Source organism: Lepus europaeus, chromosome 23 (genome assembly GCF_033115175.1).
Source record: "Lepus europaeus isolate LE1 chromosome 23, mLepTim1.pri, whole genome shotgun sequence".
NCBI lineage: Eukaryota > Metazoa > Chordata > Mammalia > Lagomorpha > Leporidae > Lepus > Lepus europaeus.
The window spans coordinates 4870868-5148574 of record NC_084849.1 but is presented as its reverse complement, the minus strand read 5'-3'; the positions used below and the strand labels follow the sequence as shown (position 1 = coordinate 5148574).

General features: G+C 65.8%; 2 protein-coding genes across 19 annotated transcripts; one reads left to right on the top strand and one right to left on the bottom strand.

Moving 5' to 3' along the window:
* Nucleotides 1-32811: 32811 nt before the first annotated feature.
* Nucleotides 32812-43647, top strand: RFLNA (refilin A). The gene is made up of 3 exons (XM_062182260.1): nucleotides 32812-32985; nucleotides 41496-41605; nucleotides 42102-43647. The coding sequence occupies exons 1-3, from the start codon at nucleotides 32812-32814 to the stop codon at nucleotides 42424-42426; spliced, it is 609 nt and encodes a 202-aa protein (XP_062038244.1). The 3' UTR covers nucleotides 42427-43647.
* Nucleotides 43648-47583: 3936 nt separating this feature from the next.
* Nucleotides 47584-211008, bottom strand: NCOR2 (nuclear receptor corepressor 2). Of its 18 annotated transcripts, none has more exons than XM_062182215.1 (48): nucleotides 210955-211008; nucleotides 157911-158127; nucleotides 150009-150136; nucleotides 148121-148298; nucleotides 140719-140898; nucleotides 136425-136538; nucleotides 130674-130730; nucleotides 125393-125445; nucleotides 117649-117715; nucleotides 112029-112201; nucleotides 111855-111948; nucleotides 109694-109872; nucleotides 106728-106782; nucleotides 104916-105014; nucleotides 95724-95854; nucleotides 94929-95101; nucleotides 93451-93513; nucleotides 84582-84724; nucleotides 79939-80086; nucleotides 77767-77820; nucleotides 76000-76615; nucleotides 71462-71582; nucleotides 70827-70980; nucleotides 67333-67497; nucleotides 66563-66684; nucleotides 65952-66054; nucleotides 65657-65761; nucleotides 65397-65500; nucleotides 63294-63444; nucleotides 61407-61547; nucleotides 61133-61219; nucleotides 60386-60681; nucleotides 59060-59417; nucleotides 58023-58244; nucleotides 57423-57674; nucleotides 56967-57116; nucleotides 56693-56830; nucleotides 56392-56602; nucleotides 55296-55720; nucleotides 54209-54358; nucleotides 53928-54073; nucleotides 53314-53507; nucleotides 52486-52635; nucleotides 51948-52096; nucleotides 51449-51502; nucleotides 49568-49792; nucleotides 48803-48982; nucleotides 47584-48531 (listed from the first exon to the last, which is right to left on the bottom strand). In XM_062182215.1, exons 2-48 carry the CDS (start codon nucleotides 158013-158015, stop codon nucleotides 48368-48370), a joined length of 7527 nt encoding a protein of 2508 aa, XP_062038199.1. In that variant the 5' UTR covers nucleotides 158016-158127; nucleotides 210955-211008; the 3' UTR covers nucleotides 47584-48367. The 18 variants fall into 18 exon arrangements, with proteins under 18 accessions (XP_062038199.1, XP_062038198.1, XP_062038205.1 ...); XM_062182214.1 differs by lacking the exon at nucleotides 210955-211008 and adding an exon at nucleotides 174112-174288; XM_062182221.1 differs by lacking the exon at nucleotides 210955-211008 and adding an exon at nucleotides 174112-174288 and having other exon boundaries at nucleotides 56401-56602.
* Between the last annotated feature and the right edge of the window lie 66699 nt (nucleotides 211009-277707).

The following is a 277707-nucleotide window of genomic DNA, read 5'->3' as shown; positions in this document are numbered from 1 at the left end:
GTGTGTATTTTTTAAAAAGGATTTATTTATTTATTTGAAAGGCAGAGTCACAGAGAGAGAAGGATAGGCAGAGAGAGGTCTTCCACCCACTGGTTCACTCCCCCAAATGGCCACGATGGCCATGCTGGGCCAGGCCAAACCAGGAGCCTGAAACTCTGTCCAGGTCTCCAACGTGGGTGCAGGAGCCCAAGGACTTGGGCCATCTTCTACTGCTTTCCCAGGCCATAGCAGAGAGCTGGATTGGAAGTGGGGCAGCCGGGAATTGAACTGGCATCCATATGGGATCTCAGAGTCGCAGGTGGCAACATAACCCACTGTGCCACAACGCTGGCCCCTAGCATGGTTCTTGAGACCATGGGGGCCAAGAGGACCCCCAAGGAGAGGTCCCTGTGCTCCATTCCTGCCCGGGTCTTCACACTCTGTGCCACTTCCCTGCAGAGCTATGCCCTCAATGATGGTGGTGATGATGGTGATGGTGATGGTGATGGTGGTGGTGGTGATGGTGGTGGTGGTGGTGGTGGTGATGGTGGTGATGATGGTGATGGTGGTGATGGTGATGGTGGTGGTGATGGTGGTGGTGATGGGGATGGTGATGATGGTGATGGTGGTGGTGGTAATGGTGATGGTGATGGTGGTGGTGGTGGTGATGGTGATGGTGGTGGTGGTGGTGATGGTGGTGATGGTGGTGGTGGTAATGGTGATGGTGATGGTGGTGGTGGTGGTGATAGTGATGGTGGTGGTGGTGGTGGTGATGATGATGTTAGCAGCACTGTCACCCAGCCTCTCCTGGGATTGTGCTCCCTGTCACCTCCTTCCTGCACGGCTGGAAGTCAAGTGCCCAGCTGCTGTCACACTGGCTCTGCCACCGGCTGGCTGCTGACGGGCACTGCCAATCACGGCCCCACAGGGTGAGAAACAGGAGCCCCAGGAGCACGCCCGCCCATGCACGGTGGCCGCCCTGCCTGTGGGCTAGCAAGTGCAGGCTTGGTGCTGGATCTGCGCTCGCACCTGAGGCTGGCGTGGGACTCTGCCGAGGGGGCTTGTGGCCTGTGTCACGGGCTGACCAGGGTGGTCCCGGTCGCATGTGCAGTGTCCTGTGAGCCTCTCTGTGTCTCGTGTTTAAGGGTCCTTGGGGCAGTGTTCGCACATCATTGCATGGGAAGCTAATGAAAGCACCGCCGTGAGGGCTCCCGCGTGCCTCCACCTCTCTCTCCCTCTCCACCTCTCTCTCTCCCTCCCTCTCTCTCTCAGTCACTTCTGCACGAGCTGAACTTTGTGTGACCCCTCACTGTTATAGGCAACACCGATCTTCCTTCCGAACACAGGCTGAGCTCAGAATCCTTTGCATAAGCCCGGGGGCCTGCCGGGGAGGCCGCGCCCACTTTTGTTTCCAGCTCCACTTTGCTGGCGCTGGGTGAGGCGTGGCCTGGCGAGGCATCGCTTTGTTTGTCAAGGCCAAAGACCAAAGAAATCGGAAAAAGACGAGGTTCAGGTTTCAGTTTAGAGCAAGTGGTTTCGGGGCCTGTGAAGAACCTGGCGGTGAGCTTGCAGTGTAAGGTGAGGGTTGGGGTGGGGGGATAGGAACAAGTCGCTAGGAAGGGTGTCTGCCCTCTGCCATGTTTGTTTGCTCCACCCCGCCAGACATAGCCAGATTCTGATTGGTTGAAGCAAACAGGTGGCCCCTCCCCTTTGGGTGTTTTTTGGCTTTGGCAGGCTCATGTGGCCCAATTCTGGCCAATGAACAGTGAGGAGAAGCCTGCTGGGGGCTTCTGGGAAAGGATTCTCAGCCCCCAGAAAGAGGCACGAGGAAGACAGGGCTCCCTTTTCACCTCTGGATGCTGGGTGTACCTGGAGCCGTGGCAGCCACCTCAACACCCCGAGGAGAGAGAGACGGCAGTGAAGACAGACGGGACCAGGGTGGCGGGTGTCGCCCCCGAGCTGCAGCATCAGCCGAGCTCTGAAGGCGTTGGGAGACGGCGGAGGGCCCCCCGCGGAAGCTGTGTTTTCCGTCATGGGCCACCAGGTGCGTTCCAGCTGACACATGGCTGGGCGTGCCGAGGGTACACCGGCTGGTAAGTCCAGGCAGAACCCGCTGCTTCCTAACCCATGGCCTGGGCCCCACTGCGAGCTGCCCCTGCCTTCCTCGGCGTGGCGGGGACGGCGCGTGCCTCGGTAGCCGAGCCCCGGCTGCTCCACTTCCACTGCAGCTCCCTGCTGGTGCGTCTGGGCAAGCAGCAGAGGACAGCCCGGGTGCTTGGGCCCCTGCGCCGCCTGGGAGACCTGGAGGACGCTCCCGGCTTTGTCCTGGCCCAGCACGGTTGTTGCGGCCATCTGGGAAGTGAACCAGCAGGTGACAGGTACCTCCGGGTCTGCCCCTGTCTCTCCCTGTGACTCTTCTAAAGCGCTGGCTGCCTCTCTTTCTGCAAGTTTTGTGCCCCGTGCCCTCCTCGCTCACGGGCCCCCGGCCACAGCTTCCTGCTCACGCCGCCTATGCGGCCATGCACCGCTCACTCTCCTGTCCAGGAGGCCCGAGTCCAGCAGTGCCTCCTGACCCACGGCGAACACGTTCTGAAACTCCGTGGGTGTCTGCCAGCCCTGGCGGCAGCCTTCTCATGGCCACGTCCCCTGGCTGCAGCTTTATCAGCACAGCGGGGACTCAGGAGTCACCACACCCAGCGGGCGTCCCCACGCAGGGCTGGTGGCCTTGCCCCTGGCCAGTGCCCCCCAGGCTGCACCAGACACAGGAACCCAGCAGCCACTGTTGGTCACCTCCACCAGCGACCCAGGAGGGGAGGACCCCATGTTCTGTTCAGGGCCGTGATTGGTGGGGAACCCCAGGGGCCGGGGTCCAGCTCTGCAGTAAGGAGCAGGTGGGTGACCCTGGCACCAGGGCAGGGTCCTTGTCTGAGTGACGTGGGGGTGGGGTGCCAGTTTGCTGGTTCACCCCCAGATGGGTGCTATGGCGGGGGCCAGGTCGAAGCCGGGAGCCTGGAACCCTGTCAGGGTGTGACACGTGCCAGTCTGCTGCCTTCCCGGGCACATCAGCAGGAAGCTGGGTGGGAAGTGGCGCCCCGGGAGCTTGAACCAGTGTTGACACAAGATGCCGGCATCGCAGGTGGCAGCTGGCCCCGCTGCACTGCAACGCTGGCCCGAGCAGGCATTCCAGCCACTGAGAGCCCAGAGGAAATCCAGACCAACGCGCAGTGCTGTCCAGCAAGGCAGAACACAGCCCGGCCTGCAATCGGAACTGAACATGGTGCTTCGGCATTGGGGTCCCGGCAGTGGGGGAGAGAGCGAGCCTCCTCCCGGGGCAAGGAAGTCACGTCCTCCACGCTCAGCTGACTGCCACCGTCCACCCGAGGTCTATGGGTGGCCTGTGGGTAGCGGCAGGCGGGGGCGGCCGTGGGCCGGGTCTTCATCTCTCCAGCGCACAAGTCCTCACCCCGTGCTGGACGCTGCCCGGGGCGTGGTGGATGGGCGGCTCGCAGGCTGGGTGGTGTGGGAGACCCACAGGTGGACAGCAACGTGAGCAGAGCCGTGGGCCCCGGCAAGGGGCTTCTGCTGCTGCTCCGGCGTGCTCTGGCATTGCCTGTGGGGAGGGAGACAGGGAGACAGGGGTGGCGCTACATCCGGGTCTTGGGAGACTTGGGAAGCGGAGCTGCAAGGGACGGAGGCCGCGCAGCCCCCAGGCTTGTCTGGAGGAAGAGGCGGGGCTGAGAGGGGCTGCGGGGGGCGGCGGGGCCCTGGAAGGGACAGATCGGGGGTCCGCACAGGCAGGACGGCGGTCACCCAGGGAGCCGGGCGTCTCGGGTCGCAGAGCGGGGCAGCCGTGGGCTCAGGCAGGCGACAGTCCGATGGATTGGAGGAGGCCCTCAGTGTCAGGGGCATCGGGGGAGGTGACCAGGAGCTCTGGGAGCTGTGAGGGTGCACCTGGAGTGCTGGGGGCGGGGCGGGGCCAGGTCACCCCTGCTGTGTAGCAAGCATGAGGTCACCGTGGCCTCTGGGCTCGGGTGGGACGACGTCCCCGCGTGGCTCTGTCCCTGGCTGCCTCTGCCGGCCCCTGCCCCTGGCCTGGGCACACCTGTCTCTCCCCTCCTGCTCCACTTCTTGTTCCCATTGCGATGTGCCGCTCTCTGGAATTTAACACCATTGATTTACTGGGTGGTGGCTTAGCTCCCTGCTCCCAGGTTCAGCGGGAGCGGGGGTGGGGGTTGTCTGGCTTCCTTCTGCCATAGATCCCAAAGCTTGCACCCGGGCAGCGCTTGGCAAGCCTGGGGTGGGTGCACGAGGGGTGGCTCCCTGGGGCCTCAGCCCAGCTGTCGGGGGCCCTGAGCAGGACTGTGGCCATCACCGACAGCCGCCGTGGCACGCCAGTCCCCTACTGTCTCATCCCCTTCCGATTTAGGACTTGCTGGGGACACTGGCGACTGCCTGGACGTCGTTTGCTGGAACCCAAGCAGCACAAGACCAGGGAGTGCCGCTCCTTGTCCGACACCGTGTCTCTAAAACGGCAGAGCCCAGCACGCGGCAGATATTTTCTGGAAGTTTCCACAGGGCGCCTTGCACTATCAGCCTGCCTCCCGATGAAAGCGGGCGCTGTGGTCTCAGCCACACCTCATAAAGGAGCTGTGTGCGCAGCCCTCCGTCAATATTTGCTGAATCCCTGGCATTTCCCGTCGCCTGCCTCCAGATAGGGCTCTGGCTGGGAGGCTCCCAAATCCTCCGCCCCGCGCCGCCCGCCCACGATCAAAGGGGCTGGGCGCCCGGGCCCCTCCCGCGCTGCCGCCTGCATGGCTGCCTGCCTGCATCGGGCCCACAGTGGGGCCTTGTTCCCCGCAGCCTCCACATGAACCCGGCCAGCAGCTACAGCCTCCCTGGGGCCTGGCGGATGTGTGCCGTGGGGGTGCAGTGGCACAGCCACGCCCTCCACCCCGAGAGTGAGCCGTGTTCCCCCAGGCCTGCAGGCCCCGCCAGGTGCCCCGAAGTCTGCCCCATCCCCCCTTCCATTCCCGGGGGTCTCAGGGCGTCAGAGGCGCCTGGGGTCAGCAGCTCCCCCCATTCTGAGTCCTGCTCCCTGCCTGCCGCCCCCCAGGGCTCCCTCCGCCCCTCACAGAACACACCAGACTTGGCGGGAGGGCCCGGTGAGCGTGGCTTCTCTCTGCTCCGCGGTGTCTGGGCAGCAGCGGGGAAGACTGGTGAGGGCTCCGGCCAAGAGTAACAGGAGGCGCCCTTGCCCCCACGTCTGAGTCGGAGCCGCGATGGGCTGGGAGCTCGCGGGGCTGGACTTGCGCTGGGCCTGTCCCCTGGGTGTCTGCACAGCGCGGCAGCTGGTGGCTAAGGACGGCCTCCAAAAGGAGCCGTGTGCGAGCCAGCTTCGGGGGGGCTGCTGGCTCCCGGCTGGGACGCCGCCCTTCCCCACGGCCTTGCAGTGGGAGTGCTGAGTGACTCAGGCCTGGCCACCGGGAGCCAGGCGGAATTCCCGCAGCTTTCGGAAGGTGTCTTTATGGGAACAGGTCACTCTGCTCGTTGTCCCTCCTTCTTGCTGGCTGGAATAAGGGTTCCATGGCTGGAGCTTAGGCAGCCATTTGGATCTTGAGGAAGAAGCCCAGCGCAGAGTGGCAGAGCCTCGGCTGCTGGCATCCAGGGTTCCGTGCAATCCCGTATTTCCGGGCTGCGGGAGAGAAGGGAACGCTCAGCCATGGGCGCCTCGTTCCTGCACTTCTGTGCCACGATGCGATTCTGCACACCAGGGCCCATGGCTACACAAAGCCCAGGATCCACGCTCAGTGATGCCACTGCGCTGAGACCAATAGCGCCCCCTGGGTGTCCAGTGTCCGGGGAGCCCTCCCGGCAGAGTGGGGCGCCCTGGTCTCAGGCCGGAGGCGGGAGCCCAAGTCCCCTGGGGCTGTGCCCAACCTGCTTGAGTGGCAGCGTCTGCCCTGTAGATCGTGGCAAGTCCCCGGCTGTGAGATGGCCAAGAGCCAGCACGCACGCTGCCCAGCCGAGCCCCTCTCCAGGCTGGCCAGGGCAGTCCCCAGCCAGTCCAATGCACACATGTGACAATACACACACATGATGGCGCACACGTGTGATGATACACACACGGTGATGCACATGTGGGATGATACAGGTGTGTGATATGCACACATGGTGATGCATGCGATTCACATGAAATGGCACGCATGATGTGTATGGGATGGCATGCATGATGCAGTGTGTAATGTGCGTGTGGTGACATGCATGACAATGCACATGTGATGGTGCACACTGTGGTGTACACATGTGGCGACACACATGATGCACATGTGGGATGACATAGGTGTGATGATGCACACATGGTGACACACGCGATGCACATGCGATGGCACATGTGATGGCACACACGATGCACATGTTTGATGATGCAATGTGATGATACAAATGACACTACACATGTGATGACACAGAGTAATGGCATGCATGGCACACATGCATGATGGTGCACTTGGGGTGACATGTGATGGTGCACATGTGTGCTGACACACACGTGAGAACCCAGTGGGGCACACATTCTCGTCCCCAGCCAGACCTGACACGTGGGCTCAGAAATCCTCCTGCAAGAATCCCAAGACAGCCTTGCCCAGCAGCCCAGCAGCAGGCACCCATGAAAAACAGCAGAGAAAACCCATCACGGCCTCATCGTGTGCGGGTCGGGGCGACGCGCGGGGTGGCAAAGGGCGGCAGCGCAGCAGGGCGCGAACGTCCTGCTCACCCTGGTCTTTGTGGAGTCAGGCCGCCCCGGCCGTGCGGTCACGGTGACGAGAAGCCGGTCAGGGAAGACGGGAACTTCTTGTGCGAGGTCTGTGGGTGCAGAACCCCCGCGCCCAGGCAGGGAGGGTGCTGTGGCCAGGGGGCGTGGCCTCCTGCTCTGGGAGGAGTCAGGGAGGCAGACGCCCTTCCGGCCCCTGCCACCCCCCCCCCCCCCACTCACTGCCCCACTGTCCAGGCACCTCTCCCCGCAACAGCCAAAGTCACCTTGAACAGACGTCAGTCTGTCCCCGGCTGGCTCCGAGCCTGTGACAGTTCCCCGTCCCCCTTACCATCAAACCCGGAGCTTCAGCCACGGCTGGAGGCCCGGCTGGCTCTGGCACCTTCGGCTCCCTCGGGCCCCTTCTGAACTCTGACCTCCGCTGACACCGGCTGCTGGGCCTGCTCTGCCGTCAGCCCGGAGCGCCCCCTCCTGTCTCTGCTCGGGGGTCCCCGGAGCTGCCGGGCAGGATGCAGCAGCCCCAGCCTGCTCACCAGGTTCCGAGAGTGAGGCCCGGCGCTCACTGGGGAGCCTGGCCACTCCCGGGCACCCGGCCGGCCTCCATCACGTGGCTTCTCCCTGCACCTGCGCGGCCTCCCCCCACCCCCCAGGCCTGCATCCGACTCTGAGTCGCGTCTCTTCTCACGAGGACTGCGGCCACCCAGGGACCTGCTCTCAGCCTTGCCCCCTCCCGTGTCCCTTCCTCCATAGCACGCCCCGGCCCCACCCCCATCAGCCATGTCCTTCCTGCTCGAGTCACGTGTGCTCTGTGGGTCACAGGCGGAGGTTGAACACACGGCCACCCAGTCCGGGCCTTCTTCCCCTCGGCCCCCTCCCCCGCCCCCAGCCCCAGCCCTGGAAACACCCAGTGACCCCTGTAGTAGCGGGCAGGAGCTATGCTGCCATTCGCAGGAGTTCGGTCGCCCTCATGGGGGTGTGGGGCCGTCGGAGGCGGTGGCCGAGGCGTGGGGCCCCGCGTGGCCTCTGTCCCCACCACATCTCAGCAGGCTCACATCCCCGTCGCCACCCTGGAGGCGGCGTCAGGAATAACGTGGGCTTGTCTGGCCACGAGCGGCACAGATGTCGGGCAGGGAGACGGACGGCTGCTCCAGGAGACGTGTGTGTTTTCCTTTCTGACCCAGAGCTCGCTGTGAGAACTCAAAGTCGTGTTTGCTTTCCCTGGGCGATGTTTGCATTTGCAGTCCTGGGCCTCAGGGAACTGGGTCAGCTCGACACACAGCTCACACCTGCCATGAAGACTACGTTCATTCGCCTGCCCTCTCTTCTCCAACACAAAATTGTTTTTTAGAGACAGCTTACAACACGAGTGTCTTTACACAATAAAATAAAAAAGGATTCGTGCCCCAGAAATAGCAGCTCCAGGGCGACCGTGACAGTGAGCAATGTCCACCATGGAGCGTCTGATTCGGCCCCGAGCTTCCGAGTAGCCAGGCCAAAAAGGGAAACCCTGCAAGTGCCATCTCTCTCGCGACAGGTAGTGGGAAACAGCCGCCCGCAGTGCACCCTGAGCCCATGTTTAACGCAAACTTCTTACGCTGGGTTTTCATAAAGCAGTGGATTCACGTGCTACAGTGTGGACCTCCCACGACAGGCTCTTTTCTTTTTTCTTTTTCTTTTTTTTTTTTTTTTGAAGATGTATTTTTATTTATTTTAAAGACAGAGTTACATAGAGAAGTAGAGACACAGAGAGAGGGCTTCCATCCAATGGTTCACTCCCTAGGTGGCTGCAACAGCTGGAGCTGCGCCGATCTGAAGCCAGGAGCCAGGAGCTTCTTCCTGGTCTCCCACGTGGGTGCAGGGCCCACGGACTTGGTCCATCTTCTACTGCTCTCCCAGGCCATAGCAGAGAGCTGGATCGGAAGAGGAGCAGCCTGGTCTTGAACCAGCGCCTATATGGGATGCCGGCGCTTCAGGCCAGGGCCTTAACCCACTGCGCCACAGCGCTGGCCCCTCATGTCAGGCTCCTGACATCACCATGGGTAAAAGAGAATCCAGGGGTGATGGCTCCCTAAGGAGCTACCCTGGGGGCCAGCGCTGTGGTACAGCAGGTAAAGCTGCCGCCTGCAGTGCTGCCATCCCACATGGGCGCCGGTTCGAGTCCTGGCTGCTCCACTTCTGATCCAACTCTCTGCTGCGGCCTGGGGAAGCATCAGAAGATGGGGTGGGTGGCGGTGTGACCAGGGCCTGGAGGGCACAGCACCCTCTCTCCATGTGGCATCAGCCAGGGCAGCGCCGGCTCAGGTCACGTGGACAGACACTGCTGGGGAGCGGCAGAAGCCGAGAGACGAAGGCTACGGGCCTAATGCCAGCCCTGCCGTCTTCCCTGATGGCCACAGCAAGCCGCGTGGCCAGGACAGATGCTGCCCTGGGTGCTGTCCAGGCACACGGGGGACGGGGGCTGGAGCCACAGCCATGGCGTCACTGGTGCGCCCGAGCGGCCCAGCCGGCGGGAACGCTGGGGACAGGGCGCACGGCAGGCGAAGGTCCTCCTCCACATGATCAAAGACAGCATCGACCGTCGAGGACAAGGACGTCCACACGGCCGCCCGTCTCCGGCCCGGACCCCGGCGGGCGCCACCCCCAGTGGAGGGCGCGTCAGCAATGATGATCTCGGCCGAGGCAGGTTTGGGAGAGGCTGAAAGCCTGGAAGTCCGTGCCCTTCCCTCCGAACGCCTTGCGGGGCCGCCGACCCAGAGGTGGGCGCCCGTGCCGGCCGGGCCCGCACCCGCGGGGCCTGGCCCTGGCCCTTGCGGAAGCGGCGGCGGCTTCTGCTGGAAATGGGGCGCGGTCGGCACTCCGATCCGTGGGGGCCCCTCTGCTCTCCAGGGGCGGGGCTGCACATAATGAGACCTGTGTCCGCCCCGGCGCCTCCCGCCACACTGGGCCCTTGTGCCGGAGACTTGGAGCAAAACGGAGAGGCAGGGTCCCGAGGCCGGGGGCCCAGGCCAGCGCGCCCTGAAATCCTGCCTCTTGTTCAAACAGCGGGGGCTTGGGTAACATCCAAAGTCAGTTTTTCCAAGTTCTGCTTTTTTTTCCCCTCGATTTAACCCAACATGTAGCTCTGTGGCAATGGAATCTTGGTGGGGGCCTGGATGTCTGTGTGTGCGTGTGTGCTTGTGTGTGTGCACATGTGCTTGTGTGTGCATGCGTGTGCTCTGTGTGTTTGTGTGTGAATGTGTGTGTGCACGTGTGCCTGTGTGTGCACGTGTGCATATGTGCAGTGTGTGCACGTGTTTATTGTGTGTGCACACATTCAGTGTGTGTGTGTGTGTTTGCACAGGCGCCAGAGGAAACATCACAGAGGATGAGAACTGGGGCCTGGGCGCCTGTACTGAAGAATGAACTCATCTCAGTCTCTGTGGCCACTGGGAGCCAGCAGGGAGCAGCCGGGAGGATTTTCAAGTTGAAACTGTGTATTCTGTAGCAAAGGGTGGTGGCCACGTGTGCCTTCTCCCCCCATCATACGTGAAGGGTGGTGGCCACGTGTGCCTTCTCCCCCCATCATACGTGAAGGGTGGTGGCCACGTGTGCCTTCTCCCCCCATCATACGTGAAGGGTGGTGGTCACGTGTGCCTTCTCCCCCCCATCATAGGTGAAGGGTGGTGGCCACGTGTGCCTTCTCCCCCCCATCATACGTGAAGGGTGGTGGCCACGTGTGCCTTCTCCCCCCCATCATACGTTGTTCCTGTGTTGTTGCTGTGCTGAAGTCTAAACCCTGACACCTTAGCCTGTGACCCCAACTAGAAACATTTCGTGCAGATAAGGCCAGAGGGGAGAAGGGAAGCCCCCAGCCCAACATGACCAGTGTCATGGTGAAAGGGAGAAACTGGAATAGGCAACCATACACAGACGCCTAAGCACACATGTGCACATACACACAACGCACTCACACACACATGTTCACATGCGCACCAACACATGCACATATATTACACACGCACGCTCATGCACACACACATTTACATGCCCGTACATGTGCACGCACATACATGCATTTCAGTGTAAAATACAGAGAGTGCATTGGCAACATCTCTCTAGCTATAAAAAGCACAAAGCTCAATTCCGCTTCTCAGAATTTGTCCTGGGTTTGCCAGAGCAGCAGTGAGATGCATCCAGGACTTTACTGTTTCACTCTTTGTAACAAAACCTGCGAACAACCTGAATGCACATCAGATCCGGAAGCGCGCGCTCTCCCTCTCCCTCCCTCTCTCTCTCTGCCTTTCAAATAAAAAAATCTTAAAAAAAATAAAAAGCAAGACTCACGCTGGGGGGCAGGTCCCAGTGCTGTCCCAGCTCCCGCGCCTCTGCCTGGTCTGTAATTATGTAATTATTCCCTGGCTCTGGCTTCCCGCATGGCGGGATCCCTCCTCGTCCCGTCACCAGGAGTGGAACGGTGAGCCACGCTCGGCCACTCAGCGTGTTCCTAGCCCATGGCCAGGTCACCACACGGGAGTGTGACCGAAGCCAAGGGTGTGAGAGCCCTCGACGGGACTCTGGTTGGCAGTTTGGGCAAAACATGTGGACTGCTGGCCCCCGGGGGAGCGCAGGCTAAGCCGGGGGCATCTGGCCGTCCGGGAAGGACGCCAGTGTGGGGCGAAGCAGCACCCAGAGGCAGAGTAGGGTCAGCCCCGGGAGCGCGGCGGGGCCCGCAGCCGCCTGCTCGCACGGCCACCAGCTGCGTAGGCAGCAGCGACCTCTGCTTCGCTGGATTTCTGTCACTTAGGCTTGAAGGGTCCACGCCCAAGGCGTCCCCAGAGCCCAAGCGTCCACTCATCTACAGCGATGACCTGGAGGTGCGGGGGCGGGAGGGAGAGGAGACTGTTTTCGTTCATATCTGTGTTCTTTTCAAGATTTATTTTGCGTATTTGAAAGGCAAAGCTCTTGGAGGGCCAGGTTTACCCCTCACGCATTGAAGCTGCATAGAAGAATCGATTGATCGATCGATCGATGGAAACGCACTCCCTACAGAAGCTCCCGATACCCAGACCTCGACGGGACCCCTGCCCCGTCCCGGGGCCCCCCGGGAAGTAGGCTCTTAATTTTCAATTCTCTGCAATTCTCCATAAAATCTGTCGCTCACCCCACCCCGCCCCGCTCTCTGCGGGCGCCGTAACTCTCATCGCCGTGGGACAATCCTGGGACGAAACCCCTGGAAGAGCCCTTGGCAGCAACCAGAAAGCTCACACCGTGTACCTGGAGCCCCAGGGCCCCGCCCCGGATGCATTCCCTGGGGGAGCATTGCTTGGACGTCCCAGGTCGTGACCCACGGCGAGGAGCCACCGGCACCTCGTGGCATCGGCACCCACGGCTCAGGAGCGGACCTGGCTCCAGCCGTAGGAACCGTGTGACGCGCTCTGCGGCTCTTCACAGCATGCACTTCAGTGCTTGGGGGTGGTCAGGACCTTAGAGGAACAAGGGGACGGGGACAACGGCACCGATTCCCGCAGCACTGGACGCACCACCAGCTGCTAACCGGCAGGGCCTCCGTGCCGGGGACAGAACGCACACAGCAAGCACAGGAGGCCCCGTGTCGCCGGCATCAGCGTGATGGGCTTGGGAGGGCGGCACTGGGTGAAGAGCGGGTACAGGACCATACCATGGAAACGCAGCTTAAAAAGCCAGCGCGTGGAGCTGGCACGGTGGGTCGTGGGCTGAGCCTCCGCCTGTGGTGCTGGCAACCCCTGTGGACGCCGGCTCCAGTCCCAGCTGCCCCTCATCCCACCCAGCTCTCTGCTGTGGCCTGGGAGAGCAGGAGAGGATGGTCGAAGTCCTTGGGCCCCTGCACCCACATGGAAGACCCGGAAGAAGCTCCTGGCTCCTGGCTTCCAATCGGCCCAGCTCCTGCCGTTTTGGCCTTTTAGGGAGTGAGCCAGATGAAAAGCCTCCCTTCCCCCTCCGTAACTCGGCCTCTCAAATAAACAAACACGACACGTGGCATGGATGGAGATTCTCACACGGGTGTAGACGTCTTCAAAGAAACGTGTTGGGCTTGTTCACACCAAAAGCAGGGTACTGGCCACGCTGGTGGGACCCAGGCTTCCCTGTGGCCTGGGGACGTGGTCTCCCCTCCCCAGCGGAGGGTGGGGGGCTCGCCATTGCATTCCTCTCGAAATCCCTCTGATTGCATGCGGACGCTTAATTTAAAAAGAAATCCCACCGGAAGAGGACAGGACGGGAAGCTGCGCCCGCTTTGCCTTCCGGGGCTCCGCCGCCCAAGTGCCCTTTGCCTGTGGTTTCGGTCGCTCCTGCACACTCCAGCGCTGTTCACCGAGCGTCTGCACCAGCCCTTGAGACAATCTTGACTCCCCCGCCCGCCTCCCGCTGCGCGTCTCCGCCCGGCCAGTTAGGAGGGCAGTCTGGCTCCTTAGCACTGTCCTGTCCCACGGCCCCCTGTCCCTCAGCCGTCGTCCCAGCTCTCAGAAGGTTCAGGATGAATACAGACCCCAGCACAGGCGGGCCTTGCAGGGCAGTGAGGCTGTGGGTGAGTGACTGCCTGGGGAGGGACGCACGTGGCTGTGAGGGGGGTCGCTGAGAGCCAGTCCTGTCCCCTGAGCTGGGGACGCCACCCAGAGGCTTCCCTAGGACAGAAGCTGAGCCCCCGCCCCGACCCCGAGGTGCACACCCCCAGGTCGGAGCAGGCACAGGCATTGGGGGGGGGGGTAGGGTGGAGGTGGGAAGCTCTGCACCTGCCCTTCTCACCTCACCTCTGCCTGGCTTCCTGGGGGCCGGCGGCAGTGCCAGCAGGAGAGCCAATTCCCCCAAAGTCGTCAGGACAACGGCCCGTTGGGGTTCCAGGTCTGAGGGAAGAGGAGCAGTGCCCGGGCCGTGTGGAAAATCCGCACTCGCAAGCTGGTCTTCCGGTGCGAGGTCCTTAGAAGCCCTGCTTTTTTTTTTTTTTTTTTTTTTAAAGCTTTATTTATTTACTTGAAAGGGAGATAGAGAGAGAGATAGAGAGATAGAGATAGAGAGAGAGATAGAGAGAGAGAGAGAGAGAGAGAGAGAGAGAATCTTCCATCCACTGGGTCATTCCCCAAACGGCCACAACAGCCGGGACTGAGCCAGGCCAAAGCCAGGAGCCAGGAGCCAGGAGCCAGGAGCCAGCAACTCTGGGTCTCCCACGTGGTGCAGGGGCCTGAGAACTCAGGCCATTCCCTGCTGCCTCCCCAGGCCATTAGCAGGGAGCTGGATTGGAAGCGGAGCAGCCAGGACTCGAACCAGAGCCCATGTGGGATGCTGGTGTAGCTGGCAGTGGCTTAACCCAGGGCGCTGGTGCCGGGGGTCTCCACTCTTGAGGACCCCGTCCTCGCCGGCACACGAGCCGAGAAACCAGGCTCTCAGGAGCGGCACAAACTTCCCAGCAGGCCGGGACTGGCACGTGGCGGGCCCCACGGTGCTGGGGTGGACAGAATCCTCCCGGCCAGCTCTGCGGCGCGTCCAGCCTGGAGGAGCCCCCAGGGTGGCCTCAGGGTCCCCGGAGCCGTTGCTGAGGCCAGGGCGGCACTTCTCCACGTGCGTGGGAGACACAGGCTCGGCCGGGTCAATGGCCCCCACGTCCAGCCTGCCTCCAACGCTGTGGACACGGCGCCCATGTGGAGGGGCCCTGGGACGTCACATCGGGTGGCAGGCGCCTGGCATGCGAGGCCACGTACGTGTGGAAGACCCAGCACGGGAAAGCCAGAGAAACAAAATGGATGGGTGAGGGCCAACGGCGCAGGCGGAGGACGCGGCAGCACCGGCTCGCCGAGGGGCGGCCCTGCCCGGCACGGGGAGGGCGCCGAGTGCCACTGCGTTGTGCATGCGAATGCGTGGTTTTGTGTTACGTGGACTCCGCCTCCACGTTTGAGAAGAACGCTCAGACAATCAGGTGGGGACGGATCTGACCCCGGCCTTTGCTCCCACCCCCGGAGCTGGGACAAGCGGATTCTGGGGACCCTGTCGCGCACGTGGGCCCTGGGATGGATCTCCCCCTCCCTCCTTCCTCCTGCGGGGGGCCAGGGTGGAATCCAGAGCCCATGGAGGGTGAGGCCCACGGGGCAAAAAGGGGGCCCAGCTGCAGCCCAGCGTCCCTGGGGCCGGGGCTTGGACTGGGGCTCTGGGAGGGGGCCCAGCCTCCGAGCTCAGGTGGGCCCAGGGGACCCAGGTGGGAGCTGGGACCAGGCGGGGGGCACAGGCAGCTGGCCACAGTCCGGTCTCCCAGGCGGGTCTCCACAGTGAACATGCACTGTGATGCGTTGAGCCTGGCTGAGCACGGGCGGCCCGGCCCGATGGTGAGCTCGGTGACCTGGCACCTGCTCAGCCTGTCTGTCCCCCATGGGGAGGTGAAGGCACCCCCTCGCAATCCCAGTGTGGAGGTGGGAGACTTGGGGGGAGGAGCCAAACACCGCTCCGCATATAAAGCCACAGTGGGGACTACGCGCCCAACAGGGGAGCAAGCCACACAAGGAGGACGCTTGCCCGGAACCCGGGGCTGCCGCGGCCGCTCAGAGCAGGGTGAGCGTTCGCCCAGGCGCAGACGCAAACAGCAGGCGGACGGCGGGGAGGGCCGACACCCGGGACTGCATCTCAGTAACCGCAGAAGGCACAGCTGCCAATGAAAACAACGCCAGACGCTACCATTGCGAGAGCATCCGGATGGTTTAAAAATAGAAATAATGTCCTAAAAAGCCCGGCGCACCCACGCGCAGAGCTGGGAACGGGCAGCTGAGGGCGGGGAGGCGGCTGTGTCCCCGGCCTCGATGGTGACAGAGATGTGAATGCTTCCCCCCCCCCCCCCCGAAGGCTCGCGTTGGTGCCACCAAAACCACTGGGCGTCACGCGTGTCTCCAGCGGACGCAGACGCAGACAGCGGCCACCGGGGCTGAACAACGCCACCCGCCGCGGCCGGGAGAGCTGCAGCCCCGCATGATGGGTTATGAAACTCGGGGACCCGGCACAGACTATGGCACTGACTCGGTGACCCGCCCTGTGGGAGGGACATGCCTGGGGCTGGTGCTTGGGGCGGCCTTGAAGATGCTGCCTCCCTCGGCCGCTTGCATCTGGCGTGCGGTTCCCGTCGTGGCTCCACTCTGCATCCCAGCTTCCTGCTGGTGTGTACCTGGGAGGCAGCAGTGAGGGTTCCATTGCGTGGATGGAGATCCCGGCTGCTGGCTTCAGCCTGGCCCAGCCTCAGCCATTGTGGGCATTTGGGGGGGTGAACGAGTGGATGGAACAGCTCCCTCCCTCCCTCTCGGCCTCTCTCTCCATTTCAAATCAATAAAATAATCCACCAGACAGAAAGAAGGGCCGCACAGAGGGGCAGAGCTGCAGGTCCAACGGACGCAGCAGGGCGAGCCCGTGGTGCCCGGCGTGGCGGGGTCGCGGGGTTCTTGGGAGGCTGGGGAGGTTGGGGGAAAGCCGCCAGGCGTCGCCGCGTGCTCCCTGCACTCCCAGCACCAGGAGCGCAGCCTGGGCGCTGTCTCCCGCCCCCACCCCCGGCTCGGGCCGAGTGCGTGGCTCTCACCATGAGCTTCCTGTGTCCCAAGTCTTCAGCAGAAACCCTCCCAGGCACTGGGGGTGCAGAGCAGAACCCCCGGGGGCAGCGCCGGCCCCGCACTCGCCCGCGTGCTCAGTGGTGCCCTGGGGACTGGGAATGCTCAGGGGACAGGATTGAGCCGCAGCAGTGGCCTCCTGTCCCGGAGCCAAGGTGGAAATGACTGACGTGGCCCCTGGGGCAGGAACGGGTAAGCGAGGTGCCCGCTCCCTCCCGTGGGCCCTGGCTCAGCCCCAGGCAGAGCCACCAGGCCAGACGTGGGACACACGGTGCACGGCTGGACATAGGAGAGGCACCAGACAGGGAAACCCTGGGGGACAGAGGTAACGGAGGCCCCCGGGCGGGGCGGAGGGGAGCAGGCGTTACTGCCCAGTGGGCACAGAGCTCCTGTTTGAGGTGATGAGTGCTGATGGCTGCAAAACGCGGTGGGTGCTGCCCATGCTGCGTCACCGCGGCCACGGAGCGACATCGTATGCTGTGTGTATTTGCTACATGTTTGTTCTAAATGGAGTGGAAGAAGGAAGGTGGCCTTTTTTTTTTTTTGAAAATTTTATTTATTTATTTATTTGAGAGGTAGAGTTACAGACAGTGAGAGGCAGAGACAGAGAGAGAGGTCTTCCGTCCACTGGTTCACTTCCCAGTTGGCTGCAACAGCTGGAGCTGTGCCGATCCGAAGCCAGGAGCCAGGAGCCTCTTCCAGGTCTCCTACACAGGTGCAGGGGCCCAAGGACTTGGGCCATCTTCCACTGCTTTCCCATGCCACAGCAGAGAGCTGGATTGGAAGAGAAGCAGCAGAGACTAGAACCGGCGCCCATATGGGATGCCGGCACCGCGGGCAGAGGATTAACCTACTGGGCCACAGGGCCAGCCCCGGAAGGTGGCCTTCTACCCACGCGGCACAAGGAGGCTCCACTCTAGGGCCAGGACTGGGACTGCATCCAGGTCATGAGCCTGCTGGGGTCCAATGAGCCGATCTCAGCTTTTTGGTGGAATTTGGTGACACTGGTCCTCCATGGGGACCTCTGGCTTCAGACTCCAGGGCCACCTGCCTGGCTTGAAGCACACCATGGCCTCCTGTCTGTGTGGATTCACGCCATGGCTGCCCATCCACATGTATGGACACTGAGGCTACCTGTCCGCACAGACACACAGTGAGGACGCTCATCTGCATGGACAGAGAGGCCACCTGTCCACAGCCACCTGTCCACATGGACGCACACCATGGCCGCCTGTTCACAGAGATGCACACCATGGCTCCCGTCCATGTGCATGGACACTGAGGCTACCTGTCCACACAGACACACAGCGAGGCCGCCCATCTGTATGGATGCATAGCGAGGCCACCCGTCACATGGATGCACACCATGGCCACCCATCCACATGGATGCACACCACGGCTGCCCATCACGTGGATGCACACCACGGCTGCCCATCACGTGGATGCACACCACGGCCGCCCATCACGTGGATGCACACCATGGCCACCTATCCACATGGATGCACACCACAGCCACCTGTCACGTGGACGGCCATTTATCGGGAGGGCCCCCGACGCATTGTTTCCCTGAGGCTGCTGTAGCCAGTCCTGCCCATCGGGTTCTTACAGCAACAGCAGCTTCTGCCCCACGGCCCTGGATGCTGGTGCGGGCAGCTCCGAGCCGATGCGCCCCCAGTTCTTGGTAGCCCTCTCTCCTCGTCACCCCTACTTCCCAAGCAGAAGTCACAGGCTTGTGGTCCACCCTCACGGCCACATCTTGTCCATACTTGCACAGCCCTGGACAGGTGAGGCGGGGGCGCAGGCACAGGTTGGAGATGTGGCTGTGTCTCTGGGGGTCAGGGGCCAGCCCGTGAGGGGAGGGCGTGGCTCCTGCTCGGCTTACACGGGGCTGTCCCTCCACATCCCTCGTCCTTAGCGGCAAACGCCGGCGTTCGCTGGCTGCTGCCCCTGGATCCGCCAGGAGCTGAGCCGGCCCAGGCGTTTCCCTCCCCGTCTCTGACCCCCTCCACTTCCCCATCCCCCCAGGAGGGGCCCACACTGGCCACACGGGCTCCTCAGCCCTGGGCGAAGCCGTGGGGACTGCCCGTGGCGGGCCCAGATCTTGCCTCCGAGGCCTTGCCTGCTCCCTCCACTGTCTACCACGTGGACGTGGTCCTTCCAGAACCTTCTTTCTCTTGGCTTTTGTGGCTCGTGTCCCCCTCCTCTGCCTTCTCCACTTGCTCTCCTCGCAATTTCCGCCGTTTCCAGGGCTGGCCACACCACGGGAGTCCGGATGGAAAGGTCACAAAGGTGAAGCCCTTCCTCCTAGAAACTTCCTTCCCCCTCCCAGCAGCCCCTGGTCAAACCAGGCAGAGGCTCCCACGTGTGACTGAGCACCCAGATCCTGCAGTGATGCCATGGGCCAGGCGGGCCTGGGAACCTGCATTTGAGACTTCGGTGGGGGGCGGGCGGGTGCTGATGCCGCTGCTCGTGGAAGCAGTCTTGAGAAGCGTGGCCCAGAGCCAGTCCCCTTGGTCCTCCACGTCCGTGACACCAAGCTTGGCCCCATTGAGTATCACTGCTGTCCCGGCCGCCCCCAGGCCCCAGGCTCATCCCTGGAGGTGCTAACTTTGCCGGCCTTGCCGGGGGAGGGCCTGGGCTTACCTGCACTTGGGCAACTCTGGGTGTCAGGCAAGTCGGGACACGGCCCAGTGAGGTCACCAGGTGCCGTGTGGGCCCTTCCTCCTCCTGGAAGGCTTCCAGTCCTTAAGCTTGGGGCTTCCGCAGCTTCACTCCTCTGCCCGTGCTCGCCCTGCATTCGCCCGGTTCCAGGCCGCAAAGCTCCCTCCCCTCGGTCCATGCCAGCACCTGCCACCTGCTTCCTCCCCCAGCCCGCTCTCCCACGTTGGTTCAGGCCTGGCTATGGCGAGGACCGGCGCCCCCGCCTCCGTCCTAACAGATTCTCCCCTGTCTCAGGGGTCAGCCACTTCCCCTACCAGAATCCAGGGTGCAGCTGAGCGGGCCCACCCCCACCCCACCCAAGTCCCAGAGCTTTCTGGAACTTTCTGAAGGACGAGGATGGACAGGGTGGCCCTCTGCTGCAGAGCCCTCTCACCCTCTGAAGTTCCCACTCCCACAATGGCCACAGGTACAGGGCGGCCCTGGGTGTGTGCGTGTGGTGCGCCGTGCGTGCCGTGCCCTGGGGGAAGAACAGGGCAGGGCGTCACTGGCGATCCGGCTGCTATTCTTTCCGGCAAAGGCCAGTGTTCTGGTGGCCTCGGGGCTGCCCGGGGTGCAGGGCGCCCTGACTCCAAGCCTTACTGTGTCCACCCTGCCCCACAGGCCCGCCAGAGACACAGGTGAGCAGGGGCCGGGGCCAGCGTGCGGCACAGCAGTTATGACGTCCGCTGGACACTTACATCCCATATCTGAGCGCCCGGGTTCGAGTCCCAGCTCTGCTCTTGATTCTAGATTCCTGCTAATGCACGCTGGGTGGCAGCAGCGATGGCTCAGCACTTGGGTCCCTGTCACCCACATGGGAGACCCGGATGGACTTCCCGGCTCCTGGTTCTGACCTGGCCCAGCCCTGGCTGTTGAGGGCCTTTGGGAAGTGAACCAGCATTGGATGATCTCTGTCTCTCTCTATCTCTCTGCCTTTCAAATGAGATGAAAAGGGGTCAGCGCTGTGGCGTAGCTGGTAAGGCCACCTCTGCAATGTTGGCATCCCATATGGGCGCCGGTTCAAGTCCCAGCTGCTCCACTTCCGATCCAGCTCTGCTATGGCCTGGGACAGCAGCGGAAGATGGCCCAAGTGCTTGGGTCCCTGCACCCACGTGGGAGACCTGGAAGAAGCTCCTGGCTCCTGGCTTCAGATAAGCACAGCTCTGGCAGTTGTGGCCATCTAGGGAGTGAACTAGCGGATGGAAGATCTCTCTCTTTCTCTCTCTCTCTCTCTCTGCCTCTCTGTTTCTTGCCCACCCATGTACAATTGTCCCCCTCCCACAGCATTTGGGTGGTGGCAATGTCACAAACTTTTGATCCAGGCCTTGCTCACGGAGGCCTGGAGGTCCGGACCCCAGATCCTGAAGCCCAGAGCCCAGAGCCCAGAGCCCGGACCCCGAACCCTAGAGCCCGATGCCCAGAGCCCAGAGCCTGGAACCCGAAGGCTGGAGCTCAGAGCCCGGAGCCCAGAGCCCAGAGCCTGGAACCATCCCGCCTTCTTGAGGCCGAGAGCCCAGATCCTGGACTCCAGGTCCCGGACCCTGGAGCCCAGAGCCTGGAGCCCAGAGCCCGGAGCCCAGAGCCCGGAGCCCAGAGCCCGGAGCCCACTTTCCCGAGGCCGAGAGCCACACACACGTGACCTATGTTCCTTTCCATCCTAGGGACCACTGCGCCAAGTGCCGGGGGTCCCTGGTGTCTCGGCCACTCCAGGGGTCTCCCCTGACCCACCAGCTGCCACAGAAGGTGGATTCAGGCATGGGATGGGGGTCAGGATCAGTGCCTGTGCGACAGGACTGTCTGTGGAGGCGAGAAAGGGGCCTGGGAGCCGGGGCGGGGGAACGGCGCCCAGAGCTGCAGCACGGCCTGGGAGCTGGGGTGGGTTTCCCGGGGCTGCTCCCACAGGAGGCACGGACCCCTCCACGTACAAGCCAGGGATCAGGGCCAGCTGTAGAGGTAGGCGACCATGCTCGGGTCCAAGGCGGATTTAGGGGCGACAACCCTGATGTCCATCGGCCAAAGAATGCGTGAGCAAACCGCGGCGCGTGTGGTTGCCCGGAACACTCGATGACAGAGGGGCTGCAGGTGCCCCGAGAGCGAAATGAGTGGGAGAAGCCGGCACAGCCGCTCCCAGCGGGGCGCCCCTCATCCTCATCGGAGGCGTCTTGACACAGGGGCCAGCTGGCGCCTGCTCTGGGGTCCCGGGGGGCCTTGGCTGCATCCTGCCTTGTGACGTGTGCCATGGGACTCCTCTCGCCTGTGTCCCCTCCTGCTCCTCCTCTCCCTGTCCCCACCTGCTGCTTCTGCTGGGTGCCGTCCTCGGGGTCCCTAGCACATCTGTCCCTCCAGCCAGGACCGCTGAGCAGAGTGGTGAGCCACAGAGGCTGCCACAGCCCGAGGCCGTGGTGACGTCACGGTGGGTGACTCCTGGAGTCCAGGGGCGGCTGTGCCTGCCTGGGGCTGCCCTTGCCCGTGCATCCAGGGCCTTGTGGGCTTTGCTTGAACCAAGTGGGCATGGGAGGGCGTGGCCAGCTTGGGGCGGCTCTTGGGCTCATGCCAGAGCAGGTTCATAAGAACTCTCTGGAAGGCACCCCCAGCGTCCCCCTCCACCCACCCTGGAGCCAGGCACCAAGAGCGATGGTGCCAGCGTGCAGCTGTTGGGCCGACTTTGAAGTGGAGCTGTTTAGAAATCCGGCTCCTGGGTTCCCAGTGCAGCCGTGGGTGTGGAATGTGTCACCGAGGCTGCCGGGTCTCCCGCACAATGCGGCCTTGCAGAGCGCGTGCACACACCTGGGGACACCGTGACGTCACCACGGCCTCGGGCTGTGGCAGCCTCTGTGGCTCACCACTCTGCTCAGCGGTCCTGGCTGGAGGGACAGATGTGCTAGGGACCCCGAGGACGGCACCCAGCAGAAGCAGCAGGTGGGGACAGGGAGAGGAGGAGCAGGAGGGGACACAGGCGAGAGGAGTCCCATGGCACACGTCACAAGGCAGGATGCAGCCAAGGCCCCCCGGGACCCCAGAGCTGGCAGACTGTGCCAGCGGGCGGGCTCCGTACATCTGGAAAGTGTCAGGTTTACTGCCCGAAGCCACGGGCCCCGGGCAGCTCTCAGCCCACGTCTGCTCCCCGCGTAGCTGCGAACCCCGCTGCCCGGCCTCGCTGGGCTCGGTCAAGTTCCCTTAAGCACACTGGCCCCTTTGTCAGACTCCATTCCGATCCCCGGTTCAAAGCCGCTGGCCGGCCACGGGGCCGCCACAAACAGCTGCGGGGCAGCATCTGTCTGAGGCTGCATTCATCCAGCCTGCAGAAGGAAAACACGCACTGCGGGGCGGCCACGGCCCCCACGGCCCCCACTGCCCCCGCCCTGCTCAGGCCCAGCCCCACCAAATACTCAGTGCGGGGCGGCCACAGCCCCCACGGCCCCCACTGCCCCCGCCCTGCTCAGGCCCGGCTCCGCCGACTGCACCCCAGCCGCCCAACGCACCCCCACCCCAGCCCCCACGCGCCCCCGCCCTGCTCAGGCCCGGCCCCACCAAATACTCAGTGCAGGGTGGCCACAGCCCCCACGCGCCCCCGCCCTGCTCAGGCCCAGCTCTGCTGAGTGCACCCCCAGCCCCCACTGCCCCCGCCCTGCACAGGCCCGGCTCCGCCGACTGCACCCCAGCCCCCCCACGTGCCTCCCACCCTGCTCAGGCCCGGCTCTGCCGACTGCACCCCAGCCCCCCACGTGCCCCCGCCCTGCTCAGGCCCGGCTCTGCCGACTGCACCCCAGCCCCCCACGTGCCCCGGCCCTGCTCAGGCCCAGCTCCGCCGACTGCACCCCAGCCCCCCACGTGCCCCCGCCCTGCTCAGGCCTGGCTCCGCCGACTGCACCCCGAGCCCCCCACGTGCCCCCTGCCCTGCTCAGGCCCAGCTCCGCCGACTCTGCACCCCCAGCCCCCGGCCGGGGCACTACGGCCCGTGTGCGCTGCTCACTGGCGAGTCCTTTCCCTGTGGACGCGGTTTGGTTTGTGTTCAGAGGCGACTGGGACACAACCGTGTGTGCGTGTATGTGTGTTCACGAGTGTGCGTGTGTGTGGAGTGTGTGCACACGGGCGATGGGCGCAGCTTGGGCATCAGTGGGAGGAAGCCAGAGCCAGCTTGGGCGTCCCCCAAAAGCAGAGCTTGAGATGAAGGCCTGGAGGCTGGCTCTGTGCTGGGGGGTGTGGCCCCAGGAGCCAGAGCCACAGTGAGGGACCGGGAGGGAGGGGCTTCTGAGGATCCTGGAGCCCAACCCTGGAAGCAGGAATGTTGGCACGTGACCCTCACTGGCTCCAGCGGCCCGTGGAGGCCAACTCCACACGTCTGAGGTCCCATGCCCAGTCCCAGCAGGGCCTGCAGCTGGACACACCCCGCAGCCTTGGGGAGGCCCCCCTGGGGGGGGAGGAGGTTTGAGGTATGTGCCGGGGAAGGAGCCGCCCCAATGCACCTGCGTGGAGCTGTGCACATGCGGCAGTGGCTGGAAGAACACGTGGGTGGACAGGCGTCCTTGTGGCCCCGAGAGGCCGGTGCCGGGCCTGAGCCCGCCTGTCCCACTCCATCCTGGGACTTCGCTGCTCCCACCGGGCAGCCCTACAGAGCAGCCTGGGAAGGGGCCGGGCGCTGGTCCCTCGTCACCCCGGGGGCTCTGGAGCTTTGCAGGCAGAGCCCTGCACCCCGAGACTGAAGACCTGAAGAAGCTAAGCAGGGACGATCCCCCCGGGCCCCCCACGGCACAGCGAGGGGCTCAGTGCTGCCCATGCAGCTGCCAGGGCGGTCACTCTCGGGCCTTGCGGCTTAAGGCTGCACCGGGGGCTTCCTGCCCTGCCCAGGTCACAACTGCGACAAACCGTGTGACGATGGCGACGATGGCTCTCGCTGTGGAAGCTTCCAGAATGTGGGACCACCTCCAAAACCTGCTCCCCGGTGCAGCTGCATTGACAGGCGGGGCTTTGGGAGGCCACAGGCCACGAAGGCTCCACCCCAGGAGTGCTCAAATGCTTGCTGGGAGGGGTGGGTTTTGGGCAGCCGGGGGCGTGGCCCGCCACGCCAGGCCTCCCAGGACCGGGAGGGAGGTGAGTGTCCCCGTTGGTTACCAGTTGTCCCGCCTGCTCGGGCCGTGGAGAAGCCGCAGCCACCCAGCTCGGCTTCCTTCACTCGGACACTTCCCCCACGGCTGTCCCCGGGTTCCTGGCGGGAGGGCGGTTCTGTAAAGGCCAGGTAAAACAGGGCAGGGCCTGGGCAGCGGGAGGGGGAGGCGCAGGGGTGGCTCCTGCCTCCCGGCACTTCCTGTGTGCCCAAGCTCACAGCAAACTGCAGGAATGGACTAAGAGCATCGGGATTTTACACACGAGGGCCAGAGGCCCTGAGAGGCGGGGACCTGCAGACTGTGGGTGGAACCCAGCCCTGGACCACCGGGAGCTGCCTGGGCAGGCCCGCCCAGGGCCAGCGAGTTACACCGTTCGCCAAGCAGTCAGAGCATGGCCTGCGGGTCGGGACTGCAAATGGGGGTTTGAAACCAAGCCGGGGATGGACTGCAAATGGGGGGTTTGAAACCAAGCCGGGGATGGACTGCAAATGGGGGGTTTGAAACCAAGCCGGGTGGCTTTGTGCTGGAGGGTCAGGGACCCCTCAGCGGTGGGTAGAGCTCGGGCCAGAGGTGGATCAGAGGCGAGTGACAGCCCTGGTGGGCAGTGGAGGCGGGGCTGGGGGGTGAGACCGGGGTCTGTGGCCCAGCACCAGGCTGAGATGTGGCATGGCATCCACCTGCGGTGAACACCAGCCAGCCAACCCCAGGTGCACCAGCTGGTGACTCACCCGTAATCGCCCAGATTCTCTCCCAGAGTTCCCGGGCGCCAGGGAGGGCTGACCGCACACGGCCAAGGCCAGCCGAGGGGCCTCTGGAGGTGTGCCACGGGGCTGCTCCTGCCCCACGCAGGGCAACGTTCTCAGCGAGCTTCCTGCAGGCTTGCAAAGGCGTAGTGATCGCAGGAAAAGGTTCCCAGGGCTCAGAACAAGTGAAGAGGGACGGGCATGTGGTCCGGGGTGAGGACGCACGCGACGGCAGCTCGGCAGCTCGGCGCTTCCCACAGTCGCCTCCGTGTGCTCCTCGCCGTGACCTTGGCCGCTGCACACGCAGGAAAGCCCAGCCCACGAGGAAAGACCCGGCAGGCAAAGCTCCAGGCCTGGGCCGCTGCGCTGCTTCTCTGGCACCTCTCAGTGTGCGTAGGGACCTGACGGCCTTCAGCAAATGCCCACGGAGCACCTACCCTGCGAGCGACACTCCGGGGTCTCGGGACTGGTCGGTGAGAGAGGCAAGTGCGGGGCGTCCGCCACCAAGGCACCTGCTGCACGCAGGGTGAACCCCATACTTGAAGGTGCAGGTGCAGGTGTTCTGCAGAGCTGTTGAGAGACTCAGAGGAACACAGGGTGACAGGGTGGCCAGGGAGGGAGGCGCAGCCAGGAGCAGGTCAGGGAGGACATCCCAGGGGTGGCAGTAAGCACACTGGCCCGGAACGGTGAGAAGCATCCAGCCTTTGGGGCCGGTGCTGTGGCACAGCAGGTAAAGCCACTGCCCATGACACCAGCATCCCACATGGGCGCTGGTTCAAGTCCCAGCTGCTCCACTTCCACATCTGCTCTCTGCTAATGAGCCTGGGAAAGCAGTGGGAGATGGTCCAACTGCTTGGGCTCCTGCACCACGTGGGAGACCTGGATGAAGCTCCTGGCTCCTGGCTTCGGCCTGGCCCAGCCCTGGCCATGTGGTCATCTGGGGAGTGAACCAGTGGATGGAAGATCATCTCTCCCTCTCTCTGTAACTCTGCCTTTCAAATAAATAAACCTTTTTTTAAATAAAAGCACCCGGCCTTTGGTCCCCAGAAAGGCCTTTCCTCGCCTCCACCTCCCCACCAGGAAGCAGCCTGGGCACGAAGAGCAGCCACGAGAGAATGACCTCCAGGGCCAGTGAGAGAGGCCAGCGGAAGCTTCCAGACACCCCGGGCCTGTCCGGCCGACGTCGAAGCAAAGGCCCCAGCGTCTGGACACATGGAGGCCGGCACACACAGAGAGCAAGTCTGGCGAAGGGGCTTCCGCTCGCTCGGCTGATTTTTGAGGCTGCCGACCGGCTTGCCTCGTGTGCTTCGGAGACCCGGGGCGATTTGCTCAGCGAGAGCGTTTGAGATTCTTCAGTGGCCGCCGTTCTTGTTTCCTTCTGCTCTTGTTTTTCTTCTCTTTGTTTGGAATTTGAGCAAAAACTTCCTACCCACTGTGCTATTCCCCCCGCAGGTCTCCAAGCTAAGTAGGCTGGAAAAACAGTAGTAGGAAGAGTGTGGCTGGCCAAGAGTCAAGCGAGGAAGCCGCGTCCGCTCCTCCGACCTTGGCTCCGGTCAGCACATCCTCCAGAGCCAAGCTGCCCTCGGGGCACAGCCCCCCCCAACGCTGCTTCTCTAAGACCCCAGGGGTGGGGGGTGGGCAACTCACATCCTGGAGGGGACGCAGGCGGGGACCGGCCCCCCGTGAGTGAGCTGGTCACTGGCACCCTGCTGGGAGCTCGCCCAGCCGCAGGAAAACCTGGCGTGGGTCTGACGATGATCTGCACTTCCAAGGATTCCAAGGAGCCCGGGGACGTGGTGATTAAGCCCTTGAACTTGAACTTCACAAAGGTCATCTCTGACCTGAACAGCTGCAGGAAAGGTCAAATGTGCAGGGGAGACTCAGCCGTGCCTTGGACAGGTCTCCAGGGAAGGAAGAGAAAGAGAAAACAAAAGCTAAAGCAAGAAAAACCACTCTTTGTGATCTGCTCTGAGAATCAGGGCCCTCAGGGGCTGGCGCTGTGGCGTAGCAGGTAAAGCCACTGCCTGCAGGGCCGGCATCCCATCTGGGCGCCGGTTCAAGTCCCGGCTGCTCCTCTTCTGATCCAGCTCTCTGCTGTGGCCTGGGAAAGCAGTAGAAGATGGCCCAAGTGCTTGGGCCCCTGCACCTGCATGGGAGACTTGAGGGAAGCTCCTGGCTCCTGGCTTCGGATTGGTGCAGCTCCAGCCATTGTGGCCAACTGGGGAATGAACCATCGGATGGAAGACCTCTCTCTCTCTCTCTCTCTCTCTGTAAATCTGCTTTTCGAATAAATAATAATAAATCTTTAAAAGAAAAAAAGAATTAGGGTGCTTGGACTTGGCTACGCTAAGATAAAATCAACTTCTCAGGTTTTTATCATCTTGGATTTGTTTTTCCAGAGGAAGTTCTTTTCTTCCTCTCCTTTTTAAGCTACGGGGTTTGCGACCCCACGCCAAGCGGCCTGGCCTCACCTGCCTGCCTTCCGGGCCCTGTGACCCTGAGAACAAAGACCCGGTTGCCCAGTCTCTGTGCCAGGCTGAGGGCATGGAGAGAATCCTTCCTTGTCCCCAGCCCGGGTCCCTGCTGTTGGCATCTGGACCCTACTGAGTTGAGATCCTCTCCTTCTAGCATGTTCTGCATGCGGGAGGGCTCCTACTCCTCACCTTCCTTGTCTCGCCGACAGGGGTCAGGACCTCTGTCCATCCATGTGTCCATTCACCCACCCAGCCATCCACTGACCCACGCACACACCCATCCATCCATCCACCCATCCATTCACCCACCCACCCATCCACTGACCCATGCACCCATCCATTCACCTATCCATCCAATACTCATCCATCCAGCCATCCACACACCCAGCCATCCACACACTCATCCATCCACACACCCAGCCATCCACACACCCAGCCATCCACACACCCGGCCATCCACACACCCGGCCATCCACACACCCGGCCATCCACACACCCATTCGTCCGCCCACCCGGCCATCCACACACCCGGCCATCCACACACCCAGCCATCCACACACCCAGCCATCCACACACCCGGCCATCCACACACCCATCCATCCACACACCCGGCCATCCACACACCCGGCCATCCACACACCCGGCCATCCACACACCCATCCATCCACACACCCGGCCATCCACACACCCATCCATCCACACACCCGGCCATCCACACACCCGGCCATCCACACACCCGGCCATCCACACACCCGGCCATCCACACACCCGGCCATCCGCCCACCCGGCCATCCACACACCCGGCCATCCACACACCCATCCATCCACACACCCAGCCATCTACACACCCAGCCATCCACACACCCATTCCTCCGCCCACCCAGCCATCCACACACCCAGCCATCCACACACCCGGCCATCCACACACCCATCCATCCACACACCCGGCCATCCACACACCCGGCCATCCACACACCCGGCCATCCACACACCCGGCCATCCACACACCCGGCCATCCACACACCCGGCCATCCACACACCCGGCCATCTACACACCCGGCCATCCACACACCCGGCCATCCACACACCCGGCCATCCACACACCCATTCCTCCGCCCACCCAGCCATCCACACACCCGGCCATCCACACACCCGGCCATCCACACACCCGGCCATCTACACACCCATCCATCCACACACCCAGCCATCCACACACCCAGCCATCCACACACCCAGCCATCCACACACCCAGCCATCCACACACCCAGCCATCCACACACCCAGCCATCCACACACCCATCCATCTACACACCCATCCATCCACACACCCATCCATCCACACACCCAGCCATCCACACACCCATCCATCCACACACCCGGCCATCCACACACCCAGCCATCCACACACCCAGCCATCCGCCCACCCATCCATCCACACACCCAGCCATCCACACACCCAGCCATCCACACACCCGGCCATCCGCCCACCCGGCCATCCACACACCCGGCCATCCACACACCCACCCAGCCATCCACACACCCTCCCCCATCTATCTGAGCCATCATCCACGCGCCCTGGGCTCTCACCGGGTCGCAGTGTCTCCAGAGTGCACAGGTGTCCCGCCTGCCCGTGTGCAGACCTGCGGCGCAGCTCCTGATCTCCCGCCCCGCTCTGACGGTGCCCAAGCCGCCACGGTCCTTCTTGGAGGACTCCGGGCGTGTTTGCTATGACGCCTTTTCATTCCCGCACGCGCTACCTCGACAGGTGGCACATGGGCCTTGTGTTGCCCGGCGGGGAAGCCAGCAGGGAAACCATGCGACATACATGTGGACGCTGTGCTCCACGGGGAGGACCCGGAGCTGCCTCGGGCTTGTGTCGGCACCTGCCAGTTGCGACTATGACTCGGGGGGTGGGGGACAGCCCCTTGTTCCACAGGGGCCCCCAAATAATGACCAATAAGGGCCCCCGCTGAGCATTCCTGCACCGGGCCCTGCTGTGTGAGTTCAGGGAAGGCGCTTGCCCTCTCTGTGCTACTGTCCTCCCCACAGCCTGCCAATCTTTCCAGTGCAGCAGGACCGACGACGGGAGTCAGCCAGAGCGCCCCTCCCTCGGGACTGCTTTGGGGGGTAAGTACAGGTGCAGGCCCTGGAGGAGTGGGGTGTGCACGCGGCACCCCAGGAAACAGGCGTGCCCTTGGAACCCTGCGGCAGGGCGGGCGAGCGGCTGTCTTTGCGTGGCCGCTGTGTCGCTGTGTCACATGGCAGGAGCATGGCCTCCGGCCCGGCCCACACGCCAGGGTCTTGGGCATGTTTGCGTTGGAGCCTTCTCTGCAGGTCGCCAGCCCCGGGGACAGCGGGCAGCAACCTCCCCCGCCCACCCCAGTAGCCTGCAGTCTGACCGCAGACGGGGTCGGCCACCGGAGGACCCCTGGCAGGCTGACCTGCTCTCCCAGCTCTCCCTAACCCAGCCCTGGAAGCAGCGGGGATTAGGCCATTCCGAAAACTCCCGCCCAGCCGCCGCACAGTGCCCCCGGGCTGGCCACCACGGTGCACGGCAGCCGGGCCTTCCCACGGGTCAGGTCTGTTGGACCCCTTTCCGGACTTGCAGGCTCAAGCCCCCTCCCCTCTGGAGCCAAGGGAGCCTCCCTCCAACCCCCACGTCCCGCCCTGGGCTCAGGTGTGTTTAGGAACCTTCGGCCTTTCCTCTCCTCCGTGACATTTGCACACCATGTAGTGCTGTGACAAACCAGGGCGTCCACAGCACAGCTATTAACCGAGGCTGGCCCCTGGGCTGTGACAGCAGAGCCATACGGGTTGGAGGTCGCGGTCATGGTCACAGGGGTCATGCGGGCTGTCCTGGCGCCTGCAGCACAAGGGGGCCCTGGCGGTGCAGCAGTGCAGCAAAGGGCCTGTGTGGTGGGGCAGGGGCTAAGCCACTGCCTGTGGCGCCGGCATCCCCCAGGAGCGCAGGTTCGAGTCCCGGCTGCTCCACCTCTGATCCTGCTCCTTGCTGATGGCCTGGGAAAGCAGTGGAAGATGGGCCAAGTGCTTGGGCCCCTGCACCCACGTGGGAGACCCGGATGGAGCTCCAGGCTCCTGGCTTAGGTCTGGTGCAGCCCTGGCCGTTGAAGCCATTTGGGGAGTGCACGAGCGGGTGGAAGACCTCTCTCTGTCTCTGTCTCTCTCTCTCTCTCTCTCTAACTCTGCCTCTCAAATAAAATACAATGAACAAATGTTCCAAGAAGAAATAGAGCCTGGAGAACCTGTCCTTGACCTCTGGCCTTTGTGCGAGCTGTTGCTACCACAGGGTCACGGCTGCTTCCCACGACAGGCAGCATGGCCGTGCGCCGTTCACCGCGCTGGCCAAGGGCAGCCACACGGACGCCCATGGCCGCGTGAGATGAGGCTGCAGCCGGAGGATCCCCACCGCCTGGTGCTGCATCGCCGTCCTCACATCGGGGCCTGCGCCGAAGCGCACGAAAACACCGCCCACGGGGCGGGGGAGGGGACCTTACGAAGGTCAGGGGTCGGGTGGGCGGCAGTGAAGGCTCAGCCAGTGCAAACGGCTGCTGGGATCTCAGGGTGGGGTGGGCCTTTGGCACCGCAGTCACGACGATGCCATGGGCCGCTGTGGGCCGCCGTGTCCCGCACTGGGGGCCTGCGTCCGGGCCTGGAGTCTCCCCCTGGGCTCCTGCGGGAGACAAGGACAGAGCTCCTGCCGCCTGGCTCTGGCCCGGCCCGGCCAGCCCCGGCTGTGAGCATCTGGGGAGTGAACCTGTGGATGGGAGACTCTCTCTCTCTCTCCCTCTCTTCCTCTCTCCCTCTCTCCCCTCCCTCTCTCCCTCTCTCCCCTCCCTCTTTCCCTCTCTGCTTTCAAACCAATAGATCAACATCTGAAAACCATTTCGAGACCCGAGCATGGTTTTCTCCTTGCATGCCCCTCCCTGCCCACGGCTGGCTGCAGCTCACGGCGCGGGACCGTGCTCCTCTGGCTTACTCCGCATCTGTGTCCTGAGCGCAAGGGAGGCGAGCAGTCGGGTCAGTGCCACACGCCCCCGGGGCAGAGGATCCAGGCCTCCCAGGATGTGCAGGCCCACCACTGCGGCCCACGGTCTGCCGAGGCAGGAGGCTGGAGCCAGGAGCTGGGCTGGGAATGGACCCCAGGCCTCCGGTCCGGGCTGTCCTAACCAGCGGTGTAAGGGCCCATGGAACACCCAGCTCCACGCTTACAAAGCGGCTGCCGCCTCCTGGAGCCCCACGTCCCACCAGCAGCAGTCTTGCCCGCGCTGCTGAGCCGGGCCAGGCCCTCCTGGGACCCGGGCAGCTGGACACCAGAGATGCAGCGAGAGCCACGCCCCCCTCGTGTCCTGGGAGAGGACAGTGGGTCAGCCAAGCAGGCCAAGGCTGAAGAAAGCCTGCCTACTTCCCCAGGATGTCCCAGATACCTGAACCTCTGCTGATCCCCCTCGGGCCCCAGTCCTCCTTTCCCGGGTCACCTGGAAACGCCTGTGTGGTCACCCCAGGACGGGGCCCAAGGTCGCCACCCCCCCCCCGGGGGGGCTCTCTGGAGCTGCCAGGTGCCTCGCTCAGTCTCTGGGGCACCTGGCTCCCCGGCCACTGACTACAGCTTTCTTCTCCTGCAAGGCTCGGCGTCTCTGGCTTTCAAAGCAACCAGCAAGCAGCCCCAGAGCTCGGCTTGCAGAAGCGGGGAGGGCTGCATCCCCGGGTGCGGCTGCAGCCCTGTGAGTGCCGGGGCTGGAAGGCAGCAGGAGAGCAGCCAGCAGCCCTCTCCTGGGAGCGCGACGCCTGTCCCCTGGCCACGTGGTCCCCGCCTCAAAGGCCCAGGGTGTCGGGCACTGGCAGTGGCGGCTTCAGAACCCACGAGGGGGCCGCACAGTCCGGTTAGAAGGCGCAAGGGGCTGGGTCTCCGCGGCCTCGGAGGCCTTTAGGGTCCGGTGCAGTCACAGATCCGAGCCAGGCCCGGCCTTCCCACACAGCTCCCGTCCCAGCCGCCCCCGTGGAGCCCGTGGAGCCGCAGGAAGCCCCGGGTTGGCCCCGCGGGCGGGGACGCGCACACCTTGCCCCCGCCGCGAGCGCGGTGGCGCAGCGCCCTGGGGAGGCGCCGGCTGGGGCGGGGAGAGGAAGGGGGCGGAGGAGGCGGCTAGAAAGGGAGGCGCGGGCCGGGGAGGTGCGGAGAGGCCGGCGGCGGGAGCGCGGCGCGGGGTGGAGGGCCCGGCTGGAGCGCGGCCCGCGGCGGCGGCGGCGGCGGCGAGCGGGGCAGGCCCGGTGCGGCAGCGCGGCGCCCGGGGACGCGGGCTGGGGCGCGGGGGCGCCAGGCCCCACCGCCGCCTCTGCGGGGGCTCCCGCAGCTCGTCCCGCCGCCGGCCCCGGGCCCCGAGCGCGGTGGAGGAGCCCCCCGAGGAGCCGGGCGCGCGCGCCCCGCGCCCCCCAGACATGGTGGGCCACCTGCCCCTGCAGGCCATGGAGGGCGGCCTCCAGGAGCAGAGCCGGGAAGGCACGCTGGACAGCCCCGACTCCGGGCTGCCGCCCAGCCCCAGCCCCAGCCCGCCCTTCTACGCCCTGGCGCCGGCCCCCGCGGAGCCCCCCGGAGCCGCCCAGGCCCCAGCGGTAAGGACGCGCGCTGCGCACCGACGGGGCCGGGTGCGGGGCGGCGGGCGGGTGGGGCCGGCCGCTGCGGGACCCCGGGGCGCGGTGACAGCCACGCTCGCCCTGGCGGGGGGCTTCTCTCGCGAGCGCTCGGCGGCGGCCGGCGGGGAGGCGGCGCCGGCTGGGGCCCGGGTGGGCTGCAGCCCTGCCCCGCGAGCTGGAGCCGCCGGACCCCCGGCCCGGCGCCCCTGCTGCCGCCTTCCCCGCTCGCTGCCCCGCCGGGCGCTGCCAGCGGGAACTTTTTTTTTTTTTTCCTAACCAAAGCCAGACAGGAACCCTTCCTCCCAGGGCTGTCAGGGTGTTGACGTGGAGCTGAGGCCGCGCCTGGGGAAGGCTGGAGCCCCAGGTCAGGAGCCTCCGCCGCGCGCGTGGCCGCCTGCCAGGCAGCCCGGCGGTTGGGGTGCACCGGGGGAGGGAGCCGGCTTGGGGGCGGCCTGGGCAGTGCGCAGGGGGAGGAGGCCACCAGTTGCAATGCGTGGAAGTGGCCGGCAACCCCAGGACGGTCCCACATCCTTGCCGGCTCCGGCTGTGCCTGCCCAGCGCTGGGCATTGCACCCCTGAACTCTCCCTCCTGGGGCAAGAAATGCCCCCGGCTAAATCCTCGCGCGGCCTCCAGCCCGGTGCCTCCCTTGCTGCTCTGGGCCCCGCCCGCTGGAATCCCTCACTAGGGGGATCCTAAGAGGCCCCTGCCCGCCCACCTTCCCCGGATGCTCTGTCCCGATGGGTTCACCCCTCCCTTGGAAACCCTGCGGCTTGGAGAAGTTGGGGCCACTTTTAGCCCCAAACAGAGGGGCGAACCCGAAGGCTGGCCTCTCCGCTGGGGGCTCGTGGGCTAGGAGGGGCACGCGCCGTGGGACCAAGCTTGCTGTCTCCACTGGGCAGCTCTCCCGCGAGAACGCCTGGGGCTTGGCACGGTCCCCTGCACTGCACGTGTGGGGACTGCACCCCCAGGGCGTCCTCCACCCTCCACAGGGCCCAGAGAACAGGGAACAGCTCAGAGCCTGTGGCAGGTTTCCCACGGCCACGGCCACCGTGGACCTGGCTTGTGTGCGTGGCCGATCGGCTCGAGCTTCCGCACCCCCATCCTCGCTGACAAGAAGCCAGCGTGGAGCTGTACCGCCCAGCTTTTAATTTGGCTGGGAAGCAAAGCCGGGGCCACTGTTGCACACCTGGCCGTGAGGCACCCACTCCCGTGGTCCCCAGTAGGGGCACGGAGAGCAGCAGCCACTCGCCCAGGGTTGTCCAGCGGGCACGCAGCTGTGCTGGGGGGTGGCGGGACCCACCGTGTCCGGGGCCAGAATCTGCTCTGGAAACATGTCCCACTTTTCTCCGTGTAGCTCATTAACTGTGTGCAGGCGTGTGCACGCGTGTGTGCATGTGTGTGCACGTGTGTGTGCGTGTATGTATTGGAAAACAAGGCGCCCGTGCACCTACTGCTTTTCCCTGCTGCTCTCAACTAAAGGAGAGGAGGTGGTCGGCCCAGGGCAAACCCTGCTCAGCTTTGGGGCCTCCCGCCGTGGCCCCGCCCCCCGGGTCCAGGGTGAACAGTGCCCTGCCGGCCGAGGACTCGCACAGGGCCCTTCCCATGCAGGTGAAGGGCAAGTCTCCTCCGGGCACCTGGGCGTCGCAGCTCTAGTCTCGGGGCTCCTGGTCTCGAACACCCACAAGGGGCTGGAGGGGAGCGGGGCTGGGTTTCCCCGGCGTCACTGGCAAGGCCTCTGGCTTCCCTGCGCAGGCCGGGTATTTCCGTTCTGCCTTCCGATCAAAGCGGGTGGCACCCGGCTCTGCCTGTCCCCAGCCTTGGCCTCTGAGCTCCACCCTGGGCTCGCTGTCCTCCAGGGTGCTGGACGGACAGAGTCCCCCGCTCAGTCTTAATGAACAGGACTTGCCTTCCGATGGTCCCCGTGCTGCAGTCCGTGTGGGCAGGGATGACCCCACCCCATGGGAGTGACAGCCTCGGTGGCCAGCCTGGGACTGAAGACCCTGCTTCCCCACGGGGCCTTTCTTGTTCATTCTTGGATCAAAGGTGGGGACGCAGCTGATGCCCACAGACCCGGTGCAATGCTGGGGCCGTGTCCCTGGTCCCCCAGTGCTTATCGAGCACCTGCTGTGTGCACTGTTGGGCACCATGGAAGGCGCAGTAGTGAATACAATGGCGAAGGTCTCCGTCCTCGTGGAACCAGCATTCTTTTTTATTAAAAGACATTTATTTATTTTTATTTTTTAAAGATTTTATTTATTTATTTGAGGGGTAGAGTTACAGACAGAGAGAGGGAGAGACACAGAGAGAGGTCTTCCATCTACTGGTTCACTCCCCAAATGGCCGCAATGGCCAGAGCTGGGCCGATCCAAAGCCAGGAGCCAGGAGCCAAGCACTTGGGCCATCTTCTACTGCTTTCCCCAGGCCACAGCAGAGAGCTAGATCGAAAGTGGGGCAGCCAGGACTCGAACCAGTGCCCATATGGGATGCCGGCACTGCAGGTGGCGGCTTTATCAGCTACGCCACAGCACCAGCCCTGGGACTGGCGTTCTAAGGGGGAGCCTCGGCACCAGCTTACATGTGTGGCTGTGCCAGGTGGGCCGGGAAGGGCGCCTCAGACCCTGACTGAGATGGGGCAGTTGGAGGAGTGGGATTTACAGGAAGTGGTTCTAGGGCTGAAGGGCGTCTCGGCCCCAGCGAGTGCAAAGGCCCTGAGGCAGGAGCAGGATGGGTGCAGGCAGCTGGGGCTGCAGGAGTGAGGGGCAGGCGGGGAAGGGGCCTCTGAGCTGAAGCCAGAGAGGAAAACACTGTTTGGTCTTTGAAAAACCCCACTTGTGGCTGCTATGTTTTTACTTTTTTTTTTTTTTTTTTTTTTTTTTTTTGACAGGCAGAGTGGACAGTGAGAGAGAGAGAGACAAAGAGAAAGGTCTTCCTTTTGCCGTTGGTTCACCCTCTAATGGCCGCCGCGGTAGCGCGCTGCGGCCGGCGCACCGCGCTGTTCCGATGGCAGGAGCCAGGTGCTTCTCCTGGTCTCCCATGGGGTGCAGGGCCCAAGCACTTGGGCCATCCTCCACTGCACTCCCGGGCCACAGCAGAGAGCTGGCCTGGAAGAGGGGCAACCGGGACAGGATCGGTGCCCCGACCGGGACTAGAACCCGGTGTGCCGGCGCCGCAAGGCGGCCGTGTTTTTACCTTGTAAAAGGCTTCCTGAGCTCCCGCATTCCCCAAGTTAGAAACCCAGTCAGGGCTGGGACTGACTGGGAGGGGCACAGGTGGGCCGCAGGGGGCCGAGCTGTCAGCCAGGCCGGGGTCACCAGTCAGCCGCAGTCACACACGCTCAGCCCGGTGACGCTGTGGGTTGAGAACAAGGCAGCTGCTGGCTCCGAGTCCCCGAGCTCCCAGGGCGGGAGCGGGAGGCGGAGCAGACGCTGGTGCCCCTCCTGTCTGCCCTGGTGTCTTTGGGAGGGCCAGGGGAGACGGGGGCTAACGTCGGCAGAGTGGGGGACCAGCCCTGCCCCGTGCGACTGCTGGGGAGGCCGCAGGGACTGGCGGGGTCTTGGGTGGTGTTCTCTGGGTGCCAGGCGAGGGATTCCCCTGCCCCGGAGCCATGAGCGCAGATGGCAGGCTGAGCCACTGCAGCCTCCCGGACGCACAGGTGCCCCCATCCGCCCCTGAGCTAGCGCCGCGCCGCTCCCTGTCCCATGCATCTGGGCACCCACAGGTCTTGAAGCAGCCTGCGGGAGGATCCCCCTAAGGCCAGGAGCCCGATTCTGAGAGAAACCCCTGTGGGCTGGATCCGTAGACTCGTGGCTGGGAGGAGGGGGCCTTTGCCCATCCATGAGGATTTCCTGGGGCTGCCCGGCCCCTTGGGAGCACGGCCATGTCCTCAGACCTCACTGTCATCGCTGGGACTCCTGGGTCCTCTCATTTCTCTGTCCCTGGTCTGTGATGGTGACACTGAGAGTGAGGAGAGGAGAGCGGGTTCTGGGGTCAGCACCCGGGGCCGGGGAGGACAGACGGACAGATGGATGGACAGATGGGTGAGGAGACACGGATGGATGATGGGTGGATGAGGGGATGGACAAGTGGACTGATGGCTAAGCAGACAAAGATGGACGGATGTGTGGGTGGGTGGATAGGTAAGCTGACCCGGATGGATGATGGGTGGATGGGCGCAGGTGGCTTATACAGAGTTGGGTGGACAGCTGGACGGATGGACAGACTGCTGCCCCTGGCAGGCTCACAGGTGTGTACCTGAGCTTCGAGGCTGTCTGAGCATGCTCAGATGGAAGAGAGCCAGGCGTGCCAGGAGGAACCTGTTTGCAGAAAGGGAGGCAGTTGGCAGTGTGTGTGTGAGTGTGTGTGCATGCAAGTGTGTGTGACTGAGTGTGTGTATGAGTATGTGTGTGTATGTGTGAATGTGTGGGTGTGTGCGAGTGTATGTGAGTGTGTGTGAGAATGTGTGTGTATGAGTGTGTCGGTGTGTGTGTCAGTGTGTGTATGTGTGTGAGAATGTGTGAATTGTGTGTGCGAGTGTGTGTGAATGTGTGAGTGTGTGAGTGTTGTGTGAATGTGTGAGTGTGTGAATTGTGAGTGTGTGCGAGTGTGGGTGTGTGGGTGTGTGAGTGTGAGTGTGTGTGGGTGTGTGAGTGTATGGGTGTGAGTATGTGTGTGTGAGTGTGTCAGTGTGTGTGTGAGTGTGTGTGAGTGAGTGAGTGTGTCAGTGTGTGTGGGTATGTGAGTGTGTGAGTGTGTGTGTCAGTGTGTGGGTGTGAGTGTGTATGTGTGTGTAAGTGTGTGGGTGTGTGAGTGTGTGTGGGGGTGTGTGTGTAAGTGTGTGTGAGTGAGTGTGAGTGTGTGTGTGAGTGTGTCTGTAGCAGAAACTCTGGCGCCTGCTTTCAGCCGTGTCTGCCACATCCCAGATGCAGTGGCTCCAGCTTTGCGCAGGTGCACCTGGAGTGGGATGGAAGACAAAGAGGCCACGCCCTTCCAGGGGCTCTGGAGGAAGGGGACCTGCAGGGCCCCCAGGCAGGCGTGTCCTCGGAACCCCCAGGCCTCCTTCGGTGACATCTGGACCCGAGCGGCTTCCGTGAGGCTGAGCTCCGAGTCCACCTGCTCCAGCCCTCCGTCCCCTGGGTTGCAGCCCCCTCCTTGCTCAGGGCCGTGGCCCCCTGAAGGCTCCAGGCAGGAGCTGTCCCCGCCGCTGCCCAGCGGGGGACGGAGCTGCCCATGGGACTACCCCAGCCTCTGCCCCAGTCCCTCACCTGGCCCCATGGCCCCATGTCCACATTCCCCTCTTCTTTTTAAAGATTTATTTATTTGAAAGTCAGACTTACAGAGAGGGAGAGAGAGAAGGAGAGATCATCCATCCGCTGGTTCGCTCCCCAAATGGCTGCAGCGGCCAGCGCTGGGCCAGGGATGGATTCCATTCTGATCTCTCACGTGGGTGCAGGGCCCAAGCACTTGAGCCATCCTCCACTGCCTTCCCAGGCCACAGCAGAGAGCTGGATCGGAAGTGGAGCAGCGGGACTCGAGCTGGTGCCCACATGGGATGCCGGCACCGCAGGCAGCAACTTAGCCGGCTGCGCCACAGCGCCGGGCCCGCCCCTCCTCTTACAGGGTGCCCGTTATGGCAGTGAGGGCCTGCCCCGGCCCAGAGTGAGCCATCTTCTTGAAAGCAGGTGCCAGGGTGGCCTGGCAGGTGTGTGCTCACTCCCAATTCCACCGCTCTGGGGCCAGGCCCTGGGGCCTCTCTGGCCCTCGGCGACCCACAAGCCGATCCCGAGAAGGATGACCACTCGGATTTCTGTGTCCGTGCCTTGCTCCGCCATGTTCGCAGGTGAGGGTCAGGGTCAGCCTTCGCCCGGTATGGGAGCTTGTGCCTTGAGAGCGCATTCCGGATGCGTGCTGAACGGTGAGGCTTCATTCCCCACACCATGGGACAGTGGCCGTGGGCGACAGCGTCTGAGCCCGTGCAAAGGCCCCGTGTGCCCTGGCCTCCTTCCAGAGTGGGGTCTCCCTGGCTGGCTGGATCTCCCTAGCGGCAGCCACAGGGACCCTGGAGCGCCTCTCCTGCCACCCACTCCTCCACTGAAGGGCTGCTTGTTGGTCCCAGACTGAAGTTCACGGTCCGTGGGCCCATCCTGTGTCAGCTGTGGGCTCTCTCCCAGGGCCTTTGCCCAGCCAAGCAGGGATCCTGCCGGGGCCCCAGGCTCTCCCCTTCTCTGGCCGCTGTGGCTGTGGGCAGCAGCTAGGGAGGTGGAGCCCCCACGGCACCCCGTGCCTTTGCTTCCACTGGCAGGGAGCGTCTCCCTGGGCTTCTCCCGCAGCTCCCTGCCCACCGTGCCCTGGGCCCTGTGCCCCTTGGAGCCCTGCTCTGGCCCCACGCCTGCTCAGGAGAGTGCGGAGTGGGCCCAGGCAGGTGCCCTGGGGCCCTGCCCAAGCCCCACCTGCAGCTTCCTCCCTGCCAGGAGCCCCCTAACCTGGCTTCCAGGTCCGGGGCCCTCTGGGCTGCGGGAGGCGGCCCCCTTGCCTGCTGGCCGCTTGGCGGGCTTCCGGGACCCTCCGGCGGCAGAAGGACCGGTTCCCGGCATCCCGGGGGCCTTCGCAGCTCCCCAGCCAGCCTGGGCGGATTCGAGGTGCTTCCCTGCTCCGGGCCCAGCCTTCTCTGCCTGCCTGGCAGCCCGGGGAGCGAGGTGGCTGGGCTTGGCCCGGAGGACAGCCCCACAGGAGTCCACTGGGCCCAAGTCTTTGCCCCGAGGGCTTCGTCCCCGCCTACCTGGTGCCATCCCTTACCCTCCCTGGTGCCTCTCCTGGGGCAGAGCAGGGCAGGGCTGTGCCTGTCCCACCCACCCCGGCCAGCGCACAGTAGGTGTTCAGCAAAAACCTGGGTCATGACCTTTGGGGAGGGGCTTCTTTCTGTGAGCAGCCAGTCACGGGGCTGCACTGCGGGGCCAGCCTGGACTTCAGCCAGTCGCGGAGGCTGCTGGGCGCTGTGGGCGTGGTGCTCGGTGGCCCCAGAGGAGGCAGGAGCCCTGTGCTGATGTCCCCTGGGAGCCAGGTGCACCAGATGCAGGGGTGGGGAGGGTGTGGGGAACGAGCCCACGGGAGCTCTGGGTGCGAATGGCTGCAAGTCTGGGAATAAGCGTGTGACTTGGACGGTCCGGGGGCTGGCGGGGTCTGGGTGGGGATGTGGCTGCCGCAGCCAGTGCCCACCTGCCCCAGGGAGCTGTCCTTGGGGGGAATGGGAGAGTCCAGCAGCTTCCTCCTACCCTGGGGACCGCTCCCTGTGGGGTCAGGAGGGCCCTTGGCCTCACATGGCTGTCCCCCTCCTCCTCACCATGGTCCCAGTGTCTGCTGGAACCAAGCAGCCCCCAGACCCCGTCTGCTCTGCCTGGTCCTGTGCCTCCCGTGGTAAAGTGCGATTGATAAGTCAGGCACAGGAAGAGACCGGCGAATTTATATCCTCTAACAACTTGCCTGGGAAACTGACGGACTGGTTGTTTCCGGAACTTTCCATCTAGTGTGTTTGGACCGTGGTTGACTGGGTCAGGGGCACTCCTGTGGTTGCTGAAGACCTGGGACAGATTGTCCAGGGCTTTCCGGGGCAGGGGTAGGGAGGCCCCGGAGCTGTGGAGCCTGGGGTGCAGAGCACGGCAGGAGTGGGAGGTCTGTACTGGGAGGGGCAGGAACCCCCAGGCCACTTCCTGCCACCTGGTGGTCTCTGTTTCTGTGAGGGGGCAGGAATCTTGGAGGAGGGGCTTTGAGACAGAGCAGAGACTGAGCCCAGCACGGGGAAGGGGCCTGCACTGTGCTGACTGCACCCCGGAGGGGTGGTCCCGCTCAGCGGCCGGCGGGAGCTTCCCCCTGCCCACCAGAGCAGCTCAACCGCTTCGTGCGGGGTTCACCCTCAGGGCTTGGCTTCAGGCACGGCTTGGTCCAGGCGTCCAAGTGACGTCCGCAGGACTTGGTCCCTCACCACACTCCTTGGTGCCGCCAGGTGCACCCACCTCCCCTCCCACTTAACCATAGTGGGGGGGCTCTTCTCACTGCTGCTCCACCAGAAACCCCGAGCATTGGCCAGTGTGGGTCATACGCCCACGCCTCAGGCAATCCTTGTGCTCAGGAAAAGGGGATGCTGGGTGGACAGGGCCGGGAGCCCACACGGGGGACGTTTGCCACGCTGGGCTCCTGTGCCCCTCCATGGGCTGGGCCAGCTCCCTGCGTGTCCCGCCCCCAGCCCTGGGGGGTCCCAGGTGCAGGTGTAGCAGGGTCTCACTGCCCCTCTGGTGACAGTGCCAGGAAGGGCTGGGAACTGTCCCCGGAGGGAGTGGGCTGCAAGGAGCCCCAGTTCTGCAGAGCCTGGGTCTGGGTCTGGGGGCTGCAGGAGGAGGCCCCGCAGGCTGATGGGCAGGTGTGCCAGAGCCCACAGAGCTGGCTTCCAGACAGGCCGGGGCTGGGAGGGTGCCGGGCGGTCCTGCCGTGCCCACAGCCCCCTCCCCTCCCGCAGGCAGCCCCCGCACCGGAGAGGAGGCCCCGGATGCTGCCCGTGTTCTTTGGGGAGACCATCAAGGTGAACCCGGAGCCCTCACAGGAAGTCCGGTGAGTGCGCTGCGGGCTGGGGGCGGGCGCTGGGCTGACTCCCCCGCGGGGGCTCTGCAGGCTCCCACCCCGCCCTCCAGGCGGCTCTTTCGTCCCCGCAGCCGCAGCCCACCCGGATTTCAGAGGCGCTGACCCCGGCAGCCCCCTGCCCCTTGCCCCGGTCCCTGCACCTCTGCCCCTCCCCCCGGGCCTCACCTGGCCTATGCTGCTGTCATTTCAGTGTCCCTGTGAGCTCACCCTGCCGGGTGGCAGCCCCCTAGCCCCCATGGCTGAGCCCTAGGGCGTCCTTGTCCCCGTGATGGACAGGTCAGACTCACAAAGGCCGTCAGTGAGTGTCCACCTTGGGGACCTTCCACTGCCAGCCCAGCACCCCCTGAGCCAGGCGCCTCCGTGGTCTCCCGGGCACTGGGCCGGTCCCTGGACTTCTCTCTGACCTTCTCCGTGAGGTCACCAAGCCCCTCCCTGGCCTCACCTGCGCCCTCCCTGCCCTTCCCAGCTGCAACTCGGAGGTCAAGTACGCCTCGGAGAAGCACTTCCAGGACAAGGTTGTCTACGCGCCCGTGCCCACGGTCACGGCCTACAGCGAGACGATCGTGGCGGCGCCCGACTGCTCGTGGCGCAGCTACCGCAGCCAGCTGACCCTGGAGCCGCGCCCTCGCGCCCTGCGCTTCCTCAGCACCACCATCATCTTCCCCAAGTGCACCAGGAGCACCTTCCGGACCACCCTGCACTGCAGCCTGGGCCGGCCCAGCCGCTGGTTCACCTCCAGCGTGCGGCTGCAGCTGTGCGGGCACCCCGCGCCCGGCCCCGCGGTGCTCTGACGGCCGGGAGCCCTGGGAGGGGCCGGCCCCGGGGCAGGAAGCGGGAGGAGGCCAGCTGGCTCCCGACCAGCGGAGAGCGAGGCTGCTCCTGGCCGCCTGCCCCGCCCCCAGCTGGGCTGCCGGTGCCCCGTCCCAGGGCGGAGGAGCCGATCAATGCGTCCATTCTGTTAGGCCCCGAGCGGGCCAGGCAGTCTGGGCACGCCCGGTGGCAAGCCAGGCCTGGATGGGCCTGTAAGCCGGCTGCCCCCCAGACCCCTGCTCCGGGGAGGGCCGTCTCCAAGTCGTGCGTGTCCAGCTGGCTGGGGCTGCCCGGAAAGTGTCCAGACACGGTGTCCCAGGGTCCTGGGGCCCCACCTGAACGGAAGCCTCTGGCCACGCCACGGGGTGTCCCCAGCCAACACCGTCACACGACACCTTCAGGACCAGGACTCAGCCCTACGAGCCCTTGTGCCAGGTGCCCGGGGGGACACTGGGAAATGTCACTGCCACTTGCTGGAGGCTCTGCGATTGGCTTAGACACAGCGTGGGGGCCGGCCGCCTGTCCTCGGGCCTGGTTGCCTCTGTAGGAGACGTGCCGGGCCCTAGCACAGACGGCTCTCCCTGGCACGTGTGACACTGTGGGAGGAAGGCCAGTGAGGAGAGACCTGGCTGGCAGCTTCCCGGGCTGCTCGCTGAAGGAGCCCCCGAGCCACGCACATCCCCACCCCCGGGGCCGCCCACCCTCTGCCTGCCTCCCTGGCTCAGATCTGGATGCACCCAGCGCCCCCTGCTGGCCCCCAGGAGCCCTGGGGGGGCCGCTCCAGGCTCACCCAAAGAGGCAGAAGAACTGGATATTTTGTATCTACTCGGAGAGCTTTTCTGATAGACTGCTAACTTAAGATTGCCCGAATTTTAAATAAAACGCGCAGGGACTGGTGCTGTGGCATAGCGGGTTAAGCTCATCCCATGGGGGCGCCAGTTTGAGTCCCGGCTGTTCCACTTTGATCCAGCTCCCTGCTATGGCCTGGGAAAAAAGTAGAAGATGGCCCAAGTGCTTGGGCCCCTGCACCCGTGTGGGAGACCTGGAAGAAGCCCCAGGTTCCTGGCTTTGGCCTGGCGTATCTCCGGCAGTTGGAGTCATTTGGGGAGTAAACCAGCAGATGGAAGACCTCTCTGTGTCTGTAACTCTACCTTTCAGATAAATAAATAAATCTAAAAGTAATAAAAAATAACGAGACGTGCAAATGCAGAGGAGCTGCCGTCTTCCTTGCCACACAGCGTTAGCCCCGAGGGACCCCACTGGGCACAGGCTGGACCTGCACCAGCCCAGAGCCACTGAATCCGCACAGGTGCAGGCCCCGCCCTGGTCCTGGGTCGGGGTCGGCTCTGCAGAGGGGCCACCGGGTCTGCGTTCCTGACGCACGCCAGAGCTCTCGGCATCCCAGACCCTGTCGCCTCCTCACCCTGGAGGACGTGCGCAGAGCTGGCCGCTGGGACGCCCCTCCCCCTTCGCCCTGGGGCTTCTGGCGACAGTATCATTGCAGAGCTGGAGAACCAGGCCGGGATTTGGTCCGTGGTTGGTGAGGGTGGGGCCTGGGAGAGTGTTCTGACACAGAGGCGGTGAGGTCGGCATGGCCCGCCGCGGTCCAGGCCCAGCCGGCAGGACGGCACGGAGCACGGTTCCCCTCACTTCCACCCCGCCCACCGGGGGGGCTGCGGTTCACTCCCCAGATGGCCGCAGTGGCTGGGCTAGTCCAGGAGGAAGCCAGCAACCCGGGACTCCATCGCAGGTCCCCTCCGTGGGTGCAGGGGCCCAGGGACTTGGGCCATCTTCCCCAGGCGCATTAGCAGGGAACTGGATCGGAAGCAGAGCAGCTGGGACGTCACCAACACGCGGGCAGCAGCTTTACCCGCTGCACCACAGCGCCGGCCCCCCGAGGCTGAATCCCGAGGTCTGAGGACGAGGGAGGCACGAGACTGGCCAGGAGCCGGGCCTCGCCCTGTGCCAGGCGTCGGCGCAAACGCCCGGGGCTGCATCCCTGGCAAAAGTTCAACTCCAGCTCGATTTCCAATCACAGCCTCGATCTATTCCCTGACCCGGACGGAGATGTGGGTCGGGCGGCGCCAGCGCATCCGGCCAGCGTGGGATGCCCCGCAGCAGGCAGCCCTCCCAACCTGAACCCCTCTCTGTCTCAGCGTCCGCCTCCCTCAGGACCCCGCCCAGCAAGGTGCCATCTTCCGTGGGGGGCCCTGGGGTCACTTCCCTTCTGATGTTACGCCTCCTGGGGGCGCTGGAGCCCAGACAGAGGGAGGAGGTGGCGGGGTTGGGAGCCCCGGGCACCCCCTGGCTGTCGGCAGTGGGCCCAGCGGCAGCAGCAAAGGTGCCCAGTATGTCCAGCTTGTACCACAGCCCCGGGACTTCCATCTCCCAGACAGAGGCTGGACGCTCGGGCCCCGCTGCCCAGCCACACACTGCTCGCCAGGGCTCCCGGTGCGGCCACGCTGGGCGTGTGCTGGGCTTGAGATCCAGGCAGATGCTGCCACTCGCCTTGCCCCTGGGGGCGCCACACCAGGCCAGCTTGGGGATGCTGGCGAGGACCAGGCCACTCCTTTGAGCATCCGTGAGGTGTGTGCAGGGCCTTGGCCTCCCCGGCCGAAAACTTGGACGTCCAACCTGCCCCCCACCAACAGGTGTCTCCCCGCCTGCCATCTGTTGGGCCCTGCATGGCCCCACCCGCCCGTGCTGGCCCTGGGGTGGGCAGCGGGTCGTGTGCATTTTACCACGGCCCCACCCCCGTGCTGGCCCTGGGGTGGGCAGCGGGTCATGTGCATTTTACCCCTTGGGGGAGAAGACGCGGGGCAAACCGGAATCCCCCGCCTTGCTCAGCCCTGCTGGGGACAGAGCAGCCACACAGAAGCCTGCCCCAGCCCCCCCGCCCCCGGCATCTGGCTGCTCCCAGACGCACACATTGGCATCATTGCCAGCCACCTCTGGCCCCTTGCCTTCTGTGTGACCCCAAGCTGGGCCCAGGCCTCTGTCTGACTCTGCCCGTGGAGGCCCATGGCCGGCCGATGGTCTGACAGCAGCCCGCCCTCCCCTCGGCTCCATAGGTCCCAGCCTCTGCTGACCCCCGCTCTGGCCTCACACTCGTCCCCCTCAGTCCACCCAGGCCCACCTGCCCTGAGCAGAAAACCAGCTCCTCCCTGCCAGAGACTGACCGCCCCCCCAGCTCCGCCTAGCTCGCCTCCCGCCTTGGCCCATCACAGGGTCTCCCAGCTTGGCCTGTGCTTCCCTGGGTGTGAGGCCAGCTCAGCCTCAGGCTGCCCCCCTTCCCCATCCCAGAAACACCTGTGCAAACACGATTCCCAGGGTGCACCCTGGGCAGCCCTGGCCGGCAGCTGCCCCTACCGGCGCCAAGTGTGCGCTGATTGCCACTGTACATGGTCCACACAGCGGCAGCGCAGGGGACAGTGGGTGCAGAGAGCCGGTGGGGGCGGCAGGAGCTCTGCCCCCAGGTGGAGCAAGCCTGTGGCCCACAGCCACATGAAGAGGGACCGTGGCCTAGGGAGGTGCCTGCAGGAGGCGCCTGGGTTCCAGGTCAGGGCAGTGTGTGTGTGGGTTGGAGGGACTGTGCTCGTTGCCGCCTCCAGTGCCACCTGCTGGTCAGTCTCAGTACTGCAGCAGGACGTTAGTACTGAGTTGGGCACATCCCTTAGGGTCTGCTGCGTGGAGACCCCAAGGCACCCACCAGCAGGGACCCTGAGGATGCAAACTCCTCTCCCAGCGGTCAGGTCCCAGGACCTCCCAGTCCCCACTCCAGGGGAGGCGGGGCTCCGGATGCACTGGGAAGGTTGGAGCGGTGCACCCAGGTCCTGCCCCAACTCCTGCAGAGCCAGTCTCTTCCCCTGAGCAAAACGGGGTGTGTGTGTGTGTGTGTGTGTGTGTGAGACACCCGCACAGGACAGGGACCCTGAGTCCTGGAGGGCCAGGTCTAGCACGTGAACAAGGGCCCTTCAGCCCCTAGGCAGCCAGCCGGACCAGGTCCCCCTGGGGGCAGCTGGGGCCACCTGTCCTTGGGGGGCTGAGGCTAGCGCCTGTGAGGTCAGGGGCCACAGAGCTTGACAGGACTCAGAAATGCCTGCCCAGGAAGGAGACCCCACTTGGACCCCCGAGGCCTGAGGGCAAGGAAGCTGTCTACACACCCTGCTGGTTTTGGGAAGAAGTGGGGGGGGGCCCCACTGACCATGGTTCCAGAAACGTGGTGAGGGCAGGGGTGGGATTGGTGGTGCCAGCACATGGCACTCCCAGAGGGCTGTGGCATGGCTCAGGGGGCTCCGCCCGGGGCTGCTGGGGGTCTTAAGGGCAGAGGGAGAAGGGCCAGGCATGTGCTCCATCCTCCAACAGCCTGAGCCACCGCACGGGGGCCTCCAGCCAGGCTCTGGGCAAACCCCGCAAGTGGAGGCCTGCTGGCTGTTGTACAGGGAGGGGAGGGAGGGGGAGCCAGGCCACTGCGCCCAGGGATGCAGGGCAGGCTCTGGGGGGCGGGGCCCTGGACACCACAGCAGTGCCGTAGTGGTTTTGATCCAGGCCGGCAGGCACAACTCCCCCACCACAAGGACAGCAGGGGGTCTCACAGCCACTGCGCACTGGTGGCCAGGGGCCGGCGCTGTGGAGCAGGGACTTGAGCCACAGACTGCAACGCTGGCATCCCACATCTGAGCTCTGGTTCGAGTCCTGGCTGCTCCACTTCCAGGCCAGCTCCCTGCTAATGGCCAGGGAAAAGCAGGGGAAGATGGCCCAGGTGCTTAGGCCCCTGGACCCACAATGGGAGACCCGGACGATGCTCCTGGCTAGGGCCTGGCCCAGTCCTGTTGCGGCCATCTGGGGAGTGAACCCAGCAGACGGAAGCTGTCTCACCCCTCTGTAACGTGGCCTCTCAAATAAACAAGTCTTGTCCCCTTGGTCACTTATTTTCAGCACGGACAGAAACAGTTCACGCCCTCACCACCCCTCCCCGTGGGCGTGACTCCCCAATGCCCTCGTGACCTCCCACCCAGGGGCGCAGAGGGGGTGTCCCTGGCCCTCCAGGGGACGACACGCCCACCCTTCCTCAGTCCCCCGCTGCCTGCCCGCCTGGCCGTCGGGTCTGGGTAGAGAAGACACCGGGGGAACTCGAGTATAATTCGCTTTTTAATTAGAACCACGTGTGTAAATGACAGAATGTCACGGCCGCGCGCAGACGGCGGCCACGGAATACGCGTCGAATTCATTCTGCCCAAGGAAGGGAGGGAGGCCGCGGGGGCGGGGCAGCCCCGCGGACGATGGGGTCACCGCCTGTCGCCTGCACGCGCCCCCTGAGTGGGAAGCAGAGGTTGGAAGCAGCAGTAACACTGGGTGAGTCCTTCCTCGCGGGAAACATCTGAGTTAATTCATCGAAGGTATCAAAAATATACCCTGTAAACCAATACATCATGTACACCTGCTCCCTCCCACCCACCTGGCCTGACTTGGTTCCCAGCAGTCTCAGGGGCTGGAGCAGCCCGCGGCGGGGAGGGGGGCCTGCACGGCGCCTGTGTCCGTCTGTCCAGAGTGCTAAGCGGGACGGGAGGCGGAGGGAGGGGCGGGGCTGCCAGCCCGGTTTAGACTTTGGTTCCAGATGCGTTAAGGGGGGAGGCGCGGGCGTGGAGGTGCGTGGCCGTCCTGCTTTGGGTCCCTGGCCGCCCCGGCCGCGCGCGCGTGGCCCCTGCTCTCCCCTCCCCTCCCCTCCCGAGCACCAGGTAAGCATCCCCTGAGTAAGGTCACTGCACAGGGCCAGCCCGGGGCGGGGTCCCAGTTAAGGCTTCAGACAGGCAAGGATGCCAGCTCTGCGTGACGGATGGACGGATGCGCAGGCGCACTCGGGGGCTCCTTCCTCGGCGGGGGGCCGCCCCTGCTGCCCCCGCCCCGTGCGTGGGGAGGGGGTCACTCGCTGTCGGAGAGCGTCTCGTACTGCGAGCAGAGCAGCGGCTTGGGCTCCTCGTCCCAGGCAGGGTGGGGGCCCGCGGGGAGGCCAGGCGGGGGCGGGGAGGCCATGACGCCCGCCTGCAGCCGCATGATCAGGGGATTGTAGGGGAAGGGCGTGGAGCCTGCAGGGGGACAATCCCGTGAGCCGGGAGGCAGAGCAGGCCCCACCAGGCCTGTCCCCCGGGGCTGGGCAGCACCCCCCATCTTGGAGGCCCGCCCTGCCCCGCCCACCTCCATGCCACATCTTCCCCGACACTCAGGAGAGAAGGCCTGCGTGTGGCCACACCTGCCCCGCCCTGCCCCCCAGGGCTTCCCTGGACATCCCTGGTCACACCCCGTCCTCCCGAGTGGCTGGGAGCCAGGGTGTGCGTGGCCAGCCCCACACGCACGCACCTGCCGACGAGGGCCGGTCCTCCCACACGCGGTTGGTGAGTGGCGTCCGGCGGTTACAGTCTCCCTCCGAGTGCACCGAGGAGACGGAGGGTGGCCGGTCCCCGGACGCCAGGCCCGGGGCCGGGGACTTGGCTTTTCGGCTGCTGGGTCGGCCAGAGAGCTTCGTCTTCCCGCTGCCCCCTGCAGGGGCACAAGGGGGAAGGGGCCGCGTTGCACCCCGCACACGGCCCCCGCACGGACGGGAGGTGGGGGCATCCTACGGTGGGGGGGGAGCGGGGTGGCAAGGAGGCCGAGACCTGGCCGCGAGCCTGGGACCCGGAGGGGTGGGCCTGACTGTCAGCCACCCGCCCAGACCCGCGCTCAGCGTCCGGTTCGGACAACTGGGCCAAGACCGCTTTGCTCTGCTCCTGCTCCGGCAATGGAGGCCGTGGCTGGGCCCGGGCGGCGGGCTGCTCTGCTCCCTGGCCCTGGGCCGGCCCTGGCTGCCGCGCCCTCCTCCTCCAGGGGCCTCCCCTCCAGCCTGGTCTCCCCCCAGGGAGACCCCAGCGGGCCAGGACGCGGGGGCTCAGCGGGGGCGGAGCGGGCAGCGGAGGAAGCAGCAGCGTCTGGGGCCGCGTGGGCAGGGCCGGGACACTCGGGGGTGTCGGCCCGGAACGCAACGTCAAACAGGCACAAAAACAGTCACAGGCTCCACAGAGGGACGCAGAGGAGTGGGGTGAGTGACACCGGGGGCGGGGACAGACGGGGCGGGCGGGGCCTGCAGACCTGGCGAGCCGAGCGCGTGGTCGCTCCGTCCGTCAGCAGTGGTTATGGGCATAGCAGCGGGCAGGCTGGCACTGGCATTCAGAGGGTTAAAAGCATGGGCGCTGAGTGGCGGGGGGTCGGCCCCCTGGTCATATTTACCCATGAGGGCCTTTCTAATAATGGCCTCCAGCCCCATGTTGGCGCTGGCATGCTCCTGCAGCGCCTGGCTCCTGCAGGTCATAAGGCCTGGGAGAGAGACGGACACACAGACACACAGGGGCCGGGAGGGGAGCCAGAGAGAGTGGAGGGGGAGAGAGGGCGGAGGCGGGAGGGGAGAGGAGAGGAGAGAAATTCACATGAGCACATTTCGCAAAGCAACGTTTCCTCCCCTCCCCCACTGTCCTGCAGGTGGTGACCGGGGTGGGGTGGGGGCTTCTAACTGGGCTCCGAAGCTCCAGGGAGGGCCAGAGCCCGTGCCCCAGCCTCCTCCTGACTGCCCTCTGCATGGCCGTGGCCGTGGTCGCAGCCCCTGCATCGCCCAGCCGGGGCTGTTTGCATTTGCTAATCTTGGGTGGCCTCAGGGCTCCTGTTTGGGGAAGAGGCTGCTGGGAAACTGGGTCAGGCCAGAGCCCATGTCCAGCCTGTGTCCCTAGGGGCTGGCGGAGACTCACAGAGGCAGGGTGACCGGGGATGCACCCCCAGCTGCCCCTACACCGGACCTATCTCCTCTCTCCCGCCCCCCGCCCCGCCCCCCCAGGAGGCAGTGGAGAAAGGCGCAGAGAGGGGACGTGAGGTGAGGGTCACAGCCATGCAGTTACGTGCGTGCAGGGGACAGGGCAGAGCTAGAGACGCGTGCAGGCCGCCCCCGGCCCGGCCCTGGCTGATGGAATCCATAGATGGGCGGCCCCCGGCGCCGCCCCTCCCCACCAGGCTCGCTCTCGTCTGTCTCCTCACCGCCCACTCTGCGGGCTGCAGTGCAGGGGTCACACTGCACTGTGCTCCCGAAACGCCCCAGGGGCCCCGGGCTCCGGCTCAGAGCCAGGACCAGGAGTGCCAGTCCGCCTGCCTTCTGGGTTCCAAACCCATGGCAGCCAGACACGGAGCGAAGTCTTGGCCACCCGTCGGCAGCCCCCAAAAAAGCAGCCGGCTTCACCCGCGATGCCGCCCACTCAGGGAGCGGAAGCGAGGCCGCGGGCAGTCAGCTGTCGCGACGGCTGAGCCACCTCTCGGCCGGAGCTGGGCTTGGGGCCTGAGCTCTGCACACGTGGACACCTGGCTCTCGAGCGCCTACATCAAGGACTCGAACATTCCGGAAACGCTCATTTCTAACCACCTTGCTGTTTCGACCAAACTCGGTTCTTTCCGTAGCCTGAGGCTGTGTAGTTTCTGGGTGGACAGCTGCCCTGATGATCCCCCAACGAGGATCCTGGGTGAATGTTCCCAGGGTGCTCCAAATCCCACCCCAGCCCCTCCCACAGGGGCAGAACAGACGCACGGTGCGTCCGGCACCCAGGCCTGGAGTCCCGAGCACCGCAGAGGTCAAGTTTCAGCTTAAAACCGCATGGGGAATTTTGTACTTGACTTAGCAAAAACAGACCCGCCCCGCCCCAGCTCCTGGCGAGAATCTGCAAGTGGAATCGATGTTCTCGATACAGCAGGGCCCACTCCCTGCTGGGACGTGCCACTCTCCACCGAGGGCCCCAGTGAGCGTCCAGGCGGGCGCTGCCTGTGCGAGGGCGCTGTGGCATCTGCCTCCGAGGAGGGGCTCCCTGCACGGCCACCGCCGCCGCCTGCCTGCGGCGCAGCTCTGGACCCACGCACAGCCAGGTGAGACCCAGAGCAGGGCACCTATGGGTAGGAAGGGCCCTGGTCCCCACACAGAGGGCCGGGCAGCACGGTCACCTGCTCCGGTGATGGCGGGCATGTTGAAGATCTCTGTCCCAGGCTGGCCGACATCTGGGGGGGAGGAGAGGGAGTGAGGCCAAAGCCCAGGGTCTCCCATGCCCACCCAGCCCCCATGTGGCTCAGGCCAGGGGACCTGTTTTCCATAGACTCTGATGCAGGGGCGGGGCCTGAGACCCTGCACCTGCAACCAGCTTCCGGCACGGTGGCACTTAGCCAGCTCTGGAGTGTGTGCAAGGGTCTGCCTCTGGTCCCGGAGGGAAAGAAGCCCCTGGGACCTGCAGAATGGGGGTCCCGAGGTCAGGGCCCCGGCTGCTCCTACATCTGCTGGCCACTGTGCAGACAGGTGTGACACAGTACGTAAGGGGCACGAGCCCGAGTGTCGCTGGGTGCCCACCGCGGTGGGCGCTATTCTAGGCACGTTTGTGCCGGGGGCACCTACGGCAGGAGCAGCCAACAGAGACACCCCGCGGCCCACTCGGCCCGGGCTTCCCCTTACTGTATTCCGGCTCATTCCGGTTGTGGGTGTTTAGCTTCTTGTTGATCTCTTGCTTCTTGGACTTGACCATGGCGGAGTTGCTCTCAGTCAGCTTGCTGAAGAAGGCCGGCGGCTGGCTGGTGTTGCCGGGGGACTTGGAGCCCATCCTGCTGGGGGGTCACGCACCCCAGTCAGCTGGCCCGAGCTGCCTTAGCAACACACCCACACCTGCCCCAAACCTCTTCTGCAGCCCGCCAGTCCTGGGGCCCAGGTGGGACACCCCAACACCCGTAAAGAACTCCAGAAACCAATGCCAGGCTCCCATCACAGCTCCCTGGGGCTGCTGGGCATGGCTCCCCCCAAGCCCCGCCCGGTCCAGTCCACTCATCCCTCAGACCCCACCAGATGCCAGTGAGAGGGCTGAGCCTGAGGGAGGCTCCCAGCCCAGCGCCCACCCCCCAGGCAGTGGACTGACAGGTCTGTCATCACTGGGCAGGGCCTCGAGCCCTGGGCACCCCACACTGAGGCTGAGCCTGCCAGGCCGGCATGGGGGAGGCACCTGGGCTCCGCCTGCTCCCCGTCCCGGTACAGCAGTGGGTACACGGCGCTCCGCGGGCGGCCCGGCTCAGCCACGCCCTCCGGTGGGGACACGGGCTCCACGGCATCCTCACTGCTGCACAGGGCCGACGTCTTGTTTGGTTCTGGGGACCTGGGCAGAGAGGGGGCCCCGGCTGTAGTCAGTGCTCCCCCTCCCGAGGGGATGCCGCCGTGCGCTCAGCCAGGGCGGGGCAGGCTTTCCTGTGAGCGGCCAGACAGCTGATGCTCTGCACCGAAGACCACCCGAAGGCTTGCGCCCTGGGCGAGAGCAGGCTTTCCCGTGAGCGGCCAGACAGCCGATGCTCTGCACCGAAGACCACCCGAAGGCTTGCGCCCTGGGCGAGAGCAGGCTTTCCCGTGAGCGGCCAGACAGCCGATGCTCTGCACCGAAGACCACCCGAAGGCTTGCGCCCTGGGCAACAGCAGGTGCGGCTGGTCCAGGCCGAGGGCCAGCACGTTCTGCTGGGGGTTCTGATCGGCCCCCGCCCCTGAAGACTTCCTGCCGACTGCCTGTGCCTGAGCTGCTGTCACACAGCCCATGCAGGGCCCCGGGGCAGCCTGGGCTGGGAGCACACTCGGGCTGGGAAGTGGCTCTCTGGCCACACGGCTCTGCATCCCAGTGGGAAGGGAATTCGCTTCTTCAGGCTTTAGTCTCTGCAACTGTGCAATGGGCACACAGCCGCCCCCGCCTCCTGGGCCGTGGCCAGAGGTGGAGACGGTGCCCGCTGAGCCTGGCACCCTCCCAGACCTCCAGGGTCGGCCCTGCAGGGAGCCCCCAGCCCGCGCTCACCTCTTGCCCCCCTCGCTGTGCGGGGAGCCGCGGGCCGGTGGGCCGTGTTCTGGGGTTGGGAGGTAGAGGTCACTGGGCGTGCGGCGCAGGTCCAGGACGGGGCAGCTGGCCCCAGGGAAGGAGTAGAGGGGGGCGGGCAGGGGCGCGCTGAGCTGCTGCGGGTGGTGCCGTGTGTAGTCCTGCGTGATGACCTCCTGCAAGCCAGGGCGGGCGCAGGGTCAGGTGGCACCCTTCCAGAACCTTCCGTGGGGCCGGGGCTAGACTAAGCTTTGGGGCCGGAACCCTGGCTTGGTTCCTGCCTTCTTGGGCCACTTGGGACCAGCCCACAGCCTTCTGGGCCTCGAGGTCCCCATGTGCAACAGGGCTGGATCGTGCCAGCCAGCTCCAACCACAGAGCCATTCTCAAATCACCGGCGTCTCAGTGTTCTTGGGGCCGGGAGTGCCGGGCCACATCCCAGGGGAGGGGACAGTAGCTTGGACTTCCGGGCCAAGACTCAGGGGGTGCACCCTCCCTGCCCCCAAGTCCACAGGGCCCCGTGTGAGCCCCCCACCCCACCTCCCCTGGGTCCGGTCTCTGCCCTGGGTGCCAAGATCAGAGAGGTAGTTGTAGTTACACTGATGTGCTGGGCCAGGGTGACGACCCGCTGGTGACCCTTGACCCCGGGGGTGGGCTGCAGCAGGGAGCTGGAAGAGGGCTGGCTCTCGCGCAGCGGCCGCAGGTGCGGGAGGTGGGCGGCTTCCCCGCCGAGCTTCACGGGGCCTGTGGACAGGGCGGAGCTGGTCAGGGAAGCGCAGACAGCGGGCGGCACCCCAGCTCTGCCCTGCGAGCTGCGTGACCGCTGGGAGCCTCGGTCTTCCCATCTGCACAATGGGGCAGCGCCGGGGGGGCGGGTACCTGGCTGCTTGTGCCGCAGCTCCCCCTCTAGGTGGCTCTTGTCGAGCTCCTCCAGGTGCTTGGGGACCGCCTTGTCGTGGCTCAGGCTGGGCGAGCTCACGGGGCTCACGGGTTCCACCCCGTCAGGACTGTAGCTGCCGCCGTGGTAACCTGCAGCAGGCGGGGCCCGCGGTCAAGAGCCGGGCCCACGGGTCCGAGGGATCCAAGGGATCCAAGGGCCGGGGACGCCCCTCCCAGCCCCCCAAGGTGGGCTGGGAACCCGAGCTGGGGCTGGGATCTGGGACTCTGCAGGAAGTCAGAGACCCAGAGGGAGAGGCGGGGCAAGCGCAGAGGCAGGGGCACGGACGGACGGACGGAGACAGGCCTGGGGTGAGCAAGGATCGGATGCAGAGACACGGGAGGAGAGCTGGAGGGGGGACGGGGACGCAGGACAGGGCCGAGTGAGGGCGCTGGGGCGGGGCGGGTAGTGACACTCGGGCCCGGCCCCACCTGGGCCACAGCCTCAGGTCCTGTGTGCAGCAGGGACGCCGCCCCTCGTCCCAGGGCACGGGGCCTGGGCACGTCCAGTAGGCCCTCCACCAGAGCCAAGATGTGGGAGCGGGGTTCCCGTCCCCTCGCTGCCCACCCGCCCCACCTCCTCAAGTCAAACTCCAAGGGCAGGCAGCAGTGGCGGGCACGTGGCATCGCCCGAAGCCCTCGCGGCGCCACCCCCTGCTGCCGGAACCAAGGCTCGAGGGGCGGGGGAGGGGACTCAGAATCACAGATCCACTCAGTAAAGGGGAAAAAAAAAAAATAAGGAAAAATCCAAAAACCAAACGAAAACGAAAGAAAACCACAGAACTCATGATGGGGCGGTGTGCGCGATGAGGCGGCCGTGGCGGGGTCCCCGGCGCGTGCTCAGAACCACAAAGCGGGCGAGAACAAAACGGGGCGGTCTGGGAGGGCCTGGCGGGCGCAGGGCTGGGGGTCTTACCGTCGCGAGGGGACTCGGCGGCCAGCGAACCTCCTCCTCGCGGCCCGACATCGCGAGCAATTTGACGCATGATTACCGCGTCTATGAAGCTGGCCGCTGTCAGGGTGGTCTTACCCAGAGATCGGAGCTCCAGTTCCTGGATGGAAAAGGGTTTACTCTGAGTCTTTTCCCGGTGCAGGTCGGGGGCCGAGGCCGAGGCGGGCGCCGCCGCTGGGTCCGGGCTGGCGTGCTGGGGTGCGAGGCTCTTCGCCGGGGTGCGGGCGATGGCCGCGTGGCTGGAGCCGGGGGGCGCCAGGGGCCGGGGCTCGGAGCCCTTGCCGGGGGAGGAGGCAGGCTCGCGGGCTGGGGGCTTGGCGAGGAAGGTGTGGCCGGCGTCTGCGCGGGGCCGCTCGGGCCGGGCGCCCCGGGGGGCCTCCTTGGGCAGCAACACAGGCTCCACGAGGGTCGGGTAGACCCCGTCCAGGGTGCCACCCAGCGGGCAGTGCGTGGCGGGCGGGAATGTGGCAGCCGGGCGGACAGGCGAGGAGGTGGAGGTGGACCTGGCGGGGGGGAGGGGAGGGTCAGGCAGCTGTGCGAGCCCCTCCCTCACAGCAGCGCCCGCGGTCTGCCCCAAGCCCTGGACAAAGTCCACAGTTCCTTCTGCTCCCAGGGCCACACGAGGCCGGCTCTTGCCTCCCGGCCACCACTCATACGTTCATTCATGTGCCAGTCTCCCCCGCCCCACCCCACCCACTCATTCGTCACTCACTCACTCATTCATTCACACACCTGGCCTGCCCCACCCCATTCATTCATTCATTCTGCATCACCATCTTCCACTGCCACTCCTTCATTCATTCACACACCCCCGCTGCCCCACCCCATTCATCCGTTCCTGCATCAGTGTCCCTACCCCATTCACTGGCTACCCCATTCCATTCATGATTCATTCCCCCACCCCATTCATTCATTCACCTGTCTCCCCGCTCACTTCATTCACTGTATCCTCCCAAAGCTTTTCACCAGGCACCTACTGCTACATGGGGGCAGCGATCGGCCTGCTCCTCTACCCACCCAAGCGTCGTCCACCTGGCCACCCGGGTCTGCTGCCTCTGACCGCCGCCCAGCCCCCCCACCGCCGTGAGCCCCGCCTGCTCACTCGGTCCACTGGCCGCCAGCAACACCCGCGCTGCTCGCCCGGCCCCGCCCCCCGGGCCCCGCTGGTGCCAACCTGGCCCACCTCAGGACTGTGGGCGTGCTGGGCTCCCCGGAGGCGGTGGCGCCCTTCACGCCCGTGTTGTGCAGCACACTGGGCCTCTGCTGCAGGACGTCCTGGGTCCGGGGGGAGATGGGCGAGTGCTGGTGGGAGTGGGAGTGGGAGGCGGGGCGGCTGCTGCTGCCCCCACCCCCGCCGCCGCTGCCGCCGCTGCTCTGCTCCGTACCTGGCGACAGGCTGCGGTGTCAGGGTGGGGCAGGCCGCACGCGGCCCGCGGGGACCCCGGGGCTCGGGGCAGGGGTCCCTGATGCCTCACCCGGTCTCCAGATGGGCGCGTGCTCCACCGTCGTGGTGGACGCGAGGATGGACTTCTCCCGGTCCCGCTCCCGGTCTCGCTCCCGCTCCCGCTCCGACGAGGCGGCGCTGGTTGCTTTAGTCAAGTGGGTGGGACCTCCTGGGAAATCCATCGACTGGGGGCTCAGCCTGGGGGTCTGGGAGGGCTGCCCGGGTTCCCCCCACCCCCGACAGCGAGGCACCTGCTCGCTTGCTCCCAGCGCCCGCCTGCCCGCCCGCCCGGGCCGCAGCGCCACCTGGGGAGAGTGGGGAGCTGCTGTGCCGGCTGCTGAAGGGCTGGGGCGCGGCAGGGAGGTAAGCGAGGCGGTCCATGGCGGTGGCTGGCGTGCCCGGCGTCGGGGGCACCAGCACGGGCAGGTGTGGCACTTGGGACAGGTCGATGATACCTGTGGGGGGGTGGCGGTGTGCCCTCAGGAGGCCGGCTCAGCCGACGTGGGCCCCTCCCCCTTGGGTCCCCGGCCCTGGGAGGGGTTGATCCCTAGCAGGCTGCCCCTGCACACCCTGGCCAGCCGGCTCTGCTTTCTGATGCCAACTAGTACTAGTTCTGACGCTAATTAGTACTGGGCGTGCACCACCATGCCACCTCCCGTCGGGGAGCCCTGGACCCAGGCAGTTCCGACCGCACGCGCTGTGCCCCCGCCGCCACCCCGGGCTGGCACCACGCACGCCTGCCGGCACCTCGGCGTGCCCACCTCGCGGGCCGGCGGCGTAGCTGAGCGCCAGCGAGGGGTCGCGGGGAGTCAGGCCCCTCAGCATGTCGGCGCGCTGGGCCATGGCGGTGGCCGCGTTGTGGTGCATCTGCTGCGAGGTGATGTAGTCGTTGATGATGGTCTGGCGGTTCTCCAGCGCCGCCGTGTCGGGGTAGCCGCGGATGAGGTAGGGTGGGTACAGGTGCGGGTAGCTGGGGTTGGGGGCCAGGTGCCGGGGCAGGTAATACGCGGCAGCTGCAGTGGGGAGGTGGGAAAACAGGGTCAGGCCGGGTGACGTCGCCGGAGCTCTGCACCTGACAGCTCCCCAGGGCACACGGCACAGAGTGGGGCAGAGACCCCGAAACACACAGGGGTGCCTCCCGGGCATGGCGGTTTTGTCCCAAGTTAGCACCAGGACCCGGAGCACCGCCATCCCCAAGGGAGGCATCCTTCCGGGAAGGTCTGGACTCCCGCCCACCCCAGCTCTGCTATGTTCTGCAGGAAGCAGAGACCCCCAAGCAAATGATTCGACCCTCAGATTACAGAAAAACTGCTCAGCCCCCCTCCAGGTGCCCCCCGCGGGGGGCCCGGGCTGCCAATCACCTGCGTCCAGAGGGATCCCGCGGGGAATGGAGGTGGGGTCGAAGGCCAGCGGGATGTGGCCCCGGTACAGGTCCATGCCGCTCACTCCCCGGAGCAGGTGCTCATAGGGCGAGATGGGGTGGGCGTGGTGCTCGGGCACGGTGCTGTGCGGGGACTTGGCAAGCTCACGGGGCGTGGACGTCAGCTTCCGATCCTGGGACGCCTTGCTGGACGACAGGCTGCCTGTGGGCCGGGCCGAGGGGATACGTCGGACTCGGTGGCCCAGTCAGCCCTGCCCCCAACGCAGGGGCCTGGGGCAGCCGAGCTGGCGCCCACGGGAAGCCCCCTAAGGGTGCTTTGAGGGGAGGCCCCGGGGTCCCAAGAGCAGGCCTTTTCATTCCCTTCAGCTGCCTCTCTGCTCTCTCTCTAGAATGACCGGCTTGTTTTCACTTTCTAGTTCTTTCTTAAAAACCCGTGCATTCTGTTTATCCCCTCGCTTGATCACAAAACCTTCATGCAGCCCCCCTGCGCAGTGAGCAGAGTTCTGAGAGCCGGGGTCGCCCCCGCTAACGGCCCCCACGGCGCTGACATCAGCTGCGGGAGACGGGGCACAAAGCAGCCAGCAAGCGAGCAGGGAGTGGGCGGAGACCGGAGACGCCAGCCTTGGGCAGGAGGGTGTGGGGGTGAAGGCGACCAGTTAGCTGGTGGCAGGGGAGTGGGGGAGGGGGCCCGGGCCAAGGTCCCCGGGAAAGACCCAGCTGCCCGAGGCTGAGGAGCCGAGAGCCAGAAGGAGGAGGAGCCAACAGCCCGGGAAACAGGGGCCAACGGCACGGCCGAGAAAGGGCGGGTTTGTTTCTAACGCAGCGAGAAGGAATAATGAAAATGTTTAGAGTGAGAGTGCTGCAGCCATGCGGGAGCCGGGTCAGGACCCGGGGGTCCGGGAGGGGGCAGGGACTCAAGAACCCCCAGGTCAGGCAGGTGGGCAGCCTCTGGCTCCTAGCCAGCAAGGCACCTTCCTCAGGCGGGCGCCCGCACCCCCAGCCCCCCAGCCCGCTCACCCTCCTGCAGGCGCGGCGTGGGCTCCCGCGTGGTCACAGGGGAGCCCCGCGGCAGGTGGCTGGCGAAGGGCGCCCCGTGGTCCTCGTAGGTCAGGGGGCTCTGCCGCGGCTTGCCCAGCTCGGGCACGATGACCGGAGCCCCGCGGGTGATGGAGCCGCCTGCACCGCCGACAGCCGCGGGCCGGCTCTTGAGGCTGTCGTCGTAGCAGGCGCGCTCCAGGGCCCGCGCGTCGGCCATGGCGTCCAGTGGGTGCACGGCGGCGGGGAACGTCCGGCCGGGGCTGCCGATGATGGAGCGCACGTCGTGCTTCTTGGAGCCAGTGGAGGACGCGCCGGTGTCGTACTTGAGCGGGGTGCCCTGCGGGACGGGGCTGTGAGCTCGGAGCCCCGGTTTTCAGTTTTCAGGGAGCAGCCTCTTGGGCCACATGGGGCAGACAGGGAAGGTGCGCTTGTCCCTGGAGGCCCCCAGAGCTGCCTTGGGGGCTGCCGAGAGGGGCAGGAGGGTCAGCAGTCAGCTCTTCCCAGGGCAGGCAAAGCCCTCCCTCGGCTACTGTAGTGCCCTCTGCAGCCGGCCCTGCAGCAGCCATCCCAGGGCCACGGCTCGGGCTCGCTCGCTGGCCAAGGGGCAGCTGCAGAGATGAGGGTCACGGCAAAGGCTGGGAACTAGTGGCTACAGCCCCCGGCCCCGTCCCAGCCGCCAGGGAGACCCTGGGCACAGTGCCTGCAGCTCGGCCTGGGCTGTTTGGAAGCATCGGAGTTGCAAAGGAGGGAAGCTGCCCTGATGCTTTGCAAAGAATGTTCTAGCCACCCCACCGATCCCATCCTGGACACACAGTGGACACATGGTGGAGCTCGCTCCCCGATGGCCGTGCTACTTGGACTTCCTGCTGCCTCCATCTCCCTTGCTGTAGGCCCCGCCCCTCATGGCCACACCCTGCTGGGGAGGGCTCCAGCCTCCATCCTGCCCACTCCAGGCCCCCGTGGCCCCTGGGCAGCTCCTTGGCCGTCAGAGCAATCCTCCACCGCTGGGCCAGGCCTCTAGAGGGCTGCAGCCCCGGGTTTAACCTGAGCCCCTAAGACGCTGCAGATTTTAGGGACTGACGGCTGCCACCGGCCGGCTCGCTGAGCCTGTCTGCTCGCCCGTGAGATGGGAATGGAACAAGAAGCAGAGGCTGAGGCAGGCAGCACCTGACCCACCTGCCTCCCCGAGCCTGGACACTTGGCTGCTGGGGACAACCCTCATGGGGCCTCATGAGATCTCGGGCTGGAGCGCCTGGCCTCGGGCCTCGTCTCCCTGCAGCCGCCTTGCCCGCACGGGGTATGCACCTGCGTGATGGAGCCCTCCTTGAGCGGCCGCGGGGCCAGGGGCAGCTCAGGCGTGCGCCGCAGCTCCTCGCGCGGGATCTCGTGGATGGAGCGGCCGGCCTCCTTGACGGTGGCCACCAGGCCCTCGGCGGCCGGCTTCAGCTTCAAGGGGCCCAGCGCCTCCAGGGGCCGGGGCTTGTAGGCCTCGGCCAGGTCCCGTGGCGGCGGTGGTGGCGGGGGCGTGCCCTCGCGCTTCAGGAGCTTGGCCTCACGCCGCAGGTAGTCCTCCTGGGCCTCCACGTAGGAGCGCGGGATCCCTGCCGGGCACACGGGGAATACAGGGCCCAGCCGTCAGCTCCCCCGCTGCCCCGCCCACCCCAAGGCCAGGGATTCGGGGCTGGAGCCCCGCGTGCAGACCCTCGCCCGCCCTCTCTGCACCTGCAGCGTTTAACATTGCCCAAAAGGAGACCATTTGTTAGCGACAAGCGCCTGGCCTAGCGGTCAGCAGCCAGTGAGCCAGGCAGGCAGGCAACAAGGGCGAGGAGCCGAGGGTGACCTGGCCTCCATGAGCCTCCTGCCAACCGCACCTGCCTTGGGCAGACAGCTCCCTAACAGGAGACAGAGGCCCTGGCTGAGCTCAGGTGCAGAGCAGGGCCGGTGGAGGGGCTCTCACGCCTGCCGCTCCGTGCCCGCACCACACCCGTCCCCAGGACATCCTGGGCGTCTCCCCGCCTCCGCCCACGGGCTCCCGGCACAGGGTGGGGGTACCTTGCGTGATGGAGCCACGGATGTGGTGCTGCTCTTTCAGGTGGTGGGGGCTGTGGCGCTCAGGTGGGATGGCGCGGCCCATGAGACCTGGCGGGGAAGCCCAGGGCGTCACCCCCTGGGCCCCCATCCCACCTCCCGACCCCAGGCTGCCTATTATGCCGAGCCTCAGCAAACCCAGCCTCAGCCAGGTCCCCAGCCGGGCCACCCGCTCCACCTAGGGGAACTTTCCTCTCCACCACGGTGACCGGGTGAGCAGGGGGCCGGGGACACGTACCCTCGATGCTGGCCGAGGAGATGGCTCTGGCGACCCGGCCCTCCATCATGTCGTAGGTGCGCTTGGGGGCGGCCGGCTCGTGGGGAGGGCCCGAGCTGCTCCTGCCATCCTCTCTGGAGACCTGGGATGCAGGCATGCCACCTGGAAAGCAAGCGGAGCACAAGGTGACCACGCACAGGGGCCTGGGACCGCAGGAGCCACGGGCAGGTGGCCTGGTCACAAGGGCCCACAGGCCAGGCAGCTGAGGCCCCCTGATTCCTACCCCTGGGGGGCCCCAAGGGCTGTGACCCAGCAGGAGGGAGCGACCAGCTCTGAGGAGAGCCCAGCAGCTGCAGATGTGTGCCTGTGAGCACCTGTAGTGCCCACCTGGGATGTGACCAGGCGCAGGTGCAGCAGTGAGGCATGTGGGTGCGTGTGCGTGCCTACCCAGAGGACAAAGCCGGCTCCACACACATGTGTCTCTGAGTACCCAGTGGCCTACAGCTCTGCCTGGCCACGCATTGGTATGCCAAAGCTGCCCGTGGACATGCACTTGTGTGGGGGAAGGCGAAGGCACACCCTGCAGGCGGCAGGCAGGGAGGGTGTGCCCTGGGGGAGGGGCCCGGCTCACTGCCCCCTGCCAAAAGGCAGCCCCGAGAAGGCATAGGCTGGGTATCCCCTGTCGGGCTGGGAGATCCTCCAGGGGAGTGTCCCTGCTCCTGCCCCTGCCCTAACTTGGAAGGGCGACCAGGTTAACAGGGCCCTGGGTTCCCACACCAGCGACCATGGAGGCTGTGGGCCGTATGCTGCGGCCCTAAGCCATCTCCCAATCAACTGCAGACGCTGAAGCACCAGGAGGTCTCAGGTCTCAGAAGTCTGGGCAGCAACCACACCGGGAGCGCCAAACGGCAGGTGCAGCGGCCTGGGTGCCCCCCGCTCCTGCTGCCCACGGAGGCCACGTGGCCCCAGCAAGCACACGGGCACTTAAAAGCCCCCAGATAAACCCACTTCTCAGATGATCAACTTCAGGCCTGCAGCAGGGTCCCGAGTTGTGACTGCACCCAGTGCTCTGGACACAAGTCCCCGCCCAGCACAGGGCTCCCTGCCAGCCCTGAAGGCGCGCGGCCCCTGTGAGGAGACAGCTGCCGGGCTCCTGGACCTGAGCCGTAGGACGGGGAGGGCACTGTCCGGGCCCCAGCACAGCCTTGACCTCCACACCCAGGTCCACTCTTCCCCAGCACTCAACTCCCGCAACGCGGGCCTCACAGGGTTCCCTGGCTCCAGAGCCCAGTGAGGAAGGGGCAGGGTGGGGCCCCAGACGCTGGGTGCAGAGGCGGCGGGGTCACTCTGACCAGTGCCCTCTCTCCAGTGGTGAGCCTTGGCTTCGGCCCTGGCCCTCAGCCACCCACCACGCTCGCAGTGGGGCCGGCACAAGTCTTTCCTGCACCGCCAAGAGCTGGGTGGGGGTGGGAGGCCGCTGCCTCTCTGACCGGACTTCCCGCTGTCCTCGGTCCCGCCCCGCCGTGCGCCAAGCACCCTCCACCCTGACCTTCGGCTCCCTCTGATGACCGCGTGGAACCACGGCATGTGGCTGCCCCTCGGCCTGCTCATCTGTGAAAGCAGTGAAAACCGCCGTCCTAGCTCCCGACCACGACGGCAGAGGCGCCGACTCCCCCAGGCTCACCTGCCGCTCGCTGCCAGTTTCTGGGGCTCTGTCGACTGGCCCCAGAGCCACCAGCGCCCATGGCTCCCAGGACAAGCCTGGCGGGAGGCGGCAGGGGTCCAGGACTCAGAATTAGCAAGGGGACTTCCGGTCTGCTTCTCGCGGGAGCGTTATCTCAGTCCCTGCCGTGGCCCCAGCCGCTGGCATCGGCCAAACAACCGGCTTCCCCCCGAGGCGCCACTCACCCTCGTAGGACAGCACGTGGCCCTTCTTGCCCTCGTAGATGACGTGGGCCTTGGGCGGGCCGTCCTCCCGGGCGCGCTCCAGCCGGCTGGGGCTGTCTTCCCCGATGATCCTGGTGATGGTGCCCTTGTACAGGACGTCGGCCGGCGTGCCCTGCGGGGACGTGGGGTGAGCTGTAGGCCCTGAGACCCCCCACCCCTGCCTGGGGCCGGGCTCTCCTGAGGCCTAGGCCAATGGGGAAACTGAGGTAAGAGCAGTCAGGGACCCCGCCCAGGGCCCCTGTGAAAGACAGGGCAGAGCCTGGGAGCGTGGACCCTCGGGTGCACAGAACGGCACGGGGTCGGGGGAGAGGCACGGGGCCCAGCTCCTGCACCCAGGCTGTGTCACCCGTCACAACTTTGGTTTCCAGGAAAAGGAGGGACGCCCCACCTTGGGGCAGCTGGTCTCACACGCTGACATCCAGAGCCACCAGAGGCGGGCTCAGTCCATGCCTCCCACCCCCACCCCACCGCAAGGGTGACAGCCGTGTGTCCCCTGGGGGCAAAACCACCCCAATGGGGAACCACTGCTTGGAAGAGCCCCCCGCTGGGGGCAGTCACATGAGCTTCACTGTGCGTCGCCGCCGCCGCCGCCCCCACCCCGCACCCAAGTCCGCACGGCAGCAAGTGCAGTGGCCAAGTGGGCAGCTCAGGGGCACCTGGCACAGACCAGATGGCCGCAGGTGCTGGCGTCCACTTCTCCAGAGTCCAGGAGCAGACCGGCAACACAAGCTCTACAGCGTGCCAGACCCTGGCAGGAGACCCGAGTCTCCCGCCAGACTGGCTGGTCGCTGTGGGGGTGGGGCAGCCCCAGCCGGCCCTGGCGCCCATCACAGACCCTGCTCTGCCGGGAGGGCAGGAGCCAGGCGCCCTCAGCTCAGGCGGCGTTGCCAGTCTCCGCGTCTCCCCGTCCCTCAAGGCGGTGGGGGGTGGGGGTGCCAGCCCCAGGGCAGCCGTGCAGGCCCCTGCCCGGGAGACAACCACTGCAGGTCCACGGCAGGTCTGCATGGGTATGGGGACATGAGAGGCTGACAGGCTGGCTCTGCGCGTGGAGGACGGGGGCTCCCGGCTGTGAAACCGAAGGCGTGCGCTCTGAGCTGTGCCCTATTAGAGGAGCTGCTCTCCCCGGCCCACAGGCCGGCGGCGCCCAAGGGAGCCCCAGGGACAGGGAGCGGGGACTCGGTGTGGCCCTGCGGGAGGCGTCCACTCTGTCTGTGTGTGTGATGCAGGCTCTGGTCCCATCACGACCCAGCAGTGCAGCTTCAGGACGTGGGACCCCAGAAACCTGGAATCTGGCAATTCCGGAACATTCTCCCGGGAACACGCCTGCCAAAGGGGACAGGGCCGCCCCTCCCTCACCGACGCCTGCAGCGGGGCTCCTGCCCCCAGCACCTGCTCCCAGCGTGCAGCCAGGCTGCCTCCTGGACCTCCCGATCTCAGAGCGCTAAGGGCCGCCTCTGTGGCCGGAGCTGAGGCTTCCTGGGTCCCAAATAGCTCAGCATGCACATCCTGTTGCCTGAACCCCACACTCACCACACGTGTGTGCCTGTGCACACATGTCAGCGCGTACTCACCACACGTGCATGCGTGTCTGAGAGGGTACACTCACCACACGTGCATGTGTGGTGCCCGTGTACACGTGTCTGAGCGTGTACAGGCTCCCATCCTCTGTACACTCGTGCTGGGGGCAGACACAGCTGGCACCAGGCCCTGGGCCTCCGCTGGTCAGCCTGCGCCCCTGCTGTGCCCAGAGGCCTCCTGGCCATTTGTTCCCTCTCTTTCTGCTGGCCACAGCCACATCCGCTCCTGGAGATCTGCCCTGGAGGCCCAGGCACTGAGTCCCGGGGTTACACTCACATGGAGGCCACCCTGCTCCACTGTCACCTGTCACCTACCCACCAGCTCCCTGTGGGCAGAGTCCAAGTGCTGGGCTCCGTGCCAACCACACGGTCACAGTGGAGCGATGTCAACCCTGGGGCTGGGCCATGCAGTGGCCTTGAAGGCAAGGAAGCTGGCCTGGCCTGGTGCTGGCCCCCTGCCCCCATGCCGCCCTCACCGGCCACCTACGTGGGTGATGGAGCCGCGGTAGCTGATGGTGCTCTCAGGGGGCACACGGGGGCCAGGGATGCCCTTGGTGATGCTTCCACCCGGAACGGAGCCCAGAGCTGTGCCTGGAAGACACGAGACGCACGCCTGAGGCCGCCTATGCTCCCTCCCCGAGCCCAAGTCTCAACGCGGAGGGTCCGCTGCCCCTGCTGCTCAGCAGGTTCTGGGGAGGGACCCACTCCCACCCCGACTGTGCCGGCAGCAGAGGAGCAGATGCTCACCTCTCAGCACAGACGTCTCCTGTGCCGTGGGCGCCCCCAGGCTCTCGGGCGGCCCAGCCTGGCCCCGTGGGGACAGCTGCTCCTGCTTCACGGCACTGAAGGGCGCTGAGGACCAGCGAGAGGTGAGCCCTGACCGAGCCCTGGGGCAGGCACGCGCGGGGGCGGAGTGTCCCCACCCAATGCCAGGGGCTGCAGCCCCCCCCGCCCCAACCAGGCCAGGGTCCCTCCCCCAGCCCCAATGCCAACAGCCAGCACTGAGCCAGGGCCTCCAGGTGGGCAGGGCCCACATCCTTACCCAGCTTCTTGGGGTCCATGGCGAGTGGCAGCCCCATGGTGATGGGGCCGACGGGGGCCTTGGCGTGCTCAGAGTAGGGGACGTGCAGCTGCACCGACATTCCCTGCAGGGCGGGGGCTGGGTCACAGGGGCCTGGCCGGAGCAGCAGGATGCCCAACTCACCAAGGCCCCCGAGGACGCGTGGGCCTCAGCCCTACGGCCCGGCTCTGTGACCGTGGGGATCCAAGCCCGTGCTGGGCCAAGGGCCCCTCCCATGCCAAGGGGCGGTCGTGGCCTACATGGCTGAGGGACATGGGGCACAGAGGGAGCTGGGGATCCAGCGCCCACCACCTGCCGGCTGTCTTGCTGACCCCTCTGGGCCTGCAGCAGCCACACTTCCATTTCACAGAGGGAAGAAACCAAGGCACAGCGAGGTCCAGTGACCCGCCGGCCCCGTGGTGAGACCACCCAGGAACAAGGCCCTCGGCCCTGAGGGGGCTCAAACCCAGCAGCACATAACAGAGGGGACTTGGGCCCCAGCGCTCCACCGCCCCACCCCAGACAGGAAGAGCAGGTCCCCAGAGGGGCAGGGGAGCTCCCGGGGCCGCCCTCCCCTGGGAGATGGCCCCCACCTGTCTCTCGAGGACGCTGGGGTGCTTGGTGGAGGAGATGAGGGGCGGCGGGTTGGAGATGGCGGGTGGGCGTGGCAGGACGGGCCGGGCGCTGTCATGGAGGCCCAGGGGCAGCGGGTGACCTGCGGGGCACACGGCTGTCATCGGGGGCCTCACACTGCCTCTGCCCCCGCTGGACACCCCAGGCCATTTGCACGGCTGCCATCCTCACGAGCCCTGCTGCTCCTGCCCACGCTGGCTGCCCAGGCCCTGTTCCCACCTGGACCCCGATGGGTCTCCCTGTTCCCCACCCAGAACTAAAGGCATCTGAGGGTTCACGGCCTCCCACGGCTGCCCGCTGGCCCCCGACGTGGTGGTCAGAGCCATTGGCCTGGCACCCGCTGGGCTCTGAGCTTGGGCCACAGTAGCCTGAGCTGGTTTCCAGGTGTTACCTCCTCTTTCCTGCGTCTGTACCTGGGCACAGGTCGTCCACCCTGCTCCCTCCCTGGCGCCCCTAGGCCGAAGCCCAGCCAGCCTCTACCGATGTCCAGGCAGGGTCCACCCCGGCCATGCCAGGGCCGCCCACCAGCTGGCTCCATCCCCTCCCCCCCTTATCTGGCTCTGAGCCACCCGCGGAACACAGAGCCCTCCAGGCCTGCCCCTCACCGGCTCAGTCCCTCCCACGGCCCCGCCCCCAGCCCTCTGCTGAGCAGGCTGTTCCAAGCCGGGCAAACAGTCGGTGCCTGGTGATCGTTCACTGGGTGGCCCAGCGTGGCAGCCGGGCTACTCACCGGGGGGCGCGTAGGAGAAGGCCGAGGGGTCCGGGGCGTGTGGCGAGGCCTTGATCAGCTCACGCGGGGGCACGGGGAAAGGCAGGCCTGACGCCCAGCACGGGGGCTCAGCGGGAAGCTTCTGGCCCTCGGCCGCAAAGGCTGGGAAGAACGCAGGCTTCTCGGCTGAGGACGGGAGACGGGTGCTGAGGCCAGGCTGGGCCGCGGCCCCTACCACGCTCTGCTTGGCGTGCGTGTGCATCTTGGGGAGGGGCTAGCGGCTCTCGCCGGCCAAGGAGGGTGCCCGGGGCCTGCCACCACCTGGCTTTCTCGGCATTTGGGGCTGCAGCGTAGTCACCTCTGTCTGCCCGTCTATGCCCGGCAGAGCCTACACGGACCCGGCCTGGCCTTCCACAGAACTCGTGCGCGAGCCGCGCCGACCACGTGAAGGCTGCGGTTTGCTGACTGAGCAGGAGGGTTACAGAGGCGACCGGAGTGGCCACAAGCCCACGTGCTCCGATAGCAGGGACCCCAGCCGCGGCCTCTGTTCACAGAGCACCTACTCGGGGCCAGGCCGTGTGCCAAGCACCAGAGCAGCCCCACCAAGCCTCCCGCAAGCTCGTGTGCAGACAGGTGCTGCGCCCACCTATCAGACGGCAGACTGAGGCCAGGCGCACTCAGCGACCTACCGGAGGCGCTCAGGAACACGTGGCAGTCAGCACTAGGCCGCGTGTGGCCGCTTAGAGCGCACAGCGGCCATGAGACACCACGCTCTCCTGGCCCTCCCACTCCGCGCAGCCCAAATGCGCTAACTCACGCCATCCCCACGGCAGCCTGCGGGGCCTGACGGGTTGGCCTCCTTTCGCAGATGGCAAAGCTGAGTCTGGACAGGCTAAGCCAGCCAGCGAGAGGCAGGTGGGAGCTTCGCACCAGGGCAGCTGGGCTATGGACCACAGCCTTGACCTTAACCCAAGGCAGCGAGGCAACCGCTGATGCTGGATTCTCAGCCTGGGGGCGCCCTGCACACGCCACCAGGGCCCCTGGGGCTCAGGAGGTGGCTCAGCTCTGTCTGGCGTCTCCTGCCAGCCTCCAGCCAGCTCTGAATCTCTCCCTGAGGACCACCCCCTGCGGTGGGGGAGGGGAAAACTGGCTCAGAGGTGGGGCAACGATAGAGGACGGGAGTGGCAGGCAGTCCTCTCTTGGAAAACCTCCAGATGGCCCAAGGTGGCTCTGGGTTGATTAATGATGCCTGCCGTGGGCACAGCAGCTGGCGGTGGAGGCCTGTGTGCTGCAGTCTCCATTTCTCTCCCACAAGAGACTGAGCGTCCACCGAACCCGTGCCCTGGCGAGGCTGACAGCCCACAGGAGTGACGTGGCATGGGGACTCTTCATTCTCAGCTGCCCCTAGTGGAGGCGTCCCCACAGGGCCTGCCTCAGGCCAGGAAATTCCACACACTCCATGGACTTGGCTCGCCCAGCAGCCCTGCCCACCTCGGCAGCTTTCTCCTGCTCAGCCTGGAGAGCTGGGCTGGAGGCGGAGCAGGGAAACCTGGGACTAGGCCAGGCCGGGCGGGCGGCCGAGAGCCTGGAGAGACAACCTGTTCCTCCAGCTGGGCCCGGGGGAGCCCGAGGGACCGGCTTGGCCGAGCTGCCGCACACAGGCGCCAGGGCCAGTGAGGCCCGTCCACTTCCTGAGACCAGAGAGGTAGCGCTGGGTGTCAGGTTCCCATGAGTCCCCAGGGCAGCTGCCTGTGGGCCAAACTGTGAGAAAGGCACGCAGTGCCTGAGGCCAGGTGCACCATCCCTGTGGGGAGCGAATCCAGACGCCAATGGGCGGGGAGCCAGTCCCAGATGCCCAGATGCCGCTGGCTGGAGGCTGCCTCTCCCCCAGGGCAGGGCCTGCACCCTGGCCCAGCAGGCCTCTGCTGGCCTCATGTGGCTCCGGCCCTGCTCAGAACCGAAACCAGCCCTCTGGGCCCCCGGGCTGGTGCCGAACGCTGCAGTGACTCACGTGCACCCCAACCCTACGCAGCCTTTGTCACAGGGAGACACCCCTGTCCTCGCCCCACGCCGGGCCCCTGCAGCTTTGCTTCCGAAGTGATCTGCTCTTCCCGCCCCACCTCCACAGCTACTGGCCAAGTCCAGGCTGCCGCTACCCTCGCCGGAAGCTGTGGCCAGGGATTCTCCCAAGATGTCAATCACACGCCCTGTCCAACCTCCCCGGAAGCACACTGAGCTCCAACCCTGCCAGCAGCACCTGGGACAAAACCCGCTCTCCTGAGGCCTAGGAAGCCGACACAGGCAGTCCTACTGCCCTCTGACCCCGTCCCTCGGCCCCTCCCCCTGCCTGCGACTCCTCACGCTCCCCAAGCTTGGTCCCACCCCAGGGAAAACTGCAAAGTCCATGGCTGTCTCCCCCTGCCCTCTGCAGAGACGCTGCCCCGAGCCCCCGGCACTGCCGGTCACGCTTCCTTCCCTGGGTGAGCAAAGCTCTCCCCTCGCCTCCTCTGCACAGCACACATAGCAGGTCCTCCTCCTCCCACCGCCCGGCGCAGCGCGAGGCCATCACAGCTGCCCACCGATTGCCCTGGCCCAGGGGCCTCTGCTGGCTCTGCCTGCTGGCCTGCCTGCTGGCCCTGCCCACTGGTCTGCCCACTGGCCCTGCACACTGGCCCTGCCCCCGGGAGGCCTCCAGACTTTCCGACAGCAGGTGCAGGCGGCTGCGGGGGTGGGGTGGGCGAGGGGTCTCCAGGCCCCACTTCAGGGCCAGCTGGCATCCTAGAGACGGAGGTGACAACCGTGGTGTGGGGAGGGCACTGCGGCCACCTGCCCTGGGCTGTGCTGCTTGCGGGACCCATCTGGGTCCTGTTGCCCGAGACCCCTGGAGCCACCAGCAGGAGCCTGGGCTGGCCCAGGGGAGGTTCGGGGCACCATTCTCAGTATCTGTGACGGTCAGCACGGCAGCCACCCGGCCTGGTCTGGGAAAGTGCCTCCTGGGGACACAGGCTACATCTCCTGGGTCCAGGACGGCGGGGTGTAGCAGAAGGTTCCAAGAACAGGAAACCCCGCCCACTGCTGTAGGCACTTGGCCCTCACCACAGCTGCAACAGGGCAGGGAGCGCTCCCGCCGGTGCCCCAGTGAGCCTGGCCCGCAACACAGAGAGACCGCGGCCCCTTCGCTTCACTGCCAGCAGGGCTGGGGTCCCGAGCTCACACGCGGCCTGGAGTCAGGGTCCCGAGCTCACACGCGGCCTGGAGTCGGGGTCCCGAGCTCACACGCGGCCTGGACGCCGCCCCAGCACAGGTTCCTGCGCAGCCAGCGCCTCTGGAAACATGGAGAAGCCGACAAACTCCAGGGCTGGGCGCGGAAGGATGCCGTTCGGGCACCTCTGCCATGTGCACTGCAAGCTGACTCGGCAGAGGCCACACGTGCCAGCCCGTGAGGCCACGAGGCCTGCAGCCTGCCGCCGCCACGTCACCCACCTGCCCTGCCGTGGCCTTGCCAGGACCCTTACCCTCCTTCTCGGCGGGGGGCGCGGGGCTCCTGCTCTTGCCCCGAGGGCTGCTACCGGGCTGCTGGGGACCGTCGCTCTCCGGCTGCAGGTGCTGCGGTGTTGGGGGGGCGGTGGGAGCCGGCTTCGCGGGGGCAGCATCCTCCCGGGTGAGCTGCTGGGGAAGCAGGACAGTGAGCGGCCTTGTCGGGGGTCCCGGGGCGGGGGGTGGGGAGTGGCCAGCATGAGGTCCACCTGCACACGGAGAACCCCGTGGAGAGGAGGCCTGGACCCAAACACGGGGGTGGGGGGTCCTCGGAGGCGCTGGCTCCCAAGTCCCCATAGGCTGGGGAGGAGTCAGGACTGTGCCAGCCCCAGGAGGGGTCCTGCAGCTCTGGGCCCCTCCTCGGACAAGGGCAGCTTCCCCAGAGACCAGGAGTAGGGGCAGGATGCTCCCGGTATTGCTGCAGTGGGGGTCTGCTGTGGGGGCCCAGGAACACCCTCCCATGGTGGGCAGAGGCTAAGGCACCCCCTTCCCAGGGAGAATACTCGGGAATAGGGAGGCGGGGTGGAGCCAAGCTGCAGGTGCAGTCTCCCTCCTACAACCCAGAAAGTCACTGTCCCATGGGCTCGGCGGGGAGTCCTGGGCGGGCACTCACGATGGGGGGGATGGCGGCCGCCCGCTGCTTCAGCTGCTTCAGGTCCAGTGGCTTCTGAGGTGAGGCGTTGGCCCTGGGGTCGCCGGTGGGGCCCAGGAGACTGGGCCTGGGGGACAGCAGCCTGAGGAGAGACAAGCGTCGGAGCCCGCCCCGCTCAGCTCTGGGGGCGGGGGCTGTCGCAGCTCACAGCAGCCTCCTCCATGTAGGGCTGGGAGGGGCAGGACCCCCGGCCAGTGCCGAAGGGTCTGCTGGGGAAGCCAGGCAAGATTTGGCCGGGCGGGGGCCGCAGGGGCCCCTCCCTCGCCGCTCTGGCCTGCGCTGGCCTCCGGGGAGGGGGAACCAGGACCACATCCAGCCCAGCAGAGAGAGGCGCAGGATCCAGTCCTGCCCCAAGCCTGGGGTGAGTCTCAGGAGGAGGCAGTGGGCGCTGTCGCCACAGCCCCGCACGCCGTGGCCCCACTCAGGGCGGTGGTGCCAGGAGCACACTCCCTTCCGGCAGACAGAGCGGGAGGACGGACCACTCCGCCGTGCCACGACCACAGGGCCCTGGGCACGAGACAGGCTGGGGCTGCGGGGACTAGCCCCTGCCCACACCTGCCACGTGTACAGCAGTGTGGGCGGAGCAGGCAGACCGCCCACGCAGGAGCTGCAGGAGGAAGCTCACCCAGCCGCTCACCTGTCAGGGCCCTGAGCTCTCCCGAGACCTCCTGGAGCCTCTCCCTTGGCCGTGGCCCTGCCTGGCACCCCTGAGCCCGATGTCACCAGTAACACCGATGTCACCAGCGGCCCGGCTGCCACCGCGCCGAGGTCCCCAGAGCCTGTGCCCAGCGCACTTCAGTCAGGAATAGCCACAACGGCCACGTGGAAAGCGGAGGCCAAGGCCACAGACCACCACTGCGGGGGAGGGAAGGCAAACGCCAGGGCCACAGAGCGGACCCCATGCAGACGGGCGGCAGGAGGGGCGCTGCCAAGGCCCGTGGGGTGGGAGCGGTGACCGCGCCTGGCACAGGGCTTCGGCTCAGGGTGACGGCCACGGCCACCACGGCCGCGGCCGAGCGCTGTGCCCCCGCCCCCAGCTCACAGAGTGGGTGGAGACTGCGAGGGGCTGGGGCGCGTGTGCGTGGAACCCAGAGCTCGCTATGCGTGTTAAAGCTGTGTGTGTGTAAACACAAACCTATGGAGACAGTTTGAGCTGGGGACACGCGGAACACCCACGTGGCAGGGGCCTGTGTGCCGTCCTGCCTCGGTTTCCCCACGGCTCCTCCCCCAGGTACCACCACACGGAGGCAGGTTCATCTTGTACCAATCCTAGGGGCTGGGTCACCCATCGGGGTTCAGGAGCGGGCCAGCCCCGTCCTCTGGTTCCCCCGGGGGGGGGGGCTGGCAGCTCCTGTTCCCGGCCCCTCCCACCGGCCTCAGTGGCCCCGCCCCCTGCATGCTTGTCTTCCTGGAAGACAGTGGTGTCTGTTTCCTGCTTCCTGGGAGGACCGAGCGGGCAGGGCTCTCAGGGCCTGGCACACGTGGCCGAGAGGCCCCACCCTGCCCCCCCACCTCCGCAGGGCAGAGTGGGCTCCACTTCGAACCCCCGGAGCTGACCGTGCTTCAGTCTCCCCATCTGTAGAGGTGGGGGGAGCTGGCAGACAGGGGCCAGGCTGAGGGGTCCCTTCCTGCGGGCTTCTCTCCCCCAGGGCAACCAGCAGGGCCTGCCCTGGCTTCCCCACCAACCCCACCCCGGGTCTGCTCTGGGAGCTACAGCACATGTACAGATCGGCTATACCACTCCCCTGCCTTCCCGGGGGCTGACCGTTCACCACCGCCCCCACCCCGGGTGCCCCTCACCCCACTTGCGGCTGCAGGGCTCTGCACCGGCTACTGAGCCACGCATGAGCTCCTGAGGCCATAGGGCCTTAGCCCCGGCTGCTCCCCCACCCTCCAATGCCACCTCCTCCGAGAAGCCCTCCAGGCCTGTGCAGCCCGTGTCTCCATCATGCCCTTAGCCGGGGGGAGGTGAGTGCCGCCATTTTCCCACCTTCTCACTGGAACCTTAGCACCCAGGGGCTGGGGCCCTGTCTATGCTGCTTCCTTGGTGCCGGGGCCGGCTGACACCCACCCACCACTTGTGTTATCGACGAGCAGGGGGGAGCCACTGTTGTGAGTCTTTAGAGATTCCGGGGAGAGGGGGGCAGAAGGAGCTGTGCTACAGTGCCATTTGGGGGGACCCTGGCATTGGTCACACTCACATCAGGGGTGGAGGACCACGCCCATCCCACAGACGGGAAAACTGAGCCTGAGGAAGGGACTTTTCCCGAGGCCGGGTCCTGCCAGCAAGCACCCAGGCAGGCACCCTGTCTGGGAAACAGAACAGGGCAGGGCGGGCGGCCAGGGCTCTGCGATCACAGCCGAGATCTCTGGCCGCCCGCCAAGAAGACTCCCAAGGGGGAGAGGGAGGGGGAGGAAGTGGAGGCGGGGGAGGGGGAGAGGGAAGATGGACAGGGAGGGGGAGAGGGGAAGGGGGAGAGAGGAGGAGGGGGAGGAGGAGGAGAAGGGGAGGTGGGGGGAGCAGGAGGAGGAGGCTCTCCGCCCAACCTCCCGGCAGGGGCCTGAGCGAGACTGGTCCCAAGCCCATGCAGGGACGTCAGGCAGGAAGGAGGGCGCTGGGCGGGCAGCCAGGAGCCGGGGGTGCGGCGGGGGGGCCCCGGGGGCCTTGACTGCGGGCCGGGCTCTGACGCATCTCACTGTGTCCTCCAGCCCTGCATGGCTGTGGCTGTGGCTGCGGGGGGCGGGCTGCCAGCCAGGAGGGGTCAGCAGGCTGGCCCAAGGCCAGCCTCGCTCGCAGAGAGGGCAAGGCAGCCCCCAGGGTGGGGGCCTGGCACACCAGGTGTCCTGACACCCCCCGGGGTGAGGTGCTGCAGGCTGGACCACAGGCGCAGGATGGCCAGATGCCAGACCCCACTGGGTGGGGGAGGGACGTGGCCTGGGCGTGAGGCTGCCAGGGGAGAGGGCGGGGAGCTCAAAGCACCCTCCATGGCGTCAGGCCTGACCCCAGGGGTCCGGACTGGTGCCACTCGAGCCAGCCCTGCGGCTCCAGCAAGGACAGGCCATGTATACCCGAGACACAGACTCCAGGAGGCTGCATATCAGTGCGGCGCCCGTGAGCCGGGGGGTGGGGGGAAGTGGGGGAAGGCAGGGCAGCGTCCGGACCCCTGCCCTGGCACATGGACCCTGGCTGTCTGCCCTGCTGCCACGAGCACCACTGTTGGTGCCGCACCTGTCGGGCAAGAAGCTCCGACTCTCTGTGCGCCCAGAACCTGCCACTGGGCCTCTGCTGACCCAGGGGTGGCGGCCCGACCCCGTGTCCCTCTCGGTGGGCATGCTGCGGGGGCAGTGGGCTCACCTAAGTGCCTGTAGACGGCCCCATCACCTGCCTGTCCCGCCTGCCTCACTAGGAAAGAACCCCAGGCGTCCAGTGCGAGCTGGACGGGGCTCCACAGCTCTGCCCGCGGCACCCTGGGGTTGGTCCCGACTCGTCTTGGTCCTGACGCATCAGCCAGAAAGGGTTAAAATCCAGCCTTCCCAGGGCCGGGGGAGGGGCACCCCATGGGGGCCATGGCCAGCCACCCGAGGACCCCTCCTCAGCCCTTTGCCCAGAGCCCGGGCCTGGATGGGCTGGGCCATGAGCCTCCAGGGTACTGCCCCAAATCTTCTGGAATTGCAGCTCTCCCCCAGTCCGATGGCCACCACTGGGACAGCTGTCTCCGTCAGCCCATCAGCCCCCCTCAGTGCCTCCACACAGCAGCCAGTGGAGCAGGTAAAGCAACCCCCATTGCTCAGGGGCCCCCGAGAACGCCACAGACGTCTGCCTGGTCCCGTGTCCACCCCTTTCCTCCAGCCCCTTAGCACCTACACCTCACCGGGCCATTCCCACCCCAGGGCCTTTGCATCCGCCACCTTCGCCACACTGAGGGTGGAATTGTGTCCCCCATTCTAACCCTGGGCAGCCGTGAGGGCGACCTTATTTGGAAACAGAGCATCCTGTCGATGTGACCAAGGCAAGATGAGGTCACACTGGGCTGGGGAGCCCGAAACCAGGGCCTGGAGTCCTTATAAGAAGGCAACTTGGACACAGAGGCGCGGCGGGAGAAGCTGCGTGCCGACAGAGCAGAGTGCACGGGGCTGCGGGCCAAGGCACAGCCTAGGCAGCAGCGGCTGGAAGGCCGAGGAAGGGGCGACCCGAGTCTCAGGGGAGCCCGGCCCCACCCACACCTTGGCGAGGGACTCTGGTCTACGCAGCCGAGAGAAGAGACAGCCAGTGGAAGGCGGCACGCGCGGCCTGGCCGGCTCCCCCGGCGTTGCCTGCCATCCCCTGCTCCGCCCAGGCCTCAGCTCACAGGGCACCCCTGGGTGGGGAGAGGTCTCCCACTCCCAGTCCACCCCCCGACTCGGCCACAGCGTCAGCCTGCCTGCCGCTGCCTCTGCCCGATAACGTGCGCGGGACGAACACACAGACAAAAGCCCCAAGCCGGGCCCCGCCCACGCACCTGCTCTTGTCGCCACCCTCGGGCTCGTCCACCTCGTCGGCGCTGCACGTGGCGCTGGAGTCGCTGTCCTGGGGCGCGCCTGAGCCCTTGGCCACAGCGGCCTTGCTGACCACACTTTCCTTCTTCTCCACCTTGAGCGCCGCCTCCGGGGTGGCCTCCAAGCTGGGCTCTGCCCCCTTGCCCTGGTGCGGCCCCTCGTCCTGGGCCTCGTCCTTACACTCGCTCTTGGTGGGCTCCTCGGGGGGTGGCCCGGGCTCCTCCGTCTTCCCCGTGTCTACCACCAGCTCTGGGGCCTCGGGCACCTTCTGTTCTTCCCCCTCCTCTGCTGGGGGTGCTGTCGTGGCCTCTTCCTCTTTCTCCTCCTTGGGGACCCCTGGAGGGGGAGCCGCAGGCGAGGTGGGTGCGGGCGGGGGTGTGGGGGGGCTGGCAGCTTTGGGGGCGGGGCTGGGCTCCGTGGGGGCCGGGTTGTCTTCTGGCAGTGGGGTGGGAGGTTCCGGGGGTGGTGCGGCGACCCCAGGCGTGGGTGGGGGCTGGGGCCCATTCTGCCCCGTGTCCTTGGTGGTCTCAGTGCGAGGGGAGGGGATGCTCTCGGTGTCGGAGCTGTTGTTGACGGCAGCTGTGTGGGGTGAGAACATACGTGGAACGGGTGAGGGGGGCTGGGGGCACGCGAGGCAGGCATGACCCCATGGAGTCCAGGACTCCATCCTGGCCCCCACACAGCCCTGAGGACCCAACACCCCTGGCATCACCTGCACGGGGACCAAGGGCCCGTGACCTGGCTAACCCCAACCCCCAGGGCATCCGGGCAGCCGAGCGAAGACCCCCGCGTTCTCAGCTAAGTTCTCAGACTTGCTCTGCCCCCCACTGGCTGCTCGCCCATGGCAGCTCTTGGGGCCTCGGTTTTCCCATCCATACAATTGGGAGAACAACACTCCTAGATCCTATCTCAGAGAGGGGATGAGCTGAGGGGGCCTCACAGCTCACATGGGCCAGCTGGTCAACCCCACCATGCTGTATCGCCGTGGTCATCCAACAGGACAAGGTGCACCTGCCTGTGCCTGGGCAGAGGCCATGGGGCGGGGCCCACATTGACCACACCCCCCTCGGGTGTGGCCTGAACACTGGTGCCCCTGTGCCCCTGTGGAGGGCGAGCGGCCTTGGCTCCAGCCCTGGCTCTTGAGCCCTAAAACCACCCCTGCTACTGCTTTGGGCCCACTTTCCGCCACTTCCCACAGATCGCAGAGAAAACCAAGTCAGGCAGGGTGCCCAGGTGGGTGTCTGGTGTGGCCACCTCACCTTCAGAGGGCCTGGCGGGAGTCCCAACCACGCTGCTTCCGACCCAGCTGCCTGCGCATGCGCACCCTGGGAGGCAGCTGGTGGCGGCTCAGGTGCTTGGGGCCCTGCCACTCACGCAGGAGACCCCGAGGGAGCTGCTGGCCCCTGGCTCCAGCCTGGCCCAGCCGTGGCTGCTATGGGCATTGGGGGAGTGAACCAGTGGATGAAAGACTTCTGTCTCTCTCTCCCCTTTGACTACCCCCTCCCCCCAACATCTCTGTTGCTCTGCCTTTCAAGTAGATGAAAACAAACACAAACGTTTTTTAAAGAGTCCCAGGTGCAAACTGCACTGAGACACGCGGTTGAGGGCTCACTGGTGCCCAGGAGGAAGCCGGGAGCACCGTGGGAAGGGGCACAGAGGGGCCAGCAGCCAGGTGGTGGTGCTCCCAGGGGAGTGCGCCCCCCGCCCGCCCGGCCCTGCCTCATCCGTACCTTGACCGCCGCCACATTCTCCTCTGGGCACCTCACTCCCAGAGGCGTGTAAGGCTGGAAGGAAGTCAGACAAGAGTTAGGAGCCAGGTGGCAGTGAGCAGCGGAGAGGGGCGGAGGCGGGCAGGCCGCGGGGCTGGGGGCCCAGCAGGCATCAGTTCTGCCCAGCCCGGTTACAGGGTCCGATGATGGGGCACAGGAGTCGGGGGCTTGGACCCTCGGACCTCTTGCGGCCCAGGACCCCGGGGGGCAGGTGAGCGAGGCTGGGGGCAGAGGCCGGCAGGGGCCGCTGTGCCAGGAACAGGGCCACGCCTCGTGACAGCAACTCAAGGCCGGTGCACATGGTGCGTGCCAAGCTCCACGCCGGGCCCTCACTTGGTCTCGGTGACTGCTCAGCACCCGGCACGCTCAGCAGTCACCAGGCGTGGGCAGGAAAGGAGGCTGAAGCATGGGGGTCCGGCAACTTGCCCGAGGCTTCCGTGCAGGGGGCGAAGTGGAACACACTGTGCCCCTGAGCCCTGGCCGTCCTGCCCAGCCTGGCGGCTACGGTGACAACAGGAGTCCCCAGGACAAGTGGCTGAAGCCCCAGTGCCCCAGTGTGTTCAGCCATACGACGGGCAGTTTCACCACGAGGTCGATGGCAGGGCTCCGGGGACGGAGCTGCAGGAGAAGCAGCCGGGGGCCCAAGCAGGGCCGTCCTGGACTCGAGGGATTAGTCCCAGAACGCCCGTCATGGCCGCTGCCATTCCTGGAGGTGTGCGGGCCACCTGGGCTCCTGCCCCTCAACTGGCAGATCCACCCCCTGCACATGCCCAACCCCATGGCGCGGTCGGCGGCAACGTGGGGGCTGGCTGGGTCTTCTGGAAGATTCGGCCAGGCCTCAAGCCAGCTCCTCCCTCCCCTGCCCCACCCTGGCCGGGCAGCCTGCAGGTGCCCCAGTTACACACTGTGACACCCCAGGAGTGTCCCTGGCCTGAGCCTTGGCTCCCTCACCAATGGGACAGCTGTGACGCCCCGGGCATCCGGCCTCAGCAACGCTGTCCTGGGGGCTGGCCATGTGGCCACAGAGACCTCAGCTCTGTCCCCTCCCCCTGCCTAACAGGACGCGTGGGCCCCGCAAGTGGCAGGGACTTCCCCAGCCTGCACCCTGCCCACCCAGGGGATTGGTTCTCTCTCTGGGTCTCCTCTTTTCATGGCCACGGACCCAGGGCCCAGTCGAGGCCTGGCGGGAGGCTTCATGCAGACTCCAGCCAGGATGTGGGCTGGCCTGGGCCAGAGTCTGCTCCCGACAAGCACCTGTGCGGGGGCATGGGCTGGGCACCCACGGGTGGGCAGGGCCCCACTGCCGGGAGCAGCAGGTGCGCCGCGGGGGCCCACATGCAGACAGGAGGCCTCACCTCTCGGCAGCTTGGGGCCCTGCCGGGGCTGCCCTGGCCATGACGCAGGGCCGAGGACTGCAGGGGCTGCCACAGGCGACAGGAGGCCTGGGGCGGGCGTGCAGAGCGTGGTTTGCTCGGGCGACCCGTGTTCAGTTCCCAGGGGCTCTGGCTTGGGGTGGGGGGAGCGGCCTCGGGTGCAGGGCGGGCAGGAGGCGGCGGCTAAGGCAGATGTAGGCGATGGTGCCCGGGCTGATGCGGTTGGGGGCCCCCGCGCCTCATTATGCCAACCTGGGCGCGGAGCACAACCAACAGCCCAACAGCCACCCGCCCCGAGCCGGCTGCCAGGAAGGACCAGCTTTGCTTACGCTGGGAGACCCGGCAATCAGCTCTGTGATCAGCAACACCCGACCGGCACAACAGGCGTCACCGGGCCCAGCCAGGAGCTCAGAGGACCGAACAAGGCGCCCAGGGAAGGCAAGCCCACAGTCCCTGAGCTGCTGTCATAGCCCTGGAGCCACTGTCACCACCCCGGGGTCACCGTCGCTGTCCCTGAGCCGCTGTCAGCATCGCTGAGTCACTGTCTCTGATCACTCTCATCGCCCCCAAGCTGTTGTCGCCCTGTACCACCGTGAGCCACTGTCACTGTCCCCGTCCCCCACCTAACCGGGGAACCTTGGGGTGACACATGCACCCCGCTTCGAGAGCCTGAGCCCCTCCTAAGAGGGCCACCCGGAGCCGCAGGGCGGGCGGGGTCTGTCCGTCTACCCAGGGCCATGGCGCTGCCGGCCGCCCTCACCTTCCGCTTCCTCCGCCATCTCCTCCTCGTTGCCGCTGGCGCCCGACGCCTCCATCTCCTCGTCCTCCACGGCGGGCGGGAAGGCGGCCTCCTCGCTGGCCACGGCCGGGGCCTTCTTCTTCTTCCTCCGCGCGTTCCTCTCCTTCTCCTGGGCAGGGACAGCGGGGGTCAGGGCCCGGCTGGGCTGGTGTCCCGGGGACTCCCCGGGCCCGTGGCCTTGCCACACTGCAAGGGGCAGCCGTCCCAGCCACGTGCCCCAGCACCACGCCAAACAGCCACAGTTATTTTTACCAGGGCTTTACCCCTCCACCGTGTCCTGGGTACACCCCGGGCACGGCCTGGCCTCTCGGCTGTTCCCACATTCTTCTTGAATAGGCGAGAGGCTGCCTTTACCGGGAGGGCTCCCAGGACTGCTCCAGCCCTTGACTCCTGGCCAGAGTTGTGACCACACCCCTGGGGACACTGCCAGCTCAGCTACAGGTGGAGAGGGGACCAATGAACGCCTGGACCTTTTCCTGGCACAACTCACCTGAGCCCTGAGCCCCAGGCACAGGCCGGAGGACAGCACGACATGGCATGCACCAGGGCATGGGGGACAAGGCCCCTGCCCTGGAGGGCTGCCAATCGGGGATGCAGCTTCTAACGGGGGACTAAGAGGAGGCCATAGGGTCTGAGAGGGCGGGGCGGTGGCCAGGAAGTGACGTCAGAGCCAGGCCCTGAGGGCCCGGGGAGGGGCGGCCCTGGGGTGCAGCCGATGGACAGACAGGAGCCTGCGTGGAGCCGACTGCCAGCTCCTGTCCTCGGGCCTGCCTGGGCACCTCAGCACCCTCAGACCAAGCGAGGGCCGGGTTCCACGTCCTTAGGCTGACTTGCGGAGTGGCTGTGCCTGGGCCGCGTCCTTAGCCATGAACATGCTGGGGTCTCGGGGTGTCTGGGGCCCCCCGGGGGAGTAGGGTGGGCCTCCCCAAGTCCGGTGTGAGAGGGGGGCAGCCTGACTTGCCAGGGTCTCTGGGCACGCACGTGGAACCCAGAAGACACAGTGCCTTGGGCTGAACAGGGTCCCGCCAAACACACCCAGCCAGGACCGATGGCCTCTTAGCAGGAGGTATGGACCCAGTGGAAGGGTCAGCTTAGGGACACCAGGAGCCTCCATAGGCCCCGAGTCAACCACACGACTCCTGCGCTGGAGCCGGCTGGCCCGGGGCACATTGCCATGGCGGCCGTGAGAACTGACTCAGCCCGCCCCCCGCCAAACAGGCACAGCCGCTCTCAGGGGTCAGGGCCACTCAGCCACCAGGCACCAAGCAGGCCGTGTCCCTCCTGCCCTGGCTGTGGCCAAGCTGGAAACGGCCTCGTGGGGGCTGAGGGGGTCTCCTGCCCAGCCCGGGCTCACTTCCTGTCCTGCGGCCACCTGAACAAACAGCAGGCCTCAGGGTGCAGCCGCCGGGGACAGTAGGAAGAAAGGGGAGTGGCCGCCTGCCCGCTCGTCACACTTTCCATCCCCAGCCCTGCCCTGCCCGACGTCCAGGGCCCGGGCCTCAGCCCCGCCCAAACCCTGCGGCGGCTCCAGCCTGCGGAGGCGCGAGAAAGCTGTGGCCTGTGGCTTCTGTGGCTGTGGCCGAGGGATCCCCTTCTTCCCCAGTCTGTTTTTAGCAACAGGCACCAGGAGGGTGCTGGGGCAGGGAGGCCGGCGACCGAGGCCTGGGCAGTGGGGGTGGGTGGGACATGGGGGACACGGAGCGCTTCCTCGGGCAGGGGTCTCCAGCAGGGAGGGCCAAGCCCCGAATGCCCCGCGCCTCGGCAGCAGGATGGTGGTCGCGACAGGAGGAGCCCAGCTCCGGCACTGATTCCTCTGTACATTGGGCACACACCCTGCTTCACCCCGGGGCCCAGCCCTGCCTGGTGCAGCTCTGGACCACTGCTGCAGGCTGCTCCCCACCCCAGCTCCTCAGCACCGTGACAAACCCATCGCCTGCTTGTTGCAGGTACCTGGGCCACAGGGCCTTGGCACTGTCCGCTGCTCTACCCAGACACCCACGGGATCAAAGCCCTCACGTCATCTGAGACATCTTCCCCGACTGCCCTGTCAAAACCAGCCAGCTCTGACCCCGACATGCCCCACGCGTCCCGCTCGGCAACAGATCCGGCTCCCTAAGGACCGGGGCCCCGCCTGCCCGCGCCCAGCTCCCAGCCCGCACCCGGGAACGCCCTGGCGCACATCGGGGCTCTGTGACTGGCTGCTGTGGACCGAGCCCAGCAACACGGAGGTCGGCTCAGAGAGGCGCACGACCACGCAGCTCACAGGTGGGGCTCCCCGCCCGGCCTCGCATGGCAGAAGACAGAGGTGCAATGGAGACAGCCGGACTCTAAGGCCCAGGGGCCGGGCTCCACAGAGGGGAGAGAGGGTAACCTTCGGCCATGGAGGGGAGGGAGAACTTCAGTGGGGACGCGGTGCCAGGAGTTACATAACCTGGGACGCGCTCCGGCTTCCTGCTGACGTCGCCGGCGGCCACGCTCAGCCAGGCCCGGTGCGAGGCGGGAGGGGACACCCACTGGCCCTCCGCTTCCCCCACTCCTTCCCGTGCTGGCCGAGGGGGACGTGACTTCCTGTGCCCCAGACAGGTTGGGCCAGGAGCCAGGGTCGGAGTGGCTGCTATGGCTTCGGGGTTTGCAGGGCTGGGAGGGGGCGGGGGCAGGGTGGGAGGCAGAGGGCAAAGATCAAGCCCTAGTGTGGCCGACAGTCCCCGTGCCTGCTTTCTCTGCTGCCCTCAGGCCAAGCCTGTCCTCACTGGGGACCGCCCTGGCCTCAGGGTCTCCCTCCTGCCCTCGCCCACCCACTGCACACTCAGAGCTGGGGGTGGGAGGCCACCTTCCTATCAGCTCCGTCTCATTATCACTGAACCCAGGACACACCAGTCCAGCCCGGGACGCAGAAGCAGTCAGCGGCCCCTGTGGTCCGGGCCCGGGCACACCTCTACCTCCGGGACACCTGCTGTCACCGTCACCTCACTGGACACGACAGGTTCTCGAGGAAGGAGCAGAGTGGAGAAGCCACGTCCCCCAGCTGCCAGCCCAGATCCTGCTCTGAACCACCCGACAGTGAGTGAACACGGTCGATCAGTCGGTCCCCCCATCCCGGCTCTCAGCAGCGGAGCCCTGCTGTGCCAGCCACGGCCCTCCATCCTCGTGTCACAGGTGGGGGAACTGAGGCACAGAGCGGCCACGCAGTGAGAAAGCCTCAGAGACAAGATTTAGACCCGGCCCAGTCTCCTGCCCACGACCTGCCGCGGCTGCCCCCGCACCGCGGTCCCAGGAGCTGCTCAGAGTGAGCCACCATGAGCACTCGCGGGGCGAGGGCTGTGATCGCCCCGCTTCACACACGAGAAAACGGGCTCGGGCGGGGTGGGCAGGGAGCCACGGCCAAGGTCACACAGGCGCTGCGGCAATGGCTGGGGCCTGGCCCTGCTCTCGGCAGCTGACCACACTGTCCACCTTGCAGGGGCCTCAGGTTCTCCAATGCCGCAGGGAACCTGGAAAGCCAGGCTGGGAGGCCAGTAGGAGGAGGCAGCACTGAGCCCTGGGCTGGAGCCCTGGGGGTGGGACTGGCAGCCCCGGGAGGCAGGGAGCAGAAGGCTGGTGGGGCTGGAGCACATGACTTTCAGTGCCTTGGGCGACATTCAGAGCCAGTGCCCTGAGCCCTGGCTGCACCGCAGACTCCTGCCCTGAGACCCTGGCCCAGGACGTGACACCTGCTTTCTCCCGCCCAGGGCCCCTCTCTGCTCTAAGGGAATTCAGCGGGTGTTCAATGCAGGTGCCCCACACCTTCCGACGGGGCCCGGCTGGAGCTCTGCGCTGCTGGCTCCTCTGGAGGCCTGCAGGGGCCGGGGAGGGGTGAGGGTGGGCCTCGGCCCTGACCACGGGTGTGTGGGCGGCTCCCCCGCAGCTGCTGGCGCCCACAGTTCGGGAGTGGGGAGGGGGCCCTCAGATTCTGCACGGGTGCAAGTGGGGCCAAGGCTCTCCCCAGTGGCCCCTGGTGGAGACGATCGGCACTGCCCACAACTTACAGTGCAACAGGCAGCCTGGCAGGGCGGGGGCGGGAGCCCTGGGGGACACAGCTGTGCAGCCTGCCCTGTCCCCACGAAGCCACACGGGCGCTCGGAGCACACGCCTATGGGCTCAAACCCCAGAGTTCAGCTGCTTGCAAGCCCGGCCGAGCCTCAGTTCCCCCAGCCCTCGGAGGGGAACTGAGGAGGCTGAGAGGAGGGGAGGGAGGAAGGGCCATCAGCCACAGCTGCGGAGGAAGCCGGCCCCTCCTGGGCCTCCCCCGGGCCTGCCTCGGCCGCCCTCCTGGCTCCCCCAGACTGTGCCCCCCGCCCCCCGGCAGCCCCCGAACCGGGAGGTGCGGCGGGGGCGGGGGGCTCTCACAGGGTGCACTGCCTCTTCATTCCAAGGCGCTGACGGCCACGGATTCCTGGCTGAGTCAGGCACTGACCCACCAGGCTGCTTCCCCACCCCCGGTGAGCACGGAGGGGCTGGGGGAGGGAGCCGCAGGGCCGGTGTGGCTGGTCGCCCCGTGACGGCTGAGCCCCCGCAGGGCCAGGCACACGGGCCCCGCCCTGCGGGGAGCCCCGGCAGCGGCTCACCATCTTCAGCTTGTGCTGCTGCAGGATCTCGTCGAGGTTCTGCCTCTTCTTGTAGTTGAAGTAGAAGTTCTTACACTGAGACACAGTCTTGGAGCCCACCATGCGGGCGATGGCCGACCAGTTCCGGCCATGTTCCAGGAGACCTGCGGGGCGAGGGCAGCAGGTGAGGCAGGGGCAGAGGGCCTGGAGCAGCAGCAGGGCCCCCCCCCCCCACTGCCTCTGGAAACAGACGGGGGAGGCTCTGGGCTCCAAGTCCAGGGGTGCCAAGCGAGGGTGCCCCCACTGAGGCCACCATTAAGGATGCAGGGGGCAGGGGTCTGAGGTCCGGGATGCAGATCCCACCCAGTCCCACCTCTCATCACGCCAGCTGGGCGGGGGAGCCGGGCGGCCGTGACCCAGCCCTGACACTCGCTCACAGCTGCAGATGGGGCCTCCGGAGACCTCCGGGCTGTTTTCCGGCCACACCGGGCCAGGGCAAGGAAGGAACGCAGCAAGCGAGGGATGGGGGGGGGGGGGGTCTGGGGCTGAGCTGGGGCCAGAGCCCGTGCCTCGGTCACCTCGGGGCCACATGGAACCCAGAGCCCAGCCGGCCTCGCTCACAGGTGGGGAGTGGATCTGCCCCCAAATCACAGCCCCCTCCCACCCCATGCCCGTGGGCTCAGGCCAGAGCTGCACCCCTGCCGTCGCCACCCACTCTCTGCTTCCAAGCAAAAACCCCGGGCTCAGCAGAAACGAGGCTCCTGCTTCCTCCCGAGGCAGTGCCAGGAAGCCAGGCCAGGTGTCAGCCCACCTGCTGGGCGAGCTTGGCAGCATGACCTCGTGTGGCCCAGGGCTGCCCCCTGCCACGCACCCACGCAGGGCAGGCCTGACGGAGGGCTCGGATGCTGGGATGGGCGGACCAGAGCCCCAGAGCTGTGCCACCGGCAAATCCACTGACTTCCCAGACCCCAATTCCAGGCCATTTTCCTTGAACCTGCGGCACGCGGGACCACGGCCACCCTCCTGCAAGTGGGGGGCCTGAGGGCGGCCGTGTGCACGGGCACTTCCTGTCGTCACCCATCCATTCATCGTGGCGCAGCAGCGGCTGGCTGGCTACGCTCAGGCACCAGCGAGCATAAAAGCACAGCAGCGGAGACGTCAACAAACCACCCCCCACCACCTCGAGGGGTCAGGCGCCAGGCAGAGGCCCAAGGCCCTTCAAAGCCTGGTTCCGTCTCACCCTCACAGTGCGGTCCTGACCACTTTCCCATGCCTGGTGTGGGCAAAACCGAGGTGGGGGGGGGTCACGCCAGCTCCTCCCTGCTCTGGGGACCGGCCAAAGGGGCAGGGTGGGCATGGGGCCCCAGCTTCCTGCCCTGCCGGCCTCTGGGCCCCAGCATGGGGGTGGGCACAGGACGGACAGGCCACCTGCTCGCCTGCAGTGGCCACGGGAGCCACGTGGCTCCACAGGGTTCCTCAAGGACAGGCACGGCGGGGTGGGGGATCAAGTGTAACTCGGCCTCCTGACCTTTCCCTCCGCCTGCGCCAGCAGCAGCTGTCACTCCCAGAACCTGGCGGACAGGGACGCGCGTTTATTTATATTTCCTCAGCTGGGGCCAAGAGCGTCCAGGCAAACACGTCGGGCCAGCGGGATCACAGGCCCGGAACCCAGGCGGCGCGGGGGGGGGCAGGTCTCCCATCTGGGCCTGCGGGGCTGGGGGGGGGGGGCGGGTGCTGAGAGCCCAGCCCGGCTGGACCCTGCAGAGGCTACCATTTCCAAACTCTATAAACAAATAAGGAGGCGGCTGCCCCCCCCCCCCATAAACTCGGCTCCCGGAAGTGGCAGAAGCAGGAGTCGGGGGCAGGGTGGGGGCGGAGGGGGCGTGCGCTGTGAAGACAGGCTGGGCAGAGCCGGCCGCGCTCCCCGCCTTCCGTCCCGCTGCAGCGGCTGTCCCGTTACCCCGCTGGCCCCTGGGGGGCCTCCCCCAGAACTGGTCTGGGCAACCCTGGCTGCTGCTGGGAGTTGGGGCGGCACTTCACGCAGCCCACCCCTCGGGGCCTGCCGGCCAGCCCCCAAACACCCCCATGGACCTGGAGACTGCCCCTGGGCCGGCGCCAGCAGGACCCCCGGTGCTGCGAGGCACAGACAAGGTCCTGCCCTTCCTCCCAGAAGCCTCGGCCACAAATGCAACGCAGCGAAGGCGGGCCCCCCCCCCCCGGGGGGGGGATACACCCCCCACCGGCCCGGGACTCTGAGGCCCCCACCACCCCACTGCCCAGCCGTGATTTCCTGCCGGCCACGTCGCGGCCCCTGTCACGGCCCGTGGTGCCCCCCACCCCTCCCCGGGGCCGCTCACTCACATCCTCTCATCCGCGTCTCCCCCTCGGCCAAGTTTTCCGGAAACATCCGGCTGGGAGGATGCTCCGGGGAGTGGAGCTGGGAGAAGTGGGCTGGAGGCTGGGCGGCCGCGGCTCTGCTGGGGCTCCGGCTGGCGTCTGCCGCCGGCTCAGCTCCTCACATCCTTCTCTGTCCAAGGCGAGGGAGGGAGCGCTGGAGTGCAGGCGGGCGGGGGGAGGAGGAGGAGGAGGAGGAGGAGGAGGAGGAGGAGGAGGAGGAGGAGGGCGGGCCGCGGCTGACTCTGGAGGGCGGGAGGCAGCTCCAAGCACTGCCGCCGCTGCCACTGCTGCCGCCCGTGGTGGTGGTGGCCCAGGGCTCCTCGGCAGGCGGGCAGCCCTGCCACCTCTGACACAGCCCCCCAGCGGCAGGAAGCCGTCAGTCCTGTGCCTGGGGCGCCCCTGTGCCAGGCGGCTATCAGCACACACGGCATCCAGCGTGGACGCTCAGCACCAGAGAGGGAGCCCCCCGGACCCTTTGCGGGGGTAAAATCCAAACACCCCAGGCTTTGGGCTCGGCGCTGTCCCTGGGCAGCCTGGCTGCGCCCCAGGGCTGGGCTCTGCTCCTGCTGCTGCCTGACCCAGCGAGCCGCGTCAGGACTGAATGTGACCTCCAGACGGGGCTCGCGGGAACGGCGGGCGGGGGAGCCTGGCAGAGACCCAGGTTCAGGAGGGGCGGGCCAACTTGGCACCGGCTTCCTCCCTCTCCCTCCATCCGTGGCGGTGGCGGCGTCAGCAGCGCTAAGAACAGACGAGGGTTCCAGAAAAACAGAGCTTCTCCACCCCCGGCAGACGGGAGCAAACAGCTTCTTCCGCTGCCACCCCTCCCCGTGCCAGTTCCACCTGCGGTCTGCCCCCCCCCCCAGCTCTGGCTGCTCCCCGTGGGGGCCGCGGTGGTCAGGGCTGGCCTGGCTTGCAGGGAGGAAGTCTCTGCTTCCAGGGGCCTTCACGGAGGGGAGGCCATGGGGTCCCCACAGGGCTCTCTGCTTCTCCCTCTCAGATGGCCGGCTCCCCGCACAACCACGGCCTCCCAGGCAGCTCTGGAGGGAGGCAAGCTAACGGAGCTGGATCCAGGTCATGACCGAGTTCCCCAACCCTGGGGTCACTCTTTCTCGCCTTCTCTGTCCCGTCCACGGAAGCCGCGGAGTGGCAGGTGTCCGGGAGCGCCCCCTTCTGAACGAGCCCCTCACTCTATGCAGGTCACTGAGCGTAAAACCCTGGCCCGCCAATCCCAGCTCTCAGCCAGAAGTGCAGAGGCCTCGGCCAGGCCCCGGGCACCGCTGCGCCCACTCGCCGCAGCCCAACCGCCTTCTTCCCGCACGTGTGCGTGTGCCCAGAGCACCCGAGCCTGCTGCCCACCTGGCGACGCCCCCCGGGACCACCCCCTCCAGGCCAACCCCAGCCTGTCCCCTGCCCTCTGAGGGTCTTCTGACCGTCCCCCCAGCATGGACTGACTGCCCCTGAAAGCTCACTGACCACGTGCTTTCGTCCGTGGTGCTGGGTGACGACGGTGCCAGGCACCTGGCACTTCTGGGTCTGGCGCCCAGCAGCATCCCACAGCACCTTCGCCACCTCTCTGGGGCTCCTGGGAAGCTTCCCAGGGAAGGGGGCCGGGGTGGCCCTGCAGGATGCCCAGGACCCTCCCCAGAGGCGGCTGGGGGGTCCCCGCTCCACAGGAGGAGCACGATGTCCCCAGCACGCCTCGCACCGGGCCGAGACAGCGGCTTCTGCAGTCGTGCCCTGCGGCCTGGATTCCCCAACCCCACTTCTGATTTCTAAGGAAGGAGTTTCGTTCTGAAGACGCAGGGGGCAGGGACTAGGAAGTGAAATTGACGAGACAGGAAGTCCAGCCCGGAGGTCTGAGTCACAGACTCGGAGCAGACGCAAAGCAGGCAAAGCCGTCCCGCAGCTGGCCGCAGGGCAGGGGCGGGCAGAGAGTGTCCATCTGTGGCCACGGGGGGCCAGGGGGCCTGGTATGGGCTGCGCCACCGAGGGGGACAGCTTCCCACGAGGGCCTGGGACCAGCTGTCCTCAGAGGAAGAGTGACATGGCCGCGGGCTCGGTGCCAACCCACAGAGGGCCTGGAGGTCCCTGCCCCCTCCCAGGACACCTGCCCCAGGTCCGTCAGTGACCTGGGAAAGCCGCAGTGGCTCACTCTGGAAACCAGCCCCTACCCCAGACACGTGCGCTCCCCACTCCTGCCAGCCCCAAAGGCACCAGCTCTTTCCTGCAAGAGGGGCGCATCTCCCACCCAGGCGCAACTCCCACCCACCCACCCCCAACCCCACGAACAGCTGTTTTCTGAAGAAGAGAGGCTCCAGCCAGCATACTCAACATCTCTGCCCAGGATGCCCAAAGCAGGCAGGAAACCTACAGCTCTCCCGGGCCCGAGGCCATCGCCGCCTTCTTCCGGAGACCCCGAGCCCCAGTGGGCTCCGCGGGGACGCAGCTGTCGGCTGCCATGCGGGGGCCTCACATCTGCCAGGCCCGAGGGCCATCCCTTGCCCACCGGATCTCATCCTTCCCTGCCTGGGCCCTCACACCCACGAGCCTGGACGGCGGCGATTCCACCTACCAATCACCCACATGCGCAGAGGCGAGACCAAGCTCACCTGGGTGCTGACGCCTTCTGCGTGGAGCTTTCCTAAGAGCAGAGCCAAGCGGGAAAGCCCAGCCCGGGGCTGTGGGCTCCAGGCGCTGTACTCAGGTCTCCGGGCCTCACATGCACGCGCGAGTGCATGTCCGTGCGTGAACGCCGGCCACAGGACACCAGGCGTCACCGTCAATCACCACGTGCCTCCCTGGGTCAGGACAGGTCTGAATGCTGCCTCCTGGCGCCCTGGTGTCTCCCAGGAAGCTGACAGGGAAAGCAGGGCTCGCGCCGGCCCCAGGATCAAGCAGAAACCCTGGCTTCCCGGACGCTGCTTTGGCCGCGGCTGCTCATGGTGCTCCCTCCCCTGCGGCCCCCCAGCTGCCCCGCCTGTGCCCCATGACCCGCTCTGACCACAGCCTGGCCTCCACCTGCACTGGACTCTCGTGGTAGCTGAGGCCGGTGTGCGTCCAACGTCCAGGCCAGGCGTGCAGGCTGCTCCCGCACAGGGCCAGCAGGAGGCCGTGACAAGGGCCACTTTTCCAGGCCTGGTGACGCGGGCTCACAGCTCCGTCCCCAAGCCTTGCATTTCCTCCATGCAGGGCACTGAAGCAGCCACGCCTCCCACTTGCTCCCTCCCCCGGGCCACGCCCCCAGGCTCTCTCCTCCCTGGGGAGGCAGTCGGCTCTTCCTGGTCCATTATGGAGGGCCTGGAGCTTCCCCACCCTCCTGCACAGGGGTGGGGCCACGACAAGCTGCCAGCTGAGCCCGGAGCTTTGGGCACAGCTGGGTCAAGACTCCGAGCCCGGCCAGGCTGGCCTTCCCTGGGGGAAGCTCAGGCCCTCAGCCCAGCCCTGCCCCTCCTTCCCTGCGCAGCAAGGGGACACGAGGGCAGGGGAGGCACAGCATACGACTGGCCTCAGCTTCCCTTGTCCTCTACGACGAAGCCGGGGTGCAACCTCCATGCAGACAAGGGAAGGCACCCAGCTCCTCGTCCTCCTCTGGGCTCCAAGTGCTTCCCACTTGACCTCACAGACGCTGCCACAGGGCCTTTGTCTGTGCCATGCCCGCTTCTGAGAGGCCCTTCCCTCCACCCCTGCCTGGGCAACAGCAGCTGGGCCCCCATTCCTACTCTGTAGCTCGAGCGCCAGGTGGCAATCCCGGCTCCACTTTTCGCCGCTCACTAAACACCCCCGGGCCTTGGTTTTCTCATCTGAGTAAGGGAACCAGGAGGTGTTAGCATTACTCTGTGCTCTGTGCATCAACCCCAGGGCCCCTCCTCTGGAGACCCCTCCCAGGGCCATCGCACACTTATTTCGCCCCCACCCAGCTGCTCGGTCAGGGCCCCACAAGAGGCATGGCAGGGACTCGAACCCGGGCTGCCCTCATGTCTGACCGTGCCCCCAAGCGATGTCTCTGGGTGGGTGTATCCCAGACTCACGTTAGGGAACCAGAGAAACAGTGCAAGGGGGTGGGCTGGGCCGGGCTCGCGGAGCTGGGAAGCCTGGGATGGCGCCAGGGCAGGCAGGACGCACAACGCAGTCTCACACCAGACGGGGGATGAGATGCGCGGGCAGAGGCCACAAGGAGGTGGAGGCGGACAGCTGTGCGGGAGCCCCTGCAGGGCCCGAGGCCCAGACCACAAAGGTCCTTGCCGCGGCTGCCTCGGGACACGGACACAGTGGGTGTTGCTCTCTGCCCCTCATGGTGCATTTGGGGAAACTGAGGCACGCACGGGCTGGCTGCCTCTCGGGTCACAGAACTGGGGAGTCCAGAAGCTGCGCTCTGGCTTCCCTCTGGGATGGGGCCTGATGGGCCCGGCCCTCGGCACACCTGGCTGCCTACCTGCCCCCAGCAGGCCGAGCACCAGGTCGACTGAAAAGGCGGCGAAGGGGTGCCGGCTGCTCACCGGGTCCTTTCCTTGTCCCCAGGATTCCGAGGGCTGGCCGGGGGGGGGGGGGGGTTTGGAGTACTCCTCGCCTTCTCCCCACCGGCTGTGGAGCAGGAGTCACTGGGGGCTGCAGCACCTGCCTCCCCGCCCGCGCCCTCCCTCCCGCAGCCGCCCTGTGCGTAATTGGCCAGATTGCTGGAATTCACGGCAGACGAGCGCAAATGTCACCGAGCAGGGCTTCGGCAGCACAGCCCCCTAGGGCCCTGCGATGCCGGCTCCGTGGGCAGGACCGGGATGAGCTCACCGACCTCGCAGAGGACCAACCTTGAGACGGAGGGGCGCGCTCCCGTCTCAGCCGTGACTCATCCCGGCCTCGGGCTCTGCCCTTCCTGTGGGGAGGGAGGGAGGACAGGCGGCCACCCGCCGACTCCAGGGCAACGGGGACGGGGCTGCAGCAACAACGCAGGCCCGGGAGGCTGCGGGGCCGCTGGTGCCCGTCCCGGCACTTCCGCCTGGAGTCCTCAGTGGACAGAACCCTGGGCAGTGTCACAGCCAGCGGGGCCGAGCAGGGGTTAAGAATCGCGCGTGAGTTCCCAGCAGCCTCGCTGAGCACGGCCCAGACAGAAACAGCCCCACATCCACCGACCAGGGGACGGAACGCAGAACGCTGGTGCACTGGAACATCACTGGGTCACGGTGAACCTCGGACACACGGCGCTGGGAAGCAGCCGGAGCCCACAGTGAGCAATCCCCAGAACAGGCGCGTCTGCAGGCCGCGAGCTCAACAGGGAGGTGCAGACGGGAGACACAGGGGCTGCTGCCTGGGGCGGCGGAAGTTCTGGAACTTTCCAGCAATGAGGGCTACACTCCTATGGACGGCACTGCTCACTCTTAGAGGATTTGGTCTTCGTGCTTTACCAAAGCGAAACAAACGAGGGAAAAGTTCACCCGGTTCCACTGAGGGCTCTCGTGCTCCATGGTGAAGCTCACTAGGAAGACAGGAAGCAGTGGCCAGCAGCACCCGGCCCCGCCAGTGGGAAACGATGCCCTCTACCCGGCAGCCCCTCTGCCCCAGACACAGGCTCAGCCGCAAGGAGGCAGGGCCCTGGCTGCTGCCTCCAGTCCACCAGGGAGATAAAGGTGCTGAGGGGCAGGGTGCCCAAGGAGGGCAGTGGCCGTGGGACAGTGACAGGCAGGGCGGGGGCTTGGGGCTTCCCGGGGCGGTGACAGGCAGGGCCCTCAGCTGCCCCCAGCAGGGCTATACCCAGCCCTTGGCTTCTCCCCAGCTCAGGCATGGGCAGAGGCCCCAGCTCTCAGCAATGGGGCGGGGAAACGGAGGCAGGCAAGACGGGAGTCGGCCACAGCCCCCAGCCTCAGCACCGCCTTGAGCCCTGCACTGGGCATGGAGAGGGAGGGGCAAGCCAGCCCCGGAGGCGTCAACCCATCCTCAGGACCCTCAACACCAACTTAGATGCCGCTCCGCTTGGCAAACAGGGCCCCGACACGGGCCACTGGGTCCTGGAGCCAGGACACAGCACTTCCGGCTCCACAAACCCGTCTGTGGTTTCCCGACTCTCGGCCTCCCAGGGGATACCCATGAGCCAAGAGCGGCTTCTGCTCCCTGTGACACGGTGACTCCAACAACCGCCAACAGCCCCAAAGTCCCCACCAGAGACGTAGTCCCAGAGCCGCCTGCCGCTGAAGAGGACCAACCCCCGCTGGGCAGGGACCACAGGCAGAGGCCCCCACTGGCCCAAAGGAGCTGGGCACAGAGCCCTCCCAGAAGGCACAGCGCCCGACCTCGCATGCTGCGCAGCCTCACAGCACAGCCACTCGTGCCCATTTCCTGGAGGGCAAAACCGAGGCTCCAGGAAGAAATGTCCAATCCAGAAACACCGTGGCACCACAGCCTGCCCCATCAGGTCTCGCCACTGTGCCCAGCCCGAGGCCGGCGTGTGGATCTCTCGGCTCAGCACCGGCACCCAGGCCACCCCAAGTCCCCAGCAGCCCCTCACCTTTCTTGGCCGTCTCCATCTCCTCCTCGGTCCAGCGGGAGCTCTCGTTCATCTCCATGGAAGCTGAAGAGAGAGGCGGCGGATTGGCCGGAGCCCGTCCAGGAGGCGGCCTCTGTCTTCTGGGTGGGCGGCTTTGCCCCAGAGCCAGGGAGGGAGCGGACAGGCCCTCGACACTGCCAACGCGCAGCTCTGAGCCCCGTGGGGAGGCCCCGTTTCAGATGCCCGTCCCAGCCGGTACCCAGCCCTCACCCAGCCCCATTTCACAGATGGGCACACAGAGGCAGCCAAGGGCCTCACCCGTGGCAGTTGCCCCTGCACACACTTGGCTGGGAAGGGGAGGGCCTGGAGCTTCAGCTGGGCTGGTCACTCCCAGTCACGCCACTGCCCAGTGCCCGCAGGGTCCCGCCTCTGTGAGCCACACCAGAAATGCCTGGGGGTGGGGGCAGCACCCACGCAGAGAGGCAGCCCCCAGGCAGGTGCAGGATGGATCTTCCAGCTGACGCAGAGGGGACCCGGCCGGCCTGGGAAGCACCACTTCTGAGCGCCCTCTGAGAAGGCCTGGCGTGGATCCCTACTCCTTCCCCTCGGGCTGCACAGGAGCAAAGCTGGGACCAGCAGCTCAGACCCTGGAGGGGAGCCAGTGCCCACCTCCTTCCCACAGGACCCCCAGAGAGAGGCTGTGCATGTCTGAGTGGGGCCAGGAGGGAGCGCTGGGGTCTCTTCCACCCTGCAGCCCAGCCCTGCAGCAGCCCCGGGCCTCCAGGACGCACCGCCAAGTGGCAGACCCCACGGGGCCGGGTTCAAATCCTGGCTGCCCCAGGAGGCTACGCCCTTTCTCCAGTTCTCAAGGAGTCCATCCACGAACTGCATCCAGACCACGTCCACGGGAAGAGGAGACGGGGGCCCGGCACAGTGAGAATGGAAAAACCCCATCCACGTCCACTGTGGGACGCAGCCCTGGGAGCAGGGCCCGGCCTGGGCACCAGCGGCCGCGGGTGGCTCCCAGGGAGGCTGCAAGGCTGACCCCAAACGGCTCAGAGCACAGGCGCCGTGGCTGCCCCAGGCTGCTGGCTCGGTGCCCTCTTCCCTCCGTGGAGGGCAGTGGGCTCAGGGCACCTGGAGGTGAAACAGCTGCTGAGGGCCACAGAGTTCAAGGTGCGACCCGGACGCCCGGCAGGGCTGCGGGCACCATGTGGACAGACCCTGGGAGCCACACCCTCCCTTGTGGCACAAAGCCAGAGCTGGCAGTGGCCTGGACCTGTGGCTGACACCTCCCTGCTTGCCCAGCGCAGCCCCAGGCCCTCCCTGCGCCTCTGACCCCATGGTTGCGGTGACCTCTACGACGCCCCCTCATGGAGAGGCTGAGATAGTCACTGCGGGGGCCATGGCTAATGCTGAGCTCTGAGCCGGCGCAACCAGCTCCAGTTCCACAGGATGCCTGCACGGCCACCGCCCCCGGCCCGGCTCGCCCGGCTCACCCAGCTCGGCGCTCTGCTGCGGCGTGGCGGCCTCCTCGCTGTGCGCCTCGCTGGCCATGGAACGCGTGATGCGGCCCTTGCGCCGCCCCTGGCTGTTGGCCGTCTTGCGGCCACGGGAGGCCACGGCCTCCTTCTCATCGTTGTCTTCCCCCGAGGTGTCGTCTGTCTTCTCCCTGCGGCCAAACGGGGAGCCAGGGACAGGGTCAGTGGGCTCGTCCGCCCCAGTGCTGGCCCAGGGGCCCGGGGTCTCCCTCGGTGCGCCCACTTTACACAGCATGACCAGGGCGGCCGTGCCCGCCGGCAAGCATGCTGCCCACTGGGTCCCCGCAGGCCGGCCGAGGGGCAGGGTGTATGTGAGCGGCGAAGCTGGGCTCTCAGAAGCTGCCTTCTCCCCGCTCCCCGTGTGTCTCCCTGAAAGGCCCGGGCTGGAGCGGGCTGGAGGCGCGAGGTGGCCAGACGTTCCAAGGCGCACTCCTGGGCCCCTCAAGTGGCACTGCCGCCGGCTGCCGCACCCCCTTCCCCCGACAGCACGGGGCCTGTCACAGCCACAGGTGCCCGCAGTCCCCACTCCTCCTGCAGTGAGAGCCGCCAGGGCCCGCGCACCCGGCCCCTCTGGTGCCTCAGGAGACCCCCTGGAGGCACCGCCCGCCTCCCAGCTGGGGTGGAGCTCAGATGACAGCTCAGCCTCGCAGGGCCCCGGGGGCAGCCGGGAAGGAGGAGAGGGGAGAGCAGCAGGAGGGGGCTGCCCGTATGCACGGGGAGGACCCGGCAGCTCTGCGGCCCGGGCCGGCTTACTTGGCGAGCTCCTCCCGGTCGTGCTCCACGTCCGGCTTCTCCTCCTCCTTCTCCGCCTCCTTCTCCTTCTCCTCCTTCTCCTCCTGGCTGTTGCGGGGCATCTGCTGCTGCTGCTGCTGCTGTTGCTGCTGCTGTCGGGCCCCGGAGAGCGGGGAACGGGGAGAGGAAACCCAGGCGTCAGCCAGAGAATCTCTGCTGCGGAGGAGCGGCCGGAGGCGGCAGGCGGCTGGGGACCCGGCCAGCCGGTGGGGCGGGTGGAGAGGCCACGGCTGAGTCTGGGGCCCGGGGGGTGTGGAGGAAGCGCTGGGCAGTCTCAGACACCCCAGGTTCCATCCCTTGCGCATGGGGCTCAACCCCATGCAACCGGGAATTCCGTGTGCTCACGCCTCAGCCAGGCGCTGGAGGCTCCACGGAACGCTTAGAATGGGGCGGACGGCCTGGACCCTTCAGTGGGGCAGGCGCTGGGACACAACACAGCCCAGCCCGACAGAGCTCAGGCCCCGCCCCTGGCCCCAGGGCTGTCTGCAGGAGGTCAGTGCGCCTAGCCTTGGTCCCCCACTCTCGATGCTCCCTGGGCAGTGTGGAACGGGCCAATTTCACAGCAAGGCTCAGGGCAAACCAGCCTCTGCCTCGGGCCCAGCTGCTCCCTGTCCTTCCCCAGCCGCCCCCTGACTGCCTTTGGGTCCCGTCTGATTTCTGTGAAGGCACACGTTGGGTCCCCCCTGCAGATGGTGCCAACCCATCCCCTGAGCCACAGGAAATAAAAACAATGCTGCCAACCAGAAAGAAACCCGGGCAGCGGGAACAGGGGCCAGGGCGGAGAGAGGAGAGTAAGCGAGCAAGCGAGAGAGAAAACACGTGTTCCCCTCCCCCATGCGAAGCCCTCGGACGCTGTCTCCTGCGGGGTGGAGCAGGGCACGGGGTCTGTGCTGAGATGCTGCCCAGCCTGGGCCTGCCGGGGACACTCCCAGCCTCCTGCTACTGCAGATTCCTCACCCATAGCCTCGACCCAGACTGACCCCTGACCCCTGGCCTCAAAGCCCCAGGCACTCAGGCTTGACCTGGAAACAGCTGGAGCTGGCGTCACTCCCAGCCCCTTGTCCATACCCAACAGGCCAGCCTCTGCAGCACTGGCCCAGCGCGTGGAGCTGGGATGGGAGGGTGTCCAGTTTGCTCCCACAGAGTCCTCCCCACAAGTGCAGAGGTGGGTGGGTGACTAGGGCAGGAGGGTGTGGCCACCTCCCATCAGTCGGCCGGGGCCATAGGATGTCTGGGCTTCCCCATGGCAGGAGGCTGGCGTCCCCAAAGCTGTGCCCAGCTCTCCCCATGGGGCGACAGCTGCTGTCACAGCCTCCCTCTCTGCCTCTCAAAGCAGGAGCAGTGGCTACTCTCGTGGCAAATCTGTCCACTGGCCCCGAGGTCTGGGATGCCGGGGCCCCACGACCTCTCACAACTCGCCCACGGCCCACAGCACAGACTAATGTTGTACAGCACGGCCAGAGGCAGCCGTGGAGCCTAGGAGGTCGCGGGCAGCCAGGGCTTGTGCGATGCTGGCTGAGGGGCAGCCCTGTCTGTCCTGCCTGCCCATCATGATCCCCTGATGCGCACCTGTCAGTGTCCCCACCGCGCTCCCCAGCGGCCCTGCTCACGTGCTGCCCCGGGCCCCCATGGCCTCCTCCACCAGCCCACTGCACAGAAGCGGAAACAGGCACAGACAGTGCGGCCGACGAAGCCGGCAAACAGCAGGGTCAGGACTCAAGCCTGGGGCCCACAGCCTGGGCCAGCGCCTGAGCAGGCCGGAAGTGCCCTTGGCAGCAGAGCCGGGGCGTGCCTCCGTCTATCTGTCCATCCAACAGTGCGAGGGGCCAGGTCCCGTTGCCACCTCCTCCCTGGAGCCCCCACCTCCCACCCTCGGCAGGGTGTGCACAGTGGATGCAGTGACTGGCACTAACCGGAGCCAGGGCCGGTTCCCCGCTTCTGCCGGCCTGAACTCTGTCTCCCGCAGGCCGGCGCCCACGCGCCCTAAGCGGGGTCACTCGCAGGACAAGGCGGGGAGAACAGTGCAGCCTAGACAACAGACGTGCATGGCCTGGGACCTCCAACCAGGGGCTGGTGGGCTTCTTCCCCAAGGGGTCCAGGTAAAATGCAGCTCTCCCATCCGTGGCCTGGGGCAGGCACTGTGGGTAGAAGCAGCTCCCTGGGCTCCCCGGTGCCCAGACCACAGGGACACCCGTGTCAGCCCACGTAGGGTCCTTGCCGCTGGCTGCAGATGCCACCCCAGCAGAGGGGCCTGGGAGGAGAGGAGTGGGGGAGAACTGGACGGCGCGGTGGGGTGCCTGCGACACAGACGTGGCCTCGGTCGGGGCCGCCGGCGAGCTCGGTGGCACCGCGTGGTCGAGAGCATCCGGGCCCTGACCAGGGAGCTGCAGGAAGCTGCCAGGATCCAGGGCTGGCCGGAGCCATGGTTCAAGCGCTCAGGGGTCCCTGCTTCTGGAAAACAATACTAACGGCACCAGAACGCTCACTGCACACAACGGGTGCTGGAGAGGCCATCTTCCCCGGCCACGCCTGCCAGCTTCCTGAGCCGCCCCGCTCCTCCGGCTGAGGACACAAAGACACAGAGGTGAAGCGCCTCCCCTGAGGTCACACAGCAGCTCCTAGCAGGGACCTGCACACAGGTGCCCCAGGCCTCCCGCTCGGGGCTGGAGGTCGTATCCCTCCCCGTACCCATCCACTCTCTCCCTGATGAGCAGGTGCTCAGCCCCCAGCAGGGGCCCTGAGCCACAGGAAGACATGGTCCCCAGGGCCTGCCCCAGGGCCGCAGTGAGATGCCAGAGACGGCACGAGTTCGTGGCAATGCAATCACCCTTGCCCACAAGGGCTCTGGGCGGACAGAGGCCTCCGGGCTGCCTCCCTGGGCTGTGGTTGCGCAGGCCGAGAGATGGCATTGGCGCGGTGGGGGAGGGCAGGTGGGCCAAAGCCCAGCGGTGTGGAAATGCCGGCTATGCCCACGAACACCAGCATGGGCCGAGGGGTGGGCAGGGAGTCCGGTGAGGAGGCGGTGCCTGCCAGCCACCGGGGAGCGGACAACATCAAGTCCCTGAAGGCAAGTTCTGAAAAATGGGTGGGGGTGGGGCCGGCACGGTGGTGCAGCAGGTGAAGCCGCCGCCCACAGCACCAGCATCCCACAAGGGCGCCAGCTGGAGTCCTGCCTGCTCCCCTTCCAATGCAGCTCCCTGCTAATGCAGGATAACCCAAGTGCTGGGGGCCCTGCACCCACGTGGGAGATCCACAAGAAACGCCTGCCTGCTGGCTTTGGTCTGGCCCAGCCCAGGCCACTGTGGCCATCTGGAACCAGCAGACACAAGATCTCTCTGTCTCTGTCTCTCTGTAACGCTGCCTTTCAAATAAACGAATATTTTTAAAAAACAACAAGGGACGGGGGTCTTTCCAGGACCCAGCCTCACTGGCTGCACCACCTCTCGCTCATTCCTTCATTCAACCAACACTTCACTGAGCGCTACCACATGCTGGGGCCCCTCCTGGCAGTGGGGGGAAGGCACCCAGGAGCCTGAGGCTGGTGTGGGGAGCAGGGTGAGGTCGGGCTGGGGTCAGAACAAGGTTTCCTTGCCCACTAACACCTGCCCCTGGGAGGGACGTGGCACCCCCACCAGGCCTCCAGCCCCAAGAACCAAGAACACCATCCCCAAAATGTGTTGGTGGGCTGTGGGCCTGGGGGACCTCTGCTCCCCTTCCCCAACCCCATGCACCCCCACAGGGGACAGCCAGCTGCTTCTGGAGGGCTTGGGCCACCTGGGCAAACCGGCAGGAGCCCAGGCCGGGGGCCCAGCCCTGCCCTGAGACACAAGCATGTGCCCTTCGGACATGCAAATCTCTCCCAGCTGTCAGGGGCTTCGTGGGCCGAGCAGGTCGGCCAGGCCCTAGAAGCAGTGCCAACCACACACAGCTCCCCCCCACTGAGCTTGGCTGCCACCCGCAGACCAGTCCTCCTGGTCACACTGCTTCCCGAGCAAGCCAGCAGGGTGCCCTGGCAACGGGAACAAGGTCACCCGTCCCTCGGCAGGGAGCTGGGAGAACCGGAGAGGTGGAGGTGGCAGGGCGGTGAGAGGGTGACAGACACGGAGACACGGGACAGGGGCCGGGGGGGGGGGAGGGGGGGCAGCAGACAGACGGGGGATACGGAGGGAAAGCGGACGCGGAGCCAGAGACGAGGGAGAGGAAGGCAGGGAAAGCATGAAGAGACAGCAACGGGCAGAGACCGAGCCAGATGGAGGCAGCAGGCTGGGGCTGGCAGCCTGGGCAGAGCAGAGCCTGGCTGAGGGAGGGACGGGGGCCCAGACACGGCCACGAGCTCTGAGCACGGGCCTGCGGGCGGGCAGGGGCGGGACAGTGGGGTCTCCATCCGGGGGAGGGGCGGCCCGGACAGTGGGGGAGGACAGCCTCGCCCGTCTCCTGCCATGTCTCTGTGGGAACAGACGGCGGCCCTGCTCCATCTTCGACCTCCCGGTGGCCCTGGGGGCTGCATGAGGAGCACTCAGCTCCAGGGACACATCCCCTTGGCCACTGGGCACCCTCATCGCTGCCCCTCGACCATGCACGGCCCGCCCCTCTCGGCTCCCTGGCGGTGTGCACGGTTAAGCCGCTCGCTGCCCTCGCATTCCTGGCCCCGGTGTTGTAATTCAGCGGGAAAACACGGTCCTTCGGTTGTTGAATCGTGAGCTGCAAGCCACTGGGCTGTCACCGGCAACCAGCCGGCACCCTGTGCCTGCGATTCACCCCGGGGCAGCCGGCACAGGGGCCAAGAGGTGCTCGGGCTGCAGCCCAGCCTGGAAGCGCACTGGTGTGAGGTGCTGGCATCCCAAACGTCTCCGCCTGCGTGAACCACGGCTGGAATGCAGAGAAGCTTCTGGAAGGCACCCTCCATTAGGTCATCACCCAGGGCACTGCCACTGCAGGTGACCAGGTCATGCCCCTTCCTCCCCGTGGGCCCCAGGGCCAGGCACCTGCAGGCAGATGCCGGAGGGCCCTGTTCTCTGGGGAGCCGGAGCAGGGGCCGCCTCCACAGGCTACCCCAGAGACTTCATGACCACCCGGGAACCACCCACGCATTTACAACGCCACCACCAAGACGCTGCATCCCACGAGAGTGCCTGGGTTCAAGTTCCAGCTCCACTCCCAATTCAACTTCTGGCTAACGCACATGTGGGAGGCAGCAGGTGAGGCTTAAGTACTCGAGTCCCTGCCACCCACAGGGGCAACCCAGACCGAGTTCTGGGCTCCTGGCTGCAGCCTGGCCTGATCCTGTCCATTGCAGGCGTTTAGGAAGTGAACCAGTGGATGGGAACCCTCTCTGTCTGCTTTTCAAATACATAGAAATTTTACATAAGGAAATGTTGAACAACCCAGCAGCAGTGCCCAGGGCACACAGTGTGGGGTGACGGGGTGGGGAAGGGCTATGCAGCCACCATGTGCAGGTGGAAGGCCCTGAGCAGCGTGTGGCATCCTGTGTGCCCATGGGGTGGCTGGGCACTGGGGCAGCACCAAGTGCACCGGCCTCCCTGGGAGCAGGGGCCCTGCCCAGGCAGAGCCCCCGCATGGCAGCCTGCACGGTGGAGCCATACCTCAGGGCCCAGCCTCCACTAGGGCCACCCGGCAAGGAGGCTCCGAGAACGGTCCCCGAGCAGTGCTGGGAGCTTGTCAGGAATGTGGGGTCTCAGTCCTGGCCCGCAGCCCAGCGATCTGGGGCCGGGTGGTCTGGCCCGGCCCAGCCCTGGGGCACACGCCAGCAGGCCTAAAGCAGCTGGCAGGGTCTGAACTCAGAGAAGGTCTGTCTTGATGTTTCCAGAGAGCCACTGTCCCCGCCAGCCCCACGGGCTCCCCCTGCTCATGCCCACGGCAATCCCAGGAGGCAGGAACACCAGCACAGTGCCGGTGACAAGCGGCCCCTGGGGCCTGCATCATCTGCTGGTGGACGAGGGAGCACCATGCCTGGAAGTCCCACCTGGTGTCCATCTTCCAGCTCTGCATGGGGTAGTTGCGGCATGGGCACTGGGGCCACTTCTCTGAAAGATGACAGCCAATCTGCCTCGGAACGGTGACGGCTGGCAGCCCTGGGTGACAGCAGCTGCTCCGTGCCCACCCAGGATAAACACACACACACACTGCACACAAGCCACAGGCACCTCCTGCGGCAGGCTGGGGGCACCTTGGAGAAACGAGGTGGGGCTGCCAGAGCAGCCTGGGCCCTGCTGGTGAGCGGAGCGGCCACTGGTGGCTGTCCTGAGCAACGGCGTGGCCCCGAGCCACGGGACCCGCGCCAGGACCACAGGCACCGCAGCCTCCCTGCGGCCACCCACAGCAGCCTCCGGCCACCCGGGAGCAGGGGTGTGCAGGGAGACAGGGCGAAGGCGAGGAGGAGAGGAGGAGGCACAGCCGTCAGGGGATCCCGGGACACGGCGGCAGCAGGGAGCCAGGCAGAGTGGACAGCCAGGGCCGGGGCATCTTGGGGAGAGCAGACAGGCCAGAGCCGGGCGGCCCCACATCTGTCCCTGTAGAAGGGCGGACCCTCATGGGGACCCCACCGGCCCAGCCTGACCAGCACAGCCCAGCAGAGCCCAAAGCAACCCCCACGGGGCCTGCAAAGAGGACTTGGGCTGGATTCACAGCCAGTGTTACCCACGGGGCCACATGACTGAGGGCCTGTGCCTCGGTTTCCCCCTGGGAAGCACTTCCCTCACAAAGCTGCAGAACGAGCAAGCATCGGGCCCTCAGCACGGGGCGCTAGGGGCCCGTCAGCCACCCCAGGGCTGTCACGGCTGTCGCCATCGCCATCATCCTCACACTGAGGGCCAGGCACGCCTGGAACCCTCCCTCGCCCCCCTACTCCAGACCCCTGCTGGGCCTCGTAACCAAACCAGAGCTCCAGGGAGGCAGCGAGGACCGGGCCTGTTCCCCAGAAAATGAACACCTCGGGAGCTGAGCCAGCGTCCAGCGGGCAGGTGGCCGGCCATGAGAAGGGAGCCAGAGGCCCCTCCTGGTGGCTGCAGCCCACCTGAGGTGACCCTGTCATCCACTGCCTTGGGGCTGCCTCACAGAGGTGGGGCCGGGAGAGGAGGCACAGGCCACCGACCCAAGGCAGCTGTGAGGCGGGGGCAGGGCAGGCTCATGAATGCACGCTATGCCCAGTCCAACCTGAGCCCAGGCTGCTGGGGATGGACCAAGAGAGCATGGGTCGGAGAAAGGGACAAGCCTCAGGCAGAGGGAACCTATCCCCACGGGGACCCTGGGGCCTGGGGGGCCGGGGAGTGGGCCCAGCCTGCCTGGCCTTCCTCACGCCCACCTGGGAACATCACGGCTTGGGAATGCCCCGCTCATCCGCTGTGTGCAGCTCAGCCCAGCACCGGCGTCGCTCTAGGGGCCCAGTGGAAACCTCCATGCAGGGCGGGGCCTGAGCCACCGGGACCCCTGTGGCAGCCCTGGCTGCTGGGAGAAGGCAGGAGCCCAAGACACGCCCCGTCTCCCAGTGAGAGGCGGGGCACCCGCCCTGCCTGTCTGAGGGGCAGAGCGCAAACACGGCTGGCCCCTCCATTCCAGGTGCCCCTCCCGGGATGCCGCGCAAGCCCCCCACCGCCCCAGAGGGAGCTCTGCAGGTCTCAGACTCAGAGATGGGCACACCCCTCCTGTGCTTTGGAACGCTGGCCTGGCCTCTGTCCCCAGTCACCTGACCCCTGCTGGGTTCCACACATGGCACACGTGGCTCCCGGCACGCCGTCAGGACACGTGGGCCCTTCCGTCTCCAGGGCCCCAGGCCAGCCACCCGGGTAGGCTCCCCACGGAGGCTGCACAAGGGGCACCGGGAGAAGCAGCCGTGCCCAGCAAACACCTGCCGACTCCACTACGGTCAGATCCCCACCATCGCCAGTCCCCGCCCACCCCAGCACGCAGCCGCTCTGCCTCTCGGGCCAGAAAACTCCAACACTCTAGGACTTCCAGAACAACACAACTGGGTCTGGAATGGCACAGTGTGGTGCCACGGAGCCTGGGGGCCAGGCTGGCCAGAAGACCCTGTCCACACACCCGGTCGGCTGCTGAGCCAACCCCACCCACGGGGAACGGCACTTCAGCTGGCACCCAGGTTGCGGCGAGGGTGGCCCAGCCCCTCCCGGACGTGCCTTCCTAATTCTGCTTCCATGGGGTGGGCACACGGCGGCCACTCAGCGGGCCCTGGGCTGACCCTGGGGCTTGGGGATCTTGAGCTCTGAGGCTGGAGGACAGCAGTGCTGGGCATCCCACAGAGGAAAACCCAGGGCCTTCCATCCGGCCGTGCCACCCTGGCCTTCGGCCCTGTCCCCTGGGCTCCCCCGGGCCATGGCCCCCAGGGAAGAAATGCCTCCCATGACTGGAGTGCAGCGCCAAGGCCCCACAGGGTCCAGCCCGCCCGCCTCTCCCCAGCCATGACCCTAGCACCCAGAGAGAAGCAAACGCAGCCCCACCTCCACCCCCAAGACCCCAGGGAGCCAGGCGCCCCTCTTGCTGTGCACAGAGGGTCTTTTCCTCTAGCTGAGATCACAAAATCCATTCTATAAAGTGCCAGGGAGCAAACACGGCGGGCGCTGCCAACCATCGGCTTCCGTTCCAATGGCTGCGACGGCACAGAAGCCGCCAGGGGGATGTCCACGCGTGGCGTGGCCATGTGCCAATAAAGCTTTATTCGCAAAAGCAGGCGATGGGCCGGACGCGGCCTGCGAACGGCGGTTCGCTGACTCCAGCTCCCACGGACACCACCCTCGGGCTCGCTCTGGGCAGCGACAGCCCAGAGACAGCAGGTCAAAGGGCAGGCTATTTTTCTCTCTGTATCCTCAAAGATAAACACACAGAACTACTCAAGTGTGCGAGATGTGAAGCCCGCAGGCCACCCCAGGTGGTCCCGGGAAGCCGGTGCTGTGGGAACGCGGCCTCCTGACCGCGGGGACCATGGAGCACACGGCCGGGAGTCCAGAATTTTCCAGGCCAAGAACAGCAGCAGCCACGGCCTGCCCTGCTCTGTGCCACCGGAGTGGGGAGAGGTCTCCATGGGCCGGCGGCCCACAAGGCGCTGGGGCCCAGTGACACCAGCACGTGGGCGTGGCTGCACACCCAGGATGCCGACCCCCACCCCGGCGCGCCTCTCACCTGGCTCTTGCCCCGGCGCCGATAGCTCCGCCTCACCAGGCTCTTGTAGTTCTCGTTCTTCTTGGTCAGGTAGTAATAGAGCACACACTCGGCCACTGTCTGCGGACGGAGCAGGAGGAGGGGCTGACGCACGCGTAGGCGGCGTCAGAGCAGAAGACCGAAGGCCAGCGACCCCGGGCCGGCCACCCAACCTCACAGGGGGCGGTGGGGAGGGGGAGGGGCAGCTCACTGCACAGGCTTCAGAGGATCCCTGAAGCTCAGGTGAGCACTGCTGGGGTGGAAGCAAGGCTGTAACAGTGCCACCTGCTGTGACTGCGGCTGGGCAGGCTCCAGCCTTCCCTGCTCCTGGTCTGGGGCTCCCTGTACCTACCGTGGCCTCCTGTTCCCTGAACCACCCCTTCCCAGCTCCACGCATCGGGGTGGCAGCACCCCTGCCTCTCCCCTCTCCCCTGCCCTGGTCTTGCCCGTGTGGGTCAGGGTCGGAAGCCCAGCTGCCTCCTCGCCCAAGCAGGGCCAGGGGGCCATTCTCGGAAAGCCAGGCCCGGTGCCCCTACCCACGTGGAGGAGCCTGGCTGGGTGCCCAAGCCAATGCCGAGCCAGGAGCACGTTGGAGCAGCTTCCGTGACGCCCGCTGGGTGCAGGGCTCCTGGACACAGTTGGAGCAGAGGCAGCTCCCAGGCTCACACGAGCGCGCCCACAAGGCAGCTAGGCACACCACCGGGCGATCAGACGCCACAGCTGCAAGTGGGACCGTGTGGGTGACTGACTTCTTCCCAGCTGCCTGGGACAGGCTGACCCCACGTGGTAGCTGCCCCCATGGACAAGGTCAGAGCAGCCAGTTCGGCCAGCTCCCCTGACACCAGCCGGGCTCACTGCCACCAGTCCCCAAGGGAGGGCACCTCCTGCCCAGACCTTACGGAAGCTTTGTGGGGGTCTCAGCCTGGGCCCCCTGGGTCCCCAGGGCGCGTTCCCCAGGACAGAGACCTCGGGTCCCCTTGTGCCTGCACGGGAGTCCTACCCTAGCCTGGGCCACCACCTGCCAGATGCTGCCACACTCCCAAGCAGGCGCTATTTCCAGGCCCGGAGAGACACTCGGGGGTCAACTCAGCAAAGGGAACCACTGAGAACAACTGTGACCCTTTAACGTCATTGCTGTGGACAGGGCCGGGAGTGGGCGTGCCCCATCACCCCGAGGAAGGCCACTGTCCCTCCCCACGACAATGCCGGGGCTCCATGGTCCCCTGCACATGCAGCTCCCTGCAGCCCATGGAGCCATCTGCCCCCATCCTCAGCCTGGGGATGTGACCCGGCTGGCGACAGTAAGCATCCACTGGGGACGCTTTGTGTCAGTTCTCCTGTTAGAGCCACAGCCTGGGGGAGGTGCGGGGCAAGGCACGGACTGGAGGGCGGAGGCTAGTCTCGGCATCGGGAGTGTTGGAAAACACACAGTGGCCAGCAGCAGGACAAGAGGCCACCAGGCTCTGGGCAGCACTGACACTGCAGCCTGCGAGGCCCCGGCTGGGACACCAGGCACAGCACCATGGCCAGAATCCACGGGTTCTCAAGGACACACACAGCCACATCGGAGCAGCCGGCAGGAGCCCCGGGAGGCCTGTCCACGCCACGCTCTGCTGCCAGGCTCCCCCTGTGGGCCTGCGCATCTTCTCCCAGACAAGAGGGGAGGGAGGAGGGCTGGCAGCCAGAGGCATGGGCCGGGGAGCGGGGGGCCTCCACCCCCAGCCCCAGTGGCTGCCACAGACATGGGCGTCAAAGGGACCCCGGGCAGCCCAGGGTGGCGGCTGGGCGGCTCACCTTCCTCTCCAGGAACGAGGCGATCAGGCCGAAGTTCTTCGGATGCTGCATGAACCTGCGGGACGAGATGGGCGGACGTGAGGCCGGGCCGCGGGGGCTCCTCTGCTGGGCGCCGGCCATCTCCACCAGCCAGCCGGGCGGGCAGCACCCCGTGGGGAGCAGTGAGGCCCAGGGGGTGTGGGAAGGGCCGGGCGGGCGGGGTTGGGGGTGAGGACCCGGGGCTGAGAGAGGGCGTTCCCCGGAGTGAGTCACTGGCGAGAGCGTCTTGAAAATGAGTTTGTTTGTCCTGCTGAGGGCGGCTTCCAGGAAAAATGAGGACATTGCAAGCAGCTCCGCGCGGGCCCCCTTCTAAGATCTGCTTTTGTTTCTCTCTCCAGCTGGGTCTGGGAAGCTGGGCTTTGGCCGGCCCCCATGGGCCCCCACCAAGAGGTCGCGGAGAGCTGGGGCAGAGGCAGAGTGCCCGCGGGCAGGCAGGAGGAACTGGCCAGCCAGGCGGGCGGCAGGGATGGCCCTCAGCCGGAAGGGGTGGCGGGAGCTGGCGACAGGCCACGGGCTTCCTGCGAAGCCAGGAGAATCGCTGGGAAACCACGCGGTGCGGCTAAAATGTCAGGGCAGAGGAGCAGGCTGACGGCAGGGGCGGGGATGTGGGTCAAGGCCGGCTCGGGCCCAGGGGTGCCGGGCGGAGGCCCAGGCGTCCCCACAATGCGCCACCACCACGACCTCCACCTCCCAGCCTTCCTCGGGGACGAGCTGCAGGGTCAAGGGCTGGTCTCGCCCTGCCTGTGCTGCAGGTGGCTGGGCAGGAGGCCAGTGGGCGCCGCCCTGCTTCTGGTCAGACACAGAGCCTCTGAACAGCCTTTTCCCTCTCTTCCCAGAGGAAGCAGCAAGTGCAGGGCGGCTGCGCTGGCCCAGCTGGGGCCACCCGGAGCGGCTCCTCCCCAGCCCAGGCAGGGATGGGCCCCAAAGCAACCAAGAACCACATGTGGAAATCGGTCCCAGCTCACCTGGGCCCCTGCCCGCGTCCACTGGAAACCAACTCCATGGAGTACCTGCGCCTGCCCCGAACACACACACACACACACACACACCCCGCCCCCCAGCCTAACGCCACAGCCTCAGCAGGTGCGCTGGAGCCGACGCCAGTCGTCTGGGCAGGACCTGAAGTGTGTGGGAGGGCCACGGGGTCACACAAAACACAAGCCGTGCAGCCCTGATCCGGATCCAAGAAATCCACAATGTTCCCAAAACGCCAAGCTTTCTCATCGCCGTGGAAAACGCCACACCTGCCTTCCCAGGGTCATAAAAATACTACACGAAACCGACTGCCTCTGGGCTGGGCGTGGACCCCATGCAGGGCAGGGGTCCACCCCCTGGGTACCCTGTGCGTGTGCAAATACTCCACCGTCGGAGAAAACCTGAAACCCAAAGCATGCTGGCCCCCAGATTTCAGACCAGGGGCCTCAGCCTGCACGGGGCCACTCCACACAGGGACTGGAGCAGCCGCAGCTCTCGGCAGATGTGAGTGTCGGGCGGGGGCTGTTTCCTCTGGGATACCAAGGGACAGTCGTGTGGCTGTGCCCATTTCACAGGTGAGGATGCTGAGGCTCAGAGGGGGGACTGAGTGGTGCACATGTGGCTGATTCCCCACGGCCCTGAGCGTCAGCGAGACCTCCATCCAGAGCCACGCTCCTCAGCAGGCACACGCAGCCAGGCTGCAGCCACCCAGGACCCACGCTGCACTGGCCCAGCCCAGGCAACACCCCCCACTGGCGGTTGCCAAGGTAACAGAGTGTCAAATCACCAGGCCTCTGGACGGCCGAAGCCGCAGAGCGCTCCCTAGAACACATAGATGAAAACACTCGTCACACCAGTTCCCGTGCCGCCTACCGCAGTGGCCCGGTCACCGACCACCGCATCACCTCTCTGGGTGGGAACGGCATGAGAGCACGTGTGTCCCTGTCACAAGGCCATCGGGGTCCCTGAGCAGCATCACCAGGCTGTACTCCCTGGCGCTGGGCCTGGGCCAGGGCATGCGAGGGCTGGGGAGCCCAGGCCTCTCTCCCCGTGCACCTTGGAGATCTTATCAGAGGCCACTCTAAAAACTGCCCCTGCCCCCAGGACCGGCTCGGCGGCCCCTTGTGTCCTGGCATCTCCATCCACGCCAGCCTTGCTGGGGCCGAGCCCATCTGAGCTGCCTGGGCTCTGACCCTGCAAGGCACTGGACCAGGAGTCACTTCTGGGGGGAAGCCTTCCCTGTGGGGGAGGGGTGTCGGTGCTCAGCAGGAGCTGGATGGGCCCCGGGCAGGGACGGCTACCAGCCCTGCCCTGCCCCGACGCTGCGGCCTCTGTCCCTGCCCTGGTTTCCATCGTCTGTCCTCCCTGGGGAGGTCTCCAGCCTGCAGGTGGCCGTAACTATGGTGCACGGTCCCCAACATGAGAGGAGGCTCAGCAGGACCTCTCCCCCCGCCGAACCGGGGCTCCCCGGTCACCTGCACCCCGGCCAGGCAGCAGCCCCTACAGCCTTGCTTTTGAAAACCCAATTCCGTTTTCTGCCCCACCAAAGCTCATCCTCCCTTCCACCGAGGGCACGCTGTGTGGCTGTCCGGGCTGGCAGGACGGACAGAGGGACAAAAGCACAAGGTCCCAAAGGCACTGGTGCAAGGCTGGGGTTGAGGCCACTCCACAAGCTGCCACCTTCAAAATCAAAAGCAAACCGGGCGCCGTGGGGACCGCCTGCTCCGCCACTCTCGGCCCCGTCTCGCAGGGGGGCCACCTTGCACTTTGCACCGGGCTGAACGGCACCCCCCTGAGACTCACACCCACGCACCCTGTCTGGAAACGGGGCCCCTGAAGGCACGGCACGTGAAGAGGGTGGCAGAGGGCGGCCGGCAGCCGCCGAGGGCCCGGGCCGCGCCCCACCCCGACTCCGGACCCCCGCGCCTCCGCCCCGGCCGCGGAGGACTCACTTCTCCCGGAAGGTGTCCTTCTCCTGCTCGCTCCACATGTTGGTGACCTGGCGGTCCTTGTACACCTTCATGGGGTCGTCCATGAGCCCGTTCATGTTGATGAACTTGATGCGCTGCTGGTCGGCGTCGTACAGCATCGGCGGGATCACGGCCAGCTGGCGCATCTGCTTCTCCAGGTTCTGCGGGGACACGGAGAGGGCAGCAGGCAGGGCCGGGGTGCCGGGGGCCAGGGGTGGCGTGGCGGGTATGGCCGTCGGGGGCCGGGCAGGAAAGTGCAGAAGCAAAGGGAAAGGGGAGAGTGGGAGCTTCACGGCAGCGTCGGCAGCAAGGGGGAGCGCGTGGGGCCAAGGCCGCAAACTGGGCTGGCAGGCGGGAAACACTGGGGTCCTGGCCGGTGCACTGCCCGGTGGGAGGGCAGGTGGGCGGGCCTCAGCACAAACACGGAGAGGGGTCAGCCGAGAGCCTGGTGCAACAGCAGGGCCGTGTCGCACTGCACCCCAGCCCAGGCCCGGATCTGGATCCACCGCCTTTGATAGCGCCCACCGGGCCCAGCCTGCGGCCAGCAGGGGTGATGGCCACTGGCTCGGAGCACGTCATGACAACCACGAGAGGTTCTGTGTGGCCACTCAACCCCCCTTTCTGCAGTCACCCATCGCTGGAGGGCTCGGTGCGGCCAAGGTCAGCCACCTGCCACTCGCACCCAACTCCTTCACTCCACATCCAGGACCCCAGCAGGGCGCAGAGCCTCACCAGGGCCCTGGGCTCACCACGTGCCTGCAGTCCCCAGTGCCTGGCCTCTGACCTTCCTGGGCTGCCCCAAGAGATGCAGGAACAGCGGCAGCCCAGGCCCGGCCGCAGCAGACGGCCCCACGGGCCCCCGCCCTCCCCTCGCAGGCACTGCCTGCCGCCCAGGCTTGTCCACACTGGGCACGTGCTCGCACACCAGAAGTGCCCAGGACGGCGTCTCCCCCTGCCCCTCCTCCACATTCTCCAGGGAACATCAGGGCCCCCGCCCACACCCCACTCCCTCCACAACACTGGGACCCGCGGAGGGGCCCGTGCGCTGGCACGCGTGTGACAATCAGCCTGGAATGCATGGTGGGGAGCGCTGGCCTCTTCCTGCTGCCAGTGCCAAGGAGGCCCCTGCCGGCACCCCTGCAGAACCCCCACAAAGCCGCAGCATCGGCGGGACACGCAGCCAAGGGCAGGGCCAGGGCTGGCGGCTGTGGGCCGCGGTCTCTGCTGCCTGGATGCAGTTCCACTTAACACGTCACAGGAAGTTTAAAAGTGAGAAAAAAAAAATACTTTAAATAACCAGCAAGCCTGCTTCAGAGCCAGGCCCCTGCAACCTAAACTGGCCGCTCGCCCCGGCTCTGAGCACCAGCACAGGGAGCGGCGCCATCCACCGGAAGTGCCAGGGCAGGGCCACCCCACACCCCGCAGTGCTTGGAGGTGCCTGGCACGATGCAGGAGGTGGGCTTTAATTCTCTCTCACCTGGACCCCTCCCAATGTAAACAGCCAACTGTGTGCAGCTGAGCCAGCTGGACGGGGTCCTCACCGGGGGACCGTGGTAGCCGTGGTGCTGGGCATGGGTGGCCCAACGTCACACTGGGTGCCTGGCCCACAAGACCCAGGAGGGGGCAGGCTCAGGCCAGCCCCTTCCCCGGGAGTCTCTGTTTCTTGACATCTCTGGGCCCAATGGCCCCCGCCAAGGTCCCCCCTTGACTAAGACCAAGGGAGGCTGGGGAGGTGTGGGGGGTAGGGGGCCATGTTCGAGCTGGGAGGGACGAGGGTCCCGTGAGACACACCCCTCCCGGGACGCTGAGGGGCTAGGTGTCCTCCGCTGGCCCCTGCAGGTGCCCCCAGCCCGCCAGGCTCTGGGCGCCGGGCGTGGGGCCTGGGACTGCTCTCTTGGGCACCCCTGCCCGCTGGCTCCCAGGAGGAGGAGCTGGGGGCGGAGCAAGGTGCGTGTGTGCCCCCGGCCCCCCTGCTGCTGTACCACTGGGGCCAGCGGGACAGCTGAGCCCCTGGGCTCGACCTGCCAGCCCACATCCTCTCTGTACTCGGCGCTGCGGGCCTGGAGACAGCTTCCCACACACACCCTGGTCCCGGGGCCCCGCGGCCCACAGAGCTCCCGCACTGGTGCGGCCGGGGACTCACCTCCTGCTCCGAGAGGCCGTCGATGATCTCCGAAACCTCATGCTCGCTGCGGGCGGCCGCCATGGAGAGCCCGCCGCCCCGCTGGCCCACCCTGCTGGGGACCGAAGGGCACACTCAGGACCGGAGCCCTGGCCGGTGCGGGGCACGGGGCTCAGGCCGCGGGCGCCCGCTCACCTCTGCATGCGCTCCTGCAGCTCGCGCTGCTTGCGGATCTCGGGGAACTGCTTCTCGTAGTACTCGCGCACCTTGCTCTCCTTGGCCCGCCGCCGCGGGTTGTTCTCAATGCGCTCCACCTTCTTCTCCCAGGCCTCCATGAGCTGGTCATAGCGCTGGCAGAACTTCTGCTCCTGCACCAGCGCGGGACAGCAGGGACAGCGCTCGCACGGCTCCGGCCCTGCGCACGCTCGAGGCCCCGTGGGCAGACGACAGACACCCACACCCATACACACACCCATGGACAGACACACACATACATGTACACACACACACACCCACGGATGGACGGACACACACACACATACCCATGGACAGACATACCGGACAGACGTGCACACATACACACACATACCCGTGGACAGACACACATACACGCACACACACATACCCACGGATGGACATACACATACACACACACAGCCATGGATGGACATACACATACACACATACCCATGGACAGACACACACAAACACACCCACAGATGGACATACACACAAACACACATACACCCACGGACGGACACACACACACACACCCACGGATGGACATACACACAAACACACGCACATACACATACACACACACAGCCATGGATGGCCATTCACATACACACACGCACACATACCCACGGACAGACACACACAAACACACATACCCACGGACAGACATGCACGCACACATACCCATGGACAGACACACAGACACACTCCCATGGACACAAACACACACACACATACCCACGGACACACACACATACACGCACGCACACATACCCACGGACACACACACACACACGCACACATCCAATGTGGCAGCAAAGCCCACCACCGCCAGGATTCTCAGCGGTCCAGGTCTCTGCCCCTCTTTCAAGTCTGACGCTCTGCCTTGCACCCCACGACAGACCCCTTGGCAAGCCATCTGGGATGTTCAAAGACCTCACACCCACCCCCCCCGCAGCCTCAACCTCCCGCCCAGGACCCCCGCCCCAAGCAGAGCCACGGCAGAAGAGACTCCCTAGTGGAAGATGTGTGTGGGGAGGAGCTCTAGAGGAGGGGGCAGGAACTCCTTCCTGTCTGGAGGGGAGGGAGGGACAGGGGTTAGCTGGAAGGCGGGGCCTCTATAGCCAGTGTCTCTACTGCCACGCGAGCCCACACGAGCTGGATGGATCCTAGGCACACGGCACAAAGTGCTCCTCACCCTCTCAGCTGCTCTGCACGACCAGAAGTCTTTTTTTTTTTTTTAAGATTTATTTATTTGAAAGGCAGAGTTATAGAGAAGCAGAGGCAGAGAGAGAAAGTCTTCCAACCACTGGTTCACTTCCCCAGATGGATGCAACAGCCAGAGCTGGGCTGATCTCAAGCCAGGAGCTGGGAGCTTCTTCTGGTTCTCCCATGCAGGTGCAGGGCCCAAGCACTTGGGCCATCTTCCACTGCTTTTCCAGGCCATAGCAGAGAGCTGGACTGGAAGAGGAGCAGCCAGGACTCGAACCAGCGCCCATATGGGATGCCAGTGCTGCAGGCGGCTGCTTTACTTACTACGTCATGGCGCCGGCCCCATGACCGGAAGTCTTACGAGACAGACTTCAATTCAGGTCAGTCATCCAGAACGCGTCGACTGGGGCGGGCGCCTGGTGCAGCAGTTAAGTCGCCACGTGGGATGCCCACACCTCCCATCTCAGCGCCTGGTCCAAGTCCCGGCTCCTCCACTTCCAACCGAGCTTCCTGCTCATGCTCACCCTGGGAGGCAGCTCAAGCACTCGGGTCCCTGCCACCCACGGGGAGACCCCGAGGGAGCCCCTGGCCCAGCCCTGGCTGCTGTGGGCATTGGGGGAGTGAACCAGCAGATGGAAGCTCTCCCTCTTTGTCTCTCTTTCAAATACAATGAACACAAATAAAAATTTTAAAAACACATTTGCTGGTTAAGAAGAAACCAAGTGCCCCCCCTGTGACCCCAGCATGAATGTGAATGTTTCCGGGTGATCTGATCCATCTCTCTACCCCTTGCCTATGACACTGTCCCCTGTGGCCCAAGCTGGCTCCAACCCCAGGGCCTTTGCACCTGCTGGCTCCTCAGTCTGCCGCCCTGCCCATCACCTGACCCTGAGAGCCGGCCCTGCCCAGCTCCCCCACCCAGCATCACCTGCCAGGCACAAGGCAGGTCCCCAGGGACTACTTCTTAACTGTGTTTCTTAGCTCCACGAGCCCGTCACCAGCCCTGGGCCTCTGGTCACCACTGTCATCTGCTCACCCTGTGGGCCCCGGGTGCTGCCGCCCAGCTGCTAGGCCCCGGCACGCAGTGGGGAGCGTTCCGTCCCCCAACGCCCCCTCTCTGCAGCAGGGACTTCCTGCCCAGCCCCGCCCTCCCCATGAGCCCTGCTCCTCAGCTCCCCCACTGCGGCCCTGCACTCCTCAGCCTCCACGCGCCCCGCCCCACTGCGGCCCTGCACCCCTCAGCCTCCACGCGCCCCGCCCCACTGCGGCCCTGCACCCCTCAGCCTCCACGCGCTCCCCCGCTGCGGCCCTGCACCCCTCAGCCTCCACGCGCCCCGCCCCACTGCGGCCCTGCACCCCTCAGCCTCCACGCGCCCCGCCCCACTGCGGCCCTGCACCCCTCAGCCTCCACGCGCTCCCCCGCTGCAGCCCTGCACTCCTCAGCCTCCACGCGCCCCGCCCCACTGCGGCCCTGCACCCCTCAGCCTCCACGCGCCCCGCCCCACTGCGGCCCTGCACCCCTCAGCCTCCACGCGCTCCCCCGCTGCGGCCCTGCACCCCTCAGCCTCCACGCGCTCCCCCCCCCCGCAGCCCTGCACTCCTCAGCCTCCACGAGCTCCCCCCCCCCCGCGGCCCTGCACTCCTCAGCCTCCACGAGCTCCCCCCCCCCGCCCCGCAGCCCTGCACTCCTCAGCCTCCACGCGCCCCGCCCCACTGCGGCCCTGCACCCCTCAGCCTCCACGCGCTCCCCTGCTGCGGCCCTGCACTCCTCAGCCTCCACGCGCTCCCCCCCCCCCCGCGGCCCTGCACTCCTCAGCCTCCACGAGCTCCCCCCCCCCGCCCCGCGGCCCTGCACTCCTCAGCCTCCACGCGCCCCGCCCCACTGCGGCCCTGCACTCCTCAGCCTCCACGCGCTCCCCCCCCCGCGGCCCTGCACTCCTCAGCCTCCACGAGCTCCCCCCCCCGCCCCGCGGCCCTGCACTCCTCAGCTTCCACGCGCCCCGCCCCACTGCGGCCCTGCACTCCTCAGCCTCCACGCGCTCCCCCGCTGCGGCCCTGCACCCCTCAGCCTCCACGCGCTCCCCCGCTGCGGCCCTGCACTCCTCAGCCTCCACGCGCCCCGCCCCACTGCGGCCCTGCACTCCTTAGCAACCACATGCTCTGCCCCAAGCCCGCGGACGGGAAGGGCCTCCGCGGGAGCTCAGAGCACAGGCTCGGGAGGCTGGGGGCCCGGGTTCCGATCCTGACCCCACCACTTCCCAGTAGTGACCTGGGCTGTCACGTAAGCTCTCTGTGCCTCAGTTTCCTCGACTGAACGGCCACTCACAGGGCCCACACACAGAAACACTCAGAGGAAGCACTGGGGCACCCAGCTGTGAGCTCCTGCACGTTCGCGTCCTTGCAGCCTCAGCACCGGCCTGGCACACAGCAGGCGCCCAATGACTGCACAGCGTGGACAGGGCCTGAGCCTCAGCAAGGGCCTGGCACACAGCAGGCGCCCAATGACTGCACGGCGTGGACAGGGCCTGAGCCTCAGCAACGGCCTGGCACACAGCAGGCGCCCAATGACTGCACGGCGTGGACAGGGCCTGAGCCTCAGCAAGGGCCTGGCACACAGCAGGCGCCCAATGACTGCACGGCGTGGACAGGGCCTGAGCCTCAGCAAGGGCCTGGCACACAGCAGGCGCCCAATGACTGCACGGCGTGGACAGGGCCTGAGCCTCAGCAAGGGCCTGGCACACAGCAGGCGCCCAATGACTGCACGGCGTGGACAGGGCCTGAGCCTCAGCAACGGCCTGGCACACAGCAGGCGCCCAATGACTGCACGGCGTGGACACACCCTGAGTCTCAGCAACGGCCTGGCACACAGCAGGCACCCAATGACTGCACAGCATGGACAGGGCCTGAGCCTCAGCAAGGGCCTGGCATTCAGTAGGTGCCCAGCGACTGCAAGCAAATGTGTCCATTTCTGGGCAATCAGCACTTAGCCATCGCCTACTGTGTACCAGAGAGGTCCATGCTCAGGACACAACCAAGCAGGACCACCTCGGAGCCCCCTCCCCCAGCAGAGCCAAGCAAGGGCTGGGGCCTCCCCCGAGAGAAGCCCCACATCCGTCCACAGAAACCTCCGGTGGCTCGGGCCTCGCCCGCGCCTACCCGAGACCGAGATGGGCTGAACACGGCCAGGGTTCCCTGCAGGGCCCCCAGATCGGCAGCTGCCCCTGCATGGCCCCCAGAGTCCCAGGGGCCGGTGTGAGGACGGGCGGCTCTCTCTGGATCTAGTGGACGCACACCTGCCCCAGAATCCCGTCCATGTCCTCACACACGGGCTGGGCACAGCAAAGAGACAGGAGGACTTGAGCGAGCCACGCCTGAGCCCCGCCCGCAGGCCACTGTCCCTTCCCTGTCTGTGCCCGCTCCTGCTCCCCTGGCAGCGGAAGGCACCTGAGCAGGCCCTCCCGCCCTTCCTCCTGAGAGTGGACGATGCACACGGCTCCCCAAACCGCACTGCACCTGCGGGCTGAGACACAGGACACGGACACTGTTTCCTGCTGGGACACAGGCTCCGCCCACCGACCCAGGCCAACGGGCCTCCTGGCTGCTCTCCATCTTCCTGGTCCACAAACGGAGCTCCCTGGGGCCCTGCCGCCTGGCACACAGCCCCACGCCCCCTCGAAGCCCCTGCCGGTCCTCTGGCCAGTGGCCCCAGGCCTTCAGACCACGCGTGCTTTCCTCCCCTCGAACTGGAAAGGAGGTGCTGGGCCCCCCACCCAGGCCTCGCTGTGACAGCCTGTGCTGTGCCGGCCTGGGGCAAACGTGGCCTCGATTCTGTCTCTGGACCTCCCGGGGGCCCGGCCGCAGAGGGGCTGGGCAGGGGGTCCCGGGAGCCCCCGGGGGCCCGGCTGCGGAGGGGCCAGGCAGCGAGTCCCGGGAGCCCCTGGGGGCCTGGCCGCGGAGGGGCTGGGAGCGAGTCCTGGGGAGCCCCTGGGGGCCCGGCCGCGGAGGGGCTGGGCAGCGAGTCCCGGGAGCCCCTGGGGGCCCGGCCGCGGAGGGGCTGGGCAGCGGGTCCCAGGAGCCCCTGGGGGCCCGGCCGCGGAGGGGCTGGGAGCGAGTCCTGGGGAGCCCCTGGGGTCCCGGCTGCGGAGGGGCTGGGCAGCGAGTCCCGGGAGCCCCTGGGGGCCCGGCCGCGGAGGGGCTGGGCAGCGGGTCCCAGGAGCCCCTGGGGGCCTGGCCGCGGAGGGGCTGGGAGCGAGTCCTGGGGAGCCCCTGGGGGCCCGGCCGCGGAGGGGCTGGGCAGCGGGTCCCGGGAGCCCCTGGGGGCCCGGCTGCGGAGGGGCTGGCAGCGGGTCCCGGGAGCCCGACGTACCCATTGCTTCCGCGCGTGGTTCCTCCTCTTGAAGTACAGGATCAGCTTCTTCCGCATGGCCTGGTTTCTGCAGCGGGGCAGAGCAGACGGGCGGGTCAGCACCGCGCACGGGCCAGCCCCCGCCGCCCCGGCTCTCCCTGTCCCTGTCCCTGCCCTGGCTGTCCCTGTGCTCCCCCCACTACCGCCTCCCTGTGAGCCACACCCTGCTGCCGTGCCCCCTCTGGCCCCCCAACACGTAGGTTGTGACCTTGGAGGCGCCGAGGGGCCTGTGGCTGCTGCCCCCGCCCAGCCCCCACGTGCACCCATACCCCATCAGTGACACACGTCAGCGGCTGGGGGAGATGGCCACGCCGAAACAGCCTCGGCCTCGGGCCAGGAAAGCGGTCTGAGTACACGGTCCCGGCCTGCACTGTGCAGGGCCAGGGTCTCAGGGCTGTGCAGGCGCCGTGAGAGCCACACGGTCAATCACGGGTCCACACGCGGCACCGGGGCAGTGGGCTCTTCCCGGGGAAGACACGGGCACTCCGAAAGGGGCAGCATCGTGGGGAGGGGCAGAGAGGCCCAGGAGGCCTAAGGTGAGGGACACATGAGCCTGGGGAGGGACAGGGTCCAGAGGGAGGCAGCTCGGGACCCAGGGACAGGAGAGCCGGGGCAGTGAGGCCACGGGGCCACCCCAGTCCCTCCTTCCCGACACAAAGCAGGGCCACGACAGGCGTCCTGGGGCTTGCGGAAGGACCCGGAACTCGCCCACCCTCTGGGGCCCGCAGTGCCATCGGCTCCCAGCTTCCCCGTTGCCAGTGCCCCAAACCCACAGAAAGCACGAACATTGGAAGCCGGGAGCCACAGCCGCGCTGTGCGGGCTGCGGGCTCAGATCAGCCGCAGCGCCCTGGGCCTCCCCTTGCCCAGGGGCCCCCACCGTGAGGCTCTGCCGCTCACATCAGCAAGTGGCCAGCACAGCTGAGGGCCTGGGTCACACAGGTGGGGCCTGGACCCCCGTGCTCCATAGAACGGCGTCTCCAAGCAAATCTCAGCTCTCCACGCCTCAGTTTCCCCATCCAAAAAACCCACATCATCACCCACTCATCTCCGCCACTCAAGCCCTGGGTACTGAGCTGGGCGCTGCACTGGGGACACAGCAGGGGGCCGGACAGACCAAGCCCTGGCCCTCAGGGAGGCGCTGCTCACAGGGGTCACACTGGCCATCGGCAACAGCTCTGGGTGCAGGGACTCAACTAGGGGTGTAGGGGAGAGAGACGGGGGAAGTGGAGAGGCTGGAATTAGGGGAGGGGTGGGCTGGACAGGTGGGGGTGGGCTGCAGAGACCAGGGGGTGGGGGGAGGCTGGAGAGACGGGGAGAGGGATGGAGAGAGGGGGGTGGGCTGGAGAGACAAGGAGAGGGATGGAGAGGTGGGGGTGGGCTGGAGAGACCAGCGGTGGTGGGGGGAGGCTGGAGAGACGGGGAGATGGATGGAGAGGTGGGGGTGGGCTGGAGAGACCAGCGGTGGTGGTGGGAGGCTGGAGAGATGGGGAGAGAGGGATGGAGAGGTGGGGGTGGGCTGGAGAGACGGGGAGAGGGATGGAGAGATAGGGGTGGGCTGCAGAGACCAGGGGGTGGGGGGAGGCTGGAGAGATGGGGAGAGGGATGGAGAGGTAGGGGTGGGCTGCAGAGACTGGGGGGTGGGGAGAGGCTGGAGAGATGGGAGCCTAGAGGGACGGGGAGAACAGCTGGGCTAGAGAACCTGGAAGAGGGGTGGAGAAATGGGGGGTGACTGCAGAGACCAAGAAGGTGGTGAGCTGCAAAGATGGGGGATGAGGCCGGCGCTGCAGCTCACTAGGCTAATCCTCCGCCTACAGCGCCGGCACCTTGGGTTCTAGTCCCGGTCAGGGTGCCGGATTCTGTCCCGGTCGCTCCTCTTCCTGTTCAGCTCTCTGCTGTGGCCCGGGAGTGCGGTGGAGGATGGCCCAAGTCCTTGGGCCCTGCACCCGCATGGGAGAGCAGGAGGGAGCACCTGGCTCCTGGCTTTGGATCAGCACAGTGCGCCAGCTGCAGCATGCCAGCTGCTGCAGCCATTAGGGGGTGAACCAACGGAAAAGGAAGACCTTTCTCTCTCTCTCTCACTGTCCACTCTGCCTGTCAAAAAAAAAAAAAAAAGATGGAGGGGTGGGCTGGAGAGACTGGCGGTGGGGAGGGGGTGAGGCTGGAAGATGGGGTGCCTAGAAAGACGGGGAGAACATTGGGTTGGAGAGCCTGGGGGAGGGGTGGAGAATCAAGCAGGGTGGGCTGCAGAGTGCCCAGCACTGGGATCAGGTGCCAGGGGCCTCCAGGAGACAGCCGGGAGCTGAGCTCCAGGACCCCAGGGGGGCCGCAGGGAAGGGAACTGATGCAGAGGGCGGCACAGCAAGTGCAAAGGCCCTGCGGCGGGACGGGCTCGGCACAGCTGCCGGGCAGACATGCACACACGCTGGCTCCACAAGCCACGTCAGCGAGGACGCCTGGCCAGGGGCGGTGAGCGTGGACGCAGGACAGGGTTTGGACTTTGATGCAAAAGACAAGGAGCCGAGAGGGCGCAGGCGCAGCGCTGGCAGCAGCCGTGAGCGCGCTGGCTCGGCTCTCCACCGTGAGGTCTTCGTTTCTATGGCGGACTCCTGGGCCCGGCCAGCAGCCTGCACAAGGAGCCCAGAGCCTCTCCAAGCAAAGAACTGGAGAAACATGGGGAGGCAAACACAGCCAAGGGCCCAGGAGCCAACCTGCAGCGCGTGCCTGCCGAGGCTGGATGGACGGCACTCGTCCCGGATCGCAGACCCGAGTAAAACGAGGCGCGCGTCCACGCTGATGTACATGAACGACTGCACAGATAGACGGAGAAGGGGAAACTTCCCCTCCTAGGCCCAGCGAAGAGATGCCTAAGGAGAGAAACCCGGAGAGAACTCGCGGCTGCCGTGGCCGGGCCAAGCACCGAGGGCAGCCGCGGAGATTTTAAGGAGACGGGGAGGCCGCACGGCCTCCAGCTATCCGACAGCACCCGAGTTACGGGGGCAGGGGAGGCGGCTCCAGCTCAGCCTACAAAGGGCTCCCCTCGGGCCTCCAGGAGGCTCAGTTCCACTCTCCCCACGCCAGGGCCAGGGCCCAGGAGGGGTCCCCAGCAGACACGGCCACAGCCAGCGACCGGGTGGATGGCGCCATGCCCCAGGTGCAGCCTTCTTCCCCAACCCCACCCACCCACCCACCCCATCTCGCTGCACAGAACACCACCAGACCTCCAAGGGCGGCCCCCAACAAGACCCTGACCAGCCTGATCCCACTCAAATTCGTGACAAACAAGACACAGCCACAGGCCAGGACACGGGGACTCAGCGCCACATGGGAACCCAGGTGGCATCTTGGCCCGGGGAGCGGATGTCAGCAGAAAGCCTGGTAAACGCCGAGCACGCTGCGGCTGGGCTGCCGTGTCGGGAGTGTCTCCTGGGCACGCAGGACGGCCGCAGGCTCTGCGGGAGGGAGTTTGCTGCATCGTTTGCAGCTCTCCAGACGTGCAGGGCAGAAACCCAAAACGCACGGTGAGGACAGATAACAGTCACTGCCGATGCCGCGGGCTCCTGCCGCCTACCTCACTAGGACTCGTGTCACTCCCGGAGCTCACTGGGAAACAGGACCTTCAGCAAGGCAAGCGAGACAAGGCGGGCACGGGGACCTACAGAGGGGACACCTGGGGGCGGGCACTGGGGTCCGCCCTCGTCCCCGCTGGGAGGCGGCAGGTGACTGCTCGTGTGCTCGGGCCCCTGCCACCCACGAGGATGGCCTTCCAAGCTCCTGGTTTTGCCGGGCCCAGCCTGGCTGTGGCAGGCATTTGGGGAGAGAACCAGTGGATGGAAGATCTATTTCTGTCTCTGTCTGCTTTCCAATCAAAAGGAAACACATAAAGAATTTTATCTAAAAAAAAAAAAAAAAAAAAAAAAAACCAACCAGAAGGGAAATCTGGGGCACAGACGCGCGAGGACGGCGCCATGGGAAGTGGGGGACGATGGGGACAGTGAGGCCGCGGCAACACGTGGACCGCCAGGAAAGCCGTGGACCCCGAGGCAGGTGAGCAAGGAGCGCCCCGGGGCCTGCCCAGCCCGGAATCCTGGCCCCGACCATCCAAGGACGGCTGATCTTGTTCTCAGCCACCGGGTCACCAGGTGTGTGGCACGGGCAGCAGCCCCAGGAATGGCCCGGCACCTCAGTCTTCCACAAAAGGCCCACACGGTCCGGCACCCGCACAGCCCTGCCCGTGGCAGCTGCTCACTGCCATGGGCAGCAACCACAGGGCGCAGATTCTCCCCGGCTGATCCGAGCTTCCTTCCAGAGCGAGCACGGTGCCTGGCACCCGGAGACCGCCTGCCACTGCCAAAGAGGACAGATGTCAGGTCCGCAGGCTGCAGCTGGCACCGGGCGCCGGCGCTGGCCAGCGCCAGTGTCTGGACTGCGGTGCTTTCTAGAAAACCTGTACCCATTGCCAGCACTTAAAGCCCAACTCCAGACGTCTCTCAAAACATCAGACGATCGGCCACACCCCCTTCAGGGCCACAGGCTGGGATCTGAGGTCTGGACCACCCCCCGAGGGCCTGAGCTCTGGGCTCACCACAGTCTCCACCACTCCCTACCGCCTCACCCCAGCCCCTCGCTAGCTTTCCTCCCCGCCCCTGGCGGCGTCCATCTGGGTCTGCAGCGCCCTCGACTCCTGGCTGCGGTCCGCTTGTTTAACATTCTCCTGGCAAACACTTTTGAGTGTTTATTTTGTTCCAAGCAGTGTTCTGGCAACATTGATGCAAACAGCTTATTGTGGATGATATTCTGGCCCAGTTTTCTGTCCAGAAGTGTCGGCGAGGGCCCGGCAGGGGCCAGCAGAGCGGCAGCGGGAGGCGCCGGGTGAGCGCGTGCACGGGGCGCTCCGGGGTCCTGCAGAACCAGGCTGTGACACAGCGCCTCCTGGCGGGACGCGCCGTCTTGCCGTCCACACCGGGGCAGGATGAGGGGACAAGGACAGGAGCAGGTCCGCTGGGCCGGGGCGGGCTCTGTGACCCTGGGGAAGCTCCCTAGCACCGCGGACCTCCTAGGCGGCACACAGGGGACCTGTGGACCACGGCCCAGGTCCTGACTGGCTGCCCACCGCCGAACCAGAGGAGTGCAGGGCTGGGCCTGGCCAGGGAGGCAGAGCTTACGGTCAGAACTGGCAGCAGCCCCAGGCCTGAGCCCCGGCCCCCTTCACGGGATCACATTTGGGCTGCACAGGGCAGCGGGTGGGGGCCCCGCAGCAGGTGCCCGCACAGCGAGAGCCCGGGTGCCGGCAGCAAGCACAGGTGACTCCCGCATGTCCTGCCACCCGCCACCCACACCGCAGGAAGCCAGGCGTGAAATTAACTTTAGCTCCAGGGCCGGCGCGCAGACACAGAGAAATTAAACTGACAGGCGAGGTCCCGGGGGAGGGACCACCCCCACCTCGGCGCGATCACAGCAGCGCAGCAGAGCCCACGGAGCAGCCCAGGGATGCGAGCCACCGTCCCTGTCACAGCTGTCACATTGCACAGGCCACATGGTGTCCCCCACACACGGAGACATCAGGACAGGGCCCAGCAGGCACAGACCTCAAAAATACCTGTGGGACCACCGACTCTGCGGCCCTGTGGGTCCCATCCCTCAGCAGCAAAGCCACGCGACCTGCTGTGGGCCGGCCCCGGGCTCGGCACACGGGGGCAGACGGTGACTGCCACGTCCCCCTGTACGCATTTCACAGACTGGGGCTCTGGGAGCGAGTGACCTCCTGCAAGGACACGGGCAGAGCGATTCCAGGGCCACCACACGGTCTTGAAGACCAGAGCCCTCTGAGCCCAGCCCCAGGCTTCACTGCCCCCGTCCCCAGCAGCGGCCACACTGGGGTGGCATGAATGGGGCATCTCCCCACACACTTCAGACACGTCTCCAGGCTCCCAGACTCCGGCTGCTCGCAGCCCTGGCTAGTGTCCCCCAAATCTGGCCGCCCTCGTCTTTGCTCCCCCCTCCCACACAGCGACCCTGACCTCCCTGGTCCTCCCGGCCCTCACCCTCCACACCGCACCCCTAGCAGCTCCTGCAGGGCCCTCCCCATAGCCCCTCCCCAGGTCTCCCCGGGTGGCCGCTTGCGCCACTGCCTTCTGGAACAAGCCTCCCTCTCGGCCTCCGCGGCACGGGTAACTCACGCTCCCAATGCTCCTAGCTGGTCCACGAGGTCCAGCCCACCCTGCCCTGGCCACGCAGCCCCAGGCCTTCTGCACAGCCCATTCTACCTGCTAGGCCACGGCCGCCCTGGAGGCCCACACGCCTGCTGCTGCTGCTCGGCCCGAGAGTCCCCTCAACTGTCACTGCCGCCGTCCCCGCGCCTCGTGGAGTCTTTGCAAGCGACTGAGTTGAGGACGACCATGCTGCCCCTCACGCCGAGGACCGGGCAGTTCAAGCAATTGCCTTAGAGGTGCACTGCTCCCCCACGCACTGGCCCGCTTGCCGCAGAGCGAGCCGGTCTTACCCTAGGCTGCAAGCACATGACTCCTGGGATCCAGAGGGGAGCAAACGCCCTCTCCGGGGAGGAATATGGGATGGCGAGTGGTTCTGTGCTACCCCACCCCACGTATGGTCCCATCTGCTGGACCTGCTGTCACCCGTGTGGGCGTCTTCCTCCGCTCTCACTTGGACTCCGTGCTTATTTCCAGAAATCACTCACATTATTCCGTTGAAAACGCCACTCCGTTGAAGTGCTAAAACCCGCCTGGGATGTTGGGGGAGGGGCTGACATGGACAGCCTCGGTGCTGGGTGCCTCCCGCCCCACACCTGCGACCCCTTCCTGGCCACAGCTGAGAACAGCAGTGCCACTGACCCCACGAGGCCTCTGTGGCAGGGGCTCGGGGCCCAAAGCCCCTAGGCAGTCTCCAGGTTGCCCTGGCCATCGCTGCGAGTGTGGCCTGGCTGGTCACCCACGCCTGTAGGGTCGGGTCACTCCCACTACAGCCCTGGGCATGCACAGCAGCTGGGATCATCAGGCGGGCTGCACCGACCACTGACCACTGACCACCAAACACTGCTCTTCCAGGCAGCATGTGAACGCCTGCGCCCTCAGTGACCGGCCCGGGACACTCGGACGGCGAACCAGCCTGGCTCCCAGCTCACCTCCGCCCCGTGCACAGCCACGTGCTCCTCACGGGCCCACCCAGCCCCTCTGACCGTGGCTTCCTGTCTGACCACGTGACATCACACCCCTTCCACAGCCGAGCAGACCACGCCCACTAATGCATCCCCGGAGAACGCCAGCCCACTCCCGGCAGCCCCCTCTCCCCCCCAGCGCCCAGTGCCTAGCACAGCCCTGGTGCCGGCCACGGCACTTACCTCTCCTTCCCCTCCCAGCATCCGCGCAATGGGGACCCTTGTCCCTGGGACACATCGGCCTCTGGGCCTGTGTCAGGGCTGCTAGCTGCCCTGGCTGGGCTGTGTCCCCACGTAGGTGTCCATGGGACCCCAGTATGTCCCAGGCCCATGGCCCTTCACCTTGGCTGGCTCCCGTCCATCCGGTCAGGACGCGGATGCCCACGCTCCACCTCCCCACCCCAGTGTCTGTCTCCTGAAGCTCATGGGACCATTTGCACCCCTGCATCCGGTCTGCGGAGCCCCATCCCAGACCTTGCCTGGCCCAGAGCTCTCGCCCCGCCCCCCAGCACCACAGCGCCGCCAGCACTCACATTTTGATGTTCTCATGGTACTGCCGGGTGTCGGAGGGCTGGTTGTACAGCGGCTGCAGGGCGAGACAGAGAGGCATGTCAGAGCCGGGCAGGAGTGTGGGCAGGGGCCAGGCAGCCCCAGCTGCGGGGCCCAAGGCCCAGGCACCAGGGCACATCTGTGGGGCTGAGCGTCGGGCTGCCCGCCAACCTCTGTGAGCAGGAACACGGGGCATTGTGTGGGCGCCGCCATGGTGGCTGCCCTGGGGGGTGCTGGGCAGTGCTGGCCTGGAAGGAGCCACAGCCCACACTCCCCCCGGGGTCAGCCCTGGCCACCGGATCTGTCTCGAGGTAACATGGAGACCCCCCCTGCCCCGCCCAAACCCTGTGAGGTGTGGCTGCACCCTCCTGCCCAGCAAAGATGAAGTCCAGAACCGCAGTGGGAGGGGCCTGCGCCCTGCACCCTGGCCCCCACACACGCCCCGGGCACCACAGGAGACGGGAGCCAGCTGGACGCCCCTGCCACAGGCACCACTAAGGGCCTGGGGCTCGTCCCAGCTCACAGCCGCGACACCACGAGGACCGGGCTGGACAGCCCCACGAGGGCCAGAGTGAGCTCCCCAGGGCCTCAAAGCCATGGGCTGTGAGCAGGGACCAAACGGTGGCCCCACCACTCTCTAGGGTGCCCGCGTCCACAGGGCTGCAGCAAGGGTGTGGGGGCTGCTCCGGCACACCACCTGCGTCACCCACTCCTGGCCGGGGGCTTCGAGTCCTGCCTGTCTGCTTCTCCCTGCCAAGCTGGAGCCACCGCGGGGACCAGCGCAGCGGCCGCCTTGAGGCCAGCAGTGAGGCCGGGTGTGCTGAGCTGTGTCCACAGAGCCACTCGGCCGGGGTCCACGCAGGGGAGGGAGCAAACATGGCTGCTGCCCCGTGACACAGCAGGAGCCCTGGCTCAAGGGCCATCTGCTGCCCAGATGGGGAGTTAACTTGTGGCCCAGGCTGCAAGCCCCAAGCTTGGGGGAGGGTCCCCCCTCAACCCTAGCGCCGGAGGGCAGGGGGATCGCGCACTCTCTCGCCCACGCACGCTACAGCGGCCAGGGAGCACCGCGGTGGAGCGGTGGACAGGTACAGGGTGTGGGAGCTCGAGAACGGGAGAGGGACGCAGCGTCCTGGGCCTCCGGGCAGGGCCGAGAAGGGACACAGGAGGCCCACCCTGCTGCTCGGCCAGGGCCACCCGGGCATTGGGACCCCAGGCCCCATCTCTTCTCAGCCCCACACCCTGTCCTGGGCACCTCCATGGGCAGGTGGGCCTCGGCAGCCGGGGCTGGTGATGGCAAGGTCCCCATCATGTGACTGACCGCTGAGCTCCAGGCCCAGCTCCTCTCTCGAGCCGACGTCACCAGTGCTGACAGGGAGGGATTCTCCCCGCACTGGGTCATGCTGTCTGCCTAGGTGCTCGGCCGAAGCGGGGCAAGGTTTGCCCACCCCCACCGTGGAGCTGAACAGGAAAGGAGAAGTGAAAGTGGAGAGCAGAGAGCCCGTGGTCAGACCCAGGGCATAGCCCCCAGGGAGACACCGCTGCAGGAGGCTGCTGGCCCCTGAGGGCTGACGTCCAGCCTCAGGAGCCCCAGGGCCCTGGGGAGGTGCCCAGCCCCCACCCTGGCCAACAGAACAAAGACCCGGCCCCAAGTGCGGGTTCAGGCACAGCCGAGCCCTGGTTCACAGGCCAGGTCCGACAAGGGCCTCCAAACCCCAGGCCTCAACGTCCTCATCTGGAAAATGGGCACAGGACAGAGCACCTGCCTTGCTGAGTAGCCCAGAAACTCAGATATGGTAGTGACTTGGCCTTGTCTGGGTTTTAAAGAGGTCAAGTTGGCCACAGGAGCCAGGACAGGGTGGAAAGACCTCGGCGGGCTGGGCAGGGGGCCCGGGCTTCCACGGCACGGGAAGGGCCAGAGAAAGGAGACCCAGGGCTTCCAGGCGGCCAGCAGGGTCCTGGTGGAGCAAGCAGCCCCTAGCGGCGGCTCAAGGGGAAGACCCGGGAGCACCCTGCAGGTGCACCGCCACTCCCCCAGGCAAGCCAGGCCGGGGGCCCCACAGAGCCCAGATGCTCTCCTCCGTCCTGGACACAGCCCCCAAAGCAGCCAGGGCGTGGGGAGGGGCAGTGACAGCTCCAGCAGGCACAGTGTGGCCAGGGGGTGGGACCAGGGCCCACGGTCCCCCAGCCCCACCTTGCCCTCCGCGCAGGGCTGCACAGAGGCCAGGCAGCTCCCCGGGCCAAGGCCTGCGTTGGCACCAGGGGCAGGAGCCAACACTGTGGCCGCAAAGCCACTCTGAGCCCCCTCCTGAGGGGGGCCGCCCTGGGGACGGGGAGGCCCCGGGCTGTCCCTGGCCCTCTCTGAGCCCTTCCTCCTCCACAAACAGGGCCCTGGCGGCCACTGAGGGCACACCGGGGGCACTGGCGGCGTGCAGCCCGGGGCAGGGGCAGGCCCCGCCGTGACTCAGGCGGGGAGCGCCATGGCCCTGACCTCCAGCCAGCCGCGGTGACGGAGAGAGCCGGCAGGGCCAGGTGGATGGCAGGCAGCAACAGAGGCGTCAGCCCCGGCCTCAACCCCGCAGTGACACCACATTCTTAAAATAACTCCTCCACGCAGGAAGGAAGCAAGCGGATGACTCAAAGCAGAGGGGCCGGCCGCTATGAGCACACCCTCCGCCCACCCCGGCTGCAGCAGGGACCGAGAGGCAGCCAGCAGAGGGGTGGCCGGCAGAGGGGCGGCCGGCAGAGTCCGGGCTGCACGGGGGGGCGGGGCCGCCCCATGGCCCCTGCGGTGCGAATTCCACCAAAGCTCTCACACAGGGACTGCGCCCGTGGGCGGGAGCCGCGGGAGCCCCAGGAAGCCTTGGCAGAGTGCCCCTGGCCACGCCGCAGGCCACGAATGCGAGGAATCTGCAGCCAGAGCCCCCAGCCCCTGGGTGAGCAGCACCAGGCCAGCCCCACTGGACCGGGGTGGGGGGCGCACAGGGGCCCCTGCAGGGAGTGCAACCCTAAGTTGTCCCGCCTTGGACACACTGTGTGCTTGGCCACACCCCGCCCCTCGTCACTTGCTGTGTGACCACGAGCAAGACATTGCCCTCTCTGAGGCCCAGAAAACGGGAAAGGCCTCACCTGCGGTGCCCTGTCCTGTGAGTCCCTTCCGTCCCCACCAAAGGCCACCAAGCCACCAGAAACCACAAACGTGGCTGCCTTGCAGCTGAACACGGGCCCCTTCTCCCCTGCAGCCACTGGGAGTCTGGGGGCTACAGGGCTCGAGGCCAGCAGACGCCCCCTCCCGACGGGCTCAGCAGGCCCCATCCCTCAAGCCGCTACGACTCACGGGCCTCCAGCTCTGACCCCAGCAGGCCCTGGAGACGGAGCAAGGGGCAGGCGAGGGAGAACCGGGGGAATGGTCCGTCTGCTCTTTAATTTATGATTCCTTTCTTTTCAACCTTGACGCCCTGGGCAACGACCTGGCTATGGGACAGAAGCATTGCTGCGTCCTTCTTGTGAGCCGGGCCCTGGAGGGAGGGTGGCCGAGCCCCCAGCCAACGAGCATTCTGGTGCTCGGCTGCCAAGGATGCAGCGTCCAGGCCTGTGGCCCTTTAAGAACTTGTACTTTTGAACAACAGTCAGCTCGGTCGGGGGGGGGGGGGCCTGGCTTCTGAGCCCCTCCCTGCCTGAGGGCCACCTAACCACAACAGCCCCGTGGGGCCAGTGGCAGGCCCCCAGTCCCTACACACCCGCAGATGGGGGACAGCCGAGCCACCTTCTGCAGGGTCAGGCCACTATGACTCGAGTCCCCAGGGGAGCCAGGTCCCCATGGGCAAGCAGCGGCTCACCCTCAGCCTCGGCCACCCAGCCCTGCTGCCCGCACCTGGCAAAAGGGGAAACTGAGGCAAACAGCAGCTCCCTGGTGGGAATGGAAAAATGGGACAGCCAGCCAGGCTGCTCACAAGGCAGACACGGCGCCGCCACGCGGCCCAGCCATCCACCGCCGGGCACCGGGCCCAGGGCGAAACGCCCGTCCACGCAGAAACCACGCCCAGCCCAGGGCGGTTGCGCCCCTGGCACCCGAGGAGTAAGAGACGCACGACACGTGGCCCATGCACAGGAGGAGGCCACCGACCAGAGGGAAGGCCCAGTCCGCCCGCCAGGGGACTGACCTGGAGACCCTGGCCCAGGTGAAACCAACACTGCCAGGGGAGGGGGGGGTCCCCGCACACAGAGGCCTGCGGTGGAGACAGGCACCTGAGGGGGCGGCTGCTTACAGCCACTGGGGGCATTGTGTGCCACATGCATGGCGTCCCAACGGAGCCGGGGCCGGGGACAGCCCAGCGGGAGGAGCCAGTGCCCAGCCCAGCCCCAGCTGAGTCCTGGTGGGAAGTCCAGCCAGGGAGAGAGGGGCAGCACCTGCCGTCCATCTCTGCCTCCTGAGCGGGCCCGGGGGTCAGCAGCTCACTGCTCCCCAGTGGCCAGTGCTGGGGCAGCTCTCCTGCACAAAACGGGCAAACAGCCTCCCGCTGCCGACTGCTCACCACGAAACTGAGGTCCTGGGGGCCGAGACCCGTCCCCCGGCCTCTCCCCCGGGCAGTGAGTTCAGAACGGGGCTCTGAAGACATGACACGGTACTGATGCCCCACGAGCACCCACAGGCTCCAGGCCCGCCCGCCCCGGCACCCGCTCACCCGACAGCACAGGCAGGCGGGGCTTGAGTGGGGCTCCCAGGGCTGAGGCCTGGGCCTGCCGCTGCCCCCAGCCAGGCTCCAGGAGGCCCGGGTCTGCTCTCCAGCTCCACCGTGGCCCTGCGGTCCACCCACCACGGCCGTGAGAATAAAGGGAGCGACAGCTGCCCAGCACTCAGGGCCACGGCAGGCAGCGAGCACACAGAGAGCCACTCAGCCAACCTCCCTGCGGCCTGACGGGACGGGCGGGATCACTGTTCTCACTTTCCATACGAGGAAACAGGCACAGAGCCAGAGGTGCACCTGGGAGGTGCAGGCCGATCATGGTGTCCGCGCAAGGGCTCTGCGGTCTGGGCTGGGACCCACGATCGCACCACAGATGTGTGCCCCCTCCTGCAGTCCAGCCAGCCGAGCGCTCGGCCACCGCTCCTCCCCTGGCCCGGCCCCCACCCGGCCTGGCAGCCTTATCAGGAGGGAGTGCTTCCTGTGCCGGGCAGCGCTGCGGACTTCCTCCTCCTCCTCCCCCCACTCCTCACCCACCTGCCACCCGCCCGCCCACACCCCCCTCCCCTGGGCCCCAGCTCACCAGCTCCACCTGGGGCCCCAGGCCTTCCAGAATTCGGTGCGCAGCCTCGGCCTTCTTCTGCAGGACGGAGAGGCGGAGCGGTGAGAGACACAGAGAGAAGAGATTAGAAACAGAGGCCTCTCAGAGCAGCAGGCAGTGGCCAGCCCGCACGCCAGGCCACGGCCCCCTCCCGGCCCGCCCCACGCTGCGTCACGCACACAGGGGCCTCAGGACCCCGTGGCGGCCCCAGCAAGCCGGCGGAGTTGCGGTTTCTGGCGCCATGCCGAGTCCCCCCGGGCCGGCGACGTGGGCGCTGCTCCCTGCCAGGCCCAAGCCGCCGCCGTGCCCTGGAAGCCGGCTGGGTCGCCTACAGTGATCCCGAGCTGGTGCGGCGAGGGGGCGGGAGGAGGGGACGGGGCTGGAGTGCGGCCTTCTAGGATTCCTGTGTTTCACAATCACATGACGAGGTCTGGGCTGCCCTGGGGCCTCCCCGCCTCCCTCCCCTCTCACCACCAGGGACGTATTAGGAAGCTGGGAACGTGTGGCAGAGAGGACTCCCGGCTGCCGCCGCCGCAATGGGCCAGGCCCCAGCCCCCACCCCAGGCCCTCAGCCCTGAACGCAGCCATTGTGCCTCGGCCTGGGACCACCAGGCCCTCCTCCCAGGAGGCCTGGACAGGGCAGGGAGGCTGGGCGGGCAGAGGCGGCTTCCCCGTGGCTGGGGCAGGGGGCGGAGGGCAGAGGGCAGGACCCGGGCCAGTGCGGGCTGTGCAGAGAAACCAGAGCGGCACACTCGGCGGCCAAGCCAGGGGGACCTGAGGTGTTTGTCGTGCGCTGGGACCATCTTCACACAGAAACCGCCCAGCGCTGGGGAGGCCCAGGGCTCCCAGCGGGAGGCACCAGAGCGGCCCCTGCACGGTGGGTTTGTAGGTGGGCTCAAGCTGGCCTAGAACAACCTCTGCCTAGAGCCCAGGGCCCAGCCCACCCAAGGCAGAGCCATGCTCTCGGCCCCGTTCGTGCAAGCCAAAACCCCGAGACCAGCATCCTCGGAGTGCGGCTGGGGGCCGGAATCAGGGGCGGCTTGTGCGACCATGGACGGCCCCGTTACTGTGGCCGCTGTGAGCCAAGCACTGGGCGCATGGCACACGGCACACACGATCACACACAAGCACCACACGAGGCGGAGACGAGGAGCAGTCCCACTTTACAGATGGACAGACTGAGGCACAGGAAGACGATACAGGGAAGAAGTCCCTCTGTGGTACGCAGGCCCCAGGAAGGGAGAAAGCCAAGGGTTGGGCTCCACGGGAGGCCTCGGCTAGGCTTGACGCCAGCTCCCGCACAGGGAGGCAGGTGCCGCCGACAGTCACTGCAGAGCGTCCTGGGGTGCTGAGGCCGTCAGAATCCAAGCCGGGCTGAGTACAGGACTGGGTACGGGGCGGAGTAGGGCTGGGCTCCCGGAACATTTCCTGAGCACCCATTCGGCATTGAGCCCGGGAGAGATGGACGTCCAGAGAGACCCAGGAGCAGACAAGGGTAAGGTTGGGGTTCAGGCAGAGATGGGTCCGTGGGGGGCACGTGGGGGTACAAGGTGGGCACAGGCCACTCTTCCAGAAAGGGACCAGGAGAAATCAGGAGCTGGGTTTTGAGGGGTGAACAGGAGTCCGTATATACCATGAGGCTCTGGGGGGCCAGCAACAACTGCTTACGCGGACTAAGGGGTGACTCCGGAGCAGCCGGGCATGAGAGCTACACGTCCCACAGTGGGCCTGTGCCTCGGATCCTCAGCCTGAGTCCCTCCAGCCCCCGTCCCTCACCCTGTCACCCTGGGTACCAAGCCCCCAGGCCTTCTGCAAGGAACAATGACACAGCGTGTACCGTCGCTTTCCGCCTTCAGGGGGTGGCAGGGCAAGACGGCGCGGACGCAGGCCGCAGACCCGGGCCTGATCAGGGCGGAATCCAGACTCCTGGCCAGGGTCCCAGGGTCCCAAGGTCCCAGAGTCCCAGCCCTCACAGGGCCTTGGCCTCTGCTGTCCGCACACCGCTCCCCATACACCCACAGCCACTTCTGCCTCGGGCCTTTGCACCTGCTGCTGCTCCGCCTGGAACGCCATTCCCGCCTGCCCTCAGCCAGAGGGGCCTTCGCTGACCACCCCAGGACAGCCCACCGCCCTCTCGCCCTGGCCTGGCCAACTGTGCGGCAGCCGAGCAGCGGGACAGACCCGCCGTGCCTCTGCCGGAGGCTGTCTCCCCGGGACGTCAGCCCCCAGAGCCCCAGGGGCTCGGCTCTGCCCTCAGCCACGAGCACAGGACAGCGCCTGGCACAGAGGGTGTGCTCGGAGACGCTCTCTCCGGCTGGGAGGGGCTCAGGCTGGGGTCTCCCTCTAGCACCAGCTGGCGCCTCAGCGTCCCGGGTCCCCAGCACCTGCACAGAGCCCGGCACACAACCGGGCCCCCACGCTGAGATCCGTAAACGCCCCAACATCCGACATGCGTGCCCCCAACCAAGGCACACTCACGCCTGTCCCCATGCGTGTGGCCCACGCGACCACGTGCACAGGCATGTGTAAATGTACAAGAAACCACATGTGCCCCACACCTGCCACCTCACGCCGCCCTCTGTATACACATCAGCCTACCACATGACTGCGTACCGATGCCCTCAGGGACACAGGTGCACAAGCAGACACACGTGTGCCCCCATGTGCTCACTCGTACACACGGGCACTCAGCAGCCACACACACACGTCCACATGCACACGCAAGTGCCAAAAAACCACAAGGAACCACAGGCCCACACGTGCTCCCACATGCACCCATACCGATGTGCCAACCACACACAGTCCTCCTCCAGGATGGAAGACTGAGAGCCCCCATCCACCCACCGGGGAGCCCCAGGCCAGCTCCTCACTGAGCAAGCAGGCAGCGGGGACAGCGCCCAGAACCCCCGGCCGCACGCCCTGGCTCCAGGACAGTGCTCACCCAGAGGTTCAGCTGTGTCTCTGGAGAAGGAGCCCCCGGCCCAGGAGCCCGGCCAGGAGCCCTCCCCGGGGGGTGAGCAAGCAGGAAAAGCAGGCAGTTGGGGAGCCACGTGTGGGGCGTGGGCAAGGCATGGGGGCAGGACTGGGGTGGGGACCTGCCAGAGGACTCTGGGGGAGAGGAGCGGGCCTTGGCCACTGCCCAGAAAGGCCCAGATGGCGACTGGGCCTTGGGGCGCCAGGACCCCGAGTGTTCTGCAGAGTGCCCGGCTCAGCAGTCGCAGGCCTGGTGGCCGCAGGTACTGCCTCTCCACCACCCCTGCCCCGGCCACCGTCTCTGTGCTGGACTACCTCGGCCTCTCCCCAGCCATGCTCATTTCTGCAGAGCTCACGCGAGTCCACCTCCTCCATGAAGCCCACCCCGGTAAACAACCCACTGCCTGAAGTGCTTCAGACTCACGCGGCCCCCACCCGTAACTCCCCCGTGCTGCCCACGCGTGCACTCCACCCACACGCAAGGCAGGAGCTTCCTCTGAAGATCAAAGGAGGCCCCCCACGGCCCTCCGGGCTTGGCTGCGCGGTGACCCCACGCCCACCGCCGTCTGCAGGCACCTGCCTGCCCGCTGGGCCACTCCTGCTGGCAGGAAAGGCCCAGCACAGTGGCAGCTCCTGGTGTGCACCGCGTGCCTAACGAGCCCCGAATGAAGGCTCGGAAGAGCCGGAGGCCGCGCGTGGCGGGGAGCTGCGCTTCCCAGGCGCTGGCCTCGCCCTCCCTCTCTCCCAGGAACCAGCAGGGAAGGGAGTGGGAAAGGGATTAGGACGGAATCCTGCTGCTCCCCGAGGGCGTGAGTCCTGGCTGCCCCGCACGCCAGGTGCAGAGGCTCAGCGCAGCGGAGGCACCCAGCGCCCCACGGCTTGGGAAGACCCGGCTTCTCACCCTCCACTCAGCAAACACAGGTCAGGCGTCGGCGCCAGGCACTCTGGCAGGTGCCAGCGATACAGCCGGGCCAGCAGACAGCTCTGGCCCCAAGGGGCTCCTGTTCCCGGTAAGCAGGAAGTCAGGAGAGCCGACTCCTGTCCTTGGGGTGGGGGGGCAACAAGGGATGGGGAAAGCAAGAGCCAGGAAGGGGAGAGGGGCCTGGGAGGCTTCCAGGACTAGGCAGGGGCCTCACTGAGTGAAGAGCGGGGCAGGCGACAGAGACCCGGCGGGAAGGGGCTCCGAGCAGAGGGCCGGGCCGAGGGTGTGCTGGCCGGCAGGACCCAGGGCCACTGGCGGCTCTCCACCGAGTGGCCACCTGGGGGACCCTCGCCGTCCCCCACACCACAGGCTCCTGGGACCGGCTCAGTCTTGGCGCCACACCAGGCTCACCTGCCCCCTCTGAGCCTGAGCTGGCTCAGTAACGTGGAGAGGACGCAGGCACCCGTCGCATACAGATGTGGACGGGAGGAGATGCAACACGCAACGCACGAACAGCAGCAAGAGCAGAGAGCCAGCGACAGTGACGACAGCCCCAGCTGGCACTTCCTGGGTGCCAGGCACTGGCCCGGGGGCACACAGCCGTGACCGCGTGAGCCCCGGAGCGGCTGCACACAGTGGGTGCCGATGTCATCTGTCTTCGCCAAGGAGCAGGAAGCACAGGAGGACTGGCGAGACGCTCAAGGTCACAGGGTCAGGAGGCGGGAGAGATGGGATGCGAACCCAGGACGTCTGGCAGAGCCACAGTGGCCCCTTGGCTCTCCTACGGTCAGCCAGGGCAAGGGGGTGTGGGAGGGTGGCCGGAGCAAACAGGCCCCAGGAGCCCAGCAGGCCAGGGCTCGTCCTGCACCATATGACCACCTCAGGAGGTGCAGGCAGAGCCCAGCTGGCCGATCGGCAGTTTCCTGCCACGCGTTCCCGTGGGCCAGCGAGGGCCCAGCACCACCACAAATGCCGCCAGCTCCCACTTGGACTTCGAGCACTGATTCAGGCAGGGGAGAATCCATAGAACCACAGCCAGGAAGGGTGGCTGGGGCCACAGCAGGGGAAGGATGGGAGGTGCCGAGGTCACTCTGCACCCTCAGACAAGGACTAGCCCCTCCCCCCACTGTTCACCCACCCATGAAATAAAGGAGGGACCCCGGCATGCATGGGTCCTGCCGAAGATCACCAGACTCAGCTCTCAGTGGCCTCGTGGGGGTGACGGGGAGCTCACCACCTCCCCAGCACCAAGTGCCACCTCCAGGCAGCCCTTGGAGATAGCCTGCCTGGGGCACCTCGGCCCCTTCCCAAGATCGAGCCCCTCCCAGGGTCCCCAGAGCCTGCTCCAGGCCCCGTGTGTCCGTCAGCCCCAAAGCCCCTTCCAGGCCCAACGCGAGCCGGCACGGAAGGATCGGGCAACATGGGCGACAGGCTCGGCTCCCAGCTGTGCCACCTCCCAGCTCTGTGACCTGGACGAGGAACTCGCCGTCTCTGGGCCTCAGTTTCTCCATTCATGAAAGGGAAATGGCGCCTGTGAGCCCCTCCCAGGCCTGTCCGTCAAGGGCTGGCGGGCAGGGGCTGGGCAGGAGCTGCTACTGTGACTGCTACCTGTGCCCCAGCAGCTGCCTCCACACGGGGCCTGGAGCGGCTGCCCTCGCACAGGGCCAGGGGGCCTGGGGCGCCCCACGCCCCCCAGTCCAACCATAGGCCCAGCAGCCACACTTGGTAGCCACGCCCCGCCGCCCACCTGCAAATCCGCCTGGGCAGGAGGGTCACCGTGCCCCCACCTCCCCGACGGGGAGGGAGCCGGGAGCGGGGGACGCGCGGGGCGCACGTACCCGGTTCTCGTCGTAGATGATCTGCACGAGGCTCCGGTGCTTGGCCTCGCTGGGCGGCGGTGACACTGGCTTCTCCGGCTCAGCCGGCTTGGCGGCCTCCTCCTCCAGCTGTTGCTGTGGGACAGGGCAGAGCGTGAGGGGAGGGCTCTGACCGCACGCAGGAAGTCAGGCCGCTCCCCGCTTCCTCTGAGTCACTCGGGCACTCGGGGCTGCGCAGGGGCCCCGGCTGCAGCCTCTCGGCTCCTGGCGGGCCTTCCCGGGGTTCAAATCCTGTCCCCAAGACTGGGCAGCCAGGGGCCGGAGGCACGCCGGGCCTCGGTTTGCTCCTCCACCGCGGGCACCAAGAGGTAACGGTGCTCGGCAGGGGCTGGCTTGCCGACAGCCCCCAGTGTCACCCACTGCGGCCCCCACAGGACCATCGGCACCAGGGCGGCTGCACGGGCCCAGAGGCCAGCGGCCCAGGCGGGGACGCTGCGCCTCCTCCGGACCGGCTGGGCAGCCTTGGGCATTTCCCATGCATCTCTGAGCCTCACCTCCTCAGGGGGACAGGGGGCCGAGGACCGCTCTGAGCCCCACCGCCACCGGCTTCCCCTGCACTGTCGCCAGCACCGACCTCATCTGCCCTGCGCCCTGCATGCTGGAGCCCCCAGTCCCCACCACCTCCGGGAAGGCCGCCCCTTCCTGCTGCTGTCTGCGCTCTGCGCGACAAGGAGCAGAAAAGCGCAGGGCTCACGACACCGGCCCCACGCCACACAGGCAGCAGAGGCCCGGTCTGTCACCTTGCAGGGCGACACGAGTGAGAGGGGACCCAGCTCCACTGGGCCCACGACGCCCACAGCCTGCCCGTGGCCGTGAGGCAGACCACCAGGAACCCAGGGGCAGCCGAGAGGAGGGCTGCACAGAAAGCGTCGGCAAACCCGGAGCCCTGGGTGGAGCGGCGCAGCTTCCAAACGCCCCCAAAGGTGCAAAACCAATAAAGCCAAGGAATGAAGCGGTCAGATGGGGCGGGCACCCAGTCAGATGGGGTGAGCACAGTCAGATGGGGTAGGCACATAGTCAGATGGGGCAGGCGCACAGTCAGATGGGGTGGGCCCAGTCAGATGGGGCGGGCACCCAGTCAGATGGGGTGGGCCCAGTCAGATGGGGCGGGCACCCAGTCAGATGGGGTGGGCCCAGTCAGATGGGGTAGGCACATAGTCAGATGGGGCAGGCGCACAGTCAGATGGGGTGGGCCCAGTCAGATGGGGCGGGTACCCAGTCAGATGGGGCGGGCACCCAGTCAGATGGGGTAGGCACATAGTCAGATGGGGCAGGCACCCAGTCAGATGGGGCAGGCGCACAGTCAGATGGGGTAGGCACCCAGTCAGATGGGGCAGGCACACAGTCAGATGGGGCAGGCACCCAGTCAGATGGGGCAGGCACACAGTCAGATGGGGCGGGCACCCAGTCAGATAGGGCGGGCACCCAGTCAGATGGGGTGGGCCCAGTCAGATGGGGCAGGCACACAGTCAGATGGGGTGAGCACACAGTCAGATGGGGCAGGCACACAGTCAGATGGGGCAGGCACACAGTCAGATGGGGCGGGCACACAGTCAGATGGGGCAGGCACACAGTCAGATGGGGTGGGCCCAGTCAGATGGGGCAGGCACACAGTCAGATGGGGTGAGCACACAGTCAGATGGGGCAGGCACACAGTCAGATAGGGCAGGCACACAGTCAGATGGGGCGGGCACACAGTCAGATGGGGCGGGCACACAGTCAGATGGGGCAGGCACACAGTCAGATGGGGTGAGCACACAGTCAGATGGGGCAGGCACACAGTCAGATGGGGCGGGCACACAGTCAGATGGGGCAGGCACACAGTCAGATGGGGTGAGCACACAGTCAGATGGGGTGAGCATAGTCAGATGGGGCAGGCACACAGTCAGATGGGGTGAGCATAGTCAGATGGGGCAGGCACACAGTCAGATGGGGTGGGCACAGTCAGATGAGGCGGGTGCAGTCAGATGGGGCAGATACCTGGTCGGATGGGGTGGGCGCAGTCAGATGGGGCGGGCACCCAGCAGGGAGCAGTGGCTGGAGCCCCTGCAGAACGAGGGTGCCCACTGCACCGCACTGAGCCGCACGGCACCAGCACGGCCAGCACACTGCTGCTGGATGTGGGGAAACCTGCTGGGGAGACCGGTGGGCAGCCGCTCACCAAGTCCAACCAGAGAGCCCACGTGACCACCGGGAAAGCCAGGAGATGACGGAGCCCCAGGGCAGCGCGCACAGCGGCCAAAGGGAAGAAGCCCGGGTGTGGACAACACGGCTCTCCACGTTGCGGTCGGGAGCAAAGCCCCGGGCCAGGCACAGTGCGCAGGAACCTCGGACAGGTGCTGTGGCACGAGCCCCGACACAAGAGGTCCCCGGTGCAGGATTCCAGCGGCATAGCACACCCGGCACAGACGGGGGGCAGGGCCACTGCTGCCAGGGCCGGGGCCTCCTCTCGGAACCAGCCGAGGGGGCGTTTGCACGTGGGTGCACCAAATGCCTCTGAACCGCGCTTGCAAAGGGTTGGTTATGTTTGCAAATTTAGAAAAAAAACACAAAAACAAACCCTGACTGTGCAAGGCCTCTCTACACCACTGGCCTCCCTCTGATCCCTCACGGGAAACCCTCCTACCAGCCCCGCAGCCTCTGACCTCTGGCCGAGCCCCACTGACCGTCCCCCAGACCCGACCCCGATGCCCCTCGCTCCTACACAACCTCCAGAAACACACTAGGCGCCCCTTCCAGGAGGCCCTCTCTCCTCAGCCCCCACTCCAGGCCCACGGTGGCTGGGATGGGCCCTGTGTTCCCCACACAGCCTGCATGCCCTTGTCCACAGGGACCCGCATGAGCCCGCCACGCCGGCAGCCTGCACGCTCCCAGGGGTGGCCAGCAGACAACAGTGAGCACCTCCTATGCACCCTGCACTGCCAGGGGCACAGCAGTGGCCAGGGAGACAAGGGCTCTGCTTTCCGGCGTGGCCAGAGGAAACCACGGCTAAGCGAGCAGGATGCTGACGTCACCAACCGGGCAGCCCAGGAGTTACGGACACAACCAGGCACAGCTGTGTGCCAACCAAACTTCATTTACAAAAACCAGCAGCAACGCACATTGGGCTGGACCGGCCGCTCCGGGGACGAAGGCTGGTGAGGCTCTTGGTGGAGGGGACCTCAGCAGGGCCCTGGGGGGCAGCAGGGAGGGAGCCAGAGCCAGGGAAGCAGATCAGCAATGACCTGACACCAACGGCACGCAGGCCAGCGCCGTAAGGGGAGTGTGATAAACACTTCTTTTTTTTTTTTTTTTTTTTTTTTTTTTTTGACAGGCAGAGTGGACAGTGAGAGAGAGACAGAGAGAAAGGTCTTCCTTTTGCCGTTGGTTCACCCTCCAATGGCCGCCGCGGTAGCGCGCTGCGGCCCGCGCACCGCGCTGTTCCGATGGCAGGAGCCAGGTGCTTCTCCTGGTCTCCCATGGGGTGCAGAGCCCAAACACTTGGGCCATCCTCCACTGCACTCCCTGACCACAGCAGAGAGCTGGCCTGGAAGAGGGGCAACCGGGACAGGATCGGTGCCCCGACCGGGACTAGAACCCGGTGTGCCGGCACCGCAAGGCAGAGGATTAGCCTGTTGAGCCACGGCGCCGGCCTGATAAACACTTCTTCACATGGCCCGGTGACTCCGACAGCAACCACACGAGCTTGCTGTCAAATCACATGACCCTGCCCCTCCACACAACCCCGGGACGGGGAGGCCTGCCTGTGCCCATCACACGGTCAAGGGGACCGAGGCTCCTGGAGGTGAAGCTCGTAAAGCCACACGTGGCAGGGGAGGGGAGTGACAGTCACCCCACGCTGCCTGAAAGCCATGGCACCAAGACTGGACCTGTGCGGCCTGGCGACAGCTCCCACGCTCCGACAGCAGCAGCTCCAGGGCCTCAGTGAGTGTAGACTGACTTAGTCGACACACAGCTGAGAATTCCAATCCCGCAGCTACACTGCAGTGCACACACGGCCTGCGGCCACCACGCGGAACAGAGCAGAGAGTCCAGCTGGATGGGGCTGGGCCTCCTGAGGCTCCTATGGAACAAACTCAAACGGCGTAAGGAGGAGCCCGCACAGGGGACAGCACCACACTGTGCATCCTCCGGCTGACGCAGGTGAGAGCAAAGGTGGCGCCCGGCACTGGGGGGCGTGGGCGCACGCTCACCACCACCACTTCCGGTACCACCCTCGCTGTGGGGCCCGAGAGCCGCCCCCTGCCCCACGCACCTGCTTCTTCTTCAGCTTCGAGATCTGCTGCTCCACCATGGTGATCTCGCGGTCCACGCGGTCCATGTTCTGGATCAGCTCCTCCTTGGACAGCCGTGGAGGGACCAGTTCCAGCTCGGGGTCAGCATGGGGAGGGCTGGGCGGAGACACAGGCTCCAGCTTGCCCGTCAGGCTGCGATCCTGGGAGAGAGGGACAGTGGGCACAGTCAGCGCACAGAGCACCCCAGCTCCCAGCGATAACTTCATGGCCCAGCACGCCAGTCACAAGACAGCTCACGGGTGCCCCTCCTGCCACAGACCCTCCGAGGGTCAGGGTCCTTCAGAGTCTTCCACGATGAAGCCCAAGCGCTCCCCTGAAGCCCCCACTTTTCCCATAGCACCCCCTCTCTTACTGCTCCCAGCCGCCGGGTCCCACCCCCACACCCTCCGTCACCCTTCACGATGCTCCCTCCGCCCATCCATGTAGCCACGGCCTGATCCACCGTGGTCGGGCTGGGGATGTCCACGCTGTGCAGTGGCACAATCGCCCATGGCCGGCACGTGCAGAGGGACCTGCTCTGAGCGGTGGGTGGCAGGGGGCTTCTGCTTTCTGCCTTTTATTCCCCAGCTACGTTTCTGATGGGCTTCCCCGAGGGCAGCTCTCCGCGGAAAATGCTTTCAGAATTGTGTTTGCCACCCGAGGGAAGAGGGAGCCGGCGCTGTGTCTCCAGGGCTTCCCGGTCCCGTGCCTCTTGTAGACGGAACACCTGCTCACGGGGCACCTGCTCTGCCCCACGCAGCACCCTGCCTCAGGCTCCTCGTCTGTGCCACGGGGAAAGGAACGGTCCCAGCCGCCCCAGCAGTCGCGATCTTGAGTGTCCACGTGTGGAGCGTGTGCAACCCAGCCCCGAACCATGCCAGCCTCAGGCCCAGCCGCAGCTGCAGCCGCGGCCCCAGGGGAGTGCCAGGCCGCCACGGCAGCTGCACCAAGGACACAGGGGGCAGTATTCCCAGGACAACTGCAGCCCAGGCCCCCTGAAACCCCGCCACAACAGAGGCTGCGCCATCTTCTCTGTACCCCCCACAGCCACCCCAAGACCCCAGCAGAGCCCACAGGGGCCAGGAGTGCCAGGATTGCTCTGGGTTTGCCTCCTGGCCTCACTATCACCGTGGGAAATGCAGGGACACGGGGAGCCGGGGCTGGACTGCAGAGCCTCCCTCCTCACACCCAGGAGCCCAGAGGGAAATGCAGGAAAAGCCCAAGTCCCTCATCGGCCCCAAAGTGCCCCCCCAAACCAGAAATGTGGCCCGGGCCGCTCTGCTCAGCATAGCCCAGCCCACCAGCGACTGCACCCCTACCGCAGAGACGCGGAAGCAAAGCCTGAGGCCTGGCCCACACCAGGCAAAGCCTGCAGGCAACACGCTTTTCTGTAAGGGACCAGGCCTAGAAGTATCGCAGGCCCTGAGGGCCTGGTGAGCTCACCCTGCCGAAAGCAGCCGCCAGCCATGCACAGTAAACATGCATGGTTGTGTACCAATAAAACTTTATCGACAAAAGCAAGCCCAGGGCCAGATCTGGAGCTTGTGGAGCTCACTGTCCCCTGAGCGGAGCAATCCACAAGTCGTGACTCGGGTCACCGTCACAGCCACTGTTCTCCCGCTTTCCAGACATGGGCACTAAGGGACAGCAAGGGTCAACGGTGCCCGAGGCCACACGGCCACAGCGTAATGCAGTCTGCAGGTGGACGATGCAGAAAGGGGGGCCCTGGTCACACATTTGTTGCCCCCACAGAATCACACGTCTGGGCAGAAGAACCAAACCAAGATCCCTTCTAGGGACCCAGGGCCCGGAACGCCCTGAAATTAAAGACAAAATTGTGTATGCAAGAAAATCCCCTATAAAAATGCTCACAAGGGACCAGTGCTGTGGTGCAGCGGGTAAAGCCGCCACCTGCAGCGCCGGCATCCCATATGGGTACAGGTTCGAGTCCCGGCTTCTCCACTTCCTATCCAGCTCTCTGCTGTGGCCTGGGAAAGCAGTAGAAGATGGCCTAGGTGCTTGGGCCCCTGCACCCACAAGGGAGACCCGGATGAAGCTCCTGGCTCCTGGCTTTGGTCTGGTCCAGTTCTAGCTGCTAATCGTGGCCATTTGGAGTGAACCAGAAGATGGAAGGTCATTCTCACTTGCCCGCTCTCTCCTTCTCTCTGACTCTGCCTTTCAAATAAAAAATAAATAAATCTTTTTTAAAAAAATGCTCATGACAGAGCCAGCACTGTGTGGTCTAGCAGGTAAAGCCACTGCCTGAAGTGCCGGCGTCCCATATGGGTGCTGGTTCTAGTCCTGGCTGCTCCTCTTCCAATCCAGCTCTCTGCTGTGGCCTGGGAAGGCAGCGGAAAATGGCCCAAATCCTTGGGCCCCTGTACCTGCATGGGAGACCTGGAAGAAGCTCCTGGCTCCTGGCTTCAGATCGGCGCAGCCATTTAGGGGGTGAACCCACGGAGGAAGACCTCTCTCTCTCTGCCTCTGCCTCTCTGTAACTCTGCTTTTCAAATAAATAAATATTTTTTAAAAAATGCTCATGAGGGCTGGCGCTGTGGCTCACTTGGTTAATCCTCCGCCTGCAGCACCAGCATCCCATATGGGCGACGGGTTCTAGTTCCGGTTGCTCCTCTTCCAGTCCAGCTCTCTGCTATGGCCCGGGAAGGTAGTGGAGGATGGCCCAAGTGCTTGGGCCCCTGCACCCACATGGGAGACCAGGAAGAAGCACCTGGCTCCTGGCTTCGGATCGGCGCAGCGCCAGCTGTGGCAGCCATTTGGGGGGTGAACCAACGGAGGGAAGACCTTTTTCTCTGTCTCTCTCTCTCTGTCTATAACTCTACTTGTCAAATAAAAAGAATGCTCATGAGGGTGTGTGTGTGTGCCAATGGGGGTGGGCCCGACAGGAGGTCAGGGCAGGGGCCTGGGGACATCCGGTCCCCACGTAGCAATTCAGCAGTGCCTCATGCATCTACCACCCCAGGGCCTTTGCAAAAGCTGTGCCCTGTACCCAGAGTGCTCAACCCCACTTCAATGCCAGGGAAATCGGAGCCACACCTCCAACACCAGCTGGCCCCTCCCCAGTGCACCCCACAGCACCTGGTCTCCCAGAGCTGCTGCAGGACACTCCTCCCCCTGCTCTGCCACCGAGGCGAGAGGGGACGAGAGTGCAGAAGGGCGGGCTCTGGGCCAAGCGTCCATCCAAGCCAGGAGAGCGGCTGAAGAGCAAGGCTGGCACGGGACACCCCCGGCCCCCTGACTGGCCGCCCAGCTCCTGTCGGGAATGTCGGAGAAGTCCCGGAAACACCTGTCCCTTCAACTCCTGGGGGCAAGGAGCCGTCTTCCTCACAGCTTCTTCAAGGCTCAGCTTCTGTTCTGAGCAAAAGTGCACACGTGCATCCGTCAGCCTTCGGAGAGAGAAACCACGCAGGCACAGGCTGCGATTCGGCTGCGTGAGGGACCGAGGCACCGACACCTGCCACAGCTGGCCGCACCTTGGGAATGAGGTGCCGAGAGACGGAAGCAGATGCAGGCCCCCAAGCTGGCGGCCGGTGCGGAACGCGCAGAGGCGGCCGACGGACAGGCAGAGCGCTCGCAGCCGCCAGGGGCAGGAGGACTGGGGAGAAGGGGGAGGGACCGCCCCCCAGGAGGACTGGGGAGAAGGGGGAGGGACCGCCCCCCTATGGGCCAGATTTCCCTCCAGAGTGCTGAGAATGTTCTGGAATGTGATGGCAGTGGTGGCAGCCGCAGGTCTGTGGACAGCCTACGTGTCACTAACCTGCCCACTGTAATGGGGTTAATCTCGAGCTACGTCGGGGTGAGCATTCGGCTCAGCACTTGGAGCACGCATATCCCATGTCAGAGTGGCCGGGCTCCAGCACTGGCTCCTCTGATTCCAATCCAGCTTCCTGCTAGTGTATGCCTAAGGGCTTGGGCCCCACCACCCACTCGAGACCCAGGTGGAGCTCCTGACTCCTGGCTCCAGCCTGGCCCGGCCGTCGCAGGCATTCGGGGAGTGAGCCAATGGAGAAACGGCCTCTCTGTCTCTTAGCCTTCCAAATAAAATGAAACAAATGAAAAGGCGAAGCTCCCGGGGAAGCTGCACTTTGAAAAACCCACAGTACGTGATCCTCACCTCAGTTCCCAGGAAGAGGCACAGCCGGATGGCAAGGAGCCAGCGACCAGGCCTTGAAGGCCGCCCGAGCCTGTGGGAGGCACACAGAGGCCCCCGCCCCCGCCCCGGGCTGCCAGTGAGCAGCTGGCACCGCTCTCCATCCGCGGCCGCCCGCCCGTGGCATGAAACCTCAGGCCAGCGCTGTGGAGCGGAGCTCATTACGCAAAACAAAAGACACGGGGGCGGCAAGGGACTCCGAGGCCGCCCGGTCCCAGAGCCGGGGAGGGGGCAGGGCCAGCCCCGGGCACCCACAGTCTGTGCCTGGCCCAGCCACACTGACAGGCTCCAGGAAGGCCGTGAGCCGGTGGGGGCTGGGGCTGGAGCGGGCAGAGGCGGAGGGGGCTCTCTGCCGCCCCTGAACCTCGGAGGAGCAGGGCTGAGCCCCACACTGCTTGGTTGCTGACAGAGACCACATGACAAACGGCAGGGCCGAGAGGGCCAGGGCTGGGGGTCTTGCTGAGCTGGACCACGCTGTGCCCGCGGCCATGTAGCCCCTGGTGAGCCAGTCTGATGGGGCAGACGCCTCTGCCCGCCACAGACCCCGGAGGCAGGGCCAGGGGCGTGTTCTTCACATGAAATGGAGCGCAGCTGGCACGAGGAGGACGAGCAGCAAACGCCGGCCCCAGGGTGCAGCTGAATTCCACACGGCAGACGCAAACCCCGGCCTGCACCGCGGGCCTCCCAGGCCGCCTCCGCCCAGCGCTGGCTCAGACTTTCCAATGGCTCCAACAGCCTGCAGCAATTATAGCAGAGGCCACGCCCCATCCAGGGGCCCCCCACGGGCCCTGGGAACAGGAAGACCACCAGGGGCCTGTAAAGCCAGACACAGAGCGCAGGCAGCGCGGGAGCACGGGAAGGGGAGCCCCAGGCAGCGGGGAGGGGGAGCCCCAGGTGGTGCGGGAGTGGGGGTGGCACAGTGAGGGACACAGACCCTGCAGACTGGGGGCTCAGCCCCTGGCCAGAGCAGACGCCTGATAGGGACAGTTGGGGCAAGGACAGGAGTGCCTGGGGACAACAGCCCACAGGGGCCGGGAGCCTGAAATCCCCTGGGATCTCCAGCAGGAGGGAGGCTGCAGGCAGCATTGGGCGGGCACCTGGGGGTGGTGAGCAGGAGGAGGGAAGGAAAGGGGTGGGGCGGGGGGAGGTGCCAACAGCCAAGGCACCACCCCCATCTCGGAGGACCTGGCTCCAGCCCCAGACCTGGACTGCTGCATAAGCACCTCGAGCTACAGCCTAGAGACCCCCGAAGGCCCCAGGGGGGGCCTCCCTCAGCCATGACCTCAGGGGGTCCTCGCGGAGCTGGCCCCAGGCTCCCAGGGGGGGCCTCCCTCAGCCATGACCCCAGGGGGTCCTCACAGAGCTGACCCCAGGCTCCCAGGGGGGCCTCCCTCAGCCACGACCTCAGGGGGTCCTCGTGGAGCTGGCCCCAGGTTCCCAGGGGCAACGAAGAAGGAAGGCAGAAAGAACGCGCCTCCCTGGGATTCCTGGGCAAGAGGGAACCACGCAGACCTGCAGGGCGGGAGCTGAGGGACTGGGCTGACCAGAGAGGCCAGGGCGGTGATGGGGCTGCAGCACGCAGACCTGCCGGCCACCCAGACGGCTCCCCGTTCCCAGTGCCTGGCCAGGGTCAGCCCCGTGGGCACCTGGGAGGTGTGCAGGCATCAGAGCTGCGAGCCCCACAGAGCAGGAGGGGAGGCCTGGACACCCCCTCCTGCCCTTGCCCGCCCAGTCCTGCCCCAGGGCCCTCCAGGGTCCACAATGCTGCCATCCCTCCTCACCAGAAGCCCCGCCCACACAGCCACCAGCCACGCCGGCCGGGGACATGAGGCTCACAGCCAGGCACTCTGCCCCATGGCCTGCGCAACACAGGAGCGCCCATCAGTCCCCCGTTGAACGAGGAGAGAACGGGGCACAGAGAGGCACAGCCCCCTGCCTAGAGCCACACAGCAGCCAGGCCAGGGCGGCGGGGGACAGAGCCACGGAGGCGCCAGATCAAAAGGTCCTGGGTAGGTTAAGTGCGCAGGTGAGACCAGGGGTGACAGGGCCCAGCTCCCCCTGCCCGACGCCCGCCCTGGGGTCCTGTAGGCCCAGCAGCTACAGATTCCCAACACAGCCCAGGACCACCGCGTGGAGGAGAGTGTGCTGCCCCCAGCAGGGGCTCCGGGGCCGAGCAAGCACGGCCTCCGTGGTGCCAGCAGGATTTGGCCCACGTCACATTGGGAGCACAAGCCCAGGAGGCTGCCTGCTGAACAGCGTTTCGGGGACCCTCTGAGCACCCTGGCCAAAGCAAGCGACGAACGGAACCTCAGGGCCTGCCCGGGTTCAGTGCGGGGTACGGGCTATCCTCAACCCCCTACCCCAGCACTCTGCCCAGCACTTCCCCGGGACCCCCGGGGTCCCTGACACTCCCGTCACTCCAGCTGGCCACAAGGCCACTGCTCTGGCCACCTGGAACTGTTAGGTCGGAAGTTAAGAAGGGGCCTGTGTGTGCGAGAGGGGCCGAGGAAAACAGCGTCTACAGAAGCTCCCCTGGGAGCAGTCCTGCCCAGACCCTGGTAACTTGCGAGGCGCTCGCAGCCCCCCACCCAGGGGAACCTCCCAGGACCATCCTCTCTCCTCAGCACCACGTGGGTGACCTGGCCTAGTGGCCTGGAGCAATCAAACCATTACGGCCTTCCTCCGAGGCGGGCGCCTCTGCCCGTGCCAGCTGGGCTCCCCTGCCTGAGAGCACTGAGCAGTGAAACCCGGGGGAATCTCCCTTGTCCTGGAGACGGGGGAGGAGAAACAGCGGGGCAAACTGGAACCTCCCTTACGCGCCGCGGTCTGACTGCGCGCTCGGCCCTCTGCTCTCTGCTGAGCCGCCCACCTGGCCTGCCAGCTGCGTGCTCTCCGTTTGCCCACGTGACTTTGCTGTCCCCAGGCTGACAGGGCGCTCTCTCTCGGCTTCTGTCTGGAGAGGCGCCCGTCCGTCCTTGTGGGTGCCACCCCAATAAACCTGGCTACCTTGCTCACCACCGCTCTGTGGCACACCTGAACTCTTTCTTGTGCCAAGACGAGAACCCCACACTTGGATCTCTGCTAACAGAACCCTCTTCCCGATCTGGCCCGTTCTGGGGCGCCGCCAGGAGACCTGGCCTTGCCAGCCTCTGGGCACCCTGTGCGGGGCCCTGTCCCCCGCCTGGGCCCCTCAGCCCCGCACACCGACACCTTACCTTGGTGAGGTCGTCAGAGGCTCCGGGCTGGCCTGTGGCCAGCAGGGCCGAGGGCCGCAGCAGGGGCTCGGGCAGCAGCTCCAGGCGCGGGCGCTTGCTCTCCATGAACTCCAACTCTGACTTGCCCAGCTCGGGCAGGTACGTGTGCGGCTCGGGCCGCAGGTGGAGCTCCTGGGACCTGGGGGTGGTAAAGGCACGTGTCACTGAACTGGGCAGCGAGGCTCGGGAGAGTCGGGGGCCCCGCTGACCCCACAGGGCACCCCACACACCGCACGCTGCACAGCCCTATGGCTGAAGCTTGGGAAGACACTGGGAGACAGCAGCCCTCCCCCCCCCCCCCGCCCCCGCTCAGCGGCAAGGGCAGATCTGGAGCTCCCCTCCCCCGCCCCACCACCCGACCTGACTCAGAGGCTGCCCGGGCCACTCTGAGCAGCCCGATGACCACACATCCTCATCACCCAGCCACGCAGGCATCACTAGCCAATCACAGCACGCAAGTCCCCTGCACGGTCTGATCACTCGGGACCAGCTCTCTCTAACTGCACTTCGTTCTCCCAGGGAGGGACCCCCAGCCTGCCCCCCCACACACACTGCCCTTGCCTGGGGGCTTCTCCAGCATTTCCTTCTTGCTTAGGGTGGGACCCAAAGTCCCCACCCCCAGCCCAGAACCCCAGGCCCACCTCCCTGACCCTGCTCACCTCACCACTGCGTTCCTGCCTCAGGACGGCCGCCGGGCCAGGTCCCCTCCCCGGCCCCCTCTCCCCCTTTGTGCCCCAATGCAGAAGGTGCGGAGGCCCTCATGTGCTGGACCCACGGCAGCCAGCACCCCAACATCCCTTCTGCCACCACCCGGAGCATGGCTGGAAGCCAGAGGCTTTTCATTTAGACACAAGGCCGCTGCACTGGGCTGAATGGGGTCCCCAAACCCCAAGGGACCTGTCGATGGCACTGAGCTAAGCTGAGGTCACACTGGACCGGGGCGTGCTCAAAACCCCATGACCACTGTCCTCCTAAGAGCATGAGAACTGCGGCAGGGGAGGAGCCCTGTGCAAGAGTGCGAGTGCAGGGGTGCGGCCCCGGGAGCCGGCAGAGGCAGGAGCGGCCTCCCCCAGAGCCCCAGGAGGAAACAGAGCCCCGCTGATACTGCGGTTGCACACTCCTCGCCCCAGAACGGAGGGACGCGCCTGTCTGAGGTCCTGGGGGACAGCGGCCCCAGGAAACCACCCCAGGCCCCCGAGCGAGATCCCTGGGTCTCCCTGCACCTGCATCCGCTCCTGCCTGAGTGCCCTGGCCCCACCCACTCCCGGGGGACCCTTGGCGGTGGGCTCCCCACCAGGGCCCTAGGGTCTGTGGCACTGTGACGGTCCTGGTCTCGGGGCTCTAGTTCCCTTCCTTGACTCCACCTCAGCCTCAGCTGCCCCTCCCAGGAAATGGGCACACTCCTCTCCCCTAGCTGCCTCCAGCAGCTCCTGAGGAAGGGAGGAGAAAGGATGAGGCCAAAGGGCTCCGAATCTCAGCGCTGGCAGCCATGCTCCCCGCCAGGGCCTGCCCCCGGCTCCCCAACCTGGACGGGCAGGAAGCTGAGGGCCTCAGCCGGCAGCAGGAGAGCAGAGGACAACGGGAGGGAGGGCAGGGGCTCCTCGTGCCCGGGGCGTGCTCATGCCCCTCCCAGTCAGGACACGCACCTGCTCCCGCCCGTGTGGACACTCACCCTCTGCCCGGGCCCCTCAGGCACAGAGGCCCGTGGACAGTCCATGCTGGGAGCTCGGGCCACACAGCTCTTCCCTCGGGTCACGGTGGCCTAGGACAAGGCAAACGCCCCCACCTGCCGACCCCGCTCCCCCAGGCCCCGCGTGGCCCCGAGCCAGGAGGCGCCGCATCTGCTCACCGTTCATTCCCGGGCTGGAACTCGGACAGCAGGGAGGGCCTCCTCCTCTGGGGCTGGATGATGGAGCCGGGCGACAGGTGCGAGGCGTAGTCTCGCGGGCGGTGCTGGTACTCGAGCAGCCCGACATCCTGCAGACGCCGTGGGGCAGTGAGTGAGCGGGGCACGGGCACGGGCTGCCCGGGCACAGGCTTGACAAGACCCGGCACACACACCCTTGTCCTCCCCGGGCCCTTCCAGACCCGGTGGTCAGGGCGCGGCACTGGGGCCACTCCCCAGTAAGGACAGCACAGGCTGCCTGAGCCCCTCCCAGCCTCCCCGGGAGCCACTGCGGCCTCTGCAGCCGTGCCCAGTCTACAGGTGAAACAACTGAGCCTAGGGAGCTTCCATGGCCCGCCCACGGCCACAGACAGGTAAAGACCGGCGAACCTGCCCCAACCACTGCACACGCCTCCCAGGACCATGGCATCCAAGGACAGGACAGGCAGAGGCGAGGGCAGAAGCCGGCCCCCACTTCCCACCCTCCCACCTGCCACTGTCAACAGCGCAGGCCCCTCAGCCCCCGCAGCACCCTGGGAAAGCCAGCAGACTGGGGCAGACACACCAGCCACGTGTGTTCTCTGCACACAGACACGTGGGAGCACGCAGCAGAGGACCAGGGACAGCAAACGAGGCAGCCGCATGAGCACACCTTGCAGGGGAGGGGGGATGGACCACACAGCCTGTGGTCTGGAGAGACCAGGCCACATATGTAGCGCCCGGCTCGGGAGCCCCAGTCCCGCACCAGGACCGTGCACATGCGGGCGGTGGTCAGAGGAGGCAGGGAAGCCCCTCTGGGCAGACTCCAGCTTCTGGAGCTGTCCTCATGCTGGGCCTTGGCCTCGACCCCTCCTAGGAGGGCCCCAGGAGGAGTCAGAGCAGAGAGGACCCCACCCCAACGCTCCCCCCAGGAAGGAACTCTACCCAGGACCCCCCACCCTCGCAGGGCTGGCTGGACTTGGGGCCGAGCGCCACGCCCCGCCCTATTGCGTGGGTCTGACCCCCGCTGCAACAGCCCTGCACAAAGTCTCCCCCGCTGTTGGAACAATGGCAGAGTCAGTTTTTCTTTAATACATTCTCCATCATGCTCCAGGAGAAGCCAAACATCAACAAATTAGATGTTCCCCAATCGCCAAGTACACCGGATTTGAGAGGCGTTAAATGTTTCAAAAAAAGAAGAAAGAAACAACAAACAAGAAAGGAGGCGGACTTCACGCAAGATTAGTTCTGTCTGCCTAGAACACGCAGTCATACAGTGAGTGGCAATCGATTAGTGATGTCTGACACGGGTATGGCTCCACAGAGAACAGGACTGCAGGCGACAGCTTCTTCCTGGCATCTACTCGTAATTTCCCCAATTTTTTATAAAAATCGAGTCTTTTGGCCAGCGTTGCAGCTCAATAGGCTAATCCTCCACCTGCAGCGCCAGCACACCAGGTTCTAGTCCCGGTTGGGGTGCCGGATTCTGTCCCGGTTGCCCCTCTTCCAGGCCAGCTCTCTGCTGTAGCCCGGGAGTGCAGTGGAGGATGGCCCAAGTGCCTGGGCCCTGCACCCCATGGGAGACCAGGAGAAGCACCTGGCTCCTGGCTTCAGATCAGCGCGGCACACTGGCCATAGCGGCCATTGAGGGGTGAACCAACGGCAAAAAAGACCTTTCTCTCTGCCTCTCTCTCTCTCACTGTCCACTCTGCCTGTCAAAAAAAAAAAAAAAATCGAGTCTTTCTTTAGTTGTCTGGGTTTTCATTTTAAAGCCGTTATTTTTGCTAAGGGGATCAGAGAGGGCACGGGGTGGGTGTGTTAACGTATCTGTTTCAGGTCCTACATGACACAAAGGCGAGAGGCTGGGGGCCCGGGGGCAGCACAGCGTGAGTGAGGGGACCTCAGAAGCCGGACGCATTGTGGGGAGGGCGTCCCGAGCAGCTCGGCGTGGAAGCAATCAGCTGCAGACGGGGCCGGCGTGGAGATGCAGTGGGTCAGCCCCCACTCGCGAAGCCCACATCCCATATGGGCGCTGGACGGAGTCCCGGCTGCTCCACTTCCCATCCAGCTCCCTGCCAATGCACCTGGGAAGGCAGTGGAGGATGGCCCAGGTGCTAAGGTCCCTGTCACATGGGAGACCAGGGTGGAGTTCCAGGCTCCTGGCTTCGACCTGGCCCAGGCCTGCCTGTGCGGGTATTTGGGGAGTGAACCAGGGGATGGATGGTGTGTGTGTGTGTGTGTGTGTGTCTCCTCTCTCGTTCTTTGCTCTTTCAAATAAATAAATTTAAAAAGAAAAAAAGCTGTACGACTTCAGGCTGGGTCCCCGTTACTCAACTCCTCTGAGCCTCAGCTTCCTCGTCTCTGAAATGGGTGCCTGACCCAGATGGAAGGAGGCCCCCGAACCTCCCACACCAAGCCCCCTTCTCGCCCCGGGGGATTTGCCCAGAGACTGAGGGCAGGAAGGGAGGAGCCCTCCCCGTCCCAGCGTCCAGCATAAGACACCAGATGCTCGCGAGCCCACGCGCGGGAGAAGGAAGCAGGGGTGAGGAGGGGTGAGGAGGGGAGGGGAGGGGAGGGGAGGAGGCGCACACGCAGAGGTGTGAAAGGAAACCAGCGGGCCCTGCAGCTGCCGGAGCGACAGTCCCGTCCCCAGAGAGGCTCCCAGCACGGCGCCTTCCGCTGCCAGCCAGGCGGGGGAGGCACATGGCGCGGCCTCAGTTTCCCAGGTTCAGGAGCATCCGGGGGGGCCCGTACTGCGGGTGTCCACCTGGTCCCCACCCCAGGGCTTGATGCCGGTGTTGTGGGCTGAGTCCAGGACACTCCCCAGGGACGCCTGGAAGCTGTCCAGGACACAGCCAGACAGAAGCTGGCCAAGGTGGGCGCACGGCATCCCGGGAACCTGAATACGCCTGGGCTGGAAGCCCTCAGCCTCGTCTCAGGGCAGGTGACGGCGGCGGTAACGCACACATCGGCAGCGGCGACACCCGGCGCCTGTAAACCACCTACTGCGTGCACCTGCCGCGGAAGACTTCCTTTCTATTAATTAGTGGATCCTGCAGCACCCCGCGAGGCGGCTGCCATGGTAACCCCAGCATTGGAGGCATGGCGAGCTCACGTGGCAGGGAGGGCAGGTTCAGAGCCGGGAGCGGAGGCTAGGCAGCTTCCTGCGGGGGGACAGGCGGGGGCAAACCCAACCTGGGGCGGGGGAGAGTGGCCCGGCCTCTCCGCGTGTGTCCAGGGCCGCTGCACAAAGCCGGCGGGAGGCTGAGCATGCCCGGGCGGCACCACCCCGGCCTCCGTGGCCTTGGGAGCTGGAAACGGGGGCTGCCGGTCAGCAACGCCCTCAAAATCCTCAGGAGACCGTGGACAAGCTGCTTTCCGGGAGCAAGCCCAGAGGGTGCCTCCCCGGCCAGGCCCCGAGGGGCTGGGGCAGCTGGACCTGGGATGCTGGGTCTAGATTCTGGGTACGGATGAACAGGGGCTGGAAGGATTCTCCCTGTGGCTGGGCTGAGAGAGGGGTGCTCACCCCAGAAGGGGTCTGGAAAAGGCCTGGGGGCACGGGCGCAAAGGAAGAGCCCAGCCCTTCCCTGGACCTGGCCTCGTGGGTCCTCCCAGAATGATGGAGCTATTGCCACAAGCACGTCCACCTCTGGGCCTTTGCACATGCCACACCCTCAGCCTGGCGCCCGCCCTAGCCAGACGTCCATGAGCCTGGCCCTTCCTCTGCTTTTCGATGCCAACCCCAACGCTGGCTTCTCCGAGAGGCTTCCTCCCCAACACCCTCCCCGACCTCGGCTCTCTCCTCCTCCCCAACGCCCTCCCCGACCTCGGCTCTCTCCTCCTCCCCTGCCTCTGCTCCCCGACCTCGGCTCTCTCCTCCTCGCCTGCCTCTGCTCCCCGTGAGAACACGCTGATCTGTTTGTTCACTGCTACGCTCCCAGGGTTTAGAAGAGGACATGCGGTGCCTGCTAAGCACCTGCTGAACAAACGAATCTGCCCCGGTGCGAGGCTCCCAAACCATCCCTCACAGCCTCTCCAGGGCGCAGCCCAGCCTGGAGCTGCAGGAGGGGCCAGAGACCCCCCCCCACCAAGGGCCCTCAGGACAGAGTGGAGGCTCCGACTCTCGTCTCCCCTGCTGCAGGAGAGGCCCACGAGGCTGCTGCCCCAGCGACGAGAGCCCACGACCCCTCGGAGCTGCGCCTGCCTGCAGCGTCCATGAGCATGGCCCACACACGGGCTGCCGAGCTCGGTCCCGGCCAGTCCCTGCCTGGGCACAACAGCCTCTCCTCTCGGTTCGGGACAAAGGCAGTGAAGCAGGCTGGTCCCTTCCACGGAGAGCCAGGCAAACACCCGGGCAGGAGGCAGCAAACCAGGCCCAGGGCCGAAGCCAGGCGCAGTCCAGCGTCCAGTGCAACTGGCATGTGGCCACGCCCACCCGTGGCGGCTGAGACGGCGACGTCGTGGGCCGCGAGAGCGTTTTGCCGCCCCTGCCGTGGGCAAGCCCAAACCACACCCTTGGGGCCACTGGGAAAAGGACACCAGCAGCAGCACCAGCACCGTCCTCCCCAGCACTGCTCCAGGGCCAGCTACACCCAGCGCCCACTCCCTCCACCCCTGCACATGTCTCACGGCCTCCGAACCACCCCACCGGCTATGCTGACGGGGAAACTGAGGCATCATCGCACGCATGCAAGCAGTCTGATTCCAGAGCCATGCACTCAACTGCTCCTCTCTACTGAGAAACAGAGAGGTTAACTAACCCACCCAAAGCCACACAGCAGAAGGGTTGGTGCTGGGAGCTGGTCTCGGGGTCTCTTATTAACTGCGCTCATTCAGACCAGGGCCTGCAGGAGCTCAGCAGCGTCCAGGGGCCGAGAGGATTCAGGGGGCTGGGAGGTTGGGGGGAGAGGGTGCTGACAGCCTCGAGCTGGGCTACAGAGAAACCAGAAGGAGGCCGGGAGGGGAGGGGTGTGGGTCTCAGACACCAACAACTCTGCAGCATTTTGTTAGTGGACCCTTGGCCCCGGGGAACCCCAATCCCGTCCGAGAGGGAGCTGGGACCGTGGGCATGGGGAGGAGCAGGCTGGGACCCAGGGAGGGATGCACGCGGCGTGGGTGTGGCCGGGCTGGGTCATGGCCTGGGCTTCCCGAAGTCTGCAGGCGGTCCCTGCACTGCCCACCCAGAGCCCTGTCCTGAGCCCCACTCTGTCTCCTGTCACCCTGCTAGGAGGAAGGAAGTGACTCCCCGTGCTTACTGGGAACAGGGACCACCCCCCACTGCTCAGACCCACCCATGCCGCAGGTGGGCAAACGGAGGCCGCTCCTGGTCGTGCAGTGAGCAGCCAGCGTCGCCTGGCAAGATGGCATTGGCCAGGGACTCAGAACCACGCGGCAGCTCTCAGGCTGCGGAGCGGCACTTACAGAGCAGCTCCAGGCCAGAGGCGTGGCAGCCACGCCTGCGGGGAGCGCGTGTACAAGACGCGGGGCCTGAACCCCAGAGGCTCCCTTGTCTGAACCCCCCAGGGATTGTCTCCACCTCTGCGTGCAGCCAGGGCTCCTGCCTCCTCCCTGTCTGAGCCCCCCCAGGGATCATGCAGCCAGGGCTCCTGCCTCCTCCCTGTCCGAGCCCCCCAGGGATCATGCAGCCAGGGCTCCTGCCTCCTCCCTGTCTGAGCCCCCCCAGGGATCATGCAGCCAGGGCTCCTGCCTCCTCCCTGTCCGAGCCCCTCAGGGATCATGCAGCCAGGGCTCCTGCCTCGCCTCCTCCCTGTCCGAGCCCCCCAGGGATCATGCAGCCAGGGCTCCTGCCTCCTCCCTGTCCGAGCCCCCCAGGGATCATGCAGCCAGGGCTCCTGCCTCCTCCCTGTCTGAGCCCCCCAGGGATCATGCAGCCAGGGCTCCTGCCTCCTCCCTGTCCGAGCCCCCCAGGGATCATCTCCGCCCCTGCACACAGCGGGAGCTCTGGCCTCCTCCCTGTCCTCCCAAGGCTCAGGCCTCACAAAGGTGGCAGCTCGCAAGCCGCACCCTTGCCCAGCACAGGGGCCAGTGGGAAGCCCCAGGCGGTGGGGGCTGCTGTGGGCGTCCTCCACCCAACAGACCCCAGTGCGCGCCTCCTCCAGCCCTGGACACAGCCCAGGAGGACAAGAGCCCCTCCTCAGGTGCCCAGAACCGCGTCTCAGCCGCCTGAGTGGCAGGCGAGGGAGTCTGGGGCAGGCGCAGGGGAGCAGGCCTGGCAGCTGCCCACACAAACACACAGCACTCCGGCCTGCAGCTTCCCCTGCTCAGCCCTGACCTCAGCCTCTGGCCCGGAGAGGGCAGTGGCCGCTTGGTCCTGGCCTACCATGCCCTGCGTCACTAAGGGCCCAGCTGAGGAGGGGGCGGTGCCCACAGGCAACTGGTGACCCTGCATGCCGGGCGGAGGCTGGGCCAGGGCGCAGGGCAGGGGAAGACTGAGTCCGTGGGGCCACTGAAGGCTTCTCGGAGTCTGGAGAGGGAGTCGCTGCTGCCCCACTTTATGGATGACAAAACTGAGGCCCAGAGAGGCTAAGCCCCTCATCCGGCCTCCTCAGCCGCCCACTCTGGCACACCTGCCCTGCAGTAAACACCCCGTGACGAGCACTCGGGGTGACCACAGGGCTGACGAGGACGATACGTGACAACTGTGATGGCAATCCCACTGCGCTCGGACCTCGGCCCCGGGCACACAGGCACGTGGACAAGGAGCTCAGCACAGCTTCGGTGGAACCTGCTGGCTGCGACATAAGCTGAGCCTCGGTCGCCACGCGTGTACAGGGCAGGGGTGGGGGGCTGTTGCAGCTCCATTCAGGGTGAATTCCCCACACAGCGACCCCCGATGCTGGCACCTGCTGCAGGAGCCTCTGCAGAGCACCCTGAGCCCCCACACTCAGCCAGAGCGCCCTGGGCCCCCACACTCAGCCAGAGCGCCCCGGGCCCCCACGCTCAGCCAGAGCGCCCCGGGCCCCCACGCTCAGCAGCCAGAGCACCCTGGGCTCCCCAGGGCCAGGCCCCGGAGTTCACAAGCAAACAACTCGCTCACAGCCGAGGGCCTCCCACCCCACTTCCTCCCAGAGACTCACAGGGAGCGGCTGCACTGGCCACATGCTAAGCCAACACGCGTGCACACACACACGGAAAGGCCCTCCCACACCGCTTCCTCCAGGCATCTCACGGGAAGGGCTGATGCAGGACACACGCATACACACGCCCGCACACGCACGCGCACACACAGGCCAGCGGGGTCAGCGGCCGCCTCAGCCAGGCCTCCCCTCCCCGTGCTACGTAGCCAAGAGGTCAAACGGGGGAGAATCAGGGCTCAGAGCCCTTTGGCAAGTACCCAGGAACACGGCAAACAGTAGGAACTAAATATGCCAGCAGAGTGGACCCAGAGTGTTCCCCGCCCCCTCCCCTGGTCACACCACACAGCAAAGGTGAGGCAGGACACAGGGCCCCCGCTGGACAGCAGAGAAGGGCGCGAGCGAGGAGCCAGCGGGCACCACCCTGGGCCCCAGGTCAGCAGTCAGGACACGGCACGGCCTGGGCCTCAGCGCCTTAGGAGGATGTGACTGGAGTCCCCGGGAAGCCACCACCATCCAAAACCCTGGGGGAACCAGGCGTATACAACAGGCGCTCCACACTTGTGTGTGACCTCAAGAAGGAGCCAGCCGCAGCCTCTATCGTCCCAGCTTTAAAATGGGAGGAAGGAGACGTGACCACGTGCTCCTGGGCCTGGGAAAGGCCCTGAGACACCAGCAGCCTGTGGGGAGGCTTCCCACGTCGGAGCCACGGCAGCCACGTCCCAAGGAGAGGAACCCAGAGGAGGGAAGAAGGCCCGGGGGTGGCCCCAGGCACACACACGCACCCCCTTACCGTGTGGGGCCGGGCGATCTGCACCGGGTAGGAGATGCCGTGGGGTGGGTAGCGGGGCTCCGTGGCCCTCCACGTCTGTGCCACAGGCTGCGTGGACCCTGACATGGCGACGGGGATCCAGGGGTGGGGACTCGAGGCCCCGATGAACTCTCAATCACCAGCAAGGACTAAACGCCAGTCCTCGGCATCTGCTCCCACACCGCCGCACCACGGACACCTGTGGAAAGAACAGAAAAAACAAGATCAGTCCTGGGGCCGCAGGCTCCTCCCAAGCCCCCAGGGAGCGCCCCACGTCAGAGCCTGCCTGGACTCACTTCCCTCCATGGGCGCCTGCTCACCAACAGCACAGAGAGACAGGCTGCGGCCTTGGAGAGCAGGCCAGCAGAGGCCACCCGAGCCACATGGCCCCTGCCCAGCAGGCATGGGAACCCCGACGCGGTGGGGGCCCCCTCCAGATGGCACCCAAGCCCCCCTGGAGCACCCACCCTCCCTGCTACCACGGCTTCCAGGGCTTTCCGAGCCTCAGGACAAAAGTCTCCGACAGCACCTGCCGGCTCGGACATGGGTACTCGGCCGGTCCCGAGAGGCAGGGCCAGCAGGGGAGGCGCACACAAGTGACCTGGGCGGTGGCAGCCAGGACCAGTGCAGGCACAGGTCACAGCATGACCCCAAGCAAGGCCAGGCCGCGTGGGCCTCCCTGTTACCCTCAGCAGGAAGATGACGTAATCGCTGGCGTGGGATGGATCAGACACGGGGTTGGCCCAGCGGCCAGCCACAGGCGGAGGGATCAGGACACCGAGGGCCACACACGGAAGCAGCTGAGGGCAGGACAAGAGCTGGGGCAGGGAGGGAGGGCCCCAATCAGCTCCCCGGGGCACACAAAGCTGCCTCGCAGGGAGAGGAGCACCCACGGCCACACTGGGCAGAGTTGCAAGCTGTGGTCCACTGGTTTCACGGTGGAAGACCCCGAAGGAGGGAGGGCTCAAGACCCTCTAGGCCCCCACAGCCCTCCTCCTGGGCCTCTGCTCCAGGGGCCACACTGGCCCCGTCCCCTCCCTCCCCCAACTCTGGAAAGGTGTGAGTACAGGGGGCCCTGCCACCTGCAGACTCCTCGCCACCCCCCACGTCCCTGCCCCCAGAGCCCAGCACCTGGACATGGCCATCAGAGAAGAAGGCCGGGGGCGGGGGTAAGGAGGGGACCAGAAGGCTCCCCAGCTCCCCGCAACAGCATCACGATGCCCCCGCCCTGAGCTGGGCACTGCCCACTCCCGGGGTGGGCGTCCTGGTCATCGGCCGGCCAGAGAGCACCTCGGCGATGCTGGGTGGCAGGAGTAAGAGGTGGTGGCCCCAGGGCTGTGGCCGTGTCCATTCCCCCCTCCTAGTGCACACCTGACTTTGCTTTCCTCCCCAGGCTCCAGGACAGTCACATGATCCTGGCCTGGCCAATCAGCTTCCCATTCCCCACCCCCGGGCCAGCAACTGGTTAGGAGGAGAGCATGTGACCCAACGGGAGCCAATGAGAGTCTGTCTTGAGGCTTCTGCTGGCAGCACCAGGAACCAGGCGCTCTCTGCTGGGAGCCTGCCCAAGAGCAGTGCCAGCCGGCGGGAAGGCAGAGCTAACGGGTGCACGGGGAGCGCCATCTGTGCCGACGCCAGCCTGGCTGCAGGCAGATCAAAGCCTGCTCACGGCACTTGGGGCTGGGCACTGCTGCCAGTGATCTGGCCCCACCAGCCAAAGCTGGGTTTCTGTCACTTGCCACCCGGAGCCCTGACTCCCACGTGCACCTTCCAACGCCAGCAGGCTAAGGACCTAGGAGCACTGCAGGAAGCAGCCACGGGGACACAGTGGTTGGGGCACAGGTTCTAGCTCCCCCGGCGTGGCTCTGGGCCTGGCTGGCCTCCCGCCCCCCAGGGAGGCCACTGCCCACTCAAAGGGGTCCCCGCTCTGTGTCCTCGCTAGGCGGTTGGGGACCAGGTGACTGGAGGCTTCCTTCACGCAACTCAACCTCCCTCTGCCCAACCTCCACTCCCTAGAACCTGATACAATCTTGCCAAATCAAAAAAAAGGAAACAGTTTGGCAGATCCTTAAAATCTTAAAACACAGTTACCACCGACCCCAACAATTCCACTCCTAGGCAGAGACCCAGAGGACCTGAAAACAGGGTACAAACAGAATACCCCCGGAAGTTCGGCACCGCACTGCTCCCGGCAGCCAGGGAACTGTCACTCAGCCACAGAGGGAACCCAAAAGCAGGCGCGCCTGGGAAACGAGCCGCAGGGACGCCAAGCACGGCTCCCCGGAGTGCTCCGTCCACAGCAGGAACGCGCACGGGGCAGAAGGTGGGGTCCTGGCTGCCGGGGCGGGTGAGGGAGCGGCAGGGAGACCAACAGTGATGGAAACGTGCAGAGGGTGCACCACACGGGGACGGAGAGAGAATGAAGCTTCGACTCTTCATGATCAAGGTGGGGCAGGAATGCAGAGGGGAAACCGCGGGGTGACCTCCTCATAGGCGGGGTGCCAGAGGCCAAGGGCACTGGGCCGAGCCCTGAGGGTGGGGTCCAGCAGGAGGGATGGGGTGCAGGCTGAGGACGGGGGTGCTGTCGTCTAGGGGTGCAGTCTGGGCCAGCGCTCCTCCCCCGCAGACCAGCCAGCACCCAAGCCCGGCCCCAGCTCAGGTGCTGGCGGCTTGAAGTGACCGAGGCAGGGCCAGGCCCCAGACAGACGAGCGCCAGTGACCACCGAGAGTGAAGGCTGGGGACTCTGGAACCTGAGTCCACCCCAGCCCCGGGGCAGCGGGAGACAGCCAGGGAGGAGGGAGGGGAGGCGCTCCAGGCACAGGATACTCCTGAACCAGCACCCAGAGGCGAGACCAGGAGGCCCCTCCGAGAGGCCTGCTCAGGGGAGTGGGGGCAGGGCAAGGGCCATGGTGTGGCCAGGTCTTGCTCCCAGAGCCACGGAAGCGGGGTGACGGGGACAGCAAGGGGCAGAGGGCTCTACAAGCAGGCACTGTGGGGAGAAGAGGGAGAGGGCGCGCGCGGGATCCGGAAGCGGCAGAGGCAGGAATGCCGGGCAGGTGCCGACTGCAGCTCCGAGCCTCAGCTGCGGACTGGCGCCTGGAGATTGGACCCCGGCCCAAGTGAGGTGTCTCGTGAACAGCAGGTGCCGACGCAGCAAGGCCGGGAAGACCGCATTCCCGTGAGGGTGAGGAGACTGGTGCCCAGCCAGCCTCTGCAAAGTCAAGCCACAAACCACGGCACCAGAGCGCCCCGCCGCCCCCGAGTCACATGATGGCCGCTGCCCACAGTGAGGGGTCTCCCAGCCACAGCCCAAGGTGACCGTCTGGCCACCCCACAGCCCTCCCCAAGGCTGGCTCCCAGTGTCCTTGTGTGCCTTGCTTCTAGCTGCACCTTGGGGTCTCCCGCTGCGCCTGGCGCACAGTAGGCACTCAGTGCACGCATTGTCCATCAGAGGCACAGGCCAGCAACCACCACACCTGCCTCCGCCCGCTCTGCCCCACCTGGGAGCCCTGGGAGCTTTATCAGGTCCTCCGGCTCCACCTTCCTCCCCCGCTCCCGCAGGCCAGCCAGGGCCATGGCGCTTGGACACACTCCACAGATCTCCGTGTCACCAGCAGCGGTCTGGGTCGGGGGAGGTGGAATTCCACGGGGAGCGGCGGGTGGGGGCCTCGGCGCATTCAGCCTGCACTGCCAGGACACGGAAGGCAGCGGAGCCGTCTGCAGCAAACGTGCCTGAAATTTCCTCGGAACTAATGGGCACTGACATTGAACTTGTGGCAGGTGGGAGAGCCGCAGAATTAACAATCAGCCTGCCAGGCAGGGCGAGCACGCTGCACCTGCACGCTCAACAGAGCCCTCCCAGGGTGGGAGCGCCACAGCCCCTGGAGGTGCCAGGCACACAGGAGGCACCCCATCACCACGCACTGGGTGGCTGCACCCAACAGGACTCTCGTGTCCTGGTTCCCAAGGCAGTGCTCCCTTGGAAGACCCCAGGGGTGACCTCGTGGCCGCTCTGGCTTCTCACGGCTCCTGCATCCCTCGGTGTCCCTCACAGCTCCCGCCTCTGCCTGGGCCCCTGGGGCTGTGCCTCTGTGTCCTCCCGTCCGCTAATGACACTGGGCGGGCCTGTGGGTGCAGAGCCCACCGTAACCCAGGCTGACCCCCCGGGAGAGGATACCTGCAAAGCCCCTTCCAAGGCAGGCCCCATTCACAGGGCAAACTCAAGTCCACTGCAGGTGCGCCGGACAAAGACCACTGTGAACGCCTGTTTTGCTGTGTTCATGGCTGTGCCCCCAGGGCCTGGCCCCTCGTATGCATCCCACCCCATTCACTCCCCAGGAGCACCACAGGCTGCCGGGCCCAGGACAGGGCAACACAGCAGCCCCCAGAGAGCCCTGCAGGCACAGGCCTGATTCCCCGCCCCCAGGGGTCAGCTCCCAATGCCCTCGCCTGCCTGGCTCCAGACTCAGAGGTAGAAACCGTCCTGGGGTGGAAGTCAAGACGCTGCAGTAATGCCAGCTGTGGCCTCTGGGCCGTGACACCTCGCGATGTCAACGTTCAGCACTGTAAACACCGGGGAAGCCACCAGGTGCTGGATGGCCACCCTCAGCAGGGACTCCGGGTGCCCAGCAGACGCACAAAGCTTGGCTCTCCAGAGTCCCAGGACACAAAGTACCCCTGGGGCATGGCCGGTATGCGCTGCAGCCAGCTGGGCCCGAAGGAGCCCCCACAGGGACACAGGCAGGGTGCAGAACGCCTCCTGCCCGCCATGGCTTGTCCCTGTGTCCACCGCGATTTCCAAGTGTTGACTGTGTGACAGGTGCAGGGACGAGAGTAACAGACCCCGATTCCTGCCCTCACAAAGCTAACATTCCAGCAGGCGAGACGGGAGTGGTCATGGGGTGTTAGAGGGCGCCAGTGCTGCAGGGAGAAGTCGAACTGGGGAAGGGCGGGCCAGGGGTGGGGGGTGCAACTTCAGAACAGGTGGTCAGGGCAGCCTCCCTGGAAGAAGCTGTTGATGCCAAGATGTGGGAGAGAAGAGGCAATGGTACAGGTATCAGGAACAGGGTTCCAGGCAGGGGGACCAGCAGGTGGGACTGCGCCCAGTGTGGGGAGACCATGACAGTGAGGGGAGGGAACAGAGGCTGAGGGGCCCAGGCCCGTGAGCTCCTGGGGAGTCACTCCGAGGGAGTGGGACAGTCACAGCGCGTGCACTCTGAGCAGGGCTGGCCTGGGCAGTCTCCTGTGCCAAGCCCACCTCTGGGTCTCTGTTAAAAGGAAACCTGAGCTGTGCACAGGCCGCCGTGGGAGCCACGAGTGAAAGGGCCCTCTGTGACCACCATGTGAGCAAAGCCAGCAGCTCCAGGGCCTGGGGACGTGGCTTCACGAGGCTCAGAGCGCGGGCTCACTGGCCCCAGGTGTCACAGCCAGTCTGCCACTAGGCTCGAGTCCGGCCCCCCACGCCCCAGGCCCCAGCTGGAGCCGGCGGACGGGAAGTGGCGCTGGCTGCAGCCAGCGGAGGAGGCCTCCGTGCGTTTCCGACGTAACCGGTCCATTTGTGCTTGCTGGGCTGCTGCCAGCCGGGCCCGCCAGCGAGGTCTGCTCAGAATCGCTTCCTCCCCGGCTCCTTCTTCTCCATTGAGTTTTGCAAACAAGAGAGCTGAACCGCAGCCCAGCAAACCCTTCCTGCTCTGCGGGTTCCCGGCTGCTGCCCCAGGGCGGCCCCTCTGCTGGCTCCTCCTCGCTAAGTGCTGGGCGCCCCCGGGGTGGTTTCCATTCCATGCAGCTCCCCATCTGGCCTTGCTTCCCGGCAGCCGCAGGGGGTGAGGGGGAGGGGCGGAGGAAGGGCTCCACCCCTCATGGGGGTCTCAGCCAGTGTCAGAGGCTGCAGTCTGAGTGGGGGCTGTGACTGCCCGACTGAACCAACAGCCCGGAACTAAAGAAACCCAAAACACAGCCCCGACCTCCCACCCAGGGACAGCGACCTCCCGCCCAGGGACAGCGGCCAGGCACAAAGAACGCACACTGGGTGACCACGGTCTGGAGCTGGCTCCCTGCATCCACGCACACTGAGTGGGGTGGCAGGCAGCAGCTGTGGTGGGGGGAGCAGCACAGGGGTTCACCACCGTTAGAAATTTTAAAAGCCCACCCCACCCCCCACCTCACACCTCCTCCAGAAAGGCCTCTTGATTGCTAGCCACGGGCTTAGTTGAACCAATGTTGTTCTGTGGTGACCCCAAATGCCCGGGCTGTCTCCTGATAGACACCCAGCACTCAGGGGACCCTCCCAGCCCCCTGGGGTATGGCCAGGAAGGTCCCATCCCCTGGCTTGCCACGACCTCAAGGAACCATCGGAGGGCCAGTCCGGAGAGGCTGCCCGCTCTCTCCCTCTGCCCACCAGCCTGCCGTCGCCCCCAGAGGCTCCCAGACCCGGGTGGGAAGGAGGCGACCCCTCAGGTTCCCAACATCTGGCCCACACACCCTCAGCTGCTGGAACACCGCCCCTCCTCCACCACAGGCCCGGAGGACGACTTTCCCAGGAATTTATGGGGTCGCCCCCGTATTCCAGGGCAGATCTCTGGGGGACATCAGTCACATGTGAAGACGGACAAATGACGCTGCTGCTAAGAATAGCTACGCCCCCGGCCTGGCCGCAGCCCACCCACTCAACAACGCCCACCCCCACCCCGGGCAACCGTCCAGGCCAGACTCCACGGAGCCTCCCTCCCCAGCCCAGCTGCTCAGCCCTGAGGCCACCCAGACACCCCGGCCAAGGGGGAAGGCCCCACCAGCCCTGCCTGTCGCTCAAAGGTGGGCTCATCTGGGCCAGGCAAGCACCCCCGGCGCTGACCACTAAGTGGCCAGAACGCCTGTGGCCATGGCGGCTACCGAGGGCCAGGGGCCCGGGGCAGCAAACACGCAGTGTCCACCTGGGCCCGAAGCACCCGCCTGTGGCCGGAACAAGGTTATGAACCAGGCCGGGCAGAAGCAGGGTGTGGACAGAAAGGGACCCACAAACCTCCTGGGACAAAAGGGGGCCAGGCGGGACCTGTGCCAAGGAGGGAACTGTGTGTGAAAGGGCACAGGCCCCTTAGGCAGGGGCTGGCTGAGCTGAGCCAGAGCGCAGGGGTGTGACCCAGAACACATGAAGCTGGCAGGCCGCGTGCGGAGAGCCCTCCTAACACCTTGGGAAGACACTGAGCACACGCGCCACCCCCCCCCATAAGTCAGCGTGGCCCCCACAGCTCACGACATGCAGTCCTAGAAGCCACAGGAGGTGGCCCAGTAACGTGTGGAGGCGGGGGTGGGCAGGAAAGGCTTGGAGGTGGACCCAAGAGGCTCCCAGGTACCAGCGGGTGAGGGGCTGGGCCCGCGGACCCCCCTCTACCGCCACAGGACACAGCCAGGCAGACTCCATCTCAACACATGAGGCAAACCAGCCGAGGCGACACGGCAACCCCTGCACGCCTGCCGACGGCTGCTCCCTGGAATCTGGGGGAGGCTGACCCTGCCCTCCAGGTCTGGCCACTCAGGGCCAGTCCAAGGCCATGGTGATTGCTTTAGGGAGGGCCTCCGCTCTCGAGCCAGGCAGTGAGACTCCTCCTAGGGCTTCCGCTGGAGCCTCGGGACAGCAAGCTTTCCTTCCACTGGATGACAGGCCTCTGGCTACCCAGGACTGGATGGGGACAGTGCCTGGATCCAACTGTGCCTGAAGCCTCCCCTGAGGTTTGGTTTGGCTTGGTTTACTGGAAGCTTCCTGCTATAAACGTAAGAGGACGGGGGGGGGGGGGGGGGGGGGCGGGGGGGTCTGCCCATTGCAGCCAAGCATCCTCTCCCACCAAAATCCCACGCTCTCCTCCCCCTCCCAGCCCCTCACCTTGCAGGTGGGGAGAGCTCCAAAGCCAGCCAGCGGGAGACAGGCCTGCCTGCCTCCTGCCCTGGGGGCAGAGGCACGCCACCCAGCCCAGCCTGAGCCTGCAGCCACTCTAACGGGGCAGAGCTAGGCAGATAAGGGCAGCCAGCTTGGCCTAGCCAGCTCCGGCCAGATCTGGGTCACTCCTGGGCGGCAGTCACACCCCGCCCACGGCGCCCCCAGCGGTAACCGGAGCCCCAGCCGGGGCTTCTGGAGGAACATCCCGATCTCAATCGCTCTGTCCCCGGGACATCTGCTACCAGGGCCACAGAGCCCAGTGCCTGCTGTGATAAACAGAGCCCAGGCCAGAAGAAAGGGGCATTGTCTGCAGCCCGAGGCCCCAGGGGCCAGACCCTGCACGGCCTCTGCCTCCTGGACTGTAAAATGGGCGGCCATCCCTGGCCTGAGGATGGCCAAGGCCTGCCCCTGCTCTCCCCTGCTGGCCCTGCTGGTGTGGGTGGGCCCCCCTCAGTCCCCTCCCCACAGCCCTGGGCCTGTTTCTGCTCCCATTCCACAGCCTGAGCTCTGCCCACAGGCAGGGACAGGAAGATTAGCAGTGCTGTTTCCTGCCCCTGGGTCCCGAGCAACCCCAGAGCCAACAGATCCAGGGCAGGTGCCTCACAGCACGGCCACAGCCAGTGGTGGCCACAGCCAAGGCCAGTGGTCACTGCAGCACTCGCGAGCATCTGCACATGTGACCACCACACCCATGTGACAGGCTCCACTATTATCCCCATTCCCCAGGCAGAGAGACTGAGGTACACGCAGGCTGATCAGTCACTTGCCTGAGGTCACAGAGCTCCAAAGTGGCCCAGCCTGGAGGCAAACCCAGGAGAGTCCCCTCCACTGCCCACTTCAAACTGTAGCCGGCGACCTGTCAGGCTGCAGGGACCCCCGCCTCCCCACCAGCCAGAACCAGGCACCACGGGTCCCTGCTCCTGGGACCAGGCCCAGCCTGCAGCGGGAGGTGGCCCCAGGCAGGGCACAAGGGCTGCGCCATCCCCATGGCCTCTGGGTCAGGCCCTGGGGCCGCTGCCCCCAGGCTCTGCCACCCCTCTCACCAGGGGCCTGGTTCCAGTCCTGTCCCTTCACTCTCCCTCTCCTCAAGCCCCAAGCCTAGGAACCACGAATGCAAGAGCCACGCCTGCTGTGACCCCAGAGTGCCCGCACCCCGCACACAGGAGGCGCTAAGGGCTTGTTGAATCCATGAGCATGCCAAGGGCAGAACCGCAGGCGGCTCAGAGACGGTTCGGCAAACAGAAACACGCGAGGGACCCGGCAGGGCCTCTCACCGCCAGCCTGCGCCAGCAGGTTCATCACAGGTGGCCGCACATCCCCAGACATCGGGTGACGACCCCACATCAGCAACACACCAAGTCCCCAGACCCTCGTCCCTGGGAGCCACAATGCCAGGCCACCCACGGCTGGGGCCTGGACGGCTCTGTGCGCCTCAGCTCCCAAGGTCCCGAGTGCAGAGCCAGGCGTGTGGGGAGAGGCATCTGCAGCCTCTACCTCCCGGGTGCCCGGAGGCAGGACAGCCAGCAGCAGGTAACAAGCAGGCTTCTGGGGGCACCAGGCCTCGCCGGCTGGTGGCCACACAGTCCAGGCTCGGCCCTGGCTTCCACGCAGCCATCCCCTCCGCCTCGCCCAAGGACCCTGGTCATGGGCTTTCGTTAGGGTCCATCTGTGTAAGCCAAGATGACATCATCTAAAGTGCACCTGCCCCGCGTACAGGCACATGGACGGGGCCCGCATCAGGAGAACACGCTCATGGCTTTGGGGGCCACCGTCCACCCCACTGCGCCAGACCCGGCCTTTCCTGTGGTCACTCAACCAGAGTGCTCAACCGCTGCCCAGCCCCGCAGCCGGGCCCTGGCAGTACCCAGCATGCAGAGGGGGAAACAGACAAGGGAGCCGAGCCACACGCCAAGGGGCCTTCTGAGCGGACCCGGCAGCCAAGGCCTTCCTCCAGCCTCCGGGAAGCCAGAGGCTCCCACGCCCACGGCGATGACTCACCCCCACTTCCCAGGCCAAGAGGCGGCTCAGAGCTGTTCCTAGGGAGGAGGGAAGGACAGACAAACAGGGGTCCGGGACCACCCCCCAAGGCCTCTGTGATTCGCTCCACTGCCAAATGGGAAGCCCCCTCGAGAGACAAGGAGAGACAGGAAGGCAGCAGCACGGCCCAGCCGGCACCAGCTCTCTGGTCGTTAGCACACAGCTGCCACCCAGCTCGGACCCTGGCAGAAAGGGCCTATTGTGACATCACAGGCCGGGAATTCTGTGATTAGCCAGGGAAGGGGGACAAAGGACCCAGTGTCATGCAAATAGGAGGGGCAGCCCCTCCTGGAGAGGTGGGCACCTCTAGGCCTCTGACCTGCACTGCAGCCACGCCCCCCGGGGGTCAGAGAGGGGCCTCAGTGGGTGAAGCGAGGCAAGCTCCTGTGAGCTCCCAGCAGGAGAACCAGACCACACAGAAGTACCCCGGCCCGCTGGGACCCCAGCACGCTGCCGCGTGTCTGTGGGCATGCTGCCGACCCTCTCTGCGCCCAGGCCGGGGGGCTGTGGGAGAGACACAGAAACTGGCCAGAGGTGTGCAGGACGCCCCAGCCATGCAGTCGGCACCTCCCCCACACCTGACCCTATCTGGGAGGCCAGGACGCCCTAGGATGGCCATGGATACTCAGTAAACACACAGCAAACACAGGACATCTCCGGAGGGCCTGTCTGAGGCCCTGCCCCCACCCCGCAGGGCGGCAGTGCCCACGAATTCCAGGGTGGGACTTTGTGGTGGGGGAGAGGCCCAGGCCCTTGGGGGACACTGAGCAGGCACAACCACTTATGGAGTGGCCACTGTCCCCCGGGGACACAGCAGTGACCACGATGGAGGACCTGGGCGGGGGTGCTGTGGTCAGCTCATCACCATGTGAGGGCATCAGAGGGGCCCCTGGAGGCGACTGGCGCCCTAGCAGGGGACCCCAGCGGGCTCTGCCTCCCACCTCACCGTGAGGACACCAGACGACGCCATCCACGAGCCGGTACACAGACCCTCAGCAGACCCCAGTCTGTGGCTCCCAGCCTCTGCCACTCGTGAGGTGCCCTGGGACAGCCACACCCACCACTGAACACGGGCACGTGGCAGATTCCAGGTGGTGAGCACCACTCCTGTCCAGGTGGAGCCCAGAGGCCTGCGGCTGCCGGGAGGGCAGCTCAGGGAAGGTGTTCTGAGCAGAGAGCACAGCCGATAACAAGGCCCTGAGGCAGGACCCCGAGACAAGGAGCAAAGAGGCTCCCGAGGGTGCACCGGCCCCCGCAGGCTCCCTCGGCAAAGCCCAAACCTGAGACCCTAAGCAGCAGCCGACAGCCCCCTCCCCACAAAGGCACACACATGCATACACACAACACACAGCCATGTGCACACACGCACACAGGCGTGCACACAACACATACCCCCACACACGTGCACCCACACTCACACGTGCATCTCCACCGACCACTCCCCTGTGGTGACAGAACTCCCCAGGAACAGCTCTGGGCGGGACCACCTGGCCGCCCGATTTGCTCAGGAATCCCCATGGCCCCCAGGTGTGAAGCAAGCCCTGCCTGGACCTCCCGGGCCACCTGAGCCCACGTCCAGCCCCAGGCCACCTGAGCCCCCCATCCCCCCATCACCTTGGCCGGACAGAAACCCATCCCTGGAGCTCGCGTGCTGGGGTGACACGGCCCACAGCAGGGAGAGCTCCTGCACCCCGGGGGCCTGCTCACCACCGGCTCACCACCCTCACCACCGGCACAGCCAGAGAACACGCCGAGAGGAAAGGGAGGGGTGGGCGTGGCGGGGGGCAGTCACAGAGGCTGAACTGGGACTTCCCTGGATGTCCCAGAGCCCAACCTGGCTACCCAAGACTCTGAGGAAGAGAGGTTGGCGGCTCTGGGTGGGCGCACCCAGGCCACGTGCCCAGGCCCCATCCCCGCCCCAGCCCGGCCCACATGTGGGGCAGGGAGGAGGCGGCACCTGCAGCTCCAGGCGAGTGGGGGACCTCCCTGAGCCCAGCTCCCGGACCTCAGCTTCCTCATCTGAGAGTGGGACCACCCAGCACCCTCCCTTCCCGGGGAGGATCACGGGGCAAACCGGCACAGGCACACTGGCGGTGGCCGCGGCAAACCCACAGGCACCAGGCCCACGCAGGCGCCATCTTCATGGCTCTGCAGGCTCCCCGAGCGCCTGAGGAGCTGCGGGACGGCACGCCATTCCAGGTAAGGGAGCAGAGGCCTGGAGGCCCAGAGCCACCAGTTGCAACCTGGGTGTGGCCCCTGCAGACCGACGCGCAGTGGGGAGACCCCAGGATACCATGGGCCAGTGGCAGGTCCCACTCACTGGGGACCACAGCCACGCCAGTGCCACCACAGCAGAGCCCTCGGGTCCACCGGGCCGCGTGAGTGCACACGTGTTCCCATGAGTGCACATGGGTTCCACATGCTCTGACATGCGACAGAGCCCTCGAGTCCACTCTGCCACGTGAGTGCACACGTGACCACGTGCTCTGCCATACAGCGGAGCTCTCAGGTCCACCTCGCCATGAGTGTTCCACACCTCGCCACATGAGTGCCCGCCCGTTCCACACGCTCTGTCACCCCTCCAGTCCACACAGGGCTGCTCATTGCAGGGACTCAGCCTGAACCCCCGCGCCCCACCGTAGGTCTGTCACCAGCACCACGCTAGGGGCAGGGCAAGGGCCGCAAGGCAGCTCCACGGCTGACCCGAGCAGACGCACATGGGGTCACAGCGCCGGGGCCTCTCCCAAGGTCCCTGGGGAGGCCCATCGGATAGCATGCAGCTGGCGTGGGAGCCTGGACACCCGGGGAAGTCCCCTCTGGCTCCTGCTCGCCCAAGAGGGGAGGCCCCAAGCCAGCCAGAGGCCCGGCATCCGGTGTCACTTACACTCACAGGACAGCTGCCACACCGGGCAAGCCCGCGGCCCCTCCCCCCTCCGCCCCCAGGACACACCGGGCAGAGTCGCGACTCCTGGCCCAGGGCCAGCAGGAGACGGGACAGCAGAGCCCCCTTGGGGGAGCTCTGAGGACCCAGGCCCAGCTGAAGACAGAGCCTGAGGCCCCTCCCCTCCCCTCCCTGGCTGTGGGCTCCTGTAAAGCGGAACTCTCTGCAGGGAAGAAGAGAAATGGCAGGAGACCGGGGTGAACTCAGACCTAAAGCCCGCCTGCCGTCTACACTGGGGAGCTGCGCACAGCAGCGCCGAGGGCCCCCAGAACCCCCATGCCCTGACACACACCTGCCGTCTACACTGGGGAGCTGCACACAGCAGCGCCGAGGGCCCCCAGCACCCCCATGCCCTGACACACACCTGCCGTCTACACTGGGGAGCTGCACACAGCAGCGCCGAGGGCCCCCCGGCACCCCCATGCCCTGACACACACCTGCCGTCTACACTGGGGAGCTGCGCACAGCAGCGCCAAGGGCCCCCAGCACCCCCATGCCCTGACACACACCTGCCATCTACACTGGGGAGCTGCACACAGCAGCGCCGAGGGCCCTCCAGTACCCCCCACCAGTGCCCTGACACACACCTGCCGTCTACGCTGGGGAGCTGCGCACAGCAGCACCGAGGGCCCCCCAGCACCTCCCCCAGCGCCCTGACACACACCTGCCGTCTACACATGGGGAGCTGCACACAGAAGCACGCAGGGTCCCCTGGCACCCCCCCCAGCGCCCTGACACACACCCGCCGTCTACACTGGGGGAGCTGCACACAGCAGTGCCGAGGGTCCCCTGGCACACACACCCCCCCCCCGGCGCCCTGACACACACCTGCTGTCTATACTGGGGGAGCTGCACACAGAAGCACGCAGGGTCCCCCGGCGCCCTGACACACACCTGCCGTCTACAGTGGGGGAGCTGCACACAGCAGCACGCAGGGTCCCCCGGCACCGCCTCCCCCCGGTGCCCTGACACACACCTGCCGTCTACACTGGGGAGCTGCACATAGCAGTGCCAAGGGCCCCCGGCACCCCCCGGCACCCTGACACACACCTGCCATCTACACTGGGGAGCTGCACACCCCCCCGGCACCCTGACACACATCTGCCGTCTACACTGGGGGAGCTGTGCACCCCCCCCCCAGCGCCCTGACACACACCCGCCATCTACACTGGGGGAGCTGCACACAGCAGCACGCAGGGTCCCCTGGCACCCCCCCCGGCGCCCTGACACACACCTGCTGTCTACACTGGGGAGCTGCGCACACCCCGCCCCCGGTGCCCTGACACACACCTGCCGTCTACACTGGGGGAGCTGCACACAGCAGCACGCAGGGTCCCCTGGCACATACCCCCCTGGCGCCCTGACACACACCTGCCGTCTACACTGGGGGAGCTGCACACAGAAGCACGCAGGGTCCCCTGGCACCCTCCCGGCACCCTGACACACACCTGCCGTCTACACTGGGGAGCTGTGCACCACCACCACCCCGGCGCCCTGACACACACCTGCCATCTACACTGGGGAGCTGCGCACACACACCCCCGGCACCCTGACACACACCTGCCGTCTACACTGGGGAGATGCGCACCCCCCCCCGGCGCCCTGACACACACCTGCCGTCTACACTGGGGAGATGCGCACCCCCCCCCCGGCGCCCTGACACACACCTGCCATCTACACTGGGGAGCTGCACACCCCCCCGGCGCCCTGACACACACCTGCCGTCTACACTGCGCACGCTCCCCCCCAGCGCCCTGACACACACCTGCCGTCTACACTGGGGAGCTGCGCACCCCCCCGGCGCCCTGACACACACCTGCCGTCTACAATGGGGAGCTGCGCACCCCCCCGGCGCCCTGACACACACCTGCCGTCTACACTGCGCACACACACACACCCCCAGCGCCCTGACACACACCTGCCGTCTACACTGGGCACACACACACACCCCGGCGCCCTGACACACACCTGCCGTCTACACTGTGCACCACCCCTGAGCCATACGCACAAGGAACTGAGGCCAAGATCCAGGACTCACACGATGCCTGGCCGCATGGGGCCCAGCCAGGACTAGGACCTCGGTTTGGCCACTAAACCCTAGCCCTAAGGGACCAGAACCTCCACAAGCCCCTCCCACCCCAATTCAGGCTTCTGGGGGTGGGGCAGGGCAGCATCTTCCTCCTCCTCACTGTTGAGCCACAGCTGCAGCACCAGCTAACACTGACCACACACCCGCCAAGCCAGCATGCCCAGCGAGCACGTCCACTTGTCAGATGGGAAAACTGAGGCTGAGGGACGTGAAGGGCCTCGTGCAAGGGCATCCGACCCAGGTGTAAACCCAGGTGGTCTGCCCAGAGGCAGCTACAAAGCTACAGCTCCTTCTCGTGACGGCCCCTCCCCCTGCAACTTCACCCCATTTGGGGAAACTGAGGCTCCCGGAGAAGAGGCGCCCAGGGCCACACAGCAGAGAAAGGGACGGAGCCAGGACGCCACCTGGAACGCAGCGCCCGGGGCCTGGGCTCAGAGGTGCCCCCGACACGACACCCGCTTCCCAGCGCGCTCGGCTCGGGACAAACGGCTCCCTCGTGCCCTCAGCTCGCTCGCAACTGAAGGCCCCTTGTGAGCCTGGGAAGCCCTTCCAACTTTCCAGCATTTATCCCGGCTCCTCGCTGCCAAGTCCCGGGCAAGCCTGGGCCGGTGGCCCTGATCTCAGACCAGCCCTGGGCGCCCAGCCAAGCACCGACCTCGGTGGGGAGCCGCCTGCACCTGGCTCTCGGGCCGGAGCCCACCCCCACATCCCCAGGCCTCGAGCCCACGCCCTCCCGCACCCAGTCCCGAGAACAAACTCCTGGGCCCCAGGGCCCTGCAGCTCAGCACACTCTAGGACAAGACACCGGGCTGTGCACGGGCTCCAAGCAGAGGGGCACGGCGTCCCTGGGACGTCCACTCCCCCAGAGGGCCGGCTCCGGAGTCCGGCCCCAGCCAGGGCCTCTGAGCTCTTCCCGTGACTGCAGCAACTCCGAGCGTCTGCAAAGATGGGCCCATTGTCCCGCGAGCACAGCCTGACCCGCGTCCCGCTGCCCCCGCCGCCTAGCCAGCATCCCCGCAGCCCCCAGCCCTGGCCCAGGGCCACCAAGGCCAACGGCGGGCCCAGGGCTCCAGCCAGGTGACGCCAGGGGCGCCCGGCAACACCCCCCACCCGCGTCTGGGAGCCACGGCCCCTGTGGCGCCCACCCCCACCCCAGGCCACAGCGAGCCCGGCGCCTTCCCTTACCAAGCACACGCGCAGCCTCCCGCTCAGGCCAGCTCCGCACAACTTGCGGGAAGTCTCCCACAGAGAGGACAGGAAGAGGCCGGGAGACGGCCTCGGCACGCACCGGCCACGCCACGGGCTCCCAGCAGACACCCCGCGGCCGACGGCGAGCCCATCCTTCCTCCAGGACGGACACGGGCCGAGGGACGGCCCCGCAGAGCGGCCGCTCCGCCTTCCCGCGAGACTTCGGGCTCCCACCCCGGCGGAGGAGGCCCTGCCGGGGGCCAGCGGCCCAGCAGCCAGGCCGGGCTCCCCAGGCTTCCGGCGCGACGTCCCCCAAAACTGGGGCAGGCCGGGGCCCACCGGGGACAAGCTGCCGGGGCACCAGACCCCACGCGGGGCGGCGAGCGAGACGGCGGCCTCCAGCGACAGGCTCTCGCCTCCTGCCACTCCGGGCCCATAAACACAGGGAATTACATAAGTCCACTCCTCTTGTTTGGAAGCCAGAAGTACGAGCCTTGGCAGTAAGTAATAATTCCTCATCGCCATGGTAACCCTGGCGGGCTTCCAGCCGACACTCGGGAGCTCAAACACTGTGGGGCCTTTTTATAGCTCGGCTCGAAAAACCTCCCCAGTCTGCTCGCTGGCAGGCGGAGCGAGCTGCAGCCCCGCGTCTCCGCCTTTAACCCATTTCCTCCCAGTTGGACGTCCCCCCGACCCACGCCGGGCGCCAGAGCACACGGGCCTGGCCAGGCCCGGGGTCAGAGGGCCCGAGGGGCAGGCTTTGCCTCGAAAACTCATCCGTCCCTTTCACCTGTGGGAAAGGAAACGTGGCACCCTGGGCTGGGGTCATCACGGGGACAGGCCTAAGAACCACGCACGCACACACGCACCGGCCCAAGCAGATGGCCCGGTGGCCAGCAGGAGTCTGGCCCTCGGCTCTGCTGCGCCTCGCCGTGTGACTCAGCCAAGGCTCAGCTTCTCCCAGGTCAACTTCCCGTCCGTCCGAGAGGCAGAGGCAGGGCTCTGGGCAGGGGAAGAGGGCTGGGGCAGGCCGCCAGGAGGTGGGGTCTCACACGTTGCCAAGGGTGCAGACGCAGGGGAAACCCCTGGGAACGGGCTCAGCAAACGCCAAACTGCAGGCCTGGTGCCGGGAGCCGAGCAGAGGCCGGCAGGCCCGAGTGACGGGTAATGGGGTGAGAAGGGGGGGTGGGGGAGTTAGCAGGCTCCGAGGGCTGTGGGCAGGGGCGACTGCAGGAGTGAAGGCGGCCCCACTCAGGGCCCACCAGGCGCCCGTGCTGGGCCGAGCTCCTCACCTGTGGAACCTGCTGTTCCCACCTGATAGGCGCAGGTGCAGCCACAGTGCAGGCCCAGAGAGGGCAAGCGCCTCGTCCAAGGTTGCAGGCTAGGAAGCGGCTGTGCTGGGTCCTGAACCCAGGTCACGTGGTGCAGTCAGCCAGCAGCCACAGAAGGGCTTTGGGAGCAAGATCAGATCTGTAGGTGACAAGGGTCTGTGGCTGCCGGTCTGGCCAGGGCCCCAAGTGGCCACCAGGAGAGCAGGGCACCTCACCACCCAGGGCAGCTCACTCCTCCAGCCCTCGTGAGGACAACAGCCCCTGGAGTGCTGCCTCCACATGGGCGTGCTGCCCTCAGAAGCCTCCATTCACAGTGGGGAAGTCGAGGCACGGACAGAACGAACCGGGTGACTGAGAGCCAGTGTGTTTTTAGCTCAGATCTGGGCACCGGCTTCCCGCCCGCTGGCTCTCGCCGTAACCACCAGGAGGCTATGAAACCTGGAAAACAGCACCAAGAAGCAGTGTGGAGCAGCTGGGGCAGGACCCACGGGCTCCTGTTGTCCTGTAATTGTTCTGGACACAAACCTGCGCCCAGCTCCTGCCACAAGCCAGACAATCGCACCCCAACGCCCTCCACAGTGACCTCAAGTCTCGGGCAGGTTCCAGGCTGCCCCCCCGAGACGCTGGGCGGCAGACCGACAGAAACAACTAACCGAAAACCGGAACGGCCCCGGCAGCACCTCCTCACCAAATCTAGAGCTCAGGTTCCAAACAAGTGAAGTTTGCTGTCATCTGTCCGGCCCCGGAAAATCCCCCGCCCACCGAGCCGCCGCCAGAGACCAGCGCTCCCCCATGCCAAGGAGCCCCATGCCACAGATCTCCCAACTCGCCCCGCCCAGGGCCTGTCTGCTGAGCACGGCTCGGGGTCAGGGGAAGGGCCGACTTGGTGGGGGCCACAGGGCAGGAGCACGTGGGCGAAGAGGTGGCAGCAAGGGGGACCCTTGGGCTGAGCAGTCACGGCCTGCCCCCCACCTCGCCTCTCCAGGGTGAGTCTCCTCAGCCCTCCAACAGGGGCGCACCTGCCACCGCCCCCCTCGGGGTCCTCAGAACGAGACCTCCAAAGGACAGCTGTGGGCACACAGCCGCGGCCACTGCTCGGCGCCCAGCACCAGCAGGAGGGGAGGGCCGAGGGGAAGGAAGAGACAGCATCGGAAGCGTCTCCGCCCCCTGCCACCCCGCCCTGGGCCCCAGTGCTCGGGACCTGAGCAGCCTCAGTTTCCCCATCTCCTGTGCGCTGGTTTGCCTGACACACGTGTGCTTGCGCCACAGGAGGGAAGGACGTCCCGGTCCACGGCGCCACGCGGATGCCGAGAAGGCACCGCTGGGCTGAGTGCAAGCAGCGGTGCAGGGGCACAGGGCGCAGGTGCAGCCGGGAGCTGGGCTCACAGGTGGGCTGGACGATGCGGGGACGGGGCTGCCCGTGGGGTGGTGAGGACAGTGTGGGCGGGGCTGCCCTGGGATGGTGAGGACAGTGTGGGCGGGGCTGCCCTGGGATGGTGAGGACAGTGTGGGCGGGGCTGCCCTGGGGTGGTGAGGACAGTGTGGGCGGGGCTGCCCTGGGGTGGTGAGGACAGTGTGGGCGGGGCTGCCTGTGGGTCATGAGGACAGTGTGGGCGGGGCTGCCTGTGGGGTGGTGAGCACAGGTGTGGGCGTGGGCGTGGATGTGCAGCTTGAGGGATGCTCTCAGGGCTCAAGGACTCACTTGAAAACGGTCCGGTTCCCGTGGTATGGGTTTCACCTGGACATGAACTAAAGCACAGTGGTCACGTGAGATGCACTGTCCAGCCACCCCCCAGCCGGTAAGAGCCCTGACCCCCCATCCCGGCCTGGTGTCGTCAGCAACGTTTAAGCCCCTACTGTTCGCGCTGGGCACTGGAACTACGGCCATGAGCGAGATAAGAACAAACTTCACCCTTGCCGTGCGGTTAATGTAAGGTCCCCAGGGGATCCCAGGTCCCCATGGCAGCTGGGACAAATCAGCAGGAATGGGGTGCTCAGGGCAGCTCGCATGGAAGCCACAGTCAGAAACCGGGGTCCACAGGGCCGTGCTCCCCCACCAGGCTCAAGGGGAGGCCACCTCCCTCCTGGCGCCAGCCCTGGCCTGTGGGCGTCTGTGATCCTCCCCTTAGTACCCGGGCAAAGACCTCTGAGCAGTGAGCACCCCTGCCACAACCCAGACTGCGTCCAGCACCCAAAACGTCCATTACAGGGGCCCCGGCCGGGAGCCCCCCCACCAAGTGATGACAGCGCGGGTACAGATACCCCCTGCCGGCCCGAACCAGCCAAAGACAGCCCCAAGCGCCCCACCCCCTCCCGAGGGAAGCGGCAGGGAGGCCCGAGGCCACCTGCAGGAACGGCGCTGTGACAGGGGAGGCCAGAACACAGGCCCGGCTCTGCCCCCAGAGGCGACACCGCCAGACCCAAAGGCACAAACGTGTCAAACGAGCCCTGGACCCCCGGCGGCAGATGCCTCCTCTGGTGGCCGTTTGCATCTCAAAGGGGCCGCTGGGAGCTGGCAGCTGGCAGAGCTAACTGCTCACCAAGACTGGCTTCCAACTGCAGCACACCTGGCTGGCCAGGGTGCCAGGGGCACCAGCAACGGGCAGCGAGGGTGGGGCCGAGGGCCTGGGAAGCCACGCCTGGCCAGGGTGCCAGGGGCACCTACAACGGGCGGCGAGGGTGGGGCCGAGGGCCTGGGGCGGGGGGCCAGCCAGCCGGTCACAGGGCCTCTGGCAGGGAAGACCACCCAGCACCTGCTCGCTCAGGCTGGACGGAGGCACGGGGCGGGGGCAGTCTGTGATGCCTCCAACAACCTGGTGGGCGCTGTGACGCGGGAGGTGGCAGAGCCGGTCTCCGAGCCCACAGAGCACGACGCCCCGGCTCCGAGTCGCTGACCACCGGGCGTCACTGTCTCAGCGCAGGCCAGCCCACCCCCCACCCCCCGAGACAGGGAGCTCCCTCCTTCCTGGGGGACTGCTGCAGCCCCAGGCCCCAGCCTTCGGAAACGGCGACTCCAGACACCGCGTCCCACGACCTGGGCCTCCCGGCGCATTCCGTGAGACGATCTGCCCAGACCACAGGCGAAAGACTCAGATCAAAGTCACAGCTAAGAACAGAGGCCACAAAATGGTGACAGCCAGCTGCGGCCGACCAGGAAGCTTTCTGGCCCACATAATGTTTTTCTCAAAATTGGGGCATTTCTTATAAAATCCAGACTTACAGTTTCTCTTGGCCAACGACCGGCATACCTGCCATGCCAGTCACCCACAATCCCGCCTCCCTCTCGCCTGCCTCTGATTCACTCCCTCCCTCCCTCCCCGTGTCTGAGACACCCCCTCGCTCCCACACTGGCCACCTCCCTCGGCTGTGGCAAAGAAGCAAACCGGGCTGGGGGCTGGCGTGTGGTGCCGTGGGTTAAAGCCCTGGCCTGCAGTGCTGGCATCCCATATGGGCGCCAGTTCAAGTCCCGGCTGCTCCACTTCCCATCCAGCTCCCTATTAATGCACCTGGGAAAGCAGTAGAAGATGGCCCAGGTCCTTGGGCCCCTGCACCCACGTGGGAGACCCAGAAGAAGCTCCTGGCTCCTGGCTTTGGATCGGCTCAGCACCAACCACTGCGACCAATTGGGGAGTGAACCAGTGGATGGAAGACTTCCCTCTCTCTCTCCTTCCCAGTGTAACTCTGCCTTTCAAATAAATAATTTATCTTTTAAAAAAAAAGGAAAGAAAACAAAACTGGGGTGCAAGGTCTCACTGGGGCTCAGCTGACGCTGGTAGGAACATGCCCAAGAACAAGGCCACACAGAAGCAGCTCCCCAGTGCACCAATTCAGCTCCTGGATCCAGCCATACCTGAACTCCTTCTGCCCCGCACCGTGCCTCCATCCACCCACTCCCCGTGTGATTCAACCCAGGGGAGTACGTCTCGGGCACATCTGCCCCGAACTAACCACCCTTGGGTCTAGGCTCAAACACCAATGTCCCAGGACACCCATTCCAAACCACCTGGATGCTGCCCCAACCCTCACCCCCTGCTTGGGACCCAACACCTTCCTCTGGACACAGATCAGAAGCACAGACAACTAACGGCTTTCCACGGCCGTGACCCCAAGGGCCGAGCCCGTAACCATAGTGAACCACCCAGTACCAGAACAAAAGGCAGAAGCAGAACCATAAAACCGGAAGGGCCCAGCCCCAAGGCCTGGGATCCAGAGAGGCCCCTCGTGGGCCGGGCCGGCCTCCCCCACGTTCCTGAGAGCGCACAGCTGCGGGGCCTTTGCACCTGCTACCCCAGATCTGGAACGCCTTCCTCTTCCTGTCTCAGAGCTGGCTGCCTCTCACCGTCCCACTGCCAGCCCCTCAGATTCCGCGCTCAATTCCCCCACCGACGACGAGCCCCAAACCCCGCGTGCCCCCCCGCCCCTCCAACCTCACCACCTGTGCCAGTCCGCAGGCAGGCACCGCCCTGGCTAGCAGGAGTGGGTTTCTGCTTTTGTCTGCACCCACGGCCAGGCCCTGTGTCTGCTGTTCGCTCCCCAGCAGGCCGCGGGCTCTGCAGGCTGCACGGAGGCAGGAAGCGGCTCTCCCATGCAGCCAGCCCCGGGCAGCTGCTGCACGCCTGGGCCCTACGTGGCACACGGAGCCCGGCCCACGGCTGGCACGGCCCTGCCAAGAGATCTCGGCTGGCTGCGGCAGGGCCTGGCACGGCCAGGGGGCCTGGGGAGGGCCGCCCGTGCCGTCCCCATTGTCCGCGGCAGGTGCTATCGGCGCGGGCTCCGGGGTTCAAAGCCCAGACCCACCAGTGGCCAGCTGCACAGCCTTAAACAGGTCTCAACCTCTGTGGGCCCTCGGCTCCCCGACCACAGCACAGGCCTGGGAGGAGGAGCGCCTGCGTCCCAGGGCTGCTGGGAGCAGCAGGGGCGGGGTCACGGGAAGACCCTGCCGGCCACACAAGCTTCTCTGCACCATGGTGGACTCCCCTCCCCAGACAGCCTCAAGTCCCTCCGAGTGTGGCTGACCCAGCCTCGCAGGAACAGCTGCTAGGGGCCATCAGAAACGAGGGCGCACAGGGCCAGTGCCTGCGACACTGGCACCCCATGTGAGCACCGGTTCGAGTCCCGGCTGCCCCACTTCCAATCCAGCTCCCTGCTGATGCACTGGGAAAGCAGTGGAGGTCAGCCCAAGTGCTTGGGCCCCGGCACCCATGTGGGAGACGCGGACGAAGCTCCTGGCTTCAGTCTGGCCCAGCCCCAACCATCCCGGCCACTTGGGGGGTGAACCAGTAGGCGGAAGATCTCTCTCTGTCACTCTGCCTTTCAAATAACTCAGTCTTAAAATAAATAAGTGTAGGAACTTAAAAAAAAAAAAGAAAGAAAAGAAACAGAGCTCACGTTAGCAACGCCAACAGCTCCCAGCACCGAGGCCGCTCGGCGCGGGGAGGCTCACGGGGGTCAGCCGGGGCAGTAAGCTCAGTACCTACCGGGACCCGGCCTGCGTGACACACTCGACGTGCATCATTCAACCCTCCAGGCCAGGTTTGCTATTACTACACGTGCTTACTCTACCTCTTCCAGGCGGTCCTCCGGGATTGCTCCACCCCCCAGGACAACCAGGGACATGCCACCCTTCAGGTGGGCCTGTCCTCAACTCCCCTCACTCCTGCAGGCTGCAGTGAGGGACAGGGAGAGCACCCCACCCCCCACACCTCAGGCCCTGCCAGGACCCCCGAGACAGGCCTCACGGGGTGCTGGGTACATGAGCGCACCCTAGAAAGGGAAGGGTGTCCTTGCCTGCATCCGAGGGCAGTCCCCACTGTCCCTACACAGGGGACCCAGGGGCACCCAGGAGGAACGGGTGGGGCTCCGGCTGGGAGTCGGAGTTTGCAGGGACGATGTGGGGACAATGCTGCCCCTCGGCCCCCTCCTGCGTCCCCCACCCCAGCTCCTACTGCATGTGGGCACAGCTGCTCCCCACCTGAGAGACAGACAGCTGGGCTGGTCACCAGGCCTGGCAGGGGCCCAGCAAGGCCAGCCCAGGGTACACGTGGCCCCCGCACTTCCCCATCAGGAGAGGCAGCCCCCAACACCAGGGCCGCAGTGGCCTCGGTTCCCAACCAGGCGCCGACAGCCAGATAGAGCCCAGGCCCATCACCATCCTGGGCCTCCAGGTTCCCATCTGGAAAATGGGCCCAGCTGTCATCATCAGAGCGGTGGGACGTAGCTGCCTGAAGAGGAAGCAAAGCAGCGCCACCCAGAGAGAGGAGCCGTGGAGAAGAGCCGGTGTCCCAGCCGACGGTGCGGCCCAGTCCCCAGGAGGAGAGGGGAGCCATGGAGGAGAGCCCACGTCCCAGCCGACGGCGCGGCCCGGTCCCCAGGGGGAGAGGGGAGCCGTGGAGGAGAGCCCACGTCCCAGCCGACGGCGCGGCCCGGTCCCCAGGGGGAGAGGGGAGCCGTGGAGGAGAGCCCACGTCCCAGCCGACGGCGCGGCCCGGTCCCCAGGGGGAGAGGGGAGCCGTGGAGGAGAGCCCACGTCCCAGCCGACGGCGCGGCCCGGTCCCCAGGGGGAGAGGGGAGCCGTGGAGGAGAGCCCACGTCCCAGCCGACGGCGCGGCCCGGTCCCCAGGGGGAGAGGGGAGCCGTGGAGAAGAGCCGGCGTCCCAGCCGACGGTGCGGCCCGGTCCCCAGGGGGAGAGGGGAGCCGTGGAGGAGAGCCCACGTCCCAGCCGACGGCGCGGCCCGGTCCCCAGGGGGAGAGGGGAGCCGTGGAGGAGAGCCGGTGTCCCAGCCGACGGCGCGGCCCGGTCCCCAGGGGGAGAGGGGAGCCGTGGAGGAGAGCCCACGTCCCAGCCGACGGCGCGGCCCGGTCCCCAGGGGGAGAGGGGAGCCGTGGAGGAGAGCCCACGTCCCAGCCGACGGCGCGGCCCGGTCCCCAGGGGGAGAGGGGAGCCGTGGAGGAGAGCCCACGTCCCAGCCGACGGCGCGGCCCGGTCCCCAGGGGGAGAGGGGAGCCGTGGAGGAGAGCCCACGTCCCAGCCGACGGCGCGGCCCGGTCCCCAGGGGGAGAGGGGAGCCGTGGAGGAGAGCCCACGTCCCAGCCGACGGCGCGGCCCAGCCCCCAGGGGAAGAGGGGAGCCGTGGAGGAGAGCCCACGTCCCAGCCGACGGCGCGGCCCGGTCCCCAGGGGGAGAGGGGAGCCGTGGAGGAGAGCCGGCGTCCCAGCCGACGGTGCGGCCCGGTCCCCAGGAGGAGAGGGGAGCCATGGAGGAGAGCCCACGTCCCAGCCGACGGCGCGGCCCGGTCCCCAGGGGGAGAGGGGAGCCGTGGAGGAGAGCCCACGTCCCAGCCGACGGCGCGGCCCGGTCCCCAGGGGGAGAGGGGAGCCGTGGAGGAGAGCCCACGTCCCAGCCGACGGCGCGGCCCGGTCCCCAGGAGGAGAGCGGAGCCATGGAGGAGAGCCCACGTCCCAGCTGACGGCGCGGCCCGGTCCCCAGGGGGAGAGGGGAGCCGTGGAGGAGAGCCGGTGTCCCAGCCGACGGTGCGGCCCAGTCCCCAGGAGGAGAGGGGAGCCATGGAGGAGAGCCGGTGTCCCAGCCGACGGTGCGGCCCAGTCCCCAGGAGGAGAGGGGAGCCATGGAGGAGAGCCCACGTCCCAGCCGACGGCGCGGCCCGGTCCCCAGGGGGAGAGGGGAGCCGTGGAGGAGAGCCGGTGTCCCAGCCGACGGCGCAGCCCGGTCCCCAGGGGGAGAGGGGAGCCGTGGAGGAGAGCCGGTGTCCCAGCCGATGGCGTGGCCCGGTCCCCAGGGGGAGAGGGGAGCCGTGGAGGAGAGCCCGCGTCCCAGCCGACGGCGCAGCCCGGTCCCCAGGGGGAGAGGGGAGCCGTGGAGGAGAGCCGGTGTCCCAGCCGATGGCGTGGCCCGGTCCCCAGGGGGAGAGGGGAGCCGTGGAGAAGAGCCGGCGTCCCAGCTGACGGCATGGCCAGGTCCCCAGGGAGAGGGGAGCCGTGGAGGAGAGCCCGCGTCCCAGCCGACGGCGCAGCCCGGTCCCCAGGGGGAGAGGGGAGCCGTGGAGGAGAGCCGGTGTCCCAGCCGATGGCGTGGCCCGGTCCCCAGGGGGAGAGGGGAGCCGTGGAGAAGAGCCGGCGTCCCAGCCGATGGCACGGCCCGGTCCCCAGGGGGAGAGGGGAGCCGTGGAGAAGAGCCGGCGTCCCAGCTGACGGCATGGCCAGGTCCCCAGGGAGAGGGGAGCCGTGGAGGAGAGCCCGCGTCCCAGCCGACGGCGCAGCCCGGTCCCCAGGGGGAGAGGGAGCCGTGGAGGAGAGCCGGCGTCCCAGCTGACGGCCCCGGTCCCCAGGGGGAGGGGGAGCCATGGAGGAGAGCCTGCGTCCCAGCCGATGGCGCGGCCCGGTCCCCAGGGAGAGGGGAGCCATGGAGGAGAGCCGGCGTCCCAGCCTACGGCATGGCCCGGTCCCCAGGGGGAGAGGGGAGCCGTGGAGGAGAGCCCGTGTCCCAGCCGACGGCGTAGCCTTGTTGGGGAGCTGTGGAGGATAGCCCGCGTCCCAGCCGACGGCGCAGCCCGGTCCCCAGGCGGCACACAGCCACACTGCTCGGTTCCCGACGGCTTCTGGGGGTTTATGGCCATCAAGGCAGCGGCCAGACCCCGGGGCACTGCAGACTCTCACAGCAGGGGCCATCCTGAGCCAGCCCCCGAGCCAAGGAGCCCACCACACACACACACACACACACACACACAATACGATACACACAGCACCCAGCACATACACAGATACACACAGCACCCGGCACACACACACAGGATACACAGAGCACCCGGTACACACACACACACACATACAAACACATGACACATACAGCACCCAGCACCCTCACACACACTCTACACACGGTGCCCTGCCCACACAGTAAGCTGGAGGCTGAGGCTGGGGAGACAGCGGGCACTGGCCCCGGGGGGGCACCGGCCCGGGGTGGGGCACCAGCCCTGGCTGCCCACCAGCTCCTCAGGATGCAAAACTCACACGCAGAGGGCGACTCTGGGCAAACCCCGCTCTTCTCGCGGCTGCCACTGGCGTTGTCACCCAAATTCCAAGCAGGAGGGGCAGGCTCTGTCACAGCAGCCAAGTCACCTTTGGGACATCCACGTCCCCCAGCGCCTCCTGTGATCCAACCCCCTGCGAACGTTCATTCTGGGAGGCAGCAGGTGCCGGCCCCAGTACCCACGTGGGAGACCCGGATGGAGCTCCTGGCTCGGGCCTGGCCCAGCCCTGGCTGTCGCTGGCACTTGGGGGAGAGAACCAGCAGAACAAGATTCATCTGTTTCTGTCTCTCTGCCGCCCAAATAAAATGAAAATAAACAAACAAAAACTGAAAAGCCAAAAGCCAAGGTTTATAAACCGACTGCGGTACCCAAGCCAAGTCCGTCTGGATCCCTGGGGTGCGGCGCGGCGCCCGGCCCCGCGGGGACCCCACCCTGGCCCCACCAGAGGCACCTCCTGCCGCCAGCAGGCCAGGGACTGCTACGCGCACAGGAGACACGTGGCGGAGCGGAGACTGCAAACAAGGGCAATGATCGGGCAGGCATCCATCCATAATTAGGAATCTGATGTAATTAGGCACCCCGCTAACTTCATTACTTATTTATTTACGGGATTGCTTATTTAATTTAGGGGCCTCCTTCCCCGAAAAGCCATCTTAGCCGACACCCCTGGGGCAAGGCAGGAGGGGGGCCCCTTCTGTCCCCACCCCCACTCCTGGGCTGCCCGAGGGCCTGCTCCTGCCGTGCCCCCAGACTGAGCCTGGACAGCGAGGGTGGAGCAAGGGGGACCCCTGACAGGGTCCCAGAGTCCCTCAGCAGTGCCCAAGCCAGGGACAGGGCTGGCGGGGAGGCAGAGGCTCTCCACGAGGGGTGGGGGACGCATGCCCTGCCCAGCCACCAGTGCGGGCAGACCCCCTGGGCCAGCCACACAGCCACACAGCCCTCAGAGCCAGGAGCTCCTGGCCCCATGGAGGAGAGAGCATGCAACTCACAGGGCGGTTTCAGTTCTCGTCCACAGCCTTGGTTTGCTCATCTGTCAAATGGGCACGTGAAGGCCACCACCCACAGCTGCCCTGGAAATCCTCGCTTCTCCCCAGAAAAGGCGGTAGGAGCAGGCAGAGCTGGCACCGCAGGCAGCCGCGTGGTGAGTTCCCCCGGCCAGCAGATTCCAACAACTGAACAGACACCAAACGCATGGACACACGGCGAACGGCGGAACACCCACAACACAAGCCCTGCAGAGCGGGGGCACCTGTGCGCTCACGCGGCGCCGGAGGAAACTTAAATCCCACGGTAACCACGCGCCCAGCAGCAAAGCAGCCCCTCAGCCGGCTCGCACTGCCATGTCCAGAGCAGCTCTGTCCACGCAGCCAGAAACCACGAGGCTTCCACATGGGCACGACTCCCAGCGAGGAGCGGGGACTCGCGGGAACACTACACGGCACACAGGCGCGTGTACACTGGGACTCAGTATTACGGGCTTCTAGAACATCTGTGACCGGCAGCAGATGGCTGTGTACTCCTGGTGGGGAGGGGTGGGGCCTGGAGGAACTTTCGGGACGACAGAAACACTACATGCCCATGCTGCTCGGTGTCATGGAAAAGGTCATCTTGGTCAAAGCTCACGGAGCTGGCGGCCAGGGTCACCTGAGCCATTGCCTGCAGTGCCCACATCCCACACGGGCGCAGGTTCGAGTCTCAGCTGCTCCACTTCCAATCCAGCTCCCTGCTAGTGCACCTGGGAAAGCAGCGGAAGACGGCTTTGGCCACGTGGGAAACCCGGATGGAGCGCCTGGCTTCGGCCTGGCCCAGCCCTGGCCACTGGAGAGTGAACCAGCAGATGGAAGATCTCTCTAACTCTGAGTTTCAAATAAATAAATAAATCTTAAAAAGCCGGCAGCCCATATGGGCGCCAGTTCAAGTCCCGGCTACTCCACTTCTGATCCAGCTCTCTGCTATGGCCTGGGAAAGCAGTGGAAGATGGCCCAAGTGCTTGGGCCCCTGCACTGGTGTGGGAGACCAGAAGAAGCTCCTGGCTTCAGACCGGCACAGCTCCAGCCATTGCGGCCAACTGGGGAGTGACCCAGCAGATGGAAGACCTCTCTCTCTCTCTCTCTCTCTGCCTCTCCTCTCTGTGTAACTCTGACTCTCAAATAAATAAATAGATCTTTTTCAAAAGAAAAAAAAAATCATGGAACTGATGCTTTAAAAACTGTACCTCCTACCTCGCAAGAAGGCGGCTGATTTTTACAGGAACCAGAGAAATACACACGCTACCTCGGCACCACCAGCTCCGATTCCTCACGTGTCAGCCGCCCGGAGCTTCCCCAGGGCCCTGACCTCTGAGCTCAGGCCAAGGCCGGTCTGGGTCAAACCCCGCCCCCCAGCCAGGTCACACCCACCCTAGGCTGAGCCACGCTACCTGCAGCCCCGACTCCAGCGGGGGCCTCATCGCTATTGCTGGAAAGGGACATACGGGCAGGCACTAGGCCCGGCACACCCACGGCAGCCTCCGGCTGGGGGCATTTAACTGATGCCTGCTGTCCAGGAGAGGGCCTGATGCTGGGTTCCTCCCAGGAAGACACAGACAAAAGACGGGGGTCTGCTGGGAGGAGCTGGCCTGGGGACTGCACAGTGACCTGAGCGGTCAACCCAGGTGGAGACCCCTGGCGTCCCCCGGCCACTCCCCGCCCAGAGCCCACCCACTTCCGCAGCAGAGACACAGTGATAACAGAAAACCGAGGTGGCCCCGGAGCCCATGGCCATGCTCTGTGACTGATGGGGAGGGCGGGCGACAGTGTGGGAGGGGTGTCCCCAGCCGATGAGCCAGGCGGCCACAGGCAGACCCAGGCTCCCCGCCAGCCTCCTCCCCTCGCCAGCCGCCACAGGCACCATTAATTGCTGTCATTTGAGGGTGGCCTGTGGGGAGGAAGGGAGGAGGCGAGGGGAGGGGGAAAGGAGGAAGGAGGGGGGGCACTGGCCAGGGCCAAGCATCCTGGACCAGGAAGGAACGGGAGAACCCCCCGGGGGGAGGGGGGACCCTGTGCTCTCTGCCCACCCCAGGAAGCCCAGGGCACCCATAGGCACCAGCGGTGTGACACTGCGCCCTGCCCCCAGAGTCACTTGTCTGTTGCAGGTGGCCCTGACCCTCCTCCCCAGCCGCCCCCACCTCCCATCTGTTACCCTGATTTACAAGCGCCCCATTCCCCAGCTGAAGAAAGCTCCAAGGGTCAAGTCCAGGGTGAATTCTGCCAGGCAGCCCCCACTGCCAGTGGGAATCTACACCTGGCCCAGGGCCCCCCCAGCCCCCCTTGGGGGACCTCCAAGCACTGCCCTGTCCCCCCCTTGTGCCCTGGGGACGTCCCGTTTGGGGGCGGGGTGTGTATGTGGGTAGCAAGGCAACGCTCAGCCCACACCCGTCCTGGCGGCATCACAGGTTGGGGGGGGGCACAAGGAGCCACCGGCCAGGAGCTCCGCACTGCCGCCACGACCCCGCCACTCCCCAGACGGGCGCAGGGCCCGCCCCACGGCTGCTGCCTCCCTCTGCCGCCTGGCCGTGATGGATCGGCCCAGGGAGGAAGCTAAGTGCTCGCAGACAAAAAGCCCTTTTATCGTCCTCGGGAGGTCACCAGGCTGACAAGCAGATAACTCAGCCGTCCCCATTAGACCCAGAGGGGGTCACAGAGGAGCAGGGAGGGGGAGGGACTGCCAGCTGGGCCTACCGCCTCCCCTCGCCTCCCCTGGGCTGGCGGCTCACCTGGGGGACCACACCAGCCCCACTCAGGGTGGCCCAGGCCTCCCCAGCCCTCGGACCCTAGGGCTGCAGCAGGGCCAGGCTCGGAGAAGCAAATGACCTCCAGGGAACCCCAAAGGCTCAGGACAAAGGGAAGAGGCCCCCCCCTCGGAAACCTCAGTGACAACAGAATCCTACCCAGGGCCTGGTCACCCCTCAACCCCCCGATTCCCACAAGCCCCCTCCTCAGTCTCGGGGAAGTCTGCCTGTGGGGGATGGGCGCTCTGCCCACCGCACCCACAACGGGGCCTGGCGTGCAGTGGGCTCCTGGGAGAGTCCCACTGAACGGCCAGGCACCCATCTCACAGACAACGAAACTGAGGCACAGGCAGAACCGCCTCGGGAGAGCTCCCCAGAGAGTCAGGCCAGGTGGGTGTCGGGGTCAAGGACCAGAACTCGCACCATGCCCCCTGGGGCTGTGACCTCAGCGAGCCCCTCTGCAGAATGGGGTCACACAAACTGACCCCCGCCCCGTCACACCCAGGACACAGCCAGTCCCCACCTGCAGAACACACGGTGCTGGGCCCCACCCCAGATGCTGAGGTCAAAGGTCAGGGGCTCTGCTGGCTACTCCTGGGACCCTCTGGGAGGCCTGGCCTGGCTGACACCCACAGAAGTCACCGGAAGTGCAGGCGCCCAGGGCTCCCGCTCGTGGGGGACAAACCACGCCACACTAGCCACATGGAGCTGGAAGGGGCCCGGCGCTCGCCCCCACACCCAGGGTGCCCCCCTCCCCATCCCCAGCAGCCCAACTCCTCACATCAGGCCCAGGTCAGCCCCACGACTCTGGGGACAGACACAAGGACAGGGGCCATGGGTTCAGGTCCCCCTCAGCTGGTTAAAAAAAAAATGCAAAAACACGGAAATGTGGGCCGACACCCACACGGCGCCTGCTGTGTACCTGGGCCTGCCTCAACTCACCTTCATGTGAGCCCACGGCGGGATGTGACCACGGGCCCTGCTCACAGCTGAGAAGTGGCCGAGGGTGCCACGCTCAGGCCCAGGACGCATGGCCCCCTCCAAGTGAGAACACACATCAGAGCCCCACGGACCAGCCCGGCTGATGCCCACGTCTGCGCTGACTCCCTTTCCCCAACACCCACACCCTGCTCTCTGGGGAGACCCCCAGCCACTAAACACACGAGGCACGAAAACGAGGCATCGCACAGACCCGCCAGGCCCGCCAGCCTCAGGCTGCCCGGCTGTAAAATGGGTGTGCTAGGCAGAACCGGCCAGCTTCCCAAGGAGGTGCCAAACAGGGCTCTTAGCTTCCAGCTGAGACACTCGGCTCAAGACACCAACTTGTGCCTCGGTTTTCACATCTGTAGAATGGGCCCACTGGGGGACGCAGTTCACGGGATCAAAGATGCAGGGAAAACAGTGGCTAGGGAGGCCCCACCCGCCACCAGGTGTCCTGTGCCAGGTCAGGAACCAGGCTGCCGTCCACCAGGAAGTGTGCACAGCGGGCAGGGAAAGGAGTCCAGCCTGAGGGCATCTCTCAGCACCCACCACCCAAACTGCACAGCAGCAGTGTGGGCCCCAGGGCCGAGAGAGAAGCCCACCCACCACGCCGACATCTGCAACCCAGAGACGCCCACAAACTCCCCGCTGCCCCCAGCCCTGGGAGGCTCTGAAAAGCCAGAGTCCCCCTCCCCCACCCACAGGCACTGCTGAGTCACTTCCCACCAGAAATCCCCCCGGCACCGACCTGCACCTACCGGAAGCTGCCGGCAGCACGGCCGTGTCCCCATGGACGCAGGAGGCCTGCAGGAGACAATACACAGGGTCGCCTTACTATGCGGGCAGCGACCGTGTGCAGGCTCTGTGCGCAGGTGCAGACGATGCCGGCTGCGGGCCCGGGGCCCCACGCACCGAACACGCCAGGCCGAGTCTGCCGGGCAAGCCTGAGGGGTACGTACTGCTACCCTCGCTCCCGAAAGACTGATTTATTTACTTGAAAGACAGAGTGACAGACAGAGAGAGGTCTTCCATCCGCTGGCTCACTCCCGGGGTGAGGGCCAGGGACTCCTCGGATTCCCAGCAGGAGCCCGCCTGGGGCACTGGACTTGGGCCATCCTCCTGCCTCCCAGGGCACATCAGCAGGGAGGAAGCAGGGGAGCGGGACTCAGAGCAGCACTCCAGCCCAGGGTGCAGGTGTCACAGCCCAACCCGCGGGACACAGACCCAGCCCTGTGACCCATCAGACAGGGAGACTGAGGCACAGAGAATCCAACTGTCACGCCAAGGGCCCGTGGCCAGGAAATGACGGAGCCAGGATTCCCGCTGCAGGCTGTGGGGTGGTCACGGGGACCCACGGCCACTGGGAAACCCACCCCCTAACTGCCTAGAGGACCCCACAAGCAAGCCAGTGAAGGATGGGGGGGTCTCCCGTCCTCATTCCAACATGTGTGAGTCGCCATACTCAGCTGAAACTGCACAGTGACAAAGGTAAGAGCCGACTGACATAAAGGGGGCAAGCAACTCGGCGTACGCGTCACTGAGGCAGTGACAGCTCGGCCCGCTGTCCACGGTGTCAGAACGCAGGTTTGAGTCCTGGCTGCTCCACTTCTGATCCAGCTCTCTGCTATGGCCTGGGAAAGCAGTGGAAGATGGCCCAAGTGCTTGGGTCCCTGCACCCGCGTGGGAGACCTGGAAGAAGCTCCAGGCTCCTGGCTCAGCCTGGCCCAGCTCCAGCCATTGTGGCCATCTGTGGGGTGAACCAGCAGACAGAAGACCTCTCTGTGTCTCTCATTTTGCCTGTCAAATAAATTGTTTTTTTAAAAATGACGGACAGCGCCAAGTGCTGACGGGAAAGAGGAGCGACTGGAGCCGCCACTCATTGCCAGAGGGACACCAAATGGCGAACCCAGCTGGGACACAGGTGGTGACTTTTTTTTTTTCTTTGAAGTTTTATTTATTTCAAAGATTTACAGAGAGAGAGACAGAGAAAGAAAGAGATCTCCCATCCGCTGGTTCACTCCCCACGTGGCTGCAATGGCCTGGGCCAAGCTGATGCCAGGCGCTTCTTCTGGGTCTCCCACATGGGTGGCAGGGGCCCAGGCACTTGGGCCACCCTCTGTTGCTTTCCCAGGGGGCTGGATCAGAAGTGGAGCTGGGACACGAACATCTCCCACAGGCAGTGGCTTTGCCCGCTGCGCCCACAGCGCTGGCCCCTGCTGGGTGACTTCTTCCCCCGGGGACCCGGCCACTCCGCTCCAGGGCAAAGGCGTCCACACAAAGACCTGGGCAGGATGCTCACCAAAGCTTTATTCACACCCTCAGAAAAACCGGACGCAACTGTCCGTGAACAGGTGTGCGGACCAACAAAGCATGGGGCCCGCGCGGCAGGAGGGGGAGGGCCCGAACAGCAAATGTAGGACCCAGGGGCGGAGTCAGGCGCTCCACTCAAGGTGACAGAATGACCACGGGGACCGCAGACAGCCTGCCGTGTCCAGAGGCCCCCAGAGGCTAACAATAGCAGGACGACTCCCCCAGGTCAGGGTGTGCAGGTCGGGGAGGCCGCGACAGGCCCCACTCCCACCCGCTGTGACTGCTCGGCAGGCCGCACCCTGTGTTCCCATGTTCTTCATTGGCTGAACTTCTGCCCGAAACGCCAAGTGAAAACCAACAGTGGAGGGAGCAGCCTGAGCCAGCGCCAGACTCCCAGCTCTGCCACGGGCAAGGTCACGGCCTCTCTGAGCTCAGTCTCCCCGTTGGAAAACGGGCGTTGCTCACCGTGGTCTCTGTCTCGAGTAGACCCCGGAGGAGCTCCTCTCCACCCCAGAGCCCAGGGGTCGGAGGCCAGGGAGCTGGGGCTGCCCTCATAAGCGCCCCCTGCCTCGGCCTCACCGTGCCAACCAGGACGCGTCGCTGCACCCCACTGAGCTGCTCCCTCATCGCTACCTCGGGAGCGGCACAGCACTAGCCTCCAGGAATGCACACAGCTGGTGCTCAATTGCTGCCGGTCATCGCCACTGCCACGCCTGAGCGCCCCGACCCCTGCGCCCAGTGCCACATGCCGCCCCAAAGCCCCTGTCACGGCCCAGGAGGCTCGCGGGGCAGCTGCGGGCAGCTCTCGGGAACAAGCCAGGTGCCGCTTTCCCGCCCCCTTCCTTTGTTAAGCTTTTTTTTCACTCCAGTGCCCCCAGGCTTGGCACTCGGTCCTGCCATCTGCGGCAGCTCCAGAGACAGGCCCCTGCGGGCAGCTGGAGACAGGGAGGGTCTGGGCACGGCTCCCGGAAGCCTCGGCGGCTGGCCACCTGCACCCTGCCCTGGCACGGGCTCAGGGAGAGCCAGGCCCACAACACCGGCCCCCAGTGAGCATCAGGAAGCCCCCATCCGCGACCTAGAAGAGCCGTGGGCGATCAGACCCCACCCCGCCCAGCGCCAGCAAGGCCACGAGCTGCAGGGGCGCAACACCGGGCATCTCCCAGCAGGCCTGAGGATTCCCGTTTCGGGGACTCGGTAGGAACATCCCACAACCGGCTAGAAGGGGAAGGGGAGCCAGCAGGGGACGGCTGTGAGATGCGGGAGAACCCAGGGCCCTCCTGGAGGAGGGGTCAGGGACACCCGGGGCCGGGCACGCAGGCCCTGCTGCCGGGGTTTTAGTGAGACCCTTCTCAGGATCAGCCAGGCCGAGGAGGGCCTGGGCCACCGAATTGGAGCGGAGACAGGAAGCTGGCCAGGGGAGGCTCTGGCCCCAGCCCTGGCAGGAAGGCTGTGGATGGTGGCAGATGGAGGACAGGGTGGGGGCGGGGAGAGCTGCAGGGGAGGAGGGGAACAGCCTTCAGTGCCTGCATGCTGCCTGTACGTGCGACCCTGATGAGTCCCCGCCACCACCTGGCGGGGCCACCCCTGCTTCCTGGACCAGAGAGCGGAAGCCACGACCTGAGCTCGCACGGCTCGGAAGTGAAGGAGCCGGGATTCAAACCAGAGCCAACAGCTCCCTCTTCCCTCCCCAGGGTGAGCAGGGTGGACGGCAGGGGGTGTAGCCAAACCAGAAGTCATCCCAGGGACTTGGGGCACCAGCGCTAGGCAGGGGCACCCTCCCACACCTAGGGAACAGGGGCCTCCGCCTGGCCACGGTCAGCCCGGCCCCGTCCCGGTGGAAGCCGGAGCAGACACAGGCCGACTTCCGAGCCCTGCCAGAGAAGCCCCTGGGATAGCAGGCGACCGCCCCTCAGCCTCTCCCAGGAGCCCCAGCCAGGCAGCCTCAGGAGGTCCCGGGTCCAGAGTCCACCCCCCACCCAGAGCACCATGGCAGCCACTGCAGGAGGGCAGCGGGACCTCCCCACGACAGTGGGGCAGGTCAAGGCGGGGGCCACAGCCTGGACATCAGCAGACAGGACCCGGGCTAGGTCCTAGGCTAGAATGGGGGAAGGGTCACAGGACCCATCCCAGGGTGGGGAGCAGCCCCCAGCCCCCACCCAGCCTGTCTGGCCACCTTGATCTGGGGCACAATGCAGGGAGAAGCCCACCGCCCACTGGGCCCAAAGGGGCAGACAAGGAGCAGGGCGAGGACCGCCGCATCCTGCTCTGACTGGGAGCAGCAGTGTGCCCCTCCCCCACCCTTGGGCCACGCCAGGCTGTGTGCCACCTTCACAGCCTGCAAGGCGGCACCGTCCAGACCCCGTGTCATGGATGCAGACCTGAGGCGTCAAGAGGTGTGGCCCCCTGCCCATGGTCACACCGCCTGTGAGCAGCGGGGAGGCTGCGCCGGGGCCCCCTTTGCCCCCCAGCACCCGCAAGGCCCACCACCTCCTCGCTCTGGGTGCAGGGGAGAGCCAGGAGGAAGGGGGAGGCAGCAGCCCTGGCTCCCAGCCAGGCCAGGGAGTACAGGCCAGGCCCGGGGGCCCACAGCAGCGGGGGACAGAGGCCATCTGCCTGTCCAGCTGGTTGTCCAGCCCTGGTCGTGGGCTTTGCTGCCCGGCACAAAGGTACTCGCTTTGTGCAACCACCTACGCCCCTTGTACAGGTGGGGCAATGAGGCCAGAACCTCCCGGAGGTCCCAGAGCTGAGGGTCACACCCAACACCCACTCTACTCTACGGCTGCCCCGGGGACTCCGTCGGTGGGTTCAGCATCGGCCCCGCCCGGATCTGCAGCCAGGAGGCAGACCCTTCCGGCTGGCCCCAGGCTCCTGAATAGGAGGGGGCTTCACCATCAGAGGCTGCAGGGGCGGGGGGGCTGCTGGGAGGGCAAAGCCACCATCGATCCAGAAGCAATTCATTGCATGGGTCAAAAGATGGTGAAAGAGATTTGTCACCAGGGGCCCAGGGGACATTCCAGGGAGTCCAGCAGCCCAGGGGGAGGGGCAGCCCAGACTTGGTCCTGGGGGAGGCGGGACCCTTGCCATCAGCCCCAAGTTCGTTCCCTCTGCCTCCTCCCCACCCTCGCCAGAGGCAGAGGCTTCCACTGAGACCCTCATCCCAGGGGAGGTCAAGGGTATGGCCCCAGCCTCGGTGACCCGTGCTACCAGGAAGAATGAGCCTCCACCAGCCACGCCCACTGCAGCCAGCCCACGGCACAGCGGCAGGCAGGGAGGCCCAGCCAGGCGCAGCCCTCATCCCATCACATTCCAGCCCGTGGGCTGCAGCTTTCCCAACGTCTCCGGCAGCGGGCTGAGCACAGGCAGCGGCGTCGGGGCGGCTTCAGCTCACGCCCAGCACCCTCCACGCCTCTCTGTTCCTCAGTGTCCCCTTCTGTAATATGGGGGTGATGCCACATGCAACTCGCAGAGGTGCCCACTGAAGCCCACCCTCAGGGTCAAGTCCAGCCCCTCAAGACTCCTGGACGTGGGTCAGTGCCCCCAGCACCCCAGGCAGCTGGCATCAGAACAAGGGGCCGTGATGAGCGGTGCACACCAGAACTGTCCACCAGGCCTCTGTGGCAGAGGGCGTGGGAGGAGAGGCCCCAGGCGGTCACCAAGCCCGTCAGCAGGCTGGGGCCCGGCCACCATGGAGCAGAGCAGGGCCCAGAGGCACGGCAGCCCCCACACCGACTCCCCATGAACGGCAGCTCTGGGGGAGCCTCGGTCAACAGGAGTCCCAGCAGCTCCCAGCCCCGGCATCTGCACCCCGACAGACGCGCGGGAAGATGCCGAGAAACACCTCCCTCTCTGCCCCCACGGAACGGACAGAAAACCAAGGCCCCCAAACAGGGCGAGGGCAGCCTCAAACCCAGCCCGACCGACGCCACGGTGAGCTCCCCCGGGCTCAGCAGGTGCTCAGAAGCCAAGCTCACAGGGCTCGGGAGCAGGAACCTGGGCGGAAGTGGACACAGCCCCGCGGCCCACACGTTCCCCGGAGCGAGTCTCGCTGACTCACTGCCCGGCCAGCCGTGCCGGGAAAACTCCTGGCTCTGCCGCCAGGGTAGGGGCAGGGAGGAGAGAAACTAGCCTGGGACCCCCTCGGGCCCTGCAGATGAGCAGGGCCCTGGGCGGGAGGCCCCCACGGGACACAGGTGAGCAGGGCCCTGGGCGGGAGGCCCCCACGGGACACAGGCGAGCAGGGCCCTGGGCGGGAGGCCCCCACGGGACACAGGCGAGCAGGACCCTGGGCGGGAGGCCCCCACGGGACACAGGTGAGCAGGGCCCTGGGCGGGAGGCCCCCACGGGACACAGGCGAGCAGGGCCCTGGGCGGGAGGCCCCCACGGGACACAGGTGAGCAGGGCCCTGGGCGGGAGGCCCCCACGGGACACAGGCGAGCAGGGCCCTGGGCGGGAGGCCCCCACGGGACACAGGCGAGCAGGACCCTGGGCGGGAGGCCCCCACGGGACACAGGTGAGCAGGGCCCTGGGCGGGAGGCCCCCACGGGACACAGGCGAGCAGGGCCCTGGGCGGGAGGCCCCCACGGGACACAGGTGAGCAGGGCCCTGGGCGGGAGGCCCCCACGGGACACAGGCGAGCAGGGCCCTGGGCGGGAGGCCCCCATGCTCACCATCTCTGAGCCCACTGCCCCCCCTTTAAACAGAAACCCTCCAAAGCGCCGGCTGAAGACCCCGCTGCTCCACTTCCGATCCAGCTCCCTGCTAATGCTCCTGGGAAAGCAGCCGAAGATGGCCCAAGTGCTCGGGCCCCTGCACCCACGTGGGAGACCCGGAAGGGGCTCCTGGTTGTGACCCGGCCCAGCCCTGGCTTTTGCAGCTATTCGGGGAGTGAATCAGCAGATGCAAGACCTCTCTCTCTCTCTCCTCTCTCTCTCGCTCTGCCTTTCAAATAAATAAGCACATCTTTATCAAAAATGAGGACTAAAATGGCGCTGCCTCAGCACTAAGGCCTGCAAGCCGCCAGGTGCAGGGGGAGCCTAGCGAGCACGCATTCCGCAGTCCCCAAACTTTGGTTATTGGGCAGAAACGCACATAACAACATTAACCACTGTCAGGTGAGCAACGGCGGCAGCTGCTCACCACGCGGTGAGTATCCACCCCCCGCCCCCACAGACCCCGTGGATGTGAAGCCAGTCCTGCCCCCAACCCCCGCCCAGCCTCTGGCAACCACGAATCCGCCCTGCAACATCTCACCCTCCGTGGCCTTCCATGTCTGCCTCCCTCCGGAGCGCCGTGTTCCCAAGGTTCGTCCCCGCCGTGGCCGGTGGCAGGGCCTCACTTCTGAATCTTGGCCCTACATAACTGGTGGGCAGACCAACTATGCGGTTTTTGAATGAGAAAACAGGTTATGGAACAGAAACACAACGTAACTTTAAAAGTGTAAAATTACAAAAACGGTAAGGGCTGTGGTGCCGTGGAATCCGGGCGGCAGACAGGGGCGTCCCAGGGCCCCAGCACTGGCCTGCTCTCCAGCCCCCCACACATACTGACTCCTCTGGGTATTTCAGGGGGCCCCCAGGGGCCGTGGCAGCTGAGACAGGAATGTGGCAAGGAGACAGCTGACAGCCGGGCCACTCCCTGGGGTAGGGGCAACAGCAGTGCAAAAGCCCCGCGGTGGTGGGGGGTGCAGTTAGGGCTGGAGCCCCCCCCCCCAAGGCGACGGGTGAGGGCCCAGGAGCTCCCTGCCCACCTGGGGTTCACTCAGAGTACAGGGAAGAGACCCCCACTGTGGTCGCCCTGTCTACAGGGGCCTTCACTCCAAACGTCCCATTCAAAGCACCTGCCGGGGCCGGCGTTTGGCCAGTGGCCAAGGTGCGAGGGGGCAACTTGGGGCCAAGTCCCCCATCCGCTCCTCAGTCCTGCTCCCTGCTAATGCACACTCGGGAGGCAGTGGAGACGGAAGCAGCTGGGCCTCCGCCACCCACGTGGGGGACCTGGGTTGAGTTCCCGGCGCCCCACTCACGCCCTGGCCCAGCCCCATCCAGCGCAGCCTCTGGGGAAGTGAACCAGAGGAGGGAACCTCATCTCTGGCCTCTCAAATACAATAACAAAAACTTAAAAAGCAAAACCAGCCCGAACGCTAGCCTGCGACTGCACCCCCATGTCAGATCTCACTCCCCCATGTGGGTCGACCACGCCTCCTGGTGCCGAGTGGGACCGGGTCTCTAACTCTGTGGGACCGGGTCTCTAACTCTGTGGGACCGGGTCTCTAACTCTCACTTCCCTCTTGTCCTGCTGCTGTAGGAAGGCGGTAGCTCCGTGCCAAGGACTAGAGTGCCGCCGCCGGCTGCTGGGCGGCACCAGGAGGCTGAAACAACCCCTCTGAGCCTCTGTGACTTGCCCACAGCACAGGGAGAGCGGTGGCCACGGCTGGCTCGAGAGACTGCAGGGACAAACCAGTGAATCAACGTGGCACGGGCAGCCACTGTCAGACACACAGGAAGAGCGCACACCTGAGCACCCACCCCCACCCCGCAGCCACAGCAGGAAGCCAAGGGGACAGACCCCTCCTGCTGGGGGGAGGGGAGGCCAGGTGGCTCCCGGCCCCAGGGGCCCCCGGGCTTTCATCTCCGAGGAGATAAACCTCCTGCTCAAGTTCACATTCAGGATCAAATGAACCCACTTAATCCCCTCAGGGATCTCACTGAGAGGGGCAGGTGGGTCCCCAAAGGTGGAGACCCTCCCCACACCGCACGACCAGGCAGAGAGTGCCCAGGGCACCCTGCTCCCATCCCCAGCTCTACACGCCACCACACGGAGGCCTGTGCCACCAGGATCCCACTCCCCCAATGGGGAAGTCGAGGCCCAAGGAGACCCAGCTGCAACCCCCAGGGGACCCCTCGCCCATGTCCCAGAAAGGAAGAGGGAGGCAGGGGCCAGCCTTCGGCCCCAGGAAGCACACAGTAGGCACTCCCTGCAGCATCAGGGCACACAACAGGCCAGACCAGCTCAGGCTGCTTGATGGTGGGGGTGGGGAGTGACTGCCCCCAGAGGACAGTGGGCAATGTCCCAACACTTCCTGTCGCCACAAGGGGTGCCACTGGGGTCTACGGTACAGAGGCTCGGGGTGCAGGCCGGTCCCTCCCAGGGTGAGCAGCGTCCAGGCTGAGGCCCCGCCCCTGCACCAGGGCAGGCAGCTCAGGGACACCTGCTGGGGGCAGGGGACGTCACAGGCTCAGGCTCAGGGAGCGTCCCCACACAGGGCTCCCCCTCCTGACCCTGCCCCCACCCTGCCAGGCCTAGAACGTGGGGTCCAAAACCTCCTCCAAAACGGTCACTTCCAGGGAGGCCAAGGTCAGACCTGTCCGTCTTCCCGGGGGCCCACCTGCACCAGGCAGTCTCCCGCCCGGGCCGGCAGGAACGTGGCTGGGTGGCTTTGTTTTGTTTTGTTTTCTCACATGCAGGCTTTCTGCTTCTCCACTTCCCAACACATAGAAAACACATTTGTGCTGCTTCTTCAAAACCAAAAACGTCTTTCTGGTAAGGCAGTGCCAAACCACAGGCCAGGCGGGCCCCCGGGGCTCCCACGGGCGGGGACCTGGCAGGGGGAGCCGCGCCTCAGTGGAGATGGGAGCAGCGCCCGTGGCGTCGGCACGTGGACACCCAGGGGTGCTCGGGACTGCAGACACCGGCATCGCCTGAGTGGCCGTCCCCAGGGAGGACCCCCGCGTGTGCCTCCAAACACGCTCCCAGGCCCGAGAGCACCAGCGCTGATAACAGACACAGGAACCGCGGCTCGCGACGCGGGCCTCAGCCCCTGCGTGTGGGGAAACCAAGGCACAGAGCCACAAGATGCAGGAAGGTGGCCGAGGATGTGGGGCTGCAGGAGGGGGGAGGGGCCCTGTCTGACCACTGCAGAGGGAAATTACTGGGTGGAATTATATAAAAAGCTGTCCATACGCGACCACTCCGACCTACAAAGCTGACCGACCCGGTCGGCTCCCCTCGGAGCTGCCACAGCCACGCAGGACGCCCAGGCCCGTGGTAGCATAAGCCATGGGCACAGGAGAAGCCCACGCCCAAAGGAGAGGTGGCAGCCTCCAGAGAGGGGCTCGGGTGCCCTGAGGCCACTGGAATTGCTCTTCCCTGGGCTCTGGCGCCGTCCCCTCTTCCCCCAGCGGCCTCGCAGGAGCCTCCCGGCTGGGCTCGCCGCAGGCAGAAGCATTGCAGCTGCAGGTTCCTGGACGCAGGCCCAGGGCCTCGGGCAGGAGGCGGGGCCGCTTTCTTCCCCTTTTCCAGAACAGCCAGGAAGGCAGCGGCCCTGTCCGAGTCAGGAACACCTGCCCCCACGGCTTGCCCGGCAACACGCCGGGGACATGGCGGCTCCCTGGCGTGGCTGGGGTCAGGAGTCCCCCTGGATTCCAAAGAACGCTTTTTAAAGGAGGCACAAACCTCCCTTCTTCCCCTCTTTGTTGCCTCTTCCCTACTCCCAAGCACGGGATGTGAGGTCCCCCTCTCTCCTCTGTGTCTGTCAAGAAACTGAGTTGGGGCCGGCGCCTGTGACCGCGGCATCCCACGTGGCGCCGGGTCGAGTCCTGGCTGCTCCTCGCCCTATCCAGCTCTCTGCTAATTCGCCTGGGAAGCAGCTGATGAGGGCCCAAGTGCTTGAGTAGCTTTTGCGGTGTGGGAGACCCGGGTGGAGTTCCCAGCTCCTGGCTTCGGCCTGGCCCAACTCTGGCCACTTGGACATTTGGAGGATGAACCAGCATGGATGCAAACTCTCTCTCTCTCTGTAACTCTGCCTTCCAAATAAGTCAATCATGGGGAAAAAAAAAAAAAAAAACTGAACAGTCACCCAGTTCCAAAGTCACTGGGGCACAGTGGCGGCCTCAACGCCCGTGTCCTGCTCGGGGACAATGGGCTCTGTCACAGGCGGCTGCAGGTCACAGCCTGGGGTCGGCGTCTGGCTACCACCAGGGTGCAGGCAGCTTCCTGCCGGAGGCTGCCTGCAGTCCTTGGCTTGCGGCCCCGTCCTCCACCCGCGAGGCCAGTGCGGTATCCCAGGTCCGGGGCCCTCCCGCCTCCTCTCGGGAGGACAGCCACGACTCCACTGAGCCCCGCAGAGTCCAGGGAAAGCCCCATGGACGCCGCCTCTGCCGCGGGCTCAGAGCATCTGGGGGAGGGGGGCCGCTGTGCCCTCCCCACGGGCTCCAGCTCTGCGCACTGAGGAGGCCCAAGGCCCCACCCTCGACGAGGGCAGACTTGGGTCTGTCGCCTTGTGGTGACTACAGGTCCCCAAGGCTGCAGGATCCGACTTCTGATGGGAACACAAATCCGGCAGGGGGCCCTAGAGTCCCCTCTGCAAGTGCCAAGGACCCGATGGGCGAGCCGCGGCTCCGCCCGCCCTACCCAACATCGCACACTAGACCACTACCCCAGGGGACATGGAAGGCACTGCCGGAATCCATGCTGCCCCACATCCATGCGCCCCAGGCCGCCAGCGACGCCGGCACCCACCCAGAAGCCTGGGCAGGGGCAGCGTGGCTGGGTGTGACACTCTTGCGTGCGTGTCCCAAGCCCCAGCACCACAGCGCTCACAGCACAGCCAGTGCCTGCCAGGACGGAGGTGAGGGAGACGGCCAACAGGGGCCGTGGAGTCGGGGACCACCTAGAGCTGCGGGGGATGTCTGTGGCAGGGCCAGCGCCCGCCCCCAACAGCGGCTGAGGACCCGTCTCAGAGCCGGGGGCCCCAGGGTGGTGCAGACAGGGACGGGGCGAGCCCTGCCCCAGAGCAGCCTCGTGGCACCAGCAGCATCAGCGCGCGACCCCTACAGACGCCGGCGGGCAGCACCCCTCACTGCCTTCCCCTGGGTCCCCTGGGTCTCCTTCCTGGCACAGGATCTCAGATGCGGTTTCACCCCAGTTCACGGGTCTGGAAAAAACCAACAGCAGCCCGGCGGCGGAGCCGGGTCTCCAGTGCACATGGCCCACGCCCAGCCCTCCTCCCGGTCCTGGGCTGCCCGGCAGTCCCCCTCACCCACAGCCTGGCGTCCAATCAGGGCCTCGCTCCCCTGAAAGACCCCCGTGCAGCGCGTGCTCCCCATCTTGGCGTCAGAGCACCTGCTGCTCCTGCCCTGGGCGCCCCTCACCCGGGCTCAGCCAGGACGGCGGGAGTCCGAGGTCACGCAGCAAACCTGCAGAGCAACACAGGGGCACGGCCGCGGCCGGCTCAGCCTGGCCACCAGGAGCAGCACCGCACAGCAGCCAGAGCCCCGGTGCCGGCAGACATGGCTTCCTGCCGGCCCTGCGGCTGCTATTTATAGCTGAGCACGGAAGAACCTCCCGCAAGGCACAGCCAGCCGCAGCCTGGGAGCTTGCAGGTGACCCCCCCGGGGTTGGGGGGACGGGCTGGGGCGGGGCAGGGCGGGTGGACCCAGGAAATGCCCCTGGTCCAGGGGGAGGGACTCGAGGATGGACCATGACAGCTGCCCAACAGGAAAAGGCTGCCGACCACGCCCTGCACCAACCACCACGGTGCCTCAGTTTCCCCTCTGTGCACAGGGAAATGGACCACTGTAGGGCACCGTGAGGCTCGAATGAGGATGGAAAGCCAGCCGGCACCCCCACCACGCCCTGCCCAGAGACCAGACACAGGCACCCCCTGCAAGTGCACATCTTCCACAGCTCACCAAGGGCCCAGGGGGCGGGGCACGCAGACGCCGCCATTCCACAGAGGCACAGAGCCACGGAACTGTACCGGGAGACGCAGGGCGCCCCAGCGCTCGCTGTCCTGGAGCCGGCCAGGGATCCAAACCCAGAAGACAGAGCTGGCCTGGGCCCTGCAGCTCGCTTCCTGGGGTCAGGGGAGGCCACAGGGCCAGGAGGGAGCAGCACCCAGAGGCTGCGCGCCCGTGGGAACGCAGGCCCCAAGTCCCTCGCCGGCAGCTGGGTCGCCAGCTCCCTCCGAAGACACGAAGGGAAGCTGGATGCAGTGGCCACGCCGACAGCGGCCCCTCCGCGCCAGCAGCCACGTGGCTGCCACTCCCACAACCTGACCGCAGGCGTTGGGTGGACAGGGAAACCGAGGCCCTGCCATGGGGTCAGGGGAGAGACGGCCTCGGGGGAGGGGAGGTCTGTGGGGAGCAGCAGGGGCCCAGGGACAAGGGAAAGGTGACAGACACATGGATGACTCGGGCACTGGGGAGCCTGAGCGGGGGAGGGGAGCCATGCCTAGCACAGCCCTGGAACCCGGGGCACAGCAGGGAACCCCCGCCCAGCAGGGGTGATGACCCCAGTCAGACAAGCAAGTGAAACCACAGCTGAGAAGAAAACCTGGGAGGATGCGGGAGAGCAGGAGAGGGGGAGGGGGAGGGGGAGAGGGAGGGGAGGGGGAGAGGGAGAGGGAGGGGAGGGGGAGAGGGAGAGGGAGGGGAGGGGGAGGGGAGGTGAGCAGAGACCTCACAGGGAGGGGGTGGGGTTTTGAGACAGACACCTGGGGAGCAGTGCCCTGGGCAGAGCGATGCAAAGGCCCTGGGGCAGGGGCCCTCCCATGGCAAGGAGGCCCATTGTAGCCGGACACGGGGACACAGCCTCATGGGCTAAGGGAAGGGCCTGGCCCAGCACAGACCCAGAAGCGCGGCTTCTGGGCACGGAGGGGACTTGTGTTGGGCTCCAGAGGCCAGCGCGATGCCAGGATGCAGCTAGGCCAGGGTGCCAGGACCACTCACGGGACCACAGCACAATGGCAGCACTTCTCTCTTCTCTCTCGCCCCAGACGCAGGCAGGCGGCTGCTGGGGACTCCAGGCGAGAACCCAGCCCAGGCCTCGTCGGCCCGTAGCCCATGGCCTTCCTTGGCTCGGCTACATCGCCGCGACCTCTGCCCCACATGTCTGTCCTCTTCCTGAAAGGCCCCCGGTCATGGCGACCCAGGCTGACCCAGGCTGACCTCGGCTAACAAGCCCTGCCTGCGAGGCCTCTTCCCCAAGGCAGTGAGCGAGGGCTGAGTGGACGCGGGTGTGGGGAGGGCGGGGCCTGGGCCAGGGCGCAGGTGGGAGGAGGTGGGGAAGGCAGGCGGAGGCGTGGCGTGGGCAGGTGTGCAGAGGAGGAGCTCGCCCCTCCATGCCCCAGCACCTGACGGAGCACCCAGGCCCCTGGCTGCTGCTGGAGCCACAGAATGGCAGCCCCTAGGCCCCGGGCAGGCGGCAGAGGCCCGGCATCGTTAGCCTAACGAGCAGCCTGGTGCCAGGAGGGTTGCCATGGCCACGGAGACACCGCAGGCAACACTGCTGGAGGTCTCGGCGGGCACTGCAGGGTTCAGCGTGAGGACAAGGGGGTCTCCAGGCACCCCCTCCCCACGGGGCCTGGCCTCTGGGACTTGTGACTTGGAGCACTCCCCAGAGAGGCCCCCGGGGACTCCAGGAAAAAAAATGGACTCTCCATCCACCTGCGCCTGGAGACCTGTGGGCGGATCCCATCCCTCTCGGTGCACAGAGGTCACAGCACTGGGGGGCAGAGCTGGTGGGAAGGGTCAGAGGTCATGTGGCTCTACCTGCTATGGCTGCAGCCACTGCCCGGGGTTGAGGGGGAGACCAGGAGGGCCACGGCAGGGTGGGGGGCATCTGGGACCACTCTGGGTCCTGTGCCCACACTCGTGGAGGCAGCCCAGGATGGGGCTCTGGGGCCAGGGGCCAGACGGGAGGAGGCTGGGCGCGTCCTGCAGGAGTGACCACGCCTCAGTGGAGCCCGGCACCCCTGCTTCACCACCACCCGAGGCCGTGGCACACCCCACCCATTTCCCTGCTGGGCAAACCAAGGGGCTTTCTGCAGAGAGAAAGGGGGCTCAGAGCACGGTTCCCTCCGGACCTAAAGCTCTGAATTATAGACGCAGGCCAGGAAACGGAGCCCCCTGAGAGCCTCAGCCAGGGGCTCCCGGGACAGACACACACGCACGCAACACCCCCTCAGTGCACCCGCCCTCAGTGCACAGAGACCGGCTCCCGCGTGACGCCCACAGCCACGGCCCAGCTCCCTCTGCCCCTGTCCTTGCGTGGCCCCAAGCTCTGAGCCGGCAGCAGAAGCAGCGGGGAGGAAGGAGACGCCGTGGGCACGGACACAGCCACAGCACCACCCCCAACACCCCCTGTGCCACCGCCCAGCTCCCCCAGGCCCAGCGCCCCCTGCCCTTCCCGTCCAGTCACTCACTGCCATCCAAAGACCCTGCCCAGCCGTCACCCAGGCCCTGACCACAGGACGCTCCTCGGAGCCAGGCCCTGGCTTCCTCCCTCACACGGCTGCGCACACCCACAAGCACCCAGCGGGAACGTGCGTGGAGTCATCTTACAAAGTGCCTTCCCTCTCTGCTGGGAAGACCCCCAATGCTGCATCTGACAAACCAGAGGGCAGTCAGCTGACAGGGAAGAAACACAAACCAACCAGCCGCCAGGACAGACCAGGCAAAACCAAAACGCAGACTGGTGACTGCTGGAGGCAGACTATAAACCCGGCTCTGAACTTCCCAGCAGCCAAAGCGAAAAAGGCAACAGGCGCATCTCGACTGAGCTCCTGAGAACTACCTAGCACCATACAGCCGGTGCTGTGGCAACTGCACAGCAGACAAAAGACGGGGTGTGCCTCGGGGGAGAAGGTGCTGGTGCCTTCACCGCCCCCTTCCTGCTGCATCGCTGCCTTCAACAGCCAGCGCCAGCCACGGGCAGCGGCCTGACACAGGCGTCAGCAGGGACAATGGCCAGGGCAACCTGACCTTCAAACTCACCCCTCTTGGAGCCCCAGCACCCTCAGCGTGGAGACCCGGAGGCAGCTGGGTCTCAGGATCACAGAGGGTCTCTGTGAAATGCCCCTCGGTCCCAAGCCCTCAGCTCTGCGGACAACGAGCACAAAGCTTCACCGGGGGACGCAGGGTCTGCACCTCATAGCCCTTCTCTCGCTCTAACGTACCGGGCACGGCGGGTGAAGCCGCTGCCTGGAGCCGCATCCCACACAAGCACAGGTTCCTGTCCCGCTGCTCCACTTCCGACCCAGCCCCCTGCGAATGCACCCGGGCAAGCAGCAGAGGGTGGCCCCAGGGCTGGGGCCTCTGCACCCACGTGGGAGACCAGGAGGAAGCTCCTGGCTCCTGGCTGCAGTCTGGCCCAGCCCAGCCGCTAGAAGCATCTGGGGAGGGAACCAGCAGATGGAAGCTCGCGCTCTCGCTCTCTCTCTCTCTCTCTCTCTCTCGCTCTCTCTCTCTCTCTCTCTCGATCTACCTTTCAGATACATAAATAAATCTCTTCTTTTTTTTTCTCAACCATTAAAAAATGCAGAAAGCAGATTTAGCTTAGCCCAGACAAGAACAGGAGGCAGCCAGACACGGCCGAGGGCCGCACGTGGGCCAGGATCATCTGGGAGCAGGCTGCAACTCGGGCCGTGAGCATTCGCTGCGCCAGTCTGGGAGTGCGTCTCTACAGGGCACACACACGTGTCCGTCTGAGGCCGACAGACGCCGAGCGTCTCCCAGGGAACGCACAGGGACCAAGCTGTGACCGCCTGCAGGGACCGAGCCTGGGAGGCCAGGCGCCCGGGCACGCCTATAATATGTATTTTTTTCTAATTTCTGGAGACTCCTCACACGCGTGCATTTAATTCCATTTTTCCAAGAACCGTCTGCGGTCCCCTCCTATAAAAGGCAGCATGGTCCCCCCTAAAGTGTTCGCTGGGCAGCCTCTACAGGGAGCAACGCTCACGGCGCACTCGCCCTGTCGGGGCCCCGGAGTCACGGAAAGCAGGTCTGCGCCAGGTGTGCCGTGCAGGCGCAGGCCAGGGAGGCCGGGAGGCGCCTGGAGCCACTGGGTGTGCAGCTGGGCTGGGCTGCATGGACCGGGAGGGGTCGGCCTGGGAGGGAGGCGGGAGCCCACACAAACAGTCCCCACAGCCAATGAGCGGCCCAGGACGGGTGGGAGCTGCCAGCCCGGTGAGCCTCTTCGAATCCATCAAAACTGAGTCAAGGTAAAATTCCGCCCCGGGCTCGCAGCTCCAGTGCCGGCAGATCTAGAACATTCCGCCGGGGCTGCAGGGAGAGGACGGGGCGGGGGAGGTAGAGGCGGCAGAGGCGGCCGGCATCCCTGGGCTGGCTTTGGGAAGCATACCCTCCAGCACCGCTCACCACGCAGACCACGCACAAGGGGGTCCCTGGAGGCCCGGAGCCCAGGCCCGCTCCCCGGCCCTGAGCCGATCTCATCCTGCAGCCCACACCGGCTGACGCGGCAGCCACGGGCCACAGCCGCAGGTGGCCGCTGAGACTGAACTTCATTAAAATTAAATTAAAGTACAGCTCAGCTGCTGCCTCGCTGGTCACGTTCAAGTCTCAGGAGCCACCGCACCCCGTGGCCTGGCCTCAGACGGCAATTTCCACCGAGCAGGGCACCCGCCGGACGGCAGGGACCTGGACTGCACCATTTGAACCCAGGTCTGACCTCAAAGTAGCCCCTCCCAGAACCACCAAGGCCACTCTCCCTGCTGGAGAGAAAGAGCAGCTCCCCCGCCCCCCCCCCAGCCCGCCCCATCCCCAGCACCGCACCCCTCCCCACCCCCCACCCCGCTCCAGGCTGCAGGAGACCACCAAGGCCTCCAAGGCCCCAGATGACACAGGGTGGCTGCAGGCAGAACAGCACTCCTCCAGGTCCAAGGGCAGAGGGAGGGAACCGTGCCCGTCACAAGGCACTTCCCAGCAGCCTTCGGGCCGGCGCTGTAGCATAACAGGTAAAGCCGCTGCCTGTGGTGCCGGCATCCCTAATGGGTGCCAATTCCGGCTGCTCCACTTCCCATCCAGCTCTCTGCTGTGGCCTGGGAAAGCAGTAGAAGATGGCCCAAGTCCTTGGGCCCTGCACCCAGCTCCGGCCATCGTGGCCATCTGGGAAGTGAACCAGCGGATGGAAGACCTCTCTCTCTCTCTCTCTCTCTCTCTCTCTCTAACTCAGCCTTTCAAATAAACAAGTCTTTAAAAAAAAAAAAAAAAAAAAAAAGGTGGTAAGGGAGCCCACCTATGCCAACCTAGGTTCACACCACCTGAACAGGGAAACCTTGGCTCTCCAACAGGTACCCAAAGCAACAATGGCAGCTCCCCAGGGAGTGGCTCAGTGCACCCCCATCTCAGAGAGGAGCAAACTGGGGCCCCTAGACGTGAACGAGCCCAGCGTCGGACAGCTCACGGCTGCAGAGATGGCAGGGACACCCCTGCCCCGTACTCCTCTCCACAGCCCCCAGGTCACACGAGGGCACCCACATTACGCGAGCAGCGGGCACCAGCCCGAGCAAACCCCTTGCAACCAGCTGAGCCCAGGCCTGCACGCCGGCTGCTCGCTCAGGGCTGGTGCACAGAACACGGCCCAGGTGTCCCGGACACTTGCTCAGGGTGACTCCAGATCTACCACCCAGGCGATGAGGAGCAAAGCCAGGCCGGGCGTGGGAAGGGCCCAGGCGAGGACCGGGGTGCTGAGGGTGGCGAGGGGCCCACCCCTGTGCGACCTTGGACTGGCCACACCCTCGCAGGAACAAGGGCCCCCGGGGCAGCCAGCCCCCACACACCCCCAGGCCCCAGCTCTCCCCTGATGGAGATTTCCGGAGCCAGAGCTGAGCTGCTCCACACCACGCTCAATAATTCAAAACCATGTTTCCATTTCAAAATAAACACGGCCCTGTCGCCAGGGCAAACGCCAAATTTGCATGAGTGTGGAAGATAAACCTCAAAGACAGGCCCGCCCTGCCACTGGCACCAGCCCCCTCCCCAAACCCTGGGGAGGACGGGATCTGCTGCCCCAGGGCTGCCATCTGCAGGTGCTGCCCACATAGGAAGCAGCGTTGCCCCGGCCAGCCCAAGGCCCTCCTGCACCCACCCTCTCCAGGCTGAGACCTCCGCCTGCCTCTTAACCTCTCTGCGCCTCAATCCCACCATCAGCAAGACAGGGCCACAGCAGCACCACCCCCCGGAGGTCACGCAGAGCCACCAGGACCCCGGCAGGCAGGAGCCCTAGCGCATGGTGAGAGCCGTCGCCGTCACTGCGGTCCGGACGGTTTCCAAGCTCCCACACCATGTTCCCGTGACGGTTCCCCTGCCTCCAGGCCTGCTCCGTGGCGCTCAGCTGACCTTTCCTGAGCCCACCTCCCTGGGGAGACACCCCTAGACCCACCTGGGGGACAGAGGCCCTGTCCGCTGCCGCCCTTGGCCGGGCCCCAGCAGTCCAGGCTCGGCGCCTCCCTGCCCGGTCCCTGGGGCGTCTCAAGCAGGAATTACCAGCCCTTGCAGCGGGCTGGGTCCCAGAGGTGTCACCCGGGAGGCGCGTGAGACATGAAAGGGAAATGGAGGGGAGCACCCACAGCAGAGGCTCGGCCCCCACACCAGAGTGCATTGATGTCGGATCTTCCGCCCTGGGACCTGAACCTCTCTCCCCCTGCGGCTGGGTGACTGTAGTTACCCTCCCCCATCTGGGAGGGAAGCACCAACTTCGCCCCCTGCAGGCCTGGCGTGGGGGGAGGGGGGGACCCAGAGGAAGGGATGCCCCCTCCCAGACAGGGGAAGCCACCAGGCCCCCACACACTGGCAGGTGGGAGCCCCAGCTCAGGACGCCCAAAGGCAAATTCATGTTCACAGAGAAAAGAACTGACTGCACACCAGGCCAAACGCCGGCCCCGCCAGAGGGGTCCGGGGGGTGGGTCTCCATCTCTCACAGGGGCCTGACAGCCCCGGTACTGTCTGCGTGGAGTTATCAATAGTATCGATCCCTGAGCAGCTGTAAATAGCTCAGGAGAAGCGGCCAGGGCTGGGCCCCGCTCCCGCCCCCACGTCTGGGCCCCGGCAACAAGGCTCCCCTGGCACCGGCGCCGGCGGCGGCGGCCGCAGTAAATTTCCAAGCAGGAACACGGTGGGCGGCGCAGGGATGTCAGACAGCTGCGGGTCGCCCTCCACGCCCCGCCAGCTCCACGGAGGCCCCGGCACGGCCAGGCTCAGAGGCCACCTGCCCGTGCCCACCGGCAGGGGTGGGAGGAGGGCCCGCTCCCTGCACAGACCCCACCCCGCCCTGCCCAGGCAGAGGGGAGACAGACAGCTCCCGGTGGCGGTGTCCAGGCCACCCGGTGCTCACCGCGCACCTGCAAACTGCCCCCAGCCTCACTGGGCGTGTGGGAGCCTGCGGCCCGGCCGGCCGGGTTAGGTAACCCGCCGGGGTCACAGGGTTAGCAAAGCAGAACAAGATCCGAACCAAGCAGCAGGCTGCCAGGCTAACTGCCCTGCCCCCTCCTCAAATTAAGAAAAAAACAGGCCACCCACCACGTGCACCGCAGAGCCCGGAGGCCCCCTCCCGACCCAGCCCCAGTTTAAAACTGGCGGAGCCAAGGCCGCCGATAACACGCAGGGCTCCCCCACCCGGCCCCGGGATCCTCGCCTCCCTCCCTCCCTCGCTCTCACATCCTTCCTGCAAATCTGCAAAGAGGAAAAAAAATCATAATAAAACCAGTTCTCACCGACAGGGGGGAGGGAGGCGGGGCGGAGGCTGAGCGCGCGCAGCGGATCCGCCCCCGCTGCCCGCACCAGACCCGCGGGCCCGGCGGCCGCTCGCTTCCAAAAAACAAACCCACGCCGCAGCGGCAGCGCCGGGCGCCCCACGCTGACGGGCCCGGGCGGCGGCAGCACGCGGGTCCCGCGCCCTCCCACGGGCGCCCAGGGCGGCGAGCAGGCGTCCCACGCGCGCCCCCCGCCACGAGGGCCTGGGGCTCCCCGAGGCGGCCCCGCTCCGGATCCCACCTTCCCAACCAAACTCGTGGCCTCGCGAGGATCCGCACCGCCCCGGGCAGGCACCAGGAAGCGGCTCGAGGAGGCGTCACCGGGCGCCGGAGGCAGGCCCGGACCCCGCGCGGGGGCAGGGGCGCGCGCCGCTGCGACCCCGCCCAGCGCCCTCGTGCAGATCCCCCCACGCGCCCCTCCACAGCTGCCAGATCGGGGCGGGGCGGGGGGCTGGGGTGCCACCTCCACAGACTCCCCAGAGACGCCGGAAAATAAGGCGCAGCGTCGCCCCCCACCCCCGAGCCCGGCGCTGCTTCGGAGGGGAGGGGGCGCTCGGCGAGCCAAGCCCCCAAGGCGGGCGCACGCGGCTGGGGACCACCCTGCGCCTCTCCAGGCGCCCCCCCGCCCACCCCCGCGCCACTTCCCTCCCGCCCGCCCCTCGCCGCGGAGCTGGAGTTCCCCTAAGTTCCCCGCGCCCCCAAGCACGCGGGCCGCAGCGCTGACCCGGCGCCCCCGGAGCGCCAACTCCGAACGCAAGGGCCCCGCCAACTCCGCCGCGTGCGCCGCCCGGGAGTCCCCCTCCCCCGGAAGCGCGCCCCCAGCCCTCTGCGGAGACCCCTGCACCCCGACTCACCTCCCGGAGGTGGCGGCGGCGGCGGCGCCGGGCTCGGGGCACGCTCGGGCCGCCCGGGCGCTCAGGCGAGTGGCGGTGCCGATCGGGCTGGGGGCGCGCAGCAGGCCCGGCCTGTGGCCCGGGCGCGATCCTCCGCCGCCGCCTCCTAGGGCGCCGGCCCCGGGTCCCGGGCCCGCAACTTGGCGCGCATGGCGGGGCGCAGGGCGCGGGCGCACGGCTCAGGCGGGGCGCGGGGAACGCGGGGCTCCGGTGCGGCCCGGCCTGCCCGCGGCTCCGCGCTCCCCGGCGGCGGCGGCGGCGGCGGCGGTGGCGGCCGCGGGAGGGGGAGGAGAGGCGGGGCGGGAGCCCGGGAGGCGGTGGCTCGGCCTCGCCGCTCCCGACTCCCCGCCCGCACCGACGCGCCCCGGCCCGGCCCCCTCGGGCTCCTTAAAGGGCCCGCGCCGCCGCCCCGGGCTCTGCGCGCCCCTACCCGCGCGCGTCCCCGCGGCCGCACACTCGCTGGGGCGCGACGCCGAGTTTCTTCCTGGCAGCTCCGGCGAGGGGGAGAGCGCCTCTCATCCCGCCGCCCTCTTCCCTCCTCCTTCTCCTCCTCCTCCCCCCCCCCACTCCCTGGCCCCAGACTCTCCGGAATCGGTTTCCGTCGCTAACTTGTAACTCCGGAGAGGCAGCTGCTGGGGAGGGGGCACGTGCGGGCCACTGGAGCTGCCGCAGACGCTGGGGTGCAGCCTGTCCCCCGATAGGCGCGCTCCGGGCCTGGCCAGGCAGGAGGTGCAGCCCAGGTGGACACAGCGGGCCCCAGGCCTGCGCAAAGCCTGGGCAGGAGCCCCCACAGGGAAAGGCAGGCAGAGCTCATACCACGCAGCGGGCACCTGCACTCCGGCCAGGGGGAGAGCTTGGGGCTGGTGAGTGCGCACCCACTGGGGGACATTCAGGGACGCACGGCCGACCGCGGTGGCGACACATGCGTGCAGGAGCGTGCCCGTGGGGCCGCACGCCCACGTGTGCCCACGCACCCCTCCAAGGTGGCCCCTGCGGCCGGGGCTCCAGGCCGCAGCCGCCCTCCCTCCCCCTTCTGCCCTTCCCTAAGATGTTGAAGAGTTTGAATTTTTTTTTTTTTTTTTCAGTTCAACTTTCCTTTTTTGGAGTGACTTCTCAGCAGATTCACTTCTGCCATCTGCCAACATCTGAGAGCCCCCAGAGGGGGGGGGGATGGCCGCGGCGGGGCGGCGGCCCTGCGGTTTCCAGGGGCCCCCGGGCGCCTCCGCCTCCTGCGGGATGCTGGCCTGGCTGCCCTGCCCCCCCGCGGCGCGGCCCAGGGTCCGGGCTGGAGGCTGGTGCAGAGGGCATCTGAGGCCAGCAGATCTGGAAAGAGGGAAGTGCGCCTAGCAGACTGCAGTCGGGAACGGGAGGGGTCGCCAGGCCAGCCCCTCCCTCCTTGTGGTGGGTGAGCACCGCCCCCCAGGCTACACACACACACACACACACACACACCATCCTCCTGGGGCCTGCATTTCAGAGTCCTCTGGCTTCAGGGGGTCCTCAGCTGATCAGCTCTGCAGGAGGACTCCTTGGGGGGGGGGGTCTCAGCTGATTCTCCCCCAGCTCTGTCTCCCAAGGGTTCTCGGGCAGAGGCAGGGTCGTTGGCCAGGCTGGGTGGGGCGCAGGTGCGTCTGCTTCGCAGTGTCGCAGGGCTCACCAGGAAGCCCCTCGCCAGGACTTCTGGGCCCACCATGTTGCAGCTGGAGGCCCTGCAGCCGCGGCCGGGCTGGGGGCTGCTTTCCCACCTACCCTGCCCACCCCGGCTGCCCCTCCTGCTGGGCTGCAGGGGACAGGACAGGCACACTGAGGCCCTGGGGACCTCCTGAGTGCCCCCTCACAGGAGGGCTGCTGCAGACCCCACCCCACAGAGGGGAAGTGAGGCCTAGGAGGTGAGGAACAGAGGGTGCCCGCCTCCCTCTGCTGGTGACTCCACATGGTGCCCGGAACCCTGGCTCAGGGAGCTGGAAGCCGGCCACCCTCAGCCCCCACCACTGGCTCCCTAGTGGCTCCTCTGCCCGCCAAGCTGCACTGTTTGTTCCTGGGCTCCGGGCGGCAGCCCCAGGGATCCCCGTGCTATTCATGGGAACAATGGTTTTAAAAAACCAAAACTCAGACAGTACCCCTGGCAGCTGTGTCTCGGCCTTTGTGAGGGCCAGCTTCCCATAGTCCCATTTTACAGGTAGGAAGACTGGGGCTGAGTTAGGGAAGTCACCCGAGGACGTTGGGCAGTGTGTAGTAAGTGGCCCAGGTCAGAATGGAAGGGGGGGGGGTGTCGCACCCAGGGGCCTCTGGCACTGTACAACACCAGGTTAAGCCGCCACGTGGGATGCCTGTGTCCCTGTCTGGAGTACTGGTTCGAATCCTGGCTGCTCTGCATTCAATCCCGCTCCCTGCTCACGTGCCTGGGAAAGCAGCAGAAGACGGCCCAAGTGCTTGGGCCCTGCACCCATGTGGAATTCCAGACTCCTGGCTCTGGTGGCCCAGCCCCGGCTGTTGTGGCCATCTGGGGAGTGAACCAGCAGACAGAAGATTCTCTCTCTCCCTCTCCCTCTCCCTCTCCCTCTCCCTCTCCCTCTCCCTCTCCCTCTCCCTCTCCCTCTCCCTCTCCCCCTCTGTCTCTCTGTAACTCTGCTATTCGAGAACACAAATCATAAAATAAATAAATAAAATGCAAGAATGCCAAAAGCCAGGTGGTATTTGCCAGAGAATGGGGGAGGGGTCTCTGTGTGCTCACTGAAAAGTTCCTCCCTCATGTGCGGGGGGGGGGGGGGGGACAGCAGAGGGGGCGGAACCTCCCTGAAAGAAAGGGCGCCTCTTTCTAGAATGCCTGCTGTCAATGGGGGCACCCCAGATTTCCATGCTCACTTATTGAGCACCTACTGTGTGCCGGGCGCTGTGCACCAGGCAGTGAAGGAGTCCAGGAGAAGCCGGTTTGTGTGGTGAGTGAGGGCATCCAGGGACAGGAGGAAGCCAGTCCCAAGGGTAAGAAAACAGCTGGGCCTTCCCAGGGAAACCAACTGCATGTGCAGGGGATTGATCGGGGCCAGGGCCTCCCCAGGGGCGCCAGGAGCCCCTTCCACTTCCGCAGCCCCGAGCAGGAATGGCAGCACCCCCCCCTCCGCCTCCCCGCCCTGCAGCAGGAAAATGCAGTGTCAGCCCCGGGCTGCTCCCAGCCTGCAGCTGTACTTATGACGCTGCGTTTCAGAGCCGAGGCACAGCCTGGAGGATGTCTGGAACCCACACCCCTGCTGCTTGCCCCCACCCCACCCCCACCCCAGGGGCTGCCCCAGCCGTGGGCTTCCGCTCCCGTGGGGCAGGCGCGCACACGGGCACCGACACGGGCGAGGCATCCAGCCAGGATGGTGGTCCCTGCAGTCTCGCCCACGCTCCCGGTGGCCAGAGACCAGGGGTGCCCGAACGGCTGCCGGTGGATGCCAGTGGATACTGGTGGACGCCGGTGGGCCTCAGAGGGCCGGGGTGCAGCGGTCAGCAAGCCCAGTGCACTGAGGGACAGGTCTCCAGGCTGAGCTGCGCAGCGCACCCGTCACTCACAGACAAACCCGGGGCCCGTTCAGGTGCGTGTGGGTACTTCTGCAAGGATCCGCACCTATCTGGAAGTGCCTGCCCAGTGCTAGGCGGAGCTGGGGCGGCAGGCAGAGCCCGCGTGCAAGCCTGCCCTTGTGCCGTGGTGGGCGAATGCGGCAGAGGGGGCGAGGCCAGGGGAGGACACCCCCCCCCCGGGCGTCTGGGCAGCAGCCCTGGGTGGGAACTTGCAGGTTGCACTCAGCCCGGGCGTGAGGGGGAGGCCGCGTGGGCACTGGGGCTGGGGTTGCAGGGGACGCAGGAGGCACCAACAGCACCGCTGGCCTCCAGGCCGGGGGAGGCCCTGGGGACTGGGGATTGTGGGCTTGACCGTGTCCTCCCGGGCGGACACACAGTGAGAAGTCTGGCTTCTTCCTGAGTTGGACACCCCCACATGCACTTCTGGAAGCTTTTCAGGCCCAGGAGGTCCCCATTCCATTCCCTCCCAGCCTCCCTGAAAACATCAGGAATGAGCCCCTGGGTGGCCTGACCCCCCCCCCCCATCGGCCTGGGAAGCAGGCAAAGCCCCGCCCCCAGGGCAGCAGCTGGGCAAGGCCGCACATGGCAGCAGCGTCTGCCCCCCATCTCCCAGGCAGCCCTGCCCAGGGGTGTGGCCAGAGCTCAGGGCCCTGGGCAGGACGAGAGGGGAAGTCCCGGCCCCCAGTCTCGGAGCTGCAGGTGTACGTCCTCCTGAACAGCACAGTGTAGACACCGGGCACCAGGACGCTCCTGTCCCAGGCAGAGACGGGGTCCCTCGAGCTAGGGAGAAGCCAGCTGCAGGCCCAGGGCCACAGGTCTGCAGTCACGTCCCAACCCTGACACCTCCATCATCCTGCAACCGACCCGGCATAGGTTTGCTCCAGAACCGAATGACGAGCAGGACTCGCGTGGTGCTGGTCGGCAGGCAGGACAGAGCCGGGGCCACCTCTGCTCCAGAGAGCGGCTGTGCGCAGCCTCTGCTTCTCCCGCCTCCTGGGCAGCCACACCCGCCGAGGGTGCCGAGCAGCCCCTGGCTCCAGATCCAGTGGCCCCCGGCTGGCAAGGGGCTCTATCGGGGCAGCAGTGGGCACAGGCCCTGGGGCTGGCAGCCACAGGGACCCCGAGTGTCTCACTGCGGGGTGGGGGGGCGTCCTGGCCACAGGTGTGTGAGCATCGGGCCTCGGCTGGGTCCCCTCTGCGCTCCAGGCCCTGTAGTGGGGAGCGGCTGGGCGGATCAGCAGTGTGGCTGGACTGCGGGGGCTGGGCAAGTCGCTCCACCTCCGTGAGCCTCAGTTTCCCTCCTCTGCAGAAAGGGGCTGGACCCCTGCCTGGTCCACTCCCACAGGTGCTGTGGGGAATCCGGGCCCAGGAAGCCATCGGCGGCCTGAAGAGTGTTCCCCAGGAGCTCGCTCCTCCCACTGGGCCTGCGCCTGGTCAGTGTGGCTCGGGGACCACGAGTCTCAGGTCCGTGGGGTTGGGGGCCGGGCACACACACCCCCACCCCCACCCTCTGAGCCTCCGTTTGTAGCCTGTGAAACAAGGCCCAAGAGCCCGCGATGTCCCTGTGCCATCGGATGCGGCCGTGGGAGTTCGCTGGTGTGGGCGGCACTCAGCACACAGCCCGTGCCATGGGAGTCGACCGGTCAGCTAGCAGGATGCCAGCCACCACTCTCCCCCTTAAGGACTGGGAGTCAGCCCCACTTCCCCCTGCCCCCGCCCAGCCGGGAAGCAACTCACAATGGACAGACAGGGAGGGGACAGGGCTGACGTCCCCAGACTTAAAGTGATGGCGCCCACTGGCCCCACCACGGTCCTGTGCCTGAGAGCATCACTCAGTTGGCTGGTGTCACTCCTCACTGCCACAGCCCTGTCACCCCCAGGGCCAGCAGCTCCCCAGACAAAGTGGAGGGGCGAGAGGGGCAGCGGCGGGAGGGGGAAGGGTCCTTGAGCGCACGGTCCCCGCTCTCCCCTTTCCTGGCTCTGCGCAGCCACACCAGCGTCCTCACACACAGCCACAGGGCTGCCTTGGGGCCTTTGCACCTGCCATTCCTCTCCCCGGATGCTTTTCCTGGGGTGTGCTCCGTCGCCTGCCGGCTCCTGAAACGAGCCGGGCACGGGGCTTCCAGGCCCCCTCCGCTGCTGAGTTCTCCCTGGGACTCAGTGCCTTCTGTTCGCAGGGTCCTCAGCAGGCCATCTCCACGGCCAGGTCTGTTATAAAGAACGGCTGCTACGGCGGTGGGGGCGGAGGAGCCGCCGGCCTGCGGGAGTGCGGGAGACGCAGGCCAGCTGACGGCGTGGCTTTGGTGTTTTTTTGATTTATTTATTTGGAAGGCAGAGTTATAGAGAGAGAGACAGAACCAAGCATCCGCTGGTTCACCCCCCAGGTGGCCGTAACGGCAAAGGCCTTCAGGCAGGTGCAAAGGTCCTGGGTTAGGACCAAGCTGCGTGGCAACCGTCAGCATCCTGTGAGCCCTGCATCCCCGGGAGACCGCAGGGCCCTCAGCAGGACCCCGGCCCCTGCACGCAGCACAGAGGGCAAGGCGGGGAGGCCAGGGGACGGCAAGGCGAGGAGGCCGGGGGACGCCCCTGCAGGGCTGACAGGGTCCACTCAGGGCCGTGCTGCAGCAGGAGGAAATGGATGCTGCTGGGGTCACAGGTGAGACATGGACTCCTCCCCCATGGGGGTCACAGGTGAGACATGGACTCCTCTCCCGGTGGTCACAGGTGAGACATGGACTCCTCCCCCATGGGGGTCACAGGTGAGACATGGACTCCTCCCCCAGTGGTCCCAGGTGAGACATGGACTCCTCCCCCATGGGGGTCACAGGTGAGACATGGACTCCTACCCCATGGGGGTCACAGGTGAGACATGGACTCCTCCCCCATGGGTGTCACAGGTGAGACATGGACTCCTCCCCCATGGGGGTCATAGGTGAGACATGGACTCCTCCCCCATGGGGGTCACAGGTGAGACATGGACTCCTCCCCCATGGGGGTCACAGGTGAGACATGGACTCCTCCCCCAGGGTCACAGGTGAGACATGGACTCCTCCCCCATGGGTGTCACAGGTGAGACATGGACTCCTCCCCCATGGGGGTCATAGGTGAGACATGGACTCCTCCCCCATGGGGGTCACAGGTGAGACATGGACTCCTCCCCCGGTGGTCACAGGTGAGACATGGACTCCTCCCCCATGGGGGTCACAGGTGAGACATGGACTCCTCCCCCATGGGGGTCACAGGTGAGACATGGACTCCTACCCCATGGGGGTCACAGGTGAGACATGGACTCCTCCCCCATGGGGGTCACAGGTGAGACATGGACTCCTACCCCATGGGGGTCACAGGTGAGACATGGACTCCTCCCCCATGGGTGTCACAGGTGAGACATGGACTCCTCCCCCATGGGGGTCACAGGTGAGACATGGACTCCTCCCCCATGGGGGTCACAGGTGAGACATGGACTCCTCCCCCATGGGGGTCACAGGTGAGACATGGACTCCTCCCCCAGGGTCACAGGTGAGACATGGACTCCTCCCCCATGGGTGTCACAGGTGAGACATGGACTCCTCCCCCATGGGGGTCATAGGTGAGACATGGACTCCTCCCCCATGGGGGTCACAGGTGAGACATGGACTCCTCCCCCGGTGGTCACAGGTGAGACATGGACTCCTCCCCCATGGGGGTCACAGGTGAGACATGGACTCCTCCCCCATGGGGGTCACAGGTGAGACATGGACTCCTCCCCCATGGGGGTCATAGGTGAGACATGGACTCCTCCCCCATGGGGGTCACAGGTGAGACATGGACTCCTCCCCCATAGGGGTCACAGGTGAGACATGGACTCCTCCCCCATGGGTGTCACAGGTGAGACATGGACTCCTACCCCATGGGGGTCACAGGTGAGACATGGACTCCTCCCCCAAGGGGGTCACAGGTGAGACATGGACTCCTCCCCCATGGGGGTCACAGGTGAGACATGGACTCCTACCCCGGTGGTCACAGGTGAGATGTGGCTCCTCCCCCAGGGTCACAGGTAAGACCCGGGCTCCTCCCCCGGGTTCACAGGTGAGATGCGGGGCCCCTCCCTGAGGCGGCCAGCACAGAGGAGGGGCCTGCAGGGGCCTGGACAAGCCTGGGCCAGGGCCTGGGCACGGAGCCCGCCTGTGCCTGTGGAACAGTTTGCTTTGGCAGCAGCGTGGAAGACAGTGTCAGTGTGTCCCCACGGTGCCTTTGAAGCTATTTGTGGACAGGCGCACACGTGGGGCCCCTCCTGCTCCCAGGCCGCGAGGGTCCATGCCAAGCCCCGTCCACGGCGGGCAGAACAGGCCTGGCAGGCTCCACCCCTTCCGATGCATCCCCTCTCCTTAGCTGTCCTGACGGTTGCCTGCCTCAGTTTCCCTCCCATCCCCAGGGACTGAGACACTGGCTGCCAACTCTGCCTGTGCCAGGGCCACATAGTGTCCGTCATGGTAGGGGGTGGGAGTTGGAGGAATCCGGGGCGGCTTCCTGGCAGAGGCGTGACCAGAGCCAGTGGGGCTTCTAGGATGCGCCACGCTCCTGCCTGAACCCCTGGGGTCCCACAGGAGCCGCTGTCTGGACAGAGGCGACCCCAGCCCGTTGGTGTCAATCTGCAGGGACAAAAGACCACACAGGAGGTGGCTGCAAAGCTGTCACTGTAGCTCTGGGGGTGGGGCTCTGAAGGAGGTCTCCCGGGGGAACCCAGGCACCAGCGGGGCTGCGCTCTTCCCAAAGGCTCCGGGTTAGGGCCGGGATCTATCCAGCGGCCGGGGCCTGCATCACGGCCCCCTCCCCTGTCTGACAGCCTTGCTCCTACAGGGAAGCTCGCGACCGCATGGGCCCGCACGGATCATCTGGGATCAGCTCAAAATCCTTGCCTTAATCACATCCCCAAAGCCAGAGGCCCCAGTAGGCTGCCCGACGCTGTGGCCGCCTAGCAGAGCCGTCCAGGGAGAGGAGTGCGCGGAGGGGGTGCGGCGTGGACTTGACCCTGGCCGGTGGCACCGACGCTCGGGATTGTGGCCGGTTACTGGAGCCCACATGAATGCCTTGGAGAAATGGGAACTGTGCTCCTGTTCTGTGCCAGGCAGGGTCCCGGGCCTGGGACACAGCAATATGCGACCCAGACCGGGGGACACCCCGTGTGCATGGCACTGGCGGTCACTCAGCCATGAAGCCCCAGCTTAGATCTGCTGGGACGGTGAGGCTGCCGACGCCACACAGCAGGGAGGGCTGGTTCTGCACGTGGCCAAGCGCCTGCCATGGTCAGGGACCCCAGACTCATTGCATTTCTCTGGTTTCCTCCCCTCAGCTTGGTTCTCACCCCAAATCCCCTCATGACCACAGGATAGCTGCCATGGCTCCAGCAAATACATGAACCACTGCACAAAAGACAAGAAACCATTACCCCAAAACTCATGTCTCATGGCCACAACTGGTCCTGTGACCAGAGCTTAATGAATCCCTGGCAAAGAAATTGGGGTCTCGGCACCAGGTGCGACCCTCCTGGATTTCCTCAGAGCTGGGAAGGTCACAGGGGCAGGGGCAGGGGCTCTCACTGCCGGAGAGAACACATTCCCCCAAGCACCTGAGCCTCAACATCCTCATCTGTAAAATGGGTACAGCAACGGGACTTAGTTCACCAGGTTGTGATGAGAATGAAAGGAGTGGATGCCTGCCCAGCCCGACTCTCCACAAGGCTCATCTTTCTCTTCCCAACGACTATTTTATTATTAACTCTAGGAAAGAGCCCACAACTGGAGTTCTTTTTTAAAGATTTGTTTATTTATTTATTTATTTGAGAGAGAGAGAGAGGGAGGTTTTCCATCTATTGGTCCACTCCCTGGATGGCCAAAACGGCCAGGGCTGAGCCAAGCCTAAGCCAGGAGCCAGGAGCTTCTTCCAGGTCCCACGTGGGTACAACGACCAAGGACTCGGACCATCTTCCACTGCTTTCCCAGGAGCATCAGCAGGGAGCTGGATCAGAAGAGGAGCAGCCAGGATTTGAACCGGCGCTGGCTGGGTGCTGAAGTTCCTCTGGCCTGTCTCGGTTTCCCTGAACAGACCCGAGAGGTGCCAGACGCCAGCGCTCCAAGGCCCTGGCTGTGGAAGCCGCAGGGGAGACACCGGCTCCAGCCAGCGGGGCAAGGGTTGGGAGGCTCAGCCCCGCACAGCGGCTCCGCCACGCTCAGGGCGGGCGCCCCCTGCAGGCTGGGCACAGGAGCGACGTGCAGCCGGAGCCCCACCCTGGGGTGACGCCAGGGGAAGGCCCGCCCCATCGACTCCTGCGGCATCGTATTGGCTGGAACTGAGTCACATGCCCACTCCCGAGCCAATCCCAAGTGAAAGGGGCAGGCTCACTTCCTGGTGGGGGGGCGGGCCCTGCTGAGTCTCCCTGGGGCGTTGGGGTGGTCGGGGTTCCCCCTGCCCTCCTGTCCGGGGGTGTGGCCGCGGCCGTGTCCCCTCTGCCGGCCTTTGCCCACTAGAAACGTGGGACCAGGGTGGCCGCCCGACAGCCCTTGCCCAGCGCTCCTGGACGCCCATGGCCGAGGCCGACGAATACGGCTGGGTGGAGAGCACCCAGCCACGGCCCCATCACCCGGCCGAAGCTGCAGGCGCGCGGGGCTCCGGCCGCAGTGGGGGCTGCCCGCGGGGTCTTTCTGGAGTGTCACGCAACTAGCAGCTTCAGGAGGGAGCCATTTAAAGGAAAACGGGTGCCTCCCACCGGAGCCAGCCCTGGTGGGGCAGGACCGAGGCCTGGGCAGGGCCTGGGCAGGGCCTGGGGCTGGGCAGAGGCCGAGGGGGGGATCCCGGGGAGGGGGTAGAGGCCCCTGCAGGGCACAGCGCTGCTGGAGGAGCCCTGGTGGCTCCGAGCCGCCTTCATTCCGGCCGGGATGGAGGCAGATCTGCCCTCCCCGTGTCCCCTGCCTGGGGGACAGCCAGGGCTCTTCAGGCTGAGGACAGCGCCCTGCTCCGGGAACTGGCTCCCCTGATGGCGGCCGGGCTGGTTTGCTGGCTCAGCCCAGGCAGGGAGGCCCCAGACCCAGGCAAGCTGGGGGTTTCGCTCGCTATCAGTTCAAGGCCAACAGCCTGAGACGGTGGGCAAGGGGCTGCCAGTGCCAGTGCTGGAGCCCCAGGCCTGGGCTTCTGGCGGCCAGGGCAGGTTCTGGAGGTGGCCAGTGAGACTTCAACAGGCTCGTAGAGGGCACAGGCTTTGGACCCCACAGCTAAGACACGTGCATCGTGGGGCAGGTGCTGTGGCTCCGTGGGTTAAGTCCCCACCCGGGGCACCGGCATCCCACATGGTTGCCGATCCGTCTCCCTGCTAATGGCCTGGGAAAGCAGCAGAGGATGGGCCAAGTGCTTGGGCCCCTGCACCTGCATGGTAGACCCAGATGGAGCTCCTGGCTCCTGGCTTTGGCCTGGCCCAGCTCCGGCTGTTGTGGCCATTTGGGGAGTGAACCAGTGGATGGAAGACCTCTCTCTCTCTCTCTCTCTCTCTCTCTCTCTGCTGGTCTGCCTTTCAAATAAACTGCGGCAGAAGGTGGCCCAAGTGCTTGAGCCCTTGCACCACATGAGAGACCCGGATGGAGCTCCTGGCTCCTGGCTTTGGCCTGGCCCAGCCCTGGCCGTTGCGGCCATTTGGTAATATCCTGCTCTCACCAAGTGGCCGTCTGGCCCACCGGGGTAGTCTTCCTGTGGAAGCAGGAAGCTGACATCTGTGCACATGAAGAAGTTGGGTGAGCCTCCTTCCGCTTCTCACGATGGCCACGTTTGCCTCTGAACAGCCACAGCCATGGTCCAGCACTCTGCTCCCAACTCTCACCATCACACAGGCCACGCCCAGGGCTTCTCAGATAGGTGTTATGGTCCCTTTTGGAAAATGGTCGATCTTCCTGGGGTCCTCTTCTGTGGGCTCCTGGCTAGCTGTGAGTGCAGGGAGCCGTGGGAGCCCAGCTCCAGCCTGCGGGACTTGGGAGGAGAAGGCGGGGCTCAGATAAATATTCAACTATTTATCTGAGTGATAGAGACAGAGCCCCCATCTGCCGCTCTACTCCCCAAGTGCCCACAACAGCCAGGGCTGGGCCAGCCCAAAGCCGGGAGCCAGGAGCTCCATCCAAGTCTCCCACCTGGGTGCAGGGGCCCAAAGACTTGGTCCTCTTCCTCTGCCTTCCCAGGTCGTCAGCAGGGAACCAGATCAGAGGCTGAGCAGCTGGGTCTTGCAGCAGCACTCATGGGATGTGAGCCCGACAAGCGGCAACTGTAACCCACTGTGCCAGAACACCAGCCCACCTAGATACTTCACTGATATTATTTTCATCGTGATGATCGCTGTCTGTAAAGAACAGGACCGTGGCATGGACGACCTTGTCCCCGACGCCCGGGTTCCCTGGTCTTGGCCATGGTGGCTGCACATCATCCCTGAAGCAGGCGGGCGCTGGAGCCCCTTCCCTGGGTCCCCCCGCTGGTGGACACCCCACTCCACTGCCAGCTTGCAGCATGGGTCCAGGTGTTCGGAAACTCGGGTGGTCACTTGTGCTTCCTGCCCATTCCTGGGGTCTTACAGGCAGCCACGTGGGTCAGCGGGGAGCCAGTTCCTTCACCGGGACCTTGTATGGTGCTGTCTCCTGCCACCTACTGAAGGACAGGTGGCTGGGGTTCAGTTTTTTTTCTGGCGACAGTGACAAGTCCTGGGCGTGCTGAGGAATTCTGTGGAACTTGGCGCCTCTTTCCATCACAAATATTTATAGTGTCTCCTGTTCTCTCCTGAAGCTGGATTCCGCCTGGTGGTGCAGCCTAGGCAGAGTGCCACCGACACACGCACCCACACACACACGAGGAGTGGAGAGCCGAACAACCGCATCGGGCGAGTCCACGCTTTCTGTGGGGGGACTGTGCCCCCTGCCACGGGGAACCGAACTCTGCGCCAGCTCCTTCCTCCCTCCGCTGGCGGCGTGGCCGCCCGAGCACAGGGTAAGCCTTGAATCGCTGACGCTCCCGCAGGGAGACAGTGCTGTGGGAGTCCCTGCCTTTTATTTCTCCCTCATGAACTTGAAACAGCAAACATCAGAGCCTGGTTTGGGATGCGGCGTCTCCCACCTGAATGTGCGTCCGAACCCGGGAGACGGGGGTCCCCTGACCCTTGGGTCAGCAGGAGCTGCAAAATCGGCCTCGAGGGTCTCCGCCCGGCCTGACCTCAGCCCCTCCAGCCCACGAGCTCCTGTGGGGTTGGAGTGGAGCAGGTGACGCTGTCCCCTGGGTGACTGAAACAGCTGCGTGGGGAGAAGGGAGGCCACCTCTGATGAGGCTGCCTGGGATTGTTTTTCTCTCCCTTTTTTCTTTTGAACTGACAGGTAACGGTTGTGGTTGTGCAGCTCCAGGGCTGGGTGTGAGGCCTAGGATGTTTATACATTGTGTCACCGTCTAATCAGTACGCAGGTCTTATCTGTCCCCTCACCTTGCAGACCTCCCAAGTCCTGTCTCCTGGCTGTGTTGAAACATCCTGGACCTCGTGGTTGACCATGGCCCTGTCTGACTGCAACACTGTAGCCATCCAGCCACCTCCCCCTGGCCGGCTCCTGGCTCTGCGGCTCAGGGTTCTTAGAAGTCGAGCGCAGACAGTGCCCAGACACTGCCCTCCAGGCTGCCAGCCTGGAGGTGCTGGAAGCCACTGGGAACACAGCTCGGGAACACCGCTGAGCAGGGAGGCGCTCGCACCCACACAGCACACGAAACCACCAAGGTCCCCCTGTGTGCCAAAGGGGGGCTGTGGCCTGGGTTAGAACTCCCAGTGGCTGCGTCACAGGCACATTCCAAAAACGCTGAGTCTCGCAGGTTCTGGACAGAAGGAGAGCAGATGGGACCGCTCAGCCCTGCGCAATGACTCAAACCACGGTGTGAGGCCCCGGGCAGGCCTTGGGGAGCACTAGGAGTGCACGTGGGAACAAAAGGAAGGCTTCCTTTTAAAAAGACTTATTTACTGGAAAGGCGGGGGGGGGGGGGGGGAGGGGGAGGGGGAAGAGAGAGAGGGGTCTTCCATCCACTGGTTCACTCCCCAATCCCCAAATGCCTGCAATGGTCTAGGCTGGGCCAGGCTGGAGCCAGGAGCCTCCTCCGGGTCTCCCACGTGGGTGCAAAGGCCCAGGCACTTCGGTCATCTTCTGCTGCCTCCCAGGCACAAGGGTTTTGCAGAACAACAGTAAGAAGGCCAAGGGGATCTCGGCCCACAGGGAGCTGATGTGGGAGGAAGACAGATGTTGGCACAGAGGGTTAAGCCACCGCTTGGGGCACCTGCGTCCCGTATCAGAGCGCCGGTTTCATGCTGGCATGTCCCCTTCCAACCCAGCTTCCTGTTAACGTGCCTGGACAAGCAGCAGATGCTGGCGTAGCTGCTTGGGCCCTTGCCACCCAAGTGTGAGCTCAGCGTGGAGCTCCTGGCTGGTCCGGGCCTGGCTATGTGGGCATCTGGGGAGTGAACCGCAGGTGCAAGATTCTCATTCTCTCTCCCCCCACCCCCACCCCCACCCATCTCTGCCTTTCAAGTAGATGAAAAATACTTTTTTTAAAAAAGAAGTTTATTTATTTATTTGAGAGGCAGAGTTACAGAGAGAGGGAGAGAGAGAGGTCTTCTATCTCCTGGTTCACTCTCCAGATGGCCACTATGGCCAGGGCTGGGCCAGGCTGAAGCCAGTAACCAGGAGCTTCTTCCGGGTCTCCCACATGGGTGCAGGGGCCCAAGCACTTGGACCATCTTCTACTGCCTTCCCAGGCCATAGCAGAGAGCTGGATTGGAAGAGGAGCAGCCAGGACATTAACCAGCCTCCATACGGGATGCTGGCATGCGGGCGGTGGTTTAACTGGCTATGCCATACTGCCAGCCCTGAAAACAATTTTTAAAGCTGATAGAGGAACCCACACACCCGTGATCGGCGCTACGACGAGTCCTGGGGCAGTGCGGAGCTGAGGGGTAGCGGGACGGTGCCACTGTGTGTGAACGGAACCTGCAGCGATCCCGTGGACGGGCTCTGGGAATCTCTCAAGAGAGAATTCCTGGGAGCAGAAATGGAAGTGCAAAGGACCTGAGGTAGGAACAAGTTTGCAACATTCAGGAAGCAGCCAGGAGGCCCCGGCAGCCAGAGTTTAGCGTGACAGGGGAGGGTGCGAGGGGCCGGAGCTGGGAGCCTGGGAGCCTGGGAGGCAGGGGGTTTTATGGCAGCGCCAGGTTCCTCTGGGGCTGGGCAGGGGGTAGCTCTCATCATTCCCGATCTGGGACCTCTGCCCATGGCGGGGACCCCCGTGCCGCCAGTGTTCAGTGTTCTCGGCGCCTCCTGCTCCCCCATCCGCACCCCCCCCACCCTTCCTTGAGGAGCAGCCAGGGCAGGGAGGGGCCGTGGCTTCCCCGGCGCCATCTGTGCACGGCAGGTCAGATCTGGGCAGGAGCACTTGGTCAGCACCTCCTGCACGCGAAGCACTGGCCTCAGCTTGGCGCCGCGGGCAGCCAGGCCCTCGGCAACTCTGCGTGTTGAGGTCATGGCGGGGGCCCCACCCCCACAGTCACCCTTTGTGTTGCCAAGGCCCTCGGGAGCCGCCCTTTGCTCCGCCTGTCCTTCGCCAGGCCTGAGTGCCCCCGGGGAGGGCAGGAAGAGCCTGGGCAGAGAGGGGGCTGCCAGAGCCCCGGCGACCCTCTCCTTCTGCACCCGGCACAGGCTCCTGGCACAGGGAGGCTCAGGGCACAGGGCCAGCGTCCTGAGCATCAGAGGCCGAGCCGGGCCTGCCATCTTGAAACATCACGTCCGTTTTCAACAGCACTGGCCCTGCAGATGAGGGGCGGCCTGGAGGGGCCCTGGAGGCCAGCGGAGCTCGGAGATGGGGCCTGGCCTTGAGGCTCCAGGGGCAGTGGCGGTGGCGTGCGGGGCACAGGCAGCCCCGGGGCCCCTCTGTGGTCTGCGGAAGAAGCTGCAGACAGCAGAGCTGTGCTACGGTGATGTCTGGTTTTGATTAGAAGTCCCGAGTCACTCATTAACTTGCAGGCCACTGTGCCACGGCTGGCAGCCCATCCCCGCCACCTGCGGCTCTGGCTGAAGACCAGGAGCCTCTGCTTCCGGGCCGGTGGCCTCAGAGGCAGAGGGGTGGCCAGGGCCACCCCAGCCCCGGGGCCTGGGTGCTCGGAAGCACGTGTTTCCCATCTTCCCCCCCGGATGGGGGCCCGCATCCATCAGCAGCCTGGTCCAAGCTGCAGGCCCGCGGCCGGCCCCCGCTCCGTCTTCCCCTTGAATGGCTCTGCGCTTCCTGGCGCTGTGTTTTCAAGGACTGAAGCACAAATCTGCCTGCTCCCCAGGCTGCAGCTCGGGACGGCAAAGTGCAAGGCCCTTTCACTCCCGCACCCAGAAAATGGCTCCTGGGCCCCTAGAGTGTCAGACATCGGCCGGGGGCGGGCTCAGGGTCCCCAGCGTGAGGCACGGGGCCTCCCGCTGCTGGAGCCGCCCACTTACTTGCTGAACAAGGGTATAAAGAGATGGAAGATTCTAGCGTTGTAGCTCACACTCGAGGAGTGTGTGCTTCGTGCCAGGCTGCAGACTCTGGGTCTCTCCATACTTACCACAGCAGCCAGGAGACGGGCGCTGTTACTCTCCCATTCCATGGAAGAGGAGACTGAAGCACTCTAAAAACCACCGCCCTCACATGGCTGGTGATCACACACAAGAGACACGTGGGAGACACACATGACACACACATGAAACACGCAGAGGCACTTCAAAACGGTGGCAGAGGGGCCGGCGCTGTGGCGTAGAAGGCAAAGCCACAGCCTGCAGTGCCAGCATCCCATCTGGGCGCCAGTTCCAGTCCCGACTGCTCTAATTCCCATCCAGCTCTCTGCTATGGCCTGGGGAAGCAGTAGAAGATGGCCCAGGTCCTTGGGCCCCAGCACCCGGTGTAGGGGACCCGGAAGAAGCTCCTGGCTCCTGGGGAGTAAACCAGCAGACAGAACATCTCTGTCTCTCCTGTGTAACGCCACCTTTCATGTAAGTAAATCGTTATGAAAAAAGAAAACATCGATGGCATGCGTAACTAGAAAATAAACTTGGTGCAAAAAGTTCGAAGTTCCTGCACACGAGGGGCCTGCAGAAACTCCGCGGGGACGTGCGACCCAGGTTTCCAATCCTTTGCACCAGCGCCTGTCTTAACACCCTGGCCCCCAGCTAGGGTAGGTAGGCCCAGGTGGGTCGTTGGCCAGCGGCAGTCTCCTGAGCGCACAGGGGAGCAGCCCTGGGTCTCACCTGCCACTCACAGTGGGCACCCACCTGCCCCAAACCCCTTCCCCAGGCCTCACCACGCCCTGCTTAGGCAGGGAGCTGGAGCCCCCCCCCCCCCACCAGGGGGCTGAGCCTCTGTTCCCGCCTCTGAAAGTGGGCGGGCTCTGCGGATGCTGTGACCAGCGGGGGCCCGTGGGTGTGGCTTTGCAGGGCTCTGGACTCAGCCTTAAGAGCCCCTGCGGTGTGGAGTCCGGGAGCCCAGCCGGGCACACTGGCAGGCCAGAGGCCCCAGAGGCCCCGCGAGTGGAGAGAGAGGCTGTGCTGGCTTGTCCAGTCCTGAGCAGGGAGGGAGGGCCCAGGACCGAGACTGGCCGGGGCGCCTGTCCTGTCCGCTGTGCCCACGCCTGGGACGCCCTTTCTGGGCTTGGGACGCGGTTCCTTGCGGTGCCATCGGAGAGGACAAGGCTGTGCCGAGTGCGTCCTGCGTGCGCGGTGCTAGTGTTCCCAAGAAACGGCACAGGGATGCAGGGCGGCCTCCCCAGGCCCTCAGAGGACGCACAGCCCAACTGGCTCCTCGGTCTGGGACTTCCGGCCTCCAGGACAGAGAGGGTAGGGTGTCTGTGTCAGTGCGTGTGCACGGACATGTGTCTGTCTCTGTGTGCACGCACACACGTGTCTGTGTGTCCTGCATACATGCACACACAGGTCTCTGCACGTGTACATGTGTGTCTTTGTATGCACATACGTGTACATGTGTGTATTCATATGTGTCTGTGCATATGCATACATGTGTCTGTATACATGTGTGTGCATGTACCACGCATGTGTCCGTGTGCACACATGCACGTATACAGGTGTCTGCAGGTACAGGCATATGTGCGAATGTGTCTGCATGTGTGTGCATGTGCACATGTCTGTGTGTATACATGTGTCTGTGTCTGTGCATGCGTGTGCATGTGTCTGAGCGTGTGCATGTACCACATGTGTCCGTGCGCACACATGCACGTATACAGGTGTCTGTGTGTAGACATGTGCGGATGTGTCTGCATGTGCACATGTTGTGTGTATGCATGTACTCATGTCCATGTGTATGTGTCTCTATGTGTGTCCTTGTTCCTCTGCTACGGCAACAGAGCCCTGGCCTGGGAACCGCAGGTGCCACTGCCTCTGCCTTCACACACGACCCAGCTCTGCCGCCTCCCGGCTACGGTGAGCACCAGGTCTGCGCAGCTCCCTCTGCTGCCTGGACTGTGGCAGAGCCTCTCTCCGGCCTCCCAGCGTCCACTCTGTCCTCCCCCAGCCACGTGAGCAGCAGACCCCCCCAAGTAGATGCTGGCGCCCACCAGGGGCTGGCCCAGCCCCCATCTCCCCTCCCCCACTGTGCTCCCTCTCGAGCACGCTGGGAATGGTGCCTCCTCAGGACCTTCGCACGTGCTGCTCCCTGCCCCCAGAGCCCTGCTCTCCAAATGTCTGCACAGCTCCCTTGTTTCAGGATTTTGCTCAGAAGTCACCTCCCCCAAGAAGGTTTCCGTGACCACCCTCAGTAAAAAAGCTAAGCCCACCCCCCCACACACCGTCTGCCCCCATCGCCTTGGCGGGGAGGAAGGCCTCTCCAGCGTGAGGGGCGAGGCTGCCCACGGGCAGCGCGCAGAGCAGCCTCCAGGCCTGGCTCCCGGCTCATCCCTGTTCCGTGTTGAGCCCTGCAGCCTCTGCTGTCCTCTTTCCGGCTCAGTCCGCTGCCTCAGTTTCTTGCATCTGTAGGGTGGGTCTGCAGTCCCATCTGCCTGTGCCTGCCGTGACCCACTGTGTTCTAGAAGTGGGTCAGCAGGGCAGGAGAGGAGTGTCTGCCCACGTCGGGCTCTCTCTTCTCTCACCAGGGCTAAAGTGATTTGTTTGAAAGCCAGAGTTAGAGAGAGATCTTCCCTCTACTGGTTCACTCCCCAAATGGCCCCAACCAGGAGCCTGGTCTCCCACATGGGTGCCGGGGCCCAAGCACTCGGGCCGTCCTCCGCTGCTTTCCCAGGTGTGTTAGCAGGGAGCTGGCTCAGATACCAGCTTCGCAGGTGGCAGCTTAACCTGCTGCGCCATGACGCCAGCCCCAGTGGTGTCCCCTGACGGAGCCGTCTGGCCGGGCAGCAAAGCCACAGCGAGTGTGAGTGAGTGTGCCCAGGCTGCCCTCTGCTTTCCCTTCATCAGGCAGGCCGGAGGGCTGCCTGGAAGTGGCAGCAGCTACAGGCAGTTACCCTGTACTCTCAGGAACCTGTTCCACCGGAGCTGGTCCTCCCGACTCGCCCAGGGCGGGAACCAGGCACCTTCCAGGACATCAACCCTGTTCCATTGCCGCGGTTCCAGTCGCACCCAACAAGGGTTTCTCACCAAAGTGCACGCAAGTCTACTGAGTTCTGGGCTCCGGACGGCGAGAGGTGCCCCTGTGTGCGGAGTGCCCACCGTGCTCGGCGCGGCAGGCAGTGGTCATTGTCCCCTCCCTGGGAGGCTGTCAGGTGAGGCCACGTCCAGTGCCCACCTGGTGCTGCCTCACGCCAGAGGCCCTACCTGGCCACCAGCCAGGGCCACTGCTCTGCGCGACTCCCTCCCTCGAGCCTGGGCTCAAAGCCAGTGGCATCCAGGCCTGGGGATTGGGCTGCAATGGGCTTCCTGACCCGGAAGAGCAGCCAGAAGCCCCCGCCCCGCCCCTGACCGCTGTGGTTGGGTGTGGTGATGGCCGTGAGGCAGGTGGGTTCACCTGGTCCTTGACTGGGTTCCTGAGAACCATGGGAAAACTGGCCACGGCCACCTCCTCCGGGCAGCCTTCTGCTTACCCGATGGTCTCTCAGCCTGGGTATGCCCACGCTGACACAGACACCCCCAGGGCACCACAGCTTACAGGTTCAAGGTCACGCTTGTACCTTCACAAACACATGCACACAGGGACACGCACGCCACACGGACAGGGCCAAGAGCAACCTTCAGGCAGAAGCGGGCCCAGTGCACACACAGCCATGCTCACGGGGCCCTGGTGACCTTGGGTGATTCTTCAGTGACCTGGGGTGGCCGGATTTGACCCCCAAGCCCCGCCCAGAGCCTCGCTGGCTGGGACTCCTGCACAGACCACACACGCTGTGTCCTCCCGGCCCCTTACCAGCTACCAAAGCCCCTAACCCACACGCAGCCGACACTCCCTGCCAGGCTCCTGTGTGCCGGGCTGGGCCGAGCACTTGCCCACGCCGTCTTGTGTGATCCCACGGTCTTGTGCCCAGAAAGATCAGCACACCCCTCCCCCCACCGACAGAGGGAAACTGAGACACGGGGGAGGTGCGAGAACTCACCCCAGGTCACATCTCCAGCGAGCAGGATCGGAGCCACTGTCCGGCACCCCCGGGTGCTCCTGGCCTGAGCCCGGCTTCCACACACCTGCCTGCGGCTCTGCGCCTCCCATCTGGGCCTCCTACTCCTGGCTCACCTGTGTCCTCGCCATGTGAATCCAGGTGCCCCGCGACTTCAGTGTTGCTCCTGAAGTGGGGGCAGGGCTGCCTCCAGCCTTGCAGGTTCCTTGTGTCTGGAATATTCCATGGCGTCTCAGATGGGTGCTCCCAGGCCCTGGCCACAGGCAGCTCAGGCCCAGGCAGACCTCGGTGGGACCAAGTGAGGCGGCCAGCCAGAGCAGGGGCCTGGGGCTGCTGTCCTTGGAAAGCTGACCTGGGACCTGGGAGCCTGCTGGGAGGCGGCGGCCGGGGCGTGGGGACCTGGGGGACTGCACAGGCTCAGGGCCCAGGGGCCAGGGGAGAGGAGGCCGGTTCCTCTCGGACCAGCCAGAGCTCCAGCAGGGCCCGGCCCCTCTGCCTGCCTCGGGGCTGCCCCGAGGAGAAGCACAGACAGCCCAGGGAGACCCACTCACTCGAAAGGCTGGGGCTGCCCGGGGTGTCCAGCCGAGGGCCGGCCCTGGTGCACAGTGGCCCATGCACCCGCCTTGGGACACACAGTAGAAACCGAGGCACGGAGCCACCCCCGCCTTGCCCAGAGTGCCCACCAGGACTGAGGCCTGCAGGAGCCCCCAGGAACACGGCAGGGACATGTCTGAGGTCCTGCAGCCCAGGCTGGGGAGCCAGGGTCCTGGTCTCCTCGGAGGCGTCTCCATGTGGGGATGTGAGAGTCATCCACTATGCCGCTGACACCACGACCCCCACCCCATCGTCCCACTGCTGCGGCCGGGGGTTCCGTCAGCTGTGCCCTCTGCTCAGGATCTCACCAGGCTGCAGACCCCGGGCTGTGGCCTCATGGGACCCACCCCAGGAGGATGCCCCACCCCAAGCTCCCTCTGGCTGCCCACTGAATTCTCATGGGCGGCCCAGAGAGGGAGGGGAGGGGGAGCAGCTTCCCTTGTGCACCTGCGGCCCTGCCTGGAAGCACCTGCCCGCTCACAGGTGATGGCCCCTGGAGGAACACAGGGCAACTGACTAGGGACCAGGGTCACACCTGCAAACCCCCCGCCCTGTGTGACTGTGCCCATGAGACGCAGTGACAGCCCCGCCACAGCTGAGAACTCCACTGCCCAAGGTGACGGTGACTCTGACCAGGAGAAGTGTAAGCAGGGGGTTGGCAGGCTCCGGCACCTCCAATGGGATCAAACACCCACGGCACGAGCTGCCGGGCTGGAGTGCCCCCCCCCCAGGGCTCCGCCGCCCCTCCCCCAGCCTGCACCTGCTGCCCTCCGAGGAGTCACACAGCGCTGCACTCAGCCCCGTATCCCCAGGTTGGCCCATGGCGTCACCTGGGTCAAACTTCCCTTTCCCTAGGCTGGGCCACAGCCTGGGCGGCTCGCTGGCATTTTGTCTCCCTTCACCTGCGTGCACACCTGGGGCTTGAGTGCCGTGTGCAGACACCTGTGGCGGCAGAGCGGCCGTGGGTTCAGGTGGAAGTGGTTTCCAGGCTGGAGACTCAGCCAGGGTACGTGGCGGAGCTGGGGGTGGGGGTGGGGGTGGGGGTGGGGGTGGGGGGCGGAGCTGTTGCTTCTGCTGGGTTCGGGGCTGGGGACTCCCCTGTGCCGGGAAAGATGAGGATCTGTTCACACGCGGTCCCCTTGTGAAACGCTGCTTGTGCCGGAAATCCCTCGTCTAAATCCTAGTCTCTTCCCTGGACTCCCCGCTGGTGAGGGGCCTCTGCCCTCCCCGCCCCCCACGTCTATGCCAGCCTCCCTGGGGCTTACCCTACAAGCACGTGGGCCATCTCCACTGCTCTCCCAGGTGCATCAGCAGGGGGCTGGCTTGGAAGTGGAGCAGCTGAGGCAGGAGGCAGAGCTCATAGGGGACGCTGGCGTCACGGGCAGCGACTTAGCCCCGGCGCCACTGCACCGGCCCCAGTGGTCAGCTGTGGAAGATGCTGTAGACTATATCCCAGAGCGGCTGCGCCGTCTCGCTCCCCTCCCCAGAGCAGAAGAGCCCCAGCTGCTCCCCAGCTGCTCCCTACTCTGCCGGCACCTGCTGTGCAGACAGGGTGAGGCTGACAATAACAACTGAAGCCACCCGCCCCTCACAGCCGCTGCCACTCACCCCTGGAGGGCAGGAGCTATGGCAGCTCGGGCCCTGCTCAGCCAGGGGCAGGCGCCACTCCTGTTGATGAGCACGCTGAGCAGGGCCTCCCGGGGGACTCGGGTCAGCACCCGACCTCGAGTGCGAGGGGGACCCTCTGCTCGGCTGGCCAAGGCAAGGCTGCCCCTCCTGGGGGTGCTCAAGGCCACCTCTGAGGGCCCCGCACGCCCAGTCCACTGGCAGTGGCCACTTGCCGGGCGGGGCTCTGCCGGGCCTCTGAGGAGGGGCTGGCGGCTCGGATCTCACAGCCAAGGCTGGTTACTTCGCTTCCTGGAAACGGGGCTGCCCAGCTCCCCCTCCCCACGAAACTCACGGGGTCTTGGAGGCAGTGGCTTTGGTGGCTCGGCGCCAGGCAGGCCTTGGCATCGAGGTGGTGGTGGCCGCCCACACGCCAGGCTGGCCTGCCTCAGTTTACACAGCTGCACTTCCCCTGGTCTCTCGGGACCCCCGAGAGGGGCGTGCACTGAGTTCCCACCCAAGGAGCAGGGGCCGCACTGCCTCCTGGTTGAAATCAGGGCCGGGGTTTCGTCTACAGCTGAGACGCAGGTGAAGACCACGGGCTCCTCACCTGCCTCCTGACCACGCCCCCGGCCTCCTGACCCCGTCCCCAGCCTCCTGACCCCGCCCCCAGCCTCCTGCTCACCCAGACCCTGGGAGGCAGCGGGGTGGCGCAGGTGATGGGCCCCTGGCTTTGGACCTTGGGACCTTTGGACATCTGGAGAGTGAGCCAGTGGCTGAGAGCTGTCTCTCTCATGGTCTCTTTCTCAAATAAAACATAAAGTCAAAGCTAATGCAATATGAGTGAAAGCAAGGCAGGAAGTCCTGGAGCCCCCAGAGAACAGGGAGGTGGGCGGGGCCCTGGGGGTTAGGGGCGCTGAAGCCGAACCCAGGATCTGGGGCTGAACTTCAGTATTGGGGGAAGGGGCCAGGTCAGCCCAGCTCCATGACAATGGATTTTGGGTTAGCTGGGGCCAGCAAGTAGGGCATCTCTGAGAAGGGGCAGGCCAAGGCTGCGGGGGGCCTCAGGGAGGCAAGAGGGCTGTGGGCCTGGGTCCTTCCCAGGAAGCTGTGGGCTGAGCCTGTGGACAGCGGGGTCTGCCCTGCAGAGCAGGACACGGCTATTCTGGCTGCACAGAGTCCCTGGGCTGTGGTCATTCACTGGGCAGCGGCAGGAAACGGATGCCCAGGCCTCGTGCCATCAGGAGCCGCCCCAGCCTGGCCTGGCCCCGTGGGCTCACCTTGGCCTCCACCAGCTTGGGGATGTGGCCGGGGATCGCCAAACCCATCTCTGGGGCCTAGGGACCTCGGCCTCCAGCCTGGGGACAAAGGGCCTTCAGGCAGAGGGACCCAGAGGCCTGGGGGCCCGACCTTGCTTGGCCTGCAGTGGCCATGGCTGCCCTGCCATCTGCCCGGGACCTGCCCTGCTGACCGCCTGCCCCGGGCACACCCATCGCTTCCTCAGACTCCCAGCCCCCCGCCACCGGCTGTTTCCTCTTCTCCACCGGCTATGCCTGACTCATCGGCTGAGTTCCCGTCCGCGCGCCTCCCCTGGCAGCTGGGCTGTGCCTGTGCTGCTCGCCCGCCCAGCTGGACCTCCCCCCACCTCATCCTCGTCTCCTGGCCGGGTGGGTGTTCATCTGAGCACTGACCCGGGAGGCCCAGGTCCTGAGCCGGGTGCATGTGGGTGGGCACAAGGTGGCTTTTTTTTTTTAAAGATTTATTTATTTATTAGAGAGGCAGAGTTACAGAGAGGGAGAGACAGACAGAGAGAAAGGTCTTCCATCTGCTGGTTCACTCCCTAAATGGCTGCAACGGCCGGAGTTGGGCCAGGCTGAAGCCAGGAGCTTCTTCCAAGTCTCCCACACGGGTGCAGGGGCCCAAGGACTTGGGACATCTTCTACTGCTTTCCCAGGCCATAGCAGAGAGCTGGATTGGAAGAGGAGCAGCTGGGACTCGAACCAGTGTTCCCATATGGGATGCTGGCGGCACAAGCAGCGCTTAGCCCACTGCACCACAGCACCAGCCTCTATACAACTTGTAAGGGCTAAGCAAACAAAAACAAAGCCGGAAGAAGCAGAATATTGAGGACACATGACAATGACATGGAATTTGCATTTCAGCGTCCACAATAAAGCCTCCGTGGCCAGCCTCCCCCGCCCACTGGTGCACCTGCACTCAAAGCAGCAGCAGAGAAACTGCCCCCAACGTCCTAGTGGTTCGGCCTGGCCCTGCCTGGGGGGTGTGGCCAGCCTTGCGGGGGGCGTGGCCATCCTGGGGCGGGGCACAGCGGTTCTGAGGCCAGCCAGGACCCTCCCCCTGGGGTGGGCACACTGTGCGTCGTCCGCTCTCCAACCCCTGGACATGTGAGCGGTTTGCAGATTTTAACTATTGGGAAGAAAGCCGTGAGGGACACTCCTGCGCTAGAATGGGCGGGGCACCCAAGAATCTTAAAGTTTATGCAAAATGAGTGTCAGGGAAAAACGAGGCGTGGATTTCAAAGGAGTTCACACCCAAATACACTTACGCTTTCATTCCACTTTCCACGAACTTTCTTTTTTTCCGAAAGAGACGGAGACGGAGATGGAGACAGATGAGAGGTTCACTGGTTGGTTCACTGCCCAAGGCCCGCAGCAGCTGGAGCTGGCCAGGACTCAACTTAATCCAAGTTGGCCGTGCAGGTGGGAGGGACTCAGGGGCTCCCGCTGTCACCTGGTGCTTCCCTGGGCACCCGAGAGCAGGAAGCTGGCGCCGGAAGCAGAGCCGGGGCTGGAATCCTGGCACTTGGACACACCCGCCCGTGACCTCCGTGAGACACAGCGGGAGGCCACAGGGCCCGGGTGGCAGTGAGGGCAGGGAGGCGCCTCCCACGGCCGTTCTGTGCCCGGAGCCAGAGCGCTGGGCTTCAGTCCCCGGGCAGCGACCTGCCCAGCTCGGCCGAGCACAGCTTCGGCATCGAGTCAGGGGACCTGCGCATCACCAGAGAAGAGCCTGGGGAGACGGCGCTTGCCCGGCTGGAGAGGAGCCGGGGGTGAGCTACCGCCTCCAGCAGGCCCCCTCTGGTCTCCCGCAGACAAACAGCAAGACCACAACCAGCAGCAGCTGCGGGCTGGGCTGGGCCAGGGGGAGGCGAGGTGAGTGATGTGGCCGCCTGCCTGCCAGACCCTCCAGCCTCCCCGCTGTGCTGGGGTCCCTCTTTTCCCAGCAGCTGGAGGCTCCCGGGGCAGGAGGCAGGGGTGACTCTGCCATGTGCAGGGTGCAGGGGAGCCTAAGCCAAGCTTGATCCCAGGCGCTGGCGGGAGCAGCACGTTGGGTGTGAGGTGACGGGGAGCAGTGGGGACTGTGGCAGACTGGCGTTCACACCCACGAGCCCTGGCTTCCGTAGAGAAGTGGGCGTGTCGATTCTTGGTAAATGTCCTGATCATGTGACAGCGCATTCAAACTGTGTACAGACACACCGAGGGAAAACGGATAAATAAAACACAGCGCGGGTTAAGCCACTGCTTCCACACCGGCATCCCACTTGGGGCGCAGGTTCAAGTCCCAGCCGCTCCACTTCCCATGCAGCTCCCTGCTAATGCACCTGGGAAAGCAGCAGGGGACGGATGGTGTGCTGGGCCCCTGCCGCCCACGAAACCTGGATGGAGACCTGGGCTCCTGGGTTCAGCCTGGCCCAGCTGCAGCCATTGTGGCCATCTGGGGAGTGAACCAGCAGATGGACGACCTCTCTCTCTCTCTGTCACTCTACCTATCAAGTAAATAAATCAAATAAACAAATAAGTAATCTTTAAAAGAATACATTGAACTGGCTCAATTCAACCCATCCAGGGCGGGGACTGGCCTGCAGGCTCCAGTTTGCGCGCTCTGCCCAGGCGTTCAGTTAGTGAGCATCAGCTGAGCGCCTCCTGTGTGCCCGGGAAGAGGGTGGGGGCCGGGTGCTGGGGGCGGGCTGGGCAGGAGGCTCCTCCCCAGCTGACTCCGCCTCAGGCCTCAGAGATGGGGGGGGGGAACCTCCCCAGGAGGCTGCTGCAGGAATCATTAAGCTCCCAGCTCTCGCTAATTACCGTGCCCTGGAGCAAAAACTGTTGATCTCAAAAACACCAAATTGTCCCACTCTACATGACATAATTGGAACAGACAACAGGAGCAGGAGGTGGCAGGCAGCAGGCCCCGCCTCCCTAGGCTTGGGTGAGCGTCCCACCTGTGGGGGGGGCGCCAGTGGGTGGAGACCTGCTGGCTCCACCCCAGGTATTTCTGTGGGTTCTGCTGCTGGGGCCGGCTGAGCCCTCGTGGAAATGCAGACGGCATCAGCCAGCCGGGTGCGAGTCCTGCTCCTCGTGTGTCCCGGAGACCTCGGCTCCCCTCCCTGCGCCCTTTTCCTCAACAGTGCAAGGGGGCCAAAGCCAGAATTCTCCACGCAAGCATTTGCAAACGCAGCTTCCCAGGTGGAGCCGATGCTCCTGGGGTCCAGGCCCCAGGTGTCCCCCCCTCCCGGAATAGCCCTGTCTATCCTGCCGCTTGACTGCGTGGGCCTGTCCTGTGCCCAGTGTCCAGAGAGCCTAGGGCAGAGAGGAGGAGGGGAGGGGGCGCCCTTCCTGGACAGGGGGTGTCCTCAGACACCCTCACAAAGGGCCCGCTCGGGTGGGCTGTCTGAGCAGCTGAGACGGTGACTGGGTCTGCCTGGGCTCATCACCCCCCAGACCTGTGCACACCAGGACCCTGCTCACCCCCAGACCTGTGCGCACCAGACCCCTGCTCACCCCCAGACCTGTGCGCACCAGGACCCCTGCTCACCCCCAGACCTGTGCACACCCCAGACCCCTGCTCACCCCCAGACCTGTGCACACCAGGACCCCTGCTCACACCCTCCCCTGTGCACACCAGGACCCCTGCTCACCCCAGACCCCTGCTCACCCCCAGACCTGTGCACACCAGACCCCTGCTCACACCCTCCCCTGTGCACACCAAGACCCCTGCTCACCCCAGACCCCTGCTCACCCCCAGACCTGTGCACACCAGGACCCCTGCTTACACCCTCCCCTGTGCACACCAGGACCCCTGCTCACCCCAGACCCCTGCTCACCCCCAGACCTGTGCACACCAGGACCCCTGCTTACACCCTCCCCTGTGCACACCAGGACCCCTGCTCACCCCAGACCCCTGCTCACCCCCAGACCTGTGCACACCAGGACCCCTGCTCACACCCTCCCCTGTGCACACCAGGACCCCTGCTCACCCCCAGACCTGTGCACACCAGGACCCCTGCTCACACCCTCCCCTGTGCACACCAAGACCCCTGCTCACCCCAGACTCCTGCTCACCCCAGGCCCCTGCTCACCCCAGGCCCCTGCTCACCCCCAGACCTGTGCACACCAGGACCCCTGCTCACACCCTCCCCTGTGCACACCAGGATCCCTGCTCACAGCCTCACCTGTGCACACCAGGACCCCTGCTCACCCCAGACCCCTGCTCACCCCCTGACCTGTGCACACCAGACCCCTGCTCACCCCCAGACCTGTGCGCACCAGGACCCCTGCTCACCCCAGACCCCTGCTCACCCCAGACCTGTGCACACCAGGACCCCTGCTCACACCCTCCCCTGTGCACACCAGGACCCCTGCTCACCCCCAGACCCCTGCTCACCCCCAGACCTGTGCACACCAGGACCCCTGCTCACCCCCAGACCCCTGCTCTCACCCAGACCCCTGCTCACCCCAGACCCCTGCACACCCCCAGACCTGTGCGCACCAGGACCCCTGCTCACCCCAGACCCCTGCTCACCCCCAGACCCCTGCTCACCCCCAGACCTGTGCACACCAGGACCCCTGCTCACACCCTCCCCTGTGCACACCAGGACCCCTGCTCACCCCAGACCCCTGCACACCCCCAGACCTGTGCGCACCAGGACCCCTGCTCACCCCAGACCCCTGCTCACCCCCAGACCCCTGCTCACCCCAGGCCCCTGCTCACCCCAGACCCCTGCTCTCACCCTGACCCCTGCTCTCACCCTAACCCCTGCACACACCCTGACCCCTGCTCTCACCCCGACAGTGGGTCCACCAGTGCCGTCGGGGGGGATTTCAGGGACTGGCCCATGTGCCTGGGGTCTCCATGAAGGCTTAGAATGAGAACCCTGATGGCTGCACCTCTGTCCACTCCCTGCCCCCACCACCCTGGCTCACCCCCCGCCCAGCCCCCACACCTCGGAGCCCCAGTTCCTCTCCTGACTGCACCCCCCAGATGCAGGGAAGGGTCCTGAACCACTCCCTGGGGCAGGGGCTCCCAGAGGGGTCGGGGCGCTGTGGTGGGGATGACCTGGGGATTTCTCGGGAAAGCTGCTCTCCCACACCGACAGGCAGCGAGCCCATCACAGCTGTGCGTCCTGCACCAAGCCGGTCTCAGCCAGGGCCGATCCACAGAGCCCAGGAAGTGCTCCGGGGCCCTAGGCGTGGGCCCGGCTCCTCCACACGGGACGTGCACCAGTGCCAGGCCAGAGGGGGGCTCTGAGAGGTGCCGAGGGAGTTGGGGTGGGTGGGGCGGGGCCCAGGCGGCTGCAGCCTGAACCAGCAGGGGGCTCTGACCCTGGAGAAGCCCCCCATCCCGCACTGGGACCCCCTGAAGTCTGGGCTGGGAGTGGCTGGGATTCTGGGGTAAGCCATGTGGAGTCCTCAGCTGGGGGCACCTCTTGGGGTTCACTGCCAGGCCACTGGGAGGCTAAAGCAGCCACAGGGCTCCAGGTGGGGCCGCCACACCCCGGCACGTCCAGGTTACCTGCTCCAAAGGCAGCCCGGCCACCCCAGCCCCGCGGCCTGCGCTGCGCTTGCTTTGTGACACTGAGATCCAGGCACAGGCCCAGGTCCCAGCTGTCCTGAGCCAGTGAGTGGAGACCAGGCGGCTCAGGGGCGGCCTCCGCTCCCAGTCACCACGCAGGGCAGAGCGGTCGCCACCCCCAGCCGCCTGGTCTTCTGTTTTTCGAAAGAAGCCGAACGTCCAGCTCGGGAGCCAGAGCTGATGCAGACGAACCAAGCTTGGCCGAGCACCCCAGGCAGGCGCCTAAGGGGGGCCGACATTGGCACGAAGAGGGGCCAGGTGGAGGCTGGGGGAGCATGGAGGTGCCCCCACCCCGTCCACAGCCCCCCCCCCCCGGCCGGCTGGCTGTGCGCCCTGCACTTGAGGCACGCGCGTGGGGTGTTTGGAGAACTGGACCGCACAATGCCAGCAAATAAGGCCGCTGCGCCGTCTGGTTGGGCCGCGTCCCCGCCGCCAGATGGTCCCCCCCCACCCTCCCACCCCGCCTGCCCAGCTGAGGCCGGGCTCCCTCCATCCTGCAGGAGGCTCCCAGACAGGAAGGCGGAGTCAGCTGGGAACCTTCTGGGTTTATAACCCCACTGCTCCATCCCCTGACCCCGAGCCCTGGTGCACTGGCGTTTATTGCTAATTGTTTTCAGACAGATGGCGCAGTCCGGAGTCTAATTCCCCAGGCTGGGGAGGGGGCAGTCGGGGGCGGGGGGGGAGGGGGGGAGGGCGGGGAGGCTGTGACCTTGACCGCCTGCATTCTTGAGGAAAATGCTCAGCCCAGGCCGGGCTGGGGGGAGGGGTAGATTCGGGGCTTTGAGGAGGGAACAGGGGAGTAAGGGGAGGCTTCAACCTGGGAGTCTCCAGAGCCAACAAAGCTGGGTGCAGGATGTCCCCTCCTCCAGGAAGCCTTCAAGGGTTAAAGTCTGTGTGGCTGGATCCAGGGGATTTAGGGGTCAGAGGAGGGGGGAAGATGGGAGACCCAGCCACACCCTGACAAGCAGCCCTCATTCCTAAATCTGATTATTACTTGATCTGACGGCTTGCAAAGCCAGTGTCATTTCCTGAGATTCCTGTCTGGGAGGCGAGCACGGGCCCTGGGGCTGGCATCGTGGGGCGGTGGCTAAGCCGCTGCCTGCTACGCCAGCGTCTCACGTGGGCCCCCGCTAGAGCCACGCTGCTCCGCTTCCAGCCCAGCTCCCTGCTGATGCCCTTAGGCAGGCAGCGGAAGGCGGAAGATGGCTCCCAAGTGCCTGGGCCCCTGCCACTCGCGAGGGAGACCTGGATGGAGCTCCAGGCTCCTGGCCTCAGCCTGGTCCAGCCCTGGCCGTTCCGGCCGTTTGCGGAGCGAACCAGCACGTAGATCTCTCCCTCTCTTTTTTTTCCCTCTCCCCGTCCCACCCCGTATCTCAAATAAATATTAAAAAAAAAATCATGAGGACCCAAATTACAGACCAGGAAAAGGAAGTCGTGTCTGAGAGGACCGCTGCTGGCCTGGGGTCCCACAGTCAGCCCGCAGAGGCTCACCGAGCCCCCACTGTGCACCTGCCGGGAACGCACCGCGCATCCCAGCACATTTTGGTTTGGAAACGGTTGGACCAGAAGGAGAAACAAAAGCCAGAGGTGGGGTCAGCAGGGGCCTGGGGAAGGGGGAGGCGGCCACCTTGCAGGTGAGACTCTGGGCCGAGCGGGGATGGCGGCCGGAGAGAACAGCGAGTGCCAAGGCCCTGAGCACGCGTGGGCTGGCTGCGGTGAGGAGCACAAGTGAAAGGCCAGAGGCCACGGCGGTGCTCAGACCACACCCCCAGCCGCCAGCGGCACTGGACGCCGAACCACCCACAAGCGGTGAGACTGGCGAGCCTGCACTCAGCACCCTGGGGTCCAGGTGATGCAGCTGGACCCCCTCCGGGAAGACCAGGGGCGGTGTCGGGGTCGGGCGGCTAACCAGCACGAGGAGAGACTAGAAGGGGGCTCCTGACTCCCACCCAGAGCCCGCTGGGGCTCTGCGGCAGGTTCTGTCAATCGGCTGAATCCGGCCAGCTTTCTGTGTGTGTCAGTTACATAGGTGACAGTGGATGCAGGACAGCAGCACCCCCGGCTCAGGTAGAGAGGATCCGCCGGCCGGGTCGTGCAACTGGAACGCTTCAGAGCAGGGCGACTTCAGGAACGGCTGGATCCGGGGGCTCTCTGTCCCCAACACACCAGACGCACAGTACCCCACACAGGAAGGAGCAGGGCTGACTCTCGCTGGTCCATTTCAGGGGTCACATGGCCACCCTGAACCAATCACTGGCCAGGGCAGTGTGCTCTGCCGATTGGCCACCAGGGACGTGGCAGGTGGAACCCCTCCTTCCGCTCTTGGGTGAAACTGGGTGAGAGGTGGCTGCCCAGGGGAAAGCCCAGGTGTGGGATGGCAGCCGAGCCCCGAGTCAGACTGCCCGGTCCCAGACACTGCTCGCACTTGGGATCCAGCTCCCTGCCGACGCACGCCTGGGAGGCAGCAGGCGGGGGCTCGAGTCTGGGGGTCCCTTCTACTCTCAGGGGAGACTGGGACGGAGCTTCTGGCTTCAGCCTGGCCCAGCCCCGCTGCTGTGGGCATTTGGGGAGCGAAGCAGTGGATGGAAGCTCTGTCTTTACCCCCTCTCTGTAACTCTGCCTTTCAAATAAATAAAAATAAACAAATGGACTCTCATAAAGAAGAAAACAGGGGTGCAGAGGCCAAGGTGGAAGGGTGCTGGGGAGACCCAGGTAGGCCCCTGCACGGGGGCGGGGCTGGAAGACGGCTCCACCCACTCTGCCCAGAGACCTCCAGGCCCCTCCCACAGCAGGCGGGCAGGAAGGGTGGCCCGGGGACTATCCTAGGCTGTCCTAGGCTGCGGGGAGCCCCCACCCCACCACTGGGGGAAGTCAGGATGGAGTGAGCTCCCTGGTGCCCGTCTGGAGTCTTCCCTTTCAGGCGCTCACAGCCTTTGGAGGGAGAGGCAGGAGGGTGCAGTGGTTAGAGCACGGCCTCGGTGCCAGCTCCTGGCTTGCAGACCTGGCTCTGTCCCTGAGAGCAGCGTGGCCTTGACCGAGTCCCCGCCCCTGGGCTTGTGTGGGACTCCAACGAGCCGGCTCACGGCAGGTGCCGCAGTCTGCCCAGGCGGAATCACAGGCCCCTGGGGCATCGTCCGTGTGTGGCTCGCGGCGGGTGGGGGCAGGGGCTGCCCAGCACGGGTCTCCCCGGCACGAGGGCCTGCACCGAGCCTGAATGGATGGGGCACAGACCTCAGAGCTCTGAGGCCCCTGCTGCCCCCACGCGCCCCGCCCCCAGCCTCCTCCAACCACCCAAGAGCGGTTAAGCGGAACATTTGATTTAAGATATTTATAAAGGCACGAAGGATGTCCTGTGCTAGCAGCTTATATATTTTTAATCTGCTGCTACAGTGATTTAAAGCTGAGCTCCAACAGGCGGGCGGCCGGAATCACAAGGCTCTGTCACCTCGGGTCTGGCTGCGGCAGGCTGGCGACAGGGAGGTGGGGCGCTCCACCCCCCCCCCCCCCCGGGCTGGGACGGCAACCAGGGACAGGGTCGGAGGAGGGGCCGTACGGCCACCACGCTTTGTGAGAGGTGACATCTGCTCAGGCCTTTAATGAGGGCAGGACACCGCCGTCCTCGGCGTGGGCAGGCGGCAGGGACTGCGCCTTCCTGCCTCCTTTCGGGAGCCGGTGGGATCCTGGGCTCGGAGCAAGGCCATGTCCTGGGCCTCCAGGGGCCCGCTGGGTGGACCGGCTCCCAGCGCTCGGCCGAGCCGCCTCCCCTCCTGCCTCCTCCCACCCCACCCAGCGTGCAAAGTCTGCAGAAATCAGCCCGGGGCAACTCTCCCCAAAATCTCTGTGTGGCAAACCCACTCGTCCATAAACACACATGGCTCCGCCAGGCTGCCCACTGCCCACGCTGAGGCCCAGGGCCAGGGCTGCCCTGCTGTCCACGCCCAGGGCAATGGACGTGGGGTCTGCAGAGAGCCGGGCTGCAGTGGGGGACGGGGGGGGGGTGCTGACCTGGGGCCAAGGCTGAGGCTCTGCTTTGTAAAATCCTCACAACCCTGTTTTCACGCCCTGTCCCCACCCCAGGCCCAGCAGCTCTGGCATTTTTGTTTTGTTCTTCTAGATAATCAGCACTCATTTAGCACCTACTGTTTACTCGGCCCTCACATGAAGCCGGTGAGTGCAGGGGAACCAGAGAGGGCAGGGAGCCGGCCTGGGGCGCACAGCCAGCAGGAGGCAGCTGCTCCAGGAGCTGCACTCACTACGCGAGCCGACTCTCGGCGGGGGCTCCGAGCTGGCTTAGGGCTCAGCGTCGACGCCTGTGTGGCCGCCCCATGCTTCCCCGCGTCTTCACTCACCTGGGAAAGGCTTTGCAAACCGCCACATGCCCGCCCTCCCAGCCCTCCAGGCCCTGCTGACCCCAAGTCCTGGCTTCTCCTCGCAGCGCGGTGGGAAGGGAAGGCTCGGGGTGCTGCCTGAGGCTCAGGACCCTCCGGGCAAAGCCGGGGCCTCCATGGCTGGGGCGGGCCCAAAGCCTCACCACGACGGCACGCACAGCCCCGTCCTCTGCCAGCAGCCCCGTTCAGTTCTCAGCCCAGAGTACCCTGCGGCCCCCCACGCCCTCCCCCACACCCTCTGCATTTCTATCCGCAGCCCCAGGCCCCGTCTGGACCCCCAGCGTGCCCAAACCACCCTCCCCGCTGCTGCCTGGATGGAGACCCCCGAAGGGGACAAGGGATGGCCTGGGCCTCCTTCCCAACACACCTGTGTCTCCTAAGTTCCCTGCCGTGGACGCGACAGTGACAGCTCTGAACCTCGGCACTGCACGAGCTCACGCAGCCACGGTGCATGGAGCACATGTGCCAGGCCAGGGCTCTGCTACCGCGGTGGCTGGGACAGGGCTCCACCCCCAGGAACGGAGCTCAGAGTCTAAGGGGAGAGGTAGACTTTTCACCGGGCAGTGCAAACCGCGTGGCCGTGCTGCAGCCCAGAAAGCAAGCGACGCTGGCCGGGCACCGAGGAGACACCTGACCGAGGCCTCAGGCCCCGGGAAAGCTCCGGAGAAGTGACATCCAAGGGGCAGGGGGAGGGGGAGAGGTTAGCTGTGGCAGCTGGGTTGGAAGGTGGGGGGCGGGGCTTGTGGTACAACAGGTTAAGTTGGCGCTTGCTACATCTGTATCAGAGTGCCTGGTTAGAGTCCCGGCTGCTGCTCTTCTGATCCAGCTCCCTGCTAATGTGCCTGGGAAAGCAGTGGAAGATGGCCCACGTGCTTGGGTCCCTGCACCCATGTGGGAGACCCGGATGGGAGACCGTATGGCCCACTCCTAACTCTTGTGGCCATTTAGGGAGTGAACCAGCAGGTAGAAGATCTCCCTCCCCCTCCCCCCCCTCCCCCTCCCCCTCCCCCTCCCCCTGTCACTCTGCCTTTTGAATAAGTAAAATAAATCTTAAAAACAAAGACCCAGAAACCTATCCCCACGGCCCTGGAGACCGCGAGTGTGGGGTCGGAGCGGCGCGGGCTTGGCGGGCTCGGCAAGCATCCGCTCCAGGCCCCTCCCCGGCTCCTGGGGCTGCAGGTGCAGCAGAGCCCTCTCCTCATACGCACACCAGCACACCGGTCATCGGCAGCGGGGCCCACCCTCCCCGTGAGGCCTCATCTTCATTCATGCCGCTCGTCACCACTGCGCCTCTGGGACACTCCGTGGTGGCCGGGAGCAGTCCCAGACCCGGAGGAGGAGCACAGTCCCCGCGTGCGGCCTCCGAGGGGCTGCCAGGTGCGAGAGCCTCGTCCAGGCCACCTCCAGAGCACATGTGGGTCCCCTGAGCCAGGCTCTGCCTGCCCCCAGCTGGGAGTCCTTCCCCCTGTGGGCGGCCTCCGCCCAAACAAGGGCCGAATGTGTCCCTGGCGGCGGGACTTTGGCTGGGGTTCGGCGGCAGCCGGGCTCACACAGAGCCCTTTGAAGGTGCTGTGAATGGGGCCCAGTGTCTCCACCCAGCTGGGAGTGGTGGCCGGGGCAGGAGTGGCTTCCAGGGGCCTGCTGTCCCCAGCTGAGCCCGCTCCCCCGCCCCCGCCGGCCTGAGTGACATCCTCACCTCCCAATCCGACAACAGCCTCGGCCGAGGGGAGCCGCGCGGGGGACCGGGCAGGGGAGGTGGGCCAGAATGCACAGGTACTTGGAATAACCATGCGTTTATTTTAAGATACCGCAGAGAAAAATAGAACGGGTCTGCCCCGTGAACGCTGCCTGTGGTCGTGCCGCCTGGCGTGGGGCGGCGGCTACTGCAGGGGTCACGGGAAACAGCCCGCGTGTTCCCGGCGTGGCAGGCGGATGAGGACACTGCCACAAACCCACAGAGTAGAACACGACCGCGTCCTGTGAAAAAACCCACGCAGCAGCTCAGCCCAGCCCCCAGGGGGCGGCCCCGAGAGGTGACCACTGTTCTGGGGGATGTTGAGTGTGGGCCTGGCCGGGCGCCAGGCCTGGCACAGACTCTGCTCCGAGGCTCCGCCCCCGGCACCCCGCCACTTTCCCCAGGAAGCTCCCCGCTGCCTCTGACCCCACCCACCCCACTGTCCCAGCTCCGATGTAGTTGGCCTCTGTCCCGCTCTCTCGCCCCCAGCCCTACCTCTGACCTCATCAAACCCCTCCCCGCCCTGGGCTCCGGCACCTGCAGGGCCTTCTTGCTCCCTGGAAGGCAAACACCCACTTCCCGAGCCTGGAATTTGGCTCTGCCCGGGGCTTCAGAGCCAGCTTCAGTCCTGCACCCCCAAGTTCAAGCTCTCGGACTCCGGGTCCCACGGCCCTGCTGGCACAACCCCAACGTTCCTTTGAAAGTGCAGCTCGAACACCATGGCCGCTGTCCCTGGGCTCTGTCCCTCTCGGATGGGCGGGAGTGACCTCACGTGACTCCCAGTTGGAGCCACCATCTTTGAGGAAGCCCAGGCTGCAGGGGAGGGTCCAGCCCGCAGCCAGCCTCCACTGAGTTGAAATGACCCCCAGAAGTGGCTGTGCCTGTGACCCTGGAGTCCCCGGAGCCGCACGCAGCCCTGTGTGGCTGCACCCACGTGAGAGGCCCCGCAGAAGAACCGCCCGGCTGAGCCCAAGGCCGGACCCACAACACACAGAGGCCCTCGCTGTTGCTTTCCACTACCAAGTCTTGGGTGTTTCCTTGCACGGCCACAGAGAGAGACCTGGGAGAGGGGTGGGGGGCATTGTGGGCAGAGGTTCGCATGGAGGCCTGCCGCTGCCCGGTCTTGTGACAGAGTCTGTCTGCCACGCTCACCTGCCCAGGTGTGTGCGAGTCTGTTCGAGAGAGGAAACGGAGAGGTGGTGCCTGTGTCCCCTGCGGCCCCTGAGCTGCACACAGCCCCACTGGGGGAAGCCGCCCCACCCTCACTACTGGGCACTTGCTGTGAATCCCGGGTCACGGTGGTGGCCACTCAAGCTGCCTCCACCGCCCTGGCTCTTCCCGAAGCTCAGGTCCAGCCCAGCTCTTCCTGTCTTGTGGAGGGAGCTTGTCACCGTCGGAGAGGCAAAGGAAAGGAGACCTTTGCCGGTGACCTTGCGGGATGCCAGCCCGGAAGGTTCCCGTGGCAGAGCCTGGAGGAGGCTGGACTGCAGTGGCACCCCGGTTCTCACCGGCTCGGGTCCCGTGAGACTGGGTGACCCTGGCCGGCCCCTGGCGGGTCACCACGGCAGAGGGGTGTGGGACGGGTGGGAGCGGTGGGCAGAAGGTGCAGAGAGCGCACCGGCCCCTGGCGGCCCCCGGGGAACTCAGCCTTCTCCACGCCCACTACGGGCTCAAGTCTGAAAAACAGCCACTCGCCTTCTCCAGGCAGCGAGAGTGACTTGGAAAGGGCAGCTCGGGTGACCACATCATCGGGAAGCCGAGACCCTGGCTGTGAGCAGGTGACACCAGTCTGTGGCTCAGCTCCAGCTGGAACCGAGCGAGGCGTGGTGCTGGTGCCTTCCCCAGCGAAGGCGTCAGGCACAGCAGTACCGTGGGGTGCACGGCCAAGGCCACCCGAGCTCAGGCAGTGTTGTTCAGGGCTGTGTCCACGGCTGCCCCAGGGCGATCACGTGACAGCAAACGCTCGCCCGGGGCTTGCTGGGGGCTCCGGGCACTCAAGAGCCCAGTCTGCCCTGACCCATGTGGTCCCCGATGCCACTGTCCTCACCACAGGGGACCCAGATGGCTTCAGTCACTTGTGCGAGGGCCCCCAGAGACCTCAGGCCCCGGTCAGCTCCCACCCCCACAGGGTCAGAGACGTCGGCACTATGCCGTGCACCTGGAGGGTTCTCCTCAATGGGCTTTCGTCACTGAACTCCTGCCCGTCCCTCGAGGCCCACCCTCAATGTCCCTGTGTTCAGGAAACCTCCTCACCTGCTTCCAACAACCCCCCCAGGAGGGGCACTGCACATCACAGCTCAGAGATGGACACAGCTCGTCCCCAGCTCTGTGTGCCAGGGAGCAGCAGACCCTGGTGATCGGCTCCAAGACAGGTGCCCTTGCCCACCCCACATACCCTGTGCGTGGGCACCCTGCTTGCACAGACACACACACACACGTGCACACACATGTAGATACAGCACATGTGCAAACATACACAGGCACATCCATAAGGAAGCCACGTATGTGCACATAGAATTTCACCCCCCCATCCATGGGTACACAGAAACACCTGCGTGTTCAGCCACACACACATCCATGCACACACCTATCTGTGCACAGACTTGGTCACACACAGGCGCAAGGCACATGCCTGTACACACACACACTCACACTTCCTACGCGTGCGTGTTCTCACACATTCATAATACACACACACCCCTCAGCGTGTCCGTAGCCTTTGCACAGTGTGTGACCGTGTGGCACATGTGTGGACACATGTTTGCGCACATGTAACACTCAATTAGACCAGACGCTTCCCTCCTCGCACAAGCTGGCCCACCAGCACACGTGCCTCCTCGCAGCGTGCACACAGACCACCGAGCCCCTGCCCGGGGTCCGTCCCCAAATTAAACCCCACACAGACCCCGCTAAGGTGGCACACATCGGCACACACCAGGACACATGTGTCTCCACCACGTGTCCACCACAGACAGAAAACCATGTGGCTCCAGTATGGGAGCCAGGCAAATCCAAATTGTGTCATCCCACACTCATGCCCTCACACGTGTGTGCACACACACGCGGGCACTCCGGGTCCCGGGCCCGTGGCCTCCCACCCACCTTCCCCGCTCAGGAGCCTCCTGGGAAGACCTGGGTGGGGGGAGAAGAGGGCAGCTGCCCGCCTCGGCTCCTGGTGATGGGGCAGGTGCTGGGAGGAGGGGAGCCTGTTCCCGACACACCCCGGGGCCCGCCCGTGAGCCCCTCCCCTTGCCCGGACGCCCCTGCCTGGCCCTGCTGAGCAGAGAGAAAGACGACAGAGCTGCGTGGGCTGCTGGGGACGCCTGCCCGTCCAGCCTCCTGCGCAGCCAGATGGCCAGCCATCTGCGGGCCTGCGCCTCCCCCTCTTTCCTCCCGGCACGGCCAGGCCTGGTGCTGGAGCGAGACTGGCAGAGCGGGTGGGAGCCCCGTGCTCCGGGCAGGCTTGAGCAGGGCTGGGGGGCGGGGCTTGCTCCTGGAAGAGCCCTAAAGCCCAGGCAGCCAGGCCCTCCCCGCCTTCCCCTTTGTAGGCACCTCCGCGCTGGGAGATTCAGCCCTCCACCCAGCCAACCGTTCACTCAGGAAACACCAGGTGCCTACTGAGCGTGAGGCACCGGAGAGAGCGAGGCTTCCTAGGGCCTGGGGTGCACATTAGACACCCAGGCGCCCGTGCTGTCCACCTGTCACGTTTCCAGGCACCGGGGACACCATGGTGCATGGCACCATGCCAAGTGGGTGATGCGTACCTCGGAGTGCCAGGCTCCGAGGAAGACGGGTCCCCGCCCTCGCCGCCCCCCCTCCCCCGGGCCTGGGCCGAGAAGTGTTTGTGTGAAGCCGGCCTCCCCTCCCCCGCGCCCGTCTCTGGGAGGACAGAGTCGGCGTTCAGCCGGCGCGGGGCGCCCGTCTCGTCAGCGCCGGGTCCTCAGCACCTTCACATTCCGAGAGCATCCTCACCGCTAAGTAATTAATTCTCGCCACGCCGCCGTGAGAGGCGAAGATAAATGTCACCTGTGTGGGTGACTCAGCCAGCCGGGGTGGAGGGGTCGGCCGGGGACACCACTCTCGGGCCCGGAGCTGGACCAGGGCTGACAGGGAGGGGGCTGCTGTCTGACGGCAGCGCCCAGCAGGTGCAGGCTCGGGCCTCCGTGTTCTCATCCAAGGTGACCTCTGCCGGTGGGACAGACCAAACACGCCCCTGAGCCACAGGCCTTGCCACAGCGTGCCCGGCGCGTCCCCTGCTCCTGGTACCGCCATGGTCTCTCCCCAGACACCCCCCAGGGCCCTGACCGGCTCCTCCCGCACCCCACCTCCTGCCTCTCCCCACCCCAGCTCAGGGGCTCCAGGTTTATTTATAAAGTGTTTTCTCTGCTGGTTCCCGCGGTCCTCACAGCCGGGGAGCTGTGGGAGCCACCCCACATCACAGATGAGAAACAGCCTCAGACAGGAGGGGCGCCGCCCCCAGGTCTCCGCAGCCTGGCCGCAGGGGCCAGGAGCTAAATCTGCACACGTGCAAGCACACGTGTGCCGTACACATGCCCATGCCTTTGCACATGCACACACATGTGTCATGTGTGCAGATCGCTGCATTGCCTTACTGGGTGCAAACCTGTGTGTGTCGTTTGTACATACATATGTGCCTTATATGTCTCTGTGTGACTGCATGTCTGGTGCATTGCATGAGCCTGTGTGTGTCTGTACATGTGTGTCCATCCATGCAGGCGTTCTATGTGTGTGCATGCATTGTGTCTGTGTTGTGTGTACATGTGCCTACATGTGTGTACGTGCACATTATACACTGTACTTGTACGTGTGCTGTTTGCATGTGTGGGAATGCACATGTACACTCTGTGTTCGTGCAAATACACACGCATGTGTTGTGTGTATGCATCTGTGTGTGTGCGTATATTTGTGTGCCTACATGTGTGCATGTACATGCACGATGTGTAGACACGCAGGGGCTACATTTTATGTGCGCATGTGTGTTGCATGTATGTGCTTCTGTGTGGGCACACACATTTTGTGCTGTATATGTACCCGTATCACATGCATGTGTGCTGTGTTGTGTGTACTTGTACCCACATGGATGCATGTGTGTTGCGTGTGTGCCTGTGTGCACGCGTGTTGAGTGTGTGTACAGACATGGGTCTGTGTTGCCTGCACACATGTGCATGTGCCTGTCCATGTGCTGTGTGTCTCAGCTCAGTGCCAGGGTCCCCTTTTCTGGCAGGACAAGGTCCAGCCTGGGCGCCCAGGGCACACCACACCGGCCACGCCCCCACAGAGGCCAAGCCTCCTCCGCCCACTGCGGGTCCCTGCAGGGGGCTCCCCAGCCCGCAGCCTTGGGGAAGAGCTGGCTGCAAACCAATGGGAGCCACTGATGTTCCTGTCTTCGAGGGAGGAAGGCTGGGGCCACGCTGCAGGCCCCCAGGGCAGAGCCAGGATCCCACAGAGCGGGTGCAGGGGCCTCTGGGGCGTCTCCAGGTTTCTCCCGGCCCCTGGGTCCCAGCTCTGCCTGGGATTGACACCGCCCATTCCTGCAGCCAGAACCCTGCCTGCACTCAGTAGGTGCTCAATAACTGCCTGCTCACGGGACTTGAATGGGGAAACGGAGACCTTGCTTGGGCCTCTTACTTAATGTCCTCGTACCTCAGTTTCCCTAGCTGTGAAATGGGAGCAAATGGCAGAACCACATCATAGACCCGTGAACATTCCAGGGCTCGTTCCCCAGGTGATTAAACCTGCGCCTGGCATGCAGCCGGCGCTCAGGAAGTCTGGGAGAAGCCGGCAGACATGCGACAGGACACAGCCCTAGTGGGCGGGCTCTGTGAGGCCCCTGCCACTGTGAGCCGCTCACCCGAGTCCACCCAGCCACAGGCACTGAGCCAGGTCAGACCCAACACCTGTCCCTGCCATGGAGATGGGCCAGTGGTGAGGAAGAGGACGAGGGGCTCCTGGTTGGGGGCGGACAGGGGGGCCTCTTCCAGCCGATCAGGCCCCAGACTCCCTCGCATGGCCACCCTGCTGCCCTCAGCCAGGACGCTGTGCAGGCCCTGGGACAGCCAGGAGGCCGGCTGCAGGCTGTTGCCGTGGCGACAGGACCTCTGTGGGGGGCGTGTCCTGCCTCTCCCTGGCACTGAGTGGGCTGGGCTCTGCGGCCCCTCCCCCTCTTCCTCCCCAGGGGTCATCTGGGGGTCCCGAGGGCTCTCCACCCACGCACAGCACAGCAGGGCGGAGCTCCGTGATGACCGACTCCAGCACCGAGCCCTTGGCAAGCTCTGCGGCTTCGCCCTCGTGATGACCGTGGGACGGACGGAAAGACCGAGCCTGCTGCCTGGGCGCACGGGACCTCTGTGAGCAAACCTGGGTCCAGCCAGGACCTGTGGCCCCAGCAGAGCACCACTCCGGCCATGACCCCGGCGGCACGCCGAGCCGCGGGACCCCGGACAAGCGGCTGGGTCGCTCTGGGCTGCAGCGCCCCACCCGGCGCCGACGCCGTGAGACAACCAGACCTGCTTCCTGAGCGAGGCCTCGGGGTGGGGGCAGCAGGGTGCGCCCCTCAGCTCTGGGTTTCCGCAGATTCTGAGGCTCGAGGGGGCTGCTGGGGGCAGGGGACCAGGACAGGCAGCGGAGGAAGCCGAGTGGAGCTGTCTCGTCACAGGGCAGGGCCACTGCCGCCCTGCAGCCAGGAGGCCACACTGCTGTCACTGTTACCAAGGGCTGGCCCTGGGGCCGGGCGGGGCGGGGCGGGGCGAGGGGCCGGGAGGCAGGTGGGCGCCCAGTTGGGGCTTCCAGCCCGTGGACAGCGCAGGGAACGGTGTGAGCGGCCGAGCTCTCCTGCCGGCTCAGGGATGAGCAGCAGCCGGTGCGCTCTGACCCCCCTGTGGCCGGGCTCTCTGCACGTGGCCAGGACACGGCCGCGCACAGGGGGGCTGACAGCTCCCGGCCGGGGCTCCTGCAGGAGGCAGGACGTCCACCAGGTGCCTGAGGGGGCAGACTAGGGAGGAGTGAAGATTCGTCCTCGCCCAGGACAGGGAGCCCGGAGCCAAGGGGGCGGCAGGCCTGGCTGCAGGGGTTCTGCCTTCCCTCTCTGTCATCCTCAGGCCTGAGACTCCCCTCGAAGGCCCAAGATGACTGCAGCTGATCCGGTCATCACATCCCGTCAGCCGTCTCTTCTCCACGTTCTTCTTTTGTAAGAGCGAGGAACCCTCCCGTGAGCTCGCAGTGGAGTCCTCGTCACCCCTCCTTGCCTAGAGCTGGGTCATGTGACTACCCAGTGAGCAGAACAGGGCGGCCCAGACTGGCTCAGGCCAGGATCAGCAGACTACAGCGCCACGGCCCAGGCTGAGCCCAGGCAGCTTTGCCGATGCACAGTCACACCTAGGAGCACCACCAGCAACTGTGTGGCCGACCCCTGGCTGCACCAAGCAGGGTTCGCCCGGGCAGGCGGGCATCCTCGAACCTCTGCCCTGCAGCTTGGGCACCGCATGGGCGGGGTCTGGGGCCGCCCCAGATGTGCACAGCCAGAACCCGCGGCCCCCGGGGGCCTCAGGCCCTGCACGCGGCCAGATCGCTTCCCACGGCTGCTGAGGGCTGGACCCAGCGGCTCGGGATCAGCCGAGCCGGAAGTCCAGGCCTGGCTGCGGGGAGGCCGCTTCCACGGGGACGTCCCCTCATGGGCAGGGGCCACTTGACAGCCTCCCCCGAGGCTCAGTCACGGTCCCCGGCACCAGGCAGCAGGACTGGCACACAGGACGCACTGCAGTGCTGACCTACAGCCACCCCGTGTGCGTGCCATCACCCATGAGGTGCCTGCTGGCTACCGCACGGTGCCAGGTGCCAGGGACTCAGCTCCGTGAGTCGGGACCCTTGCCCGGGTGCCGCTGCCCATGTCCCAGGCACCCCTCTCCTTCCCTCCCCCACGGCCCATCCACGCTGCGCCTCCCTCAGCCTCATCCACCCAAGCTGTGCCTCCCACCGCCCACATCCCCCCGTCACTCACAAGAATCCTATGTGATTGAAGCTTTCATTGAGCTTAACTACAGGGCTGGGGTGGGAAGGGGGATGGGAAAAAGCAGAGTCACCTGCTCCCCCAATTACAGCGCAGCCATAGGGCTCACGGAGGGTGCGGGCGGGCCAGGGACCCCTGCATGCAGGCACAGTCCTCACACGGGAGTGTACAGGCCCGGCTGCAGACGGAACCCCAGCCCCGGCCTGCCCCAGCCACGCCAGCCCCGTACCCACGTCTCCCTCCTGGTGCCCACGTCTCTCCAGCCTGGGGCCCACGTCTCTCTCCTGGTGCTCATGTCTCTCTCCCAGGGCCCACGTCTGTCTCCCTGGGCCCACATCTCTCTCCGGGGCCCACGTCTCTCCAGCCCGGTACCCATGTCTCCCCTGGTGCCCACATCTCCCTCTCCCGGGGCCCACGTCTCTCCTGGGGCCCACGTCTCCCTCCCAGTGCCCACGTCTCCCTCTCCCGGGGCCCACGTCTCTCCTGGGGCCCACATCTCCCTCCCAGGGCCCACGTCTCCCTCCCAGGGCCCATGTCTCTGCTGGTGTCCATGTCTCTCTCCGGGGCCCACATCTCCCCCATGTCTCTCCCGGGCCCCATGTCTCCCTCCCGGGGCCCACATCTCTCCTGGTGCCCATGTCTCCCTCCTGGTGCCCATGTCTCCCTCCTGGTGCCCACGTCTCCCTCCCGGGGCCCACGTCTCTCTCCTGGTGCCTTTCTCCCAGGGCCCACGTCTCTCTCCAGGGCCCACGTCTCCCTCCTGGTGCCCATGTCTCTGCTGGTGTCCATGTCTCCGGGGCCCACGTCTCCCTCCCAGAGCCCACGTCCCTCTCCCGCCCCCGGGCCCAGCACAACTGTGACGAGGACGCCTCTGCAGGGCGCAGCGGCTCTGCTAACCCCCTGGATCTGGCTCGCATCCTTGGATCACCGCACTTGATGAGATCAGTGGTTGAGCTATTGCTGTGTCAGAGCTTGGGATGAATCCGCGAGGAGCCGGGCTGCCAGGGCTGAGCGTCAGCAGGGACCCTGGCTGTGTGGGCTGTCCAGGCAGGCAGGCCTAGGGGCCTGGGGACGCTGCCCCGGGGAGGCACAGGAGACACAGGCTGCCCGCAAGGTCCTGTCTGCCTGGGAACTCCCCTTCCCCACGGTCCCCGACCCCCACCCCGGGAAATGGATCCGGCAAAGCTCACCTGTACCGCGGCCCCGCCTCTGCTTTGGAAAGTGATGGCTGCTGCCCAATGCCTGGGGACCGGAGGAAGCCGCTGGGCCTCCCTTCCTGGAGGCCGTTTGCACTTTAACTGGCCCCACCCCCCACGGGCCTGGGGTTTACCAAAGATTAGCTCCAGCTGTGGACATTTTAGATTGGGGGGGTGGCTACCAAGGCAGAGAAAGGGTTTTGTTAAGGTAAAGGTTGCCCCACCTGGAATTCTCCATTTGCAAAGATCTGGGCACATCTGAGGCCGGGGTCCAGGCCGAGCCTGGGCCTCAGCACCTTGCCACCCTGCAGGGTTTGGCAAAGACTGGAGGCCAACAGCCTGCCACGCACCTGCACAGTTAGGGGCCGGGGGCAGAGTTAGGGGCTGGGGGCACAAGGTCAGACAGACACGGGGTTGAAAACTCAGCTCCTGCCGAGGGGAGGTGGGCAAGGCAAGCAAGCAGGGCTGCCGGGTGTGCTGCGACAGGGAGGGGTGGGGAGTGGGGCAAAGTGAGCAGGGGCGCACCTGCCTGGTTGACGGCCGTGGTGACCCAAGATCGTAGGCTCAAGGTCACCGCATCTTCTCAGTTTTTGAAAAAATAGAGGTCACAAATCCAGACTTAAAAATATTTGAAAGACAGAGTTACAGAGAAAGAAGGAGAAACACACAGAGATGTTCCATCTGCTGGTTCACTCCCCAAATGGTTGCAACGGCTGGGGCTGGGCCAGGCAGGAGCCAGGAGCTTGGAACTCTACCCGGGTCTCCCACACGGGTACAGGGCCCAAGCACTTGGTCCATCTTCCATTGCTTTCCCAGGGTTGTCAGCAGGGGACTGGATTGGAAGTGGAGCAGCCGAGACTCGAACCATTGTTCCTATGGGATGCTGGCGCTGTAGGCGGAGGCTTTACCCACTGCACCACAACACTGGCCCCACATCCAGACTTTTTTTTTCTTTTTCTTTTTTTAATTTTTTTTTATTTATTTTTTTATTTTTGACAGGCAGAGTGGACAGTGAGAGAGAGACAGAGAGAAAGGTCTTTCTTTGCCGTTGGTTCACCCTCCAATGGCCACCGCGGTAGTGCGCTGCGGCCGGCGCACCGCGCTGATCCGATGGCAGGAGCCAGGTGCTTCTCCTGGTCTCCCATGGGGTGCAGGGCCCAAGGACTCGGGCCATCCTCCACTGCACTCCCTGGCCACAGCAGAGAGCTGGCCTGGAAGAGGGGCAACCGGGACAGGATCGGTGCCCCGACCGGGACTAGAACCCGGTGTGCCGGCGCCGCAAGGCGGAGGATTAGCCTAGTGAGCCGCGGCACCGGCCACATCCAGACTTTTAATATAAACTCACCCCCCAACCTGGCTTCTAAATGGTGCCAGCTAATTTTCTTAAAATCATGAAACCCATGGAAGAGCTGCTGAGCTCACGACAGACCACAGCGGGCTCCTGGGGTGGGCACAGGGGCCCCACCCCCTCTGCATTCATGGCCACCAGGGGTCCTGCAGGAGAGGAGGTGGAGCGTCCCGGGGAGGAGGCGGGGCCTCCCCAGCAAGGCGCTGAAGGCTGAGTCCCAGGGGTGCCAGTGGCGGGCAGGGGGCAGTGGGACGGGCCGTGCCCCCTGCAGGTCTGGAGGCTCCAGCGTGGCCCAGACACGGCTGACACGGGCCAGTGGCTCCAGCCCTCGCGGCAGGGGGCAGCCAGGAGTCACCAGGAGAGGTGCGGCCGCCTCCCCCCTCCCTGGGGCCTGGCTGGAGATCCGGGCGGGGCAGCCCCTGCCCCTGACGTCAGCCACGCAGCCTGCGCTTCTGGCCGGGCCCCAGCCCGCTCCTCCCTGGAGGAGGGAAGCCGGGAACACACTGGAGATTCCTGGGCGCTGATGCACTGTTGGGGCGAGGCCGGGGCATTCCAGAGCAAAGGGAGGCCGCCCGGCTTCTCTCAACCTGTCCCTGCCCACCGTGGGCCGGAGGGGGCTGTGCGTGGGCACACACTGCTTCAAGGACAAGCTCCCTCACAGCAGGAAGTGGGCAGCCACCTGCTACGGCTGTCACCCCGGACCCCACAGCCTCTTCTCCCAGAGGCCTCATGGAGAATGTAACATCCGGGGCTGTGCATACAGTCAGCACTCAATAAATGCACACCAAAAAAAAAAAAAAAAAAAATCTCCGAAGAGGGACAGAACGGGCGGTGTTCTGAGCTGTCACTCACAGCCCTCAGCGCACGGACACACACGCCCTCAGCCACTCTCTCTCCAAAGACTACCGGGGAGGAAAACATGAGTATGTTCAAGCCTAATCAAATCTGGATAATTTCAGTAGAAACCGTTCTGTAATTCCATCAGCATTAAAGGATGACAATAGCAGCAAATTAAACCAACAGGCACGAGTTTAGTTGCTCGAGAGGGAACTGTAGCTCGATTTAGAAACGGATGTTACAGGTTATTAACCAATCCACATTAATTTGATTTTGAGCCCCTGTTAAATATACATTAGGACGGATCACCCAATATGTGGCTGGCAGGGAAGGGGGTGGGGCGGGAAGCGAGGCGGCGGGTGCTGGGTGCCTGCACACAGCGGGATCTGGGAGCTCAGGGTGCAGACAGCCAGGTGAGACTGCAGCAGCAGGAAATGCAGACTTGGGGGGAAACTTCAGGTATAGCAGGATCCAGGTGTGAGGGGAGGGGCAGGGTCTCCCACGTGGGCAGCTCTGGGCCGGCCTCCTGCCAGCTCAGCCTCCCCACAGAAACAGACCTCAGTGCCACTGGCCTGGCCACGGTCATGAACCCCACTGAGGAGCTAGGTTTGCCTCCTCGGCCCCTCCCAGCCCTGGAGAGGAGGGGAGGAGTCAGGTGCACTGAGGCCAGAGGAGGGGCGGAGCCTGCACCTGTAGGGGCGGAGCTGCCCGTGGCCAGGGAGACTGGGCCTGTGTGACTGAGACGCGCTGGGCTTTCCTTCCCACCCCCAGCTTGTGTGTCTGCTGGGACAGCCCAACCCTGGCCCCCAAATGTGCTTGGCTCCACCTGACCGCGCTTGCTCGCCAGGCTCTGCTCGGCCTCTGCTTCTCGGAGGTTGGCACACGGACCCAGCACCACCGTGGGGGTGGAAAACGGAGGGTGGAGACGTTAGGAGACGCTAAGATCACCCATCGGCCTTGTCGGAGGTGCCCTGGTGCAGTGCACAACACAGACACCGTGCATGCCCCATTGCTGCAGTCCCCCACGGGCTCCAGGACTCTTTGGCTGTAGGGGGCCTCGGGCGGGGGGACACCGCGCAGGCAGATTCCACCTCACCATCCGGCCACGTCCCCGATGCGGACACTGCATGGGGGTCGCGCTATCTAGAGGCCCGTCCTGCCCTGTCACCTGTGGGGGTCCGGGGTGCTGGGCTTCCCTGCCCCCTGCTGGCCGGCCGGGTGACCTGGGCTCCCTTTCTGCCCCTCCAGGGCCAGGCTCTCCTGCTGGGGCGGGCTGGGTCACTGAGACCGGAATTGGAGCCACCTTCCTCCCCACTTCCTCTCCACTTCCTCCCCAGCTTCCTCCCAACTTCCTCCCCACTACCTCCCTGCTTCCTCCCCGCTTCCTCCCCAGCTTCCTCCCCGCTTCCTCCCCGCTTCCTCCCCACTTCCTCCCCAGCTTCCTCCCCACTTCCTCCCCCGCCTCCTCCCCCGCTTCCTCCCCACTTCCTCCCCAGCTGATGCCCAGGAGTGCAGTGTGGGGGGCGGCACTGGGAAAGGCTCCCCAGGCAGGGTCTGAGCCTCGGGCACGCGGGGGCTGTGCTCACAGCGGCCCCCGCACGGCGGGGCTCATGTGTCTCCCTGGGAAACTCCGCGGCAGGGGCTGGTCTCGCACACCCACAGCTGCTCCAAGCGTGGTGCCAGCCCTTGGTCCCAGGGAGCCCTGCGCTGGGGCGAACAACACAGGGGCGGCACTGGCTCTGCAGGCCCGCCAGGCCCTGGGGAAGCAGCCCTGCCCCCACCCGGATACCGCCATTCCCCCTCCCGCCCTCCAGCACCTGCGTGGTTCCCAGAGCCCCTCCCTGTGGTCCTCAGTGACACAGCCCTGGGAGCTCCCTGGTCACCATCATCATCCCCGCGCCACAGGTGGGGGAAACTGAGGCACAGAGGGGCCACGGAACCTGCGAGGCTGCTAAGGGGGAGGGGCCTCGGGGCCTCGGGGCCTCCCTGCCAGAGACTGTGCAGCTGCTAGTCCCGGGCTCCTGGGGCAGGGGGCGGGGATGGGTGGGTAATGGCTCTTTGGGAAAGCCCTGGGGGTGAGCGGAGTTCAAGTCCAGGCCCCCCGGGGGCGCAGAGGCCTGCAGGGGCTGACTTTTTCCACCAGGGAGCCTAAAACAGCCCCAGGGACCACCTGGGGAGCCCTACCTGCGGCCCTAACCAGCCCCAGGAAGCCCCGCCCACCACCCTGCCACAGCCCAAGTCAGCCAAACCAGAACGTGGTGGGCTCGCGACAGCCCAGGAAACGCCAGGGCTGGAATCTCGCCTCCGAGTCCCGCCTGGACCCTGCTGGTACTCACCTGGCGGGACCAGGCTCTGCCTTCTCTCTGCAGGGGTCTGCAGCCCCGAGCTGCTTCTGTGAGCGCCATGTGCCCCCACCCCGTGCCGTGTCACTGACCAGGGCTGGGGACACCGCCCCAGCCCTCGCGCCTGGGAAAGACAGCAGCACTGACCCTCGCGCCCTGCGTCTTCTGCGTGCCTGCACTCTCACCCAGTCAGTCCTCACGGCAGCCCCAGGGCGGCACGGCTGGCGGCCTCGGTCAGCTGACGCCCAGAGAGGCCGAGGGACTTGGCCAAGGTCCCAGAGCTGTCACGGGGAGGCCGGATTTAAACCCCCACTTGGGGGTCCTTCGGCGGGAAGGGGCAGCTCGGGGTTCCCGGGGCACTTGGGAAGGAATCGTGCGAGATCGGGCCTGAGAGGGGACACCAAGAACATGGGCGAATTCCCCGAGACTCCTCATCCGGGGGCTGCTCCCACAAGTGCACACTCTCAGGGGCACCCCCGCAGGTCTCCGAGGCCGTTGGGGGCCGCCCTGCGGGATGCACAGCCCATGGGGTTCCCTGTACTGTGGGCCCCGTCCTGCCCAGACTCACTGGGCTCCCCAGGGAGGGGCTCTCCAGGGAGGGGCCCCCCAGGCCCAGCCAATGGCAGCTGAAGGGCAGGGACCCCTCTCAGAGTGGCTTCTTTATTTTTTAATTAATGAATTTATTTACATATACTTTAAAAAAAAAAGATGTATTTATTTATTTGAAAGGCAATTTTACAGAGAGGCAGAGGCACAGAGAGAGAGAGAGAGAGACAGTGAGAGAGAGAGAGACAGTGAGAGAGGTCTTCCATCCAATGGTTCATTCTCCAGTTGGCTGCAACGGCCGGAGCTGCGCCGATCTGAAGCCAGGAGCCAGGAGCTTCTTCCGGGTCTCCCATGTGGGTGCAGGGGCCCAAGGACTTGGGCCATCTTCTACTGCTTTCCCAGGCCATAGCAGAGAGCTGGATCAGAAGTGGAGCAGCCGGGACTAGAACCGGCGCCCACACGGGATGCCAGTGCTTCAGGCCAGGGCTTTAACCCGCTGTGCCACAGCGCTGGCCCCTATTCTTGTTTGAAAGGCAGAAAGATGAGCTCTTCCGTCTGTGGTCCACTCCCCATAGCCAGGCTGGGCTAAGGGCAAAGCCAGGAGCTGGGAGCACCATCGAGTTCCCCCGTGTGGGAGCAGGGAGCCGACACGCGGACCCTCCCTGTGCCTGCAGGCAGCTGGAGCCAGGAGAACTGGGACTCAGACCCAGGCCCTGCGAGTCGGGGTGCAGGGTCCCAAACAGCGGCTTCTGTCTTCCGAGCAGCCCCGGGCGTTTGCACATCGGGTGCTGTGCTGAGCCCAGGCTGCTGTGAGTGCTCAGGCCCCAGGGGCCAGGCGAGGACAGGTGGCCGCCCTCTCTGTGTGTCCCTTTGGCGAGGGCGCTAACCCCACCCTCCCGCCCCGCCATCTCCCAAAGGCCTTAGCACAAACGGCAGCGCGGGAGTCTGGGGCAGACGCAAGCACTCGGTGTGCTGCACAGGGGGGCGTGGCTGCAGAGGCTGTGGGAACACCCGAGCTCCCAGACGCTGGAGGCCGGCGTGGACAGCGGCCCAGCTGCTTTAGGAAAGTGTCACCAGCCACTGAGCTAAGCGCCTGCCTCCCCCATGACCAGTGACCCCACTGCCCGGCCACCACCCAAGAGCAGTGACAGTGGCTACCCAGGCACGCCACGCACGGGACGTCCACAGCAGCTTCACCTGCCCCAGCCAGAGCCTGCGAACACCCCTGTGCCCTGGCGCTCGCCAGGTGGCCGGCACCCATATGGGATGCCGGCACTGCAGGCTTTTACCCACTAAGCCACAGTGACAGCCCCAAGGGATGCAGCCTCTTAACCATCCCACCCTGTACTGGCGTGAAAGAGACGTCTCACTGGGACAGAGGCCATGACACCCAGCAGAGGTGAGGGGACAAACGGGACGAGCAGTGGACAACTGGGGGCGAGACAGAGGAGGGCCTGAGGCGGGACCAGGCCTGGTAACCAGGAGGGCGCACAGGGAGGCCGGGGAAGACGCTGGGTGAGCCTGGGCCAGGTAGAGGAGATGGAGGGGCGCACAGGGAGGCCGGGGCAGACGCTGGGTGAGCCTGGGGTGGGGTGGGAGGAGTTGGAGGGGTGCACAGGGAGCCTGGGCCAGGTAGAGGAGTTGGAGGGGTGCACAGGGAGGCTGGGGCGGACACTGGGTGAGCCTGGGGTGGGGTGGGAGGAGTTGGAGGGGCGCACAGGGAGCCTGGGCCAGGTAGAGGAGTTGGAGGGGCACACAGGGAGGCTGGGGCGGACACTGGGTGAGCCTGGGGCTGGGTGGGAGAAGACGGAGGGGTGTGCGGGCCGCGGTAAGGACGGCGGCTCTGGCTCTGAGGCCCATGGGAGTCCCAGGAGGGTCCGCATCAGAGGAGTACCCGGCTCTGCCCCAGGGCCCACCCTGGCTGCTGTGGGGGGCAGGAACTGGCTGGGGCCAGGGTACCGGGCCCCTGGGCAGCACAGGGGAGCGCGGTGGCGGGGCGGGCAGGTCGGGGTCCTGTCTGGACGAGAAAGGCAGCAGGCCGGCTCGCTGATCAGTCAGATGGAACAGCAGTGCGAGGCTGAGGCCAGAGCCCCGGGAGAGGGTGACGTCATGGACGTCGACAGCGGCGGGGGCCTGGCCCAGCCCGGCTGCTCTCCGAGGACAAGCAGCAGAAACTGGGCCACATTGTCTGCCGGTGTCGGCCGCTCAGGCGCCATCTCCTCTGGGGGCGAAACCAACCAACCGGCTCCCTCTGCGTCCAGTCTCCTGAGCGGGGCCGGCCCATCCGTCACCCGCGCTGGTCCCCAGGGGCCTCAGGGGACACCTCCTGCCCAGGGGCTCAGACACCCGCCAGGCCTCGCATGAGCTCACGCGGGGGTGGGGTGGGGGCGTGGGAACATGAGGTTTGCTGTAACCATGAACAACGGTGGTGCTGTAAGAAAAAGGGGCACAGGACAGTGGGGAGAAAGAGAATAAATCCGCAGAGGTGGGTGACCAACTGCCAGCTCGCATGCAGACTGGACACGTGGCAGAGGGTCCAGACCCCAGCGGCTGGGGGTGGGGGGCTGGGGGCAGTGGGTGGAGCTGCATTTCTCCACGCAGGTCTTTCAAGTCTGGCCTGCCAGACCGAACTGGGATTCGGGGACAAGGGATGGATTCCGATTTTCTCCATCTCTCGGGCAATGAGCGAGAATGGCTGAGAGGCTTATGTCCTTGTTCCATTGCTCCCGGCCGAGCTGAGCTGGACGAGGGAGGTTGGCGGGGTCCCCGGCGGCCGGGCTGGCGCCCACCCTGCGGCAGGGTGGTGTGTGCACCTGCCTATGCCTGCGTCTCAGAAGCGACGCTCGGACAGACCGGGCGCCAGGGAGAAACGGGGCTTTGTGGAGGACCCTGGAAGGCATCTTGGTTTAGCTGCTTAAAGCTAGGGGCCTGGGGGTCAGCTCCCCAACCTCTGGGGGCCCCGGGTCTCTCAGAGAAATGTGGGTCGTTCCTGAGCCTCCCACACAACAGGCAGGAAGGGGGGCACCTGGTGGAGTCCCCCGGCCGGCTACACACTGCATGCTCGGTGTGGTCGCTGGGGCACGAGGACAGGGCCTTGAAGCCAGCATGTGCTCCCCGCCTCTCACATGGACCTCTTCCCTCCCGCCCGCTGCGGCCAGTCCCCCAGCCCCCAGCCCACGAGGCACGGGCTGCAGCGGTCGCTGGGGGTTCGGCTAGGATGTGGATGAGGGGCTGTGTTACCGCAGCCAAACCTGAGCTCTCCTGACTGCCCAGGTGACGGTCGTGCCAGTCCTGTGCTGGCCGCGTTGACGCCAGCAGCCACGACGGGAGGCCCCCGGGGCATAGACCCCCAGTCTGCTGCTGCGGTGAGTGGCTCGTGCTGGTTTGCCTGGGCCAGTCCTGTTTGGCACCAGAGCTCCTGCCCTGGCTCACCCCGGACGGCGCCGTGTGCACACAGAACTCCTGTGTGCCCGGAGCCCCCCAGGCCTGAGCCTCGGGCTGCCCGGCTGGGTGCTAAGCCCACAGCTAAACATACACGGGTCCCCTCCCTTTCCCCACAGTCCTAGAGGCTGAAGCCCTCGGTCTAGGCCAGGCAGCAGCCGGAGGGGGGGGGGGGTCTTCCAAGGTCCCTCTCGTGGTCCCTGCGTCCACACAAGGCCTTCTCTGTGCCTGTCATCGTGCGGGGCTGGAGCTCCAAACCAGGCGCCTTCTGGGGCATGGGGGTCGCTGGCCTTGGCTGCCTGCACCCTGAAGCAGGGCCCCGCCCCCGCCACGCCCTCTGGTGAGCCAGGGCCCAGCAGACACCTGCCTGTAGCCTCCTGAGCCACGAAGGGGGTGGTGACACGCGTGTCGCTGCGAGCTGCTAAATGGCTACCACCCAGCCCCGCGCGGTGAGCGGCTTCCTGCCTCTCCGTGTTCACGTGTTCTCCCAGGCCAGCCGTGTGGACCCACCTCTCCTCGCTCACCTGGAAACTCTTCCAGGGCCCCGTTCCCCCCGGGGGGCTGAGGGTCTCTCTTCCTCCCGGCCGCACCAGGCAGCCCCTGGCAGGGGGAGGGTGGAGAGGTCACCGCCGTGCTCACTAGCCCGGATGCCCTGCAGGCTCTCAGCGAGGCACAGCACAGCCGAGACACACCGCATGGAGAGCTGCACGCCTGCCCTCCGTGTGCAGACACATGGCACGCTGACAAACCCTGGGGGAGGGGCAGGAGCTGGAGTGGCTTGCATTAGTAACTGCATCAGCGGCACCCAGCACAGGTGTTGTGCGCCAGTGTTTGTTGATTGACTCACAAAGCACTGAATACACACCCTGGTGCCTGCCCTCGCTCGGCGGCCGCCTCTAGGAGCACAGGACGGAGCGGGGCTCCACTGGGTCCTCTGGGGAGGGGCGCTTCCTCAGGAGAGGCCCGAGGTGACCCGGACAGAAGTTCTGCAGGAAGCGCGCCCTTCGTGGGCAGCTGCCGGCTCCGCCGTCCTGAGCCAGCAACTTGGAAGCCAATCCCTGGGCCGGCGGAGTTCTGAGTCATCGCTGGGCAGGAAGCAGCTCGCCGGGGACCCGGCGCCCGCCCGGGCGGCAGCAGGTCCTCCTGCACCCCCGGAAAGGGCGGGCTCCCCGAGGGAATGCGCGGGGCCCAGCGCGGGGCTGGTGTTTGCACCCTCTCCCCATCCAGCCACACCCGCCTGCCCGCCCCCCAGGCGGCCTCGGTGCAGCTGCGCCCGCTGCCTGGACAGGGGTCCTTGTGCCGCCCACCCTGGCCTGGCTCACGCGGGGGGTGGCGTGTGGCCTGTCATCCACACGGTGGTGAGAAAGGCAACCCAAGGCCCGCGGACGGCTGCGGCCCAGCCATGGCACACACGGCGCGTACTGCGGGGGAGGCAGTACGCACAGCCGTCCACAGGGGCTGAGCTGATGCAGCTCCCAGCCTGTGGGGATTTCTCAGCGAGAACCGCGGCGCCCCTCCCCCACAGGGGCCACCTCGTTCACCTCTGACCCCGTCACCGAATGGCACACGTTCGACCGCAGCGGGGACTGCGGCACACATCAGCTTTGTGCCTCAGTTTCTCCTTTGTGCAGCGTTGGTAATAACAGCAGTTTCCCTGACAAGGGGGATCTGAGCCCCTCCTCTTAGGGGGCCTCTACGAAGACCTTGAATAAGAGAGGAAGGGTGGGGGCTGGCGCTGTGGCGTAGCAGGTAAAGCCGCCACCTGCAGTGCTGGCATCCCATAGGGGCGCCAGTTTGAGTCCCGGCTGCTCCTCTTCCAATGCAGCTCTCTGCTGTGGCCTGGGAAAGCAGCAGAAGATGGCCCAAGTCCTTGGGCCCCTGCACCCGTGTGGGAGACCCAGAGGAAGCTCCTGGCTCCTGGCTTCAGATCAGCGCAGCTCCGGCTGTTGCAGCCAACTGGGGAGTGACCCAGCGGATGGAAGACGTCTCCTTCTTTCTCCCTCTCATTCTCTGTACCTCTGCCTCTCAAATAAATAAATAAATCTTTAAAGGGGGCGGGGGAGAGGGAGAGAGAGAGGAGGGGCTCCAGACACACGAGCAAGGCAGCAATTCTGATCACGCTGTCATGAACATTTAACAGTGAGGAGATCAGAATTCATCCAACGCCATCAGCACGAAGCTCGGCCTTCGCCACCCTGCAGTGCGCACAGGTGTGGCACCGGTGCGGAGCCACAGGGCTGAGCCCGGGCACCTGCTGCGCACAGCTCCTCCAGGCCGGGCGCTCAGGGCCTCTGAGGGCTGCCGCTGTGGCCGAGCTGCGGACATGGGAGCAGGACAGGGCCTGGGTCGAGTGAGTCTCTGGGCTGGGGGTGGGGGTAGGGCAGGGGAGACCTGGCCGCAGGGGTCTGCTGCTCCTGACTCGGTCTCCCTGGCTTGGGCAGTGGGTGTGGTAGGGGATGCAGCCCATGACCCCCGTGGACGCCCGAAGCCGGATGGCACAAGCCCGGTGCAGTCACACCCACGAACCCACTGAACGTGGAAACCCGGCACCGCGCCTCTGAACAGCAGCTGAGCAAAGTCACTGGCGCACCACTCTCCAGCCATGGGCGCTGCCAAGCCGGGCAAGAGCCGCTCACTTATTTGAAAGGCAGAGTGACAGAGAGAGACAGAGTGATGGAGAGAGACAGAGAGACAGAGAGAGACAGAGAGACAGACAGAGAGAGACCTTCCATCCGCTGGCTCATTCCCTAGGCACCCACAGCAGAGCAGCCGAGACTTGAACCAGCACTCGGACACCATAAGGCGTCTTCACGCACTGCCCACGGCACCGGCCCCAACACAGCACCTCGGCCATGCGGCCGATCTGCCCAGCAGGCGGAGCACGCAGCGTGGATCCACTGGACAGATGGCAACTCCTGTCCTGGGGGTAGGGACACAGTGGACGGCAGGCGATGCCAACACACACCCAGAACAGCGTACGTGCTAAAGCTTGTCAACTATTTCTTTCTGGAACTTTCCAGTTAATATCTTCGGCGGCGGTTGACTATGAGCTACTGAAGCCATGGTTTGGGGTAGAGGGGCTGCTGTCCTCCGAGCCTGGGGCCCCCGCGTGGCCCTCTCTGTTCACCAAGTGTAACTGAGATCGTCAGCGACTACAGCAACTCGCTCATCCTCCGGCTGGCGTAGCCGGGCCTCGGCAGCAAAAGCCCCAGGCCCTAGCAACAGGGCCAGGGCCACATGCGCAGCCGGAATCATGGCCGCAGGTGGCCCTGGTGGGCAGCGGCTCCTGCTCCCACCGCCAGGCTCGGCCGCCCTCTTTCCTGGGGCCATGGTTCAGGGCCAGTCCTGCACTGTGGGGAGGCCACGCAGCGGTGGGGACAGAGAGAAGACAGCGGCCTTTCCCGTGCCTCCACCCCGGCTGGGAAGAGGCTCCTCCGGAACCCATCCGCCCACTCACAATGGCTGCTCTACTGTGGAACGGGACCCGGGCAGGCCCAGGGCACAGTGTCCCTGGCACAGCATGCCCGCGGCCCTGCCCAGCCCACTTCCTCCCTTCTACCACCAGCGCAACCCCTCCTACAGCCGGGGGGCCTGAGACAAAGGGGACACGAAGCAGAGAGGCTGGGGCGGCTCCTTTTCCACGAGCGGCGTGGACGGAGCCATGATAGCCGCACTCCAGGGCTAACACTGACGGGTCAGCACCTCGGGCCTCGCCGCCGTGGCTGGCCGGGACCCGGCCCTTTTCTGGGACAGCTGTGTTATTCCTCCCCTTCTGCGCTCGGAAGTTCATGGCTTCGTGGCAGAATGGGTCCCCCAGAGCCCGCTTGGGACCCGTGCCCCACGCCCACCCCATGCCTCCAGTTAGCACAGGCTGACCTTGTGTGCGCCTTGGGCCAGACACACAGCCTCACGTGCGTCCACCGTGCCCTCGATTTTTCCAGGAACAGCCTCTGGTGCGTGTGTGTGCACCTGGGTGTGTGCAGGTCGCTCGGGGCCGTGGACACACACGTGGCCGGACCCTCCCCAGGGTCTGGTTCAGCAGGTCCGCGGCAGGGCCCAAGAACCTTCATTCCTGACAAGTGCCAGGGCCGGCTGCTGCCACTGCGGGGGCCGCAGGTGGACAGCCACGGCCCTGAAGCTCACGTTGTGGAGCTGGGGCTGCTCTGAGACCGCACAGCTGAGGCCGGCGCTGTGGTACAGCAGGCGAAGCTGCCACCGTGATGCTGCATTTGTACGAGCACAGGTTCGAGTCCCGGCTGCTCCACTTCCAATCCAGCTCCCTGCTGATGCACCGGGGAAAGCAGTGGAAGATGGACCAAGTGCTTGGACCCTGCACCCACGTGGGAGACCTGGAAGAAGCTCCTGGCTGCTGGCTTCGAATCGGCACAGCTCCGGCTTTTGTGGCCATTTGGGGAGTGAACCAGCAGATGGAAGACCTCTCTCTCTCTCTCTCTCTCTGCCTCTCCTCCTCTCTGTGTGTAACTCTGACTTTCAAATAAATAAATCTTAAAAAAAACAATAGAAACAAACAGAAAAACCGAAGTGAGACAGGGGCTGGCCGCCACCTGGAACCAGGGCGGAGCGCAGCCCCACGGAGACTCCTGCTGCAGGAACGCCTCCCACAGGCAACCCCGAGGCTCGGCAAGGCCCGGCACGGCCGTGACCGGGGCAGCAGCGGGCACTCTGGGCGAGCCCTGGCCAGGTGAGGATCCTCGCGCGAGATGTGAGGTCGGCACGCCCGCTCGTAGTGGCAACAGGTAACTACCAAAGCTGGGGACAAAGTAAGAAACACCGGCTTGGGCTCGCTCCGGGGCAGGGGCGGGGACTGTGGGGCTGACCGGCTGCCACGCTTGACAGCCGGTCCGGCAGTCCGCAGCCGACAGGGTGATGAGTGATGGGGAGGAAACCACAGCTGGGACCAGGTGTGTGGTGAGCCCGGGAGCAGACCCTGAGTCCACACGCTGCTTGGCCACCTGAGCCCCGCCCCCACCGGAAGCCAGGCGCGGCCTCGGGAGGGGTGAGTTCAGAGGGGCGCATTGGGCTTCAGGTGCCGCCGGGGCACCCACCTTCCTCGTCAGAGAGCCTGGGGTCCAGGCCTCCCCAGGCCCACTCCCCGCCCCAGCCTCCTGGTGAGGCGGCAGCAGGTGGTGGCTTCAGTGCCTGGGTCCCTGCCCCCCGGGGGGGACCCAGACTGGGCTCCCGGCTCCTGGCTTCAGCCCGGCCCAGAGCCAGCCACTTCAGGCAGTTAGAATCTGCCTGTGTCTCTACCTTTCAAATAAAAAAACGAGGGAAAAAGAGCCAGTGGGGCCTGTCGAGCTCCGCTCAGCCTCCCGGGACAGCGATGGAGCGCCTGGGGCGCTGACTTTGGAAAGAGAAGAGACTCCTTCGGTCCTGAGGCTGAAGTCCAAGAGCAGCGGCCCCACTGGTGGGAATGAGGCAACAGCAAAGGCCGATCAAGGAGGGAGAGGGAGAGAGAGGGAGGGAGATGGGGATGGAGGGGGGAGGGGGAGGGAGGCAGGAAGAGAGAGAGGGAGGGAGAGGGGGAGGGAGAGAAGAAGGGAGGGAGAGGAGGATGGAGGAGGGAGGGAGGGAGAGGATGGAGGGAGGGAGAGGAGGATGGAGGAGGGAGGGAGGGGAAAGAGAGGGAGAAAGGAGGGAGGGAGGGAGGGAGGGAGAGAGGGGGAGGGGGAGCGAGGGAGAGAGGGAGGGATGGAGGGAGATGGGGAGAGAGGGGGAGGGATGGAGGGAAGGAAGAAGAGTGGGGGAGGGAGGCAGGGAGAGAGCAGGGAGGGAAGAGGGATGGAGGGAGGGAGAGGAGGATGGAGGGAGGGAGAGGAGGATGGAGGGAGGGAGAGGAGGATGGAGGGAGGGAGGGAGAGGAGGAGAGAGGAAGAGGAGGATGGAGGGAGGGAGGGAGAGGAGGAGAGAGGAGAGGGGGAAGGGGGGAGAGACAGAGAGAAAGAGGCAGGGGCTGGGCCCAAACCAGGCTTGCACGCCCCAAATGCCTGAGGACCTTCCAGCAGGCCCCGCCTCCTCCACACCAGAACTGGATCAGGCTCCACCCTCTTCGTTCCCTTAGAGGCAACCCGGGGGGCTCACCTATCTACAGGGGTCCCCCGCCAGGGCACACTCAGACCGTGGCCCCGACACCGCTGCAGATGCTCTGGCAGCCCGGGTCCCCGGACGCGGGCGGGTCCCTGTTACGGCTGACGGAGGCCTGCCCGGGGGTCCCTGTTACGGCTGACGGAGGCCTGCCCGGGGGTCCCTGTTACCGCTGACGGAGGCCTGTTGGGCACACAGGGCAGAGGGCGGGGCTGGGAGGGGCCCCGTGGCCCCCCGGAGCCCAGCGCAGACGGGACCCAGAGCCAGGTCCGTGCCCACCGTGACCTTGTTTCCCGAACCAAGGCAGCTGAGCTCCGCGTCGCGAGCCCCTTCAATTAAAGTCAATTTCAAGGTCTCCTGGCTTCTCAATGAACAGCCCTGCTCCTGTCTGTGCAGGGCCCTGTCTGCTCAGAGAGCCATTTCATCAAAAGCCGCCAACAAGATCAATGGCCCCGGAACTCACTGTTCCACGGCAGCGCCTCCCGCGAGCGGCGCAGACGCCGGGAATCAATCACATCTGATCTCCAGAGCGTGCGCGGGGCTCCCGCAGGGCGGGCAGAGGCGGGGGAGGCTGGGGGCCGGGCAGGACCCCAGAGCCACCGGAGGGCCTCAGCAGGCCTGCAGCCCCTTCTCAGTCCGCTCAGCGTCCACCTCCCCACCCGGAGCTTCAACAGCCCCTCCTGTTCTTCGGGAAGAGCACAGCCCCCCGCTGTCGGCCTGCGTGGTTTCCACGGGGTCCTCTGGGGACTGGGGGGCGGTGACGCACCACTGCCTGGTCCATCAGAGCTCCCAAACTCACCAAGCTGCCCAAGGAGGGAGCCCTGCCCAAGGAGGGAGCCGCTGAGCGTCCTGGCCCGGGCTCGGTGTAAAGGCGCTGAGCCGTGGAGGGAGCGAGCGAGAGTCAGCGTGGCTGGGCCTCAGCCAGCCTGATACGGTTCCTTCCCCTCCTGGGGCCTCAGTTTTCCTGCCTGTAGGATGGGTGAACAAAGGCATCGCCCCATAGCCCATTGTATCCATTAGCCATGGCCGTCACTGTGGTATGGAACAAAGGATCTCACCCCCTGTGGCTTAAACACACTGGTCACCATTGTCACCCCCGCCTCCCCCAGGCCGTCCACTTGTGCTCCCTGTCTCTCGTCCCTCTCGGAGCAGTGGGCTGGGCCAGGGCACAGGGCAGGGTCTCTGAGGGGCTGGGGTCACACCTAGTGTAGCATCACTTCCCACTTCCACCTCGTTCTTTCCGTCAAAGTGAGTGACATGGCGAGACCTGGGCTGGGGAGGGCGCACTCTGCCCCCAGGGACTCGGGCAAGAGTGACCCATGCGGAGGGCAAGGGCCGCGGTCCCTGTACAGGCTGACCCACTTAGCGTCCGTCTCTGCTCCAGGATGTCACCTGCCAGCCTGTGCTCTCACAAGGACGACACCAGGGCACAGCAGAGGAGGGAAGGGACAGAGGCCCCCGAGAGCCACAGTCCAGACCCTGCTCTGGTCCTTGGGCATCCCGTCTCCGCCCCTGATAAAGAGCCGGGGGCCCGAGCTGGGTGGGGACGCCACGTCTGGGGTCCTTGGCTACGTCCGTGTGTGGCTCTCTCCCCATCTGGCCCCAGGGACCCTGGAGAGGCTCCATCCTGGTGGCTCCAACCATCCCCTCGGGTCAGGAAGGTGCGTGGCCGTGGCCAGCCGCAGCCGGGGCTGGCCCAGGGTATCTCTCGGGAGCCCCACCCCCACCCCGGACCTGGCTCCCTCCAGCTCTCAGCCTCCCCGACGCCCCCACGCTGCCCTGCGGCCTCAGCACAGAACCCCCCTCTCCAGGCCCGGCGAGAACCAGAGAACCAGAGAACCAAATGTTCCCGCTGTGCATGCGCGTGCCTCTCCTGCCGTGGCCGAAACTGCAGTCCATGTGGGAGGCGGGGGGCGGTGGGGAGCAGGCCCGGGCCTCGGGGCGCTGGGCACACGACGCCCTCCCGCCACCGCCGCCCCCAGGCCGGCCGGTCAGCCCAGCAGTCGCACGTGGTGTCAGCGCCCGTCACCCAGCGCTGGCCCTGCTGGCCCTGGGAAGAGCATGTGCCCCCGCCCCCATCAGCCCAACGCTCCCGCCCACAGGGCCGGGGCTGAGCCACGGGCAACCCTCGGCTGGTGCTCCCCGGGCCTCTGCAGGGCGCCAGTGCCAGCCCAACCCCTGCTGCGCCCTGGGGACACACTCAGACCGCCCCACTCCACAGAGGAGACCACGGAGCTGAGGAAGCCGGGGCAGCAGGCAGCAGAGCCGGGGCGGGAACCAAGCGCCGGACGCCAGCTGCATGCCGGGCCGGCGTTTATGTTCAGGCGGGTTTTCCTGCCAGGCTGAGACCCACGCCACCCATGGCGCCACACGCCCATGCCCCGGTACGTCCCCAAACCCCGGGAGCCATCTGTGCCTGACGTCGACGGCAGCGTGACTCACCGACCCCAGCGCTGCCGGGCGGATGAGTGGCCGTGTGTGTGTGTGAGAGTGAGAGTGAGTGTGTATGTGTGTGAGAGTGTGTGTGAGTGAGTGTGTGTATGTATGTGTGTGAATGTGTATGTGAGTATGTATGTGTGTGAGTGTGTGTGTGAGTGTGTGTATGTATGTGTGTGAATGTGTATGTGAGTATGTATGTGTGTGAGTGTGTGTGTGTGAGTGTGTGTATGTATGTGTGTGAATGTGTATGTGAGTGTGTATGTGTGTGAGTGTGTGTGTATGTGAATGTGTATGTGAGTATGTATGTGTGTGAGAGAGTGTGTGTGAGTGTGTGTATGTATGTGTGTGAATGTGTATGTGTGTATGTGTGTGTATGTGTGAGTGTGTGAGTGTGTATGTGTGTGAATGTGTATGTGAGTATGTATGTGTGTGAGAGTGTGTGTGAGTGTGTGTGTATGTATGTGTGTGAATGTGTATGTGAGTGTGTATGTGTGTGAGTGTGTGTGTCAGTATGTGAGTATGTATGTGTGTGAGAGTGTGTGTGTGAGTGTGTGTATGTATGTATGTGAATGTGTATGTGAGTGTGTATGTGTGTGTATGTGTGAGTGTGTGAGTGTGTGTATGTATGTGTGTGAATGTGTATGTGAGTGTGTATGTGTGTGAGAGTGTGTGTGAGTGTGTGTGTCTGTGTGAGTGTGAGAGTGTCTGTGTGTGAGAGTGTGTGTGTGAGTGTGTATGTGTGTGAGAGTGTGTATGTGTGTGTGAGTTGTCTGTGTGTGTGAGTGTGTGTGTCTGTGTGAGTGTGAGAGTGTATGTGAGTGTGTCTCTGTGTGTGTCTGTGTGTCTCTGAGTGTGTGTCTGTATGTGAGAATGTGTGTCTGTGTGAGTGTGTGTGGGTGTATGTGTGTGAGTGTGTATGTGTGTGTGAGAGTGTGTGTGAGTGTGAGAGTGTGTGTGAGTTTGTGTCTCTGTGTGAGTGTGTGTCTGTGTGTGTGTCTGTGCGAGTGTGTGTCTGTGCATGTGAGTGTGTGTGTCTGTGTGAGTGTGAGAGTATGTGTGAGAATGTGTGTCTCTGTGTATGTGTGTGAGAGTGTGTGTGTCTGTGTGTGTGTGAGTGTATGTGAGTGTGTGTGTCTGGTGTGTCTGTGTGTAAAAGTGTGTGTGTGAGTGTGTGTCTGTTTGTGAGTGTGTGTGTCTGTCTGTGTGTGTCTGTGCGAGTGTGTGTCTGTGCATGTGAGTGTGTGTCTGTGTGAGTGTGAGAGTGTGTGTGAGAATGTGTGTGTCTCTGTGTATGTGTGTGAGAGTGTGTGTGTCTGTGTGAGTGTGAGTGTATGTGAGTGTGTGTCTGTGTGTGAGAGTGTGTGTTTGTGTGTGTGAGTGTTTGTGAGTGTGTGTGTCTGGTGTGTCTGTGTGTAAAAGTGTGTGTGTATGAGTGTGTATGCATGTGTGAGTGTGTGTGTCTGTGTGTGTGAGTGTGAGTGTGTGTGTGCCTGTGTGTGAGTGTGTGTGTCTCTGTGTGTGTCTGTTCCCACAGCACAGCACGGAAGACCCTGAGTGCACCGGCGAGGTGCGATGACCCAGTCGCCCGATGGCCAGCGCTGTGGGATCCCGGCCCAGGGCAGGTGAACTCCTGGAGGCAGAAGCAGTGCGGGGGCGGGGGTGTGCAGTGGGGGGGGGGAGCCAGCGCCCAGGGGACAGAGCCTTGGCTCCGTGCACAGCCACGAGCGCACTCCACGCTGCTGGGAGACAGCCGAGGCGGACTTTGCCGTGTGTGTGTTTTTTGCCACAATCACAAACAAAGCAGCCTCTCTCTGCCTTCCCAACAAAACAAAATAAACATGGTAACCAAATCTTCAATGGGGCAGGCGCGGGGGCAGCTGTGAAGTCGCCACCTGGGACCTGGCATCCCGCATCAGAGCGCCCGGTTCAAACCCCGGCGCCTCCGCTTCCAGTCCCAGCTCCCCGCTACCACACACCTGGGAGGCACAGGTGACGGCCCAAGTACCTGGTCCCCGCCCCCCATGTGGGAGACCTGGATGCAGCTCCAGGCTCCTGGATTCGCTCGCCCTCGCCCTCCCTCTTTCTCTCTCTCTCCTGCTCTCTCTCTGTCTCCTCCTGCCTCTCTCTGTAACGCTCACAACAAATAAATCTTAAGGAACCTGAACTGGCGCCGTGACCGGGGTCAGCCAACACAAGTATGAATGTGCTAGAGGGAAGCCAGGTGTTGGGAGACCTGGGCAGGGAGGGGACTGTCCTCCTCCACCTGCGCCCCACAGCGGGGATGCCCGGCTCCACCCACTGGTGAGAGACCGAGGAACCAGGGAGAGCTCCCCCAGCACCCCCTGCCAATAGGCAGCCCACCCCAAATGAGTGCGTGAGCCCAGCTCGGATGGAGCAACTACCCAGCTGAGCCCAGCCTCTGAAACCCCAGCCAGATAGTCGCTTAGTGTTGAGGTCCCTGACCCTGGGGCCGTCTGCTACACAGCACAGGCACAAGGCTTGAGGGTGGTCATGGAGGACATCCCGGAGGAGGTGCTGTCTGTACAAAGACTGGGGTTGGGTCAGGCAGGGGTGGGGCGTCCCAGGCAGAAGGAACCCGGGCAGAGGCACTGCTTTGGGTGTTGGGGGCAGGGGGCAAGTCTGCAGCTGGAGAGTAGTGGGGGAGCCAGAACCCCCGGGGGCAGTGCCCCCCCCCCTTGATCCTGAGGGCCCACCCCAGATCCGCAGCCGTGTGGAAGAGACATCGGGGCACGCGGGGGAGGAGTCGCCATGGCTGGCCCCGCTGCCCGCTCCGTCCCCAGCTCCCTCCTGGGCATCGAGGTGGGAACCGAGGTAGTTCAAGGGCAGCCAGGCCATCATCACCCACTCCCCAGGGAGCCGCCGCGGCACAGCCGGGACTCCCACCAACTCTCCCCACAGGCTAAAAGCGGCAGCCCGGAGGGAGGGAGTCGAGCCGCCCAGCCGGCCGCCTTCAGTACGCCCATGCGGCGCCCCTGCCCAGCCGGCCGCCCCGACCTCCTCCATCAGACAGGCTCAGCCAGTGGCATCCATCACTCCAGAGGACAGAGGGAGAGACACTGCCATCTCCTTGTCCCGGGATTGATGTCCCCACTGTGCAAACAAACGTTTATTCCTGATAAATGCTGTGACTTTGCCTTGACATTTCGGGAGCAGCGGGAGGCCATTACCCGGTGACAATGTTCCATTCCACTGACATTATCTCTTAATTATAATATGCACGGGACGCTGGAGAAAGCCGCCCATAAATAGCTCATTTGGAGCGGCTGCTCTCGCCCTGTGGGGAGACGTGGAGGATTCCATTCAGTGCCTGCAAATGAGGGGAGACAAACGGATCGGGCCTCCTCCTCCTCAATGACAAAGCTGCCCGCGGTGGCAGGGAGGTGGCAGGGGGGCGCGGAGGGCAGGGCGCCCGCTGCGCCCCCGCCCGGCCCCCAGGGCCCCTCCCCCGCTGCCACCCTGTCACCCCAGTCACCCCCGCCGCCAATTATCAGCCACCGACTGCAGCCCTGCAGGGCGGGTGCCGAGCCAGAGCACAGCGGCTGCATTGATTTTTTTTTTTTCAGGGAATTAATTCTGCCGAGAGGCAGGGAGCACTCAGGCAGGGCCTCCGTGGCGGGTGGGCGGCGCTCCCCGGGGTGGGGGGCGGGGGGGGGGGGGACCAGGGAGCACCGCCCAGGCTCCGAGCACGCAGCCACCTCTGTAACCAGCGGCAGCCAGAGCCGGGGGTGGGAGGTGGCAGACGGGCCCAGTGCCCACATCCAAGGCCACACCCAGGGTGCCGGCTGCGAGCCTGCCCCAGCGTTCTCCTGGGCACCAGGGGTCCCTGCCATGGTGGAGGCCACGGAGGGAGGGGCACAGGTGTGCCCCGGCTGGGGGTGGGCGGCCAGCACCCCCGCCCTCGTCCTCAGAGAGTTCCAGAGGCCACACGCACTCCTCCTGCAGAGCCTGGTCCTCCAGGGCTCCCCGGGGACTCCGACCTGCCTGGGCTGGAGGCCCTGCCCTCCACCCGCAGTGTGGCCCCAGGTTCTTCTCCTGACTCGAGATCCTCTGCCTAACCGCACCTGCAAAGGCCCTGTGGTCACTCGAGGGACAGCTTCCAAGGGTTAGGACGCCGTGTCTTTGGAAGGGAGATGGCTGGTCCCAGCCAGCCGCAGCCCTGCCATGGCCCCCTTGCCCTCCGTCCTGCTCCTGATCCGGCATAGCCTCGCTCCAGACAGAATGAGGCTCAGGGGACCGCGTGGCAGCAGGTGTGGAGGTGGCTGGCCAGGGGCAGTCTGCAGGGGCCACGCCTCCCTTCCCCAAGCTGCCGGGATCGAGGCCCAGGGTGGCCAGGACTCCCCGCTCCGCACAAGTGGCTGGAAGGCAGGTTTTTATGTGAAGGGCTCCCCTGTTAACATATTGGCCGCCAATTCCGTTGCTTTTTGCCTTGAGACACCAGGTGAACGGAAGGCAAAGGCGTCCAGCCCCCGGTGGCCCCCTGGCCGGTCCCAGGCCCGACACATGGGAACACCCCGGCCACCCGAACAGGCCGCGGCAGGTCAGCTGGCCTAGAACAAGTGCCACCAAGGGCTGAGCTCCTGACCTGTGACCTGCCCAGCCCCCTTCTTTGCCCCCAAGCCTGGCGCTGAGTCAGTCTCTGAGCTCCAGTCTGCCCCCTGCACACAGTAGGTCCACAGTGAAGACGGCAAAGATACCAAACCCAGAAGGAACAGCAGAGAAGCAACCGCCTGGGCGGGGGTCAGGGGGAGGGGAGGGGGCGCCAAGACCCCACCGCTGTTTGCGTTTCCCCACTTCTGGAAACCAGAGCGACCGCGGGCAAACGCCCTGGGTTTGACCCCAGCAGCCGCACAGCCCCGCCGGGCAGCCTCGGTCCCCTCCTCCGAGCGTGGCACAGGGCCTCCTCGTGGACTTTGGCAGCGACTGATGGATGGGACGCGGAGGAGGCCCCGGCTGGGGAGCCCTCCCTACAATGTCCCCAACTGCCTGCAACACCTGGGGTTGGGCCCGGCTGAAGCCAGGAGCCAGGAGCTCCACCCAGGTCCCCC

Coding starts and splice junctions, on each gene's coding strand:
- NCOR2 (XM_062182215.1), bottom strand. CDS start 158,015: ATGTCAGGGTCCACGCAGCCTGTGGCACAGACGTGGAGGGCCACGGAG. Junction 65,762..65,951: donor CATGGACCCCAAGAAGCTGG/GTAAGGATGTGG, acceptor GCTGGTCCTCAG/CGCCCTTCAGTGCCGTGAAG. Junction 61,548..63,293: donor CCACGTGCTGTCCTACGAGG/GTGAGTGGCGCC, acceptor CTTGCTTTCCAG/GTGGCATGCCTGCATCCCAG.
- RFLNA (XM_062182260.1), top strand. CDS start 32,812: ATGGTGGGCCACCTGCCCCTGCAGGCCATGGAGGGCGGCCTCCAGGAG. Junction 32,986..41,495: donor GAGCCGCCCAGGCCCCAGCG/GTAAGGACGCGC, acceptor CCGTGCCCACAG/CCCCCTCCCCTCCCGCAGGC. Junction 41,606..42,101: donor GAGCCCTCACAGGAAGTCCG/GTGAGTGCGCTG, acceptor TGCCCTTCCCAG/CTGCAACTCGGAGGTCAAGT.